The following is a 243,793-nucleotide window of genomic DNA, read 5'->3' as shown; positions in this document are numbered from 1 at the left end:
ATGCTGTTACTCTAACACATCAGGAACATAGAAACAGTTGTAAAGCATGTAATGGCAGGTAGGGATGAGGGAGGAGATAAATGTTTGTTGTGTGCTTTACAATTAAAGCAATACTCATACGATTGAAAAACCACTCGTCTGATAACGCCCTATAAGAATAACATGGATTGCTTCCGCTGCCTTAATGCAAAATACATTTACCAAGGAATGAACGCACTTTGATTGTAGAAAAGGATTTTATTTATTTATTTATAGTATTTTTATCCCACTCCCCAGCCAAAAAGGCTCCCAGGGCGGCTTACAATTGATCAGTAAAGAAGACAATCCCTGCCCTCAGGCTTACATTCTAAAAAAGACATGACACACAAGGAAAAGGGGATGGGGAGGGAAGAGGGAAAAAAATAAAAGGAAATTAAGGAGACTGTTCAGGCTGGTGGGAAGGCCCTGCTCCCCCTTGTCATCTCCCAAGGAGGGGCAGGCCAACAGCTCCTTCTTCTTCCCCACAGGGTCATTGCTGTCAGTAAGCCCTGTGGGTGTGGGTGTGATCCAACTGGAGCAGGCCCTGTTGGTCTCTCTGCCTGCTCCTGTCATGCTTGGTGCTTCTTCTTCTTCTTAGTACAAAATAATCTGACTGTGTATATGCCAGCTAGCTCTGCTGATTAAAAAATGTAGTTTTTTAATCAAGCCTGTCTGACACTTTCCCTATCAATTATTGCTTTTCAGATAGTCAAGAGTAAACCCCATTGATTTCAACTGCATTTACATCCATCATACTAAAATCAGATGCATGCTTACCTTTGAGTAAACCCCATTGAACAGAGAAAGTAAACATATAGAACTGACTTTTAATAGTGCGGTCACTCAGAAGCCTTTTTTTTTGTCTAAAACAGCAAACTGGAAAGGAGTGCTCTGCAACCCTATGTTTACTTCTGAGGTCTTACTTCTGTTTACTCAGAAGTAAGTCTCTGTCTGTTCAATGGGTTTACTCAAAGGTAAGCATGCATCTGATTTTAGTATGATGGATGTAAATGCAGTTGAAATCGATGGGATTTACTCTTGAGTAAGGGAACCAGCAGACCTGTAGTTTATAAACTTGGAGATGCACAGCTTCGCATGATCAAAGGAAAGGAGAAATGATCCTTTGCACTGGTGGACTATCAGGAAAAAGGTTTAAGGGGGGAATTTAAAATATCCTTAAAAAAAATCATGGGTTGAACTGGGCCGGATCTACACTATTGCTTTAAAGAGCTTTATAACAGTTTCATAGTGCTTTAAAGCAGTTAAAGCGCTTTATAACTGTTATAAAGTGCTTTAAAGCAATAGTGTAGATCCGGCCTTGATTTAATTCAAACTTGGCATGCTGAGAGCTCTACTTAAGAGCTATCACTGTGCTTATTTTGATCTCTTTATCTCTAAAAATTACACAGATGTAAGCAGAGGAAGAGGCAAAATGAGTGCAGGACATGGAAGATGTCATGTGAGTATCGGACTGCAAAACCACACACCAGGCATGACGAGTGTATGATAAATTGCTGGTCTGATGGAGTTCTCAGACTGTCATCACACTCTGGTTTGATCCAGAGAAAAGCCTTGCTTTCTATTGCTTTCCAAAGCCTAGGATGACTTACACATTGATTAGAATGGGAAAAACATATATCTTTTTCATTTTGGGACAGAGTTGGATGAGGGCACATGGAAAGACAGTCAGGAGATTAAATGGAAGGCAACTATGGGAATATTAGAAAAGAGAAGCAAAGGCAGACCGCCATATTGCATTACTCTGTAGCTGTTCTTCAGATAAGTTGATCATCCCCTTGGGCCTACACTGTATGGTTGCAGCAGAGGAAGAAATGGAGCAATAGATCCCACTCCATCAGCTTGGCTGAGACAAGATGCCATTTGGTTCCTCCCCTCTTGGAACTGTTTCTATTCAAGCTTATAATTATAAGAACTGTATAATAAGAACTATGTCAATTCAGGAACCGGTGCCTGAGTGCATTTGTTTTCCTCTTCCTTCCCCATCCCTTCTTCCTTTCATGTTGTGTGTTTCAGAATGCATGCTTGTGGGCAGGGCCTGTCTTGCTTTTAATCAATTTAGAGGCACTTAGTAAACTTTAGGCACTTTATAAATGACAAATCTTGCACTGAAGTGCTTCTGCCCCCACTGTATTCTTCTCACTGTGGCCACCTACATTTCTTTCTCCATAGTGCAAAACAGAATATCTTTACATGAATTTCTGCATGGAGCAAAATAGATGTCTGGGAGACGATATCTTTAGGAATGTCATGGTATACAGCAGGGGTGCAGAACCTCAGGCTCAGGGGTCAAATATGGCCTTCTGTGCTCCCCACCCCCTTACTCCCATCTACCAATCATTTGGTAATTTCTCAGCCTTTGTGCTGTCCCCCCACCCCTGCACCATGTTTATTTATTTATTTATTACATTTCTATACCGCCCAATAGCCGGAGCTCTCTGGGCGGTTCACAAAGGAAAGGAATGCCTTTCCTAAAGCTTAGTTACTGGCAGTAAGAGCTTAAAGCTACAATATGCTGGTGTTTTGGCCCCTCCCCTTTTTGCTTGTGTCCCCTCCCACCATTGAAATGAAGCCCTAGAGAACGTCTCCAAAATGGAAACTGTCCTTCGGGATGAAAACGTTCCTGCAGCCCTGGTATGCACAGTTTGATTTCCTGTGCCCTGGAGCGGTGTTGCACCTTGGTCGCCTCATTTCCCTTGAAGGTCGTCAATGAGGAACTTGTTTTTGGCCTTCAGGGCCTCGAACAGCTGATCCTTGCAGTAGAGGTTCCAGCTTGGCACCAGCTTGTAGAGTTCCCGCATTTTTTCCTGGCTGGTTCTCATTGAGGAGATCTTTTGGTATTGCTCTTCATCCAGGATTGTTCCGTGCAGCAGGTCTAGAACACCCTCCACCGTGGCCGTTCTCTGGATTAGCTGTTCTCGATGTTGCTCAATGAAATGTATCTCTGATGGGCCTGGTGGCTGCATTCCTGTCAAAGAAAGAAATGAAATCTAGGAATACATCCAGACCAGCAGTGTTACCAGTCAGCTGTGGTTCTGTGGTGGAAGACTACGGATTTTAAAAGGTATTTAACTATAAGCACACAGAAAATCAAAAGTCACAGCATCATTTTCCCATGGAGCACACCTGGCTTTCATCGACATTCACTATGCAAATAGCAGGGATAGTGACAGGGACAATGCTCCAGAATCCTATCAGTAGTAGCCTTCTGGAAAGTTAAATGTTGCAGTTGATGCATAAATACTAATCCCAAGTGTGGGAGCCAGTGAAGCTATTAAAAGGACAGTGACAGAAAGAGGAAATTGTCTTCCATCCAGCTCTTCCTGACCTTCAATTTCTGGAATTGGACGAATGGATTAGTCTTTCAGAGTCCATTTACTCTATTAATTTACTTCAGTTTTATAACCCCTTGCAGACTGTTAGTTCTTGTGAGGTTACAGCTAAATCTAATTGCTGATATAAACCCATTTTATAGCAGAAATGCATGTTTTCGGGTTACTCCTAAATCTTCATTAGGAAGAATTGCAAGGTTTTTAAGAGTCCTTGGGCCTCAAAGTAACAAGTCTTGTTCCTTATATAGCTGAAATGTGGCTACTTTCTGTCTCTTGCCTGATTTAGAGTTCTGTGTACTTCAAATGTTTAAACATTGCTACAGCAACAGAAGGTAGTTCAGTTACAAGTGGAAATTGCAACAAAATGTTAAGAGTGTGGAGTGCTTCTGTTGTAGCACTGGGTCATACAGCATTTTTCAATATTTTTGGGGAAGGGGGAATGGCAAAAATACCCCTTGAAAATTGGATTAAATGAAGGGGGCAAAATCAAAGAACTCTTGCTGGGCCAGTGGGGTTTTATTTAAAGTTGAGGTGGCTAGGTGTGTGTGTATTTTCCTCCCAAGATCGGTGGGACCAATAGCACCAATTCAGGACAAAATAGGAAATTAAAGTTACCAGCTGCTGCTAAACCCCATGGCCAGAGGCCTTTCTGGGAGGCCCAGCAATTGCTGAAGTGTGTTGGGCCAATAGCAACTTTTAGTCCCAGGGGGAGCCTATGTCTGGAGGAGATTGCTCAGTGTGTGTGTGTGTGTGTGTGTGTGTGCGCACGCGCGCGCGCGTGCACGTGTGCATTACCTGTGCAGTTTAAAACACTTTACTGAATAACACAACCGAAGGGCAAATTGCTCTGTGGGATAAACTGAGTACTTCGCATACACTCAGTGTATGGTTGCCACCTTGGAATTAGGGCATTAAATCCCGAAAACGGATGTGGAGGATCTGCTTCTTTGAGAATCCCCCTCCAGCTCTCCCCTCTGCCCCAGTGAAGATATTTCCAAAACTGTCACAGAGGTTTCAAAAGGTCCTGAACGCCGTTTAAAAAAAACGGGGGGGGGGGGGGAGAGAGAAAGAAAGAAAAATCCAACCTGTCCCACCTCCAGAAGGTTTGATCGCGCGCCCCATTCCAGAGCAGTTGGGAACAGGGAAGTTTTCATCCTACTCACACCAAGGATGCGATCATCGCGATCAGGCGCTGGGACGCCCCTGTCCTTACCCTTCCTGCCGGTTCTCAGGAGCGCCTCCGCCTGGCACTTGCAGTTGACGGCTTCCAGCACCGCGGCCGTCACCTGCAGGGCGTAACGCTCGGTGTAGAAGCTGAGCAGCAGATCGCTGAGGTCCAGGGCGTCCGCCTTCTGCAGCCGCCCCTTGGGGATGTTGTCGTAGCCCTGCTCGACGGGGAACTCGCGGAGTTTGCTCTTGAACCTCCTGAGCTCGTCGTCCTCCAGGTCCTCCAGGGCGTCCAGCAGGCGGTCGCGGGCGGTCTTCTGCGCCATCGCGCCCCTTCAGCGCCGGAGCCTCGCCCAGAAAAAAAGAAAGCAGAAGCAAAGGCGCAAAGCGGGAGAGGTGGTTCAAAGGGCGGGCTGGTTGAGAAACACTGCCGGTCGCTTGCCCCGCCTTTTGCTTCTCTGGCGGTTTCCTTTTCGGCCGGCCCCAAGGCGGGCTTAGGCAGGCGGGGACCTGCCAGCAAGACCCGCCCTGCAGGCGCTTGGCAGGGGGAGCGAGACCTGCCGCAGCGTGGAGGCTGGTGGCTCCGATGTCAAGGGGCGTTGCATCCGCTCCGGGTGTCAGTCACAACTCAAAAGGGGCCTTGGATAGCTCCTTTAGAGTTCTGACTGAAACCCAGAGCGGATTCACGGCCTTTCCGACATCGGAGCCCCCAGCCCCCACTGCTGCTGCGACTGGGATGGAATTGGCAGAAACGGGAGAAACAGCCGGGAGCGCAGGAGAGAGGCTGGCTGGGAAATACTGCAGGGTCGCGCTGATCGGTAATGATAAAGGGAGGGTGAGATTGTCACTTTCTTCATGGTTCTGTGGGTGTGATAGGATAAAGCTTGTGATAGCCAGCAGCCATCTTTTCCGGCAGGGGGTCTGCGGTTTTAACTGCCCTGTGGCAGGCGAAAGTTCAACTGGTGCAGGTACTTTGTGCAAGATCAGGACCTGGCCTAGGATAAATAGCACTCTGGTTGGGAAGTGCCTTTGGATTCCACCCTGCTGCTAGTTTTGTAGGGTCACCCGGAGGATTTATGGGGCCTGGTGCAGGTGTGACATTGCTCGAAACTTTGCTCTCTCAGCCACTGCACTACGGCTTACACAAGCCAAAGTTTGAAAAGCCACACCCTAAGCGGTGGCCGCGTGCAGCACTAGCAATTCCTATCTTTTGGTCAGCATTCTTTAATTTAGAAAAGACATTACTTTTATCATTGAAAATAATAACGGGAAGTTATAACTAAAAAAAAGTACCCAGCTGACCTATTACAATTTACACCTTTGATTATTATTTATCTAGTGCTTACAGTGTTTACAGTATTTGAAGTGTTAAGTGTTCTGTAACATTACCATAAAGTAAAGCTGTCCCACTGATTTTTACCTAGTGCAAATGACATCCATTTGGAGATTGAAAAAGAAAACACTTTAAAGCTAATTGAAGGAAGATCATTCTTGTAGTTAGCACCCAAATACCCTGTAGGACCTTGAAAGAAAAGATACTTGCTTTTTGCCACCCTACTTCACTGCAGAAAGTACATTTGGAAAACACAGCCACTGAGCTCAGCTCCCCCTGCCCTTAGCTTGGTACCCTGGGTGCCTGCCCAGCTCACCTGCCCCTACAGCCAGCCCTGCTCAAGATGCAACAGCAGGAAAGGGTGCACTTGGTGACTCAAAGGGCAGTGGCGGGATGTGTGGTTAGCAACTGTCAGCTCACTTTCCTGGAGGGAGCCTGCAAAAGCAGGGCTCCCTGTGTCAGACTGCGTGGGATGTGTTTGAGCATGACCACCAGGCATTGTTTCATTGTAGAATTATTATGTTTTTATCCAGTCTTTCCCCTCAAGGGCACAGGACGACTCGGGAGAAGATTCCACACACACACCCTAAGAAGAGCCCTGCTGGATCAGACCAAGGGTCCATCGAGTCCAGCACTCTGTTCACACAGTGGCCAACCAGCCATCGGCCAGGGGCCAACAGAGCAGAATATGGTGCAACAGCACCCTCCCACCCATGTTCCCCAGCAACTGGTGCACACAGGCTTACTGCCTCAAATACTTACAGCTACTGGTGCAACTGGGTAATTTTAGACCCTGGACTGAATAGTCTAATGGGGAGTCTGGCCAGTGATGCAGCTGTGGTGGGCCCTTGAGGCCAAAGTCTTCGGGCCAAAGTCCAGGCCCTGCAGCTGCCTCTCCCTCAGTATCCCGCAGAACAAAGCAAGTGAAGCAAACTCCTTTTTATTCCTGAAGTCATGATGGTGCTATGATTTAAGTGAGATTAAAATGCCCCTCCCCTGATCCTTAAATCCAAGGTCTAAAATTACCTAGTGGTACAGGTAATTAAATCCAAGGTCTAAAAGTTCTGCAGCACAGGTGATCTCTTGGGACATCATCCACATTTGGGGTGTGCTAGGTTGGGGGAAGCTGCAGTAAACTGATATCCAAGTCTTGTAGCTGCAAAGGAGTTCTAGGTGCAGTGAAAGTCTGGAGGCACCGGTGAAGCATGGATGGGGACTCTAAGCTCTTCTGATTCTTATACCTCTTCCTGGGTGGTTTATCTCCAGGCTACAGTGAAGAAGACAACACTGCTGGAATCGCAACATCATGCTCATATTGAGGAAAGTGAAAACCATTGGGCTGACTGGAACTGCCCAAATCTTGAATAGTCTGAATTAATGCAAGTCTAGTCCCCCAAAAGGCTGGAAATCCTTGTTGCCTGAAGCTGAAGATTTAGGCCTTAGCTAGACCTAAGGTTTATCCTGGGATTGTCCCGGGGTCATCCCTGCCTGCTCCCTGGATCCCCTGTGTGTCATTTACATGAACAGGGATGACACCGGGACAATCCGGGAGAAACCTTAGGTCTAGCTAAGGCCTTAGACTCCAAAGATACTGAACATGGGAGCACTTCAGAAGCCACCAGTTGCAGCATGGATGACTTGGAACTTGAAGCAGAGGACTTGTGAGCAAAAAGCACAGTGGACGTGGAAGTTTGTGGATGGTTGGCCTTCCAGAGGAGGTAGTGAGGAACAGAAATCAGATGAGAAATGGCTCCTAAAGAGAGAACATAAAATTTGATTTCAATAGTCACATCGCTTTTTAAAAAGGGGGTTGCTAACCATGAAGTGACACAAACATAGAAAAGAATTTAAAATATATATATTTGTAAAAAGAGGAAATGCAAAGAAATGGAACTATTAATGCTCTCACTCTCTAACATAGGAGAGGGTCCCGTTGAACTTTTGCTTCCTGTGTAGTCAGAAAGGAACTTCTTCTTCGTGGTCTCTGTGCATCACTCATATGGGCTCTGCGCCTGCGTGGAGTGCGTTCCGGAAACTTCTATAGCTGAGGCAAACATTTTGGGTGGGAACCCCTCCCCCACTGTCCACTGGATTCCTGCCCTTCTCCTCAGTTCTCTTTCGACCGCCTTGCTGAAAGGATGTCTCGTTGGGAACTTCTGTCTTTCTCATGAGGAGAAAGCTTTAGAGTGCTGAGGTTTCTAGTTCTTTTTAGTTTGTTTTCAGTGTTTGTTAAGTCTTAATTTATTATTGTTAATATTTTTTGCTATTTTACCCTCCAGCGATCTTGGATCGTATCAGGAAGGGCTCACATGGTTGTTAAGGCCTTTTTCTTCTGAAAATGTGTTGAGTGTGGCAGCAAGTTCCCCCAACAGACAGATATTCTCTGAGCTGTTTGGGAGAGGCTTGCATCATCGAGACCTGTCGCCACTGTATGAAATTCATGACAAGCCTTCTGAGGGCTAATCGTGTAATGGTGATTCTGAGGAGAAATGCTCTAGAAGCCATGGATTCTCCAAACCGATTGATGCAGCCACGCACGGAAGAGGTTCCTCAACCTCTTTTTCAATTACTACCTTCTATCCATTTCCTTCTACTCCGGTGGAAGTTGAATTACACTCACCTGATGTAAGGCAAGCTCTTGTTTTTGCAAGGCTGCATTGGGCCAATTTTGTAAGACTAAAATATCATTTGCCTATTACATTGTCCTTAAATGAGGGCAATCACTATTATCACAAACATTTGTGATGTGGATTGTGAATGCTATTAAACTTCCCTTTGAGTTGGAAGGCTTACAAATCAATCGTCCTGTAACACCTCATTTGGTGCGCACTGCCTCAGCGTCGACAGCCTAAGGCAGGTGACTGTCGATCCTGGACTTATGCAGAGCGGCTACTCGGTATAAGCCCTCTAACTTCATTATACACTACTGTCTGGATGTTTGACCCAGGACAAACTGTAATTTTGGGCAAGCAGTTCTGTCATCCATCTTGAGATGGCACATTGATCTGCACCTACCCTCCACCAGGGAGTAAGCTTGTTAATCGCCCATATGTGTGATGCACAGAGACCACGAAGAAGAAATGCAGGTTGCATTTCTTTGAGTGGTCATCTGTGCATTCACACAACCCACCCACCATCCCCACTTTGGTGTCGATATCAATGTGCCATTGATACCAAGTGGTTTCTCTCCTAGTTAAGAGGCCAGCAATTTGGTCTCAAGGAACTGAGGAGAAGGGTGGGAATCCAGAGTCAGTGAACGGTGGGGGAGGGGTTCCTGCCCAAAACGTTTGCCTCCGCTATAGAAGTTTCCGAAACGAGCTCCACGCAAGTGCAGAGCCCATATATGTGAATGCACAGATGGTCACTCGAAGAACTACAGTTACAGGTAAGCAACCTGCATTTATCAGGAAAATACTTGCTTCTTCAGTCTCACCTCATGCTGTTGTGCACAGATTAAAAGAAATGTGGGGAGAGACAAAGGAAGAAACCGCTATAGCTAAGAGAGAGGCAGTGATCCCATGGTGAGGAGGTAATGATGATGTATAGAAAGAAAGAAAAGCAATGGTGCATTGATAATATTATTATTCATTATTTTATACATTACTTTCCCCATGCTGAACCTCTTGTCTCACAAACCTGGCACTAGTTCAGCCGGGTGCTGAATACGCAGGCAAGGCTTCTTACTTCCACATGCAATGGACATGCCCCATTGTTGAATCTTTTTGAACCACAATATTCAGGGAGATCTTGACAATAACTGGTCAAAATGTTTTGTTCCACCGTAAGCTGCATTGTTTAGTATATTTGAGTTAACAAAAACTTACTTTCATTATTTTTCTGTTTGTATTACTAACTCGACTGCTAATAGTTAAATGATGAAATTTTTTGAGAGAGCTGTCACTAGTCCTGTGGTACATAGCACTGTCAAAAAAAGTATACACATCAAATGTGTCTCTCTAGAGGACAAACCCAACCCAAGGCGTTCCTTACTGCCCGGCAAAACTAACTCACTGACAAAACGAGCTCAGGAAGAGCTCTGCCGCCATCTTCTGGTCAACTCCACTAAACACATTGAATGTTTTGTTTACCCAGCTGGAGAAACCTTTATTTGAAATGGACTTAGTATGTAAGGAAAAGAAGTAGTCAGAGCCTTTTCCTCATCAGAATCCTCTTCTGTACACTGGAAGGCCTGAGGCGTTGGTGTCACAACACCATGCAAAGAAGCTGTTCCCATTCCTGAGGAGGAGAAGGATTAATTACTTGTTTCCATTACTTGTTTTCTTCTTTTGTATTACAAATAATTGCGGTGGGGAAGGGGACATAATCATTTTTGTTTTAAATTCAGTTGCAAAATGGCTCTGGGAAAAGGATTAGGCTCCTCTTTGCCCACATCATGCTCCTAATCCAGATTGGAGTCCCCACGGCTGATTTTTGCAAAGGAAGTCACAAGCATGCAATTAAAAATGCCATTAAATTAATCTCTAATATTACCCCTAAGGAAGAGGGAGAAGATGCAAGAACTAGGAGGGAGAGAGAGAGAGAGAGAGAGAGAGAGTCAGTGATGTAAGTGCAAGAAACAGAGAAGGCAGTACAATGAAAGCTAGATAAAAGAAAAACAGACACAATTACAGAGATCACTATTTGGGGCATCAGCATTTATAGGTATTGTTACTATAATCATGAACTCAGAGAGTGTGTTCCAGCAGGCTTGTAGGCAAAACAGGGCCACTCAGTAAGAAGTGTGAGATTTTACCATGCTTGAGAGAACACTGAAAGTTGCAGAAGTTTGATTTAAAAACCCAACAATATTTGAAACAACCCACCATGGTCTGAAAATGCTTAATCACCATGGGATGTTGACTGAAACCAGAAACATGCAGGTATGGAGTGCCTTATTTTAGCCACTAGTAGTTTATTAATAACCTGGAGGAGGACGTGGCTACTTGGTGGGAACCCTGAATAGCAGTGATCCTCTTGCCAGGATGTGAGGACACTGCTATAGTTTTTTTGCTGGACCCACTTGTTCCCTCTAATAGCAAATGCTTAATATCATTACAGGGCCATCCAAAACCAAGAGTTTCATTTCTAGAAGCACAGGAGCTATGCATAACTATAGAAGTTTGTACTTTAAGAAGTGGCCTTACAGTTAGACCATAGAATTTGCTACCATAAGATGTCATGATATCCAGCTCCCTCGGCAGTTCACAATAATTAAAACCATTCAAAGTATAAAACAAACAGTATAAAAACATGATATAAAATACAATGTAAAAGCACAACCAGGATAAAATCAGCAGCAGTGCAGGAATACAAATTTAAAATACAAATTTAAAACAGCAAAGTTAAAATTAAATTTATAGACTGTTAAAATGTTGAGAGAATAAGAAGATCTTCACCTGGTGTCTGAAAGAATATAGTGTAGGTGCCAGGTGAACCTCCTTAGGGAGCTCATCCCACAGCCGGGGTGCCACAGCAGAGAAGGCCCTCCTCCTGGTAGCCACCTGCCTCACTTCCTTTGGCAGGGGCTCGCGGAGAAGGACCCCTGAGGATGACCTTAGGGTCTGGGCAGGTACATATGGGAGGAGGGATTCCTTCATATAGAAAATGGGAAGAAGCTCAAACTGGCATATCCAATGGACTGTAAAGCACCAAGAATGTTGTCTACCATTTATTTCCCCACAACTTCATTGACCTTATTCACAGAGGTGATGAGGACATTGGCTATATTCATTATTATCCCTCTTTTGTTGGCTGTCTTAAGAGGCAAGCCTGAGAGAAGTGGTAGATAGACAAAGGCAGGGACACTGTCACGGTTCCTTTCCACTTCTCTGAGTGAAACTGGAGAATGCCCCTGCGTCTTCCTATTTAACACAGGGAGGATTCTTGAGCCTGAGAAGCAGGAACCTTCTTGGCCAATGTGAATTGGGAAGAGCCCTGAAATTAGGGTGACCATATTTGGGAAACCAAAACAGAGGACACCCAGTGGGGGGGGGGAGCATGCTTTCTAGAGCTTCCGGAAAGCGCGTCATTCCCCCCACCATGCTGATGGCAGCTGCTATTAGTGTGATGGGGGAATGACACACTTTCTAGAGGTCCCATTTCTGCTCCCCATTGTTTCAATCAGGGCCTTTTTTATAATGTCTGGAAATGAACGCTTTCTCCTTTAATGCACCGTTAGAACAGTGGTGGGGAATGACACACCTCCGGAGCACATCATTCCCCCTGCCCCACTATGCTAATGGTGGCCTTAAAAGGGAAGGTGTGTCATTCCCGGACATCATAGAAAATTACAGAAGATCACCCCTGGCACCCAGGATAGAACAAAAACCTGGACAAATCTGGGGAAATCCTGACATTTGTCCACCCTACTGAAATGGTGGGCAAGGGAATCCCAGCACTCCCCAAAGCAGCTGGTCTTGGGAGGATCAGGCCCCAAGCTAAAGAAGTTGACCATTCCTGTTATCTCTTATTTATTTATTTTATTTATTAAAACATTTGTATCCCGCACTATATCATTGGGATCTGAGGTCGGCGTACAGATAAAATCAATTCAAACAGTATAAAGCAATACATAATTTACAGAGCGAAAAATATATTAAACCATTAACAAGCTAGAACCAGTAGAAAATTTAAAAGCAATAAAAACAATTAAAACTATGTGCAACTTTGATGAATTTAACCCTCAAAGGCTTTGATAAAAAGCCACTTTTTAACTTGGCACCGAAATGAAGCCAGCGTCTGCGCCTGTCGGGCCTCTAAGGGGAGGATATTCCACAACCGAGGTGCCACCACAGAGAAAGCCCTCTCTCATGTCCTGCCATAATGTGTGCCTTGCGTTTGTGGGACGCAGAGCAGGGCTCTTCCAACAGAACTCAGGCAGGCATATATAGGGAGCGGCACTCCCTCGTGTGCTGAGGTCCCAAGCCATTTAGGGCTTTAAATGTCATTGACAACACCTTGAATTCTGACTGGAAGTGTATAGGCTGCATATGTTTATCCCTTCCTCAAGTATCCTACAAAGCTCACAACTGAGTACAGGGTGTCTACACATATGTACAAATGTATGTGTGAGAGTGTACACGCATTCATTTTCAAAATAATTGTGTACTTTTAAAATAGTGGTATTTCAGTCACATGTCATTCTGAAACTGTTGAGTGAGGCTGCCTTGGAGATTTGGAGAGAGGAGCCACTACTATACTGATGGCAGCAAGCTTTATTTTTCATAATCTAGTTATGACAGTGGATACCTGTCATGCCTAACCCTACTGCCCCTGTTTTGGGAGAAGGTGTTTCAGGTAATCAATCAGAATCAGATTCAGAACTAGAAGACACAATGCCAGACACCAGCCAGCCTGTACCAGTTGGGGAGGAAGCTCTCACGGGCGATTCCCCAGCTGGGAGTCAGCCCTCTCCAGAGCTTATCTCCTCAAGGCCAAATCGTACACACTCAGTGGGAAGTGAGTTGTCTTCCGGGGGCGAATGTTCTGAAACACTAACTAATGCTAGGGTCCGCTGGAAGCTGAAACACACGGCGTGAAAAGAAGGTGTGAGAAAGTCGGAGAGGTTATGCAAGAACCTACCACTGCACCAGGCGCTCTGAAGTTATGGGCATTTGAGATGTAGCTTCTTATTCTTCTTGAATGGACAATTGTCTTGCTTGGTTTGCATAGTTTTGCTTAGGGGGTTGTTTCCAAGAGGTTAGACTCTACTCAGGTAGAAGAGACGTTTATTGCTTAATAAAAGCTTTGTGGATTACTTAGCAAGCCTTGTCATTTGCCTCCCATCGAAAGTACGAACGCTCTGAGAAATACGACAGTACCCTGGATTTGGACTATCAATTGAACCTCAATCAAGGCAAGACGAAGGTGCTGTAGGTCTATCATGTAGTTGACCATGGTGATAGTATTCAGCCTCTTCTGGATGGAGTCATATGCTCCCTTGATGATCAGAGTCATAGCATGTGGGTGCTTTTAGACCTGGCATTGCTGTTGGAACTTCCCAAATGGCTTCTGTGACTCAGAGTATCTTCTATCAACTTTGGATGGCACAACATCTGCAGCATCTCCTGAAAAGAAATAATCTTGCCACAATTATCCAAGTCTTAGTAGTGCCCAGGTTAGATTACTGCAATGTGTAACACAGCAGCATGTGAAAAGCATTCAGAATTTTTAACTGGTTCCAAATATGGCAGGAAGGTTTTTAATAGGGACCTGCACTGCTGGTCCTATTTTTCTAGTGGTGAAAAACCTTCAGTGCCTTATAGACGCCTATGTTATTTTGGTTTAACAAGCTTTACATTTTCTAAAGAAATATGTTGTGTTATTAGTAGGTAGCCAGCTCATCAAGGCAAAGTCTTAACAGAATGAGGAACTTTTCAGATAGTAGGATTTATCAGTTCCTCAATATGGGAGAATGGAGTAAGTTGTGTTGATTCACTAGAGTGTTATTGAAGGCCTAGTCTACATGTTCAGCAGAATCAAGTGGAAAAAATGGACAGAACCACGTCAGAAGGCTGCAGGTCATGATCACAGTTTTGAACACTCCCCTACATTAATAATTGTCTGCAAACAGAAAGCCAACACAGCAGGCAAAGTACTGGGCTAAAATCTGTCTCCCTGATTTGCTGGTTTACTATTTGTGGAGAATTTGCTTACGTGAGAAAGTAGTCAAACTATATCCCCACCAGTAGCTTGATGAGTTTCAGGCCATTCTATCACCTCAGCATCCCTGCTGTGGCACCCCGGCTGTGGAATGAGCTCCCTAAGGAGGTTCGCTTGGCACCTATATTATATTCTTTTAGAGGCCAGGTGAAGACCTTTTTATTCTTCCAGTATTTCAACAGTCTATAAATTAATTTGAACTAGCTGTTTTAAATTTTTGTTTTAAATTTTTATTTTTGCATTGCTGCTGTTTTTATCTTGGTTGTGCTTTTATATTGTATTTTATATTATGGTTTTATACTGTTGTTTTATACTTGAATTGTCTTAATTTTGTAAACTGCCTAGAGAGCTTCAGCTATTGGGCAATATAGAAATGCAATAAATAAATAAATAAATCCCACCACCTCATTCTTCATCATGGGTAGACACAGCCTAAGCCCACTGAAAATGGCAGGAACAAGGCATTTAGCTCTCCTAATCAATTACTATAATATGAGTAGGCAAATGGCTGCATTCTCATGGAATTTAAAATTCTGGCTTATTGTGAATGAGGCACTGTCCTAGTGGACGCTGCCTAATCACTCCCGTGGGAGTGGCTAAGCAAACCATGGAAATGGTTTGTTTATTGTGATTTGCAAACCAGAAATTCTAGCTTATTTCTCCCTAGACAAGCCAGAGCCCTAAACCAAGACCAAACCATGGATTACAATTCTGCCTTCTCTGACAAGAATCAACACGGAATTCCTAGTTTGCACAGTATGAAGACAGAATGGGCCAAGTGAGAGTGATGGAGCAGCCTGCACTAACACGCTTATCATGTTGTGCAAATGCGCCCTTTCCTTATACATTTTCTGGGACTGAATCCCATCCAGACCAACACTGAAACTGTAGAGCTCACACATTCTTCGACAGTAAAGCTATTTAGCAATATTTCTGTGAATAAAAGCTTATTGAATTGTTAAAGACTGGGCATACCATCATCTTGTACTATTAGCCATAGTGCTTCCAGGTTGAAATTCAGTTAAATGCAATCAAGTCTAGATAAATTTAAGCTGGAGAAGAAAATTGTGACAAGTTAAGGGTCTACTATGTAAGCAGTCAAACTGGATAAAGGCAGGCTTTACGTTTTAACATATAGTGGGAGCTTTTATTTGTGGAAGTTTTAAAACAGAAACCTATAGCAACTTTAGGGATTTTCTTTCTTTGCTCTTTTCTATTATTTATTTATTTTCTATCAAGTGCTTCATCCTTTATTGGTAAGTCCCAAGCTTACCTGGACTGGATTCTGATTGCAGCTCCAAGTGGGCAATGGTCTGTACTGGATTTTGATCTTGACCTGTAAAATGAGAACAATAGCACCTTATCGCATATGGCTATTGTGGAAAAAGGAGAACATAGTGACTGGGTTCAGACAACACGATAACCCATGGTGTTTTAAATAGTCCACAGTGGGTTATTGTGTTGTGTGGAGTTTTTTAAAATTACAGTGGGTTATTTGGCTCAACACTGGGTAGAGTTGGCTATTTGAACCACTGTTGATTATTGTGTCATGTAGCGGGCACTGTGGGTTATTTCGTTGGCTACTGTTGGTTATTTTTGGCAGCAATAGAGTTGCAAGGCAAGAGCAGTCAAAGTCAAGGCTGTTGCTCTACTCCAGCTGGTGGGATAGATTTGGCAGCAATGGCTGATGGGATTCTAGCAGGAGGACTGAGAGGGGGAGAGAGGGCAGGGTATAAGTGAATCAACACACTGTGAACTAATAATCAATTCAATGCTGACCCTAATCCACAATCAAAAACAGGGGAAGAAAAGCCCCCAAGTCAGGTGAAAAAAGGGGAAGCAAATTCTCAGGATAAGGAACTTTTTATTTGTAGGTTGAAGAGCCTGACATGTTTTGGACTGTACCTTTTCAAGGCCTTCTTCAGGGGTTTGTAGGAAGATGTCTGCAAAAGTCTTGTCAACAGAATGTCTTTCTCAGATTGTTCATAGCGATTAGCAATCTGAGAAAGACATTGTCACTATGATCAATCTGAGAAAGACATTCTGTTGATAAGAAGAGTTTTGCAGAAGGCCCCTGAGGAAGGCCTTGAAAAGATACAGGCCGAAACACATCGGGCTCTTCAACCTACAGATAAAAAGTTCAGCATCCTGAAATTTGCTTCTCCTTTTTTTCACCTGACCCTAATCCACACCATAGTTGATTATTATCTTGCCTTGTGGGTAAACTATAGTTAAGTTGATGATTAACCCATCGTTGACTATCATGTTGTCCGAATGCAGCCTGTGTCAATTGTCCCTGAGGTCTTGGAAGAGCACTAAAACTTACCATTAATTGAACACCGCACAGCATGATTTGAACCTGGATATACAATTTCCAAACATTCCAAGAACAGGCCACAGGCTGCTTCCCCTTTTCTCTGTATCAGAAGCAGCAATCTTCGACTTTTATTATTAGAATCCTCTTCCATTTTGTATAAGTCCTCATGTTCTTTCTCTGTGATGACGGACTGAGAGAATAACTCATCTAAAACATATCTGAGATCCTTCTCAATGATTTCAGTTATATGTTTCCTCCCCTTGCGGATCACCATCACCGAGTCCAATGACCTAAGCGAGAATGATTTTAAGGCACCAGAGAACAAAGGATTAGAATGGAGTGACCATATTTGGGAAATCAAAAAAGAGGACAGCCTGGTGTGGGTGGGAAAGTGGCTTTCCCTGGCCTCTGGAAAGTGTGCCATTCCCCTCCTCCACCTTAAAGGCCCCAATTGGAGCAGAGGAGGGGAAAACCTGTCATTTCCACCCCCACTGCTCAAATCAAGGTCTTTTATATAATGTCCGGGAATGACACGCTTTCCCCTTTAAGGTTCTGATTGGAGCACTGGGATGGGGGGAAATGATGCACTTCCAGAAAGTGCATCATATGCTAATAGTGACCTTAAAGGGGAAAGCATGTCTTTCCAGGACATTACAGAAAATTATAGAAAATCACCCTGACACCCAGGATAGTACAAAAGCCAGGACAAATACGGGGAAATCCTGACATTTGGTCATCCTAGATTAGAACCTTGGTAGGATACTGGGGGGTTCTTTATAGTGAATCAGACTGTTAATGTCTAGCTGAGATCCATTTAAGTCAAGAAGCCAGAGACTGAACTAGCCCTTTTATATACCACTCCTTTGAACCCAAATAAAGATGGCACTGGAGGGCAGCCCTTCACTTTGCAGTATGCCAGCCTCCTAGTTATTTTTTAAAAATTAAAAAAAATCTTTAAAAACAAAATTTAAATCAGTAGCGGCAAGGAGCTTGGCAAGTACCCAAAGAGGTGACCATGGGCACCATGCTGGAGACCCGTCATAGGCCAATGATCACAGAATTTAAGGATTCATTTCTGTATCCCATGCTGTTTAACATCTACATGAAACCTCTAGAGGAGGTTGGGAGCACAGTGCAATCAATGTGCAGAAGATGATGTGCGGCTCTATTTCTCTTTCTCGTCTGGTTGCAGGAAAGTGGTTGATGCTCTGAAACGGTGAGTGGAAGTGTTAATGGGCTGAGTGAGAGATCTAATACATTGAAGTTTTAACCGGACAACTCAGAGGTACTCCTGGTCAGGTAAAGGAGTGACTCTGAGTAGGGATTCAACTTGTTGTAGATGGGGTAGCATTCTGCTTGAAATATACTGAGTTTGTGACTAGGGGTACTTCTGGATCTGCCTTTACATCTAGGTCTCCAGATAGCAGTTGTGGCCTGGGGTGCACTACCCTGTTCAGGCAGTTGCACCAGCTGTGCCTCTTCTTCTTCTTCTTCTTCTTCTTCTTCTTCTTCTTCTTCTTCTTCTTCTTCTTTATTTATTTATTTATATAGCACCATCGATGTACATGGTGCTGTACAGAGTAAAACAATAAATAGCAAGGCCCTGCCGCATAGGCTTACATTCTAATAAAATCATAATAAAACAATAAGGAGGGGAAGAGAATGCACCAAACAGGCACAGGGTAAAGTAAAACTAACAGTATAAAAATCAGAACAAAATCAAGTTTTAAAAGAAGGTCTGTCTTAGCCAAAGTGACACGTCCCTTAGTTACATCCATGCTGGATTACTGCTAAATGAACTTGGCCCATGATATCTAAGGCTCTATGTCCTCCCTTACCAGTCTTCCTATGCCCCAAGATGTGCTGGGGAGGCTCTCCTCTTGTGCCACCTGTGGCTGAGTCAGGAGTGGTCCAAAGGTGTGTGGGGAGCTTTTCCGTGGTCCTGGTTTGTGGAACATCTTGCCACAGGAGATTTGTTTGGCCCCCTCTCTGCCAGCTTCAAGGTTTTTATGTGGTGAATCCACGTTTTAGTTGCTTTTATGTGTTTTACGTATTTCATTGGTTTTAGCTTATATGCCAATTTTGTGATTTTATTGGTTCATTTGTTCTGTCCTCCTGAGGACAGGTGGTATGCCCTGAAATTTTTGTATTCAGCCTGTCATATTTATAGGATTTATTATGAACTGCTGACATAACGTGTTTCACAAAGAACAGAACTTCTACACACACACACACACACACACACACACCTGCCAAGATGCCCTCCCGCTTTGAGCACTAAAAATGCCATTCCATGCAATTATCTGTGAATTCTTGTTCCTGGCTGCAGTCTATCTAGGATCTTGGTCTTTTGAGCGTCACATTACTTGACTAGTATTCTATCTTTCCATGTATTGCCAGAGATTTCTTCTCTTGTTGTTTCAGATATCTAAAGACCACAGAAGACTTGAGCAAAGCAACATATTTTAAAATAACTCAGTAACTCAGCCCAAGGACAGTCTGGGTGTAAGGGTGGTCTGCTGGAAGGCAACCAAAAAGGCTGTACTATTGTTAGCCCCCATCTGAGCACAGACATTACCCTCTGCTGGCAGTTCCTGATGCCATTTCTTTCTCCAGATCCTCTTTGGCTAGCTGAGAATGAGATTGTTCTCTAGTTGGTGCTGAACCAGATATTTTTCTCATACTCTGAAGCCTGGCAGAGGAAGATGACTTCGTTGCTGGAAATTGAAAAAAGTGCAATACAGAGGAAACAGTTTTACTTAGTCAAACTGATGCCCTAGCTGCAGTGGGGAAGCAGGTGAATGGGGGCATGGAGTAAAGCATCTCCATTTAAAGCTTTTGATTAAAATATGCAGAAGGGGCAGACTCTCACCACCATCAAGCAGGATATTCTACTATGAAAGTGGTATGAAAGTGATATATAAAAGGCACAATCTACACTACTGCTTTATATTGCACTGACAACTGTTGAGGTCCTTGACACATCTACACCAAGCAGGATATAACACTATGCAAGTGGTATGAAAGTGGTATATGGCATGTGTCAATGGGCCCCAACAGTTCCCAGTGCACTTCAGTGCCGCTAAAAAGCAGTAGTGTGGCTCCTGCCTTTTATATACCGCTTTCATAGTGGAATATCCTGCTTGGTGTAGATGAGCCCGCAGACTCTCACCATCACCATTTTTTAAAGGGAAAAATGTGAAATCCACAAGACTTGCATGTCTTCATCTCTGAAGAAAGTCCTAATGCATTTTAGAAGGAAATGCTTCAGGAGAGTTCAAGCAATTGCACAGGAATTCTTAAAGGGAAGGGGCTGGGCCTTAGGATAAGAGAGTATTACAGCCAAGTAGGAAAGAAAGTAGTTGCCAATAACAAGAGTTCACTAGTGGCAGTTAGTATGAAGAACTATTAAAGAATATACATCCGTTGCTAACGCTAAAATCACTAACAACATGGGAAGAACACTTTAAAAGTTTTTTAAAGCCTGACCTGCTGTTTTACTGGATGTGTGGTGAAGTCCTTGAACTATCAGGGGATTTTAAAAAATGGTAGGCATCTGACAGGATTTTTCAATGGAACAGCAGCATACAGGGAAGGTAGATTTAACCCTTCCCTCCTGAGCCACAGTCCCGACGATCCTGCCCCCATTGTACAATGCATTGAGGTCTTAGAAGACTAACTGTAGCATGGAAGGATTAAACCTGCACTCCCCAGTCAATACAGTCCCAATGAAAAGTCTCCCACCCCACGGGCCTAGGATTAAATTAAAATATATATATCCTGATGTGGCTGTGAGCCACACAGTTACTGCGACTTATGCTTTGACTCAAAGATAGCAGCTTTTGGTCGCACATCAAAAGTAACTCAAGTATATGTAACTGCTGGGTCCTTATTGATTTTATAAACATTTCTTATCCGTTCTAATTAGGATTATTTTCCACGTTGGGATTATGCAATGAAGCAACATGAGGGTGAGAAGGCAAAGGAGAGAGATGGAGAAAGGAAGGTAGTTGCTTTAGGAGTCCTCCCCTCCCTTTTGCCAAGACACCCTAACATTGGAAAGAAGATTTCTAACGCACCTGAATCCAGTAAAGACAGTTCTCTTTAACCATGTCCCATCACCACAATGAGATAATCTGGCTCAACCAGTGTATCTGACCTGCCCCCCTCCAAGTGCTGGTTCTCCCCTTTCCTTACTGATTCCAGCAGCAGCACGGAGATTGTCTGCCTCTTGATTGAGATTGATGGCTTCCAGCACGCAAATGACCACATCCACAGCACAATCTTTCTTGTAGTTGCTGATCAGCTGTTTACTGAGGTCTAATGCATCTGCTGTCTCCAGCTTCCTTTGAGGAATATTTTGGTAGCCCTCAATGTGGAACTCATTAAGTTTACTCTTGAACCTCTTGAGTTCATACTCCCTTAAGTTCTCCAGGGTGTTCAGCAGACAGTCGTTCATGGTCTTCCTTGGAACTGAAAAAGGAGGGGAAAAGGCATGGTTTGAGATTAACCTGAAATGATCCTGCTTGCCTTCCCTGGCTTCATCATTGTGATGGGTGACATAGCGCAAGGCTTATATATGATCATTCTCCCAGTATTGTTTTCTAGATCATGTAACCATGCATTTAAATACTGTAGATGTGATCATGACAATATAAGACTGGAGAGAGACACATAAAGATAGAAAGGTATTGATTACCATGATGTACACTCATATTTCTTTTATCCCACAGAAGTGTTCTGACAATACACTGGTGGCTGACATCTACAATAAAACCACTCAAGCAAGTGGTCTGCCCACATCAACAGTGTAACATCTAAGCCACAAACCTATCCAAGGATACAGCTCCAGTACAGTGGAAAATAAAAGTATTGACATTATCACCTGAGCTCAGACAATACAGAAATCTACCAACCCTATTTACTTGAGATGAAAGTGGATGGAGTTCACACATGACACACAGCAATCCTTCTTTCAAACTGCCTTCAGTTATCCCAGAAGAAAACATAATTGGTCTCCAGTCTAGTTCCAGAGGAATGGTAGGAAGGATGAAGAGGTATTATCTAACCTCCTACCATGTCCCAGATCTTGAAAAGGGTCTCCAGGGAACCCCCCAAATTCCATTTGCCACCAGCTCTTTGAAGATTTCAGGCCTTATTAAATCCCCAATTAAATGGAACTCCCAAGATTAATTGGGAGATCATCTGGTCCACGTATTAATCCAAGCTGACACAGGCATAGTATCAGAGACCCAAACCACGGTTATATTTAAAAGTAAACTAAATTTACTATAAAGAAATCCCCTCTCAGCTGGCTACCACAACTAACTGCTGTGGAAGCAGGGAAAGACACCAGGAAGGCAAGCTGACATCATTGCCACCTTTATAAAGGCCACATTTTTTTAAACAAGATTTTAGCTCAACAGAAATGAACCTAAATCTACAACTTGCATACTCAATTTCCTGCACTATCAATATTGTTCTCGTCGATATTTCTGTGTCTACTCTTAAGATTCTTCACTCTGCATATGCATTTCTTGCTCATCATTCCAATTATATTGCTCCTTTGGACTGTTTTGATCACGGGCTTCCCCTTTCTTCTCGTCTTCACTTTGTGCTTCTTAGTCATACTCCCCGGGGCCTCAGTGGTGTGTCTCTTATTCTCCCTCTGTATGCTCTTGCTGTGACCTTCACTCTACAGGTGTGCATCTTCCAGCTTGACAAAACTACACATTATTTTACGGGTATGCTTTGGCACGGCTTGATTTTGCTACAACTGTAAATAGCAGCTGTGGGGGTGGGCAGGAGGGGATCAGGCTCAACATCACAGTGCATGGGAATGATTAACCCTTTCTTCCCACATCATGATCCAAAAGTAAGGTGACCCTATGAAAAGGAGGACAGGGCTCCTGTATCTTTAACAGTTGTATTGTAAAGGGAATTTCAGCAGGTATCATTGTTATACATGCAGCACCTGGTGAAATTCCCTCTTCATCACAACAGTTAAAGCTGCAGGAGCACTGCCTTCTTTTGTATCTGATCCCACTGAAGCTGCTATTTGACATAGGAGAACAGAATAGAATAGAATGCATTAGATTAAATAGGAGCAGCAAGGACTCTGGAATTTATTCCCACTGTGCAGCCAGGTAGAATTGTACAAGGTAGGGATGGGCAAAACAGCCTTTTTCCTGTCCATATCAATTTCACATGTGTCCATTCATAAGCAACTGTTTACATATCAAATCTGTGATTTTTTTCTTTTAAAACACACACACAAATTTACATTATTTTTGAAAATATATTTTCACACAATTTGCAGTTTGGTATGCATTTTATACTAAAATATGCATTTTGGTAGACATTTTATTCTAAAATACATTTTTGTACATATTTTATTATTTATTTATTGCATTTCTATACCGCCCAATAGCTGGAGCTCTCTGGGCGGCATTTTAACCTAAAATACTCATTCTTATACATAATTTGGGATTATAATTTTTAGCTGAGAACTGTATCACAAAATTTGGAGAACTGCAAAAATTCTCTGCATTCTGATACATGTGGTTGTCTAGGAAATGTGAACCATGTCAGTTTGCTTAAAAAGGCAGAATAAACGAAACCTTTGAGTATCCCTAGTGCACCATGAAAGGATTCCTTGTCAGTACCATGTACTTTTTTCCTAGTTCCTGGTCCAGAAGCATCGAGGTCCTTCTGATTCACCTCTTCATCAGTGGAATTTGATGGCAAATCTTCTAAAACAGAAGTAGAAGAAAAACGAATTCAGCCCTTATGTAGTGCTTTTCCTATTCAGGGTAGGGCAATGCTGCACCTCTAACATTAATTACAAAAAATGAGCACTATTTAGCCAATTCACACTGAAGGCCAAATCCCAATGTATTGTGTGTGGCAAAATGTCCCCAAATAAAGCCATGTGTGTGGTATCAGCTGAAGTCTGCTTCCCAGGATTAAATTTTTGGTCACTTTTTTTTTTTACATCCACTTGTTACATCACCTGGGATAAAAAGCAGTCTGAATAAAATATTAACTTGGGGTTTGGAGACATATATGCTTGCCTTAGATGCCATTTGTGTACAGAGGAAAAACCTGTAAATGGTAAGAGGCTGAAATTTGAGGACATTATTTGTTACTGTGCAGGTGATAATGACTTAGAAGGATTCTTTTGCAGGTTTCCTTCTCCATAAATTCTGAAGCATGCACCAAGAGTAGAATTCCAACACCAATTATTTAAAAATTATTAATAAAATTATTGTTATTGCGTAGCTATAACAACACATTGTCACTATATGTACCTTGTTCCATCAAAGCGTCCCAAATGGAGCAAAGATTGTTTTTCTTTTTCAAGTGAAGGTTTACTCTCTCTCTGTTTCCAAGATAGACTTCCGCAAAGGACTGCAGCTGTTCTGGGTACTTATAGGAAAGCTCCAGTTCCTGGTGAAGAGGAAGAAAGGAAGGAAAGGAGGAAGGACACTTTCTCAAATGAACAATGTGGGTAATTGCTAATCTAGAGGCCATCCTCGGCACGCTTCATTTTTCATCGTTTTCTTGTAAATCTTTTGCAGGGTTGTGTAGATGCTGCGTTTTAAGATTAGTCAAATTCTGCACCAAGAAAAGCTAAATTTTGCATCATGTATAAATTATGTGTGTGTGGATAGATAGATAGATAGATAGATAGAGCCTTATTTTGCATAATTTATTCTACACCCCTAGTAGAAAAATTGGGACGATCCAAAATAGCATAGAAAAGGAAATTACATGGGAATGGAACAGCAATGTTATCGTGCATGGCAAAAAGAACCGGATTTCCCTCGTACAAAAAAAAATGGAAGAGGAGTGGGATATGGCGTGATCACAGCAGGATGGGTACAACGTCATGTGAGTGCAGCGCTGCAAAACCGGACACCAGGCATGTCGAGCTTGCATTAAAACGCTGGTGTGATGGAGCTCTGTGATATACACACAGCACTGGTCATATCATTCTCAGACAATGGGCTAACCAATGAGCCCAGCAACCCACAACTAGTGCAGCAGTTCTCTGTAAAATCTGGAAGGTTATGGGGACAACCAAGAGAAGATGTCTATAAAGAATATTTCTAAATTCTGCATACACATCTTTGAGATAGGGATGGATGATTTTATTAATATAAAATAATAAAGCTCCGGCTATTGGGCGGTATAGAAATGTAATAAATAAAATAAAATAAAATAAATGATTTATTGTTTAAAAGAACTCCTGGCCACCTTTCAGGGCAGAAGCCTTCCCAAAGGGCTTACGACCATAAAAATGGTGTGACTGATATACACACAGCCGTGGTCATCTCAGGCTTTCAGTCCCCCCAGGTTGGTTTGTTTTTAAAAATTGTGCATGGAAATTTGTATGCATTCTTGTGCACATTTCCCCTAATACCTGCACTTTTATGTGTAATTTTGCCTCATATAACATTCTTTGCAAGCAATTTTCCTACCATAATGAGTTTTTAAATGTTATTTCCACTAATATACACATTTCGATATGCATGTTTTGATATGAAAACTTCATTGCCAAATCCAGAGAAGTGCATATTTGGAAGGATAGCTGAGTTCTGGTTCACATATTGATTCAAGTGTGCATATTTAGATAAGTTGCAATTAATTTATTCCGAACAAATTTCTCCCCATCCCTACATTGAGGTGATGCAACTTCTAACCTTTGGATTTATTGTGAGTTCTGCTGAGCTGGATACTTGATAGCGAGAGCCAATGTATAAGGGCTCGTCTGTCTGAGGGTGTTTCCACACCTGCCTTGAGTGGAATCTCTCCTCCTGAACTTTGGTGGCCTGTTGAAGGGAAACAGCAACATTTCTAGCAAAAGCATACCATGGTAAACACTATATGAAACAATATTATTTTGTTACTATGGAAATAAGATGAGGGTATGGGAAACAAACAGAACAAACTTGAATTCTTAATATATGAAGGCAAATAAAACCCGATAGGTACCACTGAAATTTGGTGGGATGATTCCCACGAGTGGAATACAGCAATTGAAGGGAGGCAAAGTCTCACAATAGAGTCATCTATTGGATCCTTTCCCTGAAATCAGTTTCACCCACAGGACTAAACGATTCTGTGGAGTGGGGAAGCTACAAACAGTAAGGTTGAGAACCATTGACCAGACTGTGCTAAGTGATTGCAGTGGCATTAGCAAGGGAGGTTCCCATATACAAGTAAGGGCCAGGTAGCGTAAAAGGTCAGGAGGAATGAAGAGTTATGAACGTTGTCCGAGTCTCATCACTGGAGGGCTCAACACTAACAGGATTCTCTGCTACTCTGGAGCCGAGGAGGTTAGAAATGGAGAGGCAAAAATGTTTACAACTAAAAACCATGACTAGAGCCTTGCCACCATAAGGGGTAAGTCCTATCAGGATTACTGAAAAAGCACAGAAAGACTAGTGCCAGCTATAAAGTTGTCAGCAATCAGCTGCACTTCACTGCGACCTTGCAGCTTAGAGAGGCAACTCCTGTGTATTGAAGCGAGAGATTAGAGAGAAACCGCCAGTTCGGTTTCGCGACAGAGGACTTTGCTTACTAAAACAGGTCAGTCTAGGACACGATAACTAGATACATAAATTGCTCACAATGACTTAACATCTAGAAATTTAAAAAGAGCACGGTTCTATCTATGGAGTAGAACATAATGCCAGAAATGATTCCTTCTTCTAGTGTATGCTATACAAAAGGGATTCTAAACAAGTCCAATCAAAATAGAAACCTGTTTTAAGGTGTAGGTGTGGTTTATCACAAGAGGTTGACTAGAACAAGCATTATGGCGATGAAAAGCTGGGATGAGTATGCTAGGTGTAACAAGCCTTTCTAATGAGAAAGGATTTTTTTTTTTTAAAAAAAAATCTCTTTTAAAATGCAGTGGTCTTGAAGAAAATTTGGTCCGTTTAGTAAGATGTAGCAAGAGTTTGAAAAGCGGGATTTGTCTTGGTATAAGTTTCTTTAGTGCATTGGATGTTTTCCTACAGGACCTTATGTTAACAATCTATAACAATGAATATCATAATGCCCTAACAACTCTCATACAATGGTATTGTCTCTGATGTATTTAGCTATGTATATTCATTAATGAAATAACAATACATGTGTATATTTTGTGTTGATTACAGCCCCTGAAGAAGGATTTCTAATATCCGAAACGTTGGACCATCTGAATTTTTTTTTTTAAAAAAAACTTTTTTAACAAGATCAACAAATAATAAAAAATCTTTCCACCGGCCCCAGAGCCAGTCTCTCCCTCCTTTCTCACATACTTTTGGTGCTTTTCCCTCCATCAACCAGAAAATGGCCATTCTCCCCCAGACTATCAGGGAGACGGGGGGGACAGATGTTATGTGTTTAGGGAGTATGAGCTTTTGGGGGGCAGCCCTGATCCTAATCCCCACAGCATAGTCCTGAATATTAGAAAGCAGACCCCCTTATATATGCCCCTTGAGGGGATTCTGGCCTTTGAATGCCAGCTGTCACTGAGACTCTCAACCTCTAAGAGTCAGCTGCTCCTGCTAAGATTCTCTCTCCTGTTGCTCTGCAGGGCAAGAGGACTCTGTATATGTCTCTCTCTCTTCATCAGCTCTCATCAGTTCTCACATACCTCTATCAAGGATGTATCATTGGGAATCAGGTAGAGATGGAGCGTCGTGGTCTTCTTGCGCGTCTGATAAAGCTGGACCACAGAATGGATAGGGAAGAACTTGTTGAAGATGGGTTTAATCAGCAAACCCAGCAAGGAGAATTTGGGATTTTCCAACACAGCATGAAACGGACTGACCCGGGATGGCTCCTCCAGGCTTATCCCAGCATCAATGAAATGGGCGATTTTCATCCTGGAGGTGTCAATATTTCCAGCTGAGAACAGATTATTAAGAAACAACAGTTCTCATCACTTTCATTACTAGATTAGACCTTATGAAGCTGAATCTAATTTCACCAAAATTCCTTGGTTCCTAACTCAGCCTGCTGTTCTAAGCTCCAGAACGCTAGATTTAGTAATGCTACCCTAATACTGCTTCCCCTCTCCATTGTGATGCAGTAAGATAGGGTTAGGCGACCTTTTCAGTTCTGAGAGTCATATGCAGTGCCAGGGAATCAGTCAGAGACCATGGGCATCTCTATATGAGTGATTTATTGCATGCTTGTGATTAGCCACTCACAGAAGTTTGCAGGGCCTTTACTCAAAGTTGCCAACTCCTGGGGTGGTCCCCCGTGTTTCCCCCCTTTCTCCCGCTTTCAAATAGATTGGAGATAAACTAGAATTATTTTAAAATGTGTGATGTTCCCAGTGTGTAAAGCTGGCAGCCACTAGAAGGCACCGTTTAATTGAAAATATAGAAAACGCCAGTACAGAGAGGTGCACATGTCCATGAATGGCAGAGTTGAGGAACCTAATTTGTCTAAAAGGAAAACACTGAAGACAGCAAGACCCCTTACCCCCACTCTCCTCCCAACTGCCTTACCTCTGAGGCACATAAAATGAGGCAGGTGAACAGCTGCAACCTCCCCTGCTGGATCTGCGCGGATGTCAAATAATGGACCAACCACCATCCAATTCCGCTTCTCAGACTCACTCAGGTGCTGACCCCAGGAGTCATGCTTGTATTCAACTGTCACGGCTGCTCTTACTTCAAACTTGAGTTCGGTCACGGCACAAAGGAAGGTGCCCGCTTTGGGGAAGTGGATTCTTGATGTCACAATATAAGAAGAGGGGGAAACACAATTCAGATGTAACAACTGGCAAATCCTGGGTTAATTAACCTATGAATTGTGGGCATGGGCAACAACTCCAAGTTCCCCTGTTTGAATGTCATGCAAAGAACCCTGGAATGCAGCATGGGTTAATTAACCCAAGATTTGCTGCCTGACACCACTGTTGCATTCAAACAGGGTCAGAGAGTAAAATTCTGGTCTTTTTTATGCAGAAAAAAAAGGAGATTGCTATCTATTGATTAAACATGCAGGCGGCAATTGGAATATAATTAGGCCACACAAAGTTTGTTTGATGTGTAACTGAGTAATTTCAAGCAAAAATCAAGATTTCAATTTCAAACGATAAACCTGTGAAGTTGGCAATCCTAACTGATGCAACTGAGATCCTTAGAAACCTTTCTGATAGAATTACAATCCCCATGGTTCCTAATGAAAATTGATAATAATAATAATAATAATAATAATAATAATAATAATAATAATAATAATATATTTCTTACCCACCTCTCCACTTGGATTGAGGTGGGGAACAACAATGAATATAAAACACATTAAAAACTAATTAAAAACATACCATACATGATTAAAACATCTTTAAAACAGTCTAAAATTTCACTGGATAGGCTGCCAGAATAGATCAGTCTTTATTGCTTTTTTAAATTCTAAAAGACTGTCAAGTTGACGAAACTCCTCCAGCAGGCCACTCCGCAGTCTGGGAGCAGCAGAAGAGAAGGTCCTCTGGGTAATACCCGTCAGCCTGGTTTTTGTTGAATGAAGTAGATTCTTCCCAGAGGACCTGAGTGTGCAGGGCGGATTATATGAGAGAAGGCGATCCCGCAGGTAGCCTGAACCCAAACCATGAAGGCATTCAAAGGTGATAACCAACACTTTATACTTTGCCTGGAAACGAATTGGCAGCCAGTGAAGGGATTTTAAGACTGGTGTAAGACAGTGTAACAACTTATGCATGTATTGAGCACTTATTTACATTTTCTGTGAATAAGATTATTTTAAGTATATATTGAACACTTAATTAAATTATCTGGGAATAAGATTATGTTCCTATACTATGATTTATTTTTCCATGCTTGTCTTTGCCTGACGTCCTCCTCCATCTGCCTTCTTAATTAAGAGCTCCATCTGACGAGCGTTTTATTGCACGCTCGTGACTGGGCCCTCACGGATTGCTCGGAGGTCCCTCACATGACATCATCTCTGCCTCCTGCTTGCCTTCCGCCTCTTCTGGCCTTCCTTGCACCGCAAGAAAAACCAGAAAAAGTCCAGATGCTGCTCTCTCCTGCCGGACTGAATGGGCCTCGTGCTCCTTGCTCACTTCCTGTTTTCAAACAGGAAGTAACTGAGTGATGACGGAGAAGCGACGGGAGCTGGCATTTCTTCCTAGATGTGATGGAGCTTTAATTCTGGAATTCATTTTTTTCCAGGTAGTCTTTTTTTTAAAAATTTTTTACAGGGTATTGATGTTCATGAAAAGAAATGTGCATTCCTTACTGTATTTATTCTTAAACTATTTGTGGCAGGTACAAGGGAGGGATTTTTGTTGTTGTTCAGAGATGGATAGGAATGTTGTTTGAGTTTGCTTTTGGTAAGAATTTAGCAAACTGCACACATTTCTTCATATCTGGAATGGAAATAACATGATTTTAAAAAAAATGAACAGGTGGAAAAGCAAAACTGACAGTTTCATCTACTTTTGACACTTTCTTCTCCACTCTAATTCTGATAGAAAACCTCACTTCAGTTTGCATCAGAATTGCTTCCTGCCCCGTGATTTAATAGATGCACAAGTGCGCTAACTCAAGTAACGGACAATAAATGTACAATATGCTTGCGTGCATTGATAACCTCTACATTAGGGTTTTAAAAGAAAATATGCATTCTGAAAACTGCAGCAAACTGTGCATTTGCTGTGCAATCTGTGGGGTGCCACATGAAAAGAGCCTGTAGCCAACGGAATTGGAATTGGATGGGATGGGAGTTCATTTTCTCTGTGATTACGCTTTTGAGGTTAAAAAAAAAGGTGCATGTGACCAGCTATTAAATGGCACTTACCTGTTTAGCTTCCTACCAGCATCTAGAACAAGATCTGGTTGCACCTCTGGACAGTCCTAGGAAACAAGATAGGAATGGTCTAGAGTGGGTAAGGAGACTGTGATATGCAGTTCTTTGGCATATCAGGCAACACAATAGCAAACCCTACGTGCACAGTCCACTCCACGGATGACTATTGACATGTCACATTGAACCATGTCGCACTGACTGTCAGGCGCTGGTATCGCTCCACCACAACTCCTTTGCTGTTTGGGGATATGAAGTGGACATGGAAAGATGCTGGCAGAGCTCTTCTGGTCAGAGTCTTTCCACGCCCACTTCATATCCCCAAATAGGGAAGGAGCCATGGTGGAGCAATACCATCCCCTGTCCGGATGGAATTGCTCCGCCACACCTCCCCTGTGCAGGGCGAAGGGATACGCTCACCTGACGTTATCAAGGACAGCTTCAGGCGAGCGTATCCCTTCTGCTCCGTCAACCTATCCATTTGGAGATGGGGGTCGGGTCAGGGGATGCAAGCATCCCCCTGAACCCATCTCCAAATGATTAGCAAGGGCAGAAGGGATATGCTTGCCTGACGCTGTCCTTGACAGAGTCAGGTGAGCGTACCTCTCTGCTCTGTGTGGATCCCTCTGCTCTTTCCATGCCCGTTTCATATCCCCAAATACTGAAGGAGCCGTGGATGGAGCGATACCATCTCCTGGCAGTCAGGAGATGGCATCGCTCCATCCACGCCTCCCCTGCACCCTGTCCTCATTTGTCACATCCATGCCCTCAAGCTGATATCCAGAGGGATCACGGGCAGGGGGACAAGGGACGTGCACGACCCTAGGAACATGTGGGGTGCCCAAATCTGCAACGCCTCACCCAGGGATGGCATGTGCACATCCCGGGAAGTGCCCCACCAAGAGATGGCACGATTGGCAGCGCCCCACATGCTTCCTGGGACAGGATTGTTTCCCATGCCAATAGAGCCCCACTGGGGAAGAGAGGCAGGGGTTTCTACCGCCCTTGACTCGTGTTATGCCCCTGTATGATTAATCATTCTCTGAACTTGGCATTGCTGCCAAGTTCAGTTATGCTATAACTGTTCATGTGCCCAGGGGTGGGGGGGTCCAGATTTTGCCGAAGGGTCTTTTGTGCAGGAAGCTTTTGCAGTCTAGTCCACTTTTATTGGAATATGCTTGAATGTGCTGAAATATATGTGAATAAATTAGTCTCCTTGTAAGCAAACCTGTGAGTCTAGGTATTTTTGTCTCCTTGGTTTCCCTGAAAAACCCGAAAGCCCACAGCCAGGGCATAACAACTCACAACTCAACAGAGCCTGCCACACGACACAATAATCAATGGTTGTGCAGCTGGTCAACTCTGCACACACTTGATTATTTGCATTGGTGATTTCCTAGAAATAACCAACTGTGGCATGGGTTTTTCCTGACATATGATACAATAGTTAACGGTTGACTATTGCGTTGTCCAAACCCAGTCTTTGGGGGGATCCGCACATCGTTCTCAGGGCGCTTCCATCCGCCCCAGTGCACCCTGAGAACGAGCGTGCAGCTTGCCTGGAAAAGAGACGAAGAAAAGACGTCCTCGCCGCCGCCACCATCCACCTCCCTCCTCACCGGCTGGCGAGGAGAGCTCGGCGAAAGAAGGCGGGGTGGAGAGCTCTCCACCCCGCCTTCTTCCGCTGAGCTCTCCGTCCCGGCCGGCGAGGAGGAAGTTGGATGGCGGCGGCGGCAAGGATGTCTTTTCTTCGTCTCTTTTCCAGGCAAGCTGCACGCTCGTTCTCAGGGTGCACTGGGGGCAGATGGAAGCGCCCTGAGAACGACGTGCAGATCCCCCCTTTATTACTTGAAAGTACTGGATCATAGCTCCAAATGCTAAGGAGTGATCTCCCCATCAAAAACCCTGTCTGCTAGCCTCCCTTTCACCTAGTCTCCTAGTTTCCATCTTATAAAGGTGAAAAACAAACTAACAGGGTATCTGACTGCAACCTCTTCCTAGTTTAATATGTTGCACTCCTGAGTGTGGCTAGTTGTAAAAATCAAGTGAGGGGAAAGGACAGTGGTAGTTTCTAACTCTCCAATAAGTATGAATTTGAATAGAACATCTCTTGATTTATGTGTCCCATCACTATAGACAGCCTCTACATCAGCCTCCTTTCTGAGGTAAACTTCCAAGTGAGGTGGGTGTTATTTGGAAACTTTCCTTAGGTTATGGAAGTTTTGGTAGGATATAGAGAGTATCTCCATGTAGAGTGCTCGGAGGTTCCTCTGAAGGGTGATGATGGGCCATGTGGCTTTCTTTGGATCTGAAACAGGGTGGTGAATCATTTTGCCATGGTAGGGTTAATTAATCTTTACATCTGGATTCTGCTGCTTATTGGTGTTTCTTTAGCCAAGCTCTACTTCCAGAATGGACAGCTATTATGCATCACAATGGAAACATAGGAAGTGTGTTGTTTTCAGCCCAAAAACAAAGGCCCTCCTACCTTCTCTTTCTCACACAGGTAACATTTCTCCTCTGCGAGAGGGTCAGGAATCAAGCCCTCTTTGCTACTTTTCCTTCCTGATTCACAAAGATAAATAACCTTAGAGGTACTATTTCTCTTTAATAGGCAAACAAAGAATACCTTATCCCTCAGAAAGCCTGAATTCCATATATCTTCCCATGATGCATCACATCCAGTGATTTCAATTTACTATTTCCTGAATTGTGTGGTTGTGTGCTTCTCTCGCCATCAGTGATGTGACAGTCACATAATTACATTAAGCGCAGGAGCTTAATAGCAATAGTGATGCTAGCAAGAAAGCCAGATTACATACACCTAGCAATACTGAATTGTGCCCTGGGTGCAAGGTTTCTCGCACTGGAACTGTGAAGAGAATAAAGCTGGGTGTGTGTTTTTTCAAATTAAATAACAAAACCTCTATATTTCACCTCCATGCTAACCAATGGGAACACTAGGACTAATCAACATCATTAACACGTTGGGCCTTGCTCTTCTATATGGACTGGGGAATCAAGATTACTTGTTGTATCATACTGGGATTTTGGCATTTCTGTTCGTGATGAGATTTACCTGGAGAAGCTGAGCAAGCTGAATGGCATCCTAAGGCCACACTTTATGGAGTTATTATTATTATTATTATTTATTTATTTATTTATTTATTTATTTATTTATATAGCACCATCAATGTACATGGTGCTGTACAGAGTAAAACAGTAAATAGCAAGACTCTGCCGCAAGTGAACAAACAATTCAGTACTTCAGACATAGCTGTGATTTTGGAGTTCCCCGAGCTGCCCAGAGAGCTTTGGCTATTGGGCGGTATAGAAATGCAATATATATATATATATATATATATATATATATATATATATACAAACAAACAAACAAACAATACCCTCAAGCTCCTTGATCAGAGGTTCATTTGCTACCCTCAGCATCTGGTAGAGATGGTTCTTCAGTTCTCCATTCCAGGCAGGCAACATCTCGTAGAGGTCCTCCATTTGTTCTTTGGCCTTGGCGATCTCACAGACAGCACAACACAAACGTTTGCAGAATGCGAACTGCACAACCAAGCGTGCCCAAGGGACTTTTTTTATCAACTCCTGCTTGTGCCTCTCAACGAAATGACCCTCTGAGAAAAAAGAGAAATGTTAGGAACATGACATAATGATTTCATGCTCTTGCAAGAACAGGGATGGTTTCTTGTGGAGCATAGCAACCATAATTCTGGGAAGCTTTTCAAGGTAAGTTGTAACTTTCAGATACTCTAGTCCCAGACTGTGTTCTCAATCTGTAGAGCAGAACACCTTTTATGACACTTCTTCTTTAATCCCTTCTGTCCTGGTGAATACAGGTGGGCTGGACAACACAGGTATCTCACCCCAGACAGATGGTCTAGTTTCCTGATTTTCTACTAATGATGATACTACCACAGGTGAAAACCTTAATAAGTCAAAATGGTTGGTCTAGAAAACCATGCTGCATGAGATGATGACAGTTTCCTCAGGTACTGAAGTACATTGGGAGGGCGGATACTTGCTTCATGATGGCCCCAACTCATACGCAGGGTCCTACTAGTATGGTTGGAATGTGTGTGTAAAATTTGCCATGAGGATGTCAATCCCCATGGCGAAGCTGGAAGCAAGTCTAGCCTTTAAAGACTAGCCTTTTCTGGCAGGCCTACCCAGATGAATGTTAAACCAAGAATTTTTAAAGATGTGTTGAAGGTTATTTTGTATTGGTTTTATATGCTCTTTTAATTAATTAATTTTATGTATTTGATTTATATTGTATTGTTGTACTAATGTTGTTCCCTGCCTCGATCCAAAGGGAGAGGCGGGTAAGAAATAAATAAATATATTATTATTATTGTATCCCCAGTTCTATCCTGTTATGATTTTCACTAACAGATTATGGGAACACTGAGCTGTTATTGAGACCAGATTTTTGTTTATCTTCTAGTTATTAACTCCTGAGCTCTTCTAGTTCTCAAACATGCATGTAGACCTGCCTGTGCTTGGGGAAAAATGGGTGGCCCCACAATCTCTCCTCAAGAAAGAGGGTAGTGGACATTGGCACACATCCCCAGCCCAGGTTTTCCATCCCTTTTAGTCTCTCATTACAGCCTATGGAACATCTGCCTATGTGCTTCTGCCCTTGGCCAAGTTTCCATGACAGCATGAGAGCAGCATGTAGGTACAGCTCTACTATGGGTGGGGCAGTCTGCCTCTTGTCTGTGAGTTGCTTCAAGTTCCTGCCCCACTGATAAGCACAAAATCACAGAGGGAATATCATCCCTTGGCCAAGGTAACTAAGCCTTTTTTGCATGGGGCTGCCAACTATCATTGAATTGATTAATCAGGCAGCAGATACATCTATAATATATGATACACTACTACACTGCACACTGACAGCATCATTTAAAGACAGTCATTGACTTTTCTCTCTCTCTCACATAATGAGTAAATATCACTTTGGGGCCTTCTACAGCAGGAGTGCATCAATTAAAAACTCAATTAGAAGCTAGGTGCAACCAGGCAGGAAAATCAGGTGTGGATCCCTTGGGTCAGTCAGGAGTTCTCAAGTCAAGGAAGTTATTTTTCTGCCATCAACTCACCCTCAAGTTCTGCAATAAGGGGTCCGTTTGTTTTCTTCAGGACTGTGTAAAGATGAACCTTCTGCTTCCAGTCCCACTTTGGCACCAGTTTGTACAACTCTTTCATTTTCTGCTGGTCAGAGCCCTCCATTATCTGGGAATGCTCAACTGGGAGGCGTCGTAAGACCGCGTCAAGCCTGGAGACTCGATGAATCAATTCCTCCTGATGCATTTCAATAAAATACTCTGTTGACAAGAAAATCAGATAACATTAATAACTGTTCTTAAACTTTACGATTCATGGGATCTGGGAATGGTCCTGCATGCTCTTTTGTCACAGCCCAACACTAGCTACTCGAAACAAAGCCAGCAGGTTCCTGAACTTACTCCTTGTTTCAGCAGACAACTTATCAACAGTGGTTGAAAAATTGTCTCCACAAGCCATAGGGAATAAAAACACGTGAAGACCTGTAGGCAGGGGAAGCAAAGCACAATGGTCAGAATCTGCAGCCTTTCCAAATCTGGCGCCCTCGGGTTATTTTTGACTGCAAACCCCATCAGCTCCAGTCAGCATGGCCAATAACCAGAAATTCTGGATGTTCTGGGCCACAACATCTGGAGGGCATAGGTTGCAGAAGGCCTCTCAAGAGGAAAATCCTTCTCACAACTAGCTCTCCAAATTGTCCAAACAGCTGGAATTAATATTAAAGTCATGCAGTCGTAGACCAAACAGTCACCACAAAAGCAGTATTACATAAAACATAATCATAATAAAAATCAATAAATAAACTACTTACAATACATAAAAGTTCTGACTCTTTCAGAAGAGTCAAGAACTAAAATGAAGTTATTATTATTTCCAGGTCAATAGTAAGAATACAGTGATTTCAGATGGATTAATCCAAAGAGGTATACAACCTTTTCCTCTTCGCCAATAACTAACTATCCGACAAAACAAATCGCAAAACCAAAGGGAGAGAAATACAAGAGAATAGCAAAGAAGCTGAAAAAAACTGAAACTAAAATCCTAATCTAAAGAACAGTATCTATACTCTAATCCCACTAATAGAAGGAGGAGAGCTTACCTTCAGTGTGTTTTCAGTCCTCCCAGAACCGAAGAACAAGTAAGAATTCACAGATAGGTGCATGGAAGTGTCTCCAACACAAATCAAGACACAAGAAATCCCTTGAGCAGGGATACCAAGTAATCTGTAATACCAAGTAATCTCAATTTCCACTGATTAACTGCAGACATACAAAAACCTACCATTTTTGAAGTGACCTTAGGGTCCTAAATAGCTAGAATGAACCAGAGAGCCCAACAAAGTATGTTTGTTGCCCGTTCCGTTTCTGCCCACCCTTCTTACAGAAAGCTCATTTTGGCACACAGTTTTCTCACTCCATCAAGGCTGGCCCTGCAATGAAGCAGAGGGAAGCAGTCTGCTTCAGGCTGCCACACAAGGCCATAACAGAGGACGGCCTCAATTGGTGTCTACATGGTACAACAAACATTTGAAAGCGTTTATTGGCAGGGGGAGAGTGGCATTTCAGATCCAATTCGGGGAGAAAAATGTCTTGGGATGGCTGTGCCCACCATTTTCTCTTCCTAGCCATCCTCTGAATGATCCTTGCTCAGCCGTGAAGTTCACTGGGTGGCCAAGGGCCAATCACATTGTGGTTTCAGCCCATGACTCCTTAGTCCAGCTACAACCCTCTATTCACTGCTCTGTAGGCCCTTTCTATTATATCAGTGGTACTGGCAAGAGAGACAAAGCAGTGGCAATAACACGGCATCCAACCCACGTACATTAGCTGGAGAAATAACCACAGTGTCATGAGTCATGCACTCCATCACAGAAGAGAGATAGAAGACAGGCCCCAAAGGAAATATGGGTTGCAGGGGGGTCAGGAGAAATTTAACATTGCTAGTACCTGCCATTTTATAAAAAGTATGACTTAAAAATGCTTTATTGTTGTTGTATAAACTCGCCTCAATGGACCTCAAGCCCCGAAACACATCCATTTCCTTTTCCTATAAGTCCCAGGAACTGTCCCTTCTGTTGTTTCAATTTCATATCAGTTGCGGTTTGGCAGCTCTCCAAAAAGATCAACTAGCTACATACTTTCACTTTTAGGCAAGAGCCTTGCCCTGTCTTATCTCTGTTATTTTTTTAGCCTCCCAGGCAGTACTTGCTGAGCCTCACGGTCAATTACACAGGCTTGCAAAACAAGTCTTGCTCTACTGCACACCAATAGCCCTTGCAAATGGCGTGATTTAAACACACAGAAATTGGCCATAAGGATCCAACATTGCACAATATTGGCAGGGATAAATACCTGGAATGTTTTAAGGGAGTGTGTGCTGGAATGATGGCCGCGGTGGGCAGGTATTCTTCCTCCTTTCCAGCCCCATTCAGCTTTAGGTAAATGTCACTAGGCACATTCTCAACCCCAATTATTAGCCTTGTTGACAGCTCAGGTCAGTTTCAGATAACACTGACCAGTTGAATCCAGCTGAATCCCTACAGCTATTTTCCTGGATATGCCACCTTATTAGGAAAAGGGCTACGTGCAGGTATGTACAGGTATGCAATGCAAAGGACACCTGGGAGCAGGTAAACAGCGCACGTGGTAATGGCGGCGGCCAGGTATTTTTTGGCTGCAATTCTCCTTCTGACCACTGTATGTATGTGACAGCGCATACCTGGGTGACGTGACACGTGATGCAGACCAATAAGATGTGGGTTAATGATGTGTAACACCTGGATGTATATATGCTATTGTTTCGCTCTGGCGCGGTATGACCCTGATTTAGCAGCGGGAGCGCCAGGAAGTCACCTTATTCTCGAGAATAAAATCTTTCAGCCCAACACTTCGTCTGTGATCTTTCTCAAGTGTACCAAAATTGGACTCTGTTGCACTTGGAATTGGCATATTTATGCAACACTGTGATGGAGTCATACGTATACAGACTCCAAAATAACAGCAATCAACATATTTAAAATTCGCAAAATAGAGCATAGATAGCTAGGGGGCATGACTGTAAGAAAACTTCATTTCAATTAATTTTTCATCAGGGTGTACTCAGTTTGCACCTTCAGGCCCAACACAACCTTGGATGCAATCTGAGGTCAACGTCCATACATTTCCAAGTGCGCAATGTGATTCCTGGTCCCCCCAAAAATGCATTTGACAGCATGCATACATTTGAAAAAATGCATACTTCTGAAAAATGTGCACAAATCCATTTTACACATTGGGAGAAGAACACATACATTTCAAATATGTGCATAATTGATGTGTACATTTGGGAAAATATGCACAAAAATACACAGAGATATTCATGTGAAAATGGGGCAGCTCGCAATCTGATACAGACTCGAGTTGGGATGCACTTCAAGATTTGGAGAACTTCAGGGAGCTTGAGATTCTGTGGCTCGTCTTTAATGACTACATAGTTTCTCAGTAGTTGTCCTTGCTGCGGCACTTAGTTAATGACATCCCATGCAGAAATCACAACAGGAATTCTATCGGGAGGAAATCTAATATAAACCTTCTATGTTGGCTTCCTCACCATTCACCCTGTTCAACTTGGAAGTAAGTGAATTATAATAAAGATAGCATAAGCTTCTATTGCATTCCCGTCCAAAAAAAGCGAGTTAGAAATTCTCAATGTTCAGTGAAGGGGGCAGTTGGAGAGGGGGGTGCTTCAAAGAGAGGCTTTTATTGTGCAATTGCACTATCCATTCCCAGAGTCCAGACATTGTTATTCCATTTCTAACCATTCCAGGTTTTCTTACTATTCCTTCTATTTATTTACACTCAACAAAGAGTGCTTCTAATTGGGCTCCTCCCCAAAGGGAACAGACCAATGCTCAGCAAAGCTGGTTCCAGGAGGATGAGAGGAAGAAGGTGATGGACTGATGGAGAAAGAAAAGTTACCATTTTTAGAGTCCTCCCCTCCATTTTGCCAAGGCAGACTTTCAGTGGAAGAAAGATTTCTGATGCAGTCAACCCCAGCAAAGAAAGCTCTCTTCCATCCAGTCCCATGACCACAATTAAATGACCTGGCTCAACCTGCTTATCCCATCTGCCTCCCATCTAAGTGCTGGTGCTCCCCATGCTTTACTGATTCTACAAAGACCACAGAGCTCCTCTGCCTCCTGCTTGTGGTCCATGGCTTCCAGCACTCCACTGGCCACCTCAACAGCATAATCCTCCTTGTAGAAGCTGATCAACAGGTCACTTAGCTCAGAGACATCTGCTTCCTCTAGCAGCTCTTTGGGAATATTTTCGAAGCCCTCCTTGATGGGGAACTCACGCTGTTTGCTGTAGAATGCCCTCCGTTCATTCCTTGTCCAGTTCCTGTGCAACGAGAAGTCTCTCAGGGTGATCGCATCTCCGAAGTGTAAAGGATTAGTCCAAACTGTGAAAGTAGGAAAAGGCATTTTTTGAGATCAGCCTGAAACGGCCCTTTTTGGTTTCCGAAATAAGGCCACCGTAGCCCTGCCCAGTGCTGCTTCCTGACATCACTCAGCCCATGGAGGTCTGGGAAAGGTGGTCATGCAGATGCCCCCTCCCCCATTTTGGTTTCCCACCAATGCCGTATGATGAGGTGGGCCCGCTATGTCCAAGGACAGAGACCTGGAGTGGCGTCTGCCTTAAGAGAACACGCTGACTGGCTGGGATGGTGAACCCCACATGTCTCTTCTCTTATCTGCACCCACCTCCATTCCATGCTTTAATATTCCTTCTATTATGTCAGAGCAAAACAAAAACAAAAACATTTTGCCATCCACTACCATCTCAGAGAGAAAGAAAAAACAGAGCATGTGCAGGTTTGCATTTTAAAATCCCTGAAATCCTGGCTACAAAATTTAAAATGGAGTTGAAAAAAGTTGAAAAAACAACCGTTGACAACATCACAGCAGCCTGTTTTAAACTTCCACAATATCCCAAAGAGCGGAGAGGTTTCAGTTTATTCTCCCTCCAGCTCACGTAGAACTGCAAGTTTCCCAGGATGCCCTCCAGGTAGCTGCAGACAAAATTTGGTTCATCTGGAAAAGTGGGAAAAGGCATGGCTTGAGATCAGCCTGAAATGGCCCTAGCTGTCTCCCCTGGGTTCTTCACAGCGATGGGTTACACAGCACAGGGACTATAGACATCTCTCAGCAGTACCATTTCTGCTAATCAGGGATGTAAAGCCAGGTGTCCAACCCCCCACGTCAGTCCAACATGCTAACTACAATAGCACCCTTTGCTAGCTCACTATTCTACGACTGTCAATGATCCTAACAAATTGTATGTTATGCTGTCTACAGCTGCTTTGGGGTGGGGTAGGGTGACCATATGAAAAGAAGAAAAAGGGCTTCTGTATCTTTAACAGTTTGAGACATGTGTGGTAGTGGATGTCTGCTGTTTTTGGCACATTTTTTGATTGGTTATCAGCTTGTTTTGGCGTCGACCATGTCTATTTTTTTTTTAACACAAACATATTGATGCACAGAAGCGGATTTTCAGCACAGTACCTATCCCTCTCTTGTAATGCTGTGTATCTGTGCTGGTGAGCATCTCTGAGGAGTTATTTAAAATTAATAATTCTGTGCCCCATACCCATTTCTCTAGTCTCACCCCCTTCTCCCTATACTCCTTCAGAACTGCCGTCACAGGAGCACATGTCCCCCTGCAACAGCTCTGCTTTACTTGCGGGAAACGTCCGTCGTGTGTGCCCCATGAGCGACGCTCCCGGAAGCGGGAAAACATGCAATTATCCTTCCCCATCTCAGGCATTATCTTATTTCATGCAAAAATATTGCCGATGTAAATAGAGTGTGCCATTATTCCCATATGGTGTGCGGGCGGGGTGTGTGTGCCGCAGTGGTTGAGTATGCATTACTAAAGCCCTGCAAATAGTATGTTATGGTTACATCATCATCTTTATATCCTGCATTTTCCCCAGTACTGGGACTCAAGGCAGTTTGGAGAAATCCCCTCTTCATCACAACAGTGAAAGCTGCAGGTGCCCTGCCCTCTTTTAAATCTGGTCACTCTAGTATAGCTCCTGCAGCTTTAACTTTTGTGATGAAGAGGGGATTCCACCAGGTGCTGCATTCATACAAATGACACCTGCTGAAATTCCCTTTTCTATGCAACTGTTAAAGATACAGGAGCCCTGTCCTCCTTTTCATATGGCCACTCTATGTATAGCTTTATGCACCGTGAATCTGTCCTATCCCCTTTTAAAACTATGGAAGTTGGTGGCCATCAACTTTTGATTGATAGTGCCCCGAGGCCTCCAGCCAGAAACACTCTCAATATCTAGTGATGCAATTTCCTTTTGACCTAATTGCAGTCTCCACACAGAGCCTCTTGGAGCTGTTCCCTCCTCTGTTTCCTCACTGACTTACCTGGACGCCTCCCATGAAGTTTCAGTTTCTTCAAATCATCAGCCAAGTCAGCGCGGCGCATTTTACGTAGAATTTCCACAAGCACCATCATAGTTCGTTTCCCATATTGTTGCACCAAGAGATCAACCAGCTCAGAGGAGGTATTTGTTTCCTTTAGTTCAATCCTGAAGATCTCGGGGATGTTCTTTTTCTCATAAGAAGAGGCGAGTATACGGGACTTCAGTGTCTCGAAGTCTTGACAACCTAGTTTATCTAAGACAGCTTTGATTCTCTCCTTTTCCACGTTTTCATTTTCTTCTGCAGTGCTCTGACTGCTCTCTCCCAAGTCTGATTTCCAAAGCTCTTGTTTCTCAGATGCTTCCACTTCCCCAGGGAACATCTTGGTGTGACTTGTTCACACTTTAATTTAAGCATACCCCAAAGAGTATACACATGGAGTGGTATATACTCCTGCAGAGCTGTGCAACTATTAAAAGAAAGCCTCTCTTTGGTGCAAGTTTCCTTATTACAAGCAAAATACCCGGATGTTCTCCAGGCTGTCTTGCCTTCTTGCCAGGAGAAGGGCATTGCTTCAATGACGCTTGATAAATGAGTCACTGAAGCAATTCCTTTTTCCTGGCAGCAGAGCAATCTATGCTGCGTCTGGTGTACTCCCTGAAAGCATTTACTACCTGAGGCTTCATTTCCACAGGAAGAATTGTGGTGCAAAGCTGTAGCCTGTGTGGTGCCTTTTGAAAACTAAAACACCAATTTAACTATCATTATTATAAAGGTAAAGTGGTAGAGAAAAGAGCATTCTTTATCTGGGGGTGAAAGCAAACCACTCGTCTGAGCCCAGCATGCCAAACCATGAAGGAGCTCATTTGCATGTTGGAGTGAGTTGGAAATCATACTTTTCATGGGCAAAATATTCCATGTGGCCGGTGCTCAATGGACAGTACTGCTATTACTATCAATGCCAACAGGTTCGATCCAGATGTAGGTGTGTGCAAATGAACTGGCAGAAGCCGACTTCTCCGTCCGTCCGTGCCTCCCAAGCCCCATAAAAACTGATCTCTTCCCATGGCTGCTGTCAGCGGACACGTGGTCACTTCAAAGCTTCAGATCCGAGGCCGGGAAGTTGAGCTGAAGCGGAGCTATAGGTTGGCTGTCAGTCAAGGCGGAGTGGGCGTGGAAACAAAACCGAAAGAAGAACGAGACGGGGAGAGTAAAACGTAGCCTGAGGGAGGGGTGAGGAAGCATTGCTGGCAAAGGAAGGAACGTTTGTTCAGCTGCTTATGAGAATGAGGTTGATTTCAGAAATGATGATGAAAACATTTCTGATTGCCCAAATAGAGATGGGGAGGAAATAGGCCATATGGTGAAACATGATAGCCAATCAAAGAGGCCTAAATGCCGCAGGAGCCTATAGGTGTTTCTACACAAACGCTATAAGCCTCCAAGCCAAAATGGGAGAATTTTTCCCCAACTCCAAACATTTATTGCTCAATCCACAGATCATTGCCTAGATATAGTGGGCATTACGGAAATCTGGTGGAATGGAGAGAACCACTAGGATACAGTCATCTCTGGATATAAACTCTATCGGAAGAATAGAGAAGGATGTACTGGAAAAGATATCTGTACCTCAAAGAGGGCACAGTGTCAGGCAGACTAGAAAACTGCTGTGGGTGACAATACCAGGCATCAACATTAAGTTTAGTACTAGGAACATGCTATTGTCCTTTAGGCCAGAATGTTCAGGGTGATATTGAGATGGAAAATGAAATCAGTCTCCAAATGAGGAAAGTGTTATAATAATGGGTGACTTCAATGGATGCTCCCAGCTGCACCTGTACCTCTTCCTGTTTGCCCATTATAGACACACACGGAAGCTTGCTTGCACACACACACACACACACACACACACTGACTCCTCCTTTGCCCTCATCAAGTATGTTTATTAAACATTACCGAACTAGGAATCATTTCGTTTCCAGCCTCTGTTATCAAAACATTATTCCCCTTTCTCTCCAGAACAGAGGGCAGAACCCAGGAGGACTCTACTCGCTCAGTTTGCTGTAAACCACTACATCCAATGAGGCTGTGTTCACTGTGCCAAATTGGCAGCACTTCACCACCAAACCCCATGGTATCGCTGTTGCGTTGTGGCACCAAGTTATTTACACAAAGGCAGACACCGTGAGCTTTCCGGCGACTCGCCGGTCCCCTCCTGCAGCTTCCGGTGATCAATGAGAGGTCACCTTATGCCTGAGAACATTCCCCCGCCCCCGTGTAGCACCTGAATGAGGACAGTAAAAGTCACAGTAAGTCCTTGACTTTTCTACTGCAGGTCTTCAGCTCTTTGCTACAGGGTGGCTTTTTCTGTTCAGTATCTCCCCACACATAGGAATCAATGTAGATATGCCACCCTGAGCTCCTTGGAAGAAGAGTGCCATGTATCTCACACATAGAAAACTAACATACCCGAGGGATCCCTGGGCTAGAATTCTTCTCCCTGACATGCTAGATTTTTCTGTGCAGGGCTTTTTAATTTTTAATTTTAATATTTTTTTTTGAATGGATGAGCATTCAATCATGTGAGCCTCTAAGGTGCAGGCTTGCCAACTCATATTCTCCTGGAAACCAAGTTCATCCCTAGTGCCACCCACTCAATGTACCATCCAGAAGATCCAGTGTCATCTCCCACGCCATGCACTGTACTACCCACTCAATTCCCTCCGCCTATTCCCAAAACACCCCCCCACCATGCCTGAAATAATTATGAGAAGCCCATCACTCTACGATATCCTTTGCCGGGAAATTGGATACCTGAGAGTTTCCTTCTCTCCACTCTGGCCTTCAGCTGCTGCAAGCACTCAAGAATTCAACTAGGGACTGTCCACTCATGGAAATAAGTAGAAGTTATGACTTTCACAAAACAATGACAAGCATTTGCCCCTAGAGGACTCTGTAGGGCCTGGTAAGAAAGCTCCGTCAAGGGTCCAAGATATTGAAATGGATTCTCTTGTGTGGGTGAGAACTCCTCCCCCGTATCAGCCTCCTCCAGAGACACATGCTCAAAACGGGAGGACATCCTAGCCTTCCCAGAATTATGGCGCATTATTGAGCTATATATAGGAAATCCGGGAGCAGGACCAAGAGTCATTCACTTGGCTTTGGTGCCGGTCCCGGGATGGTCAGTGTCTCCTTGGTACCGATCTGATCTTCAGCTGCTCGCTGTCTGAAACGCTGCTGCCTCCCTTGAACAGTCATCTGATATAGTAAGGTTTTTCTTCCCATCTCATTTCATTTTCTTTGTTTCCTTTTGCTTCTAGGTTCATGCTTTATGCCTTTTTAACCATGCTGCAGGTGCCTCTCAAATGGTGGGAGGGTCAGGCTGGTGTTTCAAGGGTAGGTTCGACAGAATTTTTAAAAGATCCCGATGGGTGTTCCAAGCTCTTCAAATGCACGGGGGAGTGACAGGGATTGTGGAGGGAGCGTCTTCTTGGGAAGAAAGGCCAGCGTTAAAAGTTCAGCGGGGCCAGATGACACAACGGCCTGCCCTGAGAAGTGGCTGCAATAGGACTATATTCTGTAGCCAGGACAGATCTATCGAACATTAACACCTATATTTATTGCTGTGCCTCCTTTGTAAGCACAATTTCACCTATGGCAATGAGCAGATCAAATAGGAGGCAGATGCCTGAGGTTGCAGTGTAGCAGGAGACCTGACAAACTAGCACCGCTGGTCAGTTTGGCTGTAGCATGAAAAGCAGGGAGGTGGAGAGAAAATGAGGATTTTCTCTCCAACCTGCCCCCTACCTTTAGATCCTAAGGCTTAGGTGGAAACTAATCAATTTAAACTAATTTGGTTAATTTTGGTTAAATTTTTGTTAACTAAAATTTTTTAGTTAATTTTTGGTTAAATTATCTAATTTGGTTAATTTTACTGCTTATTAATCAATTAAAACTATTTCGGTTAATCCACTGACAACACAGCTCTAGGCATGTTTACTCAGAAGTAAGTTCTGCAGAACTCAGTGGACCAAACTGCCAAATAAATGTGCATAACGTTGCACTCAGTCATTCAAAACTGCTAGGTTAGCCTAATAGGATGACCATATGGAAAAGAGGACAGGGCTCCTGAATCTTTAACAGTCTTCTCTTGGGTTGAAGGAATATGGAGCTGGGGTAACGTACCTGGCTTAAAGTTGGATCTGATACTTGATTTCTGGAGAATGTAGACAAAGAGGTTTTGGTGGGCTCCATGTCTCCCTTAGAAGGTGCCACATATGGGATGTGATAAAGGTTTATAATTTAGGGTGACCATATGAAAAGGAGGACAGGGCTCCTGTATCTTTAACAGTTGCATAGAAAAGGGAATTTCAGCAGGTGTCATTTGTATATATGGGGAACCTGGTGAAATTTCCTCTTCATCACCACAGTTAAAGATGCAGGTGCCCTGCCCTCTTTTAAATTTGCTCACTCTAGTATAGCTCCTGCAGCTTTAACATTTGTGATGAAGAGGGAATTTCACCAGGTTCTCCATATATACAAATGACACCTGCTGAAATTCCCTTTTCTATGTAACTGTTAAAGATGCAGGAGCCCTGTCCTCCTTTTCATATGGTCACCCTAAGGTTAGTTTCAAAACAGACAGAAAACTAAAATCTGGTGCACATATAATCTAAGATGCACTGATTGCTAGATATGTGAGAACATTTGAATACTTTTAAAACTCAAAAAGATGAAACCCACTTTACTACAGCGGCTGGTGCTCCTTAACTCAACAATTGTTTTTTTAAAAAAATATTTTTATTGAACTTAACATACATCAATACAATAATACAATAATATAGTAACAAAAAGAAATAAAAATTAAATCATAATACATAGATTGAATAACCTTATAATATTTCTAATTTAATATTTTATTTTATTTTATAATAATTTTTATTAATAATTTCACATCTTAAAATACAATCACATAATATAATTACCACATAAGGAAAAAGACAACAACAAACATACATTGCTTATAATTCCAAGTTATACTTATCTAGATTTCCATAATCACATAACATATCATAAATGCACCCCACCACCTTTTGGGATCTCAAAAACTCAACAATTGTTAATGGTGCACGAGTTCCATCCTCCTTTGTATATGGTTATTCTTAAAATAGAGAAGGAAAGATATATTGCCAAAAACACACACCCAACCAAAACCAAAATTACAAATGGCTTTAGATTGGGATTGAGAGGCAGTGTGGTGCAGTGGTTAGTGCCAGATTAGGACTGAGAAGACCCAGTTTCAAATACCCATTCAGCCATGAAGCTCATTGGGTGACCTTGACACACTCCCTACCGCTTAGTCTAATCTAACTCACATTGTTATTGGGATTGAAAGACTGTGCGTGCTGCCCTGAACTTTGTGAAAGAAGGGCAGGATATGAATAAAGGCTGGTCCCAATTCCGAAAAGGCTGAGCTGCTGATGTAAACTACATTGTGCAGAATTTGCAATTTCGTGCAATGCAGAATAATGCAAAAAACTTTATAGCTAACACTGCAGAGATCCATAAAGGCAAGTTACAGTGAAACACAACCATGTAACGCACAGACAGAAGAGACAGAAAGAGGTAGGCAGGCATCACTCTTCTGGCTGCACATCGGGTTTTCCCTTCTGAACTATTTATAGGGTGTTTGTCACCATGCCCAACAGAGAGCGTAGCAGCTGCATTGGGGGTGTAACATTCTTCTCCTACTTGCAATAGGTCAAACTCGGTCAGTTCTGAGTGTGATTGCACAGAGGAGGAAAGGATGAAAGCAAGAAAATCACCTCTCCCAATGTGATTTTTGGCTGGGCAGATTGGTTTAGGAGGTATTGGGAGTGAGAGATTCTTCACCCTCACAGGCCATAAACTCCATCTGGATCCCTGCAGAAGCACACTGGTTCACCGATGGGCCTACTCTATGAGACAAAATCCTTGTGCTGCTGGATTTGGGGTGCCGTGAAGATCTGGCTCATGGGGGCAAAACCTTTCAGGATGTTCTCCAGCATGAAGCCACACTGAAATGTATGGGAGATCGCATTCATTTCAATGGGACTTTGTGAAGGAGGACTTCCCCCTGGATTTCGTACCCTGGTTTTCTAGCAGTGGCAAGGAAATGTGTGCTATTTGGATTTTCCACGTCAGGCACCAAACTGGCTCTTGTTGTCCTATCCCTGCAGTGGCCTGCATCGTGAGAACTTCTGAATGGGCAGGTGCCCTGGGACGCTGCCATCCACCAGGGGACCAAGAGCCCGAGCCTCCCAGGAAAGAACATCAGGGCAAGGGGGAGTCAAACCTGGCCCCATGCATCAGCCAAGGGAGAAGCAGCTGCAAGGATCTTGCTTCCCCCTCCCTGGCAGAAAGAACTCTTCACTCAGCTCCAAATACCAGTTGTCCTCATACTGTAGGAGCAACAGGAAAGGACACTCTGGCCCCATCCATTAGCCTGGGGATTAAGGGCTGCTAGGTCACGTGGTTGTGAGGATCATAAGAACATAAGAAGATCCATGGTGGATCAGACCAACGGTCCATCTAGTCCAGCACTCTGTTCACACAGTGGCCAACCAACTATCAACCAGGGACCAACAAAGCAGGACATGGTGCAACAGCACCCTCCCTCCCATGTTCCCCAGCAACTGGTGCACACAGGCTTACTGCCTTGGATACTGGAGATAGCACACAACCATCTGGGCTAGTAGCCATTGATAGCCTTCCCTTCCAGGAATTTATCCAACTCTAGGCTGACATATGAAAAGGAGGACAGTTGTTTAACAGTTGTATTGAAAAGGAAATTTCAACAGGTACCATTTGTATATATGGAGAACCTGGTGAAATTCCCTCTTCATCACAACAGTTGTTGTTTATTCGTTCAGTCGCTTCCGACTCTTCGTGACTTCATAGACCAGCCCGCTCCAGAGCTTTCTGTCGGCCATCGCCACCCCCAGCAACCCCAAGGTCAAGTCTGTCACCTCAAGAATATCATCTATCCATCTTGCCCTTGGTCGGCCCCTCTTCCTTTTACCTTCCACTTTCCCTAGCATCAGCATCTTCTCCAGGGTATCCTGTCTTCTCATTATGTGGCCAAAGTACTTCAGTTTTGCTTTTAATATCATTCCCTCAAGTGAACAGTCTGGCTTTATTTCCTGAAGTATGGAGTGGTTTGATCTTCCTGCAGTCCAAGGCACTCTCAGAATTTACAACAGTTAAAGATGTAGGAACTATACTAGAGTGAACAGATTTAAAAGAGGGCAGGGCACTTGCAGCTTTAACTGTTGTGATGAAGAGGAGATTTCACCAGCTTCTCCCTATATACAAATGACACCTGCTGAAATTTCCTTTTCAATACAACTGTCAAAGATACAGGAGCCCTGTCCTCCTTTTCATAGGGTCAGCCTATCCAACTCCCTTTTAAAGCCATCCAAATTGCTGGCCGTCATTTGATCAAAAGGCAGAGTAGAAACCTTCTAATTAAATAAGTAAAACTGGTTTTCTATTGCTTAACATCCCCCCAGAGACAATTTTCAATATTTGCTTTGTTTGAAATACTTCTGCACCACGCTTCGGTTTTTAAACTCTCAGGGTGGCTCACACAATCACAAGCAACAGTATAAATGAGCCCTGCAAATAATAAAACTCAATGGTTAAAAAATAACAGAAGCAGCAGCCCCACAGAGTGATAAAATCAAGCAGGATTAAAAGCATCAATTAAAAGACAACAACACCCAGCTGAAATTTTTGGGATATTGGTTCAGAATATTAAGATCAGTACGTTTGGTCCCCTCAGCTTTTGGCCCTCAGCCGCCATGTCGAGCTCCAAGCAGCGCCTCATGCAGGGCATGCACCAGGACCTCAGCTGCCCAATCTGCCTCAAGCTGTTCCAGTCTCCCGTGACGACGGAATGTGGGCACACCTTCTGCCAGGCTTGCCTGTCCAACGTGCCCAAGGAAGAGGACGGCAAGGCCACCTCGTGCCCCACCTGCCAGGCCCTCACCAAGGTGGAGCAGCTGCGCATCAACCAGCAGATGGAGCACCTCGTAGAGTGTTTCCGGCAGGTCCCCCGCGACACCTGCGAGGAGCACCTGGACCCCCTGAGCGTCTACTGTGAGCAGGACCGCCAAGTCATCTGTGGGGTGTGTGCTTCCCTGGGCAAGCACAAGGGACACAACATCATCACTGCTGCCGAGGCCCACCAGAGGATGAAGGTAGGTCTCAATTATTATTATTATTATTATTATTATTATTATTATTATTATTATTATTTATTTATTTATATAGCACCATCAATGTACATGGTGCTGTACAGAGTAAAACAGTAAATAGCAAGACCCTGCCGCATAGGCTTACAATCTAATAAAATCATAGTAAAACAATAAGGAGGGGAAGAGAAGGCAAACAGGCACAGGGTAGGGTAAGCAGGCACAGGGTAGGGTAAAACTAACAGTATAAAGTCTGCACAACATCAAGTTTTAAAAGCTTTAGGAAAAAGAAAAGTTTTTAGTTGAGCTTTAAAAAATACAAAGGCCTTCAAACCTGGCATCAGAGCTCCCCATTTCGCATACCTGTTTCATATTACTCCAATGGGCAAACCTGGTGCCAGACAGGCAGTGAGATGTAAGCCCGCTAGATAGGAGTTCACCCAAGACATGGTAGTAAATTGATTCCTCACTTGAAAAATATAGGAAGCTGCCTCACACCAAATCAGATCACTGCTTCCATCTAGTTTCCAATTGACTACGTTGGCCGGCAGCAGTTCCCCAGGTTTTCAGATAGGAGTCTTTCCCAACACTATCTGGGGCTCATCTACACCAAGCAGGATATTGCACTATGAAAGCAGTATGGAAGTGGTATAATAAAGGCAGGAGCCACACTACTGCTTTACAGCGGTATTGAAGTGCACTGACAACTGTTGGGGATCATTGACAAATGCCATATACGGCTTTTATACCGCTTTCATAGTGTTATATCCTGCTTGGTGTAGATGTGTCATGGGCCCAAACACTTGTGCACTTCAATACCACTCTAAAGCAGTCGTGTGGCTCCTGCCTTTTATATACCACTTTCATACTGCTTTCATAGTGCAATATCCTGCTGGTGTAGATGAGCCCCTGGAGAAGCCAAGGACTGAACCTGGGACCCTGGGGTGACCCTATGAAAAGGAGGACAGGGCTCCTGTATCTTTAACAGTTGTATTGAAAAGGAAATTTCAGCAGGTGTCATTGGTATCCATGGAGAACCTGGTAATTCCCTCTTCATCACAACAGTGAAAGCTGCAGGTGCCCTGCCCTCTTTTAAATCTGGTCACTCTAGTATAGCTCCTGCAGCTTTAACATTTGTGATGAAGAGGGAATTTCACCAGGTTCTCCATATATACAAATGACACCTGCTGAAATTCCCTTTTCTATGCAACTGTTAAAGCTACAGGAGCCCTGTCCCCCTTTTCATAGGGTCACCCTAACCTGGGACCTCCTGCATGCAAAGTATTATTAATTATCATATATTTCATTTCTATACTGCCCAATAGCCAAAGCCCTCTAGGCAGTTTACAACTTCACCACAGAGCTATGGTCTTCATTTGGGGGTATTTATTTATTGGCTTCACCAAAAGTGTGGCATTTAACCATGAAGTCACCCCCCAGCCCTCAGGTTTAAGGCACTGGCCAGGCACATATATGTTTTATAGTATAAGTGTAGTTACAGCACCATCTCTCCTCATCTTCTCTTCTGAATTAGACCTATAAACTTTTCCTTCTTCTTGGTATAATTATAGAAACAACTTCCCCAGCAGCAAGTCCAGCTGCAAGAGGCCCAAGTGCGCAAGGAGAAGACCATCGCCCTGCTAAACCGACAAATAGCCGAAGTGGAGGTGAGTCACATATACATTTTACCCCAGTTTAACTGCCATGGTGCTTTCCCTCAAAGAAGCTTGGGAATTGTAGTATGGGATAAGTGTTGATCATTCTGATTGAGATAACTAACTCCTTCCTATAGAACTACAATTCCCAGGGTCCCCTGGGAAGAGGGAATGGCTATGAAGCTACATCAAGTCTGTAGAGCAGATACATCCAAAGAACCTTCCTTTTTTATTATTTTGTTTTTAGAAAGGCTAGTTATTGATAACATCTTGAGAAACACCACAGTGAGTTTTCTACATAAGGCTGTTAATTTGCTGCATCTATTTCGATTTCATCGCAAAACTGATATCTGAGCACTACGCCGGAGGAGTCTTCTTTCCTGCTTTTTTGCTACATAACCTATAGATGGCACTGTGGTGTAGAAAAAAAGCACAAATACACAAGAGCGGAAAAAACCTGTTTCTTTCACTTTAACAATTGAATAGTGCATTTCCCCTCCTCTAAAAAATCCCTGCTGAAAGTGTTCTTTAGATACAGAAGCGAAACTGGAGATCACAATGTTGTCTGAAGAACTTCTACACCACCATGAATAGGGAATGACGCAGGATTAATGCCTCCTGTAGAAAAGACCTGACTGGCAAGCCATTTAATATTTATTCTAAACCTGTAACTTTGCAAATGAACAGGTGTTAATGAAGACAATTAAGTTTTCAGAGCTCCCTCCTCCTGAGGAAGCTGATCCAGTCTAAGCATTGCAGTATTTGCAATGCGGGGGAAAGGAAGGAGGAAATATTAGCAAGCCAGTATTTCATAAGAGAAGTCAAACACAAAGAAATTAAAATAACGTGATGGAGGTGTTTGGTGGGAAGAAAAGGCTGGAGGCCAGGGCTAAGAAGTACAGAAGTGATCTCAGCTTCCCTCTGTCTGCCTCTCCCTTCCCAGGAAACAGTGTCTCGGTTCAAGCATCAAGTGTCTGAGCAGCTGGGTGTCATGCGTGCCTACCTGGGGGCACTGGAGGCGTCTCTGGGCCGGGAGGCGGAGCGGGTGCAACACCAGGCCACAGACGCCTTGCAAAATGAGCGTAAGACCATGACCCGCTACCTGGACCAACTCAAGCAGATGGAGACTGTGCTGGGGGAGGTGCAGGACGAAGCCCAGACTGAGTTTCTCAGGGTGAGGCATCCCCTATTCCTCCTGTCTTTCTGGACCTTTCTCATCTTCAGCTAAGCTAAGGTTTAAGCAAAACGTTACTATTAAGCTCCAGTGGTTTGTATACAATGTTACGTGACAACACAGCATTTGACTTTTTTAAGTAACAACATACTCATAATGCCTATGAATCACATTAGAGAGTGCTTATGAGTCAATATATATCTACATATACAGTGTGTGTGTGTGTGTGTGTGTGTGTGTAGCATGACCATATGAAAAAGAGGACAGGGCTACTGCAGCTTTACCTGTTGTGATGAAGAGAGAATTTCACCAGGTGCAACATGCATACAAATGACACCTGCTGACATTCCCCTTTCAATACAACTATTAAAGATTCAGAAGCCCTGTCCGCCTTTTCATATGGTCACCCTAATATATACACACATATAAATGTTTTTGTGTGTGTGTGTGCATGGGGAGGGGTATTTCATACCCTTCTAAATGTGCTCAAGGCCAACCAGTTTTGACCACAATATTCATACACACTGGCCTTTCTTTTCCTTGTCCACTTTCATTTGATCCACTATCAAGACTCTTCTTGAACATTACATCTTGTCCTTTGTCATGTTTGCAGCTCCCCACAATTTTGTATCACTTGCAGGTTGGAGGAACGTAATCTGTACAAACAAACAATTAAAGCCTTCAATTAAAATGTTGAACAGCAACCAAATAATGTCCCATTCTGCTTTCTATTCCTCTTGAGCGATCCATGAAGCTCGCAGTATTAGAACCAGGGCACAAAGGATTTGTGGGCTGCAGAATTTAAACTGTTCTAAAACGTGCTCAGATATTTATCCACCCCAGCCGCCTCCTTTCTGAAATATATGCATCCTCAGTCAATCGTATCCCTCGCCTTTCCTGGCTTAATGTTTTTCATTAGGGCACCTGGGGGGAATCTACATGTTGTACTGAAGGCACATGCATGCGCCCCCAGTACGCCCCCAAAACGATGGTGTAGACTGCAGCCCAGAAGAGACGGAGGAGGAGGCGGCTGGGGAATCCGGCCGCGTCCTTGCTGCCGCCGCCTCCCCGCCAGCCTCCTGCTGCCGGGGTAAGAGCGACCCGGGTCGGAGAGCTCAGCGGAAGCGGAAGCCGAGCTCTCCGACCTGGGTCGCTCTTACCTCGGCAGCAGGAGGCCAGCGGGGAGGCGGCGGCGGCAAGGACGCGGCCAGATTCCCCAGCCGCCGCCGCCTCCGTCTCTTCTGGGCTGCAGTCTACACCATCGTTTTGGGGGCGTACTGGGGGCGCATGCATGCGCCTTCAGTACGACGTGTAGATTCCCTCCTGGTATGCGATGTTTAGTATGGGATAGAAGGACTATCTCCTTTTATTTTACTCCAACTCCATTTTCTTTCTTCACAGAAATACTGCCTAGTGGCCAGCAGGTAAGCAACTGTCCCTCTATAAACTCAGAGCTAACATTGGTTCTCTTTAACCACTTCAAAATTTGAATTGTTTTAAAAAATAGAAATTAAAAAGATTATAAAGAAAAAAAGATGCACTCAAATGTCTTGGGATGTGGCCAAGTGTATTACTCCTCTTCTTTCTTTCCCACAATGCCAACCTTCCTTTGCTTGCTGTAGATTACAGAAGATTCTTGGAGAGTCCCCACCCATCGCTCGCATGGACATTCAGCTCCCCATCATTTCAGATGAGTTCAAGTTCCAGGTGTGGAAGAAGATGTACCGTGCACTGATGCCAGGTAGAGCTCTGTTTCGGACTTCTTTTCCTGGTGGACCCTTTCTTTACAAGGATTCCGCTGAAAAAAGAATTACTGAAAGGCTGCCACCACACATTGGGTCTGTTCCGACAATACGCTAAGCCATGGTTAGGCCGCTAACCCTTTTTCAGGAAGTGGTTAGCAAGTGTGTTTCAACCATGGTTATGTAGCCACCATGGTTAGGAATGGTTCTCACTAGATGCTAAGCCATGGTTCACATGAGATGTTAAGTCATAATGTTTAGCTCAAAATGCTTAACCACCATGGTTTAGCTTGTCATCCGAACAGGGTCATAGTCTGTCCAGTTGCTTAAGGAGTTTCTGAGCCCTCTCTACTTCAGCACAGCCCTAGGAAAATATATAACAAGAAAGGTGCTTTGGATTTTCTTGCCCAAAACTTAGAAACACAAGATTCAACAAAAATGTGAAATCCTGAAAACACAAGTGGTAGTTTTCTAACTGTTCGATCTTTCACATGAGGAAGAGTTTAATGAAGAGAACCCCCTTTTCAAACAACACAGCTAAATGTCCAAATATGAAGAATGAGTTTATTTGGAAGGGCAGAGACCAACGTAGGCAACAATCACACATACACACAGAATTGCACCATGTCCTGCTTGTAGGTCCCTAGTTGACAGCTGGTTGGCTAGTCTGTGAACAGAATGCTGGGCTAGATGGACCCTTGGTCTGATCCAGCAGGGCTCTTCTGATGTTATGATGTTCTTAATTCCAAATCAAATTGATACAGCCAATCTACCTTATCTCATTACATGTTATCTGAACATTACTTGAAAAGAATTTGGGGTTCCACAGCATAATCAGAGTTCATTACGGAGAGGATGGTCTAAGAGAGCTCATCTTGGCCTCCAGTTAGATAGTATATATGAAAGACTCTCCAGGAGTGAACAAACTCCTTTATGGGAATCTGTTCTGTAAAAGCCAGCCCCTTGGCTGAGATAATTGTTCTTTTGTCCAATCATGCAATAGCCCTCATTTTTGCTGTCAGTGGTCTAACCAGAAAATCAGAAAATTACTTAGTGGCTGGACCCACGTTCCTAATGACTCTACACTTATATCTCAAAAGACACACATAGTTTGAATCAGTTAGCCTATTCTAGAAAAAAAAAGGAGCTTATGTTTTTTGGATGCATATTGGAGAACAAGGAGGTGAGATAAACCTATTCAGGCATCCTGGCATGGTGCCAGCTTACCAGGGGGCACTGCTGAGCTACATCAGAATATAAGGGTATCACGTTATCTCAATAGCGAGTATGATATTGATTAGGAAAACAGTGCAGAGGAACTGAGATGTTTTGCAGTTACCATAGGACTGGTCAAATCCTCCATCCAGTCCAGAAAAGCAATCACTGGTGATTTCACTGTGAAATTAACACAGCACTTTAAAAATGGTCATATGATTCTGAATCAACCCACAGTGTGTTTGGTTTTAAAGTAAGTAAACATAGAAAGTCCCTCCATCCATACAGAATTAAAAGCACTTCACTGGCTGCCAATTAGTTTCTGGGCAAAGTACCAAGTGTTGGTCATTACCTTTAAAGCCCTACATGGTTTGGGTCCAGGTTACGTGCGGGATCGCCTTCTCCCATACAATCCGACACGCACACTCAGGTCCTCTGGGAAGAATTTACTTCAGTTAGCCAAAACCGTTACCCAGAGGACCTTCTCTTCTGCTGCTCCCAGACTGTGGAACAGCCTGCCGGGAGAGATCCGCTAGCTTAATAGTCTTTCTGAATTTAAAAATCCATAAAGATGGATCTCTTTAGCCTGGAGAAGAGAAGATTGAGGGGAGACATGATAGCACTCTTCAAATACTTAAAAGGTTGTCACGCAGAGGAGGGCCAGGATCTCTTCTCGATCCTCCCAGAGTGCAGGACAAGGAAAAATGGGCTCAAGTTAAAGGAAAAAGGAAAAACGTCCTGACTGTTAGAGCAGTGTGACGGTGGAATCAGTTACCTAGGGAGGTTGTGGGCTCTCCCACACTAGAGGCCTTCAAGAGGCAGCTGGACAACCATCTGTCAGGGATGCTTTAGGGTGGATTCCTGCATTGAGCAGGGGGTTGGACTCGATGGCCTTGAAGGCCCCTTCCAACTCTGCCATTCTATGATTCTGTGATTCTTCCAGCCGGCCTACCCAGTTGAATTTTAAAATGTCTTAAACGATTTTAGGATTTTAATAATGTATTGGTTTTATGTTTTTATGTTTTTATCGGTTTTATGTGTTTTATATTTTTGTGTTCAATGTTGTTCCCCGCCTTGATCCAGAGGGAGAGGTGGGTACGAAATAATAATAATAATAATAATAATAATAATAATAATAATAATAATAATAATAATAATAATATCTTTGCCTTAAAAAAAAGGAGAAGAAACACATCATCATATTCATCTGCCCCTCCCTTATGTCTTTTTCTTCCTCCTCCCCAGCCTTGGAGAACTTGACCTTGGACCCAGACACTGCCCAAGCCAACCTTGTGGTGTCAGAGGATGGCAAGCGGGTGGAATGTGGGGAACACAAGCAGGCTGTGAGCACGGATGACCCACAGCGCTTCGACAAGTCCAACTGCCTGGTGACCCGCCAGAGCTTCTCCCAGGGCGAGCATTACTGGGAGGTGACGGTGAGCGACAAACCCCGCTGGGCCTTGGGCCTCATCTCTGCCGAAGCTGGGCGCAAGGGCCGCTTGCACGCCACCCCGTCTAATGGCTTCTGGCTGTTAGGGTGCAAGGAAGGCAAGACCTACGAGGCCCATGTGGAGCACAAGGACCCACGGCCGCTGAAGTTGGAGGTGAAGCCCAACCGTGTTGGCATCTACCTCAGCTTCGATGACGGCATCCTGGCCTTCTACGATGCCAGTGACGAAGACAACCTGGCGCAGATCTTTGCCTTCCATGAGCGCTTTACGGGCGCCGTCTACCCCTTCTTTGATGTCTGCTGGCACGATAAGGGCAAGAACAGCCAGCCTTTGGTCATCTACACTCCAGAGCGAGAAGGGCAGTAATCAACCCCTGCCCTGGGGATGGAGAGATGGTCTTCACAACACCCACTCACATCTTAGCATATAGACACACCCAGCCACAGCCCCTGTTTAGAAGCCCCAAAGTCTGCAGTGTGGCTAGCTCCAGACTGAGCCCATGTCCCCAACAATCACTGGCAATTTTAACTCCACAACCTATAGGACACCCAAATTGTGCCCACATACAATGTGCTTGAACAGAAGCCTCACTATGCTCAGCATAAACATAGAATCTGGCATCAAGTCTGGAACCCGGCCCATCTTGTTGGTTTAAAAATGAAACTTTTTCTGTCCTCGTAGTTTGCAAAGTCAAACTGAAACATATGTCGGTGGTTGTCTGCAGACTCAGAAAGAAGAGGGGGACGCGGGCCCAGTCAGCTCTCTGCTCCCCAACCTCTTCCACTGTACCGGTCATTTTAAGCGAAACTCACATGTCTTCCTTCTGTACATTTCTCTCTGTGTAATCCTCATTAAAAAAAAAATCCACTATTTGAAAGCACAGATCTTAGAAGCACAATAAATTGTGTATAAATAAGCATGTCTGTGCAAATTTACCTCTCACACATCTGTCCTCTCCCTGACTGACCACAGAATTTCCTTCTTCGTGTTAACAAAGTTTGATCTTGTTTGATACACTTTGCTAGCTGACTGCTGCTAATAAACACCCAGAAGCCACCATGTCCAAACTGGAATAGTGGCGATCAGCCAGTCTGAACTTGCTCAGCTGCCTCACGTCCAAAGGCAAAATATGTAGGGGACACAGCCCGTATGAGCCAATTTAGGATATCTGAGTAGATGGATCCAGTTTCTCACAATGCTAGACCATAAACCACAAAGAAAGGTGTTTATTTCCTTCAAATAACAAAACCTGCACCAAAACCAAGTGCTAGGATCAATATAAATGCAATATTAGCCTTGCAAATGAGTCTAAAAATGTTACTAGCCTGCTTGTTTACATGTACATTAATTATTTGGGGCCTAGAACAAAAATTCTGCCTGGTCACCTAACGGTGATTTTTATTTAGCATAAGTGACCACTGACTAGGTCAGCAGCTATGGAACATTCAAAGCCAATGGAATATTTTCCCCACTCACTCTTGGGAGGGACAATAGCTTGTTCCACTCACAGCTAGTGATGTCAGAACTAGCTTTACACCAGTAGTAGAAAGGTATAAAATTGCTTCTTTTCCATCCAAAATCTAGACCAGTGTTTTCAGGGAGTAGAGTATAATCTGAATTGTACTGGCTTTCTGTGCCTCATGGTTGTAATATGAACAAATCAGAAACACTGTCACTTTCCCCATCATATTTCCTTTTTGTAGAAAGCACAGAGTCTTCATGGTGTAAAAGTGCACATGAGTTACATCTTTAAGGGAGTATTGCAGTATCTACCCACAGAGAAAAAGCAGTGAATGTCCCAACTAAAGGCCAATTTTATAAAATCAATGGAAACAAGTGTAAAGCTATTCCTGGCAGTACCACTTCGGGCTGCAGGTGGGGGTGAAACTGCATATTTATTTAAATAATATTTATTTAAATAGTAAATAATATTTATTTAAATAAATAATATTTATTTAAATAATATCATTTATTTAAATTATTTGTACCGTGGTCTCAGCCAAAAAAGTCTCTTGCAGTGGCTTAAATAGAGCTCCATCAGATGAGCATTTCATTGCACACTCGTTACTGGGCACTCTTAGAGCTTTATCACACCAGCCTTATAATCTGCTGTTGCAGCGAATTGCATGCAAAGGACTCAGATGATGTCAACCTTACAGTCTGCTGTTGGGGTGAATTGCATGCAAAGGACTCCAATGACGCCGACCATGTCCTACTGTAATTGCGGTTCTTCCCCCGCTCTCTTTGTGATGTATTTTGGTGCACAGAAAGTCTGGTTCTTCCGTTGTTTTCTCTGCTCTTAAGTGCCCTGCCCTTCACCCCACTAGCCTCAATGGTCACTAGCCACTTCTGAGGGGAAACTAGCGTGGAGGCGGGAAACAGCCTGCACTTGCGAGTCCAAAGCCAGCAGGAAACAGGGAGGCGGACCGGGCTTAAAGGAGGGCAGAAGGCAGAAGGTGGCTAGTGGTGCGGGGGTGGGTGGGGAGGCTGACAGGCACCACAAGAGGCTCCTTCAGTAGTGCCAGGGCGGAGGGACAACATTGCTGGTGCATTTGAGGGAGGAGGAAGCACAAGAGTCCCCCAGTCGTCAGAGTGAGGAGAAATGAAATTTTGGCGGTCTGCAGTGGCAGCAGTGGTGGTGCCCAGGCTGAGGGGATCCATCACAGGTGATGTGCGCCGCTCCTGCTGAGGGAAGGAACAATGGAGGAAAAAGCGGCAGTGGCAGCAAACATGTTCTCCGGCTTCGACTGAGGCGCCCGTTGCAATATTCAAACAATACATTGAAATCTAAGTTTAAAGCAGCAATATCACAATGACTATTTAAAACTAAACAAAAGCACATCCACAAACCCTAAAGCCTGAACACACCCTTCCTCATGTCCAAAAGCAAAAACCCATCAGCAAACACCCAAAAGAGAGATGAAATGGGATATCAGCAACGCACTACAAGAGAGGTGTAACGAGGCTTGGGATGTACAAGTGCACAGGTGTAAATTTGCAAGTTTCATACGCTATGGAAACAAAGTGGGATAATTCGAGGGAAAACCAGGACAAATGTGTAGGTGTGATGGAACTTACAGATTATCGCAGGTCCCTCTCACGACATCAACCAGATCTACACCAAGCACGATATGACACTTTGAAAATGGTTTGAAAACTGTATATGGAGTGTGTCCTGGGCCCCAACAGTTGTCACTACTATTATAAACCATTTAAAAGTAGTAGTGTATATCCTGCTATTGTCTGCCTTCTGTGCACCTCCTGCCCCTTCTGGCCTTCCTCACACCACAAAAAAACAAAACAAAACCAAAAAAACCCACCCCAGTAAGTACGATTTTAAAGACAAGACAGAAGTTGGCACTATCTCCTGCTGTGTATAGGTGAAGCAGCATGATCAAACCAGCCCACTGAATGGCCCACGTGCACGTTGTTTACTTCCTCTGTGTGTAAGAGGTACCAATACAAGAATATTTCGAAAAGTGAAGGGGGTAAGTATAGTTTTGAGACAAGGAAAAGTATTTTGGAGAATCTGATGCGGAGACAGTTGTTTTGGTACTTTAGAAGGGTTTGTGCTGTATCTATTTTCAGTTTTATCACATAATCAAGATCTGTGCTCTACACAAAGAGCGTTTCCTTTCCTGCTTTTCTGCTACATAACCTCTAGGTGGAGCTATGCTATAGTGGAATAACACAAATACACAAGTAAGGAAAGCAGTTTCAGAAATAATATCCCATTTTCCCGTTCTAAAAACACCTGGGAAAGTACTCTGAAAAAACAGAAGTGAAACAGAAGGATCATGTTGTCGTCTAAAGCCCCCTTAAATAACCTTAAGGAATCACGAGCGCACAATGAATGCCTTGTGTAGAAAAGCTCTTTGTAAAGTGATGCAAATATTACAAAACCTGGTAAGGGCTTCGCTACATGAGGCTTTTATCGTGTGCTCATGATTGGTCACTCACAATTTTTTGCAGATCCTTGACACAATGTCGTCAACCTCCAGGTCCTAGCCCGTGCTTTCTGGCCTTTATAGTGGCTTTATTCTTAATGGGGAAAATTCGATAATTAAATTTTATCATGCTTTGAAACACTCCAACGGCTGATGTATTTCCAGAAGCCTACTATAGCGCAGCTATACCACAGCGCCATCTCGTGACTGTATAATGATACGTATAGAGCTTGCAGAGAAAGAAAAAAACCCCAGAAGAAAACAACATGTAAAGGAGCTGATCTTAATCAGAAGCAGAAGCCCCAGCCCAGTAAAAGTGTGGGATAAAAGCCTGGTACAGGGGTCCAGTGATCTCTACGTCCAAAAGAAGCCAATTTCAGGTAAGCACTGCCCCTAAAACATCTCACCTCTCAGGAAAGTGCAAGAGGTCATATAATATTATTAACCAAAAGAACACACACTCTTTGGTTTATAACATTAGGCTAGACCTGTAAACTAATCCCATTTTTTTCCTGTTTAAACATTCAATATGTCAGGGACCACCTCACCCCACCCACCCCCCACATCGAAAGTTTCCAGATGTGCCTTGAGTCGCAGCTGCTCTGGAGAGCGTATGTCCACCAGATCCACCTAAACGTTCTATTAAACAATATTGAGGTTTTAATTTAATTTACCCAACTTAAACCATTATTATTAGGTTACTGATGCCCCTCTGCTTTCAAAGCAGCACAAGTCAAGCTACTTGCAAAGAAAGCATTCATGGCAGCTCACCTGAGAGCCAGAACAAAAGATAAGATTAAAGAAGACGTGGGGGCAGTGCTGCAAAACTGACTCAGTGCAAGAAAAGGGGAGGAAGTGGGCAATCTGTAATAACTCGCCTTCCTGAACTGCTTCCTTGCAACACTGAACTTTTCCATCTTTGACCCTCCCCTGTAACAGAGCAAGAAGTTGCAAAACAAAACGCAGAGCCTGTTTCTTCATTAGCCATAAGACTATCTCTGAAATCTTGCACTTTGAATCATGGGTCGGAAGGAAAGGATAGTCTTATTGTTTGGACCAGTGTGGCCTAGAAGTAGAATTAGAACTGTGGGTAGGGTGACCATATTTGGGAAACCAAAAAAGAGAACACCTAGTGTGTGTGTGTGGGGGAAGCAGCTTTCTGAGTCCTGCAGAAAGTACGTTATTCCCCCGCCACCTTAAAGAACCCGATTGGAGTGGAGGAGGGGAAAGGATTTCATTCTGCACCACCACCATCCACTCCAATTGGGGCCTTTTCTATAATGTCCACAAATGACCCATTTTCCCCTTTAAGACCTCAATTGGAGCTCGGGGTGGGGGAATGATGTGCCTCAAGAAAGCATGTCATTCCCTCCTGCCATGCTAATGGCAGCCTTAAAGGGGAAGGTGTGTCATTCCAGGACATTATTGAAAATTATAGAAAATCCCCCCTGACACCATGGAAAGAACAAAAACCAGGACAAATCCGGGGAAATCCTGACAGTTGGTCACCCTAACTGTGGGCATTTCAACATTGGGCCACATGTCCTTTGAGTCGGTAGCGAGCACAAAATTCAGTACTCTTAGCCCATAGGCTAAGGTTTATCCCTGGATAAACCTAAGGTTTATCCCTGGATCGCCATGTTAGGGAAGGCTGTCATATGCACTTACCTGGGAATAAGTCCCCTTGAATGTAATGGGATTCACTTCTTAAGTAGAAATGCAGAGAACTACACTTGTAATTCTCATGTTTCTTTTCCATAACCATTGGTTATGTCAAAACCTACCTTCTCCATGAAGACTTTGGCTCAGCCTCATAATTTTCATTCCCCACTGAAGCTAAAACTAGGTATAGCTGAACTAATTTATTTATTTATTTATTTATTACATTTTTATACCGCCCAATAGCCGAAGCTCTCTGGGAGGTTCGCAAAATGCATCTTCTTCCCATGTTTCTGCCTGTAATCTCCCCTGTGTCATATTTTGGACTGTAAACTCTAAGGGACAGGTTGCAATCTTATATGTTGTCAACAGACATACACAATGATGTACTATTATTACTATTAGTAGTAATACCACAACACATTTTGAATGAGCGAAGTTACCATAGAACAAAAGAGAAAATGTTTGATGATTATTTCTTTGAGGAGTTTGGGTTGATGAAGTACCAATTTCTCTATTTCGGCCTCTCCTGTGGTTAAAATAAACCACACTTCTCACATGCTGCTCCTGACTCAGCTTCCTCCTTCACCCCGTTTCACATCCCTGTTTTGCAAAGACCACTGATGCTTGCTTCATCTGACATTTAGTTACATTCTTACAGTGACATGGTTAAACACCCACTTCTTCTGGAAAGTGTGATCCATCTAAACACCGGCCAGTCTCCTCAGGGCTTCTGGACTTGCAATATGTGGCCAAGGATGGACTCTCTATCACTGCCCATTTATTTCTTTGCCATCGGTAAGTGCTTCCATGTTATTCTGTGGAAAAGGAGAGCCTGAGCTAGAACCGAGAGGAGTTGATTTGTTTGCAAACAGAAACCCAGCCCCGCAGGTTTCAAAAGATGGAACATGGCAAATCGATCAATCTTGAAAAAGAATGTTCACTTAAAATAGATTATGATTGATAATTTTTACTAAAAATTAGATTTGCTACGATTAGCCAACTAAAGCTTGGGCTTCATTATTTATTTATTTCACTTATATACCGCTCCCATAGACAGGGCTCTCTGGGCGGTTTACAGAGTGTAGTTTATCAGTGTAGTTTTACCAGCGGTTTACCAGTGTAGTTTTTTTTTAGAGGGCAAGTAAGTTTTAGACATGCTTAAAAATGGTGGTGGGGGAGCTGTTTGGTTTCTCTGGTGTGTTACTGTATAAACAGAATTAAAAAAAGAAAAATGTAAAGCAGGCTAACCTTTTACCCATATGGTAGATTTTATTCATGAAACTGTTTTTGCATATTTCCCTCAGTATCTCCAAATGCCCCTTTAGAGAGGTTTGAGTTATTTGATTTCTCTGGTGCGTTACTTTTCATTTTTTTACTTTTTAAAATTAATTTTCAAAATACATAGACAAACAAAAACATACAAACAAAGAATTTTCGTTGTTGACTACTGGCAAAAGGTAGTAACATTAGCATATTTTATCCATTTCTGTACAGGTATAGTTAGGAGTAGAATCTATTAATTAATTGGAGTTTATGTAATTCTTCATAGCTATACATTATAATTAGCCTTTCCGGCATAATTTCAAAAAAGGGCTGTGACAAGTTCTGCTGCATATGCCCTTGACTTGTAAATAATATAAAGTCGTGCCATATACTGTAAAAATCAGGAGTCTTAGATTCGCCCTTAGCTGAGTTGATGTGTCAACTTTTCTGCCATAGATATTCGCCACAATTCCATATGCCGAAATTCTAAAGATAACAATTTCTCAGTTTTCCAATTTCTGGCAATTACTCTCTGAGCAGCCATCAACATGAATACTTTTAATTCTTTAGATTTAACATTTACATTTTGTTCCTTCCAAATTGTTAGTAATGCTAATGCTGGTTTAACATTTAAAATTTGATGTGTGATCTTTTCGATTTCTGTGAATATCATATTCCAAAACTGTAACACTATAGGACAGGACCACCACATATGAAAATATGAACCTTGCTGGTTACATTTTCTCCTGCATTTTGTATTACTTGTATTCATTATTCTTTCTAGTCGTATTGGTGTCATATACCATCGATGTAACAGTTTTTAAAAGTTCTCCCTGAGTGTTGTTGATAAAGTTTTCTTTGATTGAGTTGTCCAAATTTTATTCCATATATTTTGTTCTATTGATATCCCAACATCCTCTTCCCATATTATTTTCAATCCATTTAACGTATTTGCATCTATTTCAATAAGATAAGAATAGATTTTAGAAACTAGCCCCTTTGTATGTTCTCATAATATCCATTCAAATTTCATCATGTTTCTAGTCATGCTTTGTCTTACTATGGGATTCATAATAAAATAATGTATTTGATGAAAAAAGATCCAGTTCAGTTGTGTCTCTTGGGCCTTGAAGCATTTCTTTTCGTTTTACTACTGTGAGAGGTATGTTATTTTCGTAAAAAATCTCTCATTTTATAAAGTCCTTTTTGTTTCCATTCTACATAATAATTTTCTTTATTCTCATAATAAAACTTTGGGTGTAGCAGGAATGGAAGCAACAGGGATATTTTCGCAATAATTTATTTTTCCATTTCTTCCAAATTTTTAATGTACTGTATGAAAAGGGGTTGTCTACACATTTCAAATCACCTATTTCACCCCCCAACAAATACTGCTTGTTCGATTAACTATACATATTTCCTCGTTGCTTCCATACCTACCTACGGCCTCTCTGAAGTTCCCTCCATATATGATACTAGGGATCTCAACTGATTTGCATCATAATATTTATTAACACTTGGCTCTTCCCAACCACCTTGATCCAATCATTTTTGCCTCTTAGCTAGCCTTGGCCTTTTCCCATGATAAAAAAAAAATTGTAAATATTTTTTGCCACTGTGCCAAATCTTTTGGGTCAATTATTTTGGAGGGCATTTGAAAAAAATAATTTAATTTTAGTAAGGGTAGCATTTTGATAGAACTTATTCTGGCCATTATTGTTAAATGTAATTATGACCATCTTTTAATATCTTTCTTTACTGGATGCAAGTTTAATTGCTGGAGTTGTGGGTTGTTGTTTTTTTAAAAAAAAAAAATGAATAATTACTCCTAGATATTTAAAGGACTTATAGAATATTGGAATGCCTGTACGACTTTGAATTTCAAATTGCTCTTTGGGTTTTATATTTATATATAATGTTCCAGATTTGTGTAATTAATATGCAGCCCTGCCACTTCTCCATATTCCCTAATCTCTTTCATTAATTCAGGCAAAGACTTCCTAGGATTTATAGTTAATATTGCTAATCATCGGAAAACATGCTGAGCTTGTGTGCTTGACCATTTATTTCTAGGCCTCTAATACTTTCATTATTCTTCTTCGTGGTCTCTGTGCATCACACATATGGGCTCTGCGCCTGCGGAGGGCCCATATGTGTGACTGCACAGATGACCACTCGAAGAACTACAGTTACAGGTAAGCAACCTGTCTTTCCTTATGGCATTTGCTAAAGGTTCTAAGGAGAGAGCAAAAAGTAATGGTGACAAAGAGCACCCCTGCTTGGTACTTCTACTCAAGAGAAACTTTCTTGAGTCAAATCCATTTAGCTCCCCCACAGACACATAAGCATAATGCGATGCAAAGTCGAACATTAATCTAAAAGTCGCGGTAAATAGCGAATGTAAATATGTGCATTATTGCAGGTAAAAGCCGCCGCTCCGGCGAATGGACGGCTGCATCATGTGACCGATTGTGGGAATCTGCACAGTTACATCGCAGTAAAGCGGCCGTATAGATGTGCCAAACATAAATTTCCTAAGCACAATCTATTACTTTCCTTTACCGGTCTTCTTTCTAACTGTATTTCCCCTGCTTACAGTGTACCTGGCCCACATCTCTGGAACCAGCTTCCATCAGGGATTCTTTTCAGATCTTCAGGAAGGATCTGATGGCCCACGTGTTTTTTGCTGGCCTTCCCCTAATCTGTGGGCTGCAGATTTTATCGGTGCTATCTGCTTTTATAGCGATTCTGTAGCATTTTATTGTATATTTATTTATTGTCGATCTGCATTTTTTTAAATCTTCTGTGCCACTTTGACAGGCTTCTCCCCAAAGGGAGCCTAACAATAATAAATAAATAAATAAATAAATAGAATACAGATAGGGAGATTCTCACTGGCAGCACTGCCGGTATTCTTAGGCTCTGGTTTCCTATCATGGTCCAGGAATGTTCATCAAGCATAAAAGGCAAAACACCAGCAATACTCTTCTCCCTCCTCTCTATAGGAACGCCCCACTGTCTGCTCTTTTTTAAAATTCTTTGGAAGATGGGCATACACTGCATCCCTCAAAGCCCCTGTACTTTCCCTCCCCCAAGGTGTGGTCGGGGTTGTGCCAATGAGGGAGAGCAGTTTCTGGGTGGCCATCCTGGGACAGCAGCTGCCCCTGCCCTCTTCCTGGTGGGAGATGACCAATCACAGGTCGCCTTCCACCAGGTTCCGCCCGGCCACATCTCCACTGCAACAACAGGCTGTCTTGCCCCTTCCAGGCCTCACTCCAGAGAAAAAAGTTCCTGACTTTTTTTCGCCGGAAAGCCCTGGGGTGGGTGCGCGATTGCAGTGGCGTTGTATAATTAACACCACGCCACCACGCAGCCACCCTGGAGCTTTCCTTTTGTTCTTTTTTTAAAATTAATTTTCAAAATACATAGACAAACAAAAACATACAAAGAATTTTCATTGTTGACTGCTGGCAGATGGTAGTACCTTTAGCATATTTTGTCTATTTCTTTACAAGTGTAGTTAGGATTAGAATCTATTAATTAATTGGAGAATATGTAATTCTTCGTAGCTGTACATTATAATTAGTCTCTCTTCCATAGTTTCAAAAAGGGCTGTGACAAGTTCTGCTGCATATGCCCTTGACTTGTAAATGATATAAAGTAGTGCCATTTAGTGTAAAAATTGGAAGTCTTCGCTTTGCCCTTAGCTAATTTAAGTTGGTGTGTCAACTTTTCTGCCATAGCTATTTGCCACAATCCCATATACCAAATTTCTAAAGTTAACTATTTCTCAGTTTTCCAATATCTGGCAATTACCCTTCGAGCAGCCATCAACATGAATACTTTTAATTCTTTAGACTTAACATTTACACTTTGTTCCTTCCAAATTGTTAGTAATGCTAATTCTGGTTTAAGATTTATCTTTTGATATAGGATCTTTTCGATTTCTGTAAATATCATATTCCAAAACTGTAACACTATCGGACAGGACCGCCACATATGAAAATATGAACCTTGCTGGTTACATTTTCTCCAGCATTTTGTATTACTTGTATTCATTTCTTGTATTCCAAGCATTTAGACAGCCTATAAGAGCCCACAGCTACTCTGATACATTAAGAGCCATGCTGGATCAGGCCAGCATCTTGCGGCCCACAGTGGTCAGCCAGCTGCCCCTAGGAAGCCCACAAGAATGTGTGAAGACAACTCTCCCTCATTGTTTCTTCCCAAGACCTGGCATAAAGCCTCTGATCATGGTACATTAGCCACCTGTACACCTCCCAGAAGAGGAAACACATCAACTTTAAATTCCATCCTCTTTTCTGACCCACGGTCTCCAGACTTTGGAGTGTTTGGCCGGAAATGTTTCACCCTCCATGCAATTTCTCTACCAGCTGCTCTGCCTTGTCATGGCCTAGGCAACCTGTGCAGAGATGACCATGCAGTTATTTCTGCAATAGTTATCTGGATAATTATGGTTTCAGAATTCTAACCCCCTTCTCTCTCTGTGTGTGTGTGTGCAACAGTATCACATTGCTGTATCTCTTTTAAGTACACCCAGTTATGAGTAATATAAATCTCACAGGGTGACACCCCATTCTCCTATTTAGAAACTCTATGCAGGATTTCAACAGATCAAGCTTACCCCTTCATTGCATCTCAATTGCATCTCATTGCATCAAGGAAACCTATCATGCAGCATTAAAGGCACTGTATCTTCCTCAGGATCAGAAAATAAATGTGACAGCCTTCACTCTTATAACTACCAGAGAAAAGGTGGATATATTGTACTGACATTGACTGTTCTGTTCGCTAGAGTTGCTGTAATGCTGGCACTGAAAGATTCTGGGTATACTACCGACTCTGAGGATATTCTTGGGAAAGGTGTGTCCTTGGGTCTGGCTATTTCTGAAGACCTATGTTTTAAAAGATCAACTGAAAAGCAGAGTTGCCATACTTTTCATCCGTTTTCTTCCCCTTTTATTGCAAAGATACTGGTTGATTCTCTCGGTTCTGATGGGTGGCATTAGAGGTTGCTGATCTTCTTTCAAATAAAAATGAGAAATGAGAACTTAAATTATTTTCAAATGTATTCAAGACGAAAGCTAGGCAACCACAAGTTCTTGTCTACCTGACATTTTGGATTTCCTGTTAACAGCACCTCAGAATGTAGGAGTTGATACTTTCATACTAACCCTCCCCAGTCTTGCAGCTATTTAACTTTCTGTTCTTATATCCCAGTATATGCCTACCTGTGACCTTCACTTGCCCGGCTCCACCACCCTCTACTGTCTGAAGGTCTCCTGCCCCTTCAAAAGACTGTCTCCCTTGCTGCCCCATATTCTTGGAACTGCCTCCTAGAACACTTGCATGAAACCACCTTCTGGTGCTTCAATCCCTCTTAAAAACTGACTTCTTCCAGAAAACCCTTGGCCCAATCCCCTACTCTCCATATGCTACTGTAACTGAGACTAAACACATGTAAATGAAATAAATGCGTATTCTTGTCTTATTTACTGTGAATCTCCTTCTTTCTGGTTTGTCTCATTCTCAGCTTTATCCTCCTTCCTCCATTCTTAACACTGCTGATTATTATTAAGATTATTATTATTAGCCCTCCCAATATCAAAATCTTCTTATTTTGCCTCTATTGCTGCAATCCATGGCCATAGCTAGACCTAAGGTTTATCCCTGGATTGTCCAGGGGTCAAACCTGTTCATCTAGGTGAGACACAGGAGATGCAGTGCTCAGGCAGGGGCGAACTCTGGATGATCCCAGGATAAACCTTAGGTCTAGCTGTTTCCCCTATTGCATCCACTTTAAGAAAGTCTTTTTTGTTTTTAAATCTCTTTACTCCTTCACTCTCATCTATCTTCCTTCTTTATTTTTTATTTGACTTCCCCACCCCACCCCATTCTTACTTTTCCTCTTGGCTAAACCTCTCTTTACTTCCTCTATTTCATATTTCCTTCCTTCTTCCCTTTCAGCTCTTTTTCTTTAGAATTCACTTTCTATTTTTGACTGTAAACATCAGCTGAAAGCCTGCCTCTTCTCCTGAACTTTTGAGGTATAGACTGGGTTCACCCAACATGTCAACCCACGATGGGTTGTTTTCTGAAACAATCCATGGTGGGTTAACGTGTCATCCAAACCCAGGATGTTTTTATCAAGGCAGGTTGCTTTTCTCAAACAGCCCACCCTGATAACCCATGGTCTGTTGAAGAGGTTGTTTACCCACAATGGGTTCCCATGTCATCTGAATCCCGGTATGCCAACCAATCATGGATAAAGGACATTGGAGAGTGAACCTCTTGGCAAGAGCAGCAGAAATCCCTACTGCTCTTCTCAAGTGAAGCCATTATTACTTTTCACAGTCGAAGGTCTCTTTTATTATTTTTTATTTTTTGCACAGAAACTGGGCTGGTCTTTTGTTTGTTTGTTTGCATTTTCCCAAACCCATTTTATGTGTGCAAATGACCCCTTTAGTGAGTTATGTTTTAAATTTTATTTTTGGGTATTCACAGTTACGCACATGGAGGCTGGGGAATGCTGGGAGTTGTAGGACTTTTTCTTTCTGTCTAAACATGCTAGATTATGGCCTAAAATTTCTACACAAACAGAGAACTGATGCTGACAAATTAAATGATAATTAAGGATGGGGAGCATCTTTGCCTCAGACAGTAAAATGTCTTGGACTAGCCCTGCTTTGATGGGATGAGTATACTGTGATTGACACTACTGCTTAATGGTATTGAAGCACACTGACAACTGTTGGGGCCCATGGGCTCCATCGCACCTACCTTTCCCCCTCCCCCTCCATTTCCTTAGCAAGTCCTTCCCCTATATATTTCTGTGCAAACACAATAGTACAGCAGCCTGAAACTGCACAATTATGGTAAAACAACACAGTATGCTTTCCCCTAAGATCATATTAAACAAGATAAGTGAAGAGACAGTACTATAATTAGTTTCTGGAGAAGTTTGTGGTCAACGTTGACAAGGGGAAACTGACATTGTTCAGGACAGGAAACCTAGACATGCCTACTCAGGAGTAAGAACCATAAAGTTGAATGGGACTGAGTCCTGGGCACGGGTGGCTTCACTCGCCTTCTCCACAGGGTGTTCGCGCGCCCTCTCTCCATCCCCCTTCACAGTTGAGCAGTTGAGTGGAGAACTGCCCTGCCCTCCTCTTTTGTCAGTGAGACCACCCTTTGAAAACATACCCCCAACAAAAAAATGGGGTGGTCCAATATAGTGCAAGGACAACAATACATGGGAGGGAGTAACGGCTTTATTGCGCACAGATTCCCAGTTCCAAAATAAGATGGAAAACGGAGGGGAAGAGGCAAGATAAGCACAGGACATGGATGACGTCATGTGAGTACCGTGCTGCAAAAACACATACCAGGCATGGCGAGAGTGCGATAAATTGTTGGTGTGATGGTGCTCCATGACACATTCCATATATCATTTTCAAACCGGTTTCATGGTGTTATATTCTACTTGGTGTAGATCTGGCCAAGGAACAGTGTACATTCCATTGCTGCATCCAAGGATGTGCAAGTCAAGGTGAATGAATGTGAAAGGCCTCTTCTGGCAGGAGTGTCACCTCCTCTTGCCTGGCAACAGGTTTCACTGCACTAGGCATTGACGTAAGGACAGGAACCACTGGTAAGAAAGTTCCCACTGAGGGTTTTAGAGAAAGGAAGGGGGACTCCCCCCCCCAGCTGCTGATTGTCTTCTGACAGCAGTTCACACACAGTACCCCAAAATTCAAGACCCCTCCCTAGCCTAGAATTTAGCTGCTAGATTTGGTTTGAACAAGCTGTTTGTTTATTCCCTGCAGTGCTGACACCCTGCCATGGCTTCAGTTTGGATACCGAACATCCCACCACTTTCCAGGAAACAGCAACGGGCTTTGGGCAGAGCGTAGTGCAGCTCAGAAGTGGAGCAAATGCGGGGTACGCAACAGCAGTCACTCCAGATCCACGGAGAGCCACATGGTTCTTGTCATCCGGTCCCCTTATGCCATCCCCACCAGGAGTGACACGGTGTGACCCCTGATTTTTTTTGCATGTGCTCTCTCACTCCTACAGGCTGTTTGTGGGTGCCCCGCTGCAAGAGGGGGATGTGAACGAAAGAGGGAAACTCTACAAATGCCAGCATGTGCCAAACAAATCAGGCGGATGCCAGGAGGTCCCTTTGCAGAGTAAGTGATTGACTGGGTGCAGTTTGCTTTCCTGTGGAGTTGCAATAGAGGAAAGGCAGCCAGGACTTGTGGTTTTTCCTTTGAAGCACCCCACCCTGCCCCGCCAAGGTGGCATTTTTTGTGAGTTTGCAACCACACTGCGCATTGTGCAAAAGCGGAAGTTATTACAAAGAAGATAAGAAGATCCATGCTGAACCTAAGGCCTATATCTAGTCCAGCATTCAGTTCCCACACTGGCCAACCAGATGACTATGGGAAGCCCACATGACACGACATGAATGCAATAGCACCTTTCCACTCATAATTCCCGACAACTGATATACCCACTGCTCGCCAGTCCCAGAGAAATGAGTTTGCAAAACAGAGGCGGACTGGGGTATGGGTGTGTATGTGTAGTTCTCAAAACCATTTCTCCTCATATTACTGGGTCACTTTTACAACTCTTTGTTGAACCACTATCACTCTAGAGACCCAAAATAAAGAAAAACAACATCTTCAGTTAAATGACACATTACACAAACTAATTGTGCCATTTTGGCTTGTTGGTTTCAGCATTCCCCAACCTCACTGCCATAGGGAGATAACAGTAAATAAGACCTAAGTTAATGGTTGGTGGATGTGGGTGTGGGTGTAAATAACTGCATGGCTGGGGGATGCTAGGAATTGTAGTCCAACTCATCTGGAGGGTGCCAGGTTGAGGAAAGTTGGGCTAGTCCTTTCGGTGGGCTTTTGATTGACAAGTACATTCCAAAGCAATTCGAATTCCTTAGTTAGAATTTGGGGGATGGGGTTATCAGGCGTGAGCGGCAGTTAAGAGCCTGTGAGGGAAGAGAAGTTAGAACACGCACAGAGAGAGATAATAATTATTTCTCGTCAGGAATTACAGCTAGCTATTAATATGCTACAGAGACTGTTGGTTAATAAGATAATGTCTGTTAGTTCTTTATATTTTTAAATACGTTGACAAGTTCTTCGATGGCCATTTCCTCTTCCTTTTCCAAGAGTCTGCAGTACAGTTTCCACTTATAGCTCTACTCTACCAGGGCATGACATAAAGATTCCTGAAATAATGTATGTGAAGCCCTTTGAAGACTAACAATCCAAACCAATGTGTTCTAACTCCCAGTACATTTAATGGGGCTCTCTCCCAAGTCGTCAGTTAAACATTTATTTGTATAAAATCAAGGGTCAGCACAAAGGCATAAAAGTAAATATGTGTAGGATTGCAGCCTAAAGCACCTTATAAACGTTCAATTACAAGTAAGCGGCGAGAATCACCTCAGCGCGTGTTTCTTCTCCTTTCAGTACCCGACGATGCAGTGAACATGTCTCTCAGTTTGTCCCTCTCCGCCAGTGACTCCCAGTTGCTGGTAAGCAGCAATGCAGACAAGTGGCCTTTCTTTTTAAAGATAGCTTTAGAAACATTGTTTTCTGTTTTACACTTAACATGTTTATTTTATATTTTACTGTGCTATTGTATTTTATGGATTTAAGTTTTGTCTTGTGAATTGCTTAGAGAGCTTCAGCTGTTGGGTGGTATAAAAAGGCAATAAGTAAATAAATAAAATAAAAGGATAATGGTTCTTGGTTCTGCACAGTCCTACTTGTAGATAAATATCATGGAATTGTATAGCTGAAGCCAAGGAACTCCATCAGTTATTCCAACCCTATGTCCTTGGTTGATGCATATCCAACCTTTCCTTAAGAAGCTGCCAGAAAAGTACCAGATGAGGCCTACACTACCTGTAGCAACCTGATGATGTCTGAGAAGCAAGATGGCTCCAGGGTGATAACTCTTGGGCTAAAGGGAGCTTCCAGACAAAGTTTTATTCTGGCAATCATCCTGCCACATTCATGGGATTTTATAGGGGACCAGTTGACATTGTCTTCCTCTCATAACCCTCCTGTGTTTTATGACAAGTTCTTTTAATCTTTTCCTTACTGTACAAAATCTGTTAAGGGGAAAAAATGGAATTGCCTTCTGATTGCTAGTGCTAGGAGGCTTCAGTGTGAAAGCAGCCGTAGTGGCTGTGTTAATGAGCAAAAGCACTGAGAGAGAAACAGCTTCATCACACCAGCATTATACTGTGCATTCACTGCAAATTACATACAAAGGACTCTGATGTTTTCTACTTTATAATGTGCTTTTATTGTGAAGTACTCCGATGCATCCTGCTGAGATTGCGCTGCTTCCCTAAAAGAAGCGCCGAAAATAGAATTGTGGAAAGAGCGACTCTTCTTATTCCCCCACAACCCCAAGGCTAATTTTAACATACTTCCTTGTCCTTCTCCAAACACCCACTGGGGGCGCAGAAGGATGATTTTTAAACTTCAAATTAAACAAACGCTTACATCTACGTAAGTTTTAAAGATAAAGTCATCAAAATCGGCACAGTAGTAGATATTAAGGAAGGCTTTCAGCATAGCAAATTTGAATCGGATTGGGTCATCCGTTGTTTTTTATGATTTTTTACATCCCCCCCCCCCTTAAACCCTTTTCCCGGTATGCAAAGGATCTTAGGAGCGCCGCTGCCCAGGTTGTGATATAGCTAACAATAACAACAACTTTATGCTATGGGGATAATTCTAGGGAAACGGGTATGTGGGATGAAGCTCAAAGGCACCCTTTCAAAAAACAAAACCAGTATTCAGATTGTATCCAAACACAGAAGAGAAAATGTTCTCAATTGCCAGAAAGAAACATGAGTAAGCCCAAAATGTTTCAGAATGATATTTCCTACCTGAGATGCTGCAAATAATATTTCATTTTAATCTTTTGAAAATATGCAAAGAATTCAAAAATATATACCAAGTTGGCAACAGTTCATTTTAACAATGCATCTGAAGTTCCTATAATTCTTATTTTTGCATCCATAACTATTTTTGTTAGTATCTGAAAAGAATTCACCCAAATAAAAATACTAATGGGACTGTCTTTATATTAACATTTGGGTGAATTCTTTTCACATACTAACAACAAAATGTAGAAATAGGAATGTATATTTAATTTGTTTAGTGGTTATGGTTTATAATTGATAGGAACTTTAGAAACAGTTGTTAAAATTAATGGTTGCAACTTATATATATTTTACAGTTTTTAGCATATTTTAAAAATATTAATAATGTTTTGCAATGAAATTTTATCAGCAATCCCTGAGGAATTAAATGTCTTTCCAAAATGCATCAGGCTCATAGAGCATTTTCTGGCATTTTCTCCTTTCCTTGTGATAATGAACACACTACATCAACGCAATCAGGATTGAAAATTCCTGTTGCAGGTTCTGCTGCCACCCTATGGTTTGAACCTCCACCCCATCCCAGCAGACCTTTTCCCATCATGCCTTGCTGTCTTTTCCTGTATCACTAAGGTTGCATACACTCCTTCTTACAACACAAAGCCAGCATTTACTTTCAACCAGTGCTCAACTCCTAGAACTTTGTCTAATCCCAAGGTTTAATTTAGGAATATGTAAAGTCAGAGTTAAAAGACAGTGTATTTGAGGATATGCCACATGCTTTTTTAAAAGCTAAATAATTCTATTGTTTCTAATGCTTTAATCTTTGTAAATCACCCAGAGAGCTTCAGCAATGGGTCAGTATAAAAATGTAATTAATAATAATAATAAGTTCCCCACTCGCCATATAAAGTATCTGAAGACTAGTGCACAAGACTTTAAAATCAAGTGGATGTGTGGGTTCTGTAAAGGTTTGAACATCAACACCTTTTTTAAAAAAATCGCTACTGTGTCTGATCACTGCTATCCATTTCCCCTTGGTTCCACAGGTGTGTGGTCCCACAGTGCATCAGACGTGTGGGAAACACATATACCTCAAGGGCTACTGCTTTCTCTTGGACCAGAATCTGAGGCTGACCAAACGCTTTCCTGAGCATCTGCCAGGTAAGATCTATGAAGAAGGACTGAGTAAAGTCAAAAATCAGCAGTCAAATGAAAGGATAGTTACAAAGGACAGTGAGATCAACGAACACGCTGGCATAATTTTCTACAGCAGGGATGAGGAACCTTTTTTGGCCTGAAGGCTGCATTGGCTCTGGCAAGCACTTTGAGAGAGCCACATGCCAGCAGTGGGCAGGGCCACAGCCTAAAGTTGTCAGGGCCACCACCACTGCTGGCAGGCAGCCCCAACAAGCTTACGTGAACATATAGTCACCATTCATATATACAAACATCTGGCTTACAGATGTAAGCCAGGTCTAAACCTTGTGTCAAATCATTACGAACGTGGAATAAGAAGAAGTGGGCGTAGGATTCTTGCAGCTTTAGAACACATTCCTAACCATGTCTACTTGGGAATAAGTACTGATTTCAATTAATTGGGGCCCATCTATACAGGGGATTTATTCTGGTCCTACTGCGCTTCTCACACAGTCATTACACATGATGTCCCCTCCTTCTCTGCAGCAACTCCAGATTTTCATGCTATTTTTGCAAAGTCATTTTGTGACGGATTTTCCTGTCATGCTAGCTTCAGTGAGGGTTGGCAGTTTGTGTGACCTTAACTAGTAATACTGGCTCCAGTGCTGACTGAGGGGATGTCAAGATCTGGGATATGGGCGGCAGGGTCTCTAGGCAGGAACGCTGGGGCCGGGACGGAACCGGCTGGTTCAGTTGGAAGACTGGTGGAGCAAGCTGAGGGTGAGGCACAGGTCTCGGGCGGCAGAGTCCAACAGAGGGCCAGAGACAGATCCAGGAAACAGGCACAAGGTCAGACACAGGTTCAGAATCCAAGCAGGGGCCAAAGGCAGGAAATAAGCCCAGTCAACAAGCAGGCAAGGTCCGAGCAGGGATCAAGGCAAGAAGCAAAGTCCAAGAGGAACAGAGTCCAAACAAGGGCCAGAGGCAAAAGTCAATGGTCAAAGGCAAAGCAAGGTTCAGGCACATACCAGGTAGTGAAGGGGCCAGAGGCATGGTCAGGACAAGCAAGAGGTCCAGCACAGTGAGGCAAGATCTGAGGTAGCAGATGATCAGGAACTGGCTACAGCTAGCACGAGAGACTGTGTTGCTGTGGCAAAGGCTGAAAGTGAAATGCAGCTCTTATATAGGCCTTTCCTGGCAGCTCCCAGCTGTTCCGTATGAGCCTACCTGGGAGTGCCTGCTGGTCTGGGCCTGAACCCTGCAAGGCTTTACCAGCCAGGGCTCGCATCCTGCAAAATCCTACAGCTGGTTATATACAAAGCTACCGCCAGATGGTGCTGCAGGACAGATCCTGACAGGGGAACAGCCTGATAGGAGGAAGGGAAAGTTACATAATCAAAGGGTGGACCCGAAGAGGGGCTTCGCCTTCTGCTGATTATGCTTTGCTTTCCCCCAAATGAGCGCACTTAAAATCAGCCCACTGAAAACATGTCTCCTCTGAAGTAATTCCCATTGTCTTCCATTGCATGTAGCACAGAAATGGAAAGAGCAGTGGGGAAGGGAATTGCTTTGTTTCAAATCTCACTCATCTGAAGGTGTGGGCATGCGTGCCTTTAAAAGCATGCTGAAAACATCCCGCTAAACATGTCTATTCTGAAGTAATTTCCATTGTCTTCCATTGAACTTACTCAGCACAGAAGCAGAGGAAGGGGTGGGGAATTCCTTTGCCTTTTGTTTCAAATCTTGCTCATTCAGAGTTGACAACTTGCGTATAACTTTATTTTCTTGATGCCACAAGACTCCACCCACATATACCTGAACTAATGCAATTTCTAATGCAGTCTTCCACACAAAAGTGGCCCTTTTATTTAGTCTACACTGCTTTAATTGGCTAAGTGTGCCACTGGACAAGCAAATCCAATATGATGAAAATGCAGTTTTAAACTGAATCGCATTGGACAACATCTCCATGTAGATGGGCCCTGGTAAAAATATTGGCCCGCCCTCCTATTTATAAACATGCATTGAAAAGTTGAGAATTTTTAAAAACATTCTAATTGTATAATGAGACAACATGATGTTAAGTTAGCTCCATGATTCTGTGCCCTCTAAACTTTCCCCCTCATTTTCAACTGTTTCCTCCACTAGAATGCCCCAAACGGCTCACTGACATAGTTCTTCTGATAGACGGTTCAGGGAGCATTGCAAGAAATGATTTCTCACAGATGAAGACATTTATATCTGAGGTCTTGAAGCGTTTTCAAAATACCAATACGCAGGTAAAAGTTTTGGTTCTGTATCTTGTAACACAGTCACGATCCTTCAAATGATTCTTCCATTTGCATGGACTTTAGTGTTCCTTATGAAATATTTTCCCATCATCCACTACAGCTGATTTTCTTCCTGTGAATTCCCCACACTGCTTATCTGTTTTATATTGTTCCCTCTGACCTCCTATGATTTGTGTCTCCGTGGAAAAAGACAGCTGGGTGGCATAAATCATGGTAAGTTACGTTAAGACATGTATACAAGTGCTCAACCACTCTCCCAAAAGGAGCAAAAAAGAAGCACTTGTATTTTGATGCTCGCAAGCACTTGAGCCAATAAAACAGTGGATTTGTTAAACAATTAAAATGGCAGCAGAACTAGTAGGGGAACATTTTCCAAACAGGTCATGGAGAGGACAAACTTGTAGAACATGTCATGGCAGAGTACCGGACAGACAATGGTGAGAGGTGTTCTCCTATACTCCATCCAACAACATCACAAACCAAAAGTGGAGTTTCAATAGTTCGAGTTCAGAGCTGAAAGAAGTGCACTACAATTGCAAAAACCAAAACTAAGCAAACCCCATTTTTAAGTGTGAGTACCAAAAGATAAAGAGGAATGCTGCTGGTTATAGAAATGGTTCCAGAAAAACGTCGTCTCGATTCTCATGGAAAAAATGAACCACTGAAGCACCCACATTTTGCCAGCATGTTTCAGCTGTACCTCCTGTCATCCACAAGGCAATATGGTTCCCTATTGAGTGCTATAAATAGCCCTTCTGCTGTTTATATACCTGATCATTTATCTTGGGCCTCTTAGATCTCTTTCAATTCACTTCTGTCTCTGATTCACTATTTGAATGTGTTGCAATGTCAACCCATTCTCTTTCTTCATAACAACATGGTATTACTTGGAAATAATGGCTGTCCATCCATCTATTCACACATTCCAGTTCCTATCCTGACACCATTATATGCTCAAAGTGGGTAATAACAATGGAGAACTTCTTGTCTGTATCAAATATAAAGTTAATTCTCTGTTCACAACTTCCCTCCAAAACTGAGCAATACAATGACAGAATAGAGTTCATGGGATACAGTTCCATCCACCTCTGCCCATTTCTTGAATACATCTCAACAACACAGGAAATCACACCGTATCAATTTCTGTGAGTTCTAAGGACTGCTATGGTGGCTACAGTCCTGTAGCACTGTAAGGCAGTGAGCCCTCCACACATTCAGATTTGGACTTTTAGACCTCCCAATCAAGAAGTGTGTAATAGATGAGATGCTAGCCCCAAATTTAATAGCATTTGGTCAGACTTTGTGGAGATATCTGAAACATACATTCCTGTGTCCATGCACATGACCCACCTTAACTCCCACTCTCTTCTCCTTTCCTCTCTTTCCTTCTTTTTTCATTTCCTCCCTTCTCATTTCTGTTTTGTTATGCATCACCTGCCAACTTTGCCTGGATGAATATGTGTGTACACACACATACACTCGTCATCCCCCATTCACACACCACCTCATTCACCCACAGAGTGGGTTCCCATGATGGTGCAAACCCAGTCACAGACATTGATCTAGTTCACTCGAGATGACAACCCACCATGGGTGATCATCCATGATGGGCTGTTGTGTCATGTGAACCCTGCAAGGCAATTTTATTGTGGGTCTCTGGGAATGGCTAAAGAGCTGCCCAGCCAGAGCAGCAAAAAATCCTGCCACTCCTCACAATCTCACTTGTGTCGCTGCCATTCTCCCTCATCCCTTCTCAGCACCCTCTGCCCCAAACCCCTAAAAATTGCAAGGAAAAGACACAGAGAGTGTCCCAAACACATTTACGTTTTCTTTTTCATTTTTGGTCCTGCGCAACTGCGCAGGAGTGAATAACAGCTGCCGTAACATTTCCACTATTCCCCCCTCTGTGTTACTCCTATGCCATGACATTTGTGTACGTTTCCTGCTCCTGCTCACTGCTCTGTAACCCATATCAAAATGTGACAGCTAGCAACTGAGGGAAGCCACAAGCAGGAAGGGAGGAGCCAAAAGTGGCTGGAGAGAAGGTGTTTGGCCAGCAGATGTTCTTACTTTGGGAGTGGGTGGTGTGCTTACTTTAGTGTAATGTGAATCAGCTTCTTTTTTTTTTTTTTTTTAAAGTGTTCACTAACTGTCAATATAAGTGCTGAAGTGGAAGATGGGAATACAGGGATGCTTCGCTAAATAATGGTGGACTTGTGCAACCTCAAAAGTCCCTGGGGGAAAGAAAGATGCATTTATAAGCATAGGGGTGTGCAAGGGGTGTGCCGGGTGTGCCCAGGCACACCCTAATGTCTCAAGCAATAAATGCTGAATTAAGAGGGGGCACCGAGTAGGGTTCCAGAGGGAGATCCAGACGCAGCAGGAACAGTCCTCCGGCTGTGCTCTGGCTGCTCCACTGCCCTGCCCCCAACAGTGCACCATTGCTCCCAGCAGCAGGAGTGAAAAGGAATCGCTCTGCCTGGAGCCTCTCTGCAGTGAGCCATGCTTCAAAGAGGCCAGGAGAAGTGACCGCAAAGGCTCATATTGGCCTCTTAAGCCCCTCCTCTGGCCAGCGTCACCACAAAGCCCCACCAATGCTGGGGCTTGAGGAGCATTTCTTCATTCCTCCCCTCCCCCCCCCCACACACCTGCAACAGCCCTCCCGCAGTCAGGCAAGCTGAATGTAGAGTAGGGCATCCGTGTCTACAGTGTTTGATAAATAAATGAATAAAATAATGTCCTTTATGATTGAGTATTCAGTAAACGTTCACCTTTTTTAAAAAAGGAATCCCTGGGTGCACACCCGAATGAAATGTGTTGCATACGCCGATGTTTATAAGGGCTCAATAAATTCATTCCATTTGGCAAGCTGATGCTGGGGGTGGGGACTTTCCTTCAGTAGCCAGCCATGCCTTATTCAAATAAAAAAAAATCAGAGCACAAATATATATATATATATATATATATATATATATATATCACATAAAATCCCATGAAGCCACATTTTCATAATGTGAATTAAAATTACTCTTAATGCTCTCATCAAAAGCAAGTCCAAACAAGAAGGTCTTTCTGGAAAATAATTAAGCTGAGACTTAGGTGAGCTCATGCCTGGCTTACTGGGATTTCACAAACCAGAAGCCCTTATGTAGTGCTTTGACAGATACAGAGCATCATCAGATGAGCGTTTTATTGCACACTCGTTACTCCCTACTTACGGATGTTTGCAGGTCCTTTTGATAATGATGTCCACCTCCTATGTAGCTCCCACTCCTTCTTACCTTCTTTCCATTACAAAATATACCCCTTTATATCCGTGTTTTTTTTTAAACGAAATGCGCCACCATTTCCTGCGGTGTGCAGGAAAAATTGTGCGATAAAATGGCCACTGAATGGGCTGCGTAGTCATTGTTTACTTCCTCTTTCTTCCCCTGTGTGCAGAAAGAGGAAGTATCCTAGGACAGAAGTGGGGAGGAAAACAATGGCAAGGAAACACAATTTCCCCCATCTGATGATGTTCATAGTGTTTAAGTTTATGTGAGTGAGGCAAACCTGAAAGCCAAACATAAAAAACACTACAAGAAAATTATATAGTTGGACTTCACAATTCTGAAAACTTCATAAAGCATGTCTGAAAAAGGTCTCATATCCAGAGTTTCCTCCATATCCAGGTTGTATTATGTCATCAATTCTGCCAAGGGAAAACATAAATTGGATCTGGGCACAGGATTCACCTCCTGAGAATGTCAGCATTTCATTTGTAAAGAAAGTTTCTAACCCCTAGGCTTAAAAATAGATGGATAAATCCTGTTCACATCTGAAATGCCAAATGGGAATTATCAGGAATTCCATGGCCAGGACTGCTCTTTAGTCACTCGAATAGCATTTTGGCCCTCCTCATATCAGAAACTGAATATATTAATGAAAATTGAGGCAACTTGTTTACTTTGCATAATTTATAACAGTTGGAAGTTCAGCTTTTCTTACCACAAAGTTTGGATTCCAAAACTTTGATTTGTGGTGTTTTTATTCAGCCCAGAGTTTAAACTTTTCCCAAAAAGGAGACAAATGGGTACAGTCAACATATATTATTTCCCTAAATATATCTAAATCTTTCCCTCAGTTTCCACTAGCTGTGTCTAACAACTCTCTCTGTCTCTTTCTCATTTTAGTTTGCCTTGTCCCAGTACTCTAACCTCTATCAAGAACAGTTTGACTTCCTTACGTTCCAGAGAACCCCAAATCCTGATGTACTAATTAGACAAATCCGGCAATTGGGTGGGCAGACTTACACAGCTACATATATCCAGAAAGCAGTGTAAGTAATTTCCTTTTTGTTCATCTGGTTCCACATGAAATGCTGGTTGCTTCCACACTAACCATTTAGTCTGAAATGACCATCTTTCATTCACACACCCTTTAAAAAGAATCCTGATAATGTAGCTTTCAAATCATTGCATTCCATAGTTCTCTGCATTGTCCTGTCTTTTTTTCAGGTCTAATTTGTGGTGATTCCACCATGCCACACCACACTATCCAACCCTGCCCCATCCCACGCAAATGCAATTGCAGCACCATCCTGTCCATCCCTATTGAGTCTTTTCAGGGCTACTGTGCCTTTACTGAGAAGCTTCCTTCTTGGGTGTTCCTCCTCTAATTACTTCCTGAATACTTCCATAAGATGCAAATTGGTAGTATTTGGTCTAATTCTTAGAATTCCATAATGGGGATAGAATTTCACAGAGTAAAAGTAAAGTAAAGTCAGTACAGTATACTATCAATTTGCATGGTATGTTTTTGCAGCGAGGAAAGTCATATGTCTGTACATGTGAGGTTCAGAACCACAAATTATTTTAAAGTAGTACCCAGAGTTTTCCTTAGCTGTGGGAGGATGCTCTAAAATTAAGCTATATCCTACACTGAGATTTTTGCATGTATGCTGGTACCTGGTCCAGATTTGGAACTTGTGGTGGAGGGAAGTGATTTATTATTTGTATTTACTCATTTTATTGATAGGTTGTTTTTTTCATAATTTATTTGCATTTAATACTTATTTGTATTGCCGTTTATTTTTTCAATTTTGATTTGTGTGTCATGCTTTCAGAATTTGATTTTTGTGTTATGTTTATAGAATTTGGAAGGAAGGAAAGAAACTGTTTATTATTTCTCGTTCACATTTTTTCCAGACGTGAGCTTTTTGTCCAAGCTAAAGGATCCCGCAGTGATGCCTCAAAGATTCTCATTGTGTTAACAGATGGAGTGAAATACGGAGACCCCCTGACATACACCACTGTGATACCAGAGGCTGCCGAAGCTGGCATCATCCGTTTCGCCATTGGGGTGAGAAAGTTAGCAAAGAAATCCTCAAAACGTTGGAAGGAAATCAGAGCAGGACTCAAAACATAAAGGAATGCTTACCAGATTGGAGCAGGGTAGCCAACTTTTTTCTAGGCTCATTTTTCCAGCAGCTAGACCTGCAGATATTAGTAGGTAACTACCTGCATACTGTGAAAATCTTCACTTGTTCATTTCAGCAAATCAAGCTGCCCCTAAAGGCACAAAAGCAGGCTGGGTCATTTTCTTCTGATCAGTTGGCAACTTTTAAGTTGAAACAGTGTGGATGGAGTGAATAGAAGGAAATGTATTCTCTTTCTCTCGAACCTTCCAACAAAATTCCTTTCTTCAATATGCCTGGGATGCTGCCATTTATTGATTGATTTCATTTGTACCTGCCCTTCTACCAAGGAAAATGGCAGCTTAAAATCTTTGTATATTGTTTTTAAGTGTTTTTATCTCATGTGAACCGGCCAGAGAGCTTCGGCTATGGGGCGGTATACAAATGCAATAAATTATTATTATTATTATTATTATTATTATTATTATTAGAACTTGATTAAAATAATAATAAAACAGTGCATTAAAATACTATAAAAACACAGCAGCAGCAGAATAAAACAACATCCAACCTGCTTACACTGTAAGCTTCATCCTACGTATTTGTTTCCCTCGAATTATCCCCTACAGCGCTAAGCTGTAACCGTTGTTATTGTTGTTACCAGGCGGCTAGATCCTTTGCATACCAGGAAATGGGTTTAAGGGGGGAAATGTAAAAAAATAATAAAAAAACAATGGATGACCCAATCCGATTCAAATTTGCTCTGCTTAAAGCAGAGTAATATCTATTACTGTGCCAATTTTGATGTCTTTATCTTTAAAGCTTATGCAGATGTAAGCATTTGTTTAATTTTTCTTCAAATCCTGCTCCTGCGCCCCAGTGGCCAAATGATACGCTCAACAAATGATACGCTCAAAAACTAGTAGCAAAATATTGCACTTCTTTTGGTTAAGAAGCGCAATAAAAGCAGGATGCATGGGAGTACTTCACAATAAAAGCAGATTATAAGCTGGAAACCGTCAGAGTCCTTTGCACGCAATTCACAGTGATTGCACAGTATAACGCTGGTGTGATAAAGCTCACTAAAGGCCATCTTGAATAAAGCAGTTTTTGCCTGCCAATGGATGGAGAACAGAGAGGGAGTGAACCTACCCTCCCTTGGCAAGAAGCTCCAAAGCCTGGGAACAGTCATGGAGAAGACATCTCTACTACAAGCTCCTCTGAAGATGGCAATATCGAATGATGGGCCTTTCCTGAAGAACTTAAGTCCCGGGCAGGCTCATATGGGAAAGACATTTTTTTTCAAAGTATGGTTTTTTCTGGGTGCCAGGAAGAGAGGACAAGAAAGAGGTGGAGGAGGGAGGTGGAGAAGTGAGAGAGAGAGAGAGAGAGAGACACTTTCTCCTCACGTGCCACCTCAGCCGTATAAGTGGGTGAGAGTGGGAGGGAGAAAGTCTTCAGCTCCAAGTACAACCCAAGCTAGAGAAGAACTATGGAGGAAATAGACCCAGTTCAAAATTGAGGTGTGCATTACTAACATGCCAAATTCAAATTCTAAACAGGATAATTATGAAATTTGTCAGTATCGCTATTGAGAATACGTTTCATTCTCTGCTTTGCTCCTTCTCTCCTTCCCTGGCATGCTGCAAAGGTGGGGAAAGCATTCAGTAAAGACACCGCCTATGAAGAGCTTGTCACTATTGCCTCTGCACCGGCCTCAGACCATGTCTTCCGGGTGGACAATTTTGACGCCCTCCATGACATCCAGAACAAACTTCAAGATAAAATTTTTGCCATTGAAGGTACCAAATCCAGCAGGTGGACCTGGGCCTAGAGATAATGCTAAGATCTGTGGCTCTGACAGGCAGTTGTAAGACTGGACCTCATCCAGTCTGTGTTTCGTGGATTATACCTTAGTGAAAATGCACTTGAAGTCTACTAGGCTCTGGATCCCAAAATTACAACTGTCATGAAGGCTGTTTTGTGTAGTATTATTGCCTATTCTATATGAGTAGTTATCAGGGGATATTGGGGAGGAGATGAAACAGAAGTCTACCTATCTGATCTCAATTATACCTGTCTACTGATATCTCTATCCTGCCATTTCCTTCTGTGGAAAATATTGGGTCAAATCCAGTTTTAGTCATACTTGGTGTAAAAAGCTATTGAAATAATTAAGACTTAAGTTAGTCATTTCTAAATTAAGTCCCATTGATTTCAGTGGATCTGCATGAAGCATGACTGGTCTAAATCCTACCCATTGTGTCATTGGGGACAGGAGATTATCAGCAGATAGATATGTAAGTGAATTGGGAGATCTATGAGCAGGAATGCATGTCACAATGACAGCAAAAGACAATATTGGAATGTACATCCAATTTGCGCCTGTACTCTGCAAACCAAGGTTATCAGACACATTTCCATGGATGGCCAATATAGGAGCTGTTCACAGAACATGCTAACCCATACTCAGTGTGTTGCCTGAACCCAGGACATTTTCTGCAGGGTGGCTTGTTAACCACCCTGAACAACCCAAAAACAAACCATGGATGCTCAGGGTGGCTTTTTCAAGAAAAATAAGCCATACTGCATGGTTACCAGGGTCTCCCAGGGAAAGAGCAAAGGGTTATGGTGAGGGGGCATATTTAAGGGGACACACTATTTCTGCTTGGCTTGAGAGCTTGCTATTTGCTCTGCCACCTTTACCTCTCCATGGCCATCAGGCTCCACCCAGAAGCACCAGGCTGAGTTGATCTCTTCTTCTGACCACCCAGCTGCAGTCCACTGCCCCATCATGACCCACAAGGCTCCACCTCTATCCCATCAGGTTTAGGGTTACCTAGGGTGACCATATGAAAAGGAGGACAGGGCTCCTGTATCTTTAACAGTTGTATATAAAAGGGAATTTCAGCAGGTGTCATTTGTATGCCTACAGCACCTGGTGAAATACCCTCTTCATCACAATAGTTAAAGATGCAGGAGCCCTGCCCTCTTTTGTATCTGGTCATTCTAGCTAAAGAGGGCAGGGTTCCTGCATCTTTAACTGTTGTGATGAAGAGGGAATTTCACCAGGTGCTCCAGGAATACAAATGACACCTGCTGAAATTCCCCTTTCAATACAACTGTTAAAGACATAGGAGCCCAGTTTTTCTTTCCATATGGTCACCCTAATCCGGTTCTCAGGTTCTGTCCCCAGCATTTCAGGGACTGAACCTGGCAGCCCTATGTACCTCTGTCTTTCCTCCACCTTTCCCCTGCAGGTACAGGAGTCCAAAACAGCAGCTCTTTCCAGTTAGAGATGTCCCAGGATGGATTTAGCACCTTGCTGAGCCCGGTAAGTCAATGCCCTTGGGGAATCAGTTGGAGAATGGACTGTGCAAACTGGGCCATGCGGGACTCCAGTGTTTGAAGGGCTAGGTAAAAGAGATGTTTGCAGAGTTAAATCCCCTCGGCGGCTGACCTGGAGGTTTTCAAACAGAGGAGAGATTGGCACAAGATTTGGTCTATCCAATTCAATTTTGAAATGGCTTCTGAAGTCCTAATTTGTCCAGACTTGGAGAATGCATGTTTTTAAAAATATCCTAGTGTCTTAGGAAAGGAAGCAGGATACAACCCTACATTTTGGGGTTATTTTCCGTCTCGGTTACCATCATCTCTCCTTTGCTGGTATGATGCTATCACCTCTTCAATTCTTTTCGGTGGTTTAGGGAAGTTCCGTGTTGGGGGCAGTAGGAGCCTATGATTGGTCTGGAGGGATTTTCCAATATGGAGAATTTGGCAGTTCAAATTTCATCAATGTAACCAGCTCAGCAAAGGATATGGAGGATGCTTATCTTGGTAAGAATCAAAATCAATTTTTTTCTTCTCTCCTGTGCTCTTGGGGCTTTTAAAAAAACAAACAAACAAAAAAACTTTTGTAAGTGTTTGTCCAATTGGTGGGATTTCGGAGCAGCCCTTACAGAAAATGTCTCTTTGGAAGAGGGAGTACTGAAAGTTTATGATGTAGGGGGTCGACTCAGCCTTCCATCCTCCTGAGGTCGGTAAAATGATTACCCAGGTAGCTGGGGGAAAGGTAATCACGGCCAGGGAAGGCAACGGCAAACCACCCCGCTATAAGGCCTGCCAAGAAAACATCAGCGAAAGCTGGCGTCCCTCCAAGAGTCAGTAATGACTCAGTGCTTGCACGAGAGGTTCCTTTCCTTTCCCTAGGTTGAAAGGGTGTTAAGAGGAATGTACAAGCAAGTCCGCAGGTGGTACTACCTTCATGGTAACATGGGTCTTATCCCGGCCCGGCCCTGCCATGCAGCACAATGAAGTGACTTGCTTCAGACGGCACCATGAGGAGGGGGTGGAGGAAGACAGCAACTAGTGCCTGGCTAATGCAGCAAGACGTTTTAAAGTGGTAGTAGTGGGTGGGGATGGGGCACTTGGGGGCTGTGTCAGGCAGAAAAATGTCTTAGGATGGCACTGGTGTTTTCTTCCAACCACCACTGCTGTTTTCCAATATATCCTGTGCCAGACTAAACTGTCTTTAATCCCTAACCTGACAGGTTGTTTGCAAAATGCACTGGTAAACCGACTTGTGAATTCTGTATGTTGTTCCCCAACAACAACCACTCTGTATCAAAGCTTAAAGGGGCAATGTCTCCACTTTGTATAACGTCGTGAATCCAAATCCTTCCATAATTCCTTGTGTGAAGAAGAATGGTCTTGGGGCAATTTGTACTGCCTTGGACCTTTGCGTATTGCACATAGTGGCTGACATTGTGCAGGTAGATTTTGTCTTGCCCCAGAACCATCCCAGAAGCAGCTGCAACTTACTGCTGGTTGAGGATACCCTTTAGAAACCTTAAACAGAGGTAGCTACACTTTATCTTCTCACCTGTTTGACTACCTTTGCATGTGTGTGTGTTCCCCTGGCAGGTTATTCAGTGCAGGCAGTTCGAACGGGCAACTCGATTAGCTACGTGGTGGGGGCCCCTCGTTACCAGCATGCCGGCAGGGTCATTTTGTTCAGCGATGAAAATGGGGCGTGGAAGCCAAAATCAGAGCTGTCTTCAAAGCTGGTAAAAAGACTTCAGGATAAGCTGCAGGATAAGACTTCAGGATAAGAACCAGTGAACTGGAGGGGGAAGGGAAAGGGGCGAGTGGGGCGAGTGCAGTGGTGATCCCAGGAAGCGCGAGCCAGCTCAGGTCAAAAGATAAACAAGGCAAAATAACGCAATAACGCATGCATGTGAAAGTGACCAGCACTTGATGCGCTAATGAAACGGAGGTCAAAATCGTGAGTGCATACCAGGAAAAAAAGTAGGCGTGATGGAGCTCTGAGGGAACCCATCAGGAGATTAAGGGGGCAGCCAGGCTGAAGGGGCTGATTTGTATGTCTGTCTGTTTGTGTGGGTTCTCTGTGGGGTGGGTGGTTTTGTGCCTCTGTTTTTGCCTTTTTGCCACGCCAGTTTTGTATTTCTGAGAAATGGGTATTTTGTTGGAGCAGAAAACTGGATTCAGAGAGGTTTTGTTTTCTGGGATTCAGACCCCCTTGTACAAAGCTTTGTGTTCTAGTTTCTTGTCTCCTAGCCACACCATTTTTGCCTTCTGTGAAATGAGTGTTTTGCGACTGACCACATCCACATACCAGCCATTTTGTCTTGGTACCCACAACGCTTCCTCAATATTCCAAATGTGCTCACTGACTCAAAAAAGATTGGGGGTGCTGTATTAGTTCAAATGTGGGTGTGTTTTCTTAGCTTTTGATAAATAGAGTTGTTGGCCATGTGGTCAACAAACCAGAAAGAATTTCTGTTGCAATTGTACCCACATCCCGCAATTATGTCAAAACATTTTATATTCCATTTTAAATCTTTATAGGCACCACAGCAAAATTATTTTTTCAGCTATTTACAGAGTTTGTAAAAGAATTTGAATGTCTGTGTGTAGGTAGTTGTACACAAGCAATTGGTTATATTTTCAAAGCAGTTTAGTGTCATGGCTCCAAACTTGGGAATTCTGGGCAGCGTAGTCCTATGAAACCTCCAGCAAGGTCTTAAAATTTCAGTTCCCAAAGTACTTTGAGAGGAAACCATGACAGCTAAATTTGTAATATGTAATACAGGCCTTAGCTAGACCTAAGGTTTGTCCCAGGATTGTCCCGGGGTCGTCCCTGCCTGCTCCTGGGATCCCCTGTGTGTCATTTACATGAACAGGGATGACCCCGGGACTATCCCAGGATAAACCTTAGGTCTAGCTAAGGCCAGTGATCAGCAGTTGCACCACATTTGGGTTCCTTGGAGGAAAAAAGGTGGGATATAAATGCAAAAATAAATAAATAAATAAATAAATAAATAAATAAATAAATAAATAAATAAATTTCAGCTAGAGCTTCTTCTGGTTCAGTTCCAGCCCAAGCAATGGTTGGGAGACCCCAGTGGATGGGGACAGGGAACAGAGGAGAAGAGACAGGGGAATTGGCCAAGGACAGGGAGATCAAGCAAGGGATAATTTTTAACAATGAAAACTTTTCAGCCCCCCCAGATTGGCTCGTACTTTGGGGCTGCACTTTGCTCTGTGGACCTTGACAGAGACACCAACACGGACCTGGTTCTCATTGGTGCTCCCATGTACTATGACAGCGTGGCAGGTGGGAAGGTCCACGTCTGCCACAGACAGGTAGGTGAAAGAGGATGCTGAATCGGTCTGTGTGGCACAAGGCAGTACCAAGGGCAGCTATGTGGGGCAGCTATAGGGTGAGGACAGAATCCAATGTAAGGGAGATGGGAGGTGCTCTTTTTTCATCAGGGGCTCCAAAGTGGCTTGCCAAATGGAAACAGTGGCCCAGTTTGCATGATCACTGGGTATTTAACAAGCCATGGTGATTTGTTAATCCCCTTGCGCGTGCTGGGTGATTTGCATCATTACCCTCTCCAGGCGTGGCTTCTTATGTTGTCTAAACCCAGAGAGGGTGGCTTGTTGGGGGTGGTTAACAAACCATCCAGGACCCATGGCCTATTGAAGGGTTGTGGGGTGGTTAACCAACCCTAACAAGCCACTCTTGCCAGGATCGGCCAATGCAAGAAGCTTCAGCAGCAGGGATGTGAGTTGGCAACCTGCCGCCCTTGGGTAATAAGCCACAGTGGGTTGAGGTGATCATGCGAACCAGATCAGTGAAGGGGGGCAGAAGGAAAATTGGAAGGTGCCGGTTATATTAAACCCAACAGCCCACTGCTGAAGTAGCTCGTTTCCTCTGAGTCTGATCCCCTTGTGGCACCAGGGGGTGTCGTAGAACAGTGCCTGGGGCTCAAGAGGGTGGGACCACTTTCACCCAAGTTCTTATTCCAGCCACACAACTGTTCCCTTTCCTTCTTTGCCAGGGGGACACGTTTCTCTGCAACAAGGAATTGAAGGGGGAGGCCAAACACCCCCTGGGCCGCTTTGGAGCCAGCATAGCGGAAATAGGTGAAATCACTGGGGACCGATGGACAGATGTGGCAGTTGGGGCTCCAATGGAGGAGGAGAATCGAGGAGCCGTGTACATATTCCGGGGGAGCAGCAGATCCATCAAGCTGGCCTACAGCCAGGTGAGGCCACTGCTTCCTGCCCTCTTCACCCCGCTGCCAGGGGCACAGGCCTCTGCCAGGTCCCTATGCAGCCTTATTCTTACGGGCAGCACAATCTCCCTTCCTCACTCCCTTTCTCCTGTCCACAGCGCATCCCAGGCTCTCTGCTTTCCAGCGGGCTTCATTACTTTGGCCAGGCCATTGGGGCTGGTTCGGACCTTACAGGAGACGGACTCCCAGACGTAGCCGTGGGGGCTGAGGGGCAAGTGATGCTGCTGAGGTGAGGAGCATGGGGTCTGGCACTGGCCACTTTTGTGTGTGTGTTTTTTAAAGGCTTTCTATGTGCACGCTCTCTCCCTGGAGTGCTACAGCAGACAGTCCTCCGTCTGTCTCATGAAGATATAAAAATAGACCCCTAAAGTAAAGGAACACTTTTAAATGGATCTGTAAAACAGCCTGGTCATAGGGAGGGGAAGCAGTTGTGTCAGTCACAAGCAGGAATGCTGAGGAAACTCAGGACGGTCCCAAAACATGTTGGTGCCTGAGGTGGAAAAACAACACCATGGCATTCCTCCCCGCCCCCCCCGAAATACAGTAATTATCACAGTTTACTGGGAAACTCCCCTGTGCAAGCTCTCATTAATGTCAAAAGGGGGAGAAGCCCCATGGGTCAGGTCTCTCTGCTGCCCATCATGACACTCCACATCTGCTGCTTAAGGGAGCTGCTTGACTCTTTGCCCGACTTTGTCCCATGCAGAAGACAAGTGAAGAAATTGCATTTCCCTTGTAATGCAGGGAAAATGTAATATATCAGCAACCAAAATGTTTCCTTGAGTGTGAGTGTGGGTCCCCACACAGCCCAACAAATGTGTAAATTGCCCATGTGGCAACTGTTTGGATAGATCCTTCCTTATGCGCTTTGCAAAATATAAGCCACAGTTCTACAGTCCAGATGGCAGTTTCTCATACTCCTGGGTGATCCCAAGCTCTCAGAGTGGCTACCAAATGGCTCAGTATCTCCCTCCGGCCCATACCAATTCTCCCCCTGCTCTGTCTGTAACAGGTCTCGCCCTGTGCTCCAAGTAGTGCGCAGGATCACCTTTGCCCCATCTGTGATCCCCATCTCTGCCTTTGAGTGCCAGGGCCAGGATGTACTGAACAAGGAGATCAGCACGGCTAACATTTGCTTAAACATCAAGGTGGACCCTCGGTTTACACAAGGTAGGCCCACAGGTCTTGAAGGGGATATGTTTGGCTCGGGTGCTGGCAGCCACAGGATGCCAAGGGTGGCCCTCTCCCCCATACCTAAAGCATCAGGACAATAGATAAGATGGCGCGTCCCATCGTTGAATTACACATACTTACCCTATTCCTGTAGCTTTTCAAACTGTTCCTCGGATCCTTTACATCATTCAGGCCCTCATTAGGGGTTACTTGCAGATGAGAAAATTGGTGATAGCTTGCTTACCACTACTGGTCTTCTCAAGCAATGTACACCAGAAGGGAATATTGGGGCACATTCTAGTGCGTACATTTGGTTGTGAGGCAACAGCAAGGCCCTAAAGATCTGGACAGCACCCCTCATGCGCTAGAACATGACCTAGTCTTTTCTGCCGTGCTGTGGGATAATTTCTCGGAGGACAAGAAAGTTTGAAAACTACTGCCTTGTTTTGATGTGAGCCCCTCATTAAGTCCAGCACCCCCTGAGAGGCTGGAAGAAAGGTCATTAGCAAGAAAGTGATCCCCAAATAAGGCCTAGGCAATGTTGTGGACTTCCTAAGTGTAGTGTCCTGTTAACACTGCAAGCATTTCATCCTTCTAAAGCTGTGAGCATTAGAAATTCACCAGATTTTGTGTTACAGGACCTTTGTGGAGAAGCTACACAGAACAGAACACAACACTCCTCAGAATCCTAATAACTCTGTATTTTGTTGTCAATTCCTCTCCCTCAGGTAACAGCATTTTGAGCACCGTTCAGTACACCTTGGCTTTGGATCCTGGACGAATAAAGGCTCGGGCCACTTTTGTTGAAGGTTCAGACTCCTCCACCATCACTGAAGAGGTGCAGCTGGGCTTGAGGGAAAAGTGCAAGAACTATCGCATAAAGTTGCCGGTGAGTTCAGAGCTCCAGTGTGGGCATTAAAGCAAAGAGAGAGAGAGAGAGAGAGAGAGAGAGAGAGAGAGAGAGAGAGAGAGAGAGAGAGAGAGAGAGAGATGTTGTCATGAAATCAAGAATTTTCCTTCTCATTGTTATTTCCTGCCTCCTCATGACAAAAGACTTGCATAGAAGACAGCCTCACGCCCATAAATCTCCGGTTGAATTATACCCTGATAGGAGATTTCATTCCTGGTACTGACAACCTGAGAGCCGTCCTAAGTGAAGATGAGTCCCGTCAGTCTACAGCATTGGTAAGCCTGTACACTGTGTGTTCCCTCAGCTTTGTCTGACTAACTATCCTTAAGTGTAACTGGCAGAGAGCCAGGGCTTAATTTACAGGGAAATGGGCTTTGACAATGTCACTTTCTTAACCTTTGTCATTTTTGACTCTGTCACCCAAAACTTGGCTAGCCTGAAGTTCTCAGTCAGCAGTGTGAAGGACCCTCATGTGGAAAAGCCATTGGATGTAGATTATGATTATAGAGTAACAGCTATGCAGTTGACTAAATTTGAGGAATAGTTGACTTTGGCCTTAGCTAGACCTAAGGTTTATCCCGGGGTCGTCCCGGGGTCATCCCTGCCTGCTCCCGGGATCCCCTGTGTGTCATTTACATGAACAGGGATGATCCTGGGATAAACCTTAGGTCTAGCTAAGGCCTAAATGTCAACTATTAAATGCAATTGGCTGTTGGTTTGATACAATGGATACTGTTGTAGCAGGAAAATCGGAGTTCAGAATTTCCACTCGTCCTTGAAACTCAGTGGGTGACCTTGGCCCAATCATACTCTGTGTGCCAACCTAAGCTCCCTTGAGGAAGCAACAGAAATAAGATAATACATAAATAAATTTTGGTATCAAAATCTTCAGAGAAAGGTTTGATTCATTAAAATCTCTAATATAATTTCAGGATTCTCACCTGTCCCCAAAGGCTGACATTCTCTCTGTACCCTTCCCTCTCATCTCTTAACAGCTGCCTTTTGAAAAGAATTGTGGCAAAGATGGAGTCTGTAAAGATGAATTAAAAACCTCCTTCAATTTCTCAGGGTAAACCATTACTTTCTTCATCCTATTCCCTTACCTCAATGCAATTTGCCCAGGCTTGCTGCACCTCAGATTGGCACAGTTCTAGTGAAATCCTGGTGCTCATGGCTTCAGCATTTAAACCACTGCAGAGCAGAATGCTTAGGGCATTACCAGGGCATCACACCAGGTTGTTCCCGGCAAAGTTCAGACCTGGGGTCAACAATGCAGTGCCTGAAAGCACCAGTGTGCCCCTGGACCACCTCCATTGGTAGTCACCTGACAATGTACCCAGCACTCCATTAAAAATAAATAAATAAAGGTACTGGTGGCTTCAAAGAGAAGTGAGGGCTTCCAGCTGCTGCCATCTTTATTTCCCAAGAATACCTCTGAGCTCCTTGGGTGACCAGAGGCTTTCTTAAGAAGTAAAGTGGGTAGGTGGATGGACGGATGGATGGATGGTTGGTTGGACGGACTTTGGAGCACCCCTGCCTACCTGAAAGTGAAAAAGAAAGAAAAAGAGACCCGTCTCTACTGCCTGGTAAGTCAGGTAGAGGGTTAGCAGGGCAACGACAGCCAGTGCAGGGGGCAGCTAGAAAGGGCAGTAGGGGGTTGTGGAAAGCCTGGGAGGCTAGGGCAGTGAGGACCAACAGGGAGCTGGGGATGTTCTCTCTCTCTCTCTCTCTCTCTCTCTCTCTGTATGTGTGTGTGTGTGTGTTAGCCTCACCAGGTTATATTTCTGTGAAATGAATGTTTTGTTGAAGCAGAAAACTGTGAATTCAGAGTGGTTTTGTGTTCTGGAGCTCAGACCCCTTGTATTCAGTTTCTTTTGCTGCTGTCTTATCTCCTAGCCTCACCGGTTTGCTTCTGTGAAATGGCTGTTTTCTGACTTGCCCTACCCACCACACCAGCCAATTTGTGACTAGGCAATGCCTAGTCTCAGTATTCATATGTCAGTGTTTCAAATGAGCCCAACAGGCCGAAATGGTGCCACCTCTTTGCTCATTGCCTTTCTTGAAGCCTTAGTTTGAGACAAGGTATAAAACTTCCTTTGAGTGCCAAGCTCATCCCTGGAATACATGAAGCAGTAATAAAGAAGGGTGAACATGTGTAGACTACTTTCTCTTCTTTTTGGAGGGTCTCTGTATATCTGGGCTGGATCTCCATGATCTCCAGGTCAGAGGAAATGGTTTCCAGGCAGAACTGAGTCCCAAGGCCTTCTTCCCCTTTTCTTCAGCCTGCCTGTACTGGTAGTGGGCCTGACCCCTGAGCTGAATGCTACAGTCTTCATCCGGAATGATGGAGAGGATTCCTATGGCACCACCCTGACTTTCGTATACCCTTCAGCACTGTCGTACCGCAAATTGATGCTACTGCAGGTATGAGAGACACAGGGGAGCTAGAAGTGTCAGCAGGGTGCCCTAACCGGGGGCTTCCTGCCCCATTAATCAGTTTCACAATGTGGTCTCCCACTGCTCAGTCCAACAGGAAGTATGTGGTCATTAAATGTGCCTCCATCCCTGCCACAGAGGAGGACCCTGTGAGGAACACCACCTGTGACGTCAATCACCCCATTTTCCGGAGCAGTGCTGAGGTAAAGTCCATCCACTAACATGGCTGGGGTTGGCTTGGCCAACTGATTAATAAATATCCTCTGTTTAAAGGGATAGATAATCCTCCCATCCAAATATGTTTCTATGGAATAAGGTCTGTCCATCACGTGCATTCTGTCACGAAACCAAGAGGTTTTGGTTTGTTACAGACTCAAGAAGAAGCTAGAGCCACCCAAGACATTTTGCTGCCTGAAGCAAAGCATCAAATGGCATCCATCCTTCATGCCAAGGGCCACACTTTTAAAATTCTCATTGCATCATTCAGACATCAAATCCTGCCATCATCTATCTAAATTCCATCTCCTGATGTAGCCTGCCCTGCAACGGGTTCAGTGGCTGTTGTGCTGAGACAACAATTTGTAACTAATATTGATAAGGAATTCCAGGGCGTTAACAGCCACACACCCTGGAGTTTAAAACTGGATTAAATTTGAACTATAAATCTCCTTAGCCTTCTGCTTCCTTCTCATACATGTATTGCATCTTCTTCTGTTTCAGGTTATCTTCATTACCACCTTTTCCATCTCCCAGGAAGCAGATTTGGGGGATATGGTGCAGATCAATGCCACTGCTGGCAGGTAACTGTGCCTGGTGTGGGAATGTTCCTACATGACCTCTTAAACCAGTTTCAGATCAAGAGCCATGATGGCTAAACCTCATTCATACAGGCTTACAGTGAAAACCAACAGAAGTCTACTCAGAAGTAAGTCCTCTTAAATACAGTGGGGCTTAGTCTCAGGTAAGTGGATATAGAATTGCAACTGTATATGTGTATAAGGTAGATTCATACTTCAAGCAGACCCACTGAAATCAATGGGACTTAAGTTAGTCATGACTTCAAGACTCATGACTGCCTTAAGGCCCATTGATTTCTGTGGGTCAGCTCTAAGTATGGAACCAAACTACTGCGTAGATTCGCCTTGGGATTCAAAGAAGCACAGCTTCCCTATGGTGAGGTTCTCACGTTTTAATGGCAGTTGATGAAACATACGCTATAGCAGGGCATTGGTGTAGGACAACAGTGTGCTTAGCAGTGCATGATGGGACAGTGGCATAAGTGATACATGTTCTGAGGTACTCCACTCAACCTGTTTCTTCTTTTTCCAGTGAAAACAATGGCCTCACCACACAGGACATGATTCACCAAGCAAAGCTGCCTGTCAAATATGCTATCTATGTTTTCGTCAATGTGTACGTGACTGCAAGTATTCTGGGGGCCAAAGCGTTCCCCTGCCTGGCCCTCTCTCCCCTTCCTATTCACTGTCAGGGGACGTGTTTACACATCCAACACGTTGTTCTCTTAGGATTGTTACCTTAGGATAGTTTTTCTGAGGTAATCCCTGAGGAATTCTAGCCACACCCCTTTGCTGATTAATCTGGGCCTGTGTTTCATAGTAGAACTATACATTTCACCCATTAAGTGCTTTTCTACACAAGGCATTTATTGCTCGCTCATCATTTCCTACTCACAGTTGTTTACGGGTTCTTTAAATGATGCCGTGAGCCTCCAATTTTGCTTTTGTGTCTTACCAGCACTTTTGGTGATTTTTTTTTAGAGCAGGGAAAATGTGGCATTTAATTAGGAAAGTAAAAGAAAGCTCGAATTCCTCATATGTACTTGCGCTATTCCACTATACCACAGTGCCATCTAGAGTTTATTAGCAAGAAAGGAAATGTTCCTTGTGTAGTGCTCAGATTTCAATTCTCTAATAAAACTGGCTGGATGTTTTCTGCCCTTCCTTCCTTGCTTTGCATAGATAAGGGGACAGTGGAGACCAACATTATTCATCCCTTAACAAGTTGTTAAAATTGATCTAATATATTTATTTGTTTCTCTATTTAAATATCTATTTACAAATGTATTTTTATTCTCAACAAATTGATTCTGTGTACATAATTATGATTTTCTCATTCACTCCTATTTAATGAATTGTTGGAGACTAATTCTACTTTAATGAATTTCAATCTTTTGGCCTTAAACTTTGCCACTTCTGGTTTATTTGACTCCAAAATAACTGGGCAGAAGTTTGTTTGGTTTTGGCTATTGCCGTACCGAGCAGTCCTAGGGGGGATCCGCACGTCGCTCCCAGGGCGCTTCTATGCAGTCCCAGTGCACCCCGAAAACTATAGTGTGACTTCCCTGTAAAAGAAACGACGAAGAGCTGTCCATGCCGCCGACGACGACGAGGAGAGCTCTCCGCCGGCGAGGAGAGCTCGGCAAAAGAAGGCGGGGTGGAGAGCTTCTTCCACTTTTCACCCTGCCTTCTTTTGCCGAACTCTCCTCGCCGGCGGAGAGCTCTCCTCGTCGTCGTCAGCAGCAGCGGCATGGACGGCTCTTCGTCGTTTCTTTTACAGGGAAGTCACACTATAGTTTTCGGGGTGCACTGGGACCGCATAGAAGCGCTCTGGGAGCGACGTGCGGATCCCCCCCTATAGTGTAGCCCTAAGCATGTCTGTTACAGTGCAGTCCTATACAGGCCTGCTCAGTGGTAAGTCCTATTGAAATCAGTGGATAAGTGGGTTTAGGACTGCAGCCTTTTTCACTTGCCTTGGTTCTGGCATAATACATACATCTCAGGGGCCCATACTAAAATGAATGACATGGCCCCTGAAAAATACTGCTTCCTTTTGAATTGCCGTAAGAATGTATTGAATTCCCAAATGCATTAAAGTAAACCCAGAGGGACTGGTTAATTACACAGACCCTCACCTTCTTTTCTTCCAGGGGTGATGAGTCAACCAAGAATGTCAATTTTTCTGCTGGCCAGGAAGACAAACCTGAGCTTGTGGAACATCGATATAAGGTGAGGGGGATGTAGAGCATTGTGGAATTAAGGACATGGAACAGGCAAGCAGTGTGCATCAAGCTATAGGACAGGGGTGCAGAACCTGGTCCCTATCTGGTCCCTATCTGGCCCTCAGGGGTTCCCAAATGGCCACGCCCCTTCCCCCAGCTCCATCCCCTCCCCCCCGACTACCCATCATTTGGTGGTTTCCTGACTTTTATGCAGTTTTCCCACATTCTAAAAGGTTGAGATGCCTCTCCTAAGGCTAGTTACTGGCAGTAAGAGCTTTAAGCCTTTATGCTAGTACTTTTGGTCCCGCCGTCTTTTGCCTTCAGCCCCGCCCACCATTGGAACGCAGCCCTCAAGAGCTTCTCCGAAATGGAATTTGGCCCTCAGGCTGAAAGACGTTCAACATCCCTGCTGTGGGAGGCTCAGGTCTTTGAGTCAAATTGTATAAGAGAAGGGCACATCCACACAGCCCCTGCACTTCTGGCTTGGTGTTGGAGCACACATTTGGGAGAAGGGAAAATGTCTCTTGATTAGAGATGAAGTAGACCAACTGAGCGCTAGGAATGCTGGGCTTCTGTTCGCACTTACACAGGGTCTTCCTCTCATTCAGGTGAAGAACACGTATCGGCGAAAAGTTCCCGTCTCTGTGAAATTTCAGTTTCCTGTGCAGCTGAATGGCACATCGGTTTGGAATGCATCTCTGGGCATGCTCCCTGAGGTATGTCCTTTTGAGGCATCATAGATGTGTTTGGAGTGTTCAGAGGCCACGTCTCTATGGGCTGGGGTCATGAAGAAGAAGAAGATGGCCATCAGGGTCTGCTTACGAGCTTCCCAGGAGCGTCAGGCTGGCCACTTCTAGAGACAGACTGCAGGACTAGCTGGTCCTTTGGTCTGATCCAGCAAGGCAATTCTCCCATTCTTCTCAATCTTTTGGATCCATGTTCACAACAACTAAATAAGGATTAGAATCTATACTCTACCCATAGGCATGAGAGATGCCAGGTTTCTACCGCTCTTCAGCCCACCATTCAGTGTCAGTATAGTTGAACTGTGTTAACGGACTTGTGTTTAGTGATTTTCCATGGGTGGCCCGAACCTCAAACCAACATCTTTGTTTAAGTGAACAGTACCCCATTGAGAAAAGATATGAATGACATAGGACAGGCTCCCATTTCATGATCCTCAAGCCTAAATTACTGGGCTGATGAAGAATAAGGCTCCACAAAACCCTTTATGGATGTCAGATTCTCTCTCCCTTTCCCCAGCATTTCAACCTGGTTTCTTGTGTCCCTGAAAAAGAGACTCCAGGGCCTGAGGATTTTGTGGAGCAATTAAAGAAGCGTTCTGTTCTGGTGAGTATACTCCACTGTAAAGCCAACAGCCTCATTTTAAAGCAGGTAGCCTGGATGGCTCTTGCTAAATGTTGATCTAGTAGAATGGCTCCCTAGGTCAAGGGTGTCCATACTTATCTGCTGCACTCCTGGCACCTGACCCATTATATCCTTCCACCTTCTTCCAGGACTGCTCTGTGGCTACTTGTAAAACAATTCGTTGTGACATTCCATCCCTGGAGCTGCAGAAACCTCTGGACTTCTGGATCAAGGGGAACATCAGTTTCAAGTGGATCTCCCAGGTATGAAGGCCCCTGCTGGGTGTTTATGAGATCAGGAGGTAGGAAGGTCACAAATCTTTCCTTTGGAAAATGTTAACAGACTTCTTCTATGCTGTATCCCAGAATCAGTTGCTTCTTAAGCCAGGACTACAGTGTGAATTGTGGGAACACTATTATGGTTTGCAGAATTGTTTGGGGGGAGACTGATGGTTAGATTGGTTGCTAGTGTAAATGTGCCCAACATCAGCTGCACTCCTGTGTCCACAAAGTCATTTTTGCATAAATATCATTGGCTCCTTATGGATCCCTCCCTGATGAAAACTTTCAAGCAACCAATTCTCCCACCTCTGAGTTCATGGCCTGTCTTTCAGACCCAGCAGAAGGCAGTGACCCTGGTGAGCACAGCACAGATATCCTACAATGATAACAAATATATCCAAAAGGAGGGCTTTGTACAGAACCAGGTAAAAAAAGAAAGAAAAACAGCATTGCCTATTGGCTGTACCTGGGAGACTCGACTCCTGGCTCACCTGAAAAAGGGATGTGGTCTAGGTTTAAAAAGGAGCTGGGTGGGAGTTGTGCTTCCTGGCTACTTTTTGTAGCTCTGGACAAGGAGTGGGTTCTACTGAATTAAGGCAGGGGAATGAGGTCAGAAACCCTGGATTCTCTCTCATGATCCGATCCCTCCTCCCCTACAGGCGAAGACCGTGGTGGAGTACATGGAGGTCTATAACTACCTGCCCATCATTATCGGCAGCAGTGTGGGCGGGCTCATCCTCTTTGCTCTGATGGCTGCTGCGCTATACAAGGTGAGGATTGAGAGAGATGCCTGCTGAGGGAACTTTTGGCGACTCAAGCTGCCTCCTGCTCATGCCACAGCATGCAGCGTTCTAGCTTTTCCCCAAGTCAAACAAGTCAGGGCCCACCAGGAGAGAGGCAGCCATGGCAGAGGGAAAAAGTCACTACCCTAAGTAAGAATGCCTGATGTATGCCCTTAGTCTGAATTTAATTCATTGTCTCCTCTGGCGTGTGCTTTTAGAATTAGTCTTTCTCTATCTTGTATCTATTACCCTCAGACTGAACGGTCTTCGTCTGACTTTTCTCTCCCTTTCTTTTCAGCTTGGCTTCTTCAAACGACAGTACAAAAATCTGATGGCTGAAGGAGAAGCTGGTGGCATTGCGGGAGCTGAGCCTCCACAAGACAGCGACATCGATACTAGTCCTGCTGCTACCAAAGGATAACCAGACCTATGCGCCATGTCTTCTCTAGGATCTCTTCCGGCATGTCCACAACACTGAAATGGCCCACTGCACGAAACAAGAAGACTGCTTCTTCACGTTACGCTTTCCTTATATGGAAAGTTTTGATTGTAGGAAATGACCTGCTACTTCAACACCCAAGTTCACATGTGTGTTCGCTGCACACATGCCAAGAAGTTGCACCCAACTGAGACTTCCCAGTGTGTGTATACACGTGGGATTGTCACAGGTGATAGCTTACATACAACCAGCAGATCATTTCTTACACAGAAATGCTTTCATTGCAGGAAAATATGCCTACCATCGCTTTGATAATGAGGAATCATGGATTCTAATCTCTGTAGCCTTGGGGGTGGGGTGGGGGTAGTGAAGAGCAATCATACGTTGAAAAAATGTTAGTGTGAGAAAAATACCTTTGCATCATATTCAGCACCAAAGTTCAGCATCATTATGTGTGTATCAAAATCAAGGGCATAGACCGTGTCTAGTGCCATCTTAGCTACTTGAAGGGGACTGTGGTCAAGGAGAGAGGCATGAGTGTTTTGCACAAAGTAGTGGGTTTGACACCAGAAGAAATGGTGAGGAGTCAAGTCTGGTGTTGAACTTACACTGTTGTCCTATATGTTTCTTAAATGTATAAAGGCCTGTTTAAAGGGCAGTTTTCTTGTTCCTTAGAGTAGGCCCCAGATGTATTGGGCAACTCTGCTGGGTATCACGCAGGCAGGCACCAATACACATGATAATAATAGCTAGACGTCTGATGCTGATAAGGGTGCAATTCTCTTGTTAAGCAGCTGCCTAATTTCCTCTCTTTGCTTTACTTTTCTATCACATTGAGAAAATGAGGATTCCCCCCCCACTCCATGTTGGAATCTATTAGTCATAGGGAAAGGTAATTCATTTAGCTGCCTCTGATGTTACAAGCGTTGGAAAGGGGTATATGTAACTGAGCTGAGGCCTAACCAATTTGGCTTTGCTTCAGAGGGAATGTGCACAACCAACCTGGCAAACTTGGGATTCGAGGAACAATCTTCATTTGCTGTTGATGTGGGACTCCAGCAAGTGCCACCAGCACACTGGGAGGCGCCCGCTCCATGGAACGAAGAGATGTGTGAGCTTTCTTTGTACTTTTATTCTGCATCCGTTAATAAACTGTCAATAAACTGTCATTCCTTTCACAAGTGGCCTACTTTCATCTTGGTAATCCAAAGAACCCATTTTGACTGGGTTCTAAATAGATCAGGCCTCTAGAATAACATGTATGTATGTATTATTGCATTTATATCCCGCCTTTTTTCCTCTAAGGAACCCAAGGCAGCATACATAATTTTCCTATTCCCCATTTTATCCTCACAACAACCCTGTGAGGTGGGTTGGGCTGAAAGTGTGTGACTGGCCCAAAGTCACCCAGTGGGTTTCCATGGCCAAGTGGGAACTAGAACCCGGATCTCCCGACTCCCAGTCTGACACTTTAAGCCACTACACCACACTGGCTGTCAGAATAACATACCAATTTTCTTCTTTCTTTTCCATGACCATTATTCTCTGGTCCATGTCCCTATAGCTCAGCAATCACAATCTTCACCCTCCAGTTCTTGCAGCTTTTGTGGAGGTGGGGGTGGGGGGGTGGGACTAAAAGAATTTCCCCCCCAAATATTTAGATCTTGGAAGCAAAAAATAAGTAAATATCTGCAAATTGCTTAATTTCTATAAATTGGTATTGGCTATGGGATTCAAATTCTCAGGCACAACATTTCATGGAATTCTGCTACTTGTGCACTGTGTTCAAGCACTGGAGGCAGGCTAACCAGATTATTCTTTCTGTAACCTAGCTTGCTATGCAAGCAGTTGGTTCCCGAATAAGTCTCACTGAAGTTTATTGTACTCATAGTTATGCTGTATCTTGGATTTAATAAGTGTATGCAAACATTTAAGTACAAACTTACATTTTTAAAAATTATGTTAAAATGCTCCAATTGGGGCCTTTTCTTTAATGTCCGGCAATGACACGCTTTCCCCTTTAAGGCCCCAATTAGAGCAGTACGGGGGAATGACAGCCTTAAAGGGGAAAGCATGTAATTCCAGGACATTATAGAAAATTACAGAAAATCCCCCCTGACACCCAGGATAGAACAAAAACCAGGCCACATCTGGGGAAATCCTGGCAGTTGGTCACCCTAAACATGTCAGATGATGCATGCCTCTCCTCGTAGATAGTGCGGCATTTCTTGTCCTAATTCCAGAGGGTTTTTTGGGGGGAGGGGGGGTTGTTAACTCTATTTGTGACATGTTTTCCAGTCGCAGCAACTTCAGTGCAGTTTGGGAGTCTGTGACCTCAGGTGGTTTCAGCGTGGGCTGGTGGAAGTGGTACTGATTTGTGGAATAGACGAGCTACATGGGGTGGGGGCTTATGTCTACTCAAACGGCTTTGAAAGGACACTGTTTCAACCCTGAGCTCAATTGCTGCCTGCGCCTTTAAATATTCACTGAGCACAGGAGTGGGGAGGGGAGCATAATGAGGCTCTTATGTACTGAAGTGCAAAGATATGCAGAGCCTTACTGAGCCTTAAAAGCTTTATTGAGTGGGTGGGGCAGGGGGGAGATGGGGCAGAGAACTAACCTGCACCTACATGTTTGATGACATTCAGTTTTGCTTGTTTGCCCCATGCAAACCATTTTTTAAAACTGTATACACTGCATTACTGGCTACCGTTCACCCCGGGAGGAACTAACGCAATTTCATGAAAATCCGTATTTAAACGGAACTGCCTCAAAACCCGTTTCTATGTGATTGGCAGCTGACTCTATTCTGTACCCTAATTCAACAGTGCTCAACTGTTATCCTACCAAAAAACTGACAGAAGCATAACATTTTTTTAAAAAAAATCTCCAACCCACCTCAAGTATAATACAATATTATATACCAAGAAGATGTTTCATCAATTGAAATGTCTTTTATTGTCCATAGGTATTGAACGCTATCACAAAGCAGTGAAGTAATACCAAGACCTGTTCATCTCCCACCACAGCAGAGAGAGAGAGAGAGAACAGCAATGGCTCAGCGTTGATGGCCTACATCTTCATAACCTGTGGGTAGTGGGTTCATATGAGGGTTGTGGAACAAGGTGTGGTTTCCATCACCCCAGGGGAAAGGCTAGAGAAGAGAGAAACAATGCAATTGAGAGAGCGAGGATCCCACAGATCTATCCGCCTTGTACTTCCTCTCCAGATGCTGGGCACATTCCCACGACACACTAAACCATGATGGGTGACAAGCGATGCACTGTGGGTTGACAGACCGTCGGGTGTGCCACCCACATTGTGTAGCTTGTTTCACCTGCTTCCCCCTCGACCCTCCAGCCGGTTCCTCCTGACATCCCAGGAGACTTGGCAACAGAATTCGCATTGTTCCCCAGCAAGTCCCCTGTGCCTGCCCAATTGTGTTTTGAGGCTTTCTTTTTTGCACCCCCTTCCCCTGCTGTTGTCCCTCCCCCCCCCCAACTCCTGCTACAATGGCTCCACTCCAACTGGTTTACATTTTTTTTAACATTAGAATCCTTCTCAACAACAATTGCTTAAATACCATAATTTTAAAAAAAACAACATAGCACAGCAAGATGTAAAACAACAGATAATTTAAACCCTAGAATAAAATCAAACTTGGTCAATGTTTTAAACGACGTGGAAAGAATCAGAGACTCTTCACCTGGTGACCAATAGCTTTAAAACTAGGTGTACCAGATGAAGCCACGGCAAAGAGCATTTCAGAGATGGGGCATCACTAGCAAAAAGTTCCTCTCTATTCAATACCCAGCTGCATTCAGAGGGAGAACATCGGGCACATTGAGAAGGCCCTGAAAAATGTATGGGAGCAGGAAGACCTTCAGGTATCCAGTTCCAAAGCTGTAGCTCTCTGGGTGTTTCACAAAAATTGCAGAAGACTTTGCCCGACAGTGGCTACAAATCGGCATTGCGTCGGGTATATGACACAGCCACGGATTTGGTGCCACTGCAGGGGAAAGAGACGAAGATGCACATTGGAAAAGTCAGGGACTCACCCTGACTTTTCCTTTCGAAGCGAGGTCAGTACAGCTGTTCCACCATCTGTCCTTGCTCCAGCACTGCACCAGGGGCATTCCCGGACAGAAGGCAACCTGCCATTAGAGGCCAGAAGCCGGGTGAGGGGGCAGACCCGACAAGCTGAATGGCCGCCGGAAAGCCTGCACTGCCTCCTGCATTGAGATTACCCGACACCACCCCACAGCTGCAAAAGTGCAGAGGTTTTTTTCAAAGTGGGGGCAAACCTGTGCTGTCGAGGCAGCCCTCAGGACAACAAGCCTCCTTGAGAGTTATGAGACACCCAACCCCCCCTCCTAAATTCTTACCTTTGTTCGCAGGCGCAAATGCTGAAATGGGATAAATTCAGGTGGACTGCGGGGGTGGTTTTTCTGCTGCAACCAAACATTCAGCATGCAGACGGCCACTCCAGGAAGTGCCACCACAAAGGACAGGATCTTCCATGTCCGGCCTGCATTGCAGAAAGGATAAGCCAGGATAAGCTACAGCTGATGACATTGGGGTGGGAGGCATCCACTTTCTTTGGCCAACGCGCTACCTCATAGTGTGACCCCTTGATTCTCAAAGGCTTTAGCACTTCCTACCAAGTACCTACCCTATGTGGACACTGTGTGACCTTTAATCACCAAAGGTCATTCTCAAGGTTGATTGTGCTGTCCTATTTTGTGTGGAAATACCTCAGACATCAAAACACTGGGGAGAATCCAGGTTCTGCCTTCTCTGGAGGGAAGGGCTCTGTTTGCAGAAGGTGCCTCCTCCACCCGATTTTTGGGAATCCTCCACCATCGGTCACTCTCCTCCAATCAGCAGGGTCCCCAACACAGCATTTTCAGGGGGCTGGAGGGGCCATTGAAATCTGCTTCCACCAGCCTAGCTGCACACACCTACATCTGGATCCAACTCACTGACATCTTTCCAAGAACACACAAACCCAGAGAGAAAGCAATGGCCATTGCGCTCCAGCTGAGGGGGGCTGGGAGCAGCAGAAACAAAGAAAGTCACACAAGAAGCTAGATAATGGGAGATGTGGGAACTTTAAAACATACTTATCATTATAGGGCTGACACTCCTCCACACCCGATAGAGACCCCGTCAAAAAAGTTACGTAAATATATATGTCTTACACCATCCCAGCAATAAATTCTACATCTTTGGATTATTAAAAGTTGTGTTAAAGGAACGAAAGATGCTTTGAACTAAAAAACTTTGTCAGGAGAGGGGAGGACAGGAAAAAATCATAACCGGATATATTACTGAGCATAATGTATATCCTTCCAAGTTAAAATAAAGGGTTTTAAATGTATTTTTAAAAGTGTATTCTTTGCCCTGAGCCATTAAGATTTTATTTATTGCACTTATATACTGCTCCCATAGCCAGGGCAGAAAAGCACTTGGCATATATTAAAAATAAAATAAGAACAGAACAATAATCCAGCCTAGGCATAAAAAAAGAAGAAAAAGAAATCAGTAATAATCTATTGTATTGGCCCTGTCTATTACTGAAGGTCACTTACCACTTGATCCATGCTGCCCACCACCAGCAGTTGTTGCTAGATTTCTTCCGTGGGCTACCAGTTGAGTAGCCCGTGACCAGGGAATCATGTTGAAAGCCAAGGATGTTGAGTAACCCTGCCAGTCAGGCAGTGTCTACAATGGAGGCCTTGTTTCCTTCACGTTGGGCTGGTTGGTCTCTGTCTTTGCTCTCCTGCGTCAAGGGCTCTCCTGTACAGCCCTCCACCCCACCCTCCCCAGGCCTGACAATTATGCCCATCTGACTCTACTTGGCCAATGAACCTGGCAGATAAACATAACCCAGCTTGGAGGTTATCCAAGAAGGCCGTCACCCAACACATGTCCAAGGACCATGGTCTCACTAAGGTTGGCTTGCAGCCCAGGAAACAACCACCCTCCCCTTCCCTTGGATTCCTGGGATCTATTTATAGGTGGTCTCAAACCAAGCTCAGAAAATCCAGTCCTCTAAGGGCTGTAGCAGGGACTAGTCTAATGGATACATTACTAAAATAAGAATGCAGCTGTTTGAATAGGTTGCAAGTAAAGTCTGATATGGTAGTTAAGTGTGTGTTGAAATTTCACTGGGATTGATTGGTGTTTGAGAAAGAAAGACCATTTTGGCAAAAAATCTTATACCCTTCCCAAAATGTCAACACTTTCACCTAAGCTGGTTTGGTACAGTTTTCCTTAATTTTGTGCCTCCATGTTCTATCAGATGCTAAAGCATCCCCTTTCTTACACTGTTAGAACCCAGAGTTCTGCTACTGCTAGCTGCCAGCCTCTACATCAGCAAACAGCACAGAGTGTACTGCATTTAGCAATCACAGTTGGTGTATATTATATAGTGACATAACATCATGGTGCACCATGCAGAGACATCATTGTATAATGACAACTCTTACCCACAACCCACTCAGTCCCAAATAGATTGCTTCCCACAGTTCACATCCCGCCTTATCCCATCCAAATTCTGATGTCATCCTCATTTCTGAAACAAAAAAAGCAAAGCTGATGATCTTGGAGTGACAATTATTGTGAATTAAAAGCCCTTCAATTTTCCACAATAAAAACATAATCTAACTCATGAATAACATTTTTAAGCCATCAGCCCTTTGCATTAAGCATTATTATTATTATTATTATTATTATTATTATTATTATTATTATTATTAAAGTTAAGACACAAAATGATTGTTCAGGTCCAATTTATAAAAGACTAGTTTGCGGCCAGGTATGCAGAACAAAAATGGGAGAGTAAAAGCTCACGAATTAAAATAAAAGCTTACAGATTGTGGAGGATGTCTGTTGGGGGAAGGGGAACACAGGGCACTGATATATTGCTGTGAATGAGCCCCAAATGACTTATAGGTTCTTTGGACTCTTATATTTATTTATTTATTTATTTATTTATTTATTTATTTATTGCATTTTTATACTGCCCAATAGCCGAAGCTCTCTGGGCGGTTCACAAAAATTAAGTAGAAAAAAACTCAAGGGTAGCAAGTGTCATTTCACACTTAATCCTCAAACTGCATTTTTCTTGGTTCTTCTTTGACACCAGCTTCTTAATGACAACACAGCGGAAATAGGCGAAAAAACTGGAAATTGATGGATGGATGTGGCAGTTAGGATTCCAAAGGAAGATGAGAACTGAGAAGCCATGTACATATTCCAGGGGAATAGCAGTTCTATCAACCAAGCATACATGCCCCCACCCCCTTCACCCCACAGCCAGGGGCACAAGCCACTGTCGTGTCTCTATAGCAGTGTTCTTCCTGGTGGCACTATCTCCCTTTCTCCTGTCAGCATGGCAGCTGCCTGCCTCTCAGTTTATGCCCAGTCGGTGACTTTATCAGGGGTTCCTTGATGAGGAACTTCCTGACTGTTAGAGCAGTACGACAATGGAACCATTTACCCAGGGAGGTTGTGGTTTATCCCACACTAGAGGCCTTCAAGAGGCAGCTGGACAAGCATCTGTCGGGGATGCTTTAGGGTGGATTCCTGCATTGAGCAGGGGGTTGGACTTGGTGGCCTTATAGGCCCCTTCCAACTCTACTATTCTATGATTCTATGAGGTGATCAGTAATGGTGGACAGCTTCCCATTAAAATAGCTTGCTGACCACTACTGGTCTTCCCAAGCAATGTACACCAGAAGGGGAGTAATGGATACTTTCTAAAGTGCGCACTTCACTTTAAGAGGCAACTAAAGGCCCAACAGCCTGGCCAGCTCCCCACACACACTTATGTCACACTAAAACATGCCCTAGTGTCTTCTGCAGTGTTCCTCCATGGATAAATGAATGTGAACTGGTTTCCTTGGGGATAGGAGGTTTGAAAGCCACCAACATATTCTGATAAAAGCCACTCATTGAGTCCAGTAACCCTAAAGACCCACAAGGAAGGCCAGTAGCAAAGAGGTGGCTCCCAGATAATACCTAGGCAATGTTGTGGACTTCCTGGGTACAGTGCCCTGTTAATACTGCAAGCATTTCATTCTGCAATTCTTAAATGCTAAAACCATGAATGTCAGACATTCACCAAGAGTTTGTGCCCAAGGGCTCTTGTGGGGAAGCTGCACAGAACATCCTAGTAACACGATATAGTTAGGGTGACCATATGGAAAGGAGGACAGGGTTGCATAGAAACAGGGAATTTCAGCAACTCTCATTTGTATCCATGCAGCACTTGGTGAAATTCCCTCTTCATCACAACAGTTAAAGCTACAGGAGTATAACTAGAGTGACCAGATACAAAAGCAGGCAGGGCTCCTGCAGCTTTAACTGTTGTGATGAAGAGGGACTTTCACCAGGTGCTGCATGCATACAAATAACACCTGCTAAAATAACCTTTTCTACGCAACTGTTAAAGATACAGGAACCCTGTAGTCCTTTTCATATGGTCACCCTAGATATAGTAGTAAGGTCTGCACTGAAATTTCTCAAGAGTCTTATATCAGTATGAAATTGGGTGTCTGAGAAAGACGTTTTTAGAAGAATTCTTCCACACTTCCCAACGCTTTGACACTTCCAGCTAAACTGGTTTGGCAGAGTTTTCCTCAATTTTTGTGCCTTCACGTTCCTCCCACAACATCATTTGCTTTCAGTTGTCCCTCTGATCCTGGCCGTTCCCCTTTCTGACACTGTAAGAATCCAGAGTTTTCTTATTGCTAGCTCCATCTCTCATCACTACCAACTCTGTAGCTTCTACTGTACTGTACTTCAAGGGTGCTGTATTGAACATTCACAGACAATGCATATTATATAAGTGATATGACATCAGGGTGCATGAAGATGCAGCATGCAATGACATCATTGCCTAGCTCTCACCCATATCCAGCTTAGTCCCAAAGAGTGACTTCCTGTTACCTCGGTCCCCCATCTATGAAAAGGAACTTGTTAAGAGGCCCAAAGAAAGTCCCAAGATCTATCTCTGGCTGATATCGTAAGAGAAACTGCAGGGATCAGGCAGATGCACGACCAGTTCCCATTAATAACATAATAATACATGCTCATCTGTTACAATATAATTTATTAGCTTCCTATCAGGGACCAAATAGATCAAAAATGCATTTCTCTTAAATACACTTTGTGAACAGCTTTTTCTATAACACCAAGCTCCGTTATAAATACAAATCAAAATCCTCCGGAATGTTACAGACAAACCACCCAACTTATCTCACCTGGGTGATCGCATTTCCAATATTTTGAACCAGTTCGACAATTAAACACCTAACTTTAAAAAGACTAGAGAAATACACACACACCGGTTTCTGGTTTTATAGGACTCTAGTGCACAAATTCTTCTGCTACCATAAATGACCAGTGAGAATAGATTCCTTTCCCCTACTTTTACAGTGGGTTCTGGACCAAAACTCTTCTGAGACAAGCTTAGAGTGTCATCACACGGGAGGAAATCACGATTGCTTACCGTCACTTCTCTGCCCTCATTACTTCCTCATTTTAAAGAGGAAGTAAACAACATGCACGTGGCCCATTCAGCGGGCCGTTTTGATTGCACTGCTTCTCCTGCACATAGCAAGAGATAGCGGCAACTTCTGTCTTCAAAAATAAGTCAGACTTACTGAGGTGTTTTTTGTCCACGAAGAAGGCTAGAAGGGTACGCGGGAGGTAGACAACGTCATGAGAGGGACCCACGAAAATCCATGAGTGCCCAGTAAGGTGCATGCAATAAAACGCTCGCCTGATGGAGCTCATAGTCTGACATCCTCAAGTGCATTTTGCAATCCTCTCTCCTATCAACCCACATTAGACAGACACAGAAAACCCAGAATAAGCCATACAATTCTCTTGCAAAATGTGATACATTACACTGGGGACCACCTGTAATGCTATGTTTCTTTCAACACGGTTATTTAAGTTCCATACTTGTGATAACGTTTTTCCCCAGCAAAGAAAACGTGCTTTGACCCTGTGCTCTTCAAACATGCAGATGTGTTTGCATTTTCTCACCAGTCCAGTACGACTGTGTGAAGAAGGACGGAACCCTCTGGTTAAGGAGAGATGCCACAAGAAGTGATGGTAGCCATTAGTTTAGATGACCTCTAAAGGGGATGAAACCAGTTCATGGAGGATAGATTTATCAACGAGCCGTGATGGCTAAATGGAGACTCCATCTTCAAAGGCTGGGCACCTCTGAATATTTGTCACTGGATAGTACAGCAGAGGAGGGCTGCTGTTGTTCTTAAAAACAGGCTTGTGAAAGGTGCCTGCCCCAAAGTGCCAAACAGTCTTAGGGGACCCAGAAGGGTTGTTAGTAGACTGTGCCTTGGCTAGGCGGGGAAGAGTCGGTGCCTTCCTGGGTGGGATTGGGCGGACTGGTGGTTTCATCGCCAGCTCCATCATCATTCATCATCTGCTTATAGTGACGTTTGAAAAACCCGATCTAGAGAGAGAGAGAGAGAGAGAAGCAAGTGAAAGAAAGATAAACATTGAGTCTATTGATGCTGGCATCCCCAGGGCAAAAGGCTTCAGGCCTTAAAGCTTCATTTCTAAGAAGAGCAAAGCTGATTGGTCCAGAGGCTATTTCCTCAATGCCCAGATATCCGGTGATCAGCTAGGATCATTCCAGCGGTGAGAAAAGAGGTCTCTGAACATGCTTAGAGGCACTCTCTCACTCCGTCAGTTCTCCTACAGCAACGGGCCACGATGATGGGGACAGCTCAGATGAAGCCCCCACCCGTTTCTTTTAGAAGCTCCACCTCACCTTGTAGAGGACAGCTGCAAGGACAGCCAGAAGGACAAGGCCCCCAATGGTGCTGCCAACAATTACAGGCACGTAGTTGTAGATCTCTATGCGCTCCACCACCGTCTGCACCTAAGGGTGGGAAGAAGATGGGCAGGGCTAGGCTGAACCCAGGCCCCCTGATGCCGCTCACGAACCCTAGAGAATCCCCTCTTCTCCCAAGTGCTGGAGAAGGAAGCCCAAGGGGGCCAGCTGCCCGTCCTCTGCCCTTGCCTCCCGGACGACATGCCCTTTGCAGAAAGCTCAGGACATTAGAACCCAGCTGTGAGCACTGGGTGATGCTGGTGCTCTCATTATTTGTTGTTGTTGTTGTTGTTGTTGTTGTTGTTGTTGTTGTTATTATTATTATTATTATTATTATTATTTGTATCCTGCCTTTTGCCCAATACTGGGCCTCTTTCTCTCCCCCCACAACTTACCTGGGACTGCGAAAAACCCTCCTTCTCCGTGTATTTTTTCTCATCGTAGGAAATCTTTGCAGAGCTCACCAAGGTTATTTTCTTCTGCTGGATCTGGGAGAGAGAAGAAAATACCCCCAGAGAGAGATGGGAGGCTCTTTGGCCAAGAGGTTCCACCAAGCAAGAATCAAAAATTAAAACAGGAATTCCTTTCCAGGCAGTGAGGGGTGACTGGCTCTGGGATTGGAACAGGAGTGCACGTTAATTGCTGGAGTTACAACAGTATGTGAGTTGTGTATATAAGTGTAAATGTATTACATGTATTGCAGGCTAGCTGGTAGCTTCCCAAGGTGACCGGAACATTCCACCTGCTAGTCCGTCATGAGAGTTTGTTTATGACAGTTAAGTTGACGTATTGCTACCTTGGGGGCTTATCTTTCCCCGCTCTGTTAAATTAGCAGAGTGTTCATTAGCAAAGTGTTTTTGTGCATTGTTCAGCCTCATGTTGAAGTACTTCCTCCCCTCCCCTCTTTATTGCAAACCCCCCGCCCCCGCCCCAGAAGCAACCACTGTACCTGAGATGCCCACTGGAAACTGAAGTCCCCCTTGATCCTGAACTCCAGCGGCTTTTTCCGTAACTCCAGCAATGGAACATCACAGCGGATCACCTTGCAGGAGGCTACAGAGCAGTCCTGAGGGAGATGGAAAGATACCCCTGGGTCAGGCCAAAAGGAAAACAATTCATAGCTGAGCATAAAGATTATCAACCTGGGCTGTGTGCTGTCCTGTAATCTCAATTCTGGCTGAAGAATTCGACATCCTGAAGGTACCCACTTTCTTCATGAAAAAATAATCACAATTTTCTATGTAACCATCATCCGTGTCAAGAGACCATCTACAAGTCCGGCTAATATGTATAATGTGTGATGAATTGCACAGTGATCCTGGGGCATCATTTTAAAAATAAAAATTGAGCTTCCACATCTCGACTTGCGCGGCCATCATTGAACCAGTATTTATGGTGACTCCCTCTCAGCCACAGCTATGGAATGCAGCAAATTTCTAGCCATCATTCATGTCAAGAGACAACGTGCAAGTCTGCTTATTGTGTACAATCTAGACAAATTGCAGAATTATTCTCGAAAACCTTTATTTTTAACTGAGCATCCAGAACACACAGAGGAGGGCCGGGATCTCTTCTCGATCCTCCCAGAGTGCAGGACATGGAATAACGGGCTCAAGTTAAAGGAAGCCAGATTCCGGCTGGACATCAGGAAAAACTTCCTGACTGTTAGAGCAGTACGACAATGGAACCAACGACCTATGGAGGTTGTGGGTTCTCCCACACTAGAGGCTTTCAAGAGGCAGCTGGACAACCATCTGTCAGGTATGTTTTAGGGTGGATTCCTGCATTGAGCAAGGGGTTGGTCTTGATGGCCTTATAGGCCCCTTCCAACTATATTATTCTATGATTCTATGATTAACCCTGGCCATACTTGAACCAGTATATTTGGCAGATAGCTATGAAATGCAGCTGAGTGTGTGGTGGAAACAATGCTACAGAGCACTCACCAAAAGTGGGGGGTCCTTTTGCCCCGGAAAATCCTTGACGCCTGTAGTTTCTCTTTCCAAGACACACTTAGTGAGCTGGGGCTGTAGAAGAAAAACATTTCAAGAATTCATTGTTCCTTAATACCCAACTCATGAATCCCAAGGTAGGGTAAATGGAGTTACCAGGCAATTCCAGAAGAGAGAATAAGCATACCTCAGAGGGGATGACCTGAGACACGTTCCACACCTGGATCCCTTTCAGTTTCACGGGGATCTGAAATGTCACCGAAAAGGGGATTCTTCGTTCACGGAGGTTCTTCACCTGAAACGGAATCGGTTTCTGCTCAATGCAGGTAGAACACATACCGGTCTTGGATCTCAGCCTTGCTATAAGCCATGCTAACTTCTCCCTGTCCCAGCATTTAGAGGTTCTCCATGTGGGGCTTATATTGTGCAATCAAGACTGGTCACTCATGGAAGTTTGTGGCTCCTTTACATGACATCATCAACCTCAGCGCCTCCTGTGGTTTATGACCTTTATCCCACTTTCAAGAAGATCAGCGGTAACGCAGTAAGGGACATTATTCTGATCTATTGGCTGTGCGAAATGATGGCATAGCGCTATAGTTACAGCGCCATCTAGTGACTGTAAAATGAAACTTATAGAGCTTGCCGAGGACAGAAGTCCTTGATTGCAAATCACATGTCCGCCTGTATAAATAATAATAATAATAATAATAATAATAATAATAATAATAATAATTTATTTATTTATTTCTTACCCACCTCTCCCTTTGGATCGAGGCGGGGAACAACTTTAGTACAACAATACAATATCAATCAAATACATAAAATTAATTAAAAGAGCATATAAAACCAATACAAAATAACAATCAATACATCTTTAAAAATTCTTAGGTTTAAAATTCATCTGGGCAGGCCTGCCAGAAGAGATTAGTCTTTCTGGCTGTCTTAAACTCGGAGAGAGAGTTAAGTTGACAAATCTCTGGCAGGCCGTTCCACAGTCTGGGGGCAACAGAAGAAAAGGTCTTCTGGGTAACAGTTGTCAGCCTAGTTTTGGCTGGCTGAAATAAGTTCTCCCCAGAGGACCTGAGTGTGTGGGGTGGGTTGTATGGGAGAAGGCGATCCCACAGGTAACCTGGACCCAAACCATGTACGGCTTTAAAGGTAATGACCAACACTTTGTAAAGAAGCCTATCTTAATCCCTCAAAGACTCCAGAAGCAGAAAGTCCTGGTAAGAATGTGGGATTTCAGCCTCATGTGATGAACCTCTTAAGCCTGGTCTACATGCAACGAAGGGTGGTAGAATCCAACTCTACCAATGGAGGTTGCAGGTGGGGGCATTCACATTTTTTAATGCTTCTCTGTGTTAAACACTCCACACAATTTGAAAACCAGCATGTCAAGCAAAGGGCTGGGCAAGAACTCCCCCCTGATATGCTAGTTTTCTATTAATAGGGAATGTTTATTTATTTGTTTATTTTATTACTATTTAAGGATTTTCACTCTGCTCTTTAGCTGAACAAGCTCCAAAAGCAGCTTACATGAGAGAGAAAGAAGAAAAATCGAGATGGTTCCTGACCTCAGGAATACAATCTAAAAGTCATGGTACAAAAGGAAATAGAGATGGGGTGGGAAGAGGAAAACAAGGAAAGCCAAGCACCAGTTCTTAAAGTGATTACAGTGTGTGTGTGCGTGCGTGTGTGTGTGTGTGTGTGTGTGTGTGTGTGTGTACATAAGGGAACATGCAAAAGTGGCATCTTCACTTATAGCCCTCTAAGCTACAGTCCATTTCTAACACCTCAGTAGATTCAGCCTAAGACCTGGTCTACTTGTGCAGCAGAATTAAACGGCAGAGATGATTGCACCATTGCAAGTAGGAGATATAGGGGATATCCCTTTTTAATGCTCCTTATGTAAAACAATTTTTCTGCACATAAAAACAAAAACAAACCAGAGAAAAGGCAAGCTCAGGTTATTCCCTGCTGGGCTCATTTTTTACATGCAGCCAGTGTTTTTTTTAGGGGAGCATTCAAAAATGTGACCTCCCCCAATAACCTGAGATGGTACAATTCCTTTTCCCAACTCGTTGCCCGCCCTAAGAACGGAACCAGCCCAAACCTAACCCTACCCTCTTTATGGGAGCATTCGCACTACGGACTTCAAGAGTATGTCCCACTTCCCTGGAAACTCTAGTTTGGGGGTTGAGGTGGATAACCAAAAAATTATCACTACCCCAAAGTACAATAGCCTCGTGTGGCGCAGAGCGGTAAAGCAGCAGTTTCTGCAACCGAAACTCTCCCCATGGCCTGAGTTCGATCCCAGCGGAAGCTGGTTCTCAGGCAGCCGGCTCGGGTCGACTCAGCCTTCCGTCCTCCCGAGGTCGGTAAAATGAGTACCCAGTTAGCTGGGGGAAAGGTAATCACGGCCGGGGAAGGCAACGGCAAACCACCCCGCTATAAGGCCTGCCAAGAAAACGTCAGCGAAAGCTGGTGTCCCTCCAAGAGTCAGTAATGACTCAGTGCTTGCACAAGAGGTTCCTTTCCTTTTTTCCCCAAAGTACAATTTCCTGTATTCTCGAGAGAAGTAACGACAGCTCAGCACATGACATGTACATAGGAACTCTGGTTCTAAGTATCCTCACTGTCAATGCAATGGACTTCACTTCGCTGGACTGGCCGTTTCAGATGAGGTCTCATCATTCTTGCCCCTCGTTCCCCATCAGCCTCTCCCTGCTGTACCCTCCAAACCTCCCAGCACACCGAAGCCGCCCACTTTGCCCTTCACCTCATAGCGATGCTCTATGCTCCTGCTTGCTTCCTCCTGGCTGGCTGTGAAGTTGACATACTTGGTTGAGTCCTCGATGCTTGGACAATAGAAGAGAGAAATGAACATCAGTGGAGAAGGGGCTTAGATGATGAGGATGATGGGAAAGGGAAATTTCAGAGGCTGTGTCCTTGGACAAGGGGGTGCGTGGGGAGGGCAGTGTCTGTAGGAGGGAATTCCGCACGCCCTGCTTTCTCCCTAATAGTCAGCTGTCAAATGTACAAAAATAGGCTCCCGTGGGCTACTTGATGATGCAAGTGTGGGAGTGGTCTCAATCTCTTCGTTTGTCCTTGGAGAAACGTAATTTCGATGGTGTCGCTCTCGAAAATGGTGCGTTTGAGCGCTGCATGCGAAAAGCAAAATGGCCGCCACCGCAAACACTTTCGCCCATTTTTCTAAGAGCTTTATCACACCAGCGTTATACTGTGCAATCTCTGCGAATTGCATGCAAAGGACTCAGAAGTTTTCCACCTTATAATCTGCTTTGATTGTGAAGTACTCCCATGCAGCCTGCTTTAACTGTGCTTCAAAGAGAAAAGATTCAACATATTCAGCCCCTGCTTTTTGAGCGTATCTTCTGAGCCACCGCCGGGGCTCAGGTGCAGGATTTTAAAGAAATGCTTACATCTGTGTAAGCTTTAAAGATAAAGACACCAAGATTGGCACATTAATAAATATTAGGGAGAGCTTTAAGCATACCAAATTTGAATTGAATTGGGTCATCCGTTGATTTTTTATGATTTTCTTACATTTCCCCCCTTAAACTCACTTCCTGGTATGCAAAGGATCGCTGTCGCCCACTAGCAAAAACAACAACAGCAAAAGTTTAGCGCTACAGGGATAATCTGAGGGAAGCAGGTACGTGGGATGAAGCTCTAAGTAACCGTCCGTTTAATATATATATATGTTTCTCCTTCAATTCTACACAAAAAGCTCATTACGTATTTTTAAGACCTACCATTTTATCAAAAAGTTTACTTTTAAGGTTTCCGTATGATATTTCCTGAACATTTCTTCTGAAAAGATTAGTGGTTGAAATAACCCCATAACTTGCTTTATTTTTGCTACACAATTTATAAAGCACCCGTAGTCACTTACGTGGTGACAACGATGTACACAGCATATTTGACTGGCAAATCTGCTTGATGAACCATATCCTTCGTGATGCGGCCACCATTTTCACTGGACAAGTGGGGGGGGGAAAGAAAGACAATTAAAAAAAGAGAGACGGGAACACTCAATTCACATGGGGGGGGGGGGCACTAGGCAGCCTTTATAGCTTCATTGTGTAGATCCCCAGACCCATTGCAGGAGATGATCAATACTGATAGGTAGAATCATAGAATCATAGAATAGCAGAGTTGGAAGGGGCCTACAAGGCCATCGAGTCCAACCCCCTGCTCAATGCAGGAATCCACCCTAAAGCATCCCTGACAGATGCTTGCCAGCTGCCTCTTGAAGGCCTCTAGTGTGGGAGAGGCCACAACCTAACCAGGCAACTGATTCCATTGTCGTACTGCTCTAACAGTCAGGAAGTTTTTCCTGATGTCCAGCTGGAATCTGGCTTCCTTTAACTTGAACCTGTTATTCCGTGTCCTGCACTCTGGGAGGATCGAGACGAGATCCTGGCCCTCCTCTGTAGTAAACCATCTTCAAGGGAAGCTCCTTTGCCTTTCGTGATCTTCCCATTGTGGAGCCCCTGATAAGCTCTCAAAGAAACTCCAGGGTCTCCCTGGAACACAGTTTCAAAGCAATGGAGCGTCACACACTCCAGGGCTGAGCCCACTGAAAAAGAGGGGCAGGTTCCGTGTGCCTGAATCAAATCACACCTTGAAACACCAATCAGGTCTGTTCCACACCTCTCCCTCCCCACCCCAAAATGGGCTTTGTTTTTCTCCACCAGGCTCCATTGCACCATCAGAAACACCAAACTGCGTTGGAACATATTAACCCGCAAGGCCCTGCAGTGGAAGTGTCACCTGTTGGCTCTGGCCATGACCTGCAGATTGTCCCCTAGATCAACATCCGGGGAGACATCAAATGTGGCGACAAAGATAGCCTGAAACATACAAACGCACGGGGAGTAGTATGAGTTAATATTCCCATATGTGAAGATTTTAATGTCTTCCTTCAGATGTAGAGAACAAGTCGAGATGTAGCCATCATCACATCTCATGGCAATTAATTATAAGAATATAAGGAGGGCCTACCTCTCCCCCGCTCCAGAAAATGGGGTGGTTGACATTACAGGTGGTGTTCCTGTTGGCATCTTCTTCAGAGGCAGGCACTGAGTGGCACTTAACGCTCACAACCTTCCTGCTGCCCTGAAAAGAGTGGAGCGTCCAAAGTTCATGAGTGTGCAGCTATCGGTTTTAAACAGGATCCCACCCCCCCTGCATCCCCTCGGCTCCACCTACCTGCAGAAATGTGACCTTGCGGTAGGACACCCCGGCTGGGTAGAAGAAGCTCAGTGTGGTGCTGTAAGAGTCCTCTCCATGGTTCCAGATAGAAGCTGTTACATTCAGCTCGGGAGTCTGGCCTACCACTAGCGTGCCAAGGCTGATTGGGAACAGCAACAAAAAAGTCAGGGGTGGTGGGAGAAGTCTGATTAGAGATTTCATACGTAGCTTTTCAAGAATCCAAGAGCTTTTAGCCCCTTCCCTCTGACCCTGAAATCCTTACACACACCATTGGAATGAAAGTAAAACCAGCACACTCAGAGTACGTGTTAATATTTACGTTCAACAACATTAAGCCAAAAAATGCCGAAGTGCTTCATTTTGCCGGACATCACGGCCGAAAACATGGTAAGAATGTAAAACTTGACAAGCGTGTTGGACTTGCTGAGCTAGTCCAACATTCTGTTCCCTTATTGGCTAACCAGATGCTCCAATAGAAAGCCCACAAGCAGGGCGAGAAGGTAATGGCGCCCTCCTGCTCATGTTCCCTCATGGCTGAATTAGAGAGGCGTTCTGCGTCTGCTACAGGAGGGAATATATAGCCATCACGATTACTTGCCATTGATAATATTCGATATTTGCAACTTTGATTCCAGGCAGGACTGTAAGGCAGGAGGTTATGGAGGCTCCAGTCCTTTGTGGAGGACCCTATCCAGAAGATGGTACTGGGGGAACTCCTGTTCTGCCTCATGGCGATTGACCTTTGGGGTCCCTCAGGGTTCTATGCTTTAATTGACCTTTGGGGTCCCCTATGTTTTTAATAGGGTGACCATATGAAAAGGAGGACAGGTCTCCTGTATCTTTAACAGTTGTGATCAAGAGGAAATTTCAGCCAGTGTCATTTGTATACATACAGCACCTGGGGAAATTCCCTCTTCATCACAACACTTAAAGCTGCAGGAGCTATACTAGACTGACTAGATACAAAAGTGGGAAGGGCTCCTGTAGCTTTAAGTATTGTAACAAAGAGGGAATTTCACCAGGTGCTGGATGCATACAAATGACACCTGCTGAAATTCCCTCTTCATCACAACTGTTAAAGATACAGAAGCCCTGTCCTCCTTTTCATATGGTCAGCCTATTTTTAACGTCTACAAAATGCTACTGGGAGAAGTCATTCTAAGCTTTGGGCTAAAGCAGCCATCCCCAGCGTGGTACCTTCCAGATGTTTTGGACTACAACTCTCAGGATTGCTGACCATTGGACATGCTGTCTGGGGCAGTTGGGAGTTCAAGTCCAAAACGTCTGGAGGACACGAGGTTGGGGAAGGCTGGGCTAAAATGTCATCGGTTTGCAGATGACACTCAGCTCTACCTCTCGTTCCCTGCAACTGGTGTCAGGCAGACTGTGGAAACCCTGAACAGGTGTCGGGAGGCAGTTTATTATTTATTTATTTATTTATTACATTTTTATACTGCCCAATAGCCGAAGCTCTCTGGGCGGTTCACAAAAATTAAAAACCACGAAGAGCATAAAAACAACCAACGAATTTAAAACACACATACGAAATACAATATAAAAAGCACAACCAGAATAAAACCACACAGCAATAATTAATATAGGTTAAAATATGAGATTAAAACAGCAAAGTTTAAATTTAAGTTAACATACTAAGAAAATAAAAAGGTCTTCAGCTGGCGATGGAAAGAAAACAATGTAGGCGCCAGGTGAACCTCTCTGAGGAGCTCGTTCCACAACTGGGGTGCCACAGCAGAGAAGGCCCTCCTCCTAGTAGTCACCTGCCTCACTTCCTTTGGCAGGGGCTCACGGTGAAGGACCGTGGATGATCTTAAGGATCTTAAGGATGATCTTTGGATGATCTTAAGGTCCGGGCAGGCACATATGAGAGGAGGCGTTCCTTCAAATAACCTGGGCCAGATCTACACTACTGCTTTAAAACGCTTTATAACAGTTTTATAGCGCTTTAAAGCAGTTAAAGCGCTTTATAACTGTTATAAAGCGCTTTAAAACAGTAGTGTAGATCCTGCCCTGGCCCCAAACCGTTTAGGGCATTGAATGTTAGTATCAGCACTTTGAATCGGGCCCGGACCTGGACTGGCAGCCAATGAAGTTGTAGAAGGACTGGCGTGATATGATCAGTTTTAGGATGGATGAGGGCAAACAAGATGAAGTTTAATCTAGAAAACACATAAATGAGGGAAGAATAAGCCAATCAAAGTGGGAATTAAGGAAACTCTGACTATCCTCAAAGCTTAGAAAAATGTCCTCATCGGAGTGACCAAAGCCATCAGAAAAAGAAATGCGTGGTTTGGAGGCCTGATGCCCAGTCAAGCCAGGTGCAGATAACGGAGAGGCGAAGAGAGAGAGAGAGAGAGAGAGAGAAAGAGAGAATGTTTCTCCTACCCGGAAAAAGTAAACGAGGTTTGTAAATTGTCTTCACAGTTCCCATCACTGCCACAGTTCTTCTCAAAGGGGAGCTGCAAACAGGAGGGAGGGATCGAAATAAAACGCCAAGCATCCACCGCCTTGATGAGAGAGCCCTGTTCCTGGCCCCACACTCTCCTTTGCTCTGTCCCTCTCACCACTTCCTTTAGGCCTGTTTCTTTTTATGTGTAACAATCCCTTTGTTTTCCACTGTGCTTGCACAGTAACTCAAAGCAACGTGGGGATGTCTATACGACGGCGCGTTGGTGCCACGAGCCCCCAAACTCCCGCACTTGCGCTCCTGCGGGGTTGTCCCCACTGCAAGGAGCGAGCGCGGGGTTTGCAACAGAAGAGGAGGAGGAGGAGCTGCCCCCCCCATGCGTGTCGTTCCACGCTCTGCCACAGCACCGCACGAGCACCGCTCCCCCCCCCGGGCGTGCGTCCCTCCCCATCCATTTTTCCCCACTTGGAGCTTTCCCTGATGCTGTTTTTTTCTCCTGATGCCAGATGACGTGCGGAGGCATTCCAGCGGCCATTCGGGTTGCTGGCCTGACCCTGACCCCCTGTCCGGGCAGATGGCGACCAATCAGAGGTCGCCATCAGCCTGGCCACACCTCCGCTGCAAGTCCGGAGCAAGGCGACAGAGGAAGATGCACCATCGTCAACTTGCTCCACAGGAAAAAGTCAGGTGCACATCCCCCAGCACCACTGCAGAGTCACCCCGGGGCTTTCCCCATGTATAGACACCTTCGTGGTTGTCAAGAAGAGGATGTCAGCGGCCATGGTGAGCATCATGCATACAGCACATACGGGCAGGGTCTTGGGCTCCACACCCACTGGGCCTCTCTCCACTCCCATTCATTTCGCTAACCCTCCCACCACCACCACAATCCCACCACTCAGCGGATGAGGGCTGGGAACACCTGAGGAGTGCGCCACTTGGCACATCCCAGTGCCAACCAGCTGGACAGCAGAGAGATGGGGAGCTGCAAGATGGGATCTCAGTACATCAGGGGGGAGTTTTAAACCTCCCCATCTGAGCACACTGAAACAGAGAGGAGAGTGAGTGTGCGTTTGCTTGCACGTGAGAGCACAGAAGTGAAGTGTGAGTCAGCGGAAGACTCCGGATGTCTGTGTATGGCTGGCTGGCTGGCTGGGTCTAGAGGGGGCGGACCCACCCACCCAGGAAGGGGGACCCACCCACCGTGGCTCTGGACATGTCCACTGCTGGCACAAAGCCCCTTCCCCACCACATGTGGCCCCCAGGGCTGAGAGGTTGCCCACCCTGGCATACAAGAAGGAGAGGGGAGGCCTGCTGAACTAGAGCCACTGCTAGAACGTTGCCGGTTCTCATTTTGCAACGCGGTTACCTGTGCTATGTAGATCTGCTGGGAATCTTTGCTCAAGATGGGCCGGAGACCCTTGACGTTCGGGATGGGCCTCCCTTTGAGGGTGTAATTGAGCCGCAAGCTGATGGGAGCCAGGGTATCCTCAACGCAGACCTAACAGGCACAATAGTTTTTGGAAATGCATTATGAATGCAGGCAGAATTCCTTGCGCGTCAAGAGTGAGTTTCTTTTTCTTCTGCACAATAATATCAAGAACGGTCTATTCGGCATAATATTTCTCAGCCCAAAAGATAGATCCATGATCGCTATTCATAATCAAGTGAATATTATAAATATTTCAACATTTCCCCCAGACTTCTCCCTCCCCCTGCAAATAAAGGGAATAGGACTGAGGCAGATAGGGACGGAATTCCCTGATACCTCCAGATTTCCGCAGATGTTTGCATTTCTGTGTGGTTTTGAGGCAGGACAGAAGAAAACTGCATCAGCAATGCTCACATCAAATTTATGGTGTGTGTTTTGTTTACGATTATAAGCCTGAGTACAAGGATGGTTGTATTTTTATTAATCCAAACTGGGAGACTCTCTGGCTGAAAAGCAGGCTAAAAAATGCCTTCGGGTAAATAAATTCATAAAATGTTGGACCATGTGCTTTAACAGTTGCCATATTTCATACCCTGTCAGGTCTTCTTTCATGCCTTTAACATCCCAAAATAGGACCGGCACCACAGAGATGCAGTAGTGGAGAAGACTGCATCAGTTGGATTTCTGCCTGTCACGCATCCGGAAGCCAGGAAATAAAGTTGGCAACTCCAAACCTGTACTGGTACTAAACCAGTCATGCAGAGAAGCCTTAGTATTTTACAAAGAAAAATCGGGGTGGACCTGTGGTTGGTGGTACGGGTGATCTTGGCCTCAAGGCGGGTGGTGCGCTCTAGGGCAGATCTAGACAGCGACCTGAAAGCGCTTGCGTGCGCCTCCAGTGCGCCTTGAAACTGATTGTGTAGATCCTGCCTACCTGCTGGCCAGAAGAGGCGGAGGAGGAGGCAGCGGCGGCGGCCCCGCATCGCCCCTCACGGGGATGGGGCGAAAAGTTCCCGGGCTCAACAGTTTCGCTGGGGAGTCCTTGCCGCCACCGCCACCAGCGCCCACCTCCCCGCCAGCCTCCTGCTTCCGGTGAAAGAGCCCCCCGGGTCGGAGAGCTTGGCCGAAGAGGCCGCCGAGCCCGGGAACTTTTCGCCCCGTCCCCGCGAGGGGCGATGCAGGGCCGCTGCCGCTGCCTCCTTCTCTGTCTCTTCTGGCCAGCAGGTAGGCAGGATCTACACAATCAGTTTCAAGGTGCACTGGAGGCACACGCAAACGCCTTCAGGACGCCTTCACGGCGCTGTGTAGATCTGGCCCTAGTGGCAAACCAGGCCACACAAATAAAACAGGTTCATTTGCAGAGTCAAAAGGCAAACGAACTGGATCCCCCCACTCCGTTGCAAACTTAACATTGTACTAAAATATCTTAAGGAAGTCCTGAAGAGCGTGATGCCAACTCACAGGCAATTGGACTGAGTGATATTCGCATTTCTGCTCAAGGCCAATCGGGAAGCCGGCACTGAGAACAGCAGATTTAGACTGGAAGGAGGCTCGAATCTTCATTCTCTCGAAGTCCAGGGCCAGGCTGTACTGAAGGTCACTAAGCATTTCACCTGGGCGGGGAAGGGGAGGGGGCGGAAAGGCAGGGATTGTGGTTGGCATCAAAGAAGAAGCTAAGAAGAAATATATAAGAAGTCAAAGAGAACATCATATGTCCCTGCCTGGACCCTAAGATCATCTTTGGGGGTCCTTGTCCGTGAGCCCCTGCCAAAGGAAGAGAGGAGGGTGGCTACCAGGAGGAGGGCCTTCTCTGCTGTGGCACCCGAGCTGTGGAATGAGCTCTCTAGAGAGGATGGATTTTCCTCTCTCTCTCTCAGCTGTGCATTCTGAAGTGGTACAAGCCAGGAAGAGGGCTGTACCACCTTGCCCTCTGCATCAGGGGTGGGCAACCTGCAGCCCACGGGCTACATGCAACACCCCTCCCCCAACGATCACAATGCAGCCAGGATCATAGGGTGGAGGGGAGAGGCTTAGCCTCCCACCCCTGTGTGTGTGTGTGTGCCTGTGTGCAATTTGCTCCCAACCCCACACTCAGAACCCTGAGGGCCAAAAAGCGTTGCCCACCCTGCCCCAAGTTTTTGAATCAACTGTGTCTCTGCACATGTTTGAGGGCATCTGGGAGTCTAGAAGGGCTATATCAGTGCTTCCCCCCTCCCCGCCCCCTCTTCCCTTCCCATGCAGGCATTGGGTCCTCACCTAGCGCATGGCCAGTTGCCGCAGAAACAGTAAAACACACTTCCGCTGTGCTGGCCTCCCTCCCCAGAGATTCTGGCCCGTGACAGTCGAAGACTGAGATGGGGATCAAAGCAGGCTGGAACTCAATGGAGACTCTCACTAGCAGAACGGGGCGAGTTCTAGAAGGAAGGAGAAAAAGACCTAAGAAGAGTCCTGATGGATCAGAGCAGGGGCTCCATCTACATCAGTGGTTCTCAACCTCCCTAATGCCGAGACCCTTTAATACAGTTCCTCATGTTGTGGTGACCCCCAACCATAAAATTATTTTCGTTGCTACTTCATAACTGTAATTTTGCTACTGTTATGAATCGTAATGTAAATATCTGATATGCAGGATGTATTTTCATTGTTACAAATTGAACATAATTAAAGCATAGTGATTAATCACAAAAACAATATGTAATTATATATTGCGAAATATTTATTTCTAATTACAAATAAATGACCATCGGAAATATGTGTTTTCCGATGGTCTTAGGCGACCCCTGTGAAAGGGTCGTTCTCAACCCACAGGTTGAGAACCGCTGACCTAGATGGAATAAAATGGGGCTCCATCTAGGGAAACCCACAAGCAGGACACGAGTGCAGCAGCAGTCTCCCACCCATGTTCCCCAGCAACTGGTGTATGTAGGCCTACTGCCTCTGATACTGAAGGTGACACATAGCTATCAGGACAAGTAACCATTGATAGCCTTCTCTTCCAGGAATTTATCCAATCCCTTTTTAAAGCCATCCAAAGTGGCGGATGGAGCCATCGCCCAGTCCCGTCCCCCTCCCCGTGATCAGAAATGACATCTTCCATGTGCCTGCAATTCCACTGAGCAAGTGCAGAATCTGGCATCAGGGGCAGAACCCCCGAGCATCCGCTCAGTTCCTTTTTTTTAAAGCAGTTAGGCCTCAGAAAGTAAATACAAAACTGTATTTGTAGAAAACTCGCCTCTCTACTAGGGCTCTGGGCCTAAATATCCATACCTGGAAATTAATTATCTCCTGTTCAGAGAGAACAGAAGAAGAATGGGCGGAAGAGCGGGGATCCTTCCCACCATCACCTTAGCAGCAGGACCTGTCCTTGTTGTCCCACGGCTATGTCTTTCAGTCCATCCAATGTAAGGTCTGTTCCTCCACTGACCGCTTGGCCAAAGTACAAGAATCCTCCAGAAAACCTCAACCCTTCAATGCGCTGCACAAAAGATGAGAGAGGCAAGGAAGAAGAAGGTGGGATCAGAGACTCTTGTGACTAATAAAAACAACAAGGTTGGCACTTCTTCCATTTTAAGAAAGCTTCAACCCAACAGTATTCCCGTAGGGAATGGTGTAAGACCAAATGCAAACATTTCCAACAAAACTCAAGAGAATTTTCCTCTCCGAGGATGCTGTTCCCTTAGTGCTGCTGAAGCATTGCTCTTTCACATTTCGATGAAAGTGTGGGATTGAAACGGAGGTTCCCCCACACAGCACTTAATACGGTGTGAGATTATTTTAGCAATGCCCTCCTGTAACGTTTCCTCAAAATGAATTCCTGTTCAGCAAAAGTTCCCAGCCAACTTCAGCAAAAGTTTCCTTTTTGTAGGTTCAGCCCGTTTGATTACTTGCTAATGAGAGTGGGTGGGGAATAACAAGGAGTCATTTCTACCTTGGCAACCGAAAAGCCCCAGTGGAACGGCAGAGGCTTCAATTGCAATTTTCCTTTCATTTCTACTTCTATATTTTCACAGTGAAATAGCACGGCTTTGCTATTAAAAATGGAGGAAAAATAATGCGAGGAAACCAGTAATTCAAGCTTGCTCCTGGTGGAAAAAGAAACCCAAACTGGTACAATTAAGAGAAGTTATTCAAAGGGCATATTATAAGACTATCCCTCAGCCACAAGCAACAGAAAGAAATAAGATGGACTAAACCAAAAAGCAGAAATTGTTTAATTAAAGACACAAGAGCCCCCCGAAGCCTCAATAGCTTTTTGCCTCTCCACGCTGAGCAGGCTGATGCTGACATAGATGGATGGATGGATGGATGGATGGATAGATAGATAGATAGATGCAGTAAAACACAGTGAACCCAAATCAGATCTTGTGGGGGGGGAAACAAGAGGCCAACACAGAAAAGACCAGACTTTAATGATTTGATAACAGCATATCTGGGGACTCGGTAAAAAGTGCATGAACAAAGGACAGCAATTCCAGAGAAAATGGCTAGTAAAGAAGAAATCCTAGATGTATTTCAGATCAAGCAAGGTCTCAGGGTGTAGAAACAATAGGGGAAAGGGGGACGCTGCATTACGCAGGGGACCCAGGGAGGAAGCAAAAGTACTGGACATCCTTTGTAGACAGGAAGTAGCGCTCAGCTCACCTGGATGTATTTGGGGACAATAGATGTTCGTTTCCCCGAAAATATATACAAGGCTCCTACATCCTCATCCTCCATGGGAGCCCCGATCGCCACATCTGTCCATCCATCCCCGGTGATGTCACCCATTTCTGCCACGCTGGCTCCGAAGCGAGCGAATATGTGTCCTGCCACCCCTTTCAAAGCTGGGCTACATTGAAGAGCTTCCTTCTATACAGTGAAGTCAAAGAAAACATTTTAATGTTGGGAGCCAAAGGAACGCAGTTCCCAGCCAGCAAACCCTGCTCCAGGGCCTCTGTCTAATACAACAAACATCTCTAGGCCTATCTACACTGTGAACTTTATATTCGTTTCAGTCCAATGTGAACTGTCACAATTTCTCGAAAGAATCCTGGGAATTGTAGTTTAAGGATGGTTCTGGAAATCTTAGAAAACCACTTCCCTCATGGAACTACAGTTTCCAGGGCTCCCTGGAGAGAATGAAAAATTTAAGTTGACCAACTGTCTGTATTTCCCAGGATTTGTCCTGGTTTTTGTTCTATCCTGGGTGTCAGGGGAGATTTTCAGTAATTTTCAATAATGTCCTGGAATGACACGCTTTCCCCTCTAAGGTCACCATTAGTATGCCGGGGGTGAATGACATGCTTTTTGGAGGCATGTCCTTCCCGCCCCCCCAGCTCCAATCAGGGCCTTAAAGAGGAAAGCATGGATTCAAATGAATTTGGATTTCTGTGGATCCAGTTTGCAGATTCCACAGCTTTTTCCAAGTCCCATGGCTTCTTCACGCTGGTTTTTTTTTAAAAAAAAAAAATTGTGGGGAGGATTTGTGCAAGCACGCATTAGTGCAAATGTGCATTTGCAAGTGAACGAAATTCTCATACAAAACATCTGTGTGTGTGCATTTTCCTTCTCTTTGAAAGCATTGATGCAGTCCATATATCATTCACACACACACACACACACACACACACACACACACACACACACACACCTACCTTCTTCTCTCTTACCTTAAAATAACAGACGTAAACCCTTCCTCCTGCAACACCATCATAGTACATGGGGGCTCCAACCAAAACCAAGTCTGTGTTTGTGTCTTGGTCCAGGTCCACTGAGCATATTGTTGCTCCAAAATACGAACCAACCTGTTGCATTAGACAATTAAGATGAGCTCAGTCCTCTGTGAGGCAACTCCCGCGTTGCATGTTTTGAATCTCCTTTATATACTTTTTGCATGATCTTAAACAGGACTCACTTATTTTTCCTTCATGTATTTATGTCCCATTAAGATCCATTCCTAAGGATACATTTCTGTTCCTAAATCAACTGTGCCTAAACCATGAGCTTCATCACACCAGTGTTATACTGCGCATTCACTGCAAATTACTTGCAAAGGACTCCGATGCTTTCTGCTTTATAATGTGCTTTTATTGTGAAGCACTCCGATGCATCCTGCTGTGATTGCTGCTTCCCTAAAAGAAGCGCCGAAAATAGAATCATGGAAAGAGTGACTCTTCTTATTCCCCCACAACCCCAAGGCTAATTTTAACATACTTCCTTGTCCTTCTCTGAGCGGCCACTAGGGGCACAGAAGGATGATTTTTAAACTTCAAATTAAATAAATGCTTACAGGTGCATAAGTTTTAAAGATAAAGACATCAAAATTGGCACAGTAATAGATATCAAGAAGGGTTTTCAGTGTACCAAATTTGAATCAGATTGTGTTGATTTTTAATGATTTTTTAGATCCCCCCCCCTTAAACTCTTTTCCTGGTATGCAAAGGATCTTAGAAGCGCCACACCACGGGGTGTGATTTAGCTAACAACAACAACAACAACTTTACACTATAGGGATAATTTGAGGGAAACAGGTACATGCGATGAAGCTCAACATTACTAAATCCAAACTTCTTAATAGGATTGAGGATTATAGCAACATGCATATGAAAACATTCCAAAATCCCTTGACATGTGCTTATGACAAAAGAATGATTTCTCTGACCAGGGGTCATCTCATGAAGCTGATTGGTGGGAGATTCAGGACATATAAAAGAAAGTACTTATCACACAACACATAGCTAAACTATAAAACTCTCTACCTCAAGATATAGTGATTTCCCCCAATTTTGATGGCTTTAAAGGGGATTTGACAAGTTATCATAGAATCATACAATAGTAGAGTTGGAAGGGGCCTACAAGGCCATCGAGTCCAACCACCTGTTCAATGCAGGAATCTACCTTAAAGCATCCCTGACAGATGGCTGTCCAGCTGCCTCTTGAATGTCTCCAGTGTGGGAAAGCCCACAACCTCCCTAAGTCATTGGTTCCATTGTCGTACTGCTCTAACAGTCAGGAAGTTTTTCCTGATGTCCAGCTAGGATCTGGCTTCCTGTAACTTGATTGCTTTAGTCTGTGTCCTGCACTCTGGGATGATCGAGAAGAGATCCTGGCCTTCCTCTGTGTTCATGGAGGACAAGGCTATCAATGGCTATTAGTCCTAATGGCTCTATATTACCTCTAGTATCAGAGGCAATATGCCTCTGTATACCAGTTGCTGGGGAACATGAGTGGGATAGTCCCACTGCATTCATACCCCACTTGGTGGGTTTTCCGTGGGCAGCTGGTTCTCCACCGTATCACCAGAATGCTAGACTAGAAAGATCTTTGGTCTCATCCAGCATTAATCATATTCGTATTCTTGAGTTTCAGATTCCACCCTGCAATGAGTCACTTCTCATGAATCTCCTGTGGTCAAGAACCACAGAAGTGTGGAACTAGAACCTGTGTCTATATCCTTAAAACAAATCTCTAGTATATTTATTTATTTATTTATTTATTTATTTATTTAAGATGGAATCCTCAAATAACCCATGACCCAGCCAGCATGAAGTTGTAGGACTTTTTATGTCTAATTGTGCATAAAACTGCACCTTTAAAGTATTTTCATGCCACTCCCCCCCCACCACAAAAAAAGGTTCCCAGAGTGGCTAACAGGCAATCAGTAAAATCAGACATTTACTATCTTAGAACTTCCCCCTTTGTTACTTTATCTGATTGCCTTCCTGTTTATATGATCAACCTAATGGTTTTATTGCCTTGCCAATGACTCTGGGAGTGTCAGGTCACTGTGAATCTGATACAGGCATTGATAGGTGGTTGCTGACACTCTAGCACCATAAGTGCATAAACTAGCTCCTTCTGTTTTGAATTCCTTTCCTGTCAGCTAAAAGTAATAATAAGCTGATCCTCAATTATGAAAAGCCTGGAAGCTCCGTTTCTTATCTGGGAAAAGCTCAAAGACAAGGAGGTTTTATTACTCAAGAGAGCAGGAATCCTGCAGCTTTAACGGTTGTGATGAAGAGGGAGTTTCACCAGGTGCTGCATGCATAGCAATGACACCTGCTGAAATTCCCTTTTCTGTACAACTGTTAAAGATACAGGAAGCTATTAGGAATAGAAATGTCATACTGGGGTTCTTGCAGTTCATGGCTTTTGGGGCCCGCATTTTGCATAGGCTTCTCTCTCTCTCCCTCTTTGTGAGTGTGTCCGTTACACACACCATGCATTCTGTGCAATCTCTCAGTCCCACCTGTGGCTCCCTCCTCCTGGCCCATACCTGTTCTCCAACAGCCTCCGCTTTCAGCAGCCAGCCTCCCCTCCAGGCGTCACTCTCGAAGAGAACAACTTTTCCAACGTAGTCGTAGCGGGGGGCTCCCACCACAAAGCCCCTTCTGCCGTTGAGCTGGACAGGCTGAGAAGAATAGCCTAAAGTGGGGAGGGGGGAGGAAAAGGCAGGAGATCGGAAAAGGCCACGTGATGACAGCCACCATTTAGAAGTGCAGGATTGGTTGCGTTCGGTTGGGCTAATATAGAAGGCTGTAGTAGTAGAGTCCCGACTGAAAGAGAAGTTTCCGTTTCTCCTAGGGACTGTAGGAAGGCTCACCTCTCCCATGAAAATCCAGGATAGTAAAGGTTTTCAAACCTCTAGCTGCTGACATTACTGTTACTAATGATTATGTTTCTAGCCTGGCGTTTAGCTCTGTTTGCCACAGCTGCCCCCCCAAATAGAAATACATAGCAGAGATAGCCATCAATTGGAAAGGAGATGACTGCATTTGAATATATCTGATTTATACCATATCACTTATGGATCATCTATGACAAATTATTTTTTCTATTTTGTATAACAGGTGTGATATGCATTATGTTTAACTTCTGTATTTCTTGTTTTTCTCTTTTTCTGTTGGTGTATGCTTTTTATGAAAAAGGCCATTAGCCAAAAGCAATCGAATTTGACTGGCTTATAAGCTCACCTAGTAACCTTCATAGAAGAGCAGAGATTTGAAGCAAAGTTTTCCTGGTCCTAGTCTGACACTCTACCCACTGGCCCTCTGACTAGTTGGGGGTGTTCTTGACGTAGCATGCTTATGACAAAGCCTTTGGCCATATGAAATAACAGGGCAGGGAAGGAGCCACAGCTCAAAGGCAGAACATGTGCTTTGCATGCAGAAGTTCAATCCCTGAATTTCCAATTAAAAGGGTCAGGTAGCAGGTGATGGGAATGGCCCGAGCTGACATGGCAGCTTCCTATATTCTAGGATGACCATATGGAAAGGAGGACAGGGCTCCTGTCTCTTTAACAGTTGTGTAGAAGACCTCTTTTGTATCTGGTCACACTAGGCAGGGCTCCTGCAGCTTTAGCTCCTGCAGCCCTGTCCTCCTGTTCATATGGTCACCCTAAAGCTGCAGGATTTGTTCCAAAATGCAGAATTTGGATTCTTTGGGTGTAAAATTTAGCTGCAAAGTGGGTGACCGTATGAAAAGGAGGATAGGGATCCTGTATCTTTAACAGCTGTACAGAAAAGGGAATTTCAGCAGGTGTCATTTGTATGCATGCAGCACCGGGTGAAATCCCCTCTTCGTCACAACAGATACAAAAGAGGGCAGGGCTCCTGTAGCTTTAACTGTTGTGATGAAGAGGGGATTTCACTAGGTGCTGCATGTGTACAAATGACGCCTGCTGAAATTACCTTTTCTATTCAACTGTTAAAGTTACAGGGGCCCTGTCCTCCTTTTCATATAGACACCTTACATATTCAAGAAGGGCAGAGGGAGAAAGATGCAGGATGAAAGAGTGTCTAGAACAGCCTTCCTCTACCTGGGGCACTCCAGATGTGTTGGACTGCATCTCCCAGAATGCCCCAGCCAGCTGGCTGGGGCATTCTGGGAGTTGCAGTCCAACACATCTGGAGCGCCCCAGGTTGAGGAAGGCTGCTCTAGAATAAATATCTTAATTTCTGAATGAATCCCTTACTGGAGAGGGGAACGGGGTTTGCCAAGAGTTTGCAGCTGCCTCTAGTTTGGAAACACATCGCGGCAGAACGTGGTGCCATAATGGAGGAATTTTTGGTTTTAACACTTACCAAGATATGCGTTGCTCATATCCTCAGCGGTGCCAGAGACATTAATGAAATGTGAGTTTCTGCTGCTGTTCTGATACAGAAACACCCCTCCGGACCAGTCGTAGGCTCCCACAGCTCCTAAGAAAGTCCCTTCCTAAATCATGGCAAAACAGGGAGGCCCCAAAGCAGGAAAATGTAAATGAAAGGAAGCAATAAGAAAGGATTAAAAATGGAAAATGCAAATGCTGGCTTGTAGCATAGCATCCCCTGCAGTTGCAGTTCAACATTGCAATACATTCTAATTCCAAGGAGAAAGTGGCTCCCTTGTTGAGTTTCCTATCCTGGCTCCCTTTGGCTCACAGGACCCATCCTGTTTGGTTCTGAAATTGGATGGTTACAATCAGTGTTGTGCATGCTATGTAACTGCAGAGTTGCTGGTTATTTATTTATTTACTGTGCTGGGAACTTCATCACATGATGCATGCATACAAATGACACCTGCTGACATTTCAATTTCAATGCAACTGTTAAAGATACAGGAGCCCTGTCCTCCTTTTCATATGGTCACCCTAGTAGACTACTTACAAATTAAGGGCAGCAGAGAGGGAGCAAACCTAGCCTACCTTGGGAGGGAATTCCACCACCTTGGAGCAGCCACCAAAAAGGCCCTCTCTCATGTCCCTACCAAATGCGCCCCTGATGGGCCTCTTTCTTGTGGGGATATTTTCTGGGTTGTTTTTAAAGCATGCCTCTGGGCCTTCTGGCTATTCATTTCATTTATATCCTGGCGTCCTATCATATGGTGGCAGTCCGTAAAGTTCTCAAGCAGACTCTCATTCAGACACAGACCAGGCTGAGACCTGCTTCGTTCCAGCAAACTTGCTGCATCATGAACCATCAGACCACAGTCTGGCCACTGGGGAAAGTTTAGAAATGCCTCTCACCGCCTTCACTACCAGGGCCGGTGCTACCATAGAGGCCACTCAGGCGGCTGCCTAGAGCGCCAAGCTAAGAGGAGCGCCGGGCACAGCACAGCAATCACACGCATTGGCTGTGAGCCGGCCCGGCCTGAGGATTCTGGGCCTGGGCGGGCGAGATGGCACCCTGCGCCCACCCAGCCAAAGCGAAGCCAGGGACGCTGGGGTGGGGGTGGGGCGGCTCCACATTCGGACTTCCGGAACGCGCTCGGAAGATAGAGAAAGAAAGAGAATGTATGGGTGAACGGGGTGCATAGGGTCTTTGAGTGAATGCATGTGTTCATGCGTGTGTTTGTTTGGAGTGAGTGATGCTGAGTGTGTGTGTGCGCACACACGTGTGAGTTGAGGGGGATGATTTGGAGGTGATATTCCTATTAAATAATGCATTTTAGACCCATAGACGTTCCTTTCCAATTTGTTTGCTATAATTGGCATGACGTATTTCTTGCACTTTAAAATAAATTTAGCAGTTTCAAGTTTTGTGCTTCTTATTTTTTCCAGGAAACATCTGTTCTTAAAAATCAAAGTTGGCATTTTTTTTGGGGGGGGGGGGTATTGAAAGCAGCTCACCTTGCCTAGGGCGCAAAATAGTCTGGCACCGGCCCTGTTCACCACCTTCCATTACTCTCGGTGGTTCCCTTCCTCCACAACACAGATCTCAAAGTTTTTGAATAGACAGAATCATGCAAACCTAAGCAAATCTATCTCTGTAAACTTCATTGGCATCATTCTGGTCACGGGTAATGTAGGAAGTTCCTAGATTTGGAATGCATTAAATTGGGTTTTCCACATGTTTTTTGAGGGGTTAGAATGACTCACCGGGGTCAGCAGGGCACTGAATCCTTCCTGGGACATTTCCAGCTGGAAGGAACTGCTGCTCTGGGATTGTGTACCTGGAGGGAGAAATAAGGATGAGACACAGGCAAACAGGAAAAGCGCCCAACAAAAGTTACAATGAAGTTACAACAAAATCCCTTCTTTTCATTGTTAGTAGTTACTCTGGCCTAGGCTTGTTTGCGGTCTAGTGCAGGGGGTTAATCTGAATTAGGCTTCACCAATGTTTAGTGCTAGTACCTGTTCCAATTGGTGGTGCTCAGCTCCAAAACATGTGAGGTGACAAAGAGAGCATGTTTAAAGCATATGTGTTGCGAACCACCCAGAAAGCGTCAGCTATTGGGTGGGATAGAAATGTAATCAATAAATAAATACGTGCGACCCATTTTTGACGGGAATTTCCATGCCAGTCAGATGCTGAGGGAACATCAGTGTCCTGGGAGAGGACTGCAAGTGTGTCACGAAAGGGAGGTCATTAATTAAATAATGAAAACCGAATTACACACCCACTACGTCTCCAGCAATGGACATTTGCTCCTGCACGCTAGTACAGAAGCCGGGGGGCGGGGGGGGGGTGGAGTTGCAAAAGCATTTGGGACACTCACTGATGTCCTTTGTTGTTGGTTTTTAGGATTACCAGGTGGAAAGGACTGAGAATAGATGAGGGACGATGGCAGCAGCACTAGCAAGATCGCAAAGGGCGGCACGGCTTTTCAACGCTCATGCCGGGTGGCTCTGATCAGCATGGTGGATTGCAGTGACATGCGGTCAAGGGCTAAAACATATTTTTTTTTCTAGTGTAAAAGTGCTTGTAGGAATACCCTCAAGTTCCTCCTAGAGTGCAGGACACGGAATAATGGGCTAAAGTTGCAGGAAGCCAGATTCCAGCTGGACATCAGGAAAAACTTCCTGACTGTTAGAGCAGTATGACAATGGAACCAATTCCCTAGGGAGGTTGTGGGCTCTGTCACACTAGATGCCTTCAAGAGGCAGCTGGACAAACATCTGTCAGGGGTGCTTTAAGGTGGATTCCTGCATTGAGCAGGGGGTTGGACTCAATGGCCCTATAGGCCCCTTCTAACTCCACTATTCTATGATTCTAAAAAGGTAGAGAGAGAAGAAAGAGCAAGAGAGAAAGTTGATATGTTTACTTTTCTTAGAGCCCCGGTAGTACCTTCAATGGCAAAGATTTTATCCTGCAGCTGATCCTGGATGCCATTGAGGGCATTAAAATTGTACACTGTGAAGACGTGCTCAGTGTCAGGCTCAGAGGCAATGTCTTTCAGCTCCTGAATGGCTTTGTTACTTGAAAAAGCAGTGCCAACCTTCATGGAAAGAAAGACAGAATGTAATGACATCACAAACTATGGGCTTTGCTACAGGAGCAATTTATTCAGTGCTTATGATTGTTCACTCATGGAAGTTAGCAGGTCCTTTACACAACATTGTCAACCTCCAGGACATCTCACATGCTTTTCCCTTTTTATCCCACTTTCAAAAATATTGGAGATAATGTGAAAAGGGACGTTATTTTGATCTACTGGCTGTGTGAAATGTCAGCATAGCGCTATAGTGCACTATAATGACACCGCCATCTAGTGGCTGTAAACTGAAATACACAGAAACATATAGAATTTGCCAAGGATGGACTTTCCTAGAATTCAAACCACATGTTCGCCATGTAAAGGAGCCCATTGTAATCTCGCAAAGAAACCAAAAGCAGAAAGCCCCAATAAGGATGCAGTTTTTTTGCTTAATGTAGAAAAGCTCTGAATCTTGTAGGTCCTATGACACTCTGCAAGTATATGCCACACAGCAGTTGCATGTAGCAACAAATGTGGTACATGCAAAAAGCAATTGCATTTCTGTTCAATATCCCCACAGTAAACATTCTGCCCGGCAGAAATAGTGGCGCAACTTTGGATGTATCTTTCGTTCAAACCTAAATTGGTATAACAGACATTTGCTTGCTCCAAGGAATACTTGGGTACCATAGTTCTGTGAACTATAATTCTCAGGTGTCTCTGGGGAAAGTCATGACAGTTAAAACTAATTCAAAGTCAGTATAAAAGTAGTGTAGATTAGGTCCTGCAACAAACAAACAATTTTTAATACACAAATAAAGTGATTGTGCTAAAAGATCCCCACCCCCAGGATTTGAATCAGTTCTGATTTGTTTGTGGATTTCCTAATATGGGATTGTGGTGGATCAGGGCCAAAGCATATAGCTGGTTACCATGGAGATGCAGGGAAAAGAGGAGTTATGGCATTTAGAATGGCAGTTGGGAGATATGGAGGGGAAATTATGAGAAGTTTGTGGAAAGGGGAGCATATGAGTTATTTATGCTGCTATGGAGCTATTTTCATGTTGCCTTTTCACTCAAAATATTCAGATCCTGTTATTTATAAAGTAAAGTCAACTCCTGTTTTTGAGGAAAAGATCAGGAGCGTATGGTTTCCTAGACTGAGCCCACATTGGTAAGGTTTGAACACACAAAGTGTGTTTATTTTACAGGTCAAACCGAAACAATGACAACATCTATTGAATACTAAGGCTTGTACTACCTGGTCCATGATGTTGCCAGACCACATCATGGGCTAGGTAGCCCATCAACACTCTTGGTGGCTGAAAAATAGTCCTTGCATTCTTACAGGTGAAGGGGGAAAATCAGCCACTGATTTTTTGGGCACCCTAAAAAATGTTCTTTCTTTGGCTTAGAAAACTCTCCAACAACACCTCCCTCCATTTAAAAAAATCTCCCAGCATCACTATGTTGAATAGAAAAGGGTCCAAATATAAAGGTGCCAATCCACTTTGGACAAGAACCAATCCCGGTTGGTCACCACTAGCGGTGACCAAGAGCTTCTTTAAACAAGCATTTTAGAGCATACTGGTGACTGGCCACTCATGGATGTTAGCGGCTCATTTTGATGATGCTGTCAGCCTCCTGCACGTCTCCCACTCCATTCCCCAGTTTTCGAGGTAAAAAATAAACCTCAGAAAAACGGACTCTTCTGAGATATATCATATTTGTTGGGTTTTCCTGCCTTCTAAAAACAAGAGGGCACTGTTCCATTGAATTGTATGGGCCACGTGGTCGCTGATGTCTTCCTCCTGTAATTACAGCTCTTTGCAAATGGAGAAGAGAAGCAGGAAGCACAGCCATGGTAAGGGAACATGATTTTTTCCCGTCTGAAGGAGCTCCAAGAGAGTACCAGCAATTATCACTGAAAAAGGAAGGTGAATCAAATACTACTAATTAATGGCCCACTCACACATCCCTACAGCTTCACCTCTTGGAAGGTCAGATATTCCTTTAACAGGCAGCCTTCTGGGGCGCTCCAGATGTGTTGGACTGCATCTCCCAGAATGCCCCAGCTGGCTGGGGCATTCTGGGAGTTGTAGTCCAACACATCTGGAGCGCCCCAGGTTGAGGAAGGCTGATATTGATATGTCATTCAGGACCAAGTGACACATTCTGTTATTTATACTGAAAAAAGAAAAAAAGGGGGGGGGGAAGCATGATTAAATCGGCAACATTTATTATGAAGAAAAAGGAACTGTGGAGCTCAAGTCTGAATTACAGCCCTGTGCCAGTTTCCTACTGAAAATTTGCTAGCTTTTGATGCTCTTTGCCACTAAAGGTGCAGTTTGCAGTAAACATTCCTTTCAAATGGAGATAGCAGGGAGACATGATTTTCATCGGGAAACTGGTGCGGGATTGATCTGGGCTGCTTTTCCTTCAAAATAAAAACAGCCATTTAAGAAATACTTTCAATGGGTTTCTCTATATTAAAGAAAATCCCGCAGCCTTACCGGGGTTTTGTCTTCCAGAGTCTTTGCTGGTTTACAATAGACACAGTACATGCACGTCCCCCCTTGTTTTTCCAGGTTCCTTTGTGGGCACATTGTATCTGTTTCATTTATACAGCCAGTAGATGGCACAGCAAAATTTCTACAGTATTGTGCGATTCTTGAATTATACCACCTCTCTGACGGTAGTTTTTGGTGGTTTGGGGTTGTTACTTCAATTTCAACGATTTATAAAATGGCAGAATAAACCTAAAATATTATGAGCGAGGCACTGGAAGTTGACAACATCATGAACAGCACCCATGAACTTCCGTGAGTAAACAATCATGAGTGCACGATAAATGTCTCATGTAAAAATGCTAAAAACGCTTTAATAATGTGATGTTGCCATTTGGCCCTCACACTTATCATCTATACAATGGGGGGAGGGGATTTAGAAAGTCCCAGAACTGAGTGACAGCCTTCAATCCCCAAAGGGAATTACATGCATGTTGTGCGGGCAGACACCCACCCACCCACATATCTCCAAGCAGGCAGACTGTTCCCGAAGGAGATTTAAAGGGCTCAAATATGGAGCTGATGACGTTCGTTGAACAAGTCGAGCTAATTTTCTTCCAAGGAACTCCTTGCAATAGTCTCACCCCGATAGCATAGCGGATGATCCCAATTCGGTTGGCCTCTGGTATCACTTGGCTGTATGGCGTGTTGTCTGTCTTCTCCCCATCCGTTATCACAATGAGAATCTTGGTGGCCCCGATCCGGGATCCTTTACGTGATGTGAACAGTTCTTTCCTTGAGAAGAAAAAGGAAGGCGAAGTGACATAGTGAGTTGATTGCTTAAACATTACCACAAAAATCTTAAGGAACAAAGACAGACAGACAGAGACTTAGGGAAGGCAGCAAGAAGAGAAGAGGGGGACAGGCTGTTCCGGGGGTGGGGGGTGGCTTTGAGGGACATACACTACTTTGTTGATGGCTGTGGCTGTGTGGGTCCATCCACGAATCTGGTCAATATCCATTACGAGCTGCGCTGGGTCATGACTGTTGAAATTGAAGTGTTCTCTGAATTCATCTGAAAACTGCATGAGGGCAAACTGGTAGAAAGAAGAGGAAAACAGTGTTAGGGGAATGTACTGTGTATGCACCAGTTCGAGAGGAGAATAACATGGTGGTGGTGGTGGTACACATATGCTCTTTTGGAACAGCCTTCCTCTGAAGTCATCAGCTCTTGCCTATCAAATGACAAGAGGACAGGAAGTTGCCATATACCAGATCAAAGAGGGAGTGCAGGGTTTCCAGCAGTCCTCTGGATTCTGGAGCCCCCCACCCCCGCCCTCTTCCTGGCTTTCGATGACCAATCACCGGTCGCCCTCTGCCAGGACTGCTCCCGCCCCAGTTCGGCCACAAAGCATGGTCAGATGGCAGAAAAGTCAGGGTAAGCCCCAACTTTTCAGCTGCAGATCTTCGGCTCTTTGTCCCGAGGTGGCTCCGAATCGTCGGCTGCATCATATAACCAATGCAGTGTGGATTCTGAGACACCCCAGGGCAAAGTCAACATATAGGCAGCCCCCCCCATACCCCAGGGAAAGGCAGGGACCAAGGGGCACAGATTGCGTACTATTAACATATAGTATTAATAATTGAAAAATGTTGTCAATGGCCTCTCTGAGTGGCATGGGACAAGTGATGCTTCATTTCCGCCCATCCAACCCTTACAGCAGAAAAGGACACGAAGTTTCCCCAGGACATCATTGGATTGGGCAATGCTGACATGCGGCATGGCACTGCCAAAGAATCTATTACCCGTGTGTTTCTTCCGGAGAGTCTCCTGATGATCTCAGAAACAAAAACCTTCATCCTTTCGAAGTCTGGTGCGCTGATGCTGCCCGAGCCATCAATCAAGAACACAATGTCTGTTGGCCGAACAGTGCATTCTGGATTGGGGGGGGGGGAGGGACATGGATGTAAAGAGATATAAGTGGGTACCAATTTGTAAGTTGCCTCCTTTTATAATGAGGTTCATCAGACGAGCATGTTTATCGCACGCTCACTACTGCCCACTTACGGATGTGCAAGCACCCTTTAGACGACAACGTCCACCTCCAGATACTTCCACTCATTTTTCCGTCACAAAATAGACCCCTTTTAATCTGACTTTTTTTTTAAAAAAAAATGGAACGTGCCACAATCTCCCGCTGTGTGCGGGAAAAGCGGCATGCTACAAACGGCCCCTGAATGGGCCACCTGGTCTTTGTTTACCTCCTCTTTCCCCTCCGGGCAGAAAAAGGAAGTAATGAGGGACAAAAGTAGGGGTGGAGACAGTAAGGAAACATGATTTTCCCCTGTGTGATGACGCTGAATTAGTTGCTGAACCATTTTGGAAGTGAAACAAGCCAATTAATAGCAGCAAGGCTCAAAGTCATCAATTTATTTATTTATTTATGTATTCATTTATCACCCAACTGACAAAAGACTGCTTCTCAACAGTTGTGGGGGGAAATCAGTGTGTTAATCAATGTGCCTTAAAATTTGAGCCTCTGTTCTTTATGCCACATTTCCATATAAATCTGTATCAAATTTTATTTCACAGTAGAATGGTCATTTTAAAACCTGGATTCATCTTCATAGGTCTCCGCGGACCTCATCTAATCTACACATGCATGAGCCTAATCTAATCTACACAAGTGTGAGCATGTGACTATATATCATGAAGGGAGGAGATATCAGGAGTAGCCATGGTTGAAGACAGACGCCATGGTTGAAGGTGATTTAAAAGACAAATCATGATTCATAATACTTACATCCATTTCCCTTTTGCTTCTAGTAAACAGGGTTTTGTGTTTTTCATTGCTCCAAAAACCTACCAAACCTGTTTGCAACTTTGGGTGGTCCAGGACTCAATTTCTCCCCCCAACCCACTGCCACTACTCCAACACTTTTTTAAAAAAGGAAAAAAAAAGGTGGCGGTCCCAGTTTGCTGCTGAAATTCAGTGGCAAACCGCTACAATGGCTTAGAATAAGCTAAAGGTCTAAGTCTCCATAATAACTCACACACACACACTTTCCTTACAGTAAAAAAAAAAGGTTCAGCGGAGAAATGGGGCCCACTAGGACTACATGTGGCTCACAGACCATGTGTAGCCCACGCCTAGTCCAGAGGCAGAGGGGGGAAAGGTAAATATGTGTGCACAGCATGGGGAATGGTGCCTTTCTCAAACCGTTTTTCACTCTTAGAAAATTATTGTCCATTTCCACTTGTAGTAACTCCATCCTCCAAACAATGGAACAGTTTGGAAAAGCAACCTGTATGTTTACACACATCTCTGCAACCTTGAAAAATTAAAGCTGAAATTTTGTCAGAAAGCTCATGTACCCTGTTTCATACTAAGTACTGCATGTGTAAAATTACAGGAGTCCAAGAACAATGCCTAAATCCTAGAGCATCTCTACATTAAGGGGAATCACATTGTTTGTCCAGGGCTTTTGTGCTTCCTGCTTTTTTTGGCGCGATTGTTATGGGCTGCATTACATGGGTGGAGAGGGGCCACAAGGTTTGAATTGAACTGAATTGAATACTTCCCTTCAGTTCACTTCAATGAGACAGTGCCATTTAGCAGCAGAAGATCCCACTTTTTTCAGGATGTTACCACTTTAAAAGTGGTTCTTTTCATGGCGGATTTTCCCGGGAATACCACGGGAGACATCCTGGTCATTGACGATATCATGTAAATGACCTGCAAACTTTCATGAGTGGCCAAAAGGGAATTTCAGCAGGTGTCATTTGTATATATGGAGAACCTGGTGAAATTTCCTCTTCATCACCACAGTGAAAGCTGCAGGTGCCCTGCCCTCTTTTAAATCTGGTCACTCTAGTATAGCTCCTGCACTTTAACTGTTGTGATGAAGAGGGGAATTTCACCAGGTGCTGCATGCATACAAATGACACCTGCTGAAATTCCCTTTCCTATGCAGCTGTTAAAGATACAGGAGCCCTGTACTCCTTTTCATATGGTCACCCTACCCCATACTGTTTCTTGCACCACCAAATTCCATATAGCGGTCTCCTTCCTTCCTTCCTTCCTTCCTTCCTTCCTTCCTGTTTGACCCCACTCTGTAGCCTCAAGATCTCACCTGGCAAAGTCTCTGGAAAGTGCTGGAGTTTCTGGAGATTCTGATTCAGTAGAAAGCAATATCCATTCACATACATATTCTTCCCACAGGCTCGGTGAACTGTGGGGCCGCACACCTTAAAGGAAACAAGAGTGGAGGGACGGGGCTTAGCAAGGGCAACACTGGTGGAAATGTACCTCTCAGCACCTGGGCTCCAAAACTGAAGCCAGGGTCAGGCCGTTTTGCATCCTGGAGCAGAATAGCAAATGGCTCCCTCCCTCTCCCAAGGGACATAGTACCCAAGCTGGCCAGGTTGCTTTGTTACTGGAAGCAAAAAACCACAAAAAAAAATCAGTGCCTCTCCCTGGCAGTAAAAATACAATAACAAATTCAGTTAATAACAATTTGCTGCCCTTTCATGACATCCCTCCCCCCATGCTTCGTGTAGTATTAGTTGAATTTGATTTTCTCCCATGCTTGCTTTTAAATATGGAGCTCCTTCATATGGGGATGGGGGAAATCCTGTTCCTTTACTATGGCTCTGATTCCTGCTTCTCTTCCGCATTTGCAATGAGCTGTAAATTACATGAGGAAGACAGCAGCCACCACGTGGCTTGTACAAGCTCAATGCAGTTGAATGGGACAGCGCCCTCTAGTGGGCATTTTTAATGCAACTTTGCCTGCACATGGCAGGAAAACCCAACAAATACAGATATATCCCAGAAAAGTTGCATTTTCTTCAGTTTATTTTTTAGAGCTGAAACCGGGAAATGGAGCGAGAGACTCACAGGAGGCTGACAGCGACATCAGAATGACCTGCAAACGTCCGTGAGTGGCCAGTCATGAGCGTGCTATAAAACGTTCATTTGAAGAAGCCCGTGGTATTTTATATAACAATTGCTTTACTGCAGTGGTTTTTTTATTCCTAGCTGGCTTGAAATTATTCATACTTAAGGGCAGGGCAGGGCATACATTTTTAAATTAAATAATTACATACATAATTAACATGATTATGTATATACCTACCAAGACCTGAGAATTCTGGGCAACCAAGGACAAACCAAGGGACATATTAACAGCATCTGCCGGTCCTGAAAGGAGTAAGAAATGCACACTAAGCTGAATAATAATAATAATAATAATAATAATAATAATAATAATAATAATAATAATCAGGATTGGCGTCAAGGGTAGCACAGTTGGGCATCTGTTGAGGCCCCATTTCCCAGCAGGAACACCCTGGAGTTGCTCCTCTTCTTCACCATGGCAACCTGCTTGTTTTCCAGCCTCTCGCTTAGGCCCAGACCATGGTGGTGGTGAAAAGGAGCAGCAGTCGTTGCGGTGGCCTGCTTGTTCCTTGGCTCTCTGCCTGTCAAGCGAGCATAGTAGCAATGATGAAGAAGGGAATAAGGAGCAGTAGCCACTCGTGATAATGGTGATAAGAAGGTGGAGTCACTGAAGGAGCGCTCCAAAAAAAACCAGTGACCTCAAAAAAAGAAGCTGTCATTGATGATGGTTTATAGTGTCCCCAATGTATTTGGCACATGTCAACATAACGTATACCTACAGAAAACAAAACAAACAAACAACCCACCATCCCTTCCCCCAAGAATTTACAAACTGAATAAACTAAAGTCCAGGAATTCTGGATTCAACTAATCCATCTCTCCCGTTGTTAGACTACAACCTTCATTACACCAGTGTTATACTGTGAAATCACTGCGAATTGCATGCAAAGGAACTCCGAAGTTTTCCAGTTTATAATCTGCTTTGACTGTGAAGCACTCCCATGCATCCTGCTTTAATTGTGCTATAAAGCCAAAAGACCCGTCCTATTTTGCTACCCCTTTAAGAGTGAATCATTTGTTGTTTTCCGAGCGGCCACTGGGGGCGCAAGAGGTTTAAACTACCAATTAAACAAATGCTTACATCTGCGTAAGTTTTAAAGATAAAGGCATCAAACTTGGCACAGTAATAGATATTAAGGAGAGCTTTAAGCATACCAAATTTGAATTGGATTGGGTCATCTGTTGATTTTTTACATTTCTCCCCTTTAACCCCTTTCCTGGTATGCAAAGGATCTTCGGAGCGCTGCCGCCCGGGGTGCGATTTAGCTAGCAACAACAACAACGACAGTGTTATGCTGTAGGGGTTAATTCGAGGGAAACAGGTACGTGGGATGAAGCTCTACATAACTCCCTCGGTGGAAAAAGCCCAGAACTTGCTCCTACATAGATTCATCCCCTGAACTTAACCCACTAAACTTTTCTTCCAGACTGTTTGGGGAACCAATCTTACCACTTCCCTTTTCTCGCAAAAACCTAATTCCTTTCTCAAAGAAGGAGCCCAAAGACGATTTCCCCTGGCCCAGAGTCTGTTTCCCAGGACATGTTCCCTAGAACCCCAAGTGTCCATCAGGGCCAGCGGAAGGGTTTTGTTATTTTTACTGAGGTTAATTGTCATGAACAATGCAATTTTCAACAGGGATTGCATCTGTAACCCACCACCAACACCAAAATCCCCCCTGCATGGCAATTCAACTTAGAAAAAATCTTTCCATTCATGCCAATGGGATCTCTGCAGGTAAAAGCAAGCGACTGCAAAGGCGTGACTCAGTGGTGACAGCTGCCTACACTTCTCCGATCCTGAACTAAGCCTCTTTGTCCTTCTCCCCACAAAAACAGGAACATCACACACTCAGGGAACTAGTCTGACTGGAGAAAGCAAACTACTGCGGCGATTGTGTGAGTGAGGAATTAGTGAACCAAAGGCTTGGATCTTTGCCAGCAAAAGCAAGCCACGGCGAAGGGGCGATTCAGTGCAACTATGTGATAGCTTCATCCCACGTACCTGTTTCCCTCGAATTATCCCTACAGCGCTAAGCTGTCAGCGTTGTTGCTGTTGTTGCTACTGGGCAGCTAGGTCCTTGGCATATCAGAAAGTGGGTTTAAGGGGGGAGAATGTAAAAAAATCATAACAAATCGACGGATGACCCAATCCGATTCAAATTTGGTATGCTTAAAGCTCTCCTTAGTATCTATTACTGTGCCAATTTTGAAGTCTTCATCTTTAAACCTTACGCAGATGTAAGCATTTGTTAAATTCATATCAAATCCTGCTCCTGCGCCCCAGTGGCCGCTCGGATGATACGCTCGGAATCTAGTATCAAAATACGGCGAGTCTTTTGCTTTTATAGCACAATTAAAGCAGGACACATGGGAGTACTCCACAATAAAAGCAGATTATAAACTGGAAAACTTCGGAGACTTTTGCATGCAATTCGCAGGTCTTGGCTCCACGTCTTGGACAGTTCCTTTAGTATTCCGACTGGTTCTAACTGAAAACCGGAGCGGATTCACCACCCCGCTGGCATTGGAGCCACTAGCCTCTACTGCAAGTCTCTCCAGCCCATTCCTTCTTCCCTCCCCAAGCAGGAGCAGAACCTGGATTCCCAGCTGTACTTTTTCACTTGGAAGCAACTATCTAGGTAGAAAACATAGGGGTGATTAATACCTACGTTGGATGTGAATCTCCCGACAGCCACCTGAAATATAGGCGCACTGGTAGATTTTACCCGTTTCGTTCACTTGTCCTTTCTGGAGGGGAGCCCCAACCAACACCCTGTTGGATGGAGAACAGAGAGATTATTAACATTTCTATAGTGCCACGCCCATCAACATACATGGTGGTTTTCAATGACTGGGTCTGCACAATCACAGAGAGAAAATAAGCCATGGCGGCTTATTTCACTTTCCCGCATGAACTGGTCATAGAATCATAGAATAGTAGGGTTGGAAGGGGCCTATAAGGTCATCAAGTCCAACCCCCCCCCCCCATGAGCCACCTAGTTTGCATAATTACCTTCACAAGGCACAGGACGTTGTGACATCTGGACCCAGTGATGGCAGATGGATGGAGTAGTTTACATACTATACTGAAACCCATAGCTTGGTCTAGGGTTGCTAGATGGCTTATAAACCGCCCCAGGCACCTACCCTTCGCAGATTCGGATGTCATGACAGCCTGCGCCCAGCAAGGGTAATTATGCTAATTAGGCAGCACAGGGAAGAAAAATAAGCCACTGTGGCTAATTTTCCATCCAGGACTCTAGGATGTAACCTAAGGGAACAAAGGGAACAAAATGAAGGGAGAGGCCAGAGAAACAAAGAATGAACCTGATCCAATGTGGTTATTCCTGTTTCAGCTGCATTTAAGGGATTAAGCTAAAGGCTTTGCAGAAAAGGTGAAGTTTGAGAAAGAAGAGGTCCTGGAAGAAAGGTCCAGATATACAGAAAAGCATCGGGAGAATTGGGAGAGAGTCGTTCAGTAGAGAGGCAGGGTCTGGAAACAAAGCCCTATGAAGAGAGACTGAAAGAACTGGGCATGTTTAGCCTGGAGAAGAGAAGATTGAGGGGTGACATGAAAGCACTCTTAGAAATACTTAGAAGGTTGTCACACAGAGGAGGGCCAGGATCTCTTCTCGATCCTCCCAGAGTGCAGGACACGGAATAACGGGCTCAAGTTAAAGGAAGCCAGATTCCAGCTGGACATCAGGAAAAACTTCCTGACTGTCAGAGCAGTGCAACAATGGAATCAATTACCTAGGGAGGTTGTGGGCTCTCCCACACTAGAGGCCTTCAAGAGGCAGCTGGACAAGCATCTGTCAGGGATGCTTTAGGGTGGATTCCTGCATTGAGCAGGGGGTTGGACTCGATGGCCTTGTAGGCCCCTTCCAACTCTGCTATTCTATGATTCTATGAAAGGCGGGGCAGAAGTAAGACCAGAAACTGAAGGTTGGGCCAGGCCATCAAGAATGGCAATCCGGGACCTTGCTCTCAATGTATATATCCCGTGCCCTTGCTTGTGCCTTATTTCCAGCCCCACAGCCTCCTCACAACCCAGAGCCCAAATCCACTTGTTCTTACGAGTTCTCGGTCTGTGCCACACTTCCTCCAAAGCTCTGAGTTTGCACTTTGAAAATGGTTGGTGTATCCACGTCCACGCTGAATGCACAGCACCAGGGCACCAGCACAGCTGGAAATAAATGAACACTCATTGCACATAATGTGCCTCTTACACAAGACTCCACATGCACACACACACACACAGCAGTCTACATTAATTAACCCCGAATTCACCATTGCTACTCAGTTTGTTGTTGCATTTATTTTTTTTAAAAAAGTTTCTTTTTAATTTCCTTTCTAAAGGGCTGCTTATCTTTCTTCAGATGCATTCGAAAAGAACCCTTTGTTTCTTCTATCTTGAAAATGAGCATTCAAAGAAGAAACATGGGTAATATTCTTTTCAAATATGTATTGGCAATGCCCAGTAGTTGCCCCTGAAGAAATATAAGTGCTGGTATTGACATTTAAAGCCCTAAACGGTTTGGGGCCAGGTTATTTGAAGGAACGCCTCCTCCCATATGTACCTGCTCGGACCTTAAGAACATCTACAGGGGCCCTTCTCCGTGAGCCCCTGCCAAAGGAAGTGAGGCAGGTGGCTACTAACAGGAGGGCTTTCTCCGCTGTGGCACCCCGGTTGTGGAATGAGCTCCCCAGAGAGGTCTGCCTGGCGCCTACATTGTACTCCTTTCATCGCCAACTGAAGACCTTTTTATTCACTCAGTATTTTAACACTTAATTTTAACTTAAATTTAAATTATACTGTTTTAACTCTGTATTTTAACCTTATATCAATTTTGCTGCGTGGTTTTTATCCTGGTTGTGCTTTTTATACTGTATTTTGTATTTGTGTTTTTAACCTGTTGGTTGTTTTATGATGGTTTTAATTTTTGTGAACCGCCCAGAGAGCTTCGGCTATTGGGCGGTATAAAAATGTAATAAATAAAATAAATAATAAGTAAGTGGTCCCTGAGGAAAGAAATTTCCAAAATACATTGGGCAGTATAATTTGTTTTGTCCAGGCATCTGAGAACCTTTTTTTATCTTCTGATTTATTTATTTATTTATTTATTTACAATATTTATATACCGCTCCCCATTGAAAATTTTGGAGCGGCATACAAGATAAAATTAAAATAGAAACAGAATAAAACACTTAAAACAGATTTTAAAAGGACCAAATACAGTGACACCTTTTGTTCACTGACATCTTGTTTTATTGTTGTGATTGTAACAGCCTTTTGTGCCATAGACAAATAAAATGTATTCACAGTGACTCATGGCTGGACATTAAGGAAAGGCTTCCTGGAATAAAGATGTTTTCAGGAGGCTCCGAAAGAAGTGCAAAGTTGGCGCCTGCCTGACCTCCAGAGGCAGGGAGTTCCACAGGGATTCACTTTTGTGACTCCTCTCAAAAGGTGCAGCTACTGGGCATTGCCAATGCATATTAGCCAACTTAGACAAACCTTTATTGAAAGCATCCAACAGATACAAAACAAAAGGTTTTGCTGAGTAAGATGCAACCTGAGATCCACGGACTCATCAGATACAGATGCCAAAGGGGCAATCCATTGATGGGACAATCCAATTCCCTATTTCATTCCTTCTTAAGATCCTGTATATCATATTTATTCACCAATAATAAGTAGTTATAGACATGGACCCTAGGTCGATTTGCCGCACTGGCCTCAATAAGTGCTTCCAGTTGGAAGGTGTTTAGTTTGAGAAAAAGCTCAGATCCAGACTCTGTTGTATTCTGAATGCTAGAGCTCAAACCATGGTACATGTGTGCAATCGTGAAGATGAGGGCAGCTCAGGGCATGGTCCAAACAGCTTTTCCCTTGGGGAACTGAAACAAATTGATGGAGAGGTAGGTGGATGGAGATTTCAAAGGAAATTATCCATTTTCAAATGCAGTGGCTAAAATTTAAACGTACATCCTTAAAAACACCTCATAAGAAGAGAAGAAAAACCCTGCTGCATCCAGTGGAGGATGGTGGAGCAGTGAATCCGTTTTGGGTTTTGGTCAAAACCAGTCAGAACTCTAAAAGAAGAGTTCAAGGTGCAGAAGTACCTTGGATAGCTCCCTAGAGTTCTGACTGGTTCCAACTGAAACCCGGAGTGGATTCACAGCTCCCCTGACATCGGAGCCACCAGCCTCTGCTGGATACATTGGCCCAAAGGTCACCTAGCCCAACATCCTGTTTGCCACAGTGGTCAACCAGATGCCACTAGGAAGCCCATAAGCAGGTCATGAGGTCAACAGCCCTCTTACCCAGCAAGTGTCATACGGAGACCTTCTGCCTCTGATATGGGAAGAAACATATAACCATAACGACTTGTAGCCACTGGTAGCCTTATCCTCCATGAATTTATCGAGTCCCCTTTTAAAACCATCTATGTTGCTGGCGATTGCAACATCTTAAAGAAGCTGAATTCAATAGTTTAACAATGTGCTGTGTGGAGAAATATTTCCTTTTGTCTGACCCGAACCTCCCACCATTCAACTTATTGGATGACCCCGGGTTCCAGTATTATGAGGGAGAAAAATTTCCTTCCATCTGCTTTCTCCACACCACGCATAATTTTAAACACACTCGCCTTTTTTCTGAACTAGAAAGCCCAAAACGTTATAACCTTTCCTCATAGTTGATCCAGTCCCTTAATCGTTGCTGTTGTCCTTTTCTGAACTTTCTCCAAAAATACGATATCCTTTTTGAGGTGCAGAGACCAGAAACATACACAGCATTCCAAGTGTGGTTGCACCATCGATTTGTATAAAAGCATTAGGATATATTTGAAGTTCTGTTTTCGAACCCTTTCCTAATGACCCCTAACATGGCACTTGCCTTTTTCACAGGAAGCAGAGGGTCGAAATAAATGGTCAGTTCTCACAATGGAGGGGTGTAAGATGTCAGATCTCCCAAGGACCTGGGTTTTCAACCTTATTCATAAATGACTTCAACAGGCTGCTGTTTAACAGCACAGGAGCAGGGCCAGGAAAAAAAAAGTGGCAACACTGCCTGATTCTTATCTATATCATGCCCATTTCACTGCATGTTCTATTCCCTTGGCTTGATATGGTACCCTGGCTTTTTGCTGTGATGCGGGAAAATATTCACCCTGAAAAGACAGAGTTAATGCGAGGTTTGTGTGAGTCTTCCCTGCAGCATTGTCATGAGGTGAGCGCATGTTTGTAGAGTTTGCCTGTGAGACCGGAACAGAATCAATTTGTCTGAAACAATGAAGCCTATTCAGGAGGGTGAAAATGAGTAACAGAAAACCTTTTTTAATGCTGTCCCCTTAGAGTCAGAGTACTACCAGGAAAAATCAATAATTTTGGACCCTGTAGAGGGCTGTTGTTTTGCAATGGGACTTTACAGGTAAATCCTACACTTTATTTTTTTAGGATCTCTGTCTGAGCAGAGCAGGCTGCTTATTAAAGGATCCAGGCACAAAAGGTTTTGATCAATATCCCCAGTTCACACCCTCGGTTTCCCTTGCTTTCTCACTCACCTGTGCCCAGGAAGACAATCAGCAGTGGAAGATCCATGCCCCAGGGTGTGGAGTGGTTGTCAAGAGGGATGCCCCAGGCAAGCAAAAAGACCAGCAATCTAAAGAGATGCCTTTAGGGGAACTTACAGCTAAGTAGCTAAACATGTAAAGCAGAGAAGTTGCAGCTCTGCTTTACCTCATACGGAGGCTGAAAGAAAGCCCAGCCCTCAAGGGGGGCGGACAGGCTAGATCATAGTGACTCAGTGTGGCCGCTGTATATGAAACCAATGGCTTCCAAAAGTTTGGTAGTAGAATAGTGGGACCAAATATAAAAGAGGACGGTCTCCTCACCCTAACGGCTGTGTAAATAGGAGCTTGCTTGCTTTCATTCATTCTTGCAGACACGGTTTATGCTGGGGTGAGAAGAACTGTCCATGCTGATATTCTCTTTTATGCTGTTGCCAGTTGCCAAGCGGTCCTGACCTCTTCTGGCACACAGAATCATTTTATGATCCCAGTTAGCAATTCAGCTGCAGTTCATAGGGCCCTGTTTGCAATTGGCTGAGCCTGAAGGGCCAGCCAGCATCATTGGCTCTGACCAAAGGGCTCCTACGCCCCTCTCTTCCCGGGACAGCGGAAGCTTTGGCAGAGACCTTTGCCTCAGCTTGTGCATGGAAGTGAGAAGAGGGGGAGGAACGTAATATGGGAAGGCCTCTTGCCAAAGCCTCCATCGCTAAGAGAGAAGAGGTCAACGAGCCCTTTGCCCATGTCCAAGATTGGCAAAGGGCTCGTTATAATTGTGTGGCCTTTCCAATGAGGGGCTATGATGTGGTCCGGATGGGAAACCTTTGGAGGGTGGGCTTGGTCCCTGTGCTTTATTTGCCCCCTTCCTAAGGCTGTGGTCTTAAACTAAAATTGCGTTAAACAAGTTTCCTTAAATCTGGGACCTTTTCTTACAGGCAAAATTACCTCTGTTTATTACCTCTGTTTATTTTGTCTGGACTTTTAAGTATATCTCTTGCTTATTTTATATATTGTCACTATCGATAAAACAATCGGTACATATTATATATTTAAAGACCATTACTATCCCACTCTTCCTCCAAGGAACTTCCTCTTCCTCCAAGGAACTTAAAGCAGCAAACACAGCAGCCACATATTGAGCTTCTCTAAATGAGCTATTTATACCACGTTTGTTTCTGGCCACTCACAGAAGTTTTCGGGTCGATTTAATGATGCAGTAAACAAACAGGAGGTCTCTTGAAGTCCCCCACCCCCCCCATTCCATTTAAAAATACATCTCAGATAAGCTGGAATAAACCCCAAATGGCACAAAATCAGCAGTATGTAAAGCTGACATTGTCCTATGAACCTGCCAAGGAAGAGAGGAAGGACTTTAAACAAATGCCTCCTTGCAACAAAGGCACAAAAATCCAATCCCTATGTGTCTATTCAGAAGTAAGTCCCATTGTGTTTAATGGGGCTTACTCCCAACTAAGTTGTAAACTCACAGCAAAATCTTACTTCTACTGGCTTTCCTGGGGGCTGTGAGGAAACAGACAACAAGAGACACACACCCTCCTTTGGACACATGCCAGAGAGGGAGGGAAGGAGGCACTCCAATGATCCAACTGTGTCTGCCGTTTAAAGGAGCCCTGAGATACAGCAGCAGGACCTTCTGCCTTGTCGTCCCTCTCCTCCCATGTTATTATTTATTATTTTTATTTATTTATATAGCACCATTAATGTACATGGTGCTGTACAGAGTAAAACAATAAAATAGCAAAACCCTGCCGCATAGGCTTACATTCTAATAAAATCATAATAAAACAATAAGAAGGGGAAGAGAATGCACCAAACAGGCACAGGGTAGAGTAAAACTAACAGTATAAAAGTCAGATCAAAATCAAGTTTTAAAAGCTTTAGAAAAAAGAAAAGTTTTTAGCTGAGCTTTAAAAGCTGCGATTGAACTTGTAGTTCTCAAATGTTCTGGAAGAGCGTTCCAGGCGTAAGGGGCAGTGGAAGAAAATGGACGAAGCCGAGCAAGGGAAGTAGAGACCCTTGGGCAGGTGAGAAACATGGCATTAGAGGAGCGAAGAGCACGAGCAGGGCAATAGTGTGAGATGAGAGAGGAAAGATAGGAAGGAGCTAGACTGTGAAAAGCTTTGTAGGTTAACAAGAGAAGTTTATATTGGATTATGAGGTGAATTGGAAGCCAATGAAGAGATTTCAGAAGTTGAGTAACATGGTCAGAGCGGCGAGTCAAGAAGATGATCTTAGCAGCAGAGTGGTGAACAGAAACCAACGAACTGATGTGAGAAGAAGGAAGGCCAGTGAGAAGAAGGTTGCAGTAGTCCAACCGAGAAATAACCAATGCATGAACAAGAGTCTTGGCAGAAGAGACAGACAAAAATGATCGAATCCTGGCAATATTATACAGGAAAAAATGGCAGGATTTAGCTACTGCCTCAATATGAGGAATAAAGGAGAGAGAGGAATCAAATATGAAGCCAAGACTACGAGCTTCCTTGACTGGAGTAAGTGTAACATCATTGACAGTAAGAGAGAATGAGAGATGAGGAGAAGGTTTAGGAGGAAAAACAAGCAATTCAGTCTTTGCCATATTGAGTTTCAAACGACGATGAAGCAGCCAAGCTGAGATATCTGAAAGACATGCCGAGATACGATCGTGAACATCAGGAGAAAGTTCCGGAGATGAAAGATATAAATGTAACGCAATTCATAGCAATCGCGCCAAAGAAACAGCGGTGGGTAAACAACAGGATTTCCTTTAATGGAGTGAAGATCGGTACCCTCAAAAGATAGCAACTGGTCCAAAGTAATCCAGTGAGTTTCATGACTGAGTGGTGATTTAATTTCACCGTAAGCTATGTTTGGGAAAGTGGGGAATAATAAAATAAGGACAATCGATCCCATCCATTCTCAGGGAAGCAATTGCGTAGAGTGGCTGTGATCTCCAACACATCCATAGATACAAATGCAGTGACACAGCAGTCTTTCAAGGGATTGAAAATTACCAGTGACTAATTTGTGAAAGGGCTGGGTGGGTCACATTTTATGTCCTCCACATGACCATGGGACAAGCATGTGATCAGAGACACCAACAGGATCTCCTTGGCCTACTACAAATTTGTGTTGAGCCCCACCACACCTGTCCCACCCACCCACGCCCAGCAACTCCATGGGCTTTGCATACTTTAAAGAACCCTCACACACCAGTATGGATGGCGGGTTATCAGTTGGGCAACCACAAGCAATACCAAGATATAGGCTGAGTTCGGACAACAAAATAGTCAATGGTGGGTTAATAGTCAACTCCAGAGTTGATTATAGAGGGGGTACTCCCCACACAACATGTTCCTACACAACTGTGGAGTGGTTGGGGCTGGCACTGAGTGGACTAATAGTCAACCTGGCGTTTGACTGACAGAGCCCCCACCTCTCTCCTCTCCTGCCCTCCTCCGGCACGGTTTTGGCCACTCTTGCCCGGGAACTCTGTAGCCAGCTGAGACAGTCAACACAACCCTGCAAAATAGTCCACTGAGCCCGACAGACAACATGCTAACCAACAATTGTGCGAAAAGTCAACTCTGCAGAGTGCTGTGTTTTTCCATTGGCTATTTGGGGGAAATAGTCAACCGTGAGGTGGTTTTTGCCCGACAGACAACACAATAACCAACAGTTGACTACTCAAGTAATGGTTGTCTACTTAAACCACCATTGGTTATCGTGTTGTCCGAATGCAGCCACTCACTCATAATGAAGGATTTTTTTACCATCAGTGCCGGCTACAAATTTTTGTGGACCCTTGGGCAAGACACCCTCAATAAGCCCCTCCACTTAGTGAGCCCACCTCTGATGAGCAAGTAGGCAATGAGACCTATTGCTCCTCCTTCTCTGTCTGGGCCAGAGAGAATGGCAGGTAAAGAAGCAGATTGCGATGGTGAAGAGGACATTGTCATATAATTATTTATTTATAGTATTTTTTATCCCGCAACCCCAGCTCAAAAGATTCCTGGAGTGGCTTACAATCAATAAGTAAAGAAGACAGTCGCTGCCCTCAGGCTTAATTCTTTTTAAAAAAGACATGACACACAAGGAAAGGGGGATGGGGAGGGAAGAGGAGGAAAAGAAGAAGAAATTAAGGAGACTGCTCAGCAGGGCTGGTGGGAAGGCCCTGCTCTCCCCCCACCCCAATCTCCCAATAGAGGAGCACACCCACAGCTCCTTCTTCTTCCCCACAGGCCCATAATGATAGTCAGCCCTGGGGCAGGGGTGTCCAACTGGAGCAAGCCCTGATGACGTAGTATAATGACATAGTTGGGCCCTTGCTGGGATGCGGCCTCTTGGCAGGGGCTGGCCCTGTTTATCATGTGAATTCTGGGCCGGTCCTGACCCTTACACAGAGTAAGGTGGTGGTTGCCTCGGATGGCAAATTTCAGCACCATTCAAAGGCAGCAATTTAATGTCAAATTATTCGGTTTATTGTTGTTGTTGTTGTTGTTGTTTTGCTGCATGGAGAAGAGCTATTTTCATCTTTGTCTCGGGTACCAAAGTAACCAAACCAGTCCATAGACAAAGAGGAAGAGAACTCTAGCCGTCACTGCCCACAAAAGGAATGAAGGAGCAAACAGGAAGTAGATGTTCCCTTTCAGTTGCTGGGGGATTGCAAAATTATATCACTTGAGCCTTGCAAAAGAACCAAGAGATCCATCGTCCCAAGCCAAGACGCAGTTGCTTCTGGGTCAAGGGTGCCGCAGCAGCTGACAAAGAACCATCTACAGCTTAGCTAGTGGCTCCTATTAGCAGCAGCGGTGATCTTTTCCTCCGTCTGCCATTTGTATAATGAAATAGAAACCATGGCGTTATACAGTTTAGGACGGCAAGCTCTTATGGTTTTATCAGGCTTGCCGCACAGGGACAAGTTGTTCACACGAAAAGCATCAAGGGCCGCAATCACTATATTTGTGCATGCTAACATTGGAGATGGAAGTTCACTCTAGGGTGACCGAATGCAAAGGAGGACCGGGCTCCTGTACCTTTAACAGTGGTATAGAACAGCTAATTTCAGCAGGTGACATTCGTATGCATACAGCACCTGGTGGAATTCCCTCTGCATCACAACAGTTAAAACTGCAGGAACCCTGCCCTCTTTTGCATCTGGTCACGCTAGGCAGGGCACCTGCAGCTTTATCTGTTGTGATGAAGAGGGAATTTCACCAGGTGCTACATGCATACAAAGGTCACTTGCTGAAATTCCCTTTTCTAGACAATGTTAAAGATACAGGAGCCCTGTCCTTCTTTCCATATGGTCACCCTAATATTAGGCTACAGGCAACAAGCCAATGAGAAGCTACAAGGTTGTTTCCCTACCTGGCCTGCTGCCCCAACTAAGCCCCAAGACACGTTGATACCTGGCTTTTCATCTACCAGTCTAATTATTCAATACTGGAAAGAAAACATTGCATAATTTCACATTACTTTGATCCTCATCACTATTGCATGCACTTTTGTGCTCATTTTGCATCATGTGCCAGATTGTGCCAGGGATGTGACTCCACTATTGTCCCAACCTAGTTCTAACCCTGCAATGGTGCAGTATCCTCTTTGCATACATTGATAGGGTTGCCTTCATAAACACAGAAGCCCTCTTTGAGTTTACAATCAATAAGACAAAAAACGGTAATGGGATTAGACCGAAGAAGAATTCATTGCAGACTGCCCAACTCTTGAAATGAGAAATTCTGGTAGCTGGATAGGGTCTGTGGGAGACCAGAATGTGTACAAAGGAAGGGGGATGGAGCCTGGGGCTGGAGTCCAGTGATTCTGGGTGGGTCTGGAGGTGGGATCAAGCCCAGAAGCCTAAGGCAGGGGTGGGCAACTTTATTTAATTCTATATTTATTTATTACATTTATATCCTGCTTTTTTTCCTCCAAGGAATCCAAGGCAGCATACATAATCCTCCTCCTCTCCATGTTATCCTCACAACAACAACCCTGTGAGGTAAGTTGGGCTGAGAGTATGTGATTGGCCCAAAGTCTCCCAGTGGGTTTCCATGGCCAAGTGGGGACTAGAACCCGGATCTCCCACGTCTCAGTCCAACACCTTAGCCATTACACCATACTGTGTTCAATTTCTATACCACCCAATAGCCAAAGCTCTCTGAGCGGTTCACAATTAAAACCACCAAATACAATTCACAGTAAAACAAACTACAATATAAAAAAGCACAGTATAAAAGCACAAGCAGAATAAAACCGAGCAGCAATGCAGAGATTTATACAGATTTAAAATACAGATCTAAAACAGCAAAGTTAAAAGACTAAGATGAAAAACTGGTGAAATAAAAAGGTCCTCGCCTGGCATCGAGAAGAGCATAACTTGTGGTTCTCCAGATATTTTGGCGCTCAACTGCCATCATCCCTCACAACTGGCTAGGACCGATAAGAGTTGCAGGTCAAAACATCTGGAGAGCCCCAAGTTTCCCACCCCTGGCTTAAGGTGTATGGGGTTGATTGTTTCAGGTGGGGGGGGAATGCCCTTGCTTTCCTAGCAACTAGCCCCAAAACAACAACCTAAAATAAAACAGACCACACTTGTGGTTAACTTCTTTCGTGTGTGTGTGTGTGTGTGTAGATCTTATCTATTCCCCAAAATAGACTGCCATTAAGAGCCATTTCCACAGGCACTGTTTATTTCATATACGTTTTAGTAGTTGATATGTGTGAAAGGAAAAAAAATCTGGAATTGATTTAATACTTAATGCAGCATAGAGATGGGTGTCATGGTATTTATCGCCAAAACTTTTATCTTGGTTCTTGGTATTAAGCGTCACCATGATCACTCCCATAGCAAGCTTGGGTGGTTGAGTGCCTACCACATTAAAAGGGAAACAGACGACCCAAAATAGAGTTGTGGTTTCTACGTACTCAGGGTCCTTCCAGACAGAAGGGTATAAGTGTTAACAATGAGATGTTAACACTGTGCGCCTTTTACTCCTTAACAGATTTTCTGTGGCAAGAAAAAAAGACACCAGAAGTGGTGAGAAAACGCAGGAGGCTTACAACCGGAAGGCGTCATCGCCTGGCCTTCCCATAAAATTCCGTGAATGAGGCTTTGCAATGACACGATAAAAGTGTAGTCTGGAAACACCCTCATTTGTAAATCAAAATATGTGGTCCCCCCGCAAAAATAAAACCCACAAAAAATACCAAAAATGGGACAAGGACTTATGCTAAGTGACTTCCAGAACCTATAGAATATTGAAGGCAGTAGAGCCATAAAAAATTACGGGTGTCTCTGAAGGAGGAAAACATGAAAGCAGGGGTGGAATTGTCCTGTTTGAGCCCTAATAACTTATAATACACTGGAGAAAGATTAAGGTCTGGGAGATGCATGCCATTAAGTTGGCAGGGAGGAATCTTTCCTCCTCGTGCATTATGGGGAGGTGTCAGGGAAGGAGAAATGAAAAAAGACACTCTTTTCTCTTCCCACTAATCAGAAAAGTCCTCCTGCCCTCCCCCTCTGTTATTTACCAATGAAGCTCTCCAGCTCAGGACTAAAGCTAACCCTAAATGTGAGCACTTTAGTGCTCTAATAGCACATCAAGAAAAAAGGTAAACTTTGTCCTTTTCCCCCCTCCTGAAATCTCTCCCCACAAACCCTGAACAATCTGTTGCAGATTGGCTAGAGTCTTGAACAGGAGCACGCCTGTCAAGGGCTGATGATACACTGCAGGTGTAATTTGTATATATGGAGAACCTGGTGAAATTCCCTCTTCATCACAACAGCTAAAGCTGCAGGAGCTATGCTAGAGTGACCAGATTTAAGAGGGCAGGGCACCTGCAGCTTTAACTGTGGCAATGAAGAGGGAATTTCACCAGGTTCTCCATATAAACAAATGGCACCTTCTGAAATACCCTTTTCTATGCAACTGTTAAAGATACAGGAGCCCTGTCCTCCTTTTCATATGGTCACCCTAAGGTTGTCCCATCCCTATCAGCTGTGCAACAAAGCAGGCCTCCCACAGACACTTAGGGAGAACCCTCGGGTAGATAGCAAAAATAAAATAAATAAAAAGACACTTTAAAAAGAGCTTTATGGGAACCGAGCATACTCATTGCCCTCCAGGAATTACAAAATGTTGAGGGTCTTAGCGAGGAGGAAAACAGTACGGGTAAATTAGCCTGCGTACCTTGCCAGCGTAGTTTTTTAAAGGCTTCTGTCCACTTTGGTTTCCTCCATTCCACCAAGAACTTTTAAAGCTATAAAGAGGACAGAACTTCTAACAGCTGAAAGTATCCCAGGAGGAGGAGTGAAATTGGAGTCTGGGGACTAGAAATGCTTGCTCATCCCAATTTTAGCCTACCTAAGTCTGCCATACACCATGGTGGGAAATCAAACTTCCTGCCGTGCATTATACCATCCAGGGTCAGGGCGAGATGGGCAGTTGCCTAGCCCTGAACCTCAGCAATCAAGGCTATATATGGCAACAATTGCATTATAGAGCTAGACGAGGTTGTTGAGACTCATGACTAGCTGAGCAGGATGCTACTCATCTAGCCGCAAAAGCCGCTCACAGTATTTTGCTATTGGAGGAAAAGTTCCTAATCATTTCTCCTTCTGACCTCACCCAAACCCACAAGTCTTCATCATCTTAACACGTTATTTCCTGTTCTTTTTATACAAAAATCACTAAACATATTCATAGGAAAAAAATGCTTAGACAAATGTATTTACAAGTAAATTGCTGCTGGCTAAGGGAAAGGGGGTGGAACTCAGATAAAGAAGGGAAATGCATTGGAGTGCTCCCAGACTAAGGTTTTATCCTGGTACCCTCAAATGGGAAACCCTTAGACTGGGAGGGAGCTGTGGAGATTGGTGGTGGAGGCAGGAAACCCCTAGCTATGTGGAAGAGACATTTTTAAAAAAATTATCCACAATTATCCCGCCATACCTGATAGGGTGGGCAGATTCAAAAAGGGGCAACGCTGCTTCTCCTATTATAGTTTTGTAAACTGTCTGCTGAAATTGCCTTCAGAGAATGGATGCCTTGAGGTGTAAGCCCCCAAATTTCTTCCATTGCTTCCTGCAGCCCACTCCCCACCAGACACAAAGGGTCCTTTGAGCACAGTGTTGTTGTATCCTAATCTTTTCCCAAGAACCACTTATTTCTGGTGCGCAGGGAGTTGCATGGAGGACTTCCAAGGGAAGTATTACATTTTGATACTTGGTGCAAAAAACATGCTAACAAGCTGGAGTGACCAGTTACACATTGTAAAGAAAAGAGGATACTCGGGTGCACCAAAATGGCCTATACTCATTTATATGTACAGATACAACTTTAGAAGTAATCGCTATAATTTAAATCTCACAGCACATCTCACCCAGCGGGTAACCCAGGTGCTCACTGTGGGTGGGCCACTTCCCAGCTCCCCCTTCTTATGGCTCTTTATCTTTAAGCGTAGATGCTAAAAAGAGAAATCAACTCTGGTGCTTGATAAACGTATTAAAAACTATTTTATTCTTAAAACCCCAAAATGCTCTCTGCTCAACGTTTCGGACGTATCGTTGTCAATGCCGTAACTGCGGGTGAGAAAACCAGTGAGACACAGTAGCTCCTGCTAGCACAGCAACTGTTTCCAGCTTGTCCAAAACGTTGAGCAGAGGATTTTTGGATTTTAAGAATGAAATAGTTTTTAATACGTTTATCAAGCACCAGAGTTGATTTCTCTTTTTAGCATCTACACTTATTGGTGCGTTTTTTCCCTACGTCAGCATACCAGCATCTTTATCTTTAAACCTGACTTGGACCAGCCAGCAGCCCTTCAAACAGAGGACACCTCTAAATAGAGGACTGCCCTCCGTAAAGCAGGACAGCTGGCCGCCCCCCCTAAAACGCTACAACAAAAAGGTGGAGCGCAAAGAGTTAAAACCACAGAGTGACGGGGGTATGCCGAGTTCTCCGTCGGCCAGCTTGCCGATCCTGGAGGTGGTGGTGGTGGTGGTAGTGTCGGCAGGAAAAGGGAGGGGGGGCTCTAATAAAGGTTGCACCTTCCTCTCTGCCCCCACCCGCACCCGCACCCCCATCCCAGCCACCCCTCCCCTCGCCAGCCGCCAGATGTTCTTGGCTCTCTGGTGGATGCTTTAAAGGCACCTGGTGAGGCGGGCTTGTGCCAGGAGCCATCCTGAGGGGGCGATGCCAGCCAGGGGCGTAAGCGCTCCCTGAGTGCGGTAAGTCGTCGTCAGGGGACACACGGCTGCGGGTGGGGAATGAAGGCATTGGAGGCTGCAGGGCGGGGAAGTCCCGTTGCAGGCGGAGGCAGCCAAGAAGCGGAAAGGCGCGTGTGGATGGAGGCGGAGGCAAGGGAAGCCTCCAGCCATGGGGCAGGAAAGAGGGGCTGAGGAGGTGCCGGGAGAGAGAGAGAGAGAAATCATCATAGCATACTTAGTAGTACACTGTAATTATACTATATTAATATACATTTAGGGTGCAATCCTATCCATGTTTAGACAGAAAAAAAGTCCTACAACTCCCAGCATCCCCCAGCTGGCTGGGGGATGCTGGGAGTTGAAGGACGTTTTTTTCTGTCTAAACATGCATACAATTGCTCCTTTAAATATAATATTACCTGTGTGCATGACTTGTAATGTAAAAGCACACACAGCATTTCTTTCTCTAAAGCAGGGGTTCAGAACCTGCGCATCTCCAGATGTTGTTGAACTACAACTCCCATCATCCCTGAGTAGTGGCCATGCTGGCTGCGTCTGATGGGAGTTGGAGTCCAATAACATCTGAAGACGTCTCTTATTATTACGAACAGAGTAATCTCCCACAAAAAACTACAAAGGCAAAGTCCAATAAAGTTTTATAAAGATACACTCCTGTCTTGAATGTATTACATTGTGTTATATCTTTGTCCTTTGTTTCTTATACATATACCTTCATTAGGATATGTGCCTTCCGTTTTAGCAAGAAATGTTTCTCCCGAACTTTTGTTTAAAATAAGTAAGCTTAGTGTTTGTCTAGTATTCAAAGCATTTCACAATATGCTTTGAACCATAGCAACTACTACAATAACCCTGTAATGTTGGTTAGTATTGTTAAAAAATAGCTCGTTCCCTGGTGTACCAAGTCCAATTCAGCACACAAGGAGGAGAGGAGAAGTATGGGTCAAACAGTGTTTATTCTGCAGAATAAAGAGGCACTGGAGCTAATTGCTGCAAAGCATGTGTCTACCTTGTAAGGGAGGTAGCTAGGTATATATACACCATCTTCTCAGGCGGCCGCATACGCGGGCACCATCTAACAGGAAATTCCTAGCTGAAAAGAAAGTACATGAAAATACAGGCCTTAGCTAGACCTAAGGTTTATCCCGGGATCGTCCCTGCATGCTCCCAGGATATCCTGTGTGTCATTTACATGAACAGGGATGACCCCAGAACGATCCTGGGATAAACCTTAGGTCTAGCTAAGGCCTGTGTCTCCGTTCTTACCTTAATATTGCAACTGAGGTATGAGGCTGAGAATAAGAAATACTAAGTAAGAAGGGTAACTTTTAAGAAGTGTTAAACACTTTAACTTCTTGAATGGATTCACCACCTACAGCAATTTTATTTTACAGACAGGGAACTTTAGGCTGACAAAGAACATGATTTACCCAAGGCCACACAATGCTCCATCCATGGCTCAGGTGCTGTTTGAACACAGATGCCATCAGGGCAGGATTTGGGGGCAAAGTCAAGGGGCCGGCTCAGCAGAATGAGCAGACAACCCATCAAATGCAACGTGGCTGGCTTACAGCATTTTGAAGTAAGCGAAGTAATACACATTACCATCAAAAGTGGCCATTTTCCCTGTCTTCCCAGATCAACATTTTCCTTTCTGACCACTGGACCATTTTAACACTTAAGAAATCAAACTTTTACTAATTTCAGATCCCTCCTCAAAATATTCCTTTTCCATGAAGTTTTTGGCATAGTTCGCATTTCCTGCTGTAACTCAGCTGGTAGCCACATCAGGCATGTGCAACTGAAAACAACACATATTGCTTCCCTTTTTAGTCCTGCATTCCCTTTCTCTGTAGTTGCATTTATGTTGAGTTTTAGACTTTAAGCTCTTTGGAGTAGATACCTGCACTCTGCACGATGTAAATAAATAAATAAAAATACTGCATAAGGAAATAACCCCACTTCCTAATAATGAACCAGAGTAAAACTCTACATCTGAATATAAATTTGTCAAAATAAATTGCTTTTTTCAATTATATTGATTGCATTTTGCAGTAAAATAAGCACAATTACTCAGAATTATATTAGAACCAATTTCTAATATAATTTCTATTCTCACATTGATTGTGTTCCCTAGAAACTTAGTTTTGAAAAATGGATATTCCAAAAAATTCAGAAATTTTATCCATCCATCCACATGTACATCAGTTATATGCCTTGCTGTCATTCTTACAAAACCGATCAACTTAATCAGCTTGATATGCTTCCAAGTACACGGTGACTGATGACACATCCAAAATAAATAGATCCTCTGGCTAAGCACGAATACCATTAAAGACTTACATGAAAAAGACTATATTATCCTCACAAATCAACAGCCAGTGTAGTCCAGCGGTTAGTGTTGGATGTAGATGGGTTTAAATCCCTATTTAGACCATGAATTTCACTGAGTGAGCTTGAGCCACTGATTCTCTCAGCCAAAGCTACCTCACAGAAGCTGTTTTCAATGTTTGTAGGCTGCTCTGTAACAAAAACTTTTCAGGATGGCTTATAAAATAGGAAGGGATGAATTCAAAACAGCAATAAAAAAGAGCAATACATTAAAATGTGAAACAGCTTTAAAATAAATTAAAATCAGAACCAAAGAGTGAAGAATAAAATATAAGAGCTAAAAGTGATCGAAAAGCTATAGCAAGATTTAAAAGGCCTGGGAAAATAAACATGTTTTTGCCTGGTGCTGAAAAGACATTAAAATAGGCACCAGGCTATCATGGGAATGAGATTCCCACAGCCGTGATGATGCTACCAAAAGACTCTTTTACTTGTAGCCCCACACTGCACCTCACTTGGCCAGGGCATCTGAAGAAGGGCCTCCCAAAATGATCTTAGGATAGCTTCATAGAATCATAGAATAGTAGAGCTGAAAGGGGCCCATCAAGTCCAACCCCCTGCTCAATGCAGGAATCCACCTTAAAGCATCCCTGACAGATGGGTGTCCAGCTGCCTCTTGAATGCCTCTAGGGTGGGAGAGACCACTACCTCCCTGGGTCATTGGTTCCATTGCTGTACTGCTCTAATAGGCAGTTTTTCCTGATATCCAGCCGAAATCTGGCTTCCTGAAACTCAAGCCTATTATTCTGTGTCCTGCTCTCTGGGATGATAGAGAAGAGATCCTGGCCCTCCTCTTTGTGATAACCTTTCAAGTACATGTGGGAAGAGGTGATCCTACAGAAACTGGGTTCCCAATCTATGAAGGCTTTTGAAGGTCGAAACCAGCACTTTGAATCACATCCGGAAAGGGCCTGTGAGCTAGTGAAGAGATCAAAATACTGGTGTAATATGTTCATAATGCCCTACCCTGGTTAGCAATCTTGCTGCCATATTGTGTATCAAGGGAGGTTCCTAGACTGTTTTTAAAAGTAGCCCCATATACAACTGACTGCAATAATCCAGATAGGAGGTTCCTAAGACTGAAGCAAGGCACTCAGTCCCATAGGGTCATAGCTAGTGTACCAGCGCCATTGGTTTTTTTGGGGTGGGGGGGTTATAATGTTTTTATTATTGTGTGATTCTGGTTACAAGGGTCAACTAATGTGTTGCATATGTACATTCGGAGTCAATAATATATACTTAATTATTAAATTATACAAGCCTAGGTAAAAATATTTAACATTGATTAGTTAATTTGATTTCATTTAAATTCCATTCAATACTATTCAACTTAGGGTAACTCTCTTTACCCTTCCACCTATGTTCCATATTTCTAAGTATGCCAGTGGGGTTTTTCTCCCACCTTCTTCTTTATTCACATAATTAATAAATTCCCGCCATACCCCCTCAAATTTATCTTCACTTTGTTGTCCTCTTACTTTCCTCATTTTTTGCGTCAGCTTTTCTAAGAGGGCACTCTGCCAAACCCTTTGAAACCAGTTTTCAATCGTAAGCCCTTTGCCATCCTTCCAGTGTTTTGCTATCAACCATCTAGCTGCCAATAATAGAAGGTTTATTAATTCCTTATTTAAGACCTTAATATCTGGTCCCCTATATAAATTTAACGGAGCTAAATGAGGAGATTGCTGGACCCATTGTCCAGTTATCGAACTGATCTCCTGGAACACTTTTCCCCCCAATAAGCACTCGCTTTAGGGCAGGACCACCACATGTGTATGTATGTCCCTTCTCTGGAGCATCTCCTCCAGCACAGTGGGAATGACCCTGGACTCATCACAGATATCCTTCTGGGCGTCAAATACCATCTGTGAGTTAGTTTTAGCATTAATTCAATACTTTTACTTGATATTGATTTAAATATACCTCTGTCCCACAATACATTCCAATCTTTTTCTTCAATATGGATTCCTAAATCCGCTTCCCAGACCATCCCGAGTGGATCGTTAGTACCGACTTCTTGACTTACTATCCACTTATAAAGACTGGAGGTCAAACCTTTTGTTACTCCATTATATCCCGCTGCCATACTTCAAACTCTGTTAAATTTCTAGTGGCCGCTAATTTTATTTCTGGCTGACAACAATGGATCAATGAGCACCCTCCCCAAATTACAAACCTGGTCCTTTGGCAGGAATGCAACTACCTCCACAAGGGATTGAACACCCCTCCCTTGAGCAGGTGAACTTGGCTCAAGACTTATTTTTCCCCTCCAACCAGGTTACCTAAATTGTGTCTTTTAGAACAAATAAGGGCCAGTTCATCAATTTTTGTGAACCGCCCAGAGAGCTCCGGCTATTGGGCGGTATAGAAATGTAATAAATAAATAAATAAATAAATAAATAAATAAATAAAATTACATCATCTTGGTTTCAGAAACCGATTCCTCAAATTCATTATTATGTTTTTTTCTCTCTCAATACTTTACTACTTTGAATTTAGCTCACAGCAAAGAGGTCTTTAAGGAGAGGGTCTATAGTGTTTCTATTCAAATGGATCTCTGTGCAGTTTCGAGTAAGAAGATAGCACCTTGGTTTGCAGAGACTAACCTTAAATTTGAATGTGAATGCTACCTGACTCTAATTTCTAACCCTTGTTTTAGATCAGCCCTTGCACGATTAAAGATGCAACAAATGAAAACAGCAGTGCTAGAAGGGCATTTTAATAAAATTCCTTATGCCTCGAGGCTCTGCCCTTGCCGTGGTGGCAAAGTGGAGGATCTGCCTCATTATTTGTTCTACTGCCTTATCTATCCTCAAATTTGTTCTAAATACTTAGGGTGACCCTATGGAAAGGAAGACAGGGCTCCTGTATCTTTAACAGTTGTATTGAAAAGGGAATTTCAGCAGTTGTCATTTGTATATATGGAGAACCTGGTGAAATTCCCTCTTCCTCACACCAGTTAAAGCTGCAGGTGCCCTGCCCTCTTTTAAATCTGGTCACTCTAATATAGCTCCTGCAGCTTTAACTGTTGTGATGAAGAGGGAATTTCACCTGGTTCTCCATATATAATGACACCTGCTGAAATTCCCTTGTCTATACAACTGTTAAAGATACAGGAGCCCTGTCCTCCTTTTCATAGGGTCACCCTAAAATATTTAGATTGCTGTTTTGAGAATAAGCCAAGCTGGTCCGATTCAAAAAGAATATATTTTTTGTTTACATGCAATAACAAGACTGCCATATTGGCATTGGCCAATTTTGCTCTTTCAGCCCAAACGTATAGAGCAAAATTTCTGACCTTGCAGTATGTATGATTTGTTTTAGTATTGCTCTTATTATGCTTGTTGTAACCATTGGTTGAAACAATAAAGATTTACTACTACTACTACAGGTGAATTATCCACAAACAGTACCTCTGTCTTCCTGTGTTGAGCCCTTGTCCAGTCCATTATTTCAGCAGGGGACTGATTTAGCACTTCCATTATCTTACCCAGATTTGACCAAAATAAAAGAAATGTGGATATTGTGAGATGACCACTCAGTGGCTTTATGCAGATATTGAACTGCATGTTATGAGGATTAAAGGCAGGGAGGTAACTTCCTCCATTTATACCGGAGCTGGTTTGAGGAGAGGGTGGGATATCAATACGAGAAGTAAATGAGTAAGACTTGCATATGTGAATGGGATCATTATGAAGCTTGTTCAAACCCACCTGTGTTCTCTCTAATGTCTTTCTTATCCTCCAGTCTCCTAGAATGCAACAGGAAGTGGAGCTGATAATCCAGAATTCAGAGGATATATCTGAGGCCTCCGAAGGACACATAGCAGATGGTGACTGTGATATGGAGGAGTTTGTGGATGGGACAGCCCCCTACAAGTGTTCCATCTGCAGAAAGAGGTTCACAAAGACTTCCAACCTTGTGCAGCACGAGAAGATCCACACTGGCGAGAAGCCCTACAAATGCTCCCAGTGTGGCAAAAGGTTCACCCGGAGCAACAACCTCGCCGAGCATGAGAGGATCCACACAGGAGAAAAACCTTACAAATGCCCCGAGTGTGGCAAGACCTTCAACCGTAGCTCCATCCTGCTTAGACATCGGAGAATCCACACTGGCGAGAAGCCCTACAAGTGCCCGAAATGCGGGAAGAGCTTTGACGAGAGCGCCAGGCTCCGGGTCCACCAGAGGACTCACATGACCGAGATGGCCTACCTCATTGACAGCAACGGGGAGGCCACGGCCATTGAGGCCGGTGGAGTGGCTCACAGCTGCTCCGACTGCGGCAAAACGTTTAGCCTGTATTCCAATCTGATTAAACACCAAAGAATTCACACGGGGGAGAAGCCTTACAGGTGCGTCCAGTGCGGGATCAACTTCAGCGAGGCCTCTAACCTGATTCGGCACCAGAGGTACCATGCCCGGGACAAGCCGTACAAGTGCCCCATGTGCCAGAAAAGCTTTGGCCAGAGTTCACACCTCATTCAGCACCAGAGAATCCACACCGGGGAACGGCCTCACAAATGCCCCGATTGCGGGAAGAGCTTTATTGAGAACTCTACTCTGAAGAAGCACCAACGCATCCACACTGGAGAGAAGCCCCACCGGTGCATGGAGTGTGGGAAGAGCTTCAGCCTCAGCTCCCACCTGGTGACTCACCAGAGGAGCCACACCGGAGAGCGTCCCTACAAATGCGAAGATTGCGGCAAAGGGTTCACCGATACGTCATCTCTCATCATCCACCGCCGAAGCCACACGGGGGAGAAACCCTACAAGTGTGACGTGTGTGGAAAGGGCTTTGTCCTCAGCTCTGTTTATCTGAACCACCACCGGACTCACACGGGAGAGAAACCTTTCGGCTGTCCCGATTGTGGCCGGGCCTTCCGCCAGTGGTCACAGCTGGTCATCCACCGGAGGCTCCACACAGGGGAGCGGCCCTACAAATGCCCCTATTGCGACAAGGGCTTCTGTGACAGCTCCACCCTGACGAAACACAAAAGAACCCACACAGGAGAGAAACCCAACACATGTGCAGAATGCGGACTCAGCTTTGGCTCAAGAGCGCAGCTGCTGGAACATCAGGCGTTCCATGGGGAAGAGGCATCGGCTATGGGCATCCTCTAGGCCCGGGATGGCCATTTAGAACCTTACCTTACATACAGTGTTTCTTAGTACGGTATTCCAACTGATTGGAACGTATAGCATAGCTCTACTGTCTATGTGTCTGTCCCTGTTCATTCTTGACCATTTGCTTCCAGCGCTGTGAAACGTGGCAACATTTGACCCTTTCCATCGTGTGACATGAGTTGATTGCTGGGCATGCAAATGGGTTTGAAGTGAAGGTGGTCATTGGAGTGATGGCTGATGACATCACACAGGAAGTGATGCCTCTCTGAAGCAGGGGAGAGCGAAGCTATTCCTCTAGTCAGTTTCTACAAGTGAGGGCATTGCGGGGAGGAGGACTCCCCCAAGTAAACCTTTGCAGGTTCCTCTCATTCGGCTTTCGGGTGATACGTCTGCCACCTCTACCAGTAAAATAGTTCAGTTGGAAACAGTGGACAGACCCACAAAGTTTCGGATATTAAGCTGATGAGGAACAGCAAAGAGACTTTTTTAAAAAATTCCAGTGGAAATAAATTCTTTCCTCTGTTGTTTCTCCATGTAAGATTTGGGGAATATAAGAGGATAGCAATTTCTCTAGCACAGCACTATTATTAAGGGTTAATAATTACTCTAGCTGCTAATTTTTATCACATTCTTCTTGGTGCTACAAAAAAGTTTTGCTCCTTGTGAAAGGGTTATTTCAAGCGATGGATTTCGTGAAAGGGATCCACAAAATGCTGCCTCCAAAAGCTCTAAGCTGGTGAGCATGTTTGTAAAAAAACAAACAAACAAAAAAACACCCCATTTTTAAAATTGTATTTTGAAAATATAAATTTTGAATTACACTTTGGGCTGGTTTGGACATAACCCTTAAACCATGGTTTCTCATGATGAGGATGAGCCTAGCCGCCTCACAATTACCAAATGGCGCTTCTTGCTTCGTTGCAGGGTGAGTCCCCAGTGAGGGAAGGCAATGCAGATGCGTTGGACTCTGAGGTTGACCCTGATGTGTGGGATAACGCAGGGCCAGCCCGAGCCCTGAATGCCAAACCCCTGCAGTTGCAGTTAAAGCCTAGAAGTTCCCCTGTTTCCATTCGCCAGTACCCTTTGAAGTTAGAAGCCAGAAAAGGACTGCAGCAGCTTATAGATCGTTTCTTAGAGAATGGGTGGATAAAGAAGGCAGTCTCCTCCTACAACACACCCATAATCGCAGTGGCCAAGCCTACCACACCAGACAGTGGAGGATGGTGCAAGACTTAAGAATTGTCAACAGCCAAATAATCCCTCCACACCAGTGGTCCTTAATCCTCACACCCTCCTTGCACATCTAGAAGGGTCACATGGGTGGTTCTCTGTATTAGAGAAGAAAGCATCTTTCACTACCACAGCAGGGAGGAGGAGTTTACAAGCTTTCGCTCTCTTTTTAGATTAACCACAACCAGCCATATTGTCTGAACCTAGACAAACTATGGTGAACCTTAACTATGATTTGCTGAAAGTAGCCAAATTCAAAACATTGTTTTCAGAAGCTCGCTTGTTTCAACAAGCCATAGTTAAGTAGGGTGACCATATGAAAAGGAGGACAGGGCTCCTGTTTCTTTAATAGTTGCATAGAAAAGGGAATTTCAGCAGGTGTCACTTGTATATATGGAGAACCTGGTGAAATTTCCTCTTCATCACAACTGTTAAAGCTGCAGGAGCTATACTGCAGCTATACTGTGACCAGATTTAAAAGAGGGCAGGGCACCTGCAGCTTTAACTGTGGTGATGAGGGAATTTCACCAGGTTCCCCATATATACAAATGACATCTGCTGAAATTCCCTTTTCAATACAACTGTTAAAGATACAGGAGCCCGGTCCTCCTTTTCATATGGTCACCCAATAGTTAAGATTCACCAGAGTTTAGTATTTAGATGTAATGCTAAACTGTGGTTAATCTAAGACAGAAGTGCACACTGGAGAAGAGAGGGAGGTAAAATGCAAGCTTGAGGCTTACCTAAACTCAGCCTCATAATGCTAAACCAGGTTTAGTGTTATGCAGGGTGACTATATGAAAAGGCGGACTGGGCTCCTGTATCTTTAACAGTTGTATTGAAAAGGGAATTTCAGCAGCTGTCATTTGTATATATGGAGAACCTGGTGGAATTCCCTCTTCATCACAACAGTTAAAGTATAAGAGCTATACTAGAGTGACCAGATTTAAAAGAGGGCAGGGCACCTGCAGCTTTAACTGTTTCGAGGAAGAGGAAATTTCACCAGGTTCCCCATATATACAAATGACACTTGCTGAAATTCCCTTTTCAATACAACTGTCAAAGATACAGGAGCCCTGTCCTCCTTTTCATAGGGTCACCCTAGTGTTATGGGCAAACTGGGCCTTTGTTTTCAAAACTGGTTCCCAGGCAGATACTGTGTTAAAAAGCAATCCAAATGTTCCCATCTAAAATACTATATTTTGAGTTTTACATACCCTGCTGCCTCTTGATCTTGTATTGGTCTGTTTCATCTGCAAACTGTTTGGTTCTGTGTTTAGATTCCCTCATCGGGGAAATTGAATGAGTCTTGAAGGTTTGCGTGAGCAGAGTGCTCGCTTTGTATGAGCTCTTAGCAAGAGCTCCCCTGAGAGTTAAGAAAAGCTGTAATACTAAGAAAAGCAGAACTGAGAGGCTGGTATTTTGGGAGACTGGCAGTCAAGCGGGTCCAAAAGTTGGCTGGAGCAGACGTTGGATATCAGGAAATGTCTGCTACAACTTTGGCAAGAAGCAATGAAGAAGTATGGGCAATGCTGGTGTCATCTCATAGCTTTAAAATCCTTGGCTGGTTAGGGAATGCCGGGAGTTGTAGGACTTTTTTCTGTCTAAACATGCATAGGATCGCACCCCTAATCTGCTAAAAACTTTGATAGATGAAAAAATGCCCGAATTAATTGGGAAGCAGGTTTTTTTTTTACATTTCTTGTTGTTTTTAATACAAATTCTTACAAAAAAATATGAGGCACCATTTTAAAAGAGGTAAGCCTTCCCTTCCCTTCCCCCAGGTAGGAGAAAAATGCCTCTTCCAAGATAGTACCTTCTATGGCATGACTGTGCTAGCCTTGTAAATAAGCCAACAGAGGTTATTAGCCTTCTAAAGGCTGGCAGAGGTGGAACATTGTCCCTCTTACAGCAGCCTGCTGCATTTGTATGCTGGGTGCAGAGGGGGACAACGCTAGAGTGGCCATCTGGAAAGGAGGACAGGGCTCCTGTCTCTTTAACAGTTGTGTAGAAAAGTGAATTTCAGTGGGTGTCATTTGTATGCATGCAGCACCTGGTGAAATTCCCTCTGTGGACGTCATATATCTTGACTTCAGCAAAGCTTTTGACAAAGTACCACATGACATTCTGATTAACAAACTAGCTAAAAGTGGGCTAGATGGAACAACTATTAGGTGGATTCACAGTTGGCTACAGAATCGGACTCAAAGAGTACTTATCAATGGAACCTTCTCAAACTGGGGAGAGGCAACGAGTGGGGTACCGCAGGGCTCAGGGCTCTTCAACATGATTTGGACGAGGAGGTGCAGGGAACGCTGATCAGATTTGCAGATGGCACAAAATTGGGTGGGTTAGCTAATACCCTGGAAGACAGAAACAAACTTCAAAGTGATCTTGATAGGCTGGAGTGCTAGGCTGAAAACAACTGAATGAAATTTAATAGGGATAAATGCCAAGTTCTACATCTAGGAAATAGAAATCAAATGCACAGTTACAAGATGGGGGATACTTGGCTCAGCAATACTACAAATGAGAAGGATCTTGGAATTGTTGTAGATCGCAAGCTGAATATGAGCCAACAGTGCGATATGGCTGCAAGAAAGGCAAATGCTATTTTGGGCTGCATTGATAGAAGTATAGCTTCCAAATCCCGTGAGGTACTGGTTCATCTCTTTTCGGCCCTGGTTAGGCCTCATCTAGAGTATTGCGTCCAGTTCTGGGCTCCACAATTCAAGAAGGACGCAGACAAGCTGGAGCATGTTCAGAGGAGTGCAGCCAGGATGATCAGGGGTCTGGAAACAAAGCCCTATGAAGAGAGACTGAAAGAACTGGGCATGTTTAGCCTGGACAAGAGAAGATTGAGGGGAGACATGATAGCACTCTTCAAATACTTAAAAGGTTGTCACACAGAGGAGGGCCAGGATCTCTTCTCGATCCTCCCAGAGTGCAGGACACGGAATAACGGGCTCAAGTTAAAGGACGCCAGATTCCAGCTGGACATCAGGAAAAACTTCCTGATTGTTAGAGCAGTGCGACGGTGGAATCAGTTACCTAGGGAGGTTGTGGGCTCTCCCACACTAGAGGCCTTCAAGAGGCAGCTGGACAAGCATCTGTCAGGGATGCTTTAGGGTGGATTCCTGCATTGAGCAGGGGATTGGACTCGATGGCCTTGTAGGCCCTTTCCAACTCTGCTATTCTTTGATTCTATGGCTGTTAAAGAGACAGGAGCCCTGTTCTCCTTTCCATATGGCCACCCTAGGCAAAGCACTCCATCCTCCTGCCAGCCTGCTCTCTCACCTGCAGGCAGGTGCTGGTTGACCATGGCAATCAGGCTAGTGCTTAAATACAAGGCTAGTTTATGCCTCATAAATAAAACCACCACCAAAATAAATTGAAATCAAGAAATTAATGAAGACTGAACTGAGGCTCAAATGGCTAATAGGTCAAGGGTTGGATCCAGGATTTGCCTTCCATGGATGGAAGGGCTACACTTATAGAAGGTACCTGCATTAGATTTTTTTTAGGATTTACCCCCTTCTTCCTCCCCCCAGGGCCCACTGACCCTCTGAGCATTGCTTTGGCAGGTCTGGAGATACAGCCACGGAGAGGAGGGGTGCCGGGAAATTGCTTCCACCAGCCCAGTTGCACATGCCTAAATCTGGACCCAAGATTGCCGCCCCATTTGTCACAAGTGGGGGTAATAAAGTAAATCTTCTAAAGGGGCTGCTGTATGAAAACCTCCAATTTTTGTTCTGCGGTACACCAGCTCCTGTAGACAGGGAGTAATCAATTGACGTCCTCGGAGTTCCATCTATTCCTCCAAAAGGAATCCTTTCCGGCCCTGACATAGTATGAGCTTTGAACAAAAAAAGATGTAGTAGAAACAGTGGCGTCTGTGGCCAGAGAACCTTGCTGGCAAGGCACTTTCGCATCGATTGGTGAGAGGAGAGGAAATTGGGGCGTTGTCCTGCCATCTTTAACTCGCTTCTTAAAATTGCCTTTCTGTAAAACCAAATTACTGACTAGGCTCCTACTGGAGATAACTGCAGCTGCATGTGGTAGAGATCACCAATACTAGCTTGGGTTTCACCCAGACTATGTTAGTACCTCTTGGGACCCACCCAAGTTAAGGAGACTTAAGTAACAATGACCTTGTCCCATTGATTTCCGTGGGAGCTAAGTGAAGCTAACTTATACCGCAATCATATGCATGTCTACTCAGAAGTAAGTCCATGGGACATGGTCTCAGGTAAGTGGATATAGGATTGCAGCCTCGAACTTGATCCACCCCAAATTCTGGGTGATGCATGTGTGTGATGGGTGGTAACCTTTACAAGATGTGCGACAACTTTCTCAGGGCTGATTTTTTCTTTTGTTGACAAAGCACTACAAGTGGAGGAAGTTATTCTACTAATGGGAGGAAGTACCAGAAGTACCAACAGCCATGCCCCAAATAACCACTAAACCCCAAAAAAGCTTTTGGCCTTCACAGTCCTAGAGAAAAACCTCCTGATGGTATGAGTAGCGGTGGCCTAGAGTTTATTTGCGGTGCCGTGTTGATCAAATCACAGTTCTTTGGCAAGCCTGCAGCAGCACTGCTGAAATGAAGAAGGAAACCAGACCTGCAAATAAGGAAGCTGATTCAGCCTCGTTGATCTCTGCTTATGTTGCAGTTGCTACCAGCCAAGAGGGCCTCTGCCCGTAAAATGGCAACTCTAGCCGTGACTCCCTTAGGTAATTACACCGCACACCCTCGCACATGTCTAGATGCACTCTTGACACAGCACACCATGCAGGGCAGCTGGCGAGTTTGTTCGATGTGAATTTTATTATATAATATACAGCAGTGAGAAGTTAAAAAGTTGGCATAGAAATCTGGCGGCAGAAGGAAGAGTTCACGCTCCTTGGACTCCCGGCCTAAGTTGCGTCATAATAAAAGCCTCATTTTGGGTTTACACAGTAAGATAAAAATGACCCTGACAAATCAGAACTGCAAGCTTGGGCATATTCCCCTTTTCTAGTTCCTCCCCAATTTTTTTTTTTAAAAAACAACAGTTTTCAACTGCTACGGGCGGGTGGTGGTGGTAAATGCCACTCCCTTTTCCTCAGCCCCACTCCTACTATTACACTAATCTGCTTAGAACAACACTGCCGCCGCCCCACCCCCCACCCCGTGAGCCCCAGAGATTAGAGAGGCACATCCCAAATCCCACTAACAAATCTCTCGCAATCCTTGGGGGTTGAATCAAAACTACGCATGTAAACTCACCTTAAATCAGCCTTCCCCAACCTGGTGCCCTCCAGATGTTTTGGACTGCCAACTCGCAGGGTTCCTGAGCATTGGCCATGCTCTATGGGGCTATGGGGAGTTGAAATGTTGGGAGGGCACCAGGTTGGAGAAGGCTGCCCTGTATCTTTGCCAAAAAAAAGGGGGTGGGCCAAGGAGATACTACTGCCCCTCCCCTCTTGCAGTAGAATCAGTTTAGTGACAAGATCATAAGTGCGTTAAGGCAACCCAGGAGTGGAGTGGAGTGGAGTGGAGTACCCCTGTTCCCCCCCAGACGTGTACTATATGGAGGCAAGAATACCCAAATAATCTAGAAGTGAAGAGGATTTCTCCATACCCATCTCCCAGCTGGGTGGCTTTATGGCTTAGAGTAGCTGTGTTCAGGGGGAGTGGCTCAGGTGCTTCCCATCCTACACAGCTGGACAGAAATGATAAAAAGAAACTTTAAAGCAGAGGTGTGGCCTCTTTAAAGCCCCGCCTCCTGCCCAGATGACATCGCCAGCTGGTCTAGTGGATGTGGCTTAAGGCACTGCCTCCTGTCTGAAGTGCTGGCGTTGTGTGGGTGTGGCCTAAAGTGGCATGTGATGGGGTGGGTGTTAACGATCGGCTGCTCATGCTGTGACAGGCTCCTGAGTCGAGTAGGAGGAGCGGATAAAACCCGTTTCTCACCAGGCTTGGTTTTTTTGCGTGTGGCTCTTATCTAGAGGCGTGGTTTTTGGCATCGGTGTGGTGGCTCCAGAGATGGAGGGCGGAGCTTATAAGGCACAGGCCCCTCCCACCTGTGGCAGTGGGCGTGGCTCGGTCAAAGGCCGGGACCCACAGGCCCTCCCCTTTTCCCACGCTGGCCGTGGGCCGAGGTGCCTCCGTGTCACCCGAAGAGCTTGATGAAGCAAGGGTGGCAGTACGGCTTGTCGTTCTGCTCCTTGAAGGTGCCCTTGTTGAGCTGCTTGAGGCAGAAGGCGCAGACGAAATGCTCCGGGTGGAACTTGCGCGCCATGGCCGTGATGCAGCGGCCGGTGATGGGCTTCTCGCAGCCCGAACAGAGCGAGCCCCGCTGCTTGTGGTAATGGATCTCGCAGAAGGGGCGGCCGCCGTGCTCGAAGAAGCTGCCGTTCACAAAGGGCGTGTAGCATTCCTGCAGGGAGAAGAAGGGGGAGGGAAAATGTGGGTAGGAAGGAGGGGCACCGAAGAGCCATCCAACGTGCACCCCCAAAGTGCACGCGGCACGCTGGCAGATTTGCTGGCTCAGGCCCTGGACTCCCAACGGCAGGAGCAGAATTTCACATCTTGAAAACCACTGCAGCTCCGGGCTCTTCTCCCTCCTCCGTTCTGCCCTCTCTCCCTATGTTTTTGCATGCAATCGATAAACCCGAATTGGCATAATTCGTTATGATTTACAGTTTTTGAACATTTATGTACTCTTGGAATAGAGAACAGAGCCCTCTTACACAGCGAGTGTTTGGTGTCGCCATCATCCTTGGCTCACAATGCAAAATCTAGGAAGAAAAATCCTCTGACTGTGAGCTTCTGTTATACAAAGAGCTACTCCCCCCCACCCCGCTGTTCGCCCTTCAAGTTTCTAGTCCTCAAGGATCTGAAGAAAAGCCAAGTAACTTTCCACCTGATGCTCAGCAACTCATAAGGCTATAAAAGAGCCCTACTGGATCAGACCAAAAGTGCATTAAGTATAGCATCCCACTCGGGTAGCCAACCAGATTCCTCCAGGAGGTTAACATGAAGGCAAGATCCCAGATTCCCACTGTTGCTCTTCAGCGACTGGTATTTAGTGGCATACTGGTTTCAAACATAGAGGTTCAGGTCCAGCTATCTTGGATAATAGATGCTGACACGGCCTGAGTTCAATCCCAGCGGAAGCTGGTTTCAGGCAGCCGGCTCGGGTCGACTCAGCCTTCCATCCTCCCGAGGTCGGTAAAATGAGTACCCAGTCAGCTAGGGGAAAGGCAATCACGGCCGGGGAAGGCAACGGCAAACCACACCGCTACAAGGCCTGCCAAGAAAACGTCAGCGAAAGCTGGCGTCCCTCCAAGAGTCAGCAATGACTCAGTGCTGGCACGAGAGGTTCCTTTCCTTTCCTTTTCCTTATGGCGATAAATCAGCGGCCAGCCTATGTAGGATCATTCTAAGGGGGCTGCATGGGTGGAAGTGGGTTGCATGGAAGGGGGCTGCATGGGTGGAAGTGGGAGCCCCCAGCTGCTGAGCTTCACTGCCACTTGCATCGGGGGCAAAACTCCATTTTAATTAAGAAGGGGGGAGGGAATGACAGCTTCCATCCAGATGTTTGCATTCAGCACTCGTTACTGCGACCGTCTCCTCCCCTCTGGCTGCCTCCCCTCCTGCACTCCCTCAAAAGCACCTGCCAGTGCTCACGCTTACCCTGCAGACAAAGCATTCTGGGTGCCACAAGGCATTGAGGGCCGAGATGTAGTTCTCCAGGATGGCCTGGTTGCATCCCTGGCAGCGGGTGGAGAAGAGCTCGTAGAAGTCCTGACGGCAGTACTGCTTCCCGTCCTTCTCATGAAAGCCTGCAGGGGGCGACATGGAGGCGGCGGGGAAGTCAGCAACGAGAATGGAGGTTTTATTGGGATGGGATTGAGTTACATTAAACAGTCATGACCCAGGGTTCGGGGCTCCTTCTTATTAGAAGAAAGGCCTCATCATCCAGATTTGCCACTAGCACACAGTGCTATCGGCACTCGAGAGGGGGCTTAATGGCGCCTACTGCTAACTCTGTTCAGGAGTTAGCAGTAGGCGCTCCCCCCAAAATCCTGCCCCATGCCTCCATTAGCCTCAGGGGGAAAGGTCCCCTTTGTGTAATTGGCCCAGGAGACAGCAGGGATGAGGAGTAGGGTGGCCATATGGAAAGGAGGACAGGGCTCCTGTATCTTTAACAGTTGCATAGAAAAGGGAATTTCAGCAGGTGTCCTTTGTATGCATGCAGCACCTGGTGAAATTCCCTCTTCACCACAACAGTTAAAGATACAAGAGCTATACCAGAGTGACCAGATTTTAAAGAGGGCAGGGTACCTACAGCTTCAACTGGTGTGATGAAGAGGGAATTTCACCAGGTGCTGCATGCATACAAAGGACACCTGCTGAAATCCCCTTTTCAATACAACTGTTAAAGATACAGGAGCCCGGTCCTCCTTTCCATAGGGTCACCCTAATGAGGAGTAAATGAGAACCCTAATGAGAACTGCGAGCCAGCAGTTCTCCATCCCTGCTCCAGCCACGGCATGCAGGCTGTAAGTGGGCCCATAACGCTTGATCCCATAATCCTCGCAAAAGGCTAATTTGCTTGCCCTCTCTCCCACTGCCCCCCCTCACCGTGCCGGTGGCCAGAGGCTCAGCCACCAGCAGCGCTCACCTTCCTCCCCAAAGGGCCGCCCACACTTGACGCAGCAGAAGTGCTCCGGGTGCCAGTTCTTATCCAGTGCGGTCACCATTTTCTGAATGAGTCAGATGGATGTGCAGGCAGAGGGAAGGAAAAGACAACAACGTCGATGAGGAAGTAGCCAGACAGGATATTACAGTTGCGCACCTCCCAGCGCCTCCTGATCTGCGCTCCTTGGCCCGGCCCTGCATTCGTCAGGCAGTGGGGCTGGACTCGCTGCCCGCTCTGCAGCCTCGCATACTTGGGCTTGATGTAGTGGTAACTGTTGAAGTGCAGCACTCATCATGACATAGCCACAGCCCCCAAAAGAGACCAAAAATGCAGCAGCAGCAATCTGTGTGTGTGTGTGTGCATGAGCACCCAACCCCCAAAGAGCAGCAGTCAGCAAAATCTCCAATTTATGAGGATCAGCTGATACTTAAAGAAGACGGCGCTTGCAAAGGACAGTGCAAGGGATTAGCATGTCGGATTTGGGCTGGAGAGATTTGAGATTGTTTGAGAAAAGGAAAGAGAAGGACATAGCTCTATCACACCCACGTTTTATCATGCTCTCGTCGTGCCCGTCCTGCAGACACCCCACCTCTTCCCCTCCCTTTTTCATGTTTTCCTAGAGTGGGGAAAGTCTGGATTATTTTCCCCAAACGGAATTAAAGCGCCCTTCAGTCCCGGTGTAGTGCCGTCCTCTTGCTATTTTCTTTGTTGGGGGGTGGGGTCTGAAGGGAGTCTTGCTGACAAAAGTGGAGGGCGGGGCGGTTCTCGTCCTTCAGCACCGTGTCAAGCCAACAGACTTGTGCCGAGACTGTTGAATGGACTTTGGCTGCTCCAACCCTACTCTCGTTGCCCAGCTGATGAAACGGTAAATTGGTAAAATGCTAGACAACAAAGCCAGTGCGGTGGGGAGAAGGCGCCCACGCCCATCACAATGTTACAGCCAATGAAATGGAGGTGGAAGGAGAAGGGGCGGAGCGGGAGAGCAAACAAGCGAAGGGGAGGTTTCATCGGTATAGCGCGATACCATAAACCCACGTGAAAAGGGACTGTTAGCTTGACGCGCTGATGAAACGGAGCTAGAAATCATGGAGACAAACCCAGGAGGAAAAGTAGGTGTGATGCAGCCCAACATGTCCCCAAAGAGCGTAAGACCACCAGCTCAAGCTTTCCTAGCAGTTTTCGTTTCCTGCAGGACCAGATATTTTACAAAGCCAATGGGTCATAATTACCCATTCAAGACCAAGCCCGTCCGAAGTGCTTTGCGTTACAAATGGGAACAAAATAACGTTGCTGGTATTCTAGGAGGGATCTGCAACTAATTAAAAACTCTAAATGCTCCCGGTGGTTCCCTCTTTTGAAAACGGAACACTTCAGAGCAAGGTATTTGTCCAAACTGAGGCCTCTTTCCCTAAGAAATGCTTTTCTTGAACTGAGATTCCAAGTTCTGCCAACTGCAGTTCGGAATGGACGCTACCCACAAGGTGCTGTTTGAACGAAGACTTTGCATCTGTGGCCAACATCAAGTGGAAGACGTTGTTCACTGCATGTTAATTTGCCCTCTGTACAGGGACCCAAATTCCACTCAAAACAATTGTCTCACAAAACTCATTTAAATACTCAACCAGCTCAAAACCACAGTGGGCACCAGGGAGCAGCCACCGCCGCCGCCGAGGGCTGAGGGCAACTCACATCCAGGATGGGTTCATTGCAGAGTCCACAACGGGGAGAGAAAAGCTGGAAGTAATCCCTCTCACAGTAAGGGGCGCCGTCCTTCTCGAAGAAATTGCTGCCTCCCATCTCCTTCTGGCAGTGGGTACAGACAAAATGTTCTGGGTGCCAAGTGCTCCCTAGGGCTGTTACCACCTGCGCGAAGGAAGGAAGGACGGAGAAGGGTAGCCAGAAAAGGGAAAGATACATTTCAGTCAAGGTCATGAGACAGACAAATCAAAGCACCCACCTGCTCTTCCAGATTTCTGCTATTCCTCTACCCTCTTTCAGATTTTATCATTTTCTAAAATACTACTCATGATGATGATGATGATGATGACGATAATGATAATAAGTGTTATGCTAACCTAGAGCCGCTTTTTCCCTTTTTCCTAAAACAGAGATGGGCAGCTTGTGGCCCCTCCAGGTTTTTGGCCTACAACTCCCATGATCCCTCACTGTTAGCTGTTTTAGCTAGGGCGGATGGGAGTTGTAGGCTAAACCACCTAGAGGGCCACGTTGCCCACCCCTGTCGTAAAGACTCGGAATTGGTTGCAGAACAGTCTTGTGTCAATCTTTACCTCACAGAAACCTTGTCAGGCCAATCAGAATGAGACAGTGTAGCCTCACCCAAGTCCACCCAGTGCGCTTCCTCATAACCATGCGGCAGGGACATTGAACCCAAGCAAAACACCACAATGGCTCTTACGTTGCGCTTCTTCCCTCCACAGGACCACAATGGGCCCGTCCAACGACACTGAGAGCTCCGTGGTTAGCTTAACCATGCTTCTCTGTGGTTAGCACTAACCACAAGCTGTACGCTTGCACACAACACAGTTAAGCCTGTCCGGTTCCCCGGTTTCTTTAACCGCACGCTAACCACAAAGCAGTTGGACGAGCACCTGAGTCCTCTGAATGCTCCACCCCGTATCCCATCAGGCCTTGCACTAAGAGAGCCAGCAATTGCACGATTTAGGCTATTTAGGCCGCTCTATAATGCTAGCTCTACTATTTCGTCCGTTTAACCACAGGTACATGTCAGACGACACCTTAAGCCAAAGTTAGTGCCGCTAACCCTGCTGCAGAACAAGGTTAGTGAAGCCAGCCACAATGTGGTTAGCGGAGGCACCTGGTTAAGGGAAACGCATGTCAGACGCCACGGTTAACCCTGCTGCTTAACCAAAAACCCTTAACCAGCATGGTTAACAGTGTCGTCTGAATGTGGTCAATGTGTGGGGAATGACTGGAAGCGTATGGGAACATTCTGTGGCAGTCAGGAATGGTTAGAGGCTTCTGGAAAAATTAAATATCAGTTGGGAATGGATTGGGAGGGACCCATGACCGTTGGGGATAGCCAGCACCCAAACATACTTTCTCTAAGCCTCGAATGTAGTTGCAAGATGGGCCCTTCTCTCCCTTCCCTACGACTCCCTTGTCTAGTTTGCAAAACTGGAAGACCGACTGGTGTCCTTTGACTTCTTCTTTTGTTTAAGCTCCTTCTATTTTGGGCTGTCCTGCTTGCCTTCACAGCTAAACAAAGCAGCATGGTATGTATGCATATTCGGCATACACGACTGACAAATGCTGTTTAGGGCAGGAGTGCCCTCCCCAGAGGTGGTTGGACTACAACTCCCATCATCCCTGATCCAATGGCCATGAGAGTCTTAACATTTGGAAGGTCGCCCGTCCCCCATCCCTGCTTCAGAGGGACATTCCCTCTCGCTCCCATGATACTAAAAGCCAGGGTCATCCCATGAAGCTGATGGGTGGGAGATTAAGGACAAATAAAAGGAAGGACTTCTTCACACGGCGCATAGTTGAATTATGGAACTCACTACCACAGGGGGTTGGATACGTTCCTGGAGGAGAAGGCTTTCAATGGCTACTAGCCCAGATGGTTGTGTGCTATGTCCAGTATTCGAGGCAGTGAGCCTGTGTGCACCAGTTGCTGGGGAACATGGGCGGGAGGGTGCTGTTGCACCATGTCCTGCTTTTTCATCCCTGGTCAACAGCTGGTTGGCCACTGCGTGAACAGAGTGCTGGACTAGATGGACCCTCGGTCTGATCCAGCAGGGCTCTTCTGATGTTCTTATGCTCCCAATATGCTGCCACACCCTGTTGGCTCCTCCTGCCTGAGTGCAGGAAACGCAGGGCGGCCCGTTACACACGCGCAAAAACCGGAAATGCATCACCAGAAGAGAGGACAACAACGTGCAGAGCATATGCTAATTTATATGTGTAGGTGCACATTTAGAAATGATACTGTTCTACAGCAGGAGTGGGCAAAAAGTAGATCTCCCGATGCTTTGGCCTGCAACTCCCAGCATCCCCGACCGCTGGCCACGATGACAGGGGCTTCTGGATGTTGAAATCCCAAACATCTGGAGGCCGAGCTTCTGCCCACCTCTGTCCTACAGCGCCTGCGAACGGCCGACAGCTTCTGCGTGGCTTCCACGGCCGTTAAGCACGACAATGAAGATCCAGGAGGATCCCACGACCTTTCTTCCTCCTCTTGACCTGCCTCCGTTCCTGCCTTTGGCTATTGCCACTCGCCCACCTGGCCCTCCAGATACAAGCCCCTTCCCCATCGGACGCTGCTCACCTGCCCCGCGATGGGCTTCTGGCAGGAAGCGCACAGCCCCTTGGCCGTGGTGGAGATCCCTTGGCGGCTGAGATCCGACTCCAGCAGCACCAGCATGCTGTCCAGATTCCCGCTCGGCTGGGCCGGTGACGTCTGTGGGGGCCCGGCGGAGGCGCTGGGGCAGACGGACGAGACCACCGGCAGCTGCGCAGACGACACGCGGGCGGGAGCGGGCGGCGGCGAGACCGTGGCGGTGGAGGCGCCGGGGAGCTAGAAATGTCAGGGAGCAAGAGCCAGAGATGCTTAAGGGTCTCCAGGCACGGCCTCTTGTCATTTCCAGGTGTCTCAGCCTGCGTATCGCATTGCCAGTATCACTGAATCCGCCCTGTTCTGTTTCTTTCTAGAATGAATCAGCCACAACCTTGGTCATAAACAGCAGCAAGAACAGGCCAGGAAAACAGGAACCAGTCTGTGGCCGTTTCTTTGCTCTCGAGATGAATTTTGCAAGGATACAGAGCAGCCGCGTACAAGATGGTGCCCTCCATATGGGCTGGACTACAACTCCCATCAGCCCAAGCCAGCATCTGGGAGTGATGGGAGTTGTAGTCCAACACATCTCCAGGTTTGGGGTGGCTGCTATAGAGCAAATTGGTCGCAACAGCATCCCCCAAACCTGCAAGGGCTGGACCACTGCCTTCCTTTTATTAGCATGAACCAGCAGATTCGGTCTTTCCTTTGCCACATGGGGGCAGGAGGCGGGGGATTCTGGGTGAATCTGTAAGACGCTTTTTAGGTGAAGTCAAGTCAGGGTCATCTAAATCATATCGAAAGGAACTGGGTGAAAACCACCCACAGTTTGCCAGAGAAAAGGAACTCTTGGTGATTTTTTTCCCCTTGGGAGGTTTCACATAGCTTCATGCCAGGCCTGATATGTCCATCTAGGGCTATTCCATCCTGACTAAGTGGTTGGAAAACAATGCAAACTGTGTATAATTTGCCAAAAAAAAAAAGCAAATTCTGAAGCCAATTTTGCCCCCAAAAAGTTGACCTATGAGCTGTATAGAACAAACAAATGCACAGGTCCTAGTTTTTTGCATAGTTCTGATTCTGATGTTTATTTTATTTAGAAAACTTTTTTTAAAGTGCCAGGTGCCTACGCGTTTTGAACGCGGTTGCGTTCTTCCTCAGGGCTTTATAACGTTCGTGCAGTTGTCTGCTGCAGACAACTGCACGAACGTTATAAAGCCCTGAGGAAGAACGCATCCGCGTTCGAAACGCGTAGGCACCTGGCCCTTTAATAAAACTTTTACTAAAATTACTTGGTTCCACCCTTGCCTTTGGCTATTTTTTACTCCCCTTCGGGGTTTTCCTGGCTTTTGCACTTGTTTATTTTATTTAGGCATAGCATAAGGGCTAGAAACTTGTGCGTGTTTTTTTAAAAAAATCTGTATTTCCCCCTCCACTTTCCTCCACCCCTGCACTACCCAAGCCCCATACTCACATTGCTCTGGACCCGGAAATCTGACAGAGAAGCCATGAGCTTGTCCAGCTCCAGGGTGGCTGATGTGGCAGATGGCTTTGCAGGTGGAGGAGCCGCTGACCTGGGAGTAAGATCACACCATGAGGTGGGGCGGGGCGGAGGGATCAAGGCAATGTGGCTCTCCCATAAGAACATACGAAGTGCCCTGCTGGATCAGACCAAGTGTCCATCTAGTCCAGCACTCTGTTCACGCAGTGGCCAATCAGCCGTCGGCCAGGAACGAACAAGCAGGACATGGTGCAACAGCACCCTCCCGCCCATGTTCCCCAGCAACTGGTGCGCACAGGCTTGGAAAGGAAAGGAACCTCTCGTGCAAGCACTGAGTCATTGCTGACTCTTGGAGGGACACCAGCTTTTGCTGATGTTTTCTTGGCAGGCCTTATCGCGGTGTGGTTTGCCGTTGCCTTCCCCGGCCGTTATTACCTTTCCTCCAGCTAACTGGGTACTCATTTTACCTAGGGTGACCAACTGTCAGGATTTCCCCGGATTTGTCCTGGTTTTTGTTCTTTCCGTGGTGTCAGGGGGGATTTTCTATAATTTTCAATAATGTCCTGGAATGACACACCTTCCTCTTTAAGGCTGCTATTAGCATGGCAGGAGGGAATGACATGCTTTCTTGAGGCACATCATTCCCCCACCCCGAGCTCCAGTTGAGGTCTTAAAGGGGAAAGTGGGTCATTCGTGGACGTTATAGAAAAGGCACCAATTGGAGTGGGTGGTGGTGGTACAGAATGAAATCCTTTCCCCTCCTCCACTCCAATCGGGTTCTTTAAGGTGGCGGGGGAATAACGTACTTTCTGCAGGACTCAGAAAGCTGCTTCCCCACACATACACTAGGAGTCCTCTTTTTTGGTTTCCCAAATATGGTCACCCTAATTTTACCGACCTCAGGAGGATGGAAGGCTGAGTTGACCCGTGCCGGCTGCCTGAAACCAGCTTCCGCTGGGATCGAACTCAGGCCATGGGGAGAGTTTCAGCTGCAGAAACTGCTGCTTTACCGCTCTGCGCCACACACGAGGCTCTGCACACAGGCTTACTGCCTCGAATACTGGACATAGTACACAACCATCTGGGCTAGTAGCCATTGAAAGCCTTCTCCTCCAGGAATGTATCCAACCCCCTGTGGTAGTGAGTTCCATAATTCAACTATGCGCTGTGTGAAGAAGTCCTGTCTTTTATTTGTCCTACATCTCCCACCAGTCAGCTTCATGGGATGACTCCAGGTTCTAGTATTTTGAGAGAGGGAGAAAAATATCTCCCTATGCACATTCTCCATACCATGCATAATTTTGTACACCTCTATCATGGCTCCCCTTCCCAATTGCAGCCTAACTCTGAGACATTTTGTAGACCCTTTGTTGTAGTGACACGTCCCACTTTGGTAGCCAGCCCCAGAGATGGCTTCTGATCCTTAAAAGCAGCACTGAAGCGGGAAATTCCACCATTGCACCTTCTCTGGCCCCTGAAGCAGTGCAAGGGGAAAAGCTAGCGCCGAGAGAATTCTCCCTCTAAGGCACTAGGCCTGGCAACATCAAGTCCCACCTTTGCCACAGACTCCTTCGGTAGCCTTCCCCCAGTTCCTTAGCCTGTAAAATGGCTTATCCTCCCAGACGTGTCGCAAGGGGGGCTTCAGCAGGTGTTAGCATTTGAACTTTTTGCATCGAAGGCAAAGTTTAGACGATATTTTCAGCATAGGCATGTGCAGCGCATTTCATTTGGGTGCGCACCCAGGGAAGGACCCTTAAAGGCCCCAATTGGAGCAGAGGAATGGAAAGCATGCTTTCCTGCCCCCTTAATGCTCCAATGGGGGGGGGGCTTTAAGGCCCCCCATTGGAGCAGTGAGGGGAGAGAAAGCACGTTTTCTGGGGCTTCCGGAAAGTGCTACACTAATGCTCACGTCCCACTCCTCCAATCGGCCTTAAGGGGGGGCACTTTCTGGAGGCTCCAGAGACATTAGGGTGTGCCTAGGCACACTTGGCACACCCCGTGCGCACGCCTATGATTTTCAGACCCCCTCAGGACCAGCACTGGGAAAAGAGAAAGAAGACAAGCTCTATACAGCTTTCAAATCATTGGGATAATAACAGCTCCTTGCAACGAAGTTCTCATGCCTGGACCCAAAATGCGTCTATTTCTGGGGCAGATGCCATTGTCTGTTAACAATCTCCCTCACTACCATCCACTTACTGTGGCAAAGAACCACCATCTATTGACTCTTCCAGCCTGTCTTTGCCTTTGTCCTCACCAGGGCTTTTGTTGGATGGGAACTGGGACATTATTTCATCTGAGAGGGAAAAGAAGCAAAGGAAGGAGAAATGAAGAAACCCTTTTAGTCACTTGTCATTTCAGATCCTTGCCATGGGAGGGCAGCACTGCCACACTTCTGGGAGCAAGAAGGACACACACACACACACGCACACACGCACATACATATACAAAGACTTAAGCAGCACTTAACCACAGAACTTCTTTCAGTCCCAGGGCTCAGTTGTGGAACAGGGAAAACAATAACAACATGGTAGTGGTGCCCCTGGGAATGTACAGAGAGCCCCTGTCTCACCACTGAGAAAACACAAACCAAGTTTCACCCAATATTTCTACTCCTCTCCTGCTGTAGCAAGCAAGAGTCTACTTTTGCCTCACTACATGCAGGGGAGGAAGGTGAAGGAGCAAAGGGACCAGTGGAGGAGTGGAACAGGAATAGGGTGACCATACGGAAAGGAGGACAGGGCTCCTGTATCTTTAATAATTGTGTAGAAAAAGGGAATTTCAGCAGGTATCATTTGTATGCATGCAGCACCTGGTGAAATCCCCTCTTCATCACAGCAGTTAAAGCTGCAGGAGCCCTGCCTAGCATGACCAGATACATAAGATGGCTCCTGCAGCTTTAGCTGTTGCGATGAAGAGGGAATTTCGCCGGGTGCTGCATGCATGCAAATGACACCTGCTGAAATTCCCTCTTCTCCACAACTGTTAAAGATACAGGAGCCCTGTCCTCCTCTCCATGTGGTCACCCTAAGCAGGAAGTACAGTGGCTAGAGGCTCCTGCTCTGGGTTGACACCTGGCAAACTTGAGGATGCAACTTCCAGTCCGTCTTGAGTTAAGAATGACTAATTTTGGAAATTAATCACCGGAGAGGAAAGAAAGGGAGTTGGTGACCACATGCTCCATTGCGGGACTCCAGGACACAGCAATGCCACAGGGAATTGCTGCATAGCACATGCAGCAAATCCGGATGCTTCCAAATAGAGGAGACTCCTAAAAAACCATTATAGATCCGGAGTGGACTGAGGACTGTTTTCTATACACGGAGTGGTTGCCCCAAGAAGGGCCAGCCCTACTGTTAGGTCATTGATTTGGGGTATCATCAAAGGGCAGCAAACAGCTATTCAGTTTATTGTTGTTATACTGCCAGGGATGGAGAGAGGTGCTTCTGAGATTTCCTGCCTCGGGAGGCAAAATTACTGGCTTTGGATACTAATGCACCAGGGCAAAGGGGATCATTTGCTGCTCTGCCCCAGGCAGCAAAACGTTTTGGGCTGGCCTAGGGCAATTGTACCAACCGCCTGGCAGGGAGGCAGGCGAGCTTCATAGAGGCAAGGGCAGCGGCAGGGGATGGGATGAGTGGGTGGAAGATGCAAAACCTAAGGAGAGCTCAGGGCTTCACTGGAGTTGCAATTGATCAGGACTCAGCTTCAGGTCCGGTGGCTTCAGCATCTCATGGATCCCCTCCATCAGGTCTAGATACAGCTCCAGCGGAGAACCACCCTCCTGCCACTAACTGTTGCTGCCGAGGCCATCAGATCGAGAGGAAGCCGCAGCCCCTTCCACTGGGCCCATGACCCACTGAACTTTGCGACTAATAATCTAGTGCCTGAATTTGCACCTTTTTTTCCTCTTCCCTCCCAGTATGCTTTCCTTTCGTGCCGTGTCTTTTATATTTTAAGCCCGTGGGCAAAGACTGTCTTATTTCTTATCTCCGTAAGCCAACTTGAGAGTCATTTTCAGCTAAAGTGTGGGATTAAATTACACACACACACACACACACACACACACACACACACAAATAAGACAAACGTGACTTGTGTGCTTCACAATTGAAGAACTCTACATGGCCATCTAAAGGACAGCCCATTAAGCTTAGAGTCTAAAATGTCCTAGCTGCGCCACTTTTCCCACCCATTCTCCCCCATCCTCATACCTGTGATGTTGAACTGGGTGGCATTAAGTTCCTGCAGGAGCCGGTCCAGCTCGCAAAGCCCAGCTCCCAGCACCCCGCTGGAGGAGGAGAAGGGCGGCGGGGCGCCTTCCTTCGGCTTGGGCGAGCGCGGCTTGCAGACCGTGCTGGAAGAGGCGGGAGAGAGAGAGAGAGAGGGATGGCACGGGCGTGAGAGGGACACGGGGGCAGCCGTACCAACCAAAGAGCAGTGCTGAGGGATGGGGGGAGCTTAGAACTCACGCCACACCCCGAGGAGACGGATGCGGCATGCGTCCACTCCAGGGAAGACGGGAAGGGAGCAGAGAGGGAAGGCAGAGGGGTGACAGCTATTAATAGGATCCCTCAGCTTAATGGAAACTCTGGAACAAGGCCAGCAGAGCTGGGCACAGCTCCCAGGGAGGCCAAACCCATCCATAATCATCTTTCTTTCCCCGCCCCGCCCCTCCATGCCTCTCGTACTCGCATCCCCCAAAATGAGGCCAGGTTAAGGGCCTGGCTAGAGAGTTACTTTCCCTCGGATGCCTAATTCGAGGCCTCTGCCTTTCTAGTGTTGTTTATTTCCCTTTGCGTAAGGAAGAGGAAGTTTGGTAGATGCTGCTTCTCCCGTCAAAGAGCTGCACTGGCGGGAGAAACAGCAGCACCTAAAATGTCTTCCCATGTAAGAATTTATGGCGTCCGCATTCCTGCCCCCTTAGGGAAGCAGGCAAGCCCAGGGCTGCCAGCCCAAGACATTTTGCTGCCTGAGGCAAAAGTCCCCTCAGTCCCCAATTCCACATACAGAAACTGACTGGACGGGCAGTTGAGCCCCCACTCGACGCTGCCATCACAACAGCAAGCTCTACCACACTTGAAGACAGCAGGCTAGCTTAGGGGTTACTGGGTAGGCCGCAAGACACACACAGCGCCGCCTTTTGCTCTCTGCCCCCCCCCGGCATCTGCTGCCTGAGGCGGCTGCTTCATTCTGCCTCATGGCAGGGCCAGTCCCCTCCATGTACCAAAGATCCCCTCAGATGTATAAGCTGCCCCACATACAGAGAGACGCCCCCAAAGGCCCCATGCTTTACCTGTATAGGTGTTCCTTGTCACTGCCACCCTGCAGGGTAGGTGCCGGTAGAGGATCTACAGGCATGGCTGTGGTCCCAGTCTGAGATGAGAGAGAAAGAGAGAGAGTTATGACGTGCATGATGAAGAAGAAGGAACCGTTTGCATCTCACTGTGCTAGATAGACCAACACAGGCTAGAACTGGAGTGGGCAACTTATGGCCCTCCAGATGTTTTGGCCTACAACTCCTATCAGCCCTAGCCAGCATAGGCAGTATTGAAGGATGATGGGAGTTGTAGGCCAAAAATTCTGGAGGGCCACAAGTTGCCGACCTCTGAGCTGGAACATTACAGGCCCGAATAATACATAAAGGAGACAGCCTAGAGACGGATTGTTGTTTTTCTTTCATTCAGAGTGTTGGAAGCAATTAAACAGAGAGACCATTGCTCCGGGGGCAGACACTCATCCCGCTTTCATCTCCTGTAAAGATCTGGCAGGTTTATCCATTGTCCTGCGAAACCTGCAAGATAAGTTTGACCAGAGGGGACAGTGGGACAAAAACAGCATGGGTGTACATGCCATGGGAAGCAAAACCTGGCTCAAAGCATAGAATCATAGAATCATAGAATCGTAGAGTTGGAAGGGGCCTATAAGGCCATCGAGTCCAACCCCCTGATCAATGCAGCACTTTCAACTCTCCTGGGGTGCATACAGATGTACATCATGGGAGGGCTGTGCTTTCTGGGGATGGGCACTCGCACATTTTGCTTAGACATACTGGGCCTGTTCAGACAACACGTTAAGCCAAGGTTAGGCCACTAACCTTTTTGCAGCAAGTGGTTAGTGAGTGTGTTTAAACTGTGGTTATGCAGCGACCATGGTTAGGAATGGTTCACTAAGTCATGGTTCACGTGACATGCTAAGCCATAATGTTTAGCTCAAAACACTTAACCATCATGGTTTAGTGTATTGTCTGAACAGAGCCACCGTCTTTTCTCCTGAATCGAGCTCAGGGAAAATCTATTTGTTTGCAGCAGAGACCAGCTATGCACAGTGCTGACTGGCTGGAAATCGATTATCATCACTTAACATAGGGGCATTGAAGCTCTTTCAGCCTAAGGGCTGAATTCCATTTTGGGGAAGCTCTTGGGGGCCACATTCCAGGAGTGGGCAGGGCCAAAGGCAAAAGAGGCAGGGCTGAAAATACCCCAAACGTCAGCATACTTTAGTTCACTGCTCTTGCTGCCAAAAACTAAGTCTTAGGAGAGGCAATTCAACCTTACTTTAGGGTTCTTTGGATGACATCATGACCCTCCATTATCACCTCTTTGTCTAAAGAGCACTTTTGGCAAGTTTTTTTTAGACCGGGGAAATGCGATATTTAATTGTAAAAGCGAAAGAAAACCCTTTTTTCAGTTGTGTATTTGCACTATTCTGCTACACCACAGTGCCACCTAGAGGTTCCCACAATCCCTTTCACCTCCAATCTAACCTTCGATGGTTAGCCTTGCTGCTTAGGGGAGGAAGCCCATCCCTGAGCAACCCCAGTTGGCCTCACCTCCTCAAGGGCCTACCTGCTGCTGAGTGTTGTATGGTGGAGGAGCCGGCTTGGGTTCTGGGGCCCTGTCTTGGTTCAGGGCTCCCCCAGAATCTGTGAGCAGAACTGGGCGTTTGGAGATATGGGAGGTTGTCGTCTCCAGGTCAGCCAGGAGAGCATCTGGTATGGAAAGAGATGAAACAGGCTGAGAATGGGATAAATGGAAGGAAAAAGGTAGGTAGGAGGTCAGGGAGGTCAGGCGAGGGGAGAGAGGTGGGGGGACACATGGACCTTGTGGACATGAGACACAGAATAGGTGGGAGGAAAGGGCGGGGCCTGGGGGGGGAAGAAGCATGACCAATTCCTGTTCTCTGTTGCCGTTGCTGAACTGAAAACACAGGAGACCGTATTCCAAGCCACACCACTGTCTTCCCAAGGAGAACCCAAGTCTTTAGGGTGACCATATGGAAAAGAGGACAGGGCTCCTGTACCTTTAACAGTTTATAGAAAAGAGAATTCGAGCAGGTGTCATTTGTATGCATGCAGCACCTGGTGAAATGCGCTCTTCATCACAATGATTAAAGGCGCCCTCTTGACCAGATATAAAAGAGGGTAGGGCTCCTGCAGCTTTGACTGTTGTGATGAAGAGGGAATTTCACCAGGTGCTGCATGCATATAAAGGTCACCTGCTGAAATTCCCTTTTCTAGACAATGTTAACGATACAGGAGCCCTGTCTTTCTTTCCATATGGTCACCCTAATATTAGGCTACAGGCAACGAGCCAATGAGAAGCTACAAGGTTGTTTCCCTGCCTGGCCTGCTGCCCCAACTAAGCCCCAAGACACGTTGATACCTGGCTTTTCATCTACCAGTCTAATTATTCAATACTGGAAAGAAAACATTGCATAATTTTACATTACTTTGATCCTCATCGCTATTGCACGTCCTTTTGTGCTCATTTTGCATCATGTGCCAGATTGTGCCAGGGACGCGACTCCCCTATTGTCCCAACCTAGTTCTAATCCTGCAATGGTGCAGGATCCTCTTTGCATGCATTGATAGGGAAGGACAGTCTTATGGCTACTCTTCGCCCTTCTTTTAAAAAGAAAAAAACTTGGGACAGATGTGCTCTCCTGCACAAGGGGAGAGGAAATGCACAGCTCTGGAATAACTGTACTAAAAGAGAAATAGAATAAAGTGAAGCTGACAAAAGGGACGTTGCTCATTCTATGCCCACAATATTCATGCTACCCTGTTCCTCACCACAATGAATATTGTGCTCTGTAGGGGATGTGTTGCATTTCCCCAAGAACAAATTAGAAAATACCATTTCCATGCAAACGTTAGGACTGGATTGTGGGGTAGCAAATCGGAAATAAATACACCGTCCCACTGACATCAGAGTCACCAACCTCCATTGTATTTAGGAGATATTTCTTTAATGCTTTTACAAAACAGAAGTTAGGGTGGCCTATTTAGGGTTCTCAGGCATTCTACCATCCAGGCACTGACTAGACACAGACCTGCCTTCAAGCCAATGGCCTTCACTTGAAGAAGCAATTCACACTTTAATTCCACTGAAGTCAATGGGTCTCACATTCATCATACCTCATTTGTTCCATTAGTTTCAACGGGACTGAAGTGTGACCTAACTTCCTTCCTCTCGACCTAGCCTCATGCTCTGGAATGCTATTATTTATTATCACACTTTTTGTGTGCACAAAAATGCCCATGAAAAGGCTCAAAATTGAGGCCTCGCCTTACCATGAAGCAAGTACAAGGGTGTGTGTGACCATTTTCCTGTCTCCAACCCTTTTACCATCTCTGGATGTTATTAAAGTAGGGTGACCATATGAAAAGGAGGACAGGGCTCCTGTATCTTTAACAGTTGCATAGAAAAGGGAATATCAGCAGGTGTCATCTGTATATATGGAGAACCTGGTGAAATTCATCACAACAGTGAAAGCTGCAGCAGCTATACTAGAGTGACCAGATTTAAAAGAGGGCAGGGCACCTGCAGCTTTAACTGCTGTGATGAAGAAGAAATTCCACCAGGTTCTCCATATATACAAATGACACCTGCTGAAATTCTCTTTTCAATACAACTGTTAAAGATACAGGAGCCCTGTCCTCCTTTTCATATGGACACCCTATATTATATGGAATGTGTCCTGGGTTCCAACAACTGTCAAAGCCATTATAAACCGTTAGAAAGCTGTAGTGTAGATCCTGCCCAGGTGTGTTATGCATGCAGCACTTGGTAAAATTCCCTCTTCATCACAACAGTTAAAGCTGCAGGAGCTATACTAGAGTTACCAGATACAAAAGAGGGCAGGGCTCCTGCAGCTTTAACTGTTGTGATGAAGAGGGAATGCTGCATGCATACAAATGACACCTGCTGAAATTCTTTTTTCTGTCCTTCTTTTCATATGGTCACCCTAATTAAAGGAATGAAAGAAGGGTTTCATAATGACTTCTTTTTACACTTCAGGCATGATAAAGTCCAAGGCCTACACTCTCCAAGTTACTAGTCCTCAGTCATCCCAGAGAACCTAAACATCCTGACTCCAAGCCCTCCCCACTAGCAACCATGACTAAAGAATCCAGGAGTCCTGGCTTCGTTTTCTCTAAACCTTGAGATCCCACTGCTTTTCAGCCAACATTGATTTTAGCAGATTATACAGTGTTTATTATTAATATACATGGAGAGGAAGATGATGAGGGTACGTACCAAATATGACAATACGGGGACCGAGCGGGAAAGAGGGGGAGTCAGCGCTACCTGTAAAAGGGAGATAGGAAAGAACATTGAACAGAAAGAGAAGAGAGAGAGAGAGAGAGAAGCCCATGTGGATTAAAAGCGCTCTTTGGTAGACAGCATGCACTTCTGCCCTCCAGCTTCAGCTGCACTGATTTTAGTGTTTTATTTAGAGGTAAGGAAGCAGCATTCTGCACGTGCTCAGAGGCTCTCTTACTACTTAGTTAGGCCTCAGCTTGAGTATTGCGTCCAGTTCTGGGCACCACATTTCAAGAAGGATGCAGGCAAGCTGGAGGGGCTTCAGAGGAGGGCAACAAGGATGATCAGGGGTCTGGAAATAAAGCCCTATGAAGAGAGACTGAAAGAACTGGGCATGTGTAGCCTGGAGAAGAGAAGACTGAGGGGAGACAGGATAGCACTCTTCAAATACTTGAAAGGTTGTCACACAGAGGAGGGCCAGGATAAGAACATAGAATCATAGAATCATAGAATCATAGAATAGCAGAGTTGGAAAGGGCCTACAAGGCCATCGAGTCCAACCCCCTGCTCAATGCAGGAATCCACCCTAAAGCATCCCTGACAGATGCTTGTCCAGCTGCCTCTTGAAGGCCTCTAGTGTGGGAGAGCCCACAACCTCCCTAGGTAGCTGATTCCATTGTCGCACTGCTCTAACAGTCAGGAAGTTTTTCCTGATGTCCAGCCGGAATCTGGCTTCCTTTAACTTGCCATGCTGGATCAGACCAAGGATCCATCTAGCCCAGCACTCTGTTCACACAGTGGCCAACCAGCCATCGGCCAGGGATGAACAAGCAGGACATGGTGAAACAGCACCCTCCCACCCATGATCCCCAGCAACTGGTGCACACAGGCTTACTGCCTCAAAGACTGGAGATAGCACACAGCCATCAGGGCTACTAGCCATTGATTTATCCAACCCCCTTTTAAAGCCATCCAAATTGTCGGCCATCACTACATCCTGTGGTAGTGAGTTCCATAATTTAACTATGCGCTGTGTGATGAAGTACTTCCTTTTATTTGTCCTGGATCTCCCACCAATCAGCTTCATGGGATCTCCCCTGGTTCTAGTATTTTGAGAGAGGGGGGAAAGTATTTTGAGAGAGGGATCTCTTCTCAATCATCCCAGAGTGCAGGTCACAGAATAATGGGCTCAAGTTACAGGAAGCCTGATTCTGGCTGGACATCAGGAAAAGCTTCCTGACTGTCAGTGCAATACAAGAATGGAACCAGTTACCTAGGGAGGTTGTGGGCTCTCCCACACTAGAGGCATCCAAGAGGCAGCTGGACGGCCACCTGTCAGACAGGCTTTAAGGTGGATTCCTGCATGGAGTAGGGGGTTGGACTCGATGGCCTTATAGGCCCCTTCCAACTCTACTATTCTGTGATTCCACTTCACAGGTTCAAGAGCCTCACATTTAAAACAAGTTCTTGAGCTAAGAAGCCCAGGAAATCTGACCCTACAAATTTCCAAGTCTTCTGCCTACCTCACAGTCTGACTTAAACTTTCCACTGTAACCATCAGCAAGTTTGCTCGGCCTTCCACACAATCCGCCTTTTGTACAAGCCCCCTTTTCCCACCCAGAGTGAATTCTACAGAGGCCTTTTTGAGTTGCCCAAACGCAATGGCCTGCAATGGGACAAGCTATCTGTTAGTCATTCTTGCCAGCAGCCCAGCTTCTCCCAAGATGCCACGAGAGAGCCTATAAAAAAGAGGGGGGGGGAGACGCTAACGTAATTCCCATGTGTGCCCAAAGCCAGCCTGCAGGCTGCAGCCCTACAATAATACAGATATCAGCACAGTACCCGTAGTGTTCGAGAGATCCTAGAACAGTCAAATCGCTTTTGAGCTGGCCCTTTTAAGAATGAGCCTATTTACGTTCTATCTGTTTATGAAATCCCGACCCGGCTTTGGAGGCTCTTGCATGGCGTCGTTTTGGGAAATAACGCTTTAGACTTGTATGGTGCTTTTCTGAATGGTCGAAGTGCTTTGCAGGTGGTATCTCAGCAATACTCGCAACAACCCTGTGGGGTAGGCCAGTATTATTACCCTCATCATGGAAAGTGGGAGAGGGAAGGGGAGGAGAAGGAAGCCTGACTTGCCTAAGACCATCCAGTTAGCTCATGGCTGAGGCGATATCTGAACCCAGCTCACGTGCTTAGTCATTACATTACACCAGCGGAAAGTACTGAAACATCACCTTAAGCGCAGGCTGTTACATGACAGTAGTTCCCATAATGCAACTAGGTTTTGCTGGGAAGCCATTACAAGACAAGGAGTGGCGGGCCAAAGAAGCCCAACCCGCCATTCCCCCCAAATGGCCTGCTCCTAAGTCCCACGGGCAAAGAGGCTGATCGCTTGCCTCCAGGTTGGCAGCTGAAGAAGGAAATAGCTCCCTTGGGTGGCTGAGGGGCAGGGAGATGTATTGGCCTAGGTAGGGTGACCATATGGAAAAGAGGACAGGTCTCCTGTATCTTTAACACTTGCATAGGAAAGGGAATTTCAGCAGCTGTCATTGGTATGCATGCAGCACCTGCTGAGATTCCCTCTTCATCATAACAGCTAAAGTTGCAGGAGCTATACTAGAGTGACCAGATACAAAAGAGGGCAGGGCTCCTGCAGCTTTAACGGTTGTGATGAAGAGGGAATTTCACCAGGTGCTGCATGCATACAAACGACACCTGCCAAAGTTCCCCTTTTCTGTACCACTGTTAAAGATACAGGAGCCCTATCCTCCTTTCCATAGGGTCACCCTAGCCTAGGCTGGCCAGCTGCTGTCGCGTACTGTAATATCCAGCCTTCAGTTTTGAGAGATTCTGCAGTAGCAAACAAATTCTGTAATTTGCAGACCAAATCACAAAAGTGCTTAAAAGAAACGCATGTCATGGGTCCAGTAGCTCAGCATAAACCGCCACGTTACGATTATTAGCCCAACAGTCACCCAAAAATAGTACATTTGGCAAAGTTCCACACATTGTAGGCCTATAGAAGGCCACGAGCAATGACAAATAGATATATACTGTCATCTACCCGGCCATATGCAGCTCAAGTTAAGGCCTCCCCCAAATATCCGTGGCAACCTTTTGCCATCCCATCCGTTCTATTTGTCCAGTCCATCAAATTTAACCTGTAAGCAATATCTAAGGCAGGCCGCTTCCAGGCAGACTCTAGTGCACACGCTGCAGATGCTACAGAATAAATGTTAGCAGCCGCAGGGCCTACAATAACAAAATATTACACATTATTATGAGGCGCTGGTAGGGTGGCCACTGAGGCATCACCATAAAAGATGGCAAGACACAGATCTGCATAAAAATAACAAGGGCTGATTTGTTGGTGTATAGATGCAAATTTTTAAACATTGCTACAATTTAAATAGAAATACTATACATCTCACGCTGGGGGCGCGGGGGGGGGGGGGCATTGGGACCGTGTGACTTGCTCAATCCACTGTTCAAGTTCTCCCTTTAGTGTTTAACTTTGAACGAGACTTGCATTGGACAACACTTCAAACAGAGGATACCTTCATATAGAAGACTACTCTCAGAATGTTTTTCAAATAAAGGCCCATCCTCCATGAAGTAGGACAAATGGCCACCCTAGCAGGCCAGAACCATCTGCATCGTTAAAGGGCCTGCCATGTAGGGCAAGTTAAGGTTGATTATTTTTTTAAGTTCCTATTTTATAAAGAAACCCTGTTTTGTAATAAAATTCACACATGCAGCCCAAACGCATTCAATACACACACACACACACTTTCCCACAGGGTCCTTTAGCCTCCACTCTGCAAGAAACAGATTTCCATGGATCCATTCTAGTCTAGTCTAGTGGATTCCTGATCCCACCAATCTGGCATTCAGTTTTGATCACACTGTTATAATGCTAATAGATCCCTCCTGCATCCTACTATCTAATCAAAGGAATAGCCAACATTTCTAGGAGAGCAGCCCTTTAGAGGACCAGGTCCATTCTGGCCTTCCTTGATCCTGGTGTGAAATAATCCTGTATAATAATGGCTCTTCTCCCCCAGTACAGCTCTAATCTTTTCCCAGATCTGTGGCTGATCTCTGCTCAACGGATCCCCCCCCCCCCCGTTTCTGACCTCCCAGCCTCGCTCACCCATGCTCACGCGTATTTGGAATAAGTTACATAGATCCTTTCCAAAACAGAGAATCTCCTGGCGATGGCATCCAGCGATCAATTCTGCCACCGAGCATATCATCTACTAGGATCTAGTGCTACCTCCATAGCCTTCTTCATCCAATGACTCTCCCCAGCTGAGTGGTCACATTTGTAGCGTGCATCTTCCCACCTGCCTCGTCCTCGCCTTGTCACACAGCCCTTTCACCAAGCCAAAAAAACCTCCCCTAACGGTACCATCCTGTCTCCAGCAAATTTCCCCAGCAAGGTTGCGCGCACACACACACACACACACACACACACACACACACACAGAGAGAGAGAGAGAGAGAGAGAGAGAGAGAGAGAGAGAGAGAGAGATGGCTTAGTCCCCCTCTCCTGAGGTCATCCCGGGCCAAAAAAAGGAGGAGGGGGTGTCTGGAGCAGAGGGGCTTGGGGAGCATAATTAGGATGAGGGGATATTCAACTGTTATTCCAGCTGCTTGCTGGGCCTAGTAAATGGGAGACTCTGGAGGGGGTGGAGAGGGAAAATGGTCTCTCGGTCTCTCTCTCTCTCTCTCTCTGGCTGATGTCACAGGGTAGAAATGTGTCTAAGGCTGAGAAGGAAACCACAGAGGGAGAGACACAGGAATGTAACACACGAGAAGGGAGGATAAGAGACAGGGAGATGGGGCGGGGGCGGGGAGAAAGAGAAGGGGGGAAGAGAGAGGGTTGACACGCAGCCATAACTTCCCTCAGAGCATTGACACTTCACCCCAATGGCAGATCCAGTCGATGGAATTAAGGCGGGGGGGCGCACACAAGACCGCGGCCTCGTACTAATCGTGAATTCATCCAGAATAAGACATTTTGGTCCTTGAGGCGGAAAACACACAGACACACGCAGGAAGAGAGAACACGGGACACAATCCACAAGGGCGCTCTTGTGCAGCTCCCATTCATTTCATTTCTTAAACTAAGAACAGATACTACACTTGACGCTAGCCAATTTGTTACATTTTTTATCCCTTGCAGGGGCTTGGGGCCGGGTCCCTTATTCTTTCCCCCTCCCCATTCTATCTGCACAACAATCCTGCGAGGTAGGCTAGGCTGAGAGACAATGACTGCCCACTACCACAAGGTCACGCTATGAACCTCTGAGCCTTAATCTGCCCACCTCCTACACCTCAGCAGAGCGGCACCCGAAACCTTAACGGCACCCGAAACAGAGAAGGCTGCAGCTCATCTACGATAGCTCCCTATCCGGTTCCATCCCTGTAACAGAGCTTTGGGGATTAGAAATTAAATCCTCCCCTCCTTCTCCTCCTCCACACAGAACCCTGCATGAAAAATCAAGGCTGCTGTGAGTGAGCCATCCGCCCTTCCTTTGGGCACTCTTTAGACACCAACCATGTACAAAAACTGAACAACTTCACGAAGTGTGAACAGTCCACGTTTTGTGATCTCCTCTGGCCTTACAGACCACAGAACTCAGGGGTCCTTTCCATCGCCAAGCAGCAAGGAGGATTTTGTGACAGGCGGGTGGCGGGAGGGCCCTCTGCGCGTCCACCCCTTGAGGTTGCTCCCCCCCCCCCAAATCAGAGCATGGAGTGAGGGCCAGGACTTCTGGCTTCTCTGAGATGTGTACGTTTTAGCAGGTCTCTTTCCCATGAACATCTTGGGGTTCCTGCTGCCAGCATGACCGAGGAAACGGGAAGTCAACAGGATAGGCACATCAGGAGTTCCTGAGGACCAGCAGCTTCTGAGTTCTAGCCTTAGGCTCAGGTTTGGAGTAGAGGACCGAGATTCCTTTGGCTCATGATTCCTAGATTCTCTTCCTAGACTTCTTTTCTCCCTCGAAAGCTGAGGGGCAGGGCAGGGCAGGGCAGGGGGCATTTTCCCTGCCTCGCAGAGGCAGTGCAGGATATACAGCAGGGGGTGCGGGGGGGGGGTTGGCCGTGGTGCTGCCATTCACCCCCCGGGGTGGCGGGAAGAAGAGACGGAGGACTGCAAAGCACCCTTGTCCTCCTCTGGCGTAGCGCCGCCGCTCAGCTATTCCGCAAAGCCACAGGAATATGCTGAGAAATACATTCCTCGTTTCTCCGGATGGGAAGGGCCGAGGAAACGCACCCTCTCCCCCCACCCCGCCCCGCCCCGCCCCGCCAGCACCCGCTCTGCCAGCTACAAGGAGACGGCGGGGTGGGGTGGGGTGAGGGAGGCAGGGAGAGACACAGGGAGGGGCCCTCGGGAAAAGAGGGAGAGAACAGAAGCCAGGCGATGGAGAACCCCCGAGCCCCCCCCCCCCGTCCCGCGGAGGAAGCGCGGCGTGTGAATGTGTCAGAGGCAGCAAGAGGAGCGAGGGGCGGGATGAAGCCCCGGGCAAGAGAAGGAGGGAAGAAGAAATAGAGGGCCGATTCACACATTACGTTTTCCTTAGGGGTACCCCTCACTTGTGTTGTTATAGGGTTGGAAACGTAATGTGTGAACCACAGGTGGGGGGGGGGGTTGCACAAACTTGTACTTGCAAACACGTGCATTGTACACGCACACCCTCGCTCACCGGGGAGTCGTCGCCCTGTCCAGCGTCATTTCAGGGGCGAACCCGGGTTTGCGTAACGTGTGAAAAGGTCCAGCGAAGGAAGGGAATGTTGAACTTCGAGGAAAGGGGGAATCAAGAGCTGAAGAAAGTGAATGCAAAAGCAAAAAAGGCAGCAGGAGAATATACGAGACTGGGCCGGGAAGGGGAGGTTGTACAGCAAACGCGTTTTTTTCCCAGAGTAGCGGCACTATTCAAAAGAGAGGGGGGAAAGGAAGGAGCCCAAAGTGAAGAAACAGAGCGAGGAGAAAGGCAGGGAGAGGCGGCGCCCAAGGGAAACATGGCAAGATGAATGAAGGAGGGGATTAAAAGGAAAAGGAAAAGTCAGAGAAAGAGGAGCGTTCGTACCTGAGGGAAAAGGAAGGAAGGAAGGAAGGCAGGCAGGCAGTTGGCCAGACGGACAAGACCGAAAGAAAGAAAGATTTGGCGAAGAACTGGCGCCAGAAAAAGAGGACTGTCAGAGGAGGGGAGGCGGGGAGGGAGGGAGCGGGGGAAAGAAGAAAGGGGACGCCGAAGGGGGAGAGGCGGCGCGGGAGGGGGGCTGGGGACGGGGGTTGCCCTCCGCGCTCTCCTTACCCAGATCGTCCATCCCGGGAGGGCGCCGACTGGGTCCCCGACTCCGAGGCCGGTAGCTGGCTGCTGGGCGGCCCCCGCCCCAGTGACGCGCCTTCCCGGAGCGCAGCCCCGCTCGGCTGCCTGCCGCGCCCGCCCTGCTTGCTTGCTGCTGCTGCTGCTGCTGCTGCTGCCGCCGCCACTGCGGGTGACCATTTATGGCAAAGGGGGATCCGAGAGTCGGGCAGGAAGGATGGAGAGTTTATTTCTCTCCCCCCCACCCTCCACCTCGCTCGCCCCATAGCGCATCGCGCGGGTGGGGAGGGGGGCACAGCAGCCCTCCCCACTCCCGTCCATCCTACCCCATTAAAAAAGGGAGGATTATATAGGTAGCAGAGATAAACCATCAAGCTATAGAAATCGCGCGCCCCTCCCCCTGCGCGTCTTCTTCCCCAGCTAGGATGCCTGGGTTCCATTCTTAGGGGTTTTTTTGGGGGGGAGGGGGGCTATGGTGCTGGGTGTCAGGGTTCCTGGGTTCTCTTGCAGGGAAGTGTGTTATCTTGTGTGCTCTCTCCAGTATGCGAGGCAATAAGCCTGTGTGCACCAGTTGCTGGGGAACATGGGTGGGAGGATGCTATTGCACCATGTCCTGCCTTGTTGGTCCCTGGCCAATGGCTGGTTGGCCACTGTGTGAACAGAGTCCTGGACTGGATGGACCCTTGGTCTGATCCAGCAGGGCACTTCTGATGTTCTTAAATTGAAGTCTGGCAGATTAGCATTGGGTGGGGTGAACAAGATCAGCTCCTGGGTTCTGTAGAAAGGAAGTAGGGCCTAGTGAAGGGAGGTACCAGGGCAGGGGGGTCATCTTTTGGGGGGTCAGGGACACATTATTTTGAGACTGCCATGGGCGCCGCCACACAATAGGTGCCATGCGGGTGTGCCCATTCACCAAATGTCTGCCGTACTCACAAAACAGCCAAACCGGTGAGACTTCAAAGAAAGAAACTTGGTCAAGAGCCGAGGCATCAGGCAGAGGTGCCAAAACACGCTTTGCCACCCACCGTTTCCTGCTGCTCTGACACCTTTATCAAAGAAGTCAAACTGATGTGGCTAAATGGCAAGACGCTTGGCCAAGACACGGAGTACAAGCCAAAGGCAGAGGTCAGGGGTCTGAGCCCCAGATGTCAAATCACATCCTGGCCCCCACGAAGAACAACAAAATCCCCATTTCACAGATGGCAAACGGGTGACGCCCAGAAAGCCGCAAACGCAGGCCCACACACACCAAAGAAGAAACAAAAATACGCACAAAACACACGCAGAGAGCACAGGCAAAGTACTCCTCCTTGCTCCACCTCTTCATTTACCCACCCTTGGGTGCTCCCCGGCACCTCCAGCTTAACCGTTTCTCTTTCTTGTGTGCAACTGAGCATGTGCAGTTACAGCCATGCGCCATTTCTGTTTTCTAAGAACACCTCTGGGGCCTGCAACCATTCTTGGGAATGAAGGTGGTGCTGGAGGCCAGGGCCTCACTTAGCAGCACGCCGGCCCTGCAGTCTAAAAATATATATATACTATTTCTTCGATTCTAAGACGCACTTTTTTCCCCATATAAACATCTCTAAAAATGGGGTGCGTCTTAGAATTGCGGGTGTGTCTTAGGGTTTTTTTTTTTCTGTTGGTGGTACTGAAATTAGTGTGCGTCTTACAATCGATGGCGACGCCATCGTTCAGTACCACCAACAGAAAAAAAAAACCCTAAGACACACCCGCGATTCTAAGACGCACCCCATTTTTAGAGATGTTTATATGGGGGGAAAAGTGTGTCTTAGAATCGAAGAAATGGGGTACGTTAAAAGTAAAAACCTTTTTTTAAAAAAAAATAATCAGAAGGGGCCGAGGTGGTGGTCCACCACCACCACCACCATGTTGGAGACCCCAATACTAGCAGATGGGAAGTGGGGAGAGGTAAGTTACTGAGAGGCGGAACCCCTGGGCAGAAAGCAGGACTCCTGGGTCCTTGAGTGAACATCAGACGCCTGACTCATTGGCTTGCTTCTCTAGGGAGCGGCGTGAGGTTAAGTTCGTGCAGGGCCTAGCACCGTATGGGTATTATCATATTAAACAGTAAGAACAGGAGGTGTGAATTTAGGAGGAAAGGGCTGCAATTCTGTGCACATTTTCCCTGGGTGCAATCCCCATCGAACGCAGTGGGACTTACTTCTGAGTAAACATGGGCAGGATTGCACTGAGCTCCAAGAGATAGGTCTGTGGCAGTTAAATTTGTGTAAGATTCAGTCACACACACACAATTCTCATTCTCATCCCCCTTCTCCCTCTCTCTCACACGCACACACGTAAACATACACGTTATGTATGTGTATATAATATATAAATATATATACACACACAGGGTGGTCTGTCTGCTAACTTTGCCTATATCATATCTGTTCAGCCAAGACCCAGCAGGCCTTGCATTCCAGGTGCCAAAACAGGGAATGATATGTGTGGTTGCTGAGCCCAGCACGGGTCACGAGGTCTTTGGACAGAGATGGAGTTGGCCGAGATCTCACTGGGAAGCATGAAGGACGGACGAGGATTTAATCTGCTAGCCAAATGAGATTATTTGATTCAGAGGATGTTTATGGGAGAGAGGAAGCACAGGATACAAATGATGTGAGCCACAGGAGAGAGAAAAGTCAGGGAAAGCAGGCAAAAGAGAGTATTCAGATATAATAGATATATTGGAATATTGAATTATGGCCTGCTGGTTGAGGCGGGGTGAACTTTTGGCTGAAATAATTTTGAGGTGTCTCTAAGGTTTGATGGCCTCTATCTTGAGGAGAGGAGAGGGTTTTGTTTAAATAGCTTGCAGTACCCCATATTCTTTTCTTTTCACACAGTGGGCTCGTCTACACCAAGCAGAATATTCCACTATAAAAGCGGTACATAAAAGGCAGGAGCCACACTACTGCTTTATAGTGGCACTAAAGTGCACTGACAAGTGTTGGGAACCATGACACATCTACACCAAGCAGGATATAACACTAGTATGTGTCAATTGGCCCCAACAGTTGTCAGTGCACTTCAGTACCGCTCTAAAGCAGTAGTGCAGATCCTGCAGTGCACTCTAATACCGCTATAAAGCAGTAGTGTGGCTCCTGCCTTTTATATACCGCTTCCATAGTGGAATATCCTGCTTGGTGTAGATGAGCCCAGAAAATGGAACAGAGAAAAGGAAAGTTTGGTACTGACCATGAGAGCTAGTGACATGGTTAGGACTGAGAAATTTGGGATGGCCCTGCTTGTATCCCAAGTCACACACTCATTGAAGGGCAAATAATAGGAGCTATTTGGGGGAAACATTGAGGAAGGGAGACCTAACCCCATTTCTCCCCCACCCCCTTCCCTGTACTGGTTGCATTTGTGGGGCCTGTTATTATTGATCACAGACATCACATCTAGTCGTACCCCTCGGCAAGCCACTTTATCCATTTGCCCGTCTGCAATATGATAACAGCACTACCAATCTATAAGAGGGGGCTATTGTCAGGCTTATGAAGAGAATGGATGTGAAGTACTTTGAATACTGTAGAGCACCATACGAATTCTAAGTATAATTCATATTAAACAGGGGCTGCAATCCTGAACGACTTTGCATTGCGCCAAATTTTGGAATTGTAGCTCATGTCAGTGTTCTGGGATGAGTCTATACTTGCGACCATCAAATTTAGGACTTTCTGAATTTTCCTGGGTGGAAGAAAATATTTTGAAGGGAACACTTTGGCAAGACATGCACCAGACCTCATGAAAGTACCTTGGCCACTCCTCAGGCTAGTTTAGACCACCACTTGGGAAGCAAAATTAGCTATTAGCACAGATTGGAACAGAGACATAAATGAATGGGATTGCGCTGACCCAAGACCTGGACACATGGGGAGGTTCAGAAACAAAAAGCTGGTTGCGCATTGGAACATTTGAGCCTGGCTTGCTTCTGCATCAAATTGGTTGACTGAATGTTGGTGGTACGATATACATAGGCTTGCCACCATTTGTGCTGACCCTGCTCCTCTGCTTTTCGCATCAACTAGCCAGGCAGAAATTAAGCAGGGGAAGTTTTTCTGGCAGAGAAAAATCGATAGGGAAAGCTTCTCTCATGCTTAGAAACTGGAACAGGGCCAGGGAGAGGGGGGAAAGTAGCTATACAACCCCAAATCCATCCATATATTCTTCTTTTGAGCATCCCGGGGGGAAAGAGCAGTTATCTTCCAGCGGTAATTTTACACCAAGCAGTAGGGGTCATACATTCAGCAGTGGTGAGCTTCCTGCACCCGATAAGTGCCATGGAAAAACCAGACAACAGCCAACCCTCAAAAACGTGAGTGACAGAAAGTGGGACCAGGCTGGGACAGGAGAGAGAACTCAGTGGGAAGGGAACCGGCTCCTTCCCCTTCCTAGATGAACAGAGCCTATAGCAGTCAGGCGGCCAGGAAGTGGTTCCTCCCAGCCCCTCGCCAGTTCTCCAGGCCATCTGGATGCAGTTAGAAACAGGCGTTTCCTGTTCTTGGAGTGGGAAGGAGGTGGGGAGGGGAGGAATGGGAGCGGAGGGGAGGGGGGAGAGAAACGTTAGGAGGCTTCTCCATACATTTCGAAGAGGCTTGATTGGCAATGCAGGACCTAAATTCAAAAACCCACTGGCTAACAACTTACCCAGATGATCGGGGAAGGTGCGTCCTGGTCTTCTTGTATCCTTTACATTTGGGGGAGGGGGGGGGAACCACAACCAAGCCCAAAAGTTTAAAAGGACTGGAATGGAGAGAAATGCCCTTGCCGTGGTTTAGCTGTTTTGCAGAATGCTGCCCCCAAACTACGTTACAACCAATTAGGCAGGGGCAACACGTTAATTTTCACCGTGGGGTTGCGAGAAGCTGCCTTGTCTCTCGTTGGTTTCACTCACGGAAATAAGGCAAAGACACACACACAGATTGGGAGCGCCTCTTCGTCATCTGTATTTCTCTATGTACAATAATAGCATATCTGCAATATGGTTCCAATTGGTCAATGGGGCCACGCCTGCCTACCCCACACCCCACCCCCAGCCTCCCAAATCAAGCATCTCTTCGTCAAAAAGAGCAGCCTGTATGCGCCCTCCTCTCCGTGCATCCATCCTTCTGGAAAGGAGGGGAGCAGCTCGGCCTTCCGCAGGTTCCTTCCGCTGCTTGGTGGCGTGAAGGGAGCCTTCAGTTTCTTGGGAGTGGGGGAGCAATGACCCAGCTTCCCACAGTTATAACATTTACACCCGTTTAATGTCTCCTCCTGGAAGCGCCCCACCCCCACCCCTCACACAGTGGAGAAAGTGTCCCTTCAAATCTATACCCTAAGTCAGGGGTCCATTTCCTGGAGTGGTTGCCCTCAGAAGGGGAGTTCTGCCATGCTATGTTTTCAAAATGGAGGCCCTCCCTGGAATGCTCACTACCAGAAAGACACACACACACACACACACCTCCACGCACACTTTCAATTTCAACCAGTAGGGCTGGCTTGACAAGATGGACTCTCCCTCCAAAAAAAGGGGCTTTTTTTGGTGCCTCTAACCAAAACTGGAAGCCACATTTCGTCATGATTCTTCTGCCCTTCGTTTAACTCCTCCCACTCCCCTTCTTTGAGCTGGTAGGGGACCCCCGCATTTCTGACATCACAACTCCCCCTTCTTCTCCAACCCCATGTGGTCCCCTCCAACCCTATACACACAACTCACTTTATACCGAGGGGTGCTCACTTATCCACTCCGGAGGCGGCTGCACCTCTGCTCACCACAGGACCCTCCAGTGACCCAGACGGCCCTTCTTTCAGCATCACCCCATTTATTCCCCTACCGCTCCCACCCACACAGCACCGGGGCGTTCCTTGACGACATCAACACTTCCGTTGCAGGTGAGAGACGGGAGCAGGAGGAGAAAAGGGTGTTCATCCGTCAGCCCAGCTGGCCCTCCGAACCAGAGCCCCACGGGGACTCCATCACCACCTGGAGCACCTCCTCAACCAAGCCGCTGGGATTGCCAGCAGCTCGGAGCAACTCGGCCAACACCGCAGCTCGGCGGGTGGGATTCACCACCTCCTGGAGAGGGTACGCGGCACACCGCCGAAGCAGGCGGGGTCGGTTCTGCTGTTCAGCCAAGCAGTACACCTCGCCGACAGTGCCAGGGCAGAGGAAGTCCTGGCTTACAGCGTCATCAACCAGGGACTGGAGCTCAGGGAGGAGATACTGTCCGGCAACCTTGAAAATGTCTTCGGCTAGAGTGAGGGGGAACGGCACGCCCAACACTGGGCACGGCTTACCACGGCAGCCATGGAGGAAGTGGGTAAGAGCCAGGAAGGGGTCAGGCGGCACGTCACGAAGCGTCACTGTGGTATGGCAGGCCTCTGAGAAGCCTCCGCTCAGCATGGCGCAAAAGACCTCCGAAGCTTCGCTGACTGCCTGGCGCAAGGCAGGCACCGTGGTGCCGGAATCAAGCTGAAAGTGCAAGTCGGCCCTGCCTTCCTCCACAAGACGGGAATAAGAGCAGGGCGGCGGGGAATCCAGGCGGGCCCGCTTCAAGGTGGGAGAGGAGACCCCGGCAGGGCTCTGAACGTGGGAGCCCAGAAGGAGGGAGAGGGAATCCGAGGCGTAGAAGATCAAGTGAGGGTCTGGGTCCCGCACCAGGGCTCGGACCAGGAGACGCAGGCCGGAGTGGTCCAGCAGGAGCTTCCGGCAAAGGGAATCCTTCCTGCGGCAGGAACAAGAGACAACAAACGAAGAGCATCACGTCCTGTACTTGTAGTTAGATCCCACTTCTACTCTCCCATCCCCTGAAAAAAATGTGCTCCGAAAGTTCAGGGCGACATTCTGCTGACCACATGTATCCTCCTCTCTAAATCCCTCAAAACTGTGTAATTTTACACCCGCAGCATCGTTTCTTCTCAAGGTCCCCACACAGACTTTGCATGTCAACAACAATCCCTCTCAGTCCAGAGGATCTTTGCAGCACCTTGGTTTGGGTGGGGGTGGGTGGGGGGTGCGGTTTCGCTGCCCCCACCCCAAACGCCTGAGTCTGTGGATGATTAAGGCCAAGAGATAACGGTGCCCCAGCCCAGTGGCCATTTCATCAGCAACCCACGGAGGCAGCAGCCACAGAAAGCAAAGCCGTTTCCCCTCCTCAGCCCAGGTTGAACGCCCCTTAAATCCATGAAGGAACACCAGACTCACCTGCAGATCAGGGGGGCGGCAAGCGCACAGGCCACCTGGTCCGATTCGGAGCCCGACAGCAGCATGTGATGGAGAACGCCCTCGCCGAAGCGGGATTCCGCCTGGACGCAAAGGTTCATCAGCAGCGACTCTCCTGGGGGAGGAGGAAAGAGGAACACATCAGATGCCACGTTCAGGACATGGGGGCCCCATCTGAGGTGGGGGTTTCATTAACGCCGAAGGCAGGCAACCCAAATTTGGGACCTCACACCATACAGCCCTGTCAGCCTTTTCCCTAACACAACAGCTCTGCTCCCTGCATTTTGCTTTGAGCTCCATTGTGGAACCGTCTTAAGAGGGCTACTGGGCTCAGTGTGCGAGAAGCAAGAGGTTCTCTCGGACCTGAAGCCATCATCCCAATGGACGCCAGCTTCGCGGAGACCACGATCACTTGGTAGTGGGGGGAAGCAGCGCTCTATGCGTCCTCAAAAGAGGCCCTTCCATGTTGCTTCACACCAGGGGTGGGCAAAACATGGCCCACGGGCCGCCTGCCTGTGGTCTTTGATGTGGCCTTCCCTGTTGCTATCAAATCTGCTGTGGCGGTGGGGTGGGGTGGGTGGGGGGTAAAAGCCGCGCGTCTCACTTTCAAGCAAAATCGCCGCTTCTTTACTGCCACACTGCCAAATTTTGGCTCCAAATTTGGCAGCAGTAAGCAGGGATGAAGCCCAGCCCCGGAGGGTGGAGATGCAGCCCCTCCAGCCCCTGAAAGATGCCCACCTCGGCTTTACATGTTAAGGTCTGCTGAGCCTTGGCCAACAGCACTCCCCTGGTGGCAAAGAGAGACCAGGAACCTCAATATCTCAGACTAGATCCATCAGCTTCCCGACAACTCAAAGAGCCATTGATGTGAGACACCAAAGCACAAATTAGGAAGGTGTCACAACCCGCTCACCTCGAGGCTCCTTTTTACCTCTCTCTTTAAAGGATCCCAACCATGGACGCAGTCGGTATACGGCTGCCCACACTGTGGATTATTTTTCCTTTCTGTGACCACGCCTGGGCCTCTCCTTTTACTCTCCCACTGGTTCTGTGATTCTCTGACCCCTTTTTTGGTCCCACAGTAACCAGCTTGGTGCACCTTTTATTCACCTTCTACTTTACCGCTGCCAACATATAAATCAGCACCTTACCTCAGGTACTTAAAGAATCCAATCCAGGATGAAACAAAATAACTTTTATTTAACAAGAAGTTCACGCATTTTATCAAGCTTATAGTTTCATTTGTTTCAGACCTTAGTTGTTACAATAAAGATGTCTTGTCTACTCTACCCTCGAAATTCCTAATCTCACTCCTCCTGCTCCCTCTTATTCCCAAAACCATAAAATGCAGACCCTACACTGATCTATCTTCTAAAGCAGACTAACCCCAACTCTCTCTTCAACTACTCTCTCCAACTACTACCAACTGACTTTAACTGTCACTCCCCTTCACACTCAAATCCAACAGCCAATCAGCATTCACTCCAACATTCCATTCACTCACTCCCCCTCCCAACAGAATTAACTACTTACCAGCCTTATCATATGAAGTCCAAATATCATTTACATAACAGATAAATGGCATCAAACAGTGAAACATCACAGAAGGTAGGAACAGCAACGTAAGATTCCAGGTCCAGGAATCCTTAGCCAAAGGAACAGCTCAGAAAGAGACCCAAGATAGACTTGAATCCAAATATCACTGAGCACAGGAATGGCAGAGAAACACATACCAAGCTCCTTGAACCTCCTGGTGTCATGCTGTCCAGCATCTAGGTTTTCTGGCTCCTCCTCTTCCTGTTCAGCAGTGACTGCGGTGGCAGCCTGCTCAGGCGACACGCCCAGTACTAACCAAGCACGGATGAGCGAGGGCCCACAGGAACGCACAAAGGCCTCCAGGCAAGCTGGGTTGCAGGTGAGGCGGTGCAACAGCCGAAGGCAGCGAGATGAGGGGGCAGGGCTCCCGGTGACGTAGCGCAGAAGTCCCTGCAGCGTGACGGGTGTCACCAAGCTGCGACTGGGATCCTCAGCTTGAGAAAACCGCGACAGGAGCATCAAAGCTGGAGCTTCTGGGGCATACAGCTCTCTGTCGCCCCCGTGGGGAGAGAAGGAGAGAGGCAGAGCCAAAGAGAGCAATGGGGATGAGGTGTCGCCAACAGGACGCGACACTTGAGGGGGCGTAGTTTGCTCAGATGTTGACCGAAACTTGGCACGGCGTTTCAAGCAAGCGGTAGGTGTCCGGTATTCATCAGGAGAACCTGGGAGAATCTGGATGCTCAGCTTTTGGGGGACCGAGCACCCCTCCTCTATGATCGGTGATTTGGCAACAGGCTTGGGTACCAGCTGGCTTTGGTCACTCTTGCTTGGAATCAACATCGTTGGCACCAAGTGCACGTTACTGGGCCCAGGTTCATTGTGATCTGTTACCAATGCAATCCAGGTTGATGGTTCCGCCTTGACACCTACTTTTGTTGAATTTGTTATCACTGAATTTCCCGTTGCCCCTGAAGATGATAAACCCGGCAGCTTTAATGCATTCTGGCCAGGTAGTCCCTCCTCTAAATTTGCCTCTTGTGATGTCCTCACCAGCGCCTCCTGCTGCTTACTGGTCCCAACCGTTTCTTGCTCTTTGATCCCATCTGAATCTGGCATTTCTGGGACAGGTTCCGAATGGACACTTTCAGGTTCATCCGACACAGGTAATGCCATCGGGCGGAGACTCTGCTCTGGACACGTCCCATCTCCCTCTGCTGGGTTTGCTGCCTCAGAACCACTCGGCTGCCCCACAACGGACAAATCCAACAACGGAGAATTTAAGAAATCGGGGGATTCAGTCCTAAACTGGGCTTTGACGCCAGACGCCGCATGGCAGGCCCCCAGGGAATCGTCTTGCAGTTCTTGATGGGGACTGACACTTCCTTGCGTATCCAGTTCAGAAAGGGTGGTATCAGGAGACCACTGTGGGGAAAGGTCCCCTGGACTGGCAATAAAGCCTTCAGAGAGAAGCCAGGATCTGCATGGGGTAGAAAGGAAGTGAGACACAGAGGATAAAGGTCATGAAATACGGAAGAGACAGAAGCGGGGACATTGGGTGGGAGAGGAAGAGGGGTTGCAGGAAGGAAGGTGGAGGCTAATCACATGACCCTTTGGCAGGTGGGCAGTCATGGGGTTCATATTGGGAAAGAGGGCCTATCTTGGCTCCCAGCCTGTGGCGAGCCAGTGACACGCCTCTGCGGCTACATCCATGAAGCCACTTTGGGCACCCAGCTGCAAATGTTACAAGCATGTGCCTTAACATGCGAAAAGGTTACCCCTGTGTGGTTGAAGACCTGGAAGTGAATGCCACCGGCTCCTACTCCTAATGCCACAGGCTCAAGAGATGGCACCAATAGGCCAGAAGTCTAAACACAGGGAGAGTCCGGTGTCACCAGCTACACCTGCCCTCTGCAACAGTCCCGGTAAACGAAGCAAGCATGTGGCACAGAACCCTGAGAAGCTCAGCTCCCTTTAGAAAAGAAACCCACCACTTCATTTCTAACCCTTTCAAGCATGGAGGAGGGTCGAGAAAAAAAGAACGGCCCTGTTCAGAAGACACCTTAAACCACGGCTTTAACCATTGTGAGTAAGGCTGTTTGCCTTATTCACACGGTTAAAAACGTGGTTCAAGAGGTCTTCTGAACAGGGCCAAGAAGTGATCCCACAGAGCTGGCAATGGTCGGGGGAAGGACAACGTCCTTGCTCAGCTCACCTACAGCCTGCCTGCCCTTAAGCTTGGCTTCCAATTCACTCCAGAATCCAATATAAACTTCTCCTGTTGACCTACAAAGCTCTTCACGGTCTAGCTCCTTCCTATCTCTCCTCTCTCATCTCACACTATTGCCCCGCTCGTGCTCTTCGCTCCTCTGATGCCATGTTTCTCGCCTGCCCAAGGACCTCTACTTCCCTTGCTCGGCTTCGTCCATTTTCTTCTGCTGCCCCTTACGCCTGGAACGCTCTTCCAGAACATCTGAGATCCACAAGTTCAACCGCAGCTTTTAAAGCTCAGCTAAAAACTCTTCTTTTTCCTAAAGCTTTTAAAACTTGATTTTGTTCTGACTTTATACTGTTAGTTTTACCCTACCCAGTGCCTGTTTACCCTACCCTGTGCCTGTTTGCTTTCTCTTCCCCTCCTTATTGTTTTATCATGGTTTTATTAGAATGTAAGCCTATGCGGCAGGGTCTCGCTATTTACTGTTTTACTCTGTACAGCACCATGTACATTGATGGTGCTATATAAATAATAATAATAATAATAATAATAATAATAATTGGTGGCGTTATCTCTTCTATTTTCCCAAGGCCTTGCTAAACAGCAAAACAATTCAGAAAACCAGCATCATCTAAGTGAAATATTTAATTTACACAGGACCAGCCAAATGCAGAGTTGAGGGTTAGGCAGTGGGCATGGTTTTGTTTCTGACTGGTACAGAATTTGCATTTCCAGAGTGCCCGGGGCCTACAGACTTCATTAAATGACAGAGCCAACATTCCACATCAGCAGCCCTCTGAATCCGCTGCACCTCTTTCTGATGTCACAAACAACCCCCAAGCCCAGATGGCCGCCAGCTCAAGGCATCGTTTACCTGAGACGCTGAAAGCTGGAAGACTCTTCCCCGGGCGTGGCCTGCTCCCCGCGCCGCCCCTCGGCAGGGAGGTCAAAAGAAGCCGCATCTCTCTCGTCCTCACGCTCATCCTCCCCTTCCTCCTCGTCCTCCTGGCCTCTCCACTGGCCCTGCGCTGCCAGCCTCCCAACCAGCAAGGGCACCAGCCCTCCGGCCTGCAGCACCTCCAGGGCCTCCTCGTCGTAGAAGAAGGCGACGAAGGCCAACACCACGCGGGCGTGGGAGGAGCTTTGGCATCGGTCCCGCAACAGGGACAGCAGCAGCTCTAAGCCCCCGGCCTCCCGCACCCGGCTCCGATTGACCGCCTCCCGGCACAGCAGGCACAGGGCTTTCACCAAAGGATAGAGAGGTGCCCCGGCGCCCCGCCGGCGCCGGATCTCCCCCACCAGCATATCCACCCCTCCAGCGTTGCCCACCGCTGGCCTCAGCATGCCCTGCAGGCAGAGGTTGGCCAGGGCCGCCAGGGCGGACTCCCGCACGGCCCGCTTGTCGTGGCTGGCCAAGGCCACCAGGGACGCCACCCCACCCCCCAGGCTGAGCTGCTCGGCACAGTCACGGCTGCAGCCCTTGGTCAGCTCCAGGAGGGCGCGCACGGCCGCCGCAACCAGGGCGGTGTCATCCAGGGAGGAAGCCAAACGCTCGGCAATGGGGCGGACTGCCCCCTGCTGGGCCAACACCAGGCGATGAGCAGGCGTGTCAGCCAGGTAGCGCACCGCCCTGATCGCACTCTGCAAGCACTCGCTGTCCTGGGAGGTGGTGAGGATCTGGACCAGTGCTGGCACCGCTCCTGCAGTGGAGAGATGGGCGGGAGACCGGGGGGGGGGGGGGAAGGAATCAAGGAGAGAAAGACAGTCAGCCCTGTTATGGGATCTCAGAGATTCTCGTTTCGTCGCAATCTTCCAAGCCTCTCAGTCAGCCTGCCAAACTGCTGCACTTCCTCCTCTTCCTCCTATGACCTCTCTGCCTTTTCCTTCTACTCCGGACAGCTGCTGCAACAGGGTCATTGGGAGTGAAAGTTGTAGAGGACACCAGTGCCCAGTTCCTCCATGCCCTCCCTCCCCAAATATCAGGCATTATATGAAAGTCTGCACTTGAACCCCATGCAGAGTTACTTGGAATTTGCACTCCACTCATGTCAAACAATTCAATCCCGCCCCCCTGCCCATGTTATCTCTTTGGCCCAGGTCAAACGGGGTGGGGAAGAGAATTGGAATATCTTGTAGCCCTCCGGATGTTTTGGCCTACAACTCCCATCAGCCCTAGCTGACAGCCATAACCAATGGGGAGGGATTATGGGAGTTGTAGGCCAAAAGGTCAGGAGGGCTACAAGTTGCCCACCCCTGTTTTAGACCAAACAGTATTATTATTTGTTAAAAATGCTTCACATTTCTATAGTACATTTCCAGAGTTCAAAGCACTTTGCAGACCCAGTAAACATTGCAACAGTCTGATAAAGAAAGTCAACGTTGTTCTCGTATTGCTGAGAGGAGGCCAAGAGCTGGCCTAAGGTCACCTAGTCAGGCCAGAACTAGGAGAAGTTTTGAACCTGCAACATCTTAGCTCAGATCCTTAGCCACCAAGCTACACTAGCTCTCACCAGTAAGCTACCAGTCCTTAAGCATAGACAGGATCTCAGTAATATTTAAACCCATGTCAGTCCTATTTCTAGAAAAGGGGAGCACCTCTTTGTGCAAGAGGAAAATAACATGACTCCCCCTTTAATGGGAGGAGGGTGAACAGGGCTGCCACTCCTGCAGACTTCAATGAAGCAATATTCCTCCAGACTTCAACGAAGCAATATAATATTGCTTACAGGACAGACCAGTGCTGTCCAGTGCTATACAGGACAGACCAGTGATGCGGAGTGGAATTCCCCCCCACCCAGTGATTTATTTTTATGCGGAAAATTTTCCATTTTACAAGTTCAGAAATAAAAACGAATATATGCCAACTGCAAACACAGTATCAGACAGGTTTGGTAGTTTCAAAGTTGTAATTAATGCATCTCAGGTGGTTATGGGAGAGAATACATATGTCACGGAAATATACTGTATATATGTCTCAGAGTGAAATGGAAGCCGCAAAAAAAAAAAGGAAACCCCAAATAGCAAGGGGGAAAAAAGCCAAAGGCAAGGGGTGGAACCAAAGATATATCTTAGAAAATAATTACCTAATGTTTTTGCCAACTTGTTTTGGACTATTAAAGTCCTTCTTCAGGGCAATTCAAATAAGAGCATGATTGCAAATCTCTCTAGAGCAGCCTTCCTCAACCTGGGGCGCTCCAGATGTGTTGGACTGCATCTCCCAGAAAGCCATAGCCAGCTGCTGGCTGGGGCATTCTGGGAGATGCAGTCCAACACATCTGGAGCGCCCCAGGTTGAGGAAGGCTGCTCTAGAGCAAAATGATCTCCTATGAAATGGTGCTAACAAATAGTGATGGCGAAATCGAAGGTGCCCCAACAGCCTTAGTGCGAAAGAGAGTTGAACTCTGTTGAAGACACGGGTGATTGTCAGCACAGCATACAGCTTTGGGGGTTGCTAAAATTCATCGTTTTTCAGAACCGTTGGTTTTTTCCGATGCAAAGTGTTTTTTTCCCCCTCTGCAAATCAACCTATTGGAAAGTTTTCCAGAATTTTTTTTCCAGGAAAATTTTCAGTTCAATTCTTTCCGAAAAACCCACATCACTGGTACAGATCCCAAACCCTACACCCTCCACAACAACTCCAACCCTCCATCCCCACCCAGTGCATCATCCCCCATTCAACCTGCTTCGTGGATGGCCTGGCAGCTCTCAGGGTCTACAGCCAAGTTGCCAAGAGCCCGTGCCGTTCGATTCTGGATGCTTTCCGCCGCGAGCGATTTCAGGATAGTAACTACAAATACGGGGTGGGAGGGAAGCGAATAATCCAGTTGTAAAATCACAAAGTGCTGTTACAATAAAGCAAGAAACAAAAAAGGACTCCTGTGGCAGCTTAAAGGCTAACAGATATAGGATGCAAACCTGTGCATGTTTAGATACACATGCATAGAATTGCATCCCATGCTGGCTGGGGAATGCTGGGAGTTGTGGATTTTTCTCTGTCTACACAGATTGCACCTGTAGCTGTCTTTCTATCACTCTGTTAACTCACAGGTAGTGTTGGGGTAGGAGCAGCTGGTTAAGAGGGCAGCATTTGCCAAATGATTCCTCCCCCCGCCCATCCAATCCAATCTAGTCCATTTAATATAGACTGCAAACCTTTAAGACCAAGAAGCATCACACGTCTACACTTGACACTACAGCAGGAATGAGCAGACTTCAAGCTTGTGGGATCCGGTTTTTTATTGGAACTCTCAGATCCACTAGCCTCGTGTGGCGCAGAGAGTTAAGAAGCAGTAGTTACTGCAGCCGAAACTCTCCCCACGACCTGAGTTCGATCCCAGCAGAAGCTGGTTCTCAGGCAGCAAGCTCAGGTCGACTCAGCCTTCCATCCTTCCAAGGTCAGTAAAATGAATACCCAGCTAGCTGGGGGAAAGGTAATCACGACTGGGGAAGGCAATGGCAAACTACCCCACTACAAAGTCTGCCAAGAAAACGTCAGCGAAGCAGGCGTCCCTCTAGGAGTCAGTAATGACTCAAGCGCTTTGCACGAGAGGTTCCTTTCCTTTTCCCCCCTTCAGATCCACTAACCGGAGCCTGGTGCAAAAGACGTATACATTTAGGAGTACCGAATTCTGAATTCAGAAATTTGTTTTGAATTCTAAAACAGAATAGAGCTCACAGCCCAGCCCATAAAAATCCGCTCCTGGTTTCTTCATTTCAGCAGTATAATTGGGAGGGAGTCACTTTGTCACTACTATTGTTAAAGAATTGGGAGTCAGAAATCCTTGCAGATCTACTGCAAACCACCCAGAGGTCTACCAGTAGATCCAGATCTACCTTGTGGCCGCCCTGCACTACAGGGCCTAGTATGCACTGCATAATGCTACATGTTCGCGAAAAAGCTGTTGGGTATCTTGCATCATGCTGACAGTCGGTGCACATATTACTTCTCAATTACACACGTGCAAAAGTGTTTGCGAGTATAGACACCTGCCCCACTTCGGTGTACCCACGAGGACCCTGGCACTATACCCCACTAACCTCTACTGCCCCTTTGCCTCTGATCAGCATGCTTTCCCCTAACTTTATTAAAGTTAATAGAGCAATATCATCCCATTCACTTAAATAGAGATAGAGGTTGGGGTGGGGGGAAGTGCCTTACCGAAAAATGGCTGGGGAGGGGGGAACTGACCCCACCACCAAAGACTCTTGAAGCTGCAGGGTCTTTGGCAATGGTCACTCCCACCCCAGCCTTTTTTTGATAAAGACCCTTTCCTCCACCTCTATTAATGTTAATGGAGCAAAATTGTTCCATTGACTTTAATAGAGATGGGGACAAAAGTCCCCTGACAAAAAATGGCTCATGCAGGCAGGGGGATGGGACACACAAGAAATATGAGAATCCAGCAGAAGGGGGGGGGGGAGAAAAACAGGAATTGAGAAGTGTGGAAATCCATAAAAGTAGGAATCCAGAAGGAGGGTGCTCTCAACATTTTACCCCCCTCAGCTATTCGTGGTGCCCGGGACACTTTCCCCCCAAATGTCAACTGTGCCTGCAGGCCGCAAAAGATTGCCCACCCTTATGCTAGGGGATGCATCAAGATAATCTTAAGCCCTCAAGACTGCCACCAACTTCTACTAGTGCGGAAAAGCCAACCACTGCTAGCCCTGCACGTATTCGCTCCCCTAAATACAGGTATATTCAAAATAGCCTCAGAGCCTATCATGCAACTGGAGCCAGGGAGATCAAAAGTAAATGAAAATAACTCCAGCCTGTTTGCGTTGATTTAAGACCGTGAATACCCTGCACCTTTCCTCATGACCCAGCGTAAAAGGCTGAGGCTGTGACACTCGCACATTAACAGACAGCAGATGGCGTGCCAAGTGCAGAAACGGCAGAAAGCAAATTACAAGCCTGAGCGAGTGTATCTTCAAGCTGCTTCCCTCTTAAAGGCCTAGGCAGGCATTTCAATGCTCACAAGTCCAATTTCAGTTGCTCAGAACTTCATAAATGCAGTCATGTTCCAAACTAATATGCAAGGCTTAATAAGACACACAACTCATGATCCTCAAACCTTCCCCAACCTGGTGCTCTCCAGCTATGTTGGACTACGATTCCCAGCATCCCCCAGTTAGCACAGCCATTGACTTAGCAGTCCGACAACATCTGAAGGGCCATACCCTCCCCACTGTTGTGTGAAGGGTGGCATTGTTCCCTCCCCCGCCCCCGGAAGCCGTGCTGATACTTCTATGCCAGCCTTCGCCAACCTGTCACCCTCTAAGTTGTTAGACTACATCTCCCAGCCTGGGGCATAATGGAAGTTGTAGCCCAACGCATTTAGAGCGTGCCAGGTTGAAGAAAGCTGCTCAAGACAGTCAGATGTGACATTTACACATAGCTACAGCCCTCTCCAACTCCAAGGGCAAAGTCTGACATTTCCACCGGCCACCTTCAATGCCCTTCAGCACGTAGCAAAGCTTAAAGGAACATTAACCTATTTAAGCTATTTAGAGGGAGGGAGCTGCCCTCTATTACACAAGACACCCCAATGTACAGGGAAGCCCCCAGACGGAAGACAGCATGCGGCTCTCCTACACTGCCTTGCAAACTCTGGAGGCCCCCCTCACCCCTTCCCCATGACTCCACCCCGAAACACAGACAAGCCAAAAAGCCCCCTCCAGCAAATCCCGTATAATTGACGCAAGCACCCGAGTGGGTCAGGCTGCCAAACTTTTTTTTTGGGGGGGGGGGGCGACCCCAACCCCAGCTTTGGCCCACGCAGAGAGACCCCTTTCAGCACCCTACTAGCTGAGGGGCGCCCCTCTTGATCCCTCTTCCCCGGCCCTTCCGAAGGATACGCTGCCCCCCATCATGCGGATTCACTCACCAAGGGGCGGGATGCCCCCGAGCTCGCGCACCTGGGTTCGGCTGCCCCCCTCGGTGCAGCAATTACCCAAGATGCTGAGGGCGAGGTCCAAAGTGCGCCGCGGCCGCAGGGCGCCGGCCAGGACCCCCAGGAGGGGCACCAGCCCCCCACGGGTCCTGAAACGGGCAATGCCCCCCGCTTCCTTGATGTGTTGGGTCCTGAGGGCCAGCAGGGCCTTGCCAAGCCCCGGCTCGGTCCCCTTCTGCAGCTGGGCCAGACAATAGCCCAGAGAGCCGGTAGGGGTAGTAACCCCACCCCCCGAACCCCTTAAAGCAGGAGCCGCCATCTTGGGGAGAAGCCCCTACCTAAGGGGGAGGGGGTTAAGACATCAAAGCAGCCAGGCCCCGGGGCACTGTGGGAATTGTAGTTCTTTCCCCATCAAGACAAAGAGAGGGAAAACTACAAGTCCCGAGATAGAGCGCAAGTCTCTATCCTCGGCAGGGGAGGACGCGATGCATGACGGTAGCTGTAGTCCCTTTTCCGCCCATTGACCATTAATTACAGGAAACGTCAAGAAAAGGAACCGCAACTCCCTTGGAGCCATGCGCCACCAAATGGCTGGCGTGGAAAATGGAGGGCGGCACGATGGGAATGGGTGTCAGAGAAGTGCGCGACGGGAGTTGTAGTTTCGCCCATAGACTAGGCTGGGCTTTATTGCAACCAATTTTTCAGGTTTTGTAAGAAGAAAGACTCAAAAGAAAATGTCCAGCTTTGGGGTGATCGTTTTGAGCCTCAAGCAAAGCATGTATTATAATGCTTGTCTAAGAATGCTGTAGATTTTGCCTGTTAGATTTCAGTTTTAAATTATGCTGACGAGGATTGCATCATCTGTATACATCATGATTGCATCATTTCTATGCATAATGATTTATAGAGTAGCGTAAGCGGCAACAGCAACCGAGGATTAAAAATCAGGCCTCTGACCCCGAGAAGTATATCATCTAAGGGCACAATTATATGCATATTTAGTCAGGGGGGGAAATCCTGCAACACCTTGCATTCCCCAGCCAGCCATAACTGGCTGAGTAATGCTGGGAGTTGTAGGGTTTTGTTGCTGTTGAAACATGCATGGGATTTTGCCTTAAATTTAGAGGGGAGGGGCGATCTCAGTGCAATCCTATGCACGTTTACTCAAAATTAAGTCTGACAACGTTAGTGTACGTAAGGTGCTACAAGATGCTTCATGGTTTTTGCTGCAACATACTAACGCAGCCACCCTTCTGAAATGTGTTCAGTGGGACTTACCCCCAAGTAAGTGTGGGGGTTAGATGTTAGATGTAAAGATGCAATCCCAGCATCTTTACATCTAAGCAGTTAAAACCAGGGCTATGCAACCTATGCCCTTAGCCCCATATGTGACCATTAAGCCTTCACTGCGGGCCCCATGAGTGCCCTCATGCACCCCCACTGCTGGCAATTTCCCCCATTGTAGCCTCACAAACCCCCATTGTACCACGCCGATGGCTAGCTTTCTCTCCCCCACCTCCCCTAGTGATTCTGATACAAATCATGTTTTCCTTGCTGCTGCTGCTACCAGCTAGGAAAGGGCAATCTGTCAGGTTCTCCAGGATCCCCACAAAAGATATGTGTGTACATGCACATGGCTCAACCCCTGAGCCAGCATCAAATGTGGCGCTCGGGGCTCAAAAGGATAGTGTGTCCTTGAGCTAAACCAATCCATCTCTAGGGCAAATGTTCATCTGAGAAGGGAACAGTCAGCCTCCCAGCTCTTGCCACAATGTGCCCCGAGGGGCTGCTGAATCAGAGTGAGGAACCAGGGCAGTATCTCCTAGAAAACTGGCCTCAACTGGAGGTATAGAAGAGGCATCTTCACCTTCTTGGTGCAAGGGACGAGGACACTTAAGGAGAGCTTGTAAACAGAGAAATGATGACAGTGTAAACTTCAACGTTCTTCAACCACTAATATAGCGATGTGGATGGATTATGAGGAAGGTGACAGCAGCGGGGGTTGAGGGGAGCATCCCTCTGAGAGAACATGAACACATTTTTCAAAAACACACACATCAGATGATCAGGCCCATCAAGTCAACTTTATTGACTTGACACTCGGAACAAGTGTTGGCTAAACACAAACACTGAATAGAGCTGAGGGGCACTCTTGTTCCAACCTTTAACCCTGTGGCCAGGTTCAGATAGACCCAGAAGATACACACGGAGGAGGAACGTGTCTATGCCCACCTCACTCACAGAACTGCCAGTTGCATCCCCCACACGGACATTGGGTGCTTCCAGATGAGGCTTTTATTGTGCAATCATCCTGCCTCATTCACATAATATAGTCACATGTCTTTTGACTGGTGGCACTAGGAGCCGTCTGTCTGTTGTGGCACCCCAGTTGTGGAATACTCTTCCCTTGGGGGCCCGACTGGCGCTGACACTGGCTTCATTTCGGCACCAAGTTAAAACACGGCTCTTTATCAAAGACTTTGAGGGCTAAATGCTCCATGGTCACACATGGCTTTAATTGTTTTTATTGCTTTTAAAAAAATTATACTGGTTTTAATTTGTTAACAATTTAATAATTTTTAGCTGTGTATATTTATGTTTACATTTTATCTGTTTGCCGCCCTGAGATCCCAGAGATATAGGTTGGAATACAAATGTATAAATAAATAAATAAATAAATAGTAGCATCCATAATGTTTGCATTGGACTTATATGCGCACATAGGTTGGGCAAGCTCAAGACTTTTTGCTGCCTTAGGCGGAACGATTGAGGTGCATCGTACCCAAGGCAGGTGTGCACCTGAGGCACAAAAGACCGCAAACATCTCTCCTCTGCCCTGGCTGTAAAAATTCAATAATAATATATTAAATAATGAAAAGTTTGCACCCCAAAGCGGCTGCCTGAGGTGGCTGCCTGGCTCCGTGTAACAGTAGGGCTGGCCCCGCACATAGGTCAAAAATAATGTATACAACATTTGGGTGTGGGGGGGAACTGCTCAGTATGGGTCTACGTGTATTGGATATTATACATGCCAACTCCCTTTCCAGAATCATGTTGACATCTTGTACTCCCTGAGGCTGGATGGGCACATGAAGGGTGGGGGAGTGGAGTGATCCCACTTCTTCTCTGCCTGTAACCTCAAAGTTTACCGAAATTGGGCCTCCGTGTGTCATGAAAAAGGGAGCGAAGCCGGGAGGATCATTTTGATTTTTCCACGTCAGGTGTGGCAACATTTAGGGGCGGAACTGCTCAGAGCTTGGGAATGTGTTCACCTTGTCAAATGTATCCTTACATAACTTAGGCCCTGGCTGTAGCTCTCCTGAGTGACCAAGAGAGAAAGCTGGGGGTGATTTTAGGCAAACCTATATGGAAGCAAAAGCTCTAGTTCAGCACCAGCAATCCTGGGCAGCTGCAGGACGCATGGAGGCACTGGGCACTCTCGTCTGCCCACTTCACAGGACTCAGGTTTACCACGTGGCAATGGCAGGCAGTTGAGAAGTGGTCGTTTTCAGGTCCTCACAAACACCCCAGAGCAACGCGATGTTACGACATTGCGAAGACATTAAAGGTAGGTGGCTTGCAGGTTCACCTTCCTACTTGGTGCTGGCTTTGCAGCCTTTCTCTGTTGTTTACCCTTCCATTTCCTTGATATGCTAGCTTTCTACTCTTGATGATGATGATGATGATGATGATCAGGGCCAGCGTGACCATTAGGCCATCTAGGCAGCTGTCTAAGGCACAGACCTCTGAGGGGTGCAGTACTGCCCTTTAAGGGTCATGGTTTTATACAAATTAGCTGTTTTAAGAAAAAAACATAATAAAAGGAAAATATAATAGTTCAGAAACTCTTCTTGAACAGCTGAATCGAAGTTGACATTTTTGGGGGGTGGTAGTGGTAGTGGTGTAAGTAGCTCACCTTGCCTAGGGCGCAAAATAGTCTGGCACCGGCCCTGATGATGATGCGGGGAGGATTCAAAATGGGACCCTGTTCTCCTTCTAAGGGGCTAGGGGCAGTGTAGAGGGAGCTATCCCGTTTTTTATTTTCACAGTAATCCTGTGAGGTAGATTAGGCTGAGAGATAGTTGCCCAAGGCCATGCAGCGAGCTTCCTGAGGGAGCATTGTTTCCATCTGAAGTCTCCTTCAATCCAATTCCTACACTCAAGCCATGGCTTGAGTTTGTCAACTGAAAAAGGAGGATAAGATCTGAAGTGGTAGCCAAAATGGCTGGTAAGGGAGGGTTATCTGGTCTAAACATGAGCCTTTGGTGGTTCAAGAAAGACTTTGCCAATAGAAGTAAGTTTTGAGAAGAATTTTGAAGGAGGAGGAGCTTCTCCCAGGCCCAGCCTACATCTGCTCTAATCACTAGGCCATATGCCTGCTGCCTCAAAACTCCTAAATCGCAAACTCATCACACCACATTCCACCCCTTTGTCTTATTAGGGCGAGGCACCCTTAGAATGGAAAGGAGGACACTCGTAAAACTATGGGTGTCTCCTGAGAACTCTGAGGTTTTCACTGCTGGCACCTCAGGACCGAGACCAGTTTGGAGAGCAGCAGAAAGATGTTTGTCAGCTAGTGCTTGGGTGAGTCATTCAGGGCACACTTCTTATCTTCCTCATTCAAGCAAATACATGCTACCTGTATTTGTTTCTTCGCCAGATGAAACCTTGGCCTGCCAGGCGGAAGAATGATGCAAGGCAGAAAATTGCAGCCAGGTTGCAGCATACAAAGCAACACACTCTACTGTGTCTCTTTCTTTCTGTGTCTCAGCCTCGAGTCCCTTTGGTTGACTCACAACAATAAGCTTGGATGAGTTAAATGGGGAAAACCCTTGGTTCCTCAATTCACAGTCAGGATTTCTTCAAAATTTTGAAAGGCAGGGTTTCAGGTTTATCGTTTCCCGCTCTGTGGATGCTCTATTTCTATGAGATCCCACTACTGCCACACCACCCACCCACACTTCATCAGCTCAGCTGGGACCAACTGTCATTTAGTTCTTCCTCTCCTATGATTGCCTCCTTCAATGTCCAACGTTTATTTAACTTTATGAAGAATTTACTTGTTTTCTTGTTTTCTATCCCCTCCTTTGTTTCTTTTTTTCCTCGTGTCTATTAGACTGTAAGTCTTTGGGCTAGGGAATGCTTTTTTAAATCTTTGTACAGCACCTAGAAAACTTTAGATGTATTATTATTATTATTATTATTGTATAATCATCATCTTAATTTCATGGGGTGGATCATGAATGGACCTACGCAATGAATGAACGAACAGATGCCATGGTTCATGACTAAACTAGAAGTCATATAATCTGACCCATATAATCTGACTCAACCCCTTCTCCCCAAATGAGTAGGGTTTGGATGAGCTTCGTTTTGACAGATCCCATCTAATTCCTTTATTTTCAGCCTGATCTTTGTTGTTTCTCCTGCTAGTGTGGCTTAATCAGCTTTTTCCACACAGATATACCTCTGCTGATGTATCATGATCTCATTCAAGTCCTTTCTCATCCCTTCCTCCCCTTTGACTGAGTAAACTGTATTTGCCCTTTCAGAGAACCCAGGAGTCCTAGTTCCAACCTGTTACCCCACCTCCCAGAACACATATGACCCAGAGATACACCCTGCCTCTGCTTTCCCTTTTCAGAGTATTCAGATGTCCTGTTAGGTTACCAACCCAGTTATTACAGCTGAAAATTTGTCATTATCATCATCACATTTATATACCACTTTTTTTGCCCCTTGCAAATTGCCCAAGGCAGCTCACATGGGCCTCCTCCTCTCCATTTTATGTAGGTAGGTTAGGCTGAGAGTCAGTGACTGGCGCAAAGTCACCCGGTGAGCTTCACAGCCAAGTGGGGACTAGAACCCGGATCTCCTGAGTCCCAGTCCAACACTCTAACCGCTACGCCACATTGGCTCCCTTCTTCCAGGGACCTTCTTTCAGACCTGCCCTTTGCTTATCCCAGTACAGACCTACCAGATCTAACCCACCACCCCTTACTCATCAACCTCCTTTTCTCCCCTCCAGGACAAAGTGGGAATATAACCCAGGTGCCTCTTCTGCAGCTCCCACTGTTTCTTTTTTGCAGTTCCCATAATCCTTTATTTTCAGCCCGATAGACTCGCTCTATTCCCCCCTGCCCTGAAACGCTGGAAAGAGGATTAATACTAGATGGTGGAAAATGAGGTGTGAGGGTTTTTTTTATAAGATGTGGGTCAAAGCTGGTCGGTCAACTTGCCTCGTCCCAACCGGTTCTCCTGAAACTGACAATAAGAAAGAGGTTTATAGTGATGACAAAGCCATGATCCACAAATGCACTGAGAATGTGCTTGTCCGGCTACGTAAGCATCCGTGTTGCCCCAGATCAAAGATTTGTCTGTTCTCAACATATTCATATTTGTTTTGTAGGGAGGAGGGAAGTCACCGGACTCCTAGGTTCCCTCCCCCCCACTGCAGTGGGAATCAGGAGGGGAGGGTCTGATGGAGGTGGGGGCGAAATTCCTACTCTCCTAGTTTCCAGGACATAAAGGGACACCGCTTGAGTTTTCTATGCTAGGATTGCCACCTGTTTTTCCTGGCAAGGTTCTTCTGTCTTCCACAGCTGCATAACAGGTGGAAATTTAATGCAAAGATTTCCCCCAGCATGAAGATTCGGGGATGGAGGGAAGCTTCACCTGCTGAATTTTTGCCTGCCTGCATGGGTATCAATGAAGCCTCGGGCCCTGTCCCTCCCACTTTTAAAAATACATACCTTTTCTTACTGGCAGCTGGGATAGCTGTGAAATGGGTTTCTGTTGGTACTGAAAACTGTAGGTTCAAAAGTGTTGTTTTGTGTGTTGGGGCTTGGACCCCATTTCTGCCTCGTACTCCGTCTTTTGGGCAGGTTACTTGTCGTTTGCCACGCCTCCCATGGCAGCCATTTTGTGGTAGTGCCCAGGGCAATTGCCAAATGTGCCTAAGGCCCCCAAAGATTGCCTACCTCTGGTTTAGGGTGTAAACATTTGGTGGAGGAATACTGATAGAGGACATACATCCCACATGGAACACGAGGCAGGCCTCTTCCCCTCACTCCAACAAGGTAGGCCTAAGTCCCCTTCCTGGGTTCTCTGAAAAGTGGGTGGTGGTGGGGGAATCCAGTCTGTGAGTCCATCCTACAAAAAGCTTTCTCTTGCTGATTTTTATGGACCAAATCACTGTTATAGGCACAACTGTAGGCCAGGCCATATTTTTTCTTGTCAGTTGGCAACCCAGCACAGGTTAGGAGTCAGGACTACTCCTTGGTTCAGAATTGAGGATTTCAGATTCACAGCATAGGAAGGGTGCATTTGGACCCCTGGAGCAGGTGAACAGTGTTGTGGGACAGGGCAAGAATAATAGTTGCCAACTTTTGTTTCTTTGTAGGGATCCTGGGCCATTGGCAAAGCCTTTCCCCATCACTGGGTGGGCATCCTAGAAAACATTTCACTTGCTTAATTTCTACTCACTCTGTCACAAATGTGGAGGCACAGGAGCCCTGCCAGAAGAAGAAGTTGGCAACCCAGGTTGTTGGTGGGAAGTAAGGAACCTGTACTTGTGGGGTTTAGATTATGAATATGCAGAAGCGGAGGGGGTTGGACTCCAGGCAGTTCCTTCATCCTCTGAAAGACAAGGAAGCACCGTGCAGGAGTTGGTACTTAGAAGGAAGTGGTACTTAATGGTTAGATCAGCCCTTTCTTCTGAAAGGGACTGCCTCAGAGAAATGTGAACATGTTCTTCCTCATGTTGAAAGGTTGGATCCTGCTGAGAGTCATTTCCTAATTGTGTAACTTATAGCACTTGCTCACATCCCTCATACGTGAACTCCCTTCTGTCCTCAGGGCTTGAAGCAGCCGGTAAACCTCTGGATTTGTCTGAAGCCTGCCCCTTTACCACCAGCTCGCATGTGTCTTCTTCTCCTTTCCCCTCCTTCCTTGTAATCTACCCTCCCTTTCTCTGTAATTCCACCCGCCCCAGTAGCAGTCTGGGCGGTGACCTTAATGCCTATATATATATATATATATATATATATATATATATCAGGATGCTTTCTCACCATCATCAGTGTCACCTTGCCCACAGGACAGAGAGACAACCGCTTGGCAGGTGAGTGAACCGTCCTGGGGATGGGTGATTAAATGTGGGGGACTTACTGGCCACCCTAGAGGTCTCTGATGTACGACCTAGGGTGGGAAGGCTGCATGTCCTATAGAGGGTGGAACTTGGAAAGGTGGGTTTATTTATTTTGCAATCTCATTAATTTCGGATAACCCTTCTGACGGGGAAACACGGTGTCCCAGTTGCAAATGCATGCAGGGGGTGTGCTGCTTCTATTTTCCGGGATAAAAGAAACTTTGTGTGTGCTCAGAGGCACACTGCTGTTGGCGAAGGACATACGCGTTCTGCTGGATCTCTCCAAGGGTCTGTCTAGTCTCGTATTCTTTTTCCAAAGGCAGGCAGCCATGCAAACCAGCAGAACGTGGAGATGATGGCCTTTCCCTGTGGTTCATTCCCAACATCTAGTGTTCAGAGGTACACTGCCTTTGAACATAGCAGCTCTGTTTAGCTATCATAGCAGCCACTGATAGCTACATTTGTCTAATTTGTTTTTAAAGCCATCAGCCCTGGTGGCCATCACTAAATCTTGTGGCAGCGAGTTCCACAAATTGTTATTATTACTGTCGTTCTTGTTCTTATAATTATTAACAACAGCAACAATTTATCGTGTTCTAGGGCTTCACCTTGGCAGTTTAAACAGGTTTTGGCTCATATTGAGGCTGCCGTAAACGTTAGGTGACTTTCTTATCTAAAAGTTACCTTTGGGTCGGCATAGGCATGATAGCTGCACATAGATTGCCTGATGTAATGACCACACATGTGCCCTTTCCGCTGTACAGGCACACATGCTGTGATGCTGCAGCCTCTCACAGCTCCTCTGCTTGCGTACGTGTGGAGTTGGTGGGGGGAAGCTGTGTTCATGATTATTTACACGTCATGATCTACATGCAACTTTCATGCGTCCTCCTGCACAGAGAAGTGAGAACATTTAAAGCAATCCTTATTGCACCGCTTTGACCGTGTTTGCCACAAGGTCACTCCCTCTCTTCTCTCTCACATAAAACCATGGGTCGATCCAATGGAAAACACTTTTTATACCATCAGTGTACCCATTTTTCAGACGGGGCACGGAGAAAAGTGTTACTGGCACCTTCCCCACAGCTATGAGCAGGTAACTTTAGACTCAGGACTTAATTACTTCTCTTACTTTGAAATGTGATAAGCCAGAGCTACTGAATTTGGCGGTGGGGGGGGCTGCCGGCTGCCCATTCTGCTGCGTGGGGCCCTGGATGTCTGCTCCAAATTCCTGCCCTGGTGGTAGACTGGCTATTAATTAATTAATTAATCAATTGCATTTTTGTACTGCCAAATAGCTAAAGCTCTCTGGGCTATGAGGCTCCCTTCTCTCCTGCCGCCACCCCAATCCCTGTTCCAAGACTTGTTAAAATCTGAGCCACTTTTGCAAGCCGTACCAAAACCTGTCTGGACTGATTTTTGGCATGCGATTTTGAGCGTGCGTTTCATTTTGTTTCGTTTCTACGCGTGCTTTGCTATTTCATGTTGCTGCACCGTCCTCACCCCCCATGAACCCACATTCATGTTGCATCTTCCTTCCAGCAGCCAAGAAATCTAGCTAACATCAAACTGATTGAAAGAGAGAAGGATTCTAGACCACATCTTTGCCAGGCGAAAGAACCTAAAATAAACGTGAAAGCGTGCCACTAATCTATGTATTAAATTGACTTTTAATCTTTGTTCTTGCACCTTTCTCCATAGCTGGCACAGCCTACGATGGCTGTAATTTGGATACCGAGGGCCCTCGCTTTGGTCCTTTTGCTTTCAAGCAGAAGCAATGTCAGCGGTGAAGGTAATGTCCCTGCTCTTCCCACCCCATCTGAAAAGGCTCATTTTTGGTATGGAAAGAGGGTAAAAGGGGTCGAATTGCCCCTTCCTGCTTCTATGGATTTAGCTCCTCTTCCTGAACTTACACCATCTCTGTTTCTTTCCTTCATAGGTTCCTGGTGCTACGATCGAGCAGAATGTGGTAAGAAAAATAGCAACTCTTATTTTTACCCCAATCATTTCAAAGCGAGTCCCGTTCCCAAACGTGGCTCCTCAGACCAAAACTCTATGAGCTTCTTTACATGAGCGATTTATTGGCCGCTCACGGAAGTTTGTGGGTCATGACGTTGTTGGCCTCCCACAGTATCCTTTAAAAATTCCGCCATGGAAAGAGCCACTTTTTAAGTGGTAATAGCTGGGGAAAAACGGGATCTTCCGCTGCTAGACGGTGCCGTCTCAATGGAAGTGAACGGAGGGGAAGTATTTAATTCAGACCTTGTGGGTGATTTCCCCTTGATGTAAAGACCCTTTATGCCTCTGCTTTGTAGTGGATAAAATGTGCCCTTGAACATGTGCAGAGTGCGTTTTTCTCAGCACTAAATAACCATAGCCTACTCATGCAGATCTAGGGGTGGGGTGGGAGGCTACATAATAGAAGTTGAAGATTTCAAGCTAGGGGCTTTGCACCCCTTTTTTAAATTATTTCATCCGGTGCCACATATCTAATTACCATGCCCTTTGTTCTTGGCTGTGCCTCCTCCTCTTGGCAAGGCCCTAGCACATGGTCAACCCGCGAGTATTGCAATGGCAAGAGACAGTCCCCCATTGATATCCAGTCTGGGAAAGCCGTCCGTAATTCCAGGTTGGAAGCCATCACCCTCACCGGCTACGACGACAACAAAAAGCTGCTAGAAGCCAAGAACACTGGGAAAACAGGTACCAATACAATAATTTCACTCTTCTAGTCCTTAAGGTAGCAGCAGGAGAAAAGCTTGAAAGCACCTTCACAAAACTGCAAGGCTGGGGGGCGAAATTCAAACTTTTCCTGCCCTTTATGACTCTTAATTTCTTCCTGTTGCGACACGTTCTTAGCAAAAAGGAGGCACGTTTAAGGTTTGTGTTTGAAGGGGAGGAAGAAGGAAGGAAGGAAGGAAGGAGAGCACTTGGAATAAAACAGTCTTTTCAGACCTGGTGCCCTCTTGATGTGTGAGACTACAACTCCTATAACTCCAATGTCCACGCTGGATGGGGATGATGGGAGTTGCAGTCCAACACAGCTGGAGGGCATCAGATCAAGGAAAGCTGCTTAGTACGGACAGTTAAGGCAAATGGGAGTAGAGAGTTGAAGGGAATGTGAACTGGGAAATTTTGTCAGTTGAAGGCTAGAAGAAGCAACCTCCAGTATCCAAGGCAGTAAGCCTGTGTGCACCAGTTGCTGGGGAACATGGGTGGGTGGGTGCTGCTGCACCATGTCCTGCTTTGTTGCTCCCTGGTCGACAGCTGGTTGGCCACTGTGTGAACAGAGTGCTGGACTAGATGGACCCTCGGTCTGATCCAGCGTGGCGTTTCTTATGGAAAGGGTAGAAAGTAGAGGAGTTTAGCTATGTGGGAATGGGTTGAGGAGATTGCTAGTTTTATCTGTATTCATCTCACATGGCCAATTTACTGTGAATTTGTTTTCATTGTCCCTCCAACAAACTGTTTATCTGACGTTAACCTCCAGTAATTATCAGTGAAATGTATGTCAAAAGGGTCTTACACCCAAGCAGTGAGTGCCGTTGTTAGCACAACATGATTGTGAAAAGTGGACTTCTCCCAACTCTCCAGTATGTGTTTACAGGCATTGTTCATACAGTCCAGGGTTTTTCCAGATTTCTGACAGTCACACTTCACTCTTACACTTGCAAAACTAGTAGAGTCTGGTGACTCCAATGTCACTGGTGTGGTAAATCCACTCTAGGTTTCAGTCAGAATTCTAAAGGAGTTCTAAAGCTTCACACCTTGGAGAGCTCCTTTAGAGTTCTGACTGGTTGTGACGGAAACCTGGAGTGGATTCACCGCCCCACCGACATCGGAGCCACCGGCCTCCACGGCTCACAGCTGCCCACCCACCCACAACAAAATGTTGATTGGTTTTTCTTTTGTGTGAACTGAGGACAAATTAGCTTACTTAGCTGCTCCTACCATCAGGCAAAGTGAGGTGGATCTCAGTGTGTGTGTGTGTGTGTTGTTGGACAGAGCTGCATACACCGCATAATATATATTTTTCTGGAGCCACCGCTGAACACACCACCAAAGTGTTCTCGCAATCATTCCTGAAATCTACGATCCTTGAAACACTTCCGGAATAGAAAGGAAGTGTGTGTGTGTGTGTGTGTGTGTGTGTGCGTGTGTAAAATCTGCAACCTTTTACTCTGCTTTAATTTCCCAATTCTATGCGCCAACATATGTCTAACTTACCCAATGCATGTCAGATCAGATGGGAATGACTCAGAAGGAGTTATGCAGATCAGGGATATATTTTCAAAGCGGCTGGTTTGCTTAAATGATTCCAATCACAGCACATAGTGGTTGCATAAACTGCAGAGGGCTTCTGGGAAGGAATTCCAGAATTTCTAGTATTAATAGAAACGTGTCCTGCTCTTTCTTTTCTTCTGCAGTTGATTTCGAACTTGGAGAAGGTCTCCGCCTCAGTGGCCGTGGTCTTCCAGCACCGTATGCGGCCAAATCCTTCCACCTCCATTGGGGAAATGGTGATTCCAAGCCAGGATCTGAGCACTATATAGACAACAGACGATACTCCATGGAGGTGAGGATGTATTTCCCATTCCTGCTACTTGGGGTTCTCTCCTTGGGAGGCCAAGAGAGCCCCAGCACCTTTCAGAATTAGTTCTCCACCAGTGGCGGCCCAAGCCACAAATCATTGTAACTTCTGGAATCAAATGCCCCGAGTTTGAGCCAGAATTCTGCTCTTCAACGTGTAAAGCAGTAAGTAAGTCCACAAATAAAGCTGCAATCCTGTGCATGTTTAGACAGAAAAGCGTCTGGCTGGAGAATGCTGGGAGTTGTAGGGCTTTTTTGGTCTAAATTTGCTTAGGATTGCACTGTAAATAAATAAAGAGCAACATTCTCTTGAGCACGTGCAAAGCACATTTCTTTTACCCCTTCATAGTTGTAATATATATTTAGGGTTAGCGTGCAAGGCTCTGAATCCAAAGGGCTTTTTTAGAAATTGGACATAAACACGGTCATTCGTGCCTTGGCTACATCTCGTTTTGACTATTGTAGCACATATTACTTGGGGCTGTGTTTGACAACTGCTCAGAAACTTCAGTTGGTCCAGAATGCTGTGGCCAAACTATTGGCTGAGGTTGGTTACTCCTTTGTTACAACAGCTTCACAGGCTGTTTCCAGGCAGAATTCAAAGTGTTGCTTCTGACCTATAAAACTCTATCCAGCTTGGGTCCAGGCTACCTGAAAGGCCTCCTTCTCCCATATGAGTCCGGCTGGGACTTGAGATCTTCAGGAGAAGAGCCTTCTTCTTCCTTCAGAGACATGTTTGGCAGCAATGCAAGAGAGGGCCTTCTTGGTGGCTGCTCCAAGGCTGTGGAACTCAGGCAGGCCAAGTCCAAAGAAAGTGGAGCAGGAAGGCACCACAGATTTCCAGCATGTGATGGCTTTAATGTACAATATTCTATAGGTCTGTGCCCGAAGGGTCCTCCAAAGAGAGCAGCACTGGTCAGTAGACATTTATTCTAAATTAAACTTATTTTTCTCCCCTCAGTTACACATTGTGCATACCAAAAACAACATGAGCATGTCAGATGCTTTGAAGGATCCAGAAGGCATTGCTGTGCTGGGATTCTTTATTGAGGTGAGATATGAGGAAAGCCAAGCTTCTATCAATTTTATAGCACTTTAATTGTTATGTCTTTTCTTGGAGTTGTCACTTAATACTCTCTCTCTCTCTCTCTCTCTCTCTCTCTCTCTCTCTCTCTCTCTCTCTCTCTCTCTCTCTCCAACAATCCCCAGAGTTCACTGGAAAGAGGGCATGGCTATTAAACTGATTTAAGACTGCAATGTAGATGAGAGAGATAATAGAAACTGGTAGATTATTTCAGCACTCAAATGATAATATTTTGTTCCTGGTAAAAAGCAGTTCAAGCCCCTTCCTCCAAGCCCTCCCACTACTACTTCCATTGTAAATGTGGTTCCAAAAGATGAGTGCCTATTGGATAGTACCTGTGACATCACCAGTGATGATCACCTTCTCATGTCTATGCTTTTTTACCTTGCCCTGGAGAAATAGTTAAAGCAGGAGATGCTGGAGACGCTAGGACTCCTGGGTTCTTTCATCAGACGTTCCTTCTATTCTTCATTTTATCATTTCCTCTGTACCACAGGGCTCTAGGATGGCTAGAGAAAAGACGGCTGAAGCGTGGGAAGCGCTCACAAAGAACCTCAAGAAAGTCTCTGAAAAAGGTGAGTCTGTCGGGAATGCCAGGAAAGACAATTGGTTCTTCTTCAACCCCTGAGAATCTATAATGGCCGCCACAATGAGATGGAACATTTTCCTGCCACTTCACTACAAATGTTAACTAATTTGAAAATGGTGTGATTGTTCCAGCCGCTTCCCTGATGAAACCCAGGTATCGCCGTTTCATCATTGTCCTTGGATTTCTTGGTGATAAATTACTAGTCCTTACACAGAACTTCCAAATTGAGTGTCCCTCAGTTGAGAACCTTTGTTATTTATTCATCTCTTTATTTATTACATTTATAAAATTGTATCCTGCCTTTCCTTCAGGAAGCTCAAACTGGCGTACATGTTTCTCCCAGACCTCTTCTGTCCTCACAATAATCCTGTGAGATAGGTTAGGTTGAGAGATAGTGACTGGCCCAGTGATAGGGTGACCATATGAAAAGGAGGATAGCGCTCCTGTATCTTTAAAACAGTTAAAGCTGCAGGAGCCCTTCCCTCTTGACCAGATACAAAAGAGGGCAGAGCTCCTGCAGCTTTAACTGTTATGATGAAGAGGGAATTTCACCAGGTCCTGCGTGCATACAAGTGACACCTGCTGAATTTCCCTCTTCTGTGCAACTGTTAAAGATACAGGGGCCCTGTCCTCCTTCCATATGGTCACCCTACTCAGTGAGCTTCATGACTCAGTGGGGATTTGAAACTAAGTCACTTCAGTCCTAGTCTGGCACCCTAGCCAGTACACCAGATGTCCTCAGTGTGTGGTACCCATGGGCACCTCCAATGGCACCCACAAAACTCTCTGTTCCTTGCTGTCATGTCTAGCTCTGTTCTCCCTGGGCTGGAAGGTGGTGTTTCAGGTGACCAATCAGAATCAGACTCTGAAGTAGAGGAGTCGGTGCCAGAAACATGCCAGCCTGTACCAGTGGGGGAGAAAGCTCTCATGGGCTCTTCACCAGCGAGGAGTGAACCCTCTCCAGAGCTGATCTCCTCAAGGGCAAACAATACACAGTCAGTGGGAAGCTAACATTCTTCCAAGGGGGAGAGCACGGAAAGGTTAGCCGGTCCTAGAGTATGCCGCAGACTAAAATGGGCGGAGCTAAAGGAAGGTGAGAGAAAGTCAGCCCGGCTGGCGTCCCGTCAGAAGCTACATCACAACTAGTCTCTCTGAAGTTAACACATCTTGGGAAAGGGCTTTCCCTTCTTCTTGAAAGGACAATTGTCTCACTTAGTTTGCATAATTTTGCCTAGGGGCAAGTTCTTAGGGATTAGACTCTCTTCGTGTAGGAAGAGACGTTTATTGCTCGAATAAAGCTTTGTGGATTGCTTAGCAGGCCTCATTATTGTCTCCCTAGAAGGCGAGAGGTTTTGAGAAACACGACACTTGTCCTCCTTCAAGATTTAGTTGTTGTTGTTAATAGAAACCTTGGGAAATGTTAGAGTGGTATTCTTTTTCTCCCTTTCTAGTCTCTGGCCTTGCTGTTTCTCTCCCCTCTACTCCTTTGCCTTGCTCTTTTCCCATCCCTCCCAGCCTCTAGCCTCGCCGTTTCTCTCTCTCCAGCCCCCATGGCAGCCATTACACGACTAGCCATATCCTCTGGGGGAGCCATTTTGTGCTGGTGTCCACAGCAGCTTCTCAAATTCCCAAATGTCCCCACAGGTCCAAAAAGGTTGAAGAGAGCCGTGCCACACCCCATTGGCCCCCAAACTGACTCTCAATTTTTCTTCCCCCAAAAAATCGCTAAAACTGGCTGGAAACTAAATTTAGAGCGTAAACATAACCCACTTTCCTCCTCCTCTTCAGGCAAAGACGTGCATCTTGACAGCTCCATCTCGCTTCTGGACTTGCTGGGCTCCCCGGACCTTACCCGCTATTATCGCTACCCTGGGTCCCTCACCACCCCCAACTGCAATGAGGTCGTGATCTGGACCATCTTTCCCGATCCTATTCTGGTGCCGCCCAAAGTGGTGAGTGCGTAGCAATCTGAGTCAGGAGGTGCAGGCAGAATGCAGAGGCAGACAGGAGGGTGCTTTCTCCCATATCGTCTCCCTTTTGTAATTGTGTCTTGGAAAAGAGACCTTTCTCGGTGTTCCACGACTGTTCAAGTTAAAATAGGGTTCCATTAGTTATAGGCCTTGCCTAACTCTTCTTTCCCAGCCCTCATCCAACAAGGAATGACACTAGAACATCCACACCATTGGCTCTTTTAGGAGAGCTGCTTAAACCTCATTTTTGTCCAGGTATTTGGAATGTAGCTTGCTGAGAAATTAGGGTGACCCTATGGAAAGGAGGACAGGGCTCCTCTGTATCTTTAACGGTTGTATTGAAAAGGGAACTTCAGCAGAACCTGGTAAAATTCCCTCTTCATCACAACAGTTAAAGCTGCAGGAGCTATACTAGAGTGACCAGATGCAAAAGAGGGCAGGGCTCCTGCAGCTTTAACTGTTGTGATGAGGAGGGAATTCCACCAGGTGCTGCATGCATACAAATGACACCTGCTGAAATTCCATTTTCAATACAGCTGTTAAAGATACAGGAGCCCTGTCCTCCTTTCCATATAGTCGCCCTAGAAAAATTGAATTTTGATACTGCCTCTTGTCTAGTGATCTAAATTCACTGTGGTTTCCCTTTTCTTTTTAATTATTATTATTTATTTATATAGCACCATCAGTGTACATGGTGCTGTAATTGTCAATTGTTAAATGTTTTTGCATTCCGTTATTGTTGCAAGCTGCTTTTGAGAATTGTGGTTGGAGAATAGGAGATCCATTTTTAAAGGGAAAGTAATTAGGAGCTGCATGTGTCCTCTGCAAGAAATTTAAAAATTCAAGAAAAAGTGACTGTGGCAACCTGTATGAATTATGCAGATGGAGCACATCTTACGAAAGCTTTCTACGCATTCTGCGGGAGACACTGGTCAGGGCAGGGATGGCCGGAGTGTACGGGGATGGGGGTGGCCAACTCTGATCTCAGCTCCAGGAAGGGTCTGTTTTTAACCCTTTTCCTGTTGGTTGTTTTTCATATCATATTTAGTATGTATATATTTCTCTGTGGTGTGTAAAACAGCAGAGGGAAGGTGATTTCTGGCAGACAAAGAACCTATGGGGAAAGGGTTAAGTGGCCCTTTCCTCCTGATGTTTTGATCAAATCTGGAGTCCCCAGAGCTGCACTGAAGTCACAAACAGGCACATCAGGAACCACTTTACGTGTCTCCCGGGTCATGTTTACTTTGCCCCACATTTTATTGATCTGCCTTCTGAGGTTCCCCCAGGCAATATAACCTGTCGGCTTTCAACCATGTCTTTATGAAGGCTAGATGCTCGCTTTGAAAGAGAAAAAGAAACGGAAGCTCAGATTTTTCAAGAAGTGAAATTCTGCAGCAGGCACCATGCTATCTGCTTGTGTTGAACTGCAAAAACACCCATACTCCTGTCTGAATTTTTGGGGTACCAAATGTGATAGCTGGGGGCAGAGGCGGTTAGGATTAGATGGGTGAGAGAAGTCAGAGCTAAACAGCTGGTCATTGGGAGCTGAGAAAGAAGAGGTTCAAATGAGTGGCTGAGGCTAGCACAGGGGAGACTTGACTACAGAAGGTAGTCTTAAGAAGCAGCTTGATGACAGAGAGGATGAAGCCATTTCAATGGCGCACTGTAACAATTCTGTATTTGTCCCATCAAGTTGTCCTGGGGGCTATCCTATCTTCACCATCGGGTAATCCCAATGCCATCAGGGTACCGGAGGCCCACCCTCTGGCCCTCTTCCTGGTGGAAGGCGACCAATTGCAGATTGCCTTCCACCAGGAACCACCACTGGATTGGCCCTGGAGCAACGGCAGAAGAGTTGTACTGACATTGCTCTAGTTGGGGTAAGTCCCTGACTTTTTCAATCCATAGCTTCACGGGAAAGCCCCGCAGTGGCTGCAAAGCTGTGCCTGCATCATAGAACTGACGCAGCGCAGATCCGCAGCCCCTGCGGGGCTTTCCCTGCGTATAGACAGCCCCCTGATCACATGAGTCTGTTGAAAAGGGGTACATTGATATCCTAGCCTGCTACGTCCCGGTTTTCATGGGGTAGATCTCAAATGATGTCACTGCCCTTGCAGCCCCCAACTCAGCAGTACATCTTTTGCCACTTCCTCCAGCCTGATGTCCTCCTTCTCTCTCCGCTGGTAGGTGGCAGCTTTCCCGTCTGAACTGTATTCTACAGATTCTTCCAGCGGGCCACATCTGGAGAACAACTTCCGCCCCCTGCAGCCGATCGGGGCCCGGAAAGTCGAAGCGTCTGCTTCAATGAGAGCTCCTCGTTCCGCTGCCTCCCTGGTCTCCCCGTCAAAACCTTTCCTCCTTTTCCTTTTCGTCACTACTCTCAGGCCCTTCTTCCCTGAATAAAGGCCAGTGGTGGTGGGAACCACACCGAGGGAGAGTTGCTATAATCTCCTGAGAGGTCAGAGCTAGCCCGAAACCCTTCCTGTCCCCCCGCGAGGGGAAACCCATTTCACTTCCATCTACCTCTCAACCAATTCACCCAGTTTGGAAAAGTACTGGCAAATGGCACTAAAGGGATGGGAGCTGCACATTCCAGTAAGAACAGGAGCACAGAGACAAAAGGAGTCAGTACTTCTATGGCCAATACTGGAGAAGGGGGTACTATTCAGTCTATTACGGCTAGAGCTGAAATGAAACTTTTCATTCAAAACTAGCTGGTTTTTAGTTTCTCAAAGCTTAGATTGTGAGATAGATAGATAGATAGATAGATAGATAGATAGATAGATGAAAGGCAGACTAACTACAGAGTAATTTCATGATATATTTAGAGCTAAAAGTGGCCACTCTTGATATCCATTTAATATCACAGCGACTGATGAGTGCAAAACCCGGAATTTTTAGCATTACATATATTATGAAATTACTCCGTTGTTAGTCTACCTTTCTTATTTATTTTTTCTTAAGACTTACTGCTCCTATTATGGACCTGGACCCTCCTTGTTTCTTTACTGTTGTGCTGCTCTCTCTATATATTTGAATTCCTCAAATCAATGTTTGAGGGTTAGAACTAACAGATCTGCCACCAGAATTTGATCGCTGAAGCACACAGTTCAATACGTCATAAACCAAAACTTAAGATCCACGCAGCAGCAACAACAACAACGAATATCCCAAATATGGATTTAAATGTGGATTTGGAGGTTCCGATTTCTCTGCGCAAAACCTTTTAAGGTTTTTTTTTTAATTGTCGAACTTAATTTCTGCTCTATTTGTAGCTGAACTCTTAGGGCTTGTTCATACAAACATGAACATTGAATGATGACTTCGGTGGCTCATTCACACATATATGCCTCTACCCTCACAGAAATTCCACGGTACCCTGTGTTGATCTCAAATGCAACACTTTTTTCAATAGAGCCAGTTCACATACCCCATTGCCCCGGAGGCCCCAAGTGAAGAGTGATCCGCATGTATATATGATCCAGGTGATAGATTTCTTCCTATCATGCTACAGATCAACAGTGTGACTAGAGTTTGGCATGTCAAGATTTCTCCTCAGCTAAAAAAAACCTGAGGCAAACCACCACCTTTTAACTACCTCACCTACCCTCTTGGTATCGGTATCAGTTTGTTCTTTCGTGTTACTTTAAGACTTAATTCTTTAATAGTGGAAAGGATTTCTATAATCCTCTATTACAAAGGTCTCTAATTTATTAAGCTCTCCTGAATGATGGAAAAAATGATCCTTTTTTTTAAAGCCTTTGAAAGTGGAAACTTTAAGGCGTGAGGAGGCCGGGAATGTTACTTACCTCCTTGGGGATCTCAAATGTGAAAATAGTAATAAGCTGTGACTTGGTGTCAAACTAGAGGTGACTTTTGTCACGTACTTTGCCCTTGTGTAGTGTGTGTTTAATGAACAGGCATGGGGGGAGGATTTTGATCAAGACTACTACATAGGCCAACGGTTGAAGCCCCCCTTCCTGCCCCATGCCACAGTCCCAATTCACCTCAACCCACCTCCTCCCCACATATTGGCTATATTTAAAAAAAAATAACTATACAAGGGCAAACTATAAATGTCACGTCTAGTTAGGCCCTCAAAGGATGAATGTGTGTGGCCATTAAATTAAGGTGTGTGTGTGTGTGTGTGTGTGTGCATTCAAACAAACAGAAGCAAGCAGTGTTAAGTGTTTCTATCAAGGTGTGGTTCACACATGTAGTTAGACATCACATTTTTATCCCACCCTTCTTCCAAGGAGCTCTGGATGGCACACTTGGCTCTCTCTCTCTCTCTCCTGCCTACCTATTGTATCCTGACAACAAGCCTAAAATAGGTTAGATTGAGAGGTAGTGACTGATCCAGATTCACCCAGTGAGCTTCGTAGTGAAGGAGGGATTTGAACATGAATCATCCCAATCCTATTCTAACTCTTTAAGTCAGACTTCCCCAACCTGGCACCCTCTAGATGTGTAGGACTGCAGTTCCCATAATTCCCAGTCAGGATGGCCACCACTGATTGAATGTACAGGAATACACTCCCCACGTTTTCCATACAAGGAGAATCATGTCCAGGGAATTCCTGAACGTCTATCTCAGCATCTTCTGCTGCTGCTGAGTTCACTAGACCTGAGGTAATCCTCTTCTCTCTGGTGGTTATAAGCAACCTGGGAAGTCCAGACCAGACCAGACCTTGGTACAATCTTGTATGTTATATTGAAGCAACTGTTTGAAATTCGTGTATGTTAAAATGAAGCAGCTGTATGTAAATGGTTTTAGCGTTGCCATTGCAAATAAAAAGGAAAGGGGGAAAATTATCTGCCTTCCTCACTACTAACAGGATTCAGGGACTACTCCGTTTTGTGTGGGAGGCAGAGGGACAAATTATAGGCCACTTCTCAACACTTCCTGGGTTTAATTCCTGCAAAACATCAAGTATAATTGCTCTTCTGACAAAACTGCATGAGTTTGTATCTACTGAATATATAGACTGAATAAAGATTAAACAAAAGCAGACAAGTGAGTATGTATGGAAGTATTATAATTTTTGTATGTATGTAAAATAGCATCGTCTGCCAGCCCCCAAAAGGAGGAGACACCGTTGATGCTAGAGCAAACCTTCCATGGGCCCGATGGAACCCTCTCCACAAAAAGCAGATAGAAATTACTGGTACTTGGGTAGAGAAGGAGGGAACTTGATGTTTAGCTGAGATCATCCAAGCAGAGGGAATCGGTTGCCATTTTGTACCCACAATGCATGCGTGTGCACTTACGCCTGCTGGCTCAAAACTACTTTGGTGGAAGCAGATTTCCCGATAACATGGAGATTAAATTTCTGTGAAGCGGAGGACTTCTCGGTTGTTCAACGGCTGCAGGGGACGGTAATTCTTCTGCATTGGCCTATTTTCTTTTTTGGTGGTGAAATACATTGAGTTGGTGAATTTTTTCAGCTGGAAGAAAGAAAAGAGGTGGATGGGGTGGGGAACGGGGAGAGGAAAAGTTGTAAGGCACAGGCTGGGTTCGATGACACATTAGGCAACAGGCAAGGGGGAATAGCGCATTCACCGTGCGTTAATGGGGTGGGGGTACTCCCCACACGACATGATGCCCCTCCCCCCGTCATGCAGCTATAAGTCCCAGCGTCCTTCTGGGCTGCCCATGCTCCAACCTCCCTCCTCCCTCAGTCTTCCTGGCCGCATCCCATCAGCCATTGTGAGTTCTGCCATCTGTATAGGAGCAGCCGGGGTGTTTTTGGCTGCTCCTGCTGGAGAACTCTATGGCCAATGAAATAGGGTGCTCGACGGAGGCGGGGGGGGAGCCCTCCACACGATGTCTTAATCAATTGATTATTTGATAAGCAGCGGAGCAGCCAGTTTTTCTCCGTTGTTTAAGATGGTGAAATAGCGTACTCTCAGTTATGTGTGCGTTGTGCCCCCCCCCAATGATACAATAATCAACTCGACCAACGGTTGCCTCCTTTCCCCCTGTTGATTATCGTGTCGTCCGAACCCAGCCACAGAGTGCTCACACTCATGAAGACCAAGAAGTCCACACAACAATAAAGGCAGGCCTTAAATTTCCAAAGCCAGCCTTTAATGCAAGGACTCAAGATTGCCTTCCCTCTCAGAACAGATATGGGAAGGCACTGGGTGGGGGGACAACCTTGAACTGGGCCTCCCAGCAGCCAGGCCCTAGCATCTTGCTTCCGGTGTTACGCTCAAGGGGCCTCTCTGTGACACACAAGCTTTGCAGATGAAGTTTTTCAAGGGCGCCCCCTAGTTGCTGCCCTGATATCTGATGGAGCGCTCAGTCAGCTGACTCCACACACCAATCAGGTGCCACTAGGTCCTATAAAGGCCTAGCGCAGCAAGTTCCGTCTGAAAAATAATTTAGATTTACTGGGGTCTTTTTTTTGTGGCATGAAGGCTAAAAGGGCCGGGAGGTGCATGGGATGCAGACGACAACATGAATAAGGCCCGCAACGAGAGTGCAATAAAATACTCGTCTAATGACACCCTACCAAAGGACCTTGCAGGGGACTTTGGGCCCCACAATCTAATAGCGGTGATGGTGACGTCACATCTGGATGTAGGGTTGTTCCTTTGTGCCAACAACCCTGTGATCCGTGTCTGTTTCCGAAGAGCCGTTCTCCATTAAAAGAACCCACGGATTCTCTCCTCCAGCCTCCTACAAAACTGAAGAGGGGCAGATGTTCCCCACTCACCACTTTGTGATGCACC

General features: G+C 45.6%; 11 protein-coding genes across 15 annotated transcripts in view; 4 read left to right on the top strand and 7 right to left on the bottom strand.

Annotated features, from left to right (window-relative positions):
• Positions 1 to 217: 217 nt before the first annotated feature.
• On the bottom strand, positions 218 to 4,923 carry LOC134406438 (apoptosis-associated speck-like protein containing a CARD). The gene is made up of 2 exons (XM_063137866.1): positions 4,582 to 4,923; positions 218 to 3,004 (listed from the first exon to the last, which is right to left on the bottom strand). Exons 1-2 carry the CDS (start codon positions 4,859 to 4,861, stop codon positions 2,724 to 2,726), a joined length of 561 nt encoding a protein of 186 aa, XP_062993936.1. The 5' UTR covers positions 4,862 to 4,923; the 3' UTR covers positions 218 to 2,723.
• Positions 4,924 to 7,338: 2,415 nt separating this feature from the next.
• LOC134405665 (uncharacterized) lies at positions 7,339 to 42,652 on the bottom strand. The gene is made up of 16 exons (XM_063136910.1): positions 42,198 to 42,652; positions 40,112 to 40,216; positions 35,812 to 36,036; positions 34,090 to 34,326; positions 33,174 to 33,250; positions 30,680 to 30,735; positions 28,360 to 28,583; positions 27,498 to 27,751; positions 25,552 to 25,680; positions 24,157 to 24,295; positions 23,512 to 23,598; positions 21,044 to 21,319; positions 19,425 to 19,563; positions 16,856 to 17,136; positions 15,803 to 15,865; positions 7,339 to 7,621 (listed from the first exon to the last, which is right to left on the bottom strand). Exons 1-16 carry the CDS (start codon positions 42,574 to 42,576, stop codon positions 7,380 to 7,382), a joined length of 2,913 nt encoding a protein of 970 aa, XP_062992980.1. The 5' UTR covers positions 42,577 to 42,652; the 3' UTR covers positions 7,339 to 7,379.
• Positions 42,653 to 45,276: 2,624 nt separating this feature from the next.
• TRIM72 (tripartite motif containing 72) lies at positions 45,277 to 58,289 on the top strand. Its single transcript, XM_063136478.1, has 7 exons — positions 45,277 to 45,460; positions 50,017 to 50,434; positions 52,000 to 52,095; positions 53,027 to 53,257; positions 54,659 to 54,681; positions 54,880 to 54,998; positions 57,460 to 58,289. Exons 2-7 carry the CDS (start codon positions 50,036 to 50,038, stop codon positions 58,029 to 58,031), a joined length of 1,440 nt encoding a protein of 479 aa, XP_062992548.1. The 5' UTR covers positions 45,277 to 45,460; positions 50,017 to 50,035; the 3' UTR covers positions 58,032 to 58,289.
• A 5,657-nt stretch (positions 58,290 to 63,946) lies between these two features.
• Positions 63,947 to 113,689, top strand: LOC134406772 (integrin alpha-M-like). 4 transcript variants are annotated; one of them, XR_010025982.1, is made up of 31 exons: positions 63,947 to 64,069; positions 72,385 to 72,499; positions 72,635 to 72,747; positions 74,053 to 74,117; positions 76,532 to 76,646; positions 78,771 to 78,901; positions 83,086 to 83,231; positions 84,100 to 84,253; positions 85,960 to 86,110; positions 87,569 to 87,642; positions 88,016 to 88,145; positions 89,232 to 89,374; positions 90,831 to 90,974; positions 91,676 to 91,882; positions 92,011 to 92,141; positions 92,925 to 93,082; positions 93,814 to 93,974; positions 94,139 to 94,270; positions 94,991 to 95,064; positions 96,278 to 96,419; positions 96,521 to 96,634; positions 97,152 to 97,231; positions 97,761 to 97,844; positions 99,379 to 99,457; positions 100,059 to 100,166; positions 100,714 to 100,800; positions 100,968 to 101,081; positions 101,432 to 101,524; positions 101,759 to 101,869; positions 102,180 to 103,431; positions 113,641 to 113,689. XR_010025982.1 is itself a non-coding variant. In XM_063138336.1 (30 exons), exons 1-30 carry the CDS (start codon positions 64,018 to 64,020, stop codon positions 102,300 to 102,302), a joined length of 3,522 nt encoding a protein of 1,173 aa, XP_062994406.1. In that variant the 5' UTR covers positions 63,947 to 64,017; the 3' UTR covers positions 102,303 to 103,501. The 4 variants fall into 4 exon arrangements, 3 of the variants coding, with proteins under 3 accessions (XP_062994406.1, XP_062994404.1, XP_062994407.1); XM_063138336.1 differs by lacking the exon at positions 113,641 to 113,689 and having other exon boundaries at positions 90,840 to 90,974; positions 102,180 to 103,501; XM_063138334.1 differs by lacking the exon at positions 113,641 to 113,689 and having other exon boundaries at positions 102,180 to 103,501.
• LOC134406773 (cytochrome c oxidase subunit 6A2, mitochondrial) lies at positions 105,255 to 108,124 on the bottom strand. Its single transcript, XM_063138338.1, has 3 exons — positions 107,912 to 108,124; positions 106,706 to 106,848; positions 105,255 to 105,474 (listed from the first exon to the last, which is right to left on the bottom strand). The coding sequence occupies exons 1-3, from the start codon at positions 107,997 to 107,999 to the stop codon at positions 105,379 to 105,381; spliced, it is 327 nt and encodes a 108-aa protein (XP_062994408.1). The 5' UTR covers positions 108,000 to 108,124; the 3' UTR covers positions 105,255 to 105,378.
• Positions 111,507 to 152,574, bottom strand: LOC134406774 (integrin alpha-X-like). Its single transcript, XM_063138339.1, has 30 exons — positions 152,438 to 152,574; positions 148,947 to 149,055; positions 147,539 to 147,642; positions 145,048 to 145,112; positions 144,043 to 144,157; positions 141,715 to 141,845; positions 140,872 to 141,005; positions 140,553 to 140,703; positions 137,272 to 137,422; positions 136,083 to 136,156; positions 134,308 to 134,440; positions 132,501 to 132,649; positions 129,895 to 130,029; positions 128,888 to 129,094; positions 127,591 to 127,721; positions 126,503 to 126,660; positions 125,708 to 125,859; positions 124,184 to 124,315; positions 122,793 to 122,866; positions 120,387 to 120,528; positions 120,180 to 120,293; positions 119,949 to 120,028; positions 119,068 to 119,151; positions 117,931 to 118,009; positions 115,336 to 115,443; positions 115,143 to 115,223; positions 114,146 to 114,262; positions 113,592 to 113,684; positions 113,134 to 113,244; positions 111,507 to 112,812 (listed from the first exon to the last, which is right to left on the bottom strand). Exons 1-30 carry the CDS (start codon positions 152,472 to 152,474, stop codon positions 112,681 to 112,683), a joined length of 3,483 nt encoding a protein of 1,160 aa, XP_062994409.1. The 5' UTR covers positions 152,475 to 152,574; the 3' UTR covers positions 111,507 to 112,680.
• Positions 152,575 to 168,800: 16,226 nt separating this feature from the next.
• On the top strand, positions 168,801 to 170,671 carry LOC134406283 (zinc finger protein 271-like). Its single transcript, XM_063137630.1, has one exon. The coding sequence runs from the start codon at positions 168,816 to 168,818 to the stop codon at positions 170,178 to 170,180; it is 1,365 nt and encodes a 454-aa protein (XP_062993700.1). The 5' UTR covers positions 168,801 to 168,815; the 3' UTR covers positions 170,181 to 170,671.
• Positions 170,672 to 176,231: 5,560 nt separating this feature from the next.
• Positions 176,232 to 202,887, bottom strand: TGFB1I1 (transforming growth factor beta 1 induced transcript 1). 2 transcript variants are annotated; one of them, XM_063137666.1, is made up of 12 exons: positions 202,796 to 202,887; positions 195,462 to 195,512; positions 192,768 to 192,910; positions 191,216 to 191,295; positions 190,134 to 190,276; positions 188,119 to 188,215; positions 185,893 to 185,992; positions 184,413 to 184,661; positions 181,793 to 181,966; positions 180,086 to 180,167; positions 179,095 to 179,243; positions 176,232 to 177,835 (listed from the first exon to the last, which is right to left on the bottom strand). In XM_063137666.1, exons 1-12 carry the CDS (start codon positions 202,806 to 202,808, stop codon positions 177,569 to 177,571), a joined length of 1,548 nt encoding a protein of 515 aa, XP_062993736.1. In that variant the 5' UTR covers positions 202,809 to 202,887; the 3' UTR covers positions 176,232 to 177,568. The 2 variants fall into 2 exon arrangements, with proteins under 2 accessions (XP_062993736.1, XP_062993737.1); XM_063137667.1 differs by lacking the exon at positions 184,413 to 184,661.
• A 4,891-nt stretch (positions 202,888 to 207,778) lies between these two features.
• ARMC5 (armadillo repeat containing 5) lies at positions 207,779 to 221,035 on the bottom strand. The gene is made up of 6 exons (XM_063136476.1): positions 220,668 to 221,035; positions 217,463 to 217,570; positions 214,658 to 215,483; positions 211,769 to 213,048; positions 210,018 to 210,150; positions 207,779 to 209,538 (listed from the first exon to the last, which is right to left on the bottom strand). The coding sequence occupies exons 1-6, from the start codon at positions 220,990 to 220,992 to the stop codon at positions 208,746 to 208,748; spliced, it is 3,465 nt and encodes a 1,154-aa protein (XP_062992546.1). The 5' UTR covers positions 220,993 to 221,035; the 3' UTR covers positions 207,779 to 208,745.
• A 9,503-nt stretch (positions 221,036 to 230,538) lies between these two features.
• Positions 230,539 to 239,458, top strand: LOC134405664 (carbonic anhydrase 4-like). Its single transcript, XM_063136908.1, has 8 exons — positions 230,539 to 230,614; positions 230,762 to 230,791; positions 231,361 to 231,525; positions 233,250 to 233,398; positions 234,374 to 234,463; positions 234,993 to 235,071; positions 236,874 to 237,037; positions 239,243 to 239,458. Exons 1-8 carry the CDS (start codon positions 230,539 to 230,541, stop codon positions 239,456 to 239,458), a joined length of 969 nt encoding a protein of 322 aa, XP_062992978.1.
• Positions 239,459 to 242,143: 2,685 nt separating this feature from the next.
• LOC134406422 (carbonic anhydrase 4-like) overlaps positions 242,144 to 243,793 on the bottom strand; it is an 11,671-nt gene continuing 10,021 nt past the window's right edge. Inside the window, exons 9-10 of the mRNA XM_063137843.1 lie at positions 243,778 to 243,793; positions 242,144 to 242,503 (exon numbers count right to left, since the gene is read on the bottom strand). The exon at positions 243,778 to 243,793 is cut by the window's right edge and continues 148 nt beyond it. Coding sequence (XP_062993913.1) covers positions 242,381 to 242,503; positions 243,778 to 243,793 — 139 coding nt within the window. The 3' untranslated portion in view covers positions 242,144 to 242,380. The remainder of the gene's footprint in view (positions 242,504 to 243,777) is intronic.

Source organism: Elgaria multicarinata, chromosome 11 (assembly GCF_023053635.1).
Source record: "Elgaria multicarinata webbii isolate HBS135686 ecotype San Diego chromosome 11, rElgMul1.1.pri, whole genome shotgun sequence".
NCBI classification, from domain to species: Eukaryota; Metazoa; Chordata; class Lepidosauria; order Squamata; family Anguidae; genus Elgaria; species Elgaria multicarinata.
This window is presented reverse-complemented; position numbering and strand designations above follow the sequence as displayed.

Excerpts from the sequence above, each read along its gene's own strand:
- TRIM72 (XM_063136478.1), top strand. The coding sequence starts at position 50,036 with ATGTCGAGCTCCAAGCAGCGCCTCATGCAGGGCATGCACCAGGACCTC. Across the intron at positions 53,258-54,658 it reads CCCAGACTGAGTTTCTCAGG|AAATACTGCCTAGTGGCCAG; the intron begins GTGAGGCATCCC and ends CTTTCTTCACAG. Across the intron at positions 54,682-54,879 it reads TACTGCCTAGTGGCCAGCAG|ATTACAGAAGATTCTTGGAG; the intron begins GTAAGCAACTGT and ends TGCTTGCTGTAG.
- LOC134406774 (XM_063138339.1), bottom strand. The coding sequence starts at position 152,474 with ATGGATCTTCCACTGCTGATTGTCTTCCTGGGCACAG. Across the intron at positions 144,158-145,047 it reads CCCAGAATTCTCAGGTCTTG|GTGTGCGGCCCCACAGTTCA; the intron begins GTAGGTATATAC and ends GTTTCCTTTAAG. Across the intron at positions 124,316-125,707 it reads ATCACTCAGTCCAATTGCCT|GTCTGCGTTGAGGATACCCT; the intron begins GTGAGTTGGCAT and ends TGTGCCTGTTAG.
- LOC134406772 (XM_063138334.1), top strand. The coding sequence starts at position 64,018 with ATGTGGCCAAGGATGGACTCTCTATCACTGCCCATTTATTTCTTTGCC. Across the intron at positions 72,500-72,634 it reads AGAAGTGGAGCAAATGCGGG|GCTGTTTGTGGGTGCCCCGC; the intron begins GTACGCAACAGC and ends TCACTCCTACAG. Across the intron at positions 94,271-94,990 it reads CCCGTCAGTCTACAGCATTG|CTGCCTTTTGAAAAGAATTG; the intron begins GTAAGCCTGTAC and ends ATCTCTTAACAG.
- ARMC5 (XM_063136476.1), bottom strand. The coding sequence starts at position 220,992 with ATGGCGGCTCCTGCTTTAAGGGGTTCGGGGGGTGGGGTTACTACCCCT. Across the intron at positions 215,484-217,462 it reads CCAGGCCATCCACGAAGCAG|GAGCGGTGCCAGCACTGGTC; the intron begins GTTGAATGGGGG and ends TCTCCACTGCAG. Across the intron at positions 209,539-210,017 it reads GCCGCCCCCCTGATCTGCAG|GAAGGATTCCCTTTGCCGGA; the intron begins GTGAGTCTGGTG and ends TTCCTGCCGCAG.
- LOC134406773 (XM_063138338.1), bottom strand. The coding sequence starts at position 107,999 with ATGATTCCCTGGTCACGGGCTACTCAACTGGTAGCCCACGGAAGAAAT. Across the intron at positions 106,849-107,911 it reads TGGGCAGCATGGATCAAGTG|GCCGGACATGGAAGATCCTG; the intron begins GTAAGTGACCTT and ends TCTGCAATGCAG. Across the intron at positions 105,475-106,705 it reads ATTTGCGCCTGCGAACAAAG|CCTTTCCCCTGGGGTGATGG; the intron begins GTAAGAATTTAG and ends TCTCTTCTCTAG.
- LOC134406438 (XM_063137866.1), bottom strand. The coding sequence starts at position 4,861 with ATGGCGCAGAAGACCGCCCGCGACCGCCTGCTGGACGCCCTGGAGGAC. Across the intron at positions 3,005-4,581 it reads CCTGAGAACCGGCAGGAAGG|GAATGCAGCCACCAGGCCCA; the intron begins GTAAGGACAGGG and ends TTTCTTTGACAG.
- LOC134406283 (XM_063137630.1), top strand. The coding sequence starts at position 168,816 with ATGCAACAGGAAGTGGAGCTGATAATCCAGAATTCAGAGGATATATCT.
- TGFB1I1 (XM_063137666.1), bottom strand. Across the intron at positions 185,993-188,118 it reads GATGGTGGTTCTTTGCCACA|GTCAGCGGCTCCTCCACCTG; the intron begins GTAAGTGGATGG and ends TCTTACTCCCAG. Across the intron at positions 181,967-184,412 it reads AGAAGCCCATCGCGGGGCAG|GTGGTAACAGCCCTAGGGAG; the intron begins GTGAGCAGCGTC and ends TCCTTCGCGCAG.
- LOC134405665 (XM_063136910.1), bottom strand. The coding sequence starts at position 42,576 with ATGTTCCCTGGGGAAGTGGAAGCATCTGAGAAACAAGAGCTTTGGAAA. Across the intron at positions 40,217-42,197 it reads ACTTCATGGGAGGCGTCCAG|TTTGGACTAATCCTTTACAC; the intron begins GTAAGTCAGTGA and ends CTACTTTCACAG. Across the intron at positions 33,251-34,089 it reads TCTGATCAAGGAGCTTGAGG|GAAGGAAAAGTAGCAAAGAG; the intron begins GTATTGTTTGTT and ends TTTGTGAATCAG.
- LOC134405664 (XM_063136908.1), top strand. The coding sequence starts at position 230,539 with ATGGCTGTAATTTGGATACCGAGGGCCCTCGCTTTGGTCCTTTTGCTT. Across the intron at positions 230,615-230,761 it reads AAGCAATGTCAGCGGTGAAG|GTTCCTGGTGCTACGATCGA; the intron begins GTAATGTCCCTG and ends TTTCCTTCATAG. Across the intron at positions 231,526-233,249 it reads CAAGAACACTGGGAAAACAG|TTGATTTCGAACTTGGAGAA; the intron begins GTACCAATACAA and ends TTTCTTCTGCAG.